General features: G+C 51.4%; 3 protein-coding genes and 1 long non-coding RNA gene across 19 annotated transcripts; 2 read left to right on the top strand and 2 right to left on the bottom strand.

Annotated features, from left to right (window-relative positions):
- The first annotated feature begins 48,287 nt into the window (after positions 1-48,287).
- On the top strand, positions 48,288-49,038 carry LOC117093935 (E3 ubiquitin-protein ligase PPP1R11-like). The gene has a single exon (XM_033229347.1). It carries the CDS (start codon positions 48,717-48,719, stop codon positions 48,960-48,962), a length of 246 nt encoding a protein of 81 aa, XP_033085238.1. The 5' UTR covers positions 48,288-48,716; the 3' UTR covers positions 48,963-49,038.
- A 42,041-nt stretch (positions 49,039-91,079) lies between these two features.
- ALPL (alkaline phosphatase, biomineralization associated) lies at positions 91,080-161,735 on the top strand. Of its 4 annotated transcripts, none has more exons than XM_033227948.1 (12): positions 91,080-91,234; positions 136,036-136,200; positions 142,612-142,731; positions 143,093-143,208; positions 145,133-145,307; positions 146,060-146,235; positions 151,065-151,208; positions 153,224-153,293; positions 156,627-156,761; positions 158,675-158,866; positions 159,904-160,023; positions 160,724-161,735. In XM_033227948.1, exons 2-12 carry the CDS (start codon positions 136,140-136,142, stop codon positions 160,987-160,989), a joined length of 1,575 nt encoding a protein of 524 aa, XP_033083839.1. In that variant the 5' UTR covers positions 91,080-91,234; positions 136,036-136,139; the 3' UTR covers positions 160,990-161,735. The 4 variants fall into 4 exon arrangements, with proteins under 4 accessions (XP_033083839.1, XP_033083837.1, XP_033083838.1 ...); XM_033227946.1 differs by lacking the exon at positions 91,080-91,234 and adding an exon at positions 133,590-133,770; XM_033227947.1 differs by lacking the exon at positions 91,080-91,234 and adding an exon at positions 135,514-135,538.
- LOC117093170 lies at positions 104,729-107,575 on the bottom strand. The gene is made up of 3 exons (XR_004441051.1): positions 107,493-107,575; positions 105,784-105,839; positions 104,729-104,821 (listed from the first exon to the last, which is right to left on the bottom strand). It is a non-coding gene; the product is annotated as an uncharacterized LOC117093170 (long non-coding RNA).
- Positions 161,736-179,422: 17,687 nt separating the features above from the next.
- Positions 179,423-253,117, bottom strand: RAP1GAP (RAP1 GTPase activating protein). 13 transcript variants are annotated; one of them, XR_004441047.1, is made up of 26 exons: positions 252,996-253,117; positions 233,251-233,286; positions 209,837-209,930; positions 203,584-203,619; positions 202,614-202,661; positions 201,518-201,556; positions 200,890-201,075; positions 197,883-197,986; positions 197,533-197,611; positions 197,080-197,133; positions 195,915-195,998; positions 195,601-195,701; positions 195,337-195,466; positions 193,997-194,152; positions 193,449-193,520; positions 192,724-192,810; positions 192,097-192,234; positions 189,964-190,095; positions 187,690-187,767; positions 186,660-186,769; positions 185,532-185,645; positions 183,000-183,123; positions 181,595-181,697; positions 181,153-181,287; positions 180,888-180,930; positions 179,423-180,465 (listed from the first exon to the last, which is right to left on the bottom strand). XR_004441047.1 is itself a non-coding variant. In XM_033227944.1 (26 exons), exons 4-25 carry the CDS (start codon positions 203,599-203,601, stop codon positions 180,922-180,924), a joined length of 2,070 nt encoding a protein of 689 aa, XP_033083835.1. In that variant the 5' UTR covers positions 203,602-203,619; positions 209,837-209,930; positions 233,251-233,286; positions 252,996-253,117; the 3' UTR covers positions 179,423-180,465; positions 180,888-180,921. The 13 variants fall into 13 exon arrangements, 7 of the variants coding, with proteins under 7 accessions (XP_033083835.1, XP_033083836.1, XP_033083829.1 ...); XM_033227944.1 differs by having other exon boundaries at positions 181,153-181,256; XR_004441049.1 differs by lacking the exon at positions 187,690-187,767.
- Positions 253,118-262,318: the final 9,201 nt, after the last annotated feature.

Here is a 262,318-nt window from a genome sequence, read left to right as displayed (position 1 = left end):
GGGGCTGAGACTGGCCTTGGGTGGATTAGCTTTACCCAGATTACTTTTTTGTAAACAGAAAGCTCAATTACCTTATCATCATAAAAATAAAAACTGCTAAAATATCTTGTCTAGGTAATGTATGCCAGTCAGTGTGCTAAGTACTCCTCTGTATTCATTTATTTAATTCTACAATAGCCCAATGGGGGTGGGCACTACTATTATCCCATTTGTTACAGACAAGGAAACTGAGGCTTAGAGAGATGAAGCAACTTGCCCAAGATCACACAGCCTCCAAGTGGGAGAGCTGGGATGAGACAATTTGTCTATTTTCTTAACTTTCTGGTAAACGCAGTTGTTTTGTTTAAATTGATTAACTCATTAATTTTGCTGTAAGAACCTTAAGGAAGATTCTTATTGATTGAGACAGAGTCTCACTCCATCACCCAGGCTGGAGTGCAGTGATGTGATCTTGGCTCACTGCAACCTCTACCTCCCAGGTTCAAGCAATTCTCCTGCCTCAGCCTCTCAAGTAGCTGTGATTATAGGTGTGTGCCACCACGCCTGGCTAATTTTTTTGTACTTTTAGTAGAGACAGGGTTTCATGATGTTGGCCAGGCTGGTCTCGAACTCCAGACCTCAAGTGATCTGCCCGGCTCAGCCTCCCGAAGTGATGGGATTACAGGTGTGAGCCACCACACCCAGCCAGAAGATTTTTTTTTTTTTTAGTAATGGGGTTCTCACTATGTTGCCCAGGCTGATCTTAAACTCTGGGGCTCAAGGGATCCTCCTGCCTCAGCCTCCTGGGTAGCTGGGGCTCCAGGCATGCACCACCACTGCGTCTGGCTCTGTTTTATTTGTTTTTTTGTGAGTTGCTGCAAATGCCTTTCTATTCATGATAGAGTAAGGATATATACATAAATAATAGTTAGGTGTGTACCGTCACGAAGCCATCCCACAACTCCTTGCCGTTATCTGTGTTAAGAAGCTGAAGCCAGCCAGGCACAGTGGCTCACACCTGTAATCCCAGCACTTTGGGAGGCTGAGGCGGGCGGATCACAACATCAGGAGATCGAAACCATCCTGGCTAACACAGTGAAACCCTGTGTGTACTAAAAATACAAAAAATTAGCCGGGCGTGGTGGCAGGCACCTGTAGTCCCAGCTACTTGGGAAGCTGAGGCAGGAGAATGGCGTGAACCCAGGAGGCAGAGCTTGCAGTGAGCCAAGATCGCACCACTGCACTCCAGCCTGGGTGACAGAGTAGACTCCGTCTCAAAAAAAAAAAAAAGAAGCTGAAGCCAAGTGGGACATGGACACTAATCTAGAGAAGGCAGCTTTTAAGTTGTGGGATTTTAACTCAGCTGTTTTTTTGTTTTTGTTTTTGTTTTTCTGAAGAATCATACAGAAGTTGGAATTACTACGGTGAGGAGTAGGGTTGCATTTCAGTTACCCTGGTACAGATTCACAGACCCTGAAGGCTGGACCTGGACGAGATGTCCAAAGTTATCTGTTCCAGTCCCTGCTTTAGTTTATGACGCTCTACTGCAGTTTCTTCCACAGGTGTCACCTGGCCCGAGTGTGAACACCTCCGCTGATGGGAGACTTGGCTTTGCAGAGAGCACAGAGGCAGGGGAACGTAGCTGAGAAAGCAGACCAGGGTGGAGCAGTGAAGGGAAGGAATTCCTGAGACTTCGCTGGGATGAGCACAGGGGGACTGCCAGAGGGGACAGGAATGCAGGCAGAGTGGAAAAACATTTCCTCAAATGCCTTCACTACAATATCAGTTCTTTTTTTTTTTTTTTTTTTTTTGAGACGGAGTCTCGCTCTGTCGCCCAGGCTGTAGTACAGTGGCCGGATCTCAGCTCACTGCAAGCTCCGTCTCCCGGGTTTACGCCATTCTCCTGCCTCAGCCTCCCGAGTAGCTGGGACTACAGGCGCCCGCCACCTCGGCCGGCTAGTTTTTGTATTTTTTTTTTAGTAGAGACGGGGTTTCACCGTGTTAGCCAGGATGGTCTCGATCTCCTGACCTCGTGATCCGCCCGTCTCGGCCTCCCAAAGTGCTGGGATTACAGGCTTGAGCCACCGTGCCCGGCCAATATCAGTTCTTTTATGTACAGCCCTTCCAAGTTGAGGGAGTAAAAGTATGTTATTTCAAAGAAACAAGTTCCCCCGGAGCCAAACTACTATAACAAAGTATATTTCCCTTTTTGCCTTGGCTGCTAGGAAGCCCTTAGATAGGTTATATATTCAACCTCGGTAAAAAACTCAGTCCAGGCACCTGATAGATTTATCTCTATGTTTTTCTAATGGCTTTCCATCTCTTTTTATTTGTTTATGTATTTGAGATGGACTCACACTCTGTGGCTCAGGACAGAGTGCAGTAGTGTGATCTCAGCCCACTGTAACCTCTGCCTCCTGGGTTCAAGCAATTCTCCTGCCTCAGCCTCCTCAGTAACTAGGATTACAGTCATAATTAGCTAAGCACCATCATGCTAATTTTTGTATTTTTAGTAGAGATGGGGTTTCGCCATGTTGGCCAGGCTGGTCTTGAACTCCTGACCTCAGGTTATCCACCCACCTCAGCCTCCCTAAGTGCTAGAATTACAGGTGTAAACCACCACCCCCGGCCTCAATCTGTCTTTTTAGATTAATGTTTTATAATGTTTGCTTTAACACTAAACAACTATCTGAATGTAAGACCATCACCTCCTCTAAGAAGCCTTCCCTGTCTGTGCCCCTACAGCCCCCTGCATTACTGCTAATGTAGCATCTCCCACTGTCTTGTTCAGTCTGTTTACTCTCTTTGTTTCCCCTACCTAGGCCCAATTCTGCAACTCCAGCTACAGAAACAGGGACCAGCACATAGCTGATGCTCCATAAATTATCAAACCCTACAGAAAGGCTCTTGTAGGAAATGAGGCCTGATTAATAAGCACCTCTTCTCTGCATACACTATCTCATGTGGCACTCACATGACCAGTATTTTAACAGATGAAGATCCTGAGGGTCAGAGGGGTGAAGTGATTTGCTCCTGGTCACACAGCCTGTAAGTGTCAATGAAGGATGTGAACCCAACTCTGTCTGATTTTAAAGTTCCTGCTCTCCACCGTGGCTTTGTATGTCATCACTGTGGTTCTTTCATGTGGAGGGGAGAACCTGAGGACTCCAGCTGCAGCTGCCTATGGAGGGGGGTGGGGCCTGGGAAAAGTCACTCAGGGTCCCTGGGCCTCAGACTTCTCCTTTTTTTTTTTTTTTTTAAGACAGAGTCTCACTGTGTCGCCCAGGCTGGAGTATGAGATTATGGCTCACTGCAGCCTCAACCTCTTGAGCTCAAGTGATCCTTCCACCTCAGCCTCCCAAGTAGCTAGGACTACAGGTGCACACCACCACACCTGGCTAATTTTTTTGTATTTTGTTGTTGTTGTTGTTGTTGAGATGGGTTTTTGCCACGTTGCCCAGGCTGGTATCCAACTCCTAGGCTTAAACTGTCCAGCCACCTTGGCCTCCCAAAGTGCTGGGATTACAGGTGTGAGCCACCACACCTCAGCAGTCTCCTCCTTTGTAAAATGAAGGGGTTGGATCAGCAATTGTCAGCCCTAGGGGTCCATTTGCATCACCTGGGGAGCTCTTAAAAGAGACTGATTCCTAATCCCAGCACTTTGGGAGGCCGAGACGGGCGGATCACGAGGTCAGGAGATCGAGACCATCCTGGCTAATACGGTGAAACCCTGTCTCTACTTAAAAATACAAAAAACTAGCCGGGCGACGAGGCGGGCGCCTGTAGTCCCAGCTACTCGGGAGGCTGAGGCAGGAGAATGGCGTAAACCCGGGAGGCGGAGCTTGCAGTGAGCTGAGATCTGGCCACTGCACTCCAGCCTGGGTGGCAGAGCAAGACTCCGTCTCAAAAAAAAAAAAAAAAAAAAAAGAGACTGATTCCTGGATCCCACCTCAGGTCAATTAAGCCAAAATAGCTGAAGGCAGGTCCCAAAGTTCATGAAACTCTCATGTGATCTGGATGCTGGAGAGAGCTGAGGACATTAAACTCGCCCCTCAGTGAGGCCCATTGCAGGAAGCCCCTCGACCTGGCATGATGGAAAGACCAGGGCTGTGGAGCCAAGTGGGCATGGGTTCTGATCCCATATCTGTTCTTTCGTAGACATCAACATCCTCATTCTGCACAGGAGAGCAAGGCTGGTGAAGTCTGAGGTCTTGTAGCGAAGAAGTGACATTGTGGAGGTTTCAATCCTGGTCTGCACTCTGGAACTGCAGGATATTGAGAAGGGTCTTAGACAAGGAAAGGAGGTGTGGGTGGGCAGGTTCACTTGGAGCCTGTGCCTGTACTGGCAGACCTGAGGCCTGGGTGGGGCCCGTCTCGGGGATCCCAAAGCCATCCCTGCCCGTGACTCACACTGTTTTCGTAGCAGGTATTGGGGCAGCATGAAGTCACCCACACTTCCCACACCTCTCACACCTCTGTTGCCTCCTAGCCTAGCACGTGCCCAGACACCTCCATCACCCATGCTGCCCCAAGCCCTGGGCAGTGACAGGCCAGTGTGGACAAGCCAGCCAGCCTGTGTGTGATTGGGGTGTTGGCATTGGCTGCAAGAACACACTGACAGGAAGGCTGATGCCAACTCAAGGCACAAGCAGAACTTTTTCCAAACACCCACCCCATTGCTCCTGTGCCCGGTGGTCTCGGGCAAGCCCCTACACCACTTTGACAGTCTACAACATGTGTGTAAAAGCATGGCTTATGGGGTTCCCATGAGCTCCAGAACACCGAGCTCTTAACCCCCACAGAGTCAGACCAGGCTGCCCCTCACCGGCACTGATTCCCCCATCTTTCTTCCTTTTAGGTCTCAGTCCAAATGTCACTCTCCACTTTTCTGGAGAGAGACCCCCTCTTTCTTGTCGACCGTCTCTAAGGGAACTCTCCTTTTCTTGTCCCTCACTGCACCCACCTCATTTCCTTCATTGTACTTATCAGAATTTCTTTTTCTTTCTTTCTTTTTCTTTTTTTTTTTTTTTTTTGAGACAGAGTCTTGCTCTTGTCACCCAGGCTGGAGTGCAATGGTACGATCTCAGCTCACTGCAACCTCCACCTCCTGGGTTCAAGTGATTCTCCTGCCTCAGCCTCCCAAGTAGCTGGGATTATAGGCACGTGCCAACACACCCGGCTCATTTTTTATTTTTTATTTTTAGTAGAGACGGGGTTTCACCATGTTGGCCAGGCTGCTCTCGAACACCTGACTTCAGGTGATTCACCCACCTTGGCCTCCCAAAGTGCTAGGATTACAGGCGTGAGCCACTACACCCAGCCACTTACCAGAATTTCTAATTCTAAACATGGTTCTTGGTGACTTATCTATTGTCTAGCTCTCCAATCAGATTACAAATCAAATGTAGGTACTGTCCTTTTATCGTGTTGTCATGTCTCTCTCTCTGAGAGACAAGGTCTCGCTCTGTCACCTAGGCTAGAGTGCAGTGGCGCAATCACAGCTCACCGCAGCCTCAAACTTCTGGGCTCAAGCGATCCTCCTACCTCAGCCTCCTGAGTAACTGGCATCGCCATGCCTGGCTATTTTTTTCCTTTTCTTTTCTTTTTTTTTTAGACAAGGTCTTGCTCTGTCATCTAGGATGGAATGCAGTGGCATAATTATAACTCAGCCTCGAGCTCCCAGGTCGACCTCACTGCAACCTCAACCTCCCGGGCTCAAGTGATCCTCCCACTTTAGCCTTTCACACAGTTGGGACTACAGGCACGTGCCACCATGCCCAGCTAATTTTTTTTTTTTCCTATTTTTTGTAGAGATGGAGTCTCATTATATTGCCTAATCTGGTCTCGAACTCCTAGGCTCAAGTGATCCACCTGCCTTGGCCTCCAAAAGTGCTGGGATTACAGGCATGAGCCACTGAACGCAGACCTGGCTAATTTTTAAATTTTTTGTAGAGATGAGGGCTCACTGTGCCGTTCAGACTTGTCTCTGTCTCCCAGCCTCAAGTGATCCTCCCTCCTTGGCCTCCCAAAGTGCTGGGATTATAGGCATGAGCCACTGCACCCGACTCATTGTGTCTCTTTATTGAGGTATAACCTACATGCCATACCATTCATTCATTTTAAGTGTATAGTTCAATGATTTTTAGTAAATTCAGAGTTGTGCCACCATCACCACAAGCCAGTTTTAGAACACTTGCATCACCCCCTAAAGATCCCACCCTAGCCACTTGCAGTTAATCCCTGCTTTTGTGTTCATCCCCAGGCAAACGCTGATCTGCTTTCTGTCTCTCTAGCTTTTTCCTTTTCTAGAAATTTCACATAAATGGAGCCAGGCGCGGTGGCTCATTCCTGTAATCCCAGGACTTTGGGAGGCCAAGGCAGACGGAGCACCCAAGGTCAGGAGTCTGAGACCAGCCCGGCAACATAGTGGGATCCTGTCTCTATAAAAAATTAGCCGGGGCAGTGGTGCACGCCTGCAGTTCCAGCTACCTAGGAGGCTGAGGTGAGAGGATTGCTTGAGCCCAGGAGGCTGAGGCTGCAGTGAGCCATGTTTGTACCACTGCACTCCAGCATGGGCAACAGAGTAAGACTCTGTTTCAAAAAATAAAATAAAATAAAATGAAGAGTTAGTAAAGGCTGCAGGAGTCCACAGCTCAGAATCTGCTGAGAACAGGAGAAGGCACAGGAGAGGGGAGAGTGTAAGGACAGGCAAGATTTCCAAAGGCAAATGCTTGTCAGGAGGTAAGTGGGCCACATTTGGGGGAAACAGGCCGTCCTACCCTACAGGTGGAAGGAAGAGTTGGTTCAAGAATTCTCAGGACAGTTGGTCTTAAAAACATATCTCTTTTCACCCAGAAGTTCTACTTACAAATTCCTTTAATTATGGAAATAATTAAAAGTATGCATAAAAGTGTAACTACAAAAATTTTCCCTCGCAGAGTAGATTATGGTAGAAAAAAATAGAAACTCATTATGTCTATCATAACGTTGAGGAGATTTTGGCAATCTCTACAAGCCATTAAAATATATTGATGTCGATAGCCGGGCGAGGTGGCGGGCGCCTGTAGTCCCAGCTACTCGGGAGGCTGAGGCAGGAGAATGGCGTAAACCCGGGAGGCGGAGCTTGTAGTGAGCTGAGATCTGGCCACTGCACTCCAGCCTGGGTGACAGAGCCAGACTCCGTCTCAAAAAAAAAAAATATATATATATATATATATATATTGATGTCGGATATTTATTTAAGTGGAAAAATGTGCTGGGCTAGGTGGCACACACCTGTAATCCTAGCACTTTGGGAGGCCAAGGTGGGTGAATCACCAGAGGTCAGGAGTTCGAGACCAGCCTGGCCAACATGGGGAAACCCCGGCTCTACTAAAAATAGAAAAAAAAAAAATAGCTGAGCATTGCAGTGGGTGCCCGTAATCCCAGCTACTTGGGAGGCCGAGGCAGGAGAATCGCTTGAGTCCGAGAGGTGGAGGTTGCAGTGAGCCAAGATCGCACCACTGCACTCCAGCCCAGAAACAGAGTGGGACTCAGTCTCAAAACAAAAGAAAAGAAATGGAAAAATGCTCATGATTTGTGGTTGAATTAAACAAAAGGATAATTTTTATATTGCATGTGCCCTACAACTTAGCAATTCTATCTTAGGTCTTTATCTCAGAAAAATTTGTATTCTTGTGTTTAATACATATGAAGACTTGTAATCAGGTGCAGTGGCTGAGTTTGAGAGCAGCCTGGGCAACACAGTGAGACCCCCATCTCTACCAAAAGTAAATTAGTCAGATGTGATGGTGTGCACTTATAGTCCCAGCTACTCAGCAGGCTGAGACAGGAGGACCAGAGGTTGAAGCTGCAGTGGAGCCATATTCATACCACTGCACTCCAGCCTGGGTGACAGAGGAAGACCCTGTCTCACACACACAAATAAAGACTTCTACCAGAATGTTGTGTAGCACAGTTTGCAAAAGCAAAAGGAACGAACTAGGATGAATGAATGAACACAGATCAATGTGAACACACCTCTACAACATAATGTCAAACCCAAACACCAACTAGCAAGAGGATATGTGCGGAATAATGCCATGTATTTGAAGCGTAACCATATCAAGTGCATGAATAAGAATGATAAACCCCAAATTTTTGAGAGATTTACTCTGGGGAGGAGTACAGCAGAAGGATTGCAAAGGGGCACCCAGGGGCTTCAACTGTATCTGATAGTTTTTATTTAAAAAAAAAAAAAAGAGCCAAAGCAAATATGCTAAAAATGTTAGGACTTGTCAAAACTTGGTTATGAGTATCAGTATATGTTATAGAAGTCTCTGGATTTTTGTTTGCTTACAATACTTCACCTGAAAAACAGCTTTCATTATATCTTGTTAATATAAATGAATGTATGGAAAAACTGTAATTTAAAGAGTATATAGCAAGGCCAGGTGCGGTGGCTCACACCTGTAATCCCAGCACTTTGGGAGGGCGAGGCGAGCAGATCACCTCAAGTCAGGAGTTCGAGATCAGCCTGGCCAACATGGTGAAACCCCATCTCTAGTAAAAATACAAAAATTAGCTGGGCATGGTGGTGTGCACCTGTAATCCCAGGTACTCAAGAGGCTGAGACAGGAGAATCGATTGAACCCGGGAGGCAGAGATTGCAGTGAGCTGAGATTATACTGCTGCACTCCAGCTTGGGTGACAAGAGCAAAATTCTGTCTCAAAAAATAAATAAATAAATAAAAATAAAGAATATGTAGCAAATAATCATGATCATTCCATGTGATGAGATGACTGATTTTTTTTTCTATTTACTTTTGCATATCTATATTTTCTGATTTTCCTATAATGAACATGTATTACCTGTGCAATTTAAAACCTAAAACAAAAAGGCATATAGAAAAGCTGTAGAGGGGGTATTGCAGGCAAAGATGGCAGCAGAGGTCAAGGCCTGGCTGTGGAGTAGCTGCCAGAACATTGGATATCAGACAGGGGAAGGATGGGAAGAAAAACTGCTGGGAAGGGGAACTGGTGGCACAATGGCAGGCCTTGAGTGCCAGGCCAAGGAGCTGCAACTTGACCTTGAAGGCCATGGGGCCTCAAACTGGAGTCCATGGCCACTGGGGAGCCTCAAGCATACTCCCGGTACTCTGGCTCCCCCAAGATTTTCATAATTTGAGGCCTTCGTTTTAGTGATCATCTCTAAACAGTGAGTACAGGCCTATCCTGACTTGTCTGAATGATCCAGCCATAATCCGGAGCCACCAATGTAATTTCAGGGTCCGGATTGGTTTGTGGCTGGGGTCAGGCTGGTGGTGCCAGCTGCCCCACTTTGATTGTCTTGGGCAGATGAGGAAAGAAAGGAGCAGGTCTCAGCTTGGCTGGTTTATTCTCCAGCCCCATGAGCTCAGCGCTTGGGCCTGGGAGAATTCCAAGGGCCTGAAAGATGTTCCAATCTTGAAAAAAGAATTGTAATGACTCTAAAGCAACAAAAGCAACCACCAAAATAACACATGGATGCACACACACACACGCACACCCTGCATGTGAAATCATTTCGACTGTGAAAGTATAAAATTGAATGAAATCATTTCAATTGCGAAAGCATAAAAATGAATATTTTCATGGCAAAAAATATTAGATGTGGAATGTGGGTGTGTTTTAATATGTTTGGTAAGGGGAGAAGTGGAGTCTCCAAAAGTAGGGATGCTGGAGGACTATGAAGTTCCTTAAAGCATAGAGGGATGGATAGGATCCCGGCAAAGAATGCCAAATGGAGAACTGCTGTGCTCACCCCCTTAATGGTTCCCCTTCACCCAAACTGGAAAAGAACTGGGTAAATGGAATCAGCATACACAGCAGTGCAGGAGTGCCAAGGGAAAAACAAAGGCCAGGCAGCAAACAGCACGCTGGCACAGCCTGCAAACCACTCATCATTCAAAGGGTGTGATTTCGATTCTGCAAAATGATGTCATCTAGCACATTCAATGGAAGTTGTTTATCTAAATTTGTGGTCGTATTTGTATTTAATCTGGTTTTATGGCAGTATACGGTCCTGAAGAGTTTGCACCTAGTTTTATGTTTTAAGGAACGGTATAATCAAAATAATTAGAATCAGCACTGTCTGGCCAGAAGAACAGAAGAACCTTCTTCCTTTTGGAGAGCCTGTTTGTAAATCATTCATTTGGGAAACACTGCTAGGGACTCAGGTACTGCTGAGGGGCTGTGGGTGGGGTTGCGGGGATGGGACATGAACTTAACAGCATGTTCTGGATGACCAGTAGCCAAAGCAAGACTGGTGTGAGGCTTGAACTCCTGATGACAGGGATGGGCATCTTATTTGGGCCCCATAGTGCCAAGGGTAAGGCCTCAGATGCCCTAAGAACTTAACAAAGACTGGCCACCACAGTGGAATTTCCCATCAGAGTGTCCTGCTTCTCCAGGCTGCAGGCAGAGATGTATCTGTCCTGGTCCTGGTGAATCCAGTGGGTTGACTTGGCACATGGAGGCCTCCATGCATTTTTTTTTTTTTTTTTTGGAGATGGAGTCTCACTCTGTCACCCAGGGTGGAGCGCAGTGGTGCTGTCTCGGCTCACTGCAACCTCCACCTCCCGGGTTCAGGTGATTCTTGTGCCTCCGCCTCCTGAGTGGCTGGGACTAAAAGTGTGCACCACCATGACTGGCTAACTTTTTTATTTTTTATTTTAGTAGAGATGGGGTTTTACCATGTTGTCCAGGCTGGTCTCCAACTGCAGAGCTCAGGCAATCCACCCAACTCAGCCTCCCAAAATGTTGGGATTACAGGCGTGAGCCACTGCACCCAGCCCTTCAATGTATATTTGCAAATAAGAGAGGCCAGGAGGAGGAAGATGCCTCTCTTTCCTTCATTTCTCTCATCCAATCTACCAGCATGTCTTTTTGCTCGATCTCCAAAGTGCACCCAGCCCCAACCCCTCTACCATGGCCTCCAGCATTCTCTCCTGGACCGTGTGGATGGCCTTACCAGTCTCCTGGCTCTGCCTCCTCCACACACAGCAAGAAGGAGATGTTTTCTTTTTCTTTTTCTTTTTTTTTTTTTGAGACGGAGTCTCTCTCTGTCGCCCAGGCTGGAGTGCAGTGGCACGATCTCCACTCACTGCAAGCTCCGCCTCCTGGGTTCACGCCATTCTCCTGCCTCAGCCTCCCGAGTAGCTGGGACTACAGGCACCCGCCACCTCGCCCGGCTAGTTTTTTGTATTTTTTTAGTAGAGACGGGGTTTCACCGTGTTAGGATGGTCTCGATCTCCTGACCTCGTGATCCGCCCATCTCGGCCTCCCAAAGTGCTGGGATTACAGGCTTGAGCCACCGCGCCCGGCCTTAAGGCATAATTTTTTTAGAGCAGTTTTAGGTTCACAGAAAAACAGAGGAAGATGCAGGGATCTCCCCTATACCTCCAGGTTCCACACATGCACAGCCTCCCCTATTATCAACACCCTCCAACAAAGTGGTGCGTTTATTAGAATTGATGAACCTGACACATCATTGTCACCCAGAGCCCATTGTTTAACTTAGGGTTCACTCTTGGTATTGTACATTCTGCATTCTATGGGGTTGGACAAACGTCTAATGCCATGTATCCATCATTAAACCATCAAATATTTTCACTGTCCCTCACATCTGCTGTGCTCTGCCTATTCATCTGTCCCACTCCCCAAACCCCTAGAAGCCATTGGTCTCTTTATTATCTCCATAGTTTTGCCTTTTCCAGAATGTCATATAGTCAGAATCATACAGCCTTTTCAGATTCTTTCTCCTTCTTACATTTAGTAATATATAGTTAAATTTCCTCCATGTCTTTTTTTTTTTTTTTTTTTTGAGACTGAGTCTGGCTCTGTCGCCCAGGCTGGAGTGCAGTGGCCGGATCTCAGCTCACTGCAAACTCTGCCTCCCAGGTTCACGCCATTCTCCTGCCTCAGCCTCCTGAGTAGCTGGGATTACAGGCGCCCACCAGCTCGCCCGGCTAGTTTTTTGTATTTTTTAGTAGAGACGGGGTTTCACCGTGTTAGCCAGCATGGTCTCGATCTCCTGACCTCGTGATCCACCCGTCTCGGCCTCCCAAAGTGCTGGAATTACAGGCTTGAGCCACCGCGCCCGGCCTTTTTTTTTTTTTTTAATAGAGATGGGATCTCACCATGTTTCCTAGGCTGGTCTTGAACTCCTGGGTTCAAGCAGTCCTCCCACCTTGACCTCCCAAAGTACTGGGATTCAAGGCGTGAGCCACTGCGCCTGGCCTCCATGTCTTTTCATAGTTTGATAGCTTTTTTTTTTTTTTTTTTCAGCACTAGAAAACATTTCCTTGTCATTGTCTGGATGTACCACAGTTTCTTTACCCATTTATCTGCTGAAGGACATCTTGGTTGCTTCCAGCTTTTGGCAATTGTGAACAAAGCTGCTAGAAACACCTATGTGCAGGTTTTTGTGTAGACATAAGTTTTCAGCTCTTTTAGGTAAATACCAGGTACTGCGATTGTTGGATCGTATGTTAAGAGTATGTTTCGTTTTGTAAGAAACTGTCATACTGTATTCCAATGGGGCCGTACCGTTTTGCATTCCCGTTAGCAACGAATGAGCGTTCCTGTTGCTCTACATCCTCCCCAGTGTTTGGTGCTGTCAGTGTTCTCGATTTTGGCCTTTCTAATAGGTATATCAGGAGGGAGATTTTTAAAGGGTGAATATCCTGCCCTCATAATTTTGGTGGCTACCTGCCAAGCTTAAAATTAAATTCAAATTCTTTTTTTTGTTTGTTTGTTTTGCGGCAGAGCCTTGCTCTGTTGCCCAGGCTGGAGTGCAGTGGCACCATCTCGGCTTACTGCAACTTCCGCCTCCCACGTTCGAATGATTCTCTTGCCTCAGCCTCCTGAGTAGCTGGGATTAAAGGCACTCACCACCACACCTGGCTAATGTTTTTTGTTGTTTTTTTTTTTCCTGAGGTGGAGTCTTGCTCAGTTGCCCAGGCTGGAGTGCAGTGGTGCAATCTCAGCTCACTGCAAGCTCCGCCTCCTGGGTTCACGCCATTCTCCTGCCTCAGCCTCCCGAGTAGCTGGGACTACAGGCGCCCGCCACCACGCCCAGCTAATTTTTTTTCGTATTTTTAGTAGAGATGGGGTTTCACCATGTTAGCCAGGATGGTCTCCATCTCCTAACCTTGTGATCCACCCTCCTCGGCCTCCCAAAGTGCTGGGATTACAGGCGTGAGCCACCGCGCCCGGCCTAATGTTTGTAATTTTAGTAGAGACGGGGTTTCATCATGTTGGACAGCCTGGTCTCAAACTGCTGACCTCAAGTGATCCACCCGCCTCGGCCTCCCAGAGTGCTGGCATTACAGGCATGAGCCACCATGCCTGGCCTAAATTCAAATTATTTATGGTAGCTTTCAAAGGCCCATGAGATCTACCTCTACCCGCCTCTGCCACTTCCTCTCCCCACCTCTGCTCTGTGTTCACTAAGCTCTAGCTACCTGGATGTTCCTGGAACACACAAGTCATCGGGTTTCAGGGCCTTTGCCCTTGCCGCTCCTCCTGCCTGGGATGCTCTTCCTCCATGGCTCAGCAGGTGGCTCTTCCTGACCTGTGAGGTTTCATCGCAGATGTCACCTCCCCAAAGGGACCCTTTTGCCTGACCCCCTGCATGATAGTCACCCCCACCCCCAATGCATTACACTGTTTCAAGTCTTCCTAGCTCTTACCACTTCCTGAACTTGTCATTCTATTTGTTACTCCTTTAATGTTTCAATCCATAGTAGATCTTGAGTCCCCATGAAGGGATAGGTCATCTCTGTCCTGGTCACAGCTAAATCTCCAGCACTAGAATGGAGCCTGGCACATAGTAGGTGCTCAGTAAAAGCTTGCTGAGTCAACAGCGGTCTACCACTTCACACCACTAGAATGGCTATAATCAAAAAGGTAAAGAGATGGAGCAATTAAAATGCTGGTGGTGATGGAAAATGAGGCAGACACTTTGAGTTTGTCAATTTCTCAAAAAGTTAAACAGAGTTACCATGTGACCTAGCAATTCCACTCCTAGGTATACAGCCAAGAGAAATGAAACTATGTCCACACAAAACATGTTCATGAATGATCAAGCAGCACTATTCATAATAGCCAAAAAATAGAAATAACTCAAATATCTATCAGCTGACAAATATATAAATGAAATGTTGTATATGGCATGCACAGTGGCTCATGCCTGTAATCCCAGCCACTTTGGGAGGCAGAAGCATGAAGATTGCTTGAACTCAGGATTTCAAGATCAACCTGGGTAACACGATGAAATCCTGTCTGTACAAAATATACAAAAATTAGCTGGGCATGCCTGTAGTCCCAACTACTCGGGAGGCTGAGAATTGCTTGAACCTGGGAGATGGAGGTTGCAATAAGCTTTGTTTGTGCCATTGCACTCTAGCCTGGGCAACAGAGAAAGACCCTGTCTCTAAATAAATAAATAAATATTGACTTGGGATGGTGGCTTACAGCTGTAATCCCAGCACTTTAGGAGGTCTGAGGTGGGAGGATCACTTGCGTTCGGGAGTTTGAGACCAGCCTGAGCAACATAGAGAGACCCCGTCTCTACTTTTTTGTTTGTTTGTTTTGTTTTTGAGATGGAGTCTTGCTCTGTCGCCCAGGCTGGAGTGCAGTGGTGTGATCTCAGCTCACTGCAAGCTCCGCCTCCCGGGTTCATGCCATTCTCCTGCCTCAGCCTCCAGAGTAGCTGGGACTACAGGCGCCTGCCACAACACCCAGCTAATTTTTTGTATTTTTAGTAGAGATTGAGATGGTCTTGATCTCCTGACTTCGTGATCCACCCGCCTCGGCCTCCCAAAGTGCTGGGATTACAGGTGTGAGCCACTGCACCCAGCCCCCCTTCTCTACTTTTAAAGAATTAGCTGGGCACATGGTGGATGCCTGTGGTCCCAGTTACTTGGGAAGCTGAGATGGGAGGACTGCTTGAGCCCAGGAATTAGAGGCTGCAGTGAGCCATGATGACTCCACTGCATGCCAGCCTGATTAATAAAGTGAGTCTCAAATTATAAAAAATAAGAAAGTTGTACATCATTATAATGCAATATTATTCAGCAACAAAAAGGAATGAGGCACTGACATGCTATGACGTACAAGCTTAAAAATCATTATACCAAATAAAAGAAGCCAGACACAAAGGTCACGTATTGTATGATTTCATGTGTGTGAAATGTCACAATCACAATAGGCAAAAACATAGAGACAGAAAGTACATTCGTGGTTGCCAGGTGCTGGAGGGAGGGCGGATGGGGAATGACTGCTAATGAGCATACGTTTCAGGGAGATGATGAAATGTTCTGGAATTAGATAGTAGTGATGGCTGCACAACTTTGTGAATACACTAAGAACGACTAACTCAGTTCACTAAGTTTTATTGTATGTGAATTGTATCTGTATTTTTTATTTTTTTTTTGAGATGGAATTTTGCTCTTGTCACCCAGGCTGGAGTGCAGTGGCGCAATCTCAGCTCACTGCAACCTCCGCCTCCCAGGTTCAAGCGATTCTCCTTCCTCAGCCTCCCAAGTAGCTGGGATTATAGGCGCCTGCCACCACACCCAGCTGATTTTTATATTTTTAGTAGAGATGGGGTTTCTGCATGTTGGCCAGGCTGGTCTCGAACTCCTGGTCTCAGGTGATCCACCCGCCTTGGCCTCCCAAAGTGCTGGGATGACAGGTGTGAGCCACCGTGCCCAGCCTATATCTGTATTTTTTAAAAACCTTTTTATGTCTCTAATCTCAGCACTTTGGGGGACCGAAGTGGGAGGATCACTTGATCTTAGGAGTTTGAGACCATCCTGGGCAACACAGCAAGACCCCATCTCTACAAAAACAAAGTTAGCTGGGTATCATGGTGAATGCCTGTCATCCTAGCTACACGGGAGGCTGAGGTGGGAGCATAGCTTGAGCCCAGGAGGTCGAGGCTGCAGTGAGCTATGATTGTGTCACTGTAATCTAGCCTGGGTGACAGACTGAGACCCTATTTCAAAAAAAAAAAAAACCCAAAACAAAACATCTTGTACACAAATGTTTACAGCAGCATTATTCATAGTAGCCTAATGTGGAAGGAACCCAAAGGTCCATCCACTGATTAATGGAGAAACAAGGTGTGGTCTATCCATACATTAGAATATTATTCAACCATAAAAAGGAGTGAAACACGTGTACATGCTACAACATGGATGAACCTGGAAAACATACTAAGTCAAAGAAATCAGTCACAAAAGTTTACATTTTGCATTGTCCTATTTATACAAAATGTCCAGAATAGGCAAATCTATAGAGACAGAAAGTAGAGGAGTACCTGCCTAGGCCTGGGAGTGACTGCCAATGGGTATGAGGTTTCTTTTGGGGGTAAAAATGTCCTGAAATTGGGTTACAGTAATGGTTGTATAAATCTCTCTATATACTAGAAATCATTGTATTGTACATTCTAAATGAGTGAACTTTTATGACATATAAATTATATCTCAACAAAGCCTTTTAAAAGTTTATTGAATGGGCTGGGCGCAGTGGCTCACACCTGTGATCCTAGCACTTTGGGAGGCCAAGAGCTGGGCAGATCACCTGAGGTCAGTAATTCGAAACCAGCCTGGCCAATATGGCAAAACCCCAGCTCTACTAATAATACAAAACTTAGCCAGGTGTGGTGGTGCACACCTGTAATCCTAGCTACTTGGGAGGCCGAAGCAAGAGAATTGCATAACCCCTGGAGATGGAGATGGCAGTAAGCTGAGGTCACATCACTGCACTCCAGCCAGGGCAACAGAGCAAGACTCCGTCTCAAAAAAAAAAAAAAAAAAAAAAAAAAAGGTGTATTAAATGAAGGAGGAGAAGATAAAGTGGAAGGAAGGGAAAACAGTTGAGAAACTGCCCTAGGTCTGGACAGAGCTGATTCCCTAAGACACCCCCACTGGGGAGCCTGGGTCACCCTTTAGTTCCCTCCCTTCCTTCCTTTCTTCCTCTCTCCTCCCCTCTCCCTTCCCAGGGTCTGTGATTCTGGTGGAAAGTCTGGTCCAAGCTGGGCTGGCAGGAGGAGCCACCTGCCATGGTGCATGGCTGTCCCCTGGTGGCGATCTAAAGTGAAGACTTGGGAACGTGGTCGAGGCCAGAGGCCTAGGAATGGTGATTATTAGAGAGCTAGGCAAATCCTGGTGAATGGAGGCTGAGGGGGCAGAAGAAAGTTCCAGAAGCCAGGAGACAGGGGAATGCCAGGGATGGAGCCCTGCAACACTTTGCTAAGCTTCTGAGGTTGATACTGGGATTCTGATTATTACTGTGCTGGTCTCTGTGTCTGTTTCCTGTTTCCTCCTGCAGTGCTGTGGGCACTAGGGGGAAGGGGTGTGTCTGCTGATGCACGCCGCCCCCCCAGCACCCAGCACAGTGCTTGGCACTTAGTAGGTGCTCACTAAAAATGTGTGGACTGGCCGGGCGCGGTGGCTCAAGCCTGTAATCCCAGCACTTTGGGAGGCCGAGACGGGCGGATCACGAGGTCAGGAGATCGAGACCATCCTGGCTAACAAGGTGAAACCCCGTCTCTACTAAAAAATACAAAAAACTAGCCAGGCGAGGTGGCGGGCACCTGTAGTCCCAGCTACTCGGGAGGCTGAGGCAGGAGAATGGCGTAAACCTGGGAGGCGGAGCTTACAGTGAGCTGAGATCTGGCCACTGCACTCCAGCCCGGGAGACAGAGCGAGACTCCGTCTCAAAAAAAAAAAAAATGTGTGGACTGCAGTTGGTTATAGTAGGAAGAACGAAGAGACGCCTGGGCTTGAATCCAGTGTTCGTCCTGTCAATCTAGTGACTTAGGTAAGTTCTGTGACCTCGGTGAGCCTGAATTGGCTCACTTACCTGTGTTGTGGGGGACAATATCCCTTCCCTCTCAGAGTCATGTACATTTAAATGATCACATTTGCATATAGCTTCAGGCTTATCCTAGGAGCTCCTGGCAGCCAGGAATGGTGAAGAGGTACCACATCCTACATCTGGATCTGCAGGCCCACAGGGGGCACCCAGCAGCTTCACTGACTTGCTGGGGGATGTCAGCCAAGTCCCTTTCCATTCTAGGACTCCGTTATCTCCCTTTTAAAACAAGGAGAATAAGGCCAGGCATGGTGGCTCATGCCTGTAATCCCAGTACTTTGGGAGGCTGAGGCAGGCGGATCACCTGAGGTCAGGAGTTAGAGTCCAGTCTGGCCCACATGGTGAAACTGTGCCTCTACTAAAAATCCAAAAATTAGCCGGGTATGGTGGTGTGTGCGCCTGTAGTCCCAGCTACTTGGGAGCCTGAGGCAGGAGAATCACTTGAACCTCGGAGGTAGAGGTTACAGTGAGAAGAGATCACACCACTGCACTCCAGCCTGGGTGACAGAGCAAGACTCATCTCCAAAAAAATACAAAACAAAAAAGAAATATGCATAAGAGTTTTGCATACTTTGCTGGCACTGTGAGGTCTCCTCTGAGAGTGGGGGAGGCCATACAGGCTGTATTTGCGGGAGGAGTGTTGAGGGTGTGGAGTGAATGGCAAATGTTTCATCCCAGGTTGTAGAAAGTGGGAGAGAAGGTTTAAGGAGGTGATGCATTTAAAGAGCCCAGTGCAGCTCTGACTCCTGAGGGAGAGCTGGGTTAATGTTGGCTGTTCTCATTCTTGTTACTAATTATATTGGGGCACTTTCGAAGGCCAAGGCGGGAGGATTGCTTGAACCCAGGAGCTCAAGACCAGCCTGGGCAACATAGTGAGACCCCCATCTCTACAGAAAATAAAAACAATTAGCCAGGCATGGTAGTAGTGCATTCCTGAGGCTGAGGCAGGAGGGTCATTTGAGCCCAGGAGATCAAGGCTGCAGTGAGCTATGATTGCACCACTGTACTCCAGCCTGGGAGAGACAGCAAGACCCTGTCCCTAAGGGGGGTTTAAAAAAAATATTGGGTTCAAACCCAGCTCTATCCCTTAAATGACTTATCTCAGGGTCTTAGTTTCCAATCTGTAAAATAGGGACAATAACAGAACCTACCTCAGAAGGTTGCTGTGAAGATTCCCTTAGAAAAAGCATGTTATGGCTGGGCAAGGTGGCTCACGCCTGTAATCCCAGCACTTTAGGAGTCCGAGGCGGGCAGATCACTTGAGGTCAGGAGTTCGAGACCAGCCTGGCGAACATGGTGAAACCCCCTGTCTCTACCAAAAATACAAAAATTAGCTGGTCATCGTGGTGGGCGCCTGTAGTCCCAGCTACTTGGGAGGCTGAGGCAGGAGAATTGCTTGAACCCGGGGGGTGGAGGTTGCAGTCAGTCGAGACTGCCACTGCACTCCAGCTTGGGTGACAAGAGTGACAGCATGTGATAAAAAGGGTAGCTCAGGCTCCATCCCTGCGCCTGGACAACTGTTGAGGTCGTCTAAGAAACTGACCAGCAGGGGACAGCAGGTGTCCATCCAGGGAAAGACTCGATGCAAGCCTTCAGGCTGTGATACCCAAGGAGTAGTGATGGGGGCTGGAGGAGAGCCCAGAGCACCATGGAAGCCCTGTGGGGTGGGGAATGGGGCTAGGAGTGGGGCGGAGTGCCCCAAGCTCAAGTGGGTGAGGAGCAACCAGGTCAAGCTCAGGGGGCCTCTGGGAATAGCTGGGAACAGCTTTAGGGAGAGAGAGTAGCAGCAGCCTCAGATGAACCAAGAAGGAAATAAACAGACAGAAGCATGCAGGATATTTCCGCATGCTCAGAGCAGACCCACCTAGGGTGAACAGGGACATTCTGGGTAGAAGAGGATGAGGGACCAGGTCCAGGACAAGTGGGATGGCTCACACCTATAATCCCAGCACCTTGGGGGTTGGGGGTAGGAGGATTGCTGGAGCCCAGGAGGTCTAGGCTATAGTGAGCTATGATTGCACCACTGCACTCCAGCCTGAGTGATAGTGAGACCCTGTCTCTTAAAAAAAAAAAAAAAAGTCTAATGTAAGAATGAGCCTTGCTTGGGTAAGCAGATCTGGGGAGGAGAGGGACTTTGTGCTGGGATGGAAAGGGCAGAGTTCAGGCTGGGATTTGGGATTGGGAGTTGGGGAGTGAGGGAGTGAAAGAGTTGGGCATGGCTTTGTGGGCTGGGATTTGGAAAGCAGGCTTGGCAGCAGGGAGCTGGGGCAGAGAACTGGGTTGGGGGCCTGGGGGAGGAGGGGAGGGGAGGACCAATCAGGCCTTTAGGAGAGGCAGCTCCCCAGAAGCAATCCTGGAGCCAGGCTTAGCCTCACCAGGCCTCACCAGGCCTTGACCTTCCAGTGTCCAGTATCAGGCCTCTGAAGGACCAGGGAGGACGTGGGGAGAGCCCGTGACACACCAGGCTTGACTCCCCTGCCAGTGGGGAGTAAGGAAGCCTCTTCTTCCTCCTTCTCCCAGGCCCCTGCCTGAAGCTCATAGTGGGCTCAGAGAGCTCAAAACCCAGAGCCCATTCTTAGACATGGAGATCCACACAAGGTTATAAGCACAGAAGGGTCTGGGGCTGCAGACTCGTGGCTCTGGCTGCCTGAGTAGATGGCGCTCACACCAAGCAGTGTTTCCCTTCTTCACCAGCTTTTTTTTTTGAGACAGGGTCTTACTGTGTCGCTCAAGCTAGAGTGCAGTGATCACAGCTTACTACAGCCTCGACCTCCCAGGCTTGAGCAATCCTCCTGCCTCAGCCTCCCCAGTAGCTGGGACTACAGACACACGCCACCATGCCCGACTAATTTTTCAACTTTTTGTAGAGATGGGGTCTCGCCATGTCACCCAGGCTGATCCAGCTTCTGTCTGTGTCTCTGAAACTTGCCCTGAACCCCCTGGAGAGTGTCTGGGAATCACAAGGGCCTCTACTGTCGGGGCTAGAACAGAGTTCCAGCTCAGGGTTGCCTGACCCCATGCCCCCATTTTATGGAAGAGGAAATCAAGGCACAAGGCCATAGAGGCCGAGTTGTATGGAAAAACAGGACTGGAGCTCCCGACCCAGGGTTCTTCCTTCTGATCTGCAGCGTTAAGCAGATAACCACGCAGTGGCTGCGCCAATCCTGCCTGACAAAGGCCCAGGGGAGTGAGGTCCCCAAGAGGGGTCTAAAATGTCACTGACTCTGTGATCTTTGTCAAGCCCATCCGTCTCTCTGGGTATAAATGTATTTAAACTCTAAGACAAGAGGATCAGAAAAAAATGGGGAATCATTTAACTCATTTTATGAGGCGATATTGAGAGGTGACAACATGCTAGCAGCCCTCGCTCTCGGCGCCTCCTCAGCCTCGACGTCCACTCTGGCAGCGCTTGAGGAGCCCTTCAGCCCACCATGGCACTGTAGGAGCCCCTCTCTGGGCTGGCCGAGGCCGAAGCCCGCTCTCTCTGCTTGCAGGGAGGTGTGGAGGGAGAGGTGCAGGCGGGAACCGGGGCTGCTCGAGGCGAATTCCGAGTGGGCATGGGCTTGGCGGGCCCTGCACTCGGAGTGGTCTGCTGGTGCCCCCAGCCCTGGGCAGTGAGGGGCTTAGCACCCAGGCCAGCGGCTGCAGAGGGTGAGCCAGGTCCCCCAGTGGTGGCGCTGCACTCAAATTCTCGCAGGGCCTCAGCTGCGAGAGGTCTGCACCGCAGGGCAGGGCTGGGGACCTGTAGTCCTCCATGCCCGAACCCCTCCCCCCTGCCCCTTCCCCCCTCCGCCCCTCCCCCCGCGGTGGGCTCCCGCGCGGCCCAAGCCTCCCAGACCAGCCGCTCTGCTGCTCTGCCGCACGCAGTCCCATCAACCACCCAGGGGCTGAGGAGTATGGGCGCATGGCACGGAACTGGCAGGCAGCTCTGCCCATGGCCCCGTGCGGGATCCACTAGGTGAAGCCAGCTGAGCTCCTGAGTCTAGTGGGGACTTGGAGAACTTTTTTTTTTTTTTTTTGAGGCGGAGTCTCGCTCTGTCGCCCGGACTGGAGTGCAGTGGCCGGATCTCAGCTCACTGAAAGCTCCGCCTCCCGGGTTTACGCCATTCTCCTGCCTCAGCCTCCCGAGTAGCTGGGACTACAGGCGCCCGCCACCTCGCCCGGCTAGTTTTTGTATTTTTAGTAGAGAGGGGGTTTCACCGTGTTAGCCAGGATGGTCTTGATCTCCTGACCTCATGATCCGCCCGTCTCGGCCTCCCAAAGTGCTGGGATTACAGGCTTGAGCCACCGCACCCGGCCTGGAGAACTTTTATGTCTAGCTAAGGGATTGTAAATACACCAATCAGCACTCTGTGTCTAGCTCAAGGTTTGTAAATACACCAATCAGTATATCTAGCTAACCTAGTGTCCACTTGGAGAACTTTTATGTCTAGCTAGAGGATTGTAAATGCAACAATCAGCACTCTGTGTCTAGCTCAGGGATTGTAAATGCACCAATCAGCACTCTGTCAAAAATGGACCAATCAGCTCTCTGTAAAATGGACCAATCAGCAGGATGTGAGAGAGGTCAGATAAGGGAATAAAAGCAGGCTGCCTGAGCCAGCACTGGGAACCCGCTGGGGTCCTCTTCCAAACCATGGAAGCTTTGTTCTTTCGCTCTTTACAATAAGTCTTCCTGCTGCTCACTCTTTGGGTCTACCCTGCCTTTATGAGCTGTAACACTCACGGCAAAGGTCTGCAGCTTCATTCCTGAAGCCAGCGAGACCACGAACCCACCGAGAAAAACAAACAACTCCAGACGTGCTCCCTTTTAAGAGCTGTAACACTCACCGGGAGGGTCTGCAGCTTCACTCCTGAAGTCAGGGAGACCACAAACCCACCAGAAGGAAGAAACTGTGGACACATCTGAACATCTGAAGGAACAAACTCCGGACTACCATCTTTAAGAACTGTAACACTCACCGCAAGCGTCCGCGGCTTCATTCTTGAAGTCAGCGAGACCAAGAACGCACCAATTCTGGACACAATATCATCTTTCAAAACTGGAAAAACAAAACATGAGAAGAAAATTAGGCTGGGGCGAGGTGCCTCATGCCTGTGATCCTAGGACTTTGGGAGGCCTAGGTGGGTTGCTGGAGCCAAGGAGTTCGAGACCAGCCTGAGCAACATGAAGAAACCCCTTCTCTACAAAAAATACAAAAATTAGCAGGGCATGGTGACGGGTGCCTGTAGTCCTAGCTACTCAGGATGCTGAGGTGGGAGAATCACCTGAGCCCGGGAGGTCAAGGCTGCAGTGAGCTGTGATTGTGCCACTGCACTCCGGTCTGGGTGACTGAGTGAGAACCCTGTCTCAATTGAAAAGCAAAGAAAAGAAAATTGCAGGTTTTTTCACCTATAAATACAAAAAGAAAATAAAATTACAGGTTTTTTCACCTATAAACACAAGATGAAAATCTTTAAAAACTGGCTAACTGAATTCTGTGTTTATTTCTTTATGTATTTTTTATTTTATTTTTTGAGACAGGGTCTCACTCTGTCACCCAGGCTGAAGTGCAGTGGTACGATTGCAACTCACTGCAGCCTCAACCTCCCTGGGCTCCGGTGATCCTCCTACCTCAGCCTCCCAAGCAGCTGGGACTACAGGGGTGTGCCATCACACTCAGTTAATTTTTGTAATTTTTGTAGAGCTGGGGCTTTGCTATGTTCCCCAGGCTGGTCTCAAACTCCTGGACTCAAGCAATCTGTCCCCCATTTAGGCCTTGAAAGTTCTGGGTGGCATGAGCCACCTTGCCCTGTCTTATGTTTATTTTTTTCGGAATCACAACCAAAATAGGGTTTATTCCACATAAGAAAGGAGAATTAACCATCACAAAATGTATACATTGTATACATTAAGTTTTCCTTGTTAATTAATAGACTAGAGAAGAAAAACCATGTGATTATTTCATTGGAGGCACACAGGTACATAAAAGACTTTTGATAAATTCAGCAATAATTTTGATTTTTAAAAATTATTAGCAAACAAGGAATATAAAAGAACTTATAAAAGTGTATAAAAATTACATGCCAAAATTTAGCAAATATATCTTTTTTTTTTTGAAACAGGATCTTACTCTGTCACCCAGGTTGGAGCGCAGTGGCATGAACACAGCTCACTGCAGCCTCCAACTCCTGAGCTCAAGCTGTCTTCCCACCTCAGCCTCCTAAGTAGCTGGGACTACAGGTGTGCACCACCACACCCAGCTGTTTTTAAAATTATTTTATGTAGAAAAGGGGTCTCACTGTGTTGCCCAGGCTGGTCTCAAACTCCTGGCCTCAAGCAATCCTCCCCACCTGGCCTTCTGAAGTATTGAGATTATAGGCATGAGCCACCACACCCAGCCCAAATACATACATACATATATATATATATATACACATATATATATTTTTTTTGAGATGAAGTCTCATTCTGTCGCTTAGGCTAGAGTACAGTGATGTGATCTTGGCTCACTGCAACCTCCACCTCCCGCCTCCCAGGTTCAAGTAATTCTCCTGTCTCAGCCTCCCAAGTAGCTGGGACTACAGGCACCCGCCACCACTCTTGGCTAATTTTTGTATTTTTTTTTAGTAGAGATGGGATTTTACCATATTGGTCAGGCTGGTCTCGAACTTCTGACCTCAGGTGATCTGCCTGCCTCAGCCTCCCAAATATATTCTTATAGGAGAAGCTTTAGGTACCTCCAGTATCAGAAACAACTCAAGGATGCCTTAAATCATGGATACTGTGTGAAGCCAGGAGGTGGAGTTTGCAGTGAGCCGAGATCATGCCACTGCACTCCAGTCTGGGAGACACAGCGAGACTCCATCTCAAAAAAAAAAAAAAAAATCACGGATACTACCTAAGGTAGCCCTAGAGTTCTTCTTCTTCTTCTTTTTTTTTTTTTCTTTTTTGAGACAGTCTCCCTCTGTCGCCCAGGCTGGAGTGCAGTGGCTAGATCTCAGCTCACTGCAAGCTCCGCCTCCCGGGTTCACGCCATTCTCCTGCCTCAGCCTCCCAAGTAGCTGGGACTACAGGCGCCCGCCACCTCGCCCGGCTAGATTTTGTATTTTTTTAGTAGAGATGGGGTTTCACTGTGTTAGCCATGATAGTCTCGATCTTCTTTTTTTTTTTTTTTTTTTTTTTTTTTTTTTGAGACGGAGTCTCGCTCTGTCGCCCAGGCTGGAGTGCAGTGGCTGATCTCAGTTCACTGCAAGCTCCGTCTCCCGGGTTTACGCCATTCTCCTGCCTCAGCCTCCGAGTAGCTGGGACTACAGGCACCCGCCACGTCGCCCGGCTAGTTTTTTGTATTTTTTAGTAGAGACGGGGTTTCACCGTGTTAGCCAGGATGGTCTCGATCTCCTGACCTCGTGATCCGCCCGTCTCGGCCTCCCAAAGTGCTGGGACTACAGGCTTGAGCCACCGCGCCGGCCAGTCTCGATCTTCTGACCTCGTGATCCGCCCGTCTCGGCCTCCCAAAGTGCTGGGATTACAGGCTTGCACCCGCTTTTTTTTTTTTTTTTTTTTTTTTTGTTGAGATAGGGTAGTGCTCTGTCTCCCAGTTTAGAGTGCAGTGGCATGATCTTGGCTTACTGCGACCTCCTCCTCCCAGCTTCAAGTGATTCTCCTGCCTCAGCCTCCTGAGTAGCTAGGATTACAGGTATCTGCCACTGCATCCAGCTAATTTTTGTATTTTTAGTAGAGATGGGGTTTCATCTTGTTGGCCAGGCTGGTCTTGAACTCCTGACCTCAAGTGATCCATCCATCTCGGCTTCCCAAGTGCTGGGACTACAGGCTTGAGCCACCGCGCCGGCCAGTCTCGATCTTCTGACCTCGTGATCCGCCCGTCTCGGCCTCCCAAAGTGCTGGGATTACAGGCTTGCACCCGCTTTTTTTTTTTTTTTTTTTTTTTTTTTGTTGAGATAGGGTAGTGCTCTGTCTCCCAGTTTAGAGTGCAGTGGCATGATCTTGGCTTACTGCGACCTCCTCCTCCCAGCTTCAAGTGATTCTCCTGCCTCAGCCTCCTGAGTAGCTAGGATTACAGGTATCTGCCACTGCATCCAGCTAATTTTTGTATTTTTAGTAGAGATGGGGTTTCATCTTGTTGGCCAGGCTGGTCTTGAACTCCTGACCTCAAGTGATCCATCCATCTCGGCTTCCCAAGTGCTGGGACTACAGGCTTGAGCCACCGCGCCGGCCAGTCTCGATCTTCTGACCTCGTGATCCGCCCGTCTCGGCCTCCCAAAGTGCTGGGATTACAGGCTTGCACCCGCTTTTTTTTTTTTTTTTTTTTTTTTTTTGTTGAGATAGGGTAGTGCTCTGTCTCCCAGTTTAGAGTGCAGTGGCATGATCTTGGCTTACTGCGACCTCCTCCTCCCAGCTTCAAGTGATTCTCCTGCCTCAGCCTCCTGAGTAGCTAGGATTACAGGTATCTGCCACTGCATCCAGCTAATTTTTGTATTTTTAGTAGAGATGGGGTTTCATCTTGTTGGCCAGGCTGGTCTTGAACTCCTGACCTCAAGTGATCCATCCATCTCGGCTTCCCAAAGTGCTGGGATTACAGATGTGAGCCACAGCTCCCAGCAGCCCTAGAGTTCTTGCTGACATTTCAGAGAAAAGGTAAAGTGTGAGGATTGAAAGATAAGAGGGAAAACTGTGATTACTTGCAGATCACCTACAAAGAAAAACCAGGCCGGGCGCGGTGGCTCAAGCCTGTAATTCCAGCACTTTGGGAGGCCAAGACGGGCAGATCACAAGGTCAGGAGATCGAGACCACCCTGGCTAACACTGTGAAACCCCGTCTCTACTAAAAAATACAAAAAACTAGCCGGGCGATGTGGCGGGCACCTGTAGTCCCAGCTACTCGGGAGGCTGAGGCAGGAGAATGGCGTAAACCCGGGAGGCGGAGCTTGCAGTGAGCTGAGATCCGGCCACTGCACTCCAGCCCAGGCGACAGAGAGAGACTCTGTCTCAAAAAAAAAAAAAAAAAAAAACCAATAGAATAATTACCAGATAAAAGGCCAACCTATTAATATAAAAATTAGGCCAGGCACAGTGGCTTACGCCTGCAATCCTGGCACTTTGGGAGGCCGAGGTGGGCGGATCACCTGAGGTCAGGAGTTCAAGACCAGCCTGGCCAACATGGTGAAACCCTGTCTCTACTAAAAATACAAAAATTAGCTGGGCGTGGTGGCGTGCACCTGTAATTCCAGCCAGTCAGGAGGCTGAGGCAGGAGAATCACTTGAACCCAGGAGGCAGAGGTTGCAGTGAGCTGAGATTACGCCGCTATACTCCAGCCTGGGCAACAGAGCCAGACCCATATCAAAAAAAAAAAAAAAAAAGAGCATTATTGGGACAATTATTGATGAAATTTGAATGAAGTCTGAGGATGACATGGTAGTTGTATATCAGCATCAATGTCCCAACTTTGATGGTTATATTGTGACTATGTAGGAGTCTGTCCTTGTTTTTGTTGTTGTTTGAGACAGGGTTTTAGAGGGCACAGTGGCACAATCACAGCTCACTGCAGCCTCAACTTCCCAGTTTCAAGCAATCCTCCTACCTCCACATTCCAAGCAGCTGGGACCATAGGCATACCACCATACCCAGCTAATTTTTGTATTTTTTTGTAGGGATGGTGATACGGTTTGGCTCTGTGTCCCCACCCAAATCTCATCTTGAATTGTACTCCCATAATTCCCATGTGTTGTGGGAGGGACCCAGTGGGAGATACTTTGAATCATGGGGGTGGTTTCCCCCATACTGTTTTCATGACAGTGAATAAGTCTTGTGAGATCTGATGGTTTTATCAAGGGTTTCCGCTTTTGCATCCGTCTCATTTTCTCTTGCCACCGCCATGTCGGAAGTGCCTTTTGCCTCCTGCCATGATTCTGAGGCCTCCCCAGCCATATGAACAATATGCCCAATTAAACCTCTTTTTCTTCCCAGTCTCGGATATGTCTTTATCAGCAGCATAAAAATGGACAAATACAGTAAACTGGTAATAGTATAGTGGGTCGTTGCTGAAAGATACCCAAAAATGTGGAAGTGACTTTGGAACTGGGTAACAGGCATAGGCTGGAACAATTTGGAGGGCTCAGAAGAAGACAGGAAAATGTAGAAAAGTTTAGAACCTCCTAGAGACTTGTTGAATGGCTTTAACAAAAATGCTGATGGAAATATGAACAATAAGGTTCAGGATGAGGTGGTCTCAGATGGAGATGAAGAACTTGTTGGGAACTGGAGCAAAGGTGACTCTTGCTGTGTTTTAGCAAAGAGACTGGTGGCATTTTGTCCCTGCCCCAGAGATTTGTAAAACTTTGAACTTGAGAAAGATGATTTAGGGTATCTGGTGGAAGAAATTTCTAAACAGCAAAGCATTCAAATGGTGACTTGGGTGCTGTTAAAAGCATTCCATTTTAAAAGAGAAACCATAAAAGTTTGGAACACTTGCAGCCTGACAATGTGGTAGAAAAGAAAAATCAATTTTTTGAGGAGAAATTCAAGCTGGCTGCAGAAATTTGCATAAGTAACAAGGAGACGAATGTTAATCACCAAGACAATGGGGAAAATGTCTCCAGGGTATGTCATAGGTCTTCATGGCAGTCCCTCCCGTCACAGACCTGAAAGCATAGGAGGAAAAATGGTTTCATAGGCTGGGCCCAGGGTCCCCATGCTGTGTGCAGCCTAGGGACGTGGTGCCTTGTGACCCAGCCACTCCAGTTGTTGCTGAAGGGCTTGGCCTATGGTTTCTGAGGGTGCGAGACCCAAACTTTGGTAGCTTCCATGTGATGTTGAGCCTGAGGATCCACAGAAGTCAAGAATTGGGGTTTAGGAATCTCTGCCTATGTTTCAGAAAGTGTATGGAAACACCTGGATGTCCAGGCAAAAGTTTGCTGCAGGCATGGGGCCCTCATGGAAAACCCTTTGCTAGGGCAGTGCAGAAGGGAAATGTGGGGTCATAACTCCCATACAGAGTCCCTACTGGGGCACCACCTAATGGAGCTGTGAGAAGAGGACCATTGTCCTTCAGATCCCAGAATGGTAAATCCACCAACAGCTTGCACCGTTTGCCTGGAAAAGCCACAGACACTCAATGTCAGCCCATGAAAGCAGCCAGCAGGGGGACTATACCCTGCAAAGCTGCAGGGGCAGAGCTGCCGCTCCCCAAGACTATGGGAACCTACCTCTTGCATCACTGTGAACTGGATGTGAGACATACAGTCAAAGGAGATCATTTTGGATCTTTAAAATTTGACTGCCCTGCTGGATTTTAGACTTGCATGGGCCCTGTAACCCCTTTGTTTTGGCCAATTTCTCCCCTTTGGAACAGCTGTATTTACCCAATACCTGTACCCCCATTGTATCTTAGGAAGTAACTAGCTTGCTTTTGATTTTTCAGGCTCATAGACAGACAGGATCTGCCTTGTCTCAGATGAGACTTTGGACTGTGGACTTTTGGGTTAATGCTGAAATTAGTTAAGACTTTGGGGGACTGTTGGGAGGGGATGATTGGTTTTGAAATGTGAAGACATGAGATTTAGAAGGGCCAGGGGCAGAATGATATTGTTTGGCTCTGTGTCCCCACCCAAATCTCATCTTGAATTATACTCCCATAATCCATAATACTCCCCATGTTGTGGGACTCAGTGGGAGATCATTTGAATCATGGGGGCGGTTTTCCCCATACTGTTCCTGTGGTAGTGAATAAGTCTCACGAGATCTGATGGGTTTATCAGGGGTTTCTGCTTTTGCATCCTTCTCATTTTCTCTTGCTACCACCATTTAAGAAGTGCCTTTAACCTCCCGCCATGATTCTTAGGCCTCCCTAGCCACGTGGAACTGTAAGTCCAGTTAAACCTCTTTTTCTTCCCAGTCTCGGGTATGTCTTTATCAGCAGTGTGAAAAGGGACTAATAAAGATGGAGTTTCATCATGTTGCCCAGGTTGGTCTCGAGCTCCTGGGCTCAAATGATCCTCCCACCTCTGCTTCCCAAAGTGCTAAAATTATAGGAGTAAGCCACCTTGCCCAGCTCTTGGGTTTTTTTTTTTTTTAATATTGTACAAAGTATCTAGAGGTGATGGGGCATCAGGTTGGCAAATAGTTCAGTGAATAATTCAGGGAAAAATCTCAAACAGTTCAGGGAAAAAAAAAATTCTTTGTACTATTATTACAACTCTGTGTGTTAAGATTGTTTCAAAATTGAAAGAAAAGAAACCTCTAAGCTTTATATTGAAAGTATGTGGAGTTTAAGAAATGCCAAACATCCCTAAGGTGAAAGTTTAAAATTTTTATTAAAGACATAAAAGAAGACATAAGTACATATCAATTCCATACTCATGGTTATGGCAATTTAATGACATAAAGTTGCTGGTTCTCCTTAATTTAATTTACAAACTCACTGCAATCTCAAGCAAAAATTTAGATGGATTTTGTTTTGGAGAAACTCAACAAGCTTGTTCTAAATTAGAATAAATGTCCACAAAGGGCAGAGTCTACCAGGTGCAGTGGCTCACACCTGTAATCCCAGCACTTTGGGAGGCCAAGGCTGGAGGATCGTTTGAGACCAGCCTGCACAGTGTAATGAGACACTGTCTCTTGCAGGAAAAAAAAAAAAAAAAAGAGTAGAGTCAAGAGGGAGAGAGAGCCTTTTTTTGTTTCCTTTTTTTTTCTTTTTCCATGACACAGCCTCAGGAGGTCCTGATGACATGTGCCCCATGGAAGAGATTATCTTGTCAAATATACAAATATATAGAAATAGAAAAATAGATATAAATATAGGTAGGTAGATTTGATATATAACAAAGGTGGCACCATAAATCAAGGAAGGAAGGAGCAAACTTTTTAGTAGATGGCGTTGGGAAAACTGGCTTTGCACTGTATACGATAACAAACAAACAAACTGGCTCCCTACTCTTGACCATTACAAAGGTGGATTCCAGAGGAGGATTTAGTTATGAAAGAACTAAATCTGAAAGGTGAAAGCGTATCATAGCCTTGTGATCTAGAGATGGAGAAAATGCCTCTTAAACTAGACCCAAAAAGCACAAACTGTGAGGCAAGAAATGCTGGATTCAATTATATCACATTTTTCTGTTCAGTGAAATGCCCTGTAGACAAAATTAACTGATGGAAAACTGATTTGTAAAAGATGTTTGCAGTATCTAAAGCTGGCAAGGGGATCAATATCCAGAATATACACGGACCTCCGGCAAATCAATGAGAAAAGGAACAAAAAAAAAAAGGGAGAAATGAGCTGAGAATATGAACAGGCGATTCACAGACAGGAAATTCAAATGATCAACAAGATGAGAAGAGGCTCAGTTGCCTGTGCAATCAGAGACACGCAAAGTAGTACAATGGCTGACATTATCCTATGCTCAGTGTTTTTCCATCTCTCACATTTTTGACAGCCATTTCACATCCATCAGTCTGGCAAAAATGAGAGAGACGGATAATGCTGAGCATTGGTGAGGATTTAGGGAAGCACCCACCATTGTGAATTGCTCTTGGGAAATGTAGACAGTGCAGCCATTCTGGAGAACAATCTGGCTGTATTTAAGTGAACTTAAGCATGCATGTACCCTATGACTCAGAAAGCCCAACATTTAGTTAATGTCTGTATATTAAACAATGGTCTCAAATTTTCACTCTATTGCCTTGTCACAGCCTCATGATAGAATTTTCCCACCCCTAGACTTTCAGCTTAATCACGTGACTTGCTTTGGCCAGTAATATGTTAGCAAGTGAGACATACAGAAGTCTGAAATGTGCTTAGGCAGTTGGGCTTCCCCCAACGCCATGACAACACACCCGGAGTAGCCCACAGCCTCTCCAGCCTAGGCAGGAGGGCCCGCCTGAGAAGTGAGTAAAGACAGAAAGAAGAGGAGAAAAACCATGAAGAGTCATTCCTGTAGCACCATTTGAATGCCTAGGACCAACAGAATAATGCCAGAATTCCTCCAGGACTTTTCATCCATGTGAACAAATACAGTCCTTTATATGCTTAAGCCAGTTTGAGTTGGGCTTCTGTCACTTACAACAGAGTCTTACTAATTTATCCTCCTTACAGTAACTTTCAACTTCAACCTAATGGAATTATCCATCAATCCTTAAACATTTGGTGTCTCTGTGTCCTTGATCAAATCCAGTTTAACTAGTACTTGCATGAGTACATACCATATAAAAGATGAAGTGTTCCAATTATAGGGACTATGTGGCACATGTGGTATTCTTTTCCACCTACCTTGCTGGTACCGACATGGCTTACTCAGTTTGATTAGTCCTTTCAAAGAACAAACTTTAAAAACATGGTTGATTTTCATATCTGTTCTTATTTTTGTTATTTTCTACTTTCTTTTTTCCCCTTTGGGTTTGATTTCCTATTCTTTTTCAGCTACTTGAGATAGAAGCTTTAATTATTCATTTTCAAATCTTTCTCCTTTTGCATTTTAAGGCCATGAATTTTCCTCTCTGCACTGCTTTAGCTGCACCCTACAAGTTCGTTTGTTTTAGAGATGGGGTCTCACTCTCTTGCCCACAGTGGAGTGCAGTTGCTATTCACAGGCAAAATCATAGCTCACAACAGCCTTGAACTCCTGGCCTCAAGTGATATTCCTACCTCAGCCTCCCAAACAGCTGGGACTACAGGTGTGTGCCACCATAATTTAGCTCAGAATGTTTTCTGATTTCCACTTCAATTTCTTATTTGAATAGTATAGTGTTTAATTTTCAGGCAGTTGGGGATTTTCTTCTTATCTTTTGGTTATTGATTTCTAGTTTAGTTCCTTTGTGGTCAAATAACATAATCTGAATAATTTCAATCTTTTGAAATGTCTTGGGTCTTTTAAAATGACCCAAAATATAATTGGTTTTGATAAGTGTTGCATGTTCGCTTGACAAGATGTGAATTTTGAGTTCTCAGGTCAAATTTATTAAGCGGATGTCTCTAACTGATCACAGACCTTCTAACATTATATCCCAGAAACAACCTTAGAAACCTTCTCAACACAGGGCTCCAGGAAGCCACCATCAATTGATAGAAGTAGGCACTCAATATAGAACCTATTTTCTGTCTAGTGTAGAGGTTACGGGCCAGATATCAGAATGCCCAGTGTCAGATATCCAGCTCTGCCACCTTCTAGCAATATGTCCATGGACAAATTTATCTAACCTCTTTTATCCTCAAGTTCCTTGTCTGAAAAATGCTGCTAATCATAGCTCCTCTGCTGCCTACAGGAATGAGGACTAAATGAGAATAAAGTGCTTAATTCAGGGACTGTCCTTTTGTAAGCAAGCTCTAGCCAGAATCCTAGGTCCTTGCACTCCTCCACCCTCTATTCCCCCTTCTACCTAAGTCTGGTCATCCTTCAAGGCCTGAGTAGAATCAATCCCTCCTCTGAGAAGCTGTGGCTACTAAACTTTTTGCCTGTTCTTGTTCAGTTTCATTGCCTGGCATCTGCGTCCTTTTTTCTAATGTAGAGGAATCCATTTCTCAGAAGTCATTTGGCAGGAGGCAGAAGTGCCTCCCATTGTGGAAGCAAAAATCTCCAGATGTTTGTTTTCCCAGCTTCCCTTGCAGCCTGAGTGTAGTCAGGTGACCTTGGTTCTGCCCATCAGACATTCCCACTGCAGATTTTGCAGGGGCTGAGAGACAGTGTCTAGAGGCAACAGCAGCTAGGCTGGAAGTGGTTCGCACGTCTGCTGCTAGATGTGGATCAGGATTGGCAGTACAAGCTGTAGCTTTCGGGCTCTGCTGTTTCTCACTTGACCAGTTCTGTGGGTGATTTTGACAGTTCCTTGGCCCCGAGGGCACTGAGCTTGATTCTCCCGCTTGCCAGTGCCCTGGTACCAACTCAATACCCTTCCAATAAGTTCCCTTGCTACTTAATCAGTCAGTTTCTGTTGTAAGCAAGACCCCTGCAGTAAGTCCTTTGTCCCCTTCGCTCTCACCTCTGAGGTTCCTGCAGCACCAAGGATCTCCCCACTCCTTGAACCCAGCAAGCCCTGGCTCTGACCATGGTCGTGTCATTTTATGGCTCTGTCACATCTCCACTACTACAGGCTCATAGCCCCCTACCCAAAACTCTAGGGGCCAGAAATGATTCAGGATTCAGAAATTTTCAGATTTTAGAAAGGTCATTTGGTACATATTCTGGGGCTACACCCAGTAATCAACTATATCAATATGTTCACAAACAGTGGGTTTTCTTAAGGCTATACATGGGATTGGTTCAGGGAAGGTTTTGCATCAAATGAGTTTTGGTGGCAAATTTATGGAAATACCTTCAGTTTTCAGAGAGTTACGAATTTCATGATGGCATCTAGTGAAATGATGAAAAAATTTCATGATGGCATCTAGTGAAATGATGAAAAAATTTCATGATGGCATCTGCGACTTTCAGATCACAGATAAGGAATTACAGCCCCATAATAAAGATTAATGGCTGGTCGGGTGTCATGGCTCATGCTTATAATCCCAGCACTTTGGGAGGTCAAGATGGGCAGATCACTTGAGGTCAGGAGTTCGAGAACAGCCTGGCCAATACAGTGAAACCCCAGCTCCATTAAAAATACAAAAATTAGCCAGGCATGGTGGCAGGCACCTTTAGTCCCAGCTACTCAGGAGGCTGAGGTGGGAGAATTGCTTGAACCCGGGAGGCGGAGGTTGCGGTGAGCCGAGATTGTGCCAGCCTGGGTGACAGAGGGAGGCTCTGTCTCCAAAAAGAAAAAAAAAAAAAAAAGACTAACGGCCAATACTAGCTAGCATTTACTGAGTACTTACTGTATGCTAGGAACTGTGCCAAGTGTTAATCCTCACCTCCATGCTAAGGTAGATATGATTTTTTAAATTTATTTATTTTCAGACAGAGTCCTGCTCTGTTGCCCAGGCTGGAGGGCAGTGGCATTATCTCGGCTCACAGCAATCTCCGCTTCCTGGGTTCAAGCAATTCTCCTGCCTCAGCCTCCTGAGTAACTGGGATTACAGGCACCTGCCACCATGCCTGGCTAATTTTTGTATTTTTCAAAGAGACGGGGTTTCACCATGTTGGCCAGGCTGGTCTCGAATTCCTGACCTCGTGATCTGCCTGCCTCAGCCTCCCAAAGTGCTGGGATTACAGGCGTGAGCCACCGTGCCCGGCTGGTAAATATGACTTTTATGCCCATTTTATAATTGAGGAAGTTGAGCATAGGGCAGAAACTTGAACTAAACTTTAAACTTGAACATATGGCAGAAACTATCCGACACTGGGAAGAGTTTATTATTTTAACAGATGGGCAAATGGAGGCTCAGAGAGGTGAAGTGACTTTCCCTCTTCACGAAACAAGAAAGCAGGTTACGATTCCGAGCCATCACGCGATCTCCCTTTGAAGGAGGGCAACAAGGGGCCCCTGGGCGTCCAGCCCAGCCCACTCCTCCCTACCCCCACTCTGCCTCGCTCTTGCTATCTAGAGCTTCACCTCACCACCCGACCCTTGTCTGTCACAAGTCTAGGCTGCAATGAGCAGGCAAGCAAGGAAGAAAATGCTAGCCCAGAGAAACATTTGCTCCAGCAAGTGAGCAAAGGAGAATGCAAATTCCTTTTCAGGAACTTGCTCCCACAGGCAAATGTCTACGCCTGCACTGACTGGTTATAAACACGCTAAACCCCCAGGTGATTTCAATTCATTGAATTCTGGGCTTGGCTCTCTCTGCCTACTTAGTCCTCAAGTGTCTCTAGAGTCGGTGGTTCCCCCAAACTTGGAGTTTCACAAATCTGCAGTTTTAAAAAGAAAAGACACAGCAAGTGATATAGAAATGCCACATAAGGGCATTAAGTAACCACAACTCCCAGAGACCTATCTCCATCCTTTCTAGATATTAAGGGCATTTTAACGCCAGCATAGGAGTACACTTAGCTGTATTAAAATCATCATGACACTTGTTCTTTTTTTGTGGCTGACAAATTAAGCCCTCAATTAGCAGCATAGCTATCCTGGTACCCAGCAGATGGCTGACCTCCATTTAAAAGGGAAATTCCTCAGGGTAAGAAGCAGTCTCACCCAGTCCATCTCTCCTACCCTAGAACAATTTTAGCTGCCTGTCATAAACACTTTCCAGAGCTAAGTGCCTTCCATAACCTAAGAGGCAATCACCTATTTTCAGCCTCATTTTACAAGTGAGAAATCTGTGGCTCAGAGAGGTTAAGTAACATGACCAAGGGCACACAGTTAATGAAGTGATAGAGCAAAAATTTAAGCTTGAGTCTGTTTAGCTGCAAAATCACCATTCTGTAATACCTTTCCAAGAAACAGAGATGCAAAGAATATAATCTGATAAGCACATACCTTGCTTTAGTGAGAGGACCCTAGGAACAATAGTTGAACAAGCAGAACAAACTGTCAGAACCAGCATCTTGAAGTTTCCAAAGAACTCGGATTCACATGGTGCTTGGGCCCTTGAAACACACATTAGGAATTCTGTTCCATGCTCTTACCATCCCTCCATTGAAAGAAAAGTGCAATGCCTCACCAAGATCTACTGTTTCTGGCTGCGAATTAATATGGATCTGCAGCAACTTCAATTCTTGCCTTCTCAGAAGAAAAAATTGAGGGGCATAAGCCAGAAGGAAAGACTGAGGCAAGTTTCAGAGCAGAAGTGAAAACTTTTTTTTTTTTTTTTTTTTTGAGACGGAGTCTCGCTCTGTTGCCCAGGCTGGAGTGCAGTGGCCTGATCTCAGCTCACTGCAAGCTCCACCTCCTGGGTTTACGCCATTCTCCTGCCTCAGCCTCCCGAGTAGCTGGGACTACAGGCGCCCGCCACCTCGCCCAGCTAGTTTTTTGTATTTTTTAGTAGAGACGGGGTTTCACCGTGTTAGCCAAGATGGTCTCGATCTCCTGACCTCGTGATCCGCCCGTCTCGGCCTCCCAAAGTGCTGCGAATACAGGCTTGAGCCACCGCGCCCGGCCGTGAAAACTTATTAAAAAGCTTCAGAGTAGGATGGAAAGGAAGTAAAGCACACTTGGAAGAGGGCCAAGCAGGCAACTTGAGACAGTCAAGTGCGCTGATTCTTCCCTTGGGGTGGGCTGTCCGCATGCTCAGTGACCTGCCAGCACTTGGGAGGGAGCATGCGCAGTGTGTTTACTGGCGTTGTACGCATGCTCCTTTGAGGCGTTCTTCCCTTACCAGGTGACTGTGCCTAGCAGGTCATATAGCAGTTAAACTCCGCCATTTTGCCTCTTAGTAGGCATGTGTGAGCCCACCTGTCCAATTCCTGAGCTCTTATCCGGGAGCTGCTGATCACCAGCTTCAGCTGTTCCTGTTTATTGGAAGAATGCCTTTCCCTGGTGCTGGCTGCAGCCAATTATTATTTTAGAGAGATGGTTAAGGACTGCCTGCCCATCACCTGGTGGTCACCTGACATTCCTGGTGTGTGGGGGGTGGGGGTGAGGGGAGCCCTCCCCTGCTCTGTTCATGTCTGACTATACCTACTACTACCTACCATAACACTACATTTGCTGTCTGACTATACCTACTGTCTACCATAACACTACCATTTGCTAACATTTCACAACATTTGCTTTCTCTGTATGTATATACATATATATATATCAGCACTGGCCAATGTAAATTTCTGTGATGATGAAAATGTTTTGTACCTTCACGGTCCAATACTGTAGCCACTGGCCACATGTAGCTGTTGTACACTTAAAATGTGGCCACTGTTAGGCCAGGCGTAGTGGCTCAAGCCTGTAATCCCAGCACTTTGGGAGGCCGAGACGGGCGGATCACGAGGTCAGGGGATCAAGACCATCCTGGCTAACATGGTGAAACCCCGTCTCTACTAAAAAATACAAAAAACTAGCCGGGCGAGGTGGCGGGCGCCTGTAGTCCCAGCTACTCGGGAGGCTGAGGCAGGAGAATGGTGTGAACCCAGGAAGCAGAGCTTGCAGTGAGCTAAGATCCGGCCGCTGCACTCCAGCCTGGGCGACAGAGCGAGACTCCGTCTCAAAAAAAAAAAAAAAAAGAAAAATGTGGCCACTGTAACTGAGGAAGAGGATTTTTTTTTTCTTTTTTGAGACGGAGTCTTGCTCTGTCGCCCAGGCTGGAGTGCAGTGGCACAATCTCGGCTCACTACAAGCTCTACCTCCCAGGTTCACGCCATTCTCCTGCCTCAGCCTCCCAAGTACCTGGAACTACAGGTGCCTGCCACCACGCCCAGCTAATTTTATATATATATATATATTTTTAGTATAGACAGGGTTTCACCATGTTAGCCAGGATGGTCTCGATCTCCTGACCTCATGATCCGCCCACCTCGGCCTCTCAAAGTGCTGGGATTACAGGCACGAGACACCACGCCCGGCCAGGAACAGAATTTTCAATTGTATTTATTTTTAATTAATTTAAAATTAAGCATAAAAAACATGTGGCTAGTGGTGCTGTATTGGACAACACAGCCCATGGAAATATATTCTTGCATTTTGCTGAACTACTTGAAAATAAGTTTCAGACATCATGACACTTCATCCTTAAATTTTTATTTCTTCAGAATAAGGACATTTTTCCTACGTAACCCGGGTACGCTTGTGAGAGGCGTTTGAACCAGAGCAACTCTGTCTTAAATAGGGGCTAGGGAAAAGAAGGCTGAGACTGACTGGGCTGCATTCCCAGGAGGTTAGGCATTCTTAGTCACAGGATGAGATTGGAAGTCAGCACAAGATACAGATCATAAAGACCTTGCTGATAAAACAGGATGCAGTAGGCTGGGCGCGGTGGCTCACGCTGTAATCCCAGCACTTTGGGAGGCTGAGGTGGACGGATCACTTGCGGTCAGGAGTTCTAGACCATCCTGGCCAACATGGTGAAGCCCCATCTCTACTAAAAATACAAAAATTAGCCGGGTGTGGTGGTGAACAGCTGTAATCCCAGCTACTCAGGTGGCTGAGGCAGGAGAATCACCTGAATTCGGGAGGCGGAGGGTGCAGTGAACTGAGATTACCCCACTACACACCAGCCTGGGTGACAGGTGAGAGTCTGTCTCAAAAAAAAACAAACAAAAAAAACAAAAAACGGCTGGGTGTGGTGGCTCACGCCTGTAATCCCAGCACTTTGGGAGGCTAAGGTGGGTGGATCACCTGAGGTCAGGAGTTCGAGAGCAGCCTGGGCAACATGGTGAAACCCTGTCTCTACTAAAAATACAAAAATTAGCTGGGCATGATGACAGGCGCCTGTAATCCCAGCTACTTGGGAGGCTGAGGTGGGAAAATCACTTGAACCTGGGAGGCGGAGGTTGCAGTGAGCTGAAATCGTGCCACTGCACTCCAGCCTGGGCGAAAGACGGAGACTTTGTCTCAAAAACAAAACACGATGCAGTAAAGAAGCTGACCAAAACCAAGATGGCCACGAAAGTGACCTCTGGTCATCCTCACTGTTCATTACAAGCTAATTATAATGCATTAGCTTGCTGAAAGACACTCCCACAAGTGTCATGACAGTTTATAAATGCCATGGCAATGTCTGGAAATTACTCTATATGGTCTAAAAAGGGGAGGAAACCCTCAGTTCCCGGAATTGCCCACCCTTTCGTGAGAAACTCATGAATCATCCACCCCTCATTTAGCATATAATCAAGAAATTACTATAAGTATGATCAGTTGACTAGCCCATGCCACTGCTCTGGCTATGGAGTAGCCATTCTTTATTCCTTTACTTTCTTAATAAACTTGCTTTCTCTTTACTCTAGTGATTTGTTTTTCTAAGACCACCAGAGCGAGCACAAAAGAACCAGCGAGTAGGCAAGGCTAAAAGCAAAACTGCAAATTTATTCTTTGGTCATCTAGCTCCAGAGAAAAAGGTATGGGGGTGAAGTCTGTTGGCCTCCGGCAAAGGAGGCCGAGAGAGTCACCCAGTAGAGCTCTCGGGCAGAGTTCCTAATGCAGTCCCGACAAAGGTAGGGGCTGAGGAAGCCCGCCCCACGCGTCTGCCAGGAGTTGCTTTTCTAGGAGTGGAAGGGCAATAGGCGGGGCACGGGCGTGTCGGGGGAGGTGGGGGGGGGGCGCTCCGCAGGTGCCACCAGGTAAATCTTGGTCTCTTTGGATTGGTATCACCTGGCGCATGCCTGATTAATCTGCACCTTCCCGGGCGTCAGCTGCATTTTCACCCGCGCGAGAAAAGCCGGTGATGAAGAACCCGGAAATGCGCCATCTTGCTTCCGTTCGTCCAAACAGTCCAACCTTTTATTGGTAATAGTGATAAGGGGCGCCGTGGTCTGTCTGGCTACTTCCTGCTATTAAGGGGCGTCGTTAAGGTCGGGGCCTATGGTTGGTATTTGGACGTACGGATGAAGCATTTGGTTGAAGGTGATGCGAGTGATTTCTTGAATCAGAAGACTGAGGCCTATAAGGGATGTGGAATTTCCAGGTGATGTGTAGGAGGGCTGCCACCTATTGAACTACCTTGGAGATGAATGCTAGACCGTTGTCGGATTGAAGAGTGACCGAGAGGCCAAACCTGCTATCAGGAGAGTTACCCGCGGCTCGGCGAGGGTGATGGGGGTCCCTGAGTCTCGGCACCTTCAGTTGTCATCGTCCAGATGTAGGAGCTGGAAGGAGCTCCCAGGATCCTGGGAAAGGGAGTCACGTTGAGACACGGCACCTGTTCCCAGGGTGGGGCAATCAAACTTCCAGTGTCCTTCCCCAGAGAGGCCGTGAGAGTGAGGGAAGCGGGTCTCAGGTCCTGGTCCGTCTGCGGCGTGGGAGCAGGAGGAGGTTCCTCAACCCTTAGAGGCCTGAGGAGGGGTCTCCTCCCAGGTCTTCGGCACCAACTGGTTTGTTTTTCTGGTAGAGCTCTCAGGCAGAGTTCCTAATGCAGTCCCGACAAAGGTGGGGGCTGAGGAAGCCCACCCCACGCGTCTGCCAGGAGTTGCTTTTCTAGGAGTGGAAGGGCAATAGGCGGGGCACGGGCGTGTCGGGGGAGGTGGGGGGGGGGCGCTCCGCAGGTGCCACCAGGTAAATCTTGGTCTCTTTGGATTGGTATCACCTGGCGCATGCCTGATTAATCTGCACCTTCCCGGGCGTCAGCTGCATTTTCACCCGCGCGAGAAAAGCCGGTGATGAAGAACCCGGAAATGCGCCATCTTGCTTCCGTTCGTCCAAACATCTAGGAACTTGTCCCAAATTATTATTTATTTATTTATTTATTTTTTGAGAGACAGAGTCTCACTCTGTCACCCAGGCTGGAGTGCAGTGGCGTGATCTCGGCTCACTGCAACCTCCGCCTCCCAGGTTCAAGTGATTCTCCTGCCTCAGCTTCCCAAGTAGCTGGGACTACAGGTGCGTGCCACCATGTCTAGCTAATTTTTGTATGTTTTAGTAGAGACGGGGTCTCACTATATGTTGGCCAGGTTGGTCTCAAACTCCTGACCTCAAGTGATCTGCCTGCCTCAGCCTCCCAAAGTGCTGGGATTACAGGTGTGAGCCACCGCGCCTGGCCCTCAATTCTTTAATGGGTGAGGTCCAAGAATCCTCTTTTGGGTTCTGGATCCGGACGCCTTTCTGGTAACATCTTCTTGGCTACCACAAAGGTAGTATACCGAGGAGACCCCCAACTCGAAGGAAAGAGACTGAAGCACCAATTTTCCGACTTTGGGTAAGTGGCAGGGTACATTTTACCTGGGTAAAAGATGGAATTGAATTAAAGGCCCAACTTAGGACAGTTAGTTTCTCCTGAGACAGACACAGTTAAAGGCCCTCTTAATAAAAGGCAAGGATGCTTGACCGAACTTGGGTTCAAGGCCCAACTTAGGAGGGTAAGAGTCCTTCCTAATATTTAGAGGGTTAGAATCTTTCCTCAGTAAAGTCCCTCTTGGTTAAAAAATGGGTTTGGGCTGGGAGCGGTGGCTCATGCCTGTAATCCTAGCTCTTAGGGAGGGACAGGCAGGGAGACAGCTTGAGCCCAGGAGTTCAAGACCTGCCTGGACAATATATTGAGACCCCATTCTCCACCAAAAGGAAAAAAAAGGATTTGGCATTATGGGATGTTTACCTATCTTTGAATTAATCTGCCTTGCGCTGCTTGCTGATGGCTATGGGTGACAGGATTAGACATGTACAGGACCATGGGACATAGGAGCTTTTTCCTCCCCCAAAAGAGGGCAACTTGAGAGCTGATGGGTCTGCTGCATAAGATCCCTTCGTGACTGACAAGCAGCTGCCTGAACTTTTGAGTCAGTGTCGCTGCAACGGGGGGGTCTTTCTCCCACCCGCCTGAGCTCCTTGCCTTCCCCACCTCATCGCAGGCAATGCTTTTCTCTCTCTCGTTCTCTCCTTTCCCTTTCCTATCTTTTCTGTTATTCATCGCGACCATCTTGCCCAGAGACCAAATGTTGAAACTGCTGGTCAGAGGTCACTCCACCCCACTTTGAATAAAGATGATAGGGCCCAAACAGGGGCAAGTTTGAGCCTTACCAGTTTAATATTGGGTGCTAAGCAGAGTGGTTAATATGTATGTTTTGTCTCACGTATTTTGTTCTGGCCGGATGGAAAACTTGGTTATCCCATGCAATCCCTTGAATGGCATCTTACAAAATTGAGAGGCTTTTTCCTGTGGTTCCATGGAAAGGAAAAAGATGATTTCCTTGGTGTTGCAGCTTGGCCCCCAGGGCTATGGTGCAGCAAGCAGGGTCACTAAGGTCACTCAGGGAAAGGGAACCCAGAAACCTGGCATGCAGGCAAAAGGGTAAGAATTTCTCACTGGTCAGGCTTGTGTGCTCTCTCTGTGCAAACTGGTTGTAGGAATCGTAAAAGATCACTGTCTCTGCAGAGTTTTGATTAATGAGAAAAAGGATTTGTGAGGCTAGTCTTAAACCATAGTGAATCTGGTGTACTTTGTGCTATGAATTTGTCTTTCTATATCGTTCTGTCATAAAGAGGGGTACCTTATGATGGAACATGGGCTTAGAACCCCATAAGCCTGCTGTTCAAACCAGCCCGGCAAACTGGTCAGTTACAAACTTTGCTGCAGGTCCCTGAAGCAAACAAAAAAAAAAAACTGGGTGAGGTTTGTATTAGTCCGTTTTCACACTGCCATAAAGAAATACCTGAGACCGGATAAATTATAAAGGAAAGAGGTTTAATTGACATAGTTCCACATAGCTGGGAAGGCCTCAGGAAACTTACAATCAGGGTGGAAGGCAAAGGAAAAGCAAGGCACCTTCTTCACAAGGCAGCAGGAGAGAGAGAAGAGCGAAGGAGAAACTTCCAAATACTAATAAAACCATCAGATCTCATGAGAACTCACTCACTCTCATGAGAAAAGCATGGGGGAAACAGCCCCCATGATCCAATCACCTCCCTCCCTCAACACATGAGGATTACAGGTCCCTCCCTTGACATGTGGGGATTACAATTTGAGATGAGATTTTGGTAGGGACATGGAGTCAAATCATATTAAGGTTTCCCTCTGGTCTTGTTTGATGTCTTTGGGAGCTTGACCTTATACCACATGGCGGTACTTTCTCTTGGTTTCCACCATCCAGGGAACAGGAGTTTTGGGATTCATGTCATAGTTAGCCTTAAAAATTATCTTGAGGCTGGGTGCGGTGGCTCACGCCTGTAATCCCAGCACTTTGGGAGCCCGAGGTGGGCTTATCACCTGAGGTCAGGAGTTCACAACTAGCCTGGCCAACATGATGAAACCCCATCTCTACTAAAAATACAAAAATTAGCTGGGCATGGTGGCACGTGCTTGTAATCTCAGCTATTTGGGAGGCTGAGGCAGAAGAATCTCTTGAACTCTGGAGGCAGAGGTTGCAGTGAGCCAAGATTGAGCCACTGCACTCCAGCCTGGGCGACAGAGTGAGACTTCATCTCAAAAAAAAAAAATTACCTTGAGCAGTTAAAAGCCATTGCAAGCTAAAAATTGACTGCTCTAGGCTCCTTCTGGGAACAGCAATGGAGACTGCCCAGTGGTGTAGCTCAGTAGCTAAGGCTTTGTCTTTTTCACAATGGTGGCCCAGGTTCCATTTTTGGCCTAGGAAATGAGTTATTTCTGTCATGTGGCTTTTACCATTCATTGAGTCTCCCTCCCTCCATGAACAACTTCTGACTTCCCTTCTTGAATCTTCCTTTCTCTGAGCACCTGAGGTGCTATGAGGTTACCTTTGGTAAAGTTCAAAAGCCAGAAATATTGGCCATTTGGCCAGGCTACTGTTGGGTAATAAGAGATTTAAAAAGATTTCTTTTTTAAAGAGTGCTATGGTTAAAATCAGCTTAGTTAAAAGCAGATATTCAAGTTATAAGTATATTTAAAAGGCCTTTATATTTTTTTCTCTTTTGGATCTTATTTTTCTAAAGAAAAAAAATTGTTTTCTCCTTAGTTGACTGAATTGTTTTTCTCCAGTTTGTCTTCTTGTCCCTGTCCACATCAGAGGACCTAAGATAATTTCTTTTTTTTTTTTAAGACAGAGTCTTGCTCTGTCGCCCAGGCTGGAGTGCAATGGTGCAATCTTGGCTCACTGCAACCTCTGCCTCCTGGGGTTCAAGAGATTCTCCCACCTCAGCCTCCCGAGTAGCTGGGATTACAGGCATCTGCCACCACGCCCAGCTAATTTTTGTATTTTTTTAGTAGAGATGGAGTTTCACTATGTTGGCCAGGCTGGTCTCAAATTCCTGACCCTGTGATCCGCCCGCCTCAGCTTCCCAAAGTGCTGGGATTACAGGCATGAGCCTCCGCAACCGGCCAAGAGGACCTAAGGTAGTTTCTAACAGCCTGTGACTCCTTGGGAAGAACAGAGGAGATGCCACAGATACTGTTTTGGGAAAAACCTCTATTTTCCTCCTGAAACTCCAGGAATTAGAACTGAATAGATTGATCCCTCTTGAAATCTAATACTCTGTTCTGTTTTGCATTGCATTATCTGACGTTTTTTACTTTGGGTGGGGGGGTATCAGAAATTACTTCACATTATGAGAGAGCTTTGGTGTGTAATAACTAGGCAGAGGGTATACTTTTGGGCATCGCTAATGGCAATTAAGGGAGGATTCTCAGCTCTTTACATGTTTGGATCAGAGAAGCATGCTCTTGGCTGCCTAGAAGGTATGGATATGTCCCCACCGCCACTGAGAGATAAGACTCCATTGGGAGATGGGCTGATTCCCTCCTTTTTGGGGATCCAGGATCTGGTATAAAAATGAGACCCTTAATTTGGGGGGATCTGTTTTGCCTTCCAGCTGTATGGGCTTATTAGGTCCTAGAAATTAGCTAGGCGTGGTGGCTCACGCCTGTAATCCTAGCACTTTAGGAGGCCGAGGTGGGTTGATCACATGAGACCAGGAGTTCAAGACCAGCCTAGCCAATATGACGAAACCCCATCTCTACTAAAAATACAAAAATTAGCTAGGTGTGGTGGTGCATGCCTGTAATCCCAACTACTCGGGAAGCTGAGACATGACAATCACTTGAACCTGGGAGGCAGAGATTGCAGTGAACTGATATTGCACCACTGCACTCTAGCCTGAGTGACAGTGAGACCCTGTCTCAAAAATATGTAATAATTTTTTTTTTTTTTTTTTGAGACGGAGTCTCGCTCTGTCGCCCAGGCTGGAGTGCAGTGGCCGGATCTCAGCTCACTGCAAGCTCCGCCTGCCAGGTTTACGCCATTCTCCTGCCTCAGCCTCCCAAGTAGCTGGGACTACAGGCGCCCGCCACCTCGCCCGGCTAGTTTTTTGTATTTTTTAGTAGAGACGGGGTTTCACCGTGTTAGCCAGGATGGTCTCGATCTCCTGACCTCGTGATCCGCCCGTCTCGGCCTCCCAAAGTGCTGGGATTACAAGCTTGAGCCACCGCACCCGGCCGTAAATAATTTTTTTAAAAGAAACTACATGCTCTAAAAAGAAAATTAAAAACTGGCAAATGAAAAATCTTACAACTACTGGATCTTCTGTGTATCTTTATGTGTTGTATGTGTGATGTTTGTATAAGAAAGAGCTCTGATTAATTGGTTTAAAAATAATAAGCACTTAAATATTTTGTCAGAAAAATAAAAACCACAATGCTTTTTAGTTCATGTGACTTTAGTAAGCTTTGGGAAATAAAGACAGTTTTAAAGATTATTGGTAAAATAAAAATGTCTTCGAAATTTAGATATTTGGTCTAAATTAGGCAGGCCAGCTATTAGGTTTGCTAAATGCTTTAATGTCCTAAACTGCTTCTTTGACTTTTGAAAATCTTTCCACTGACCTGCTTTTAAGTCATTAAAGTCTGGGGACAGGTGGAGTTAGTCATGACCCGCAGCTGGAAAGAGTTAAACCTCATCTGCATTTCTGTCTGGTGTCTTAGGTTCTACTCCTGGTACATAATTAGAATCACTTACCAGATTTTTCAGCAAAAATAAAAGTTGCTAAGAGTTAACATTGTAACATGTAATTGAGACTATTGAAGAAGCACTTCTACTTGCAAGGTGTGTAAGAAAAGTGAAATGTGAGGCCAGGCCTGGTGCCTCACACCTGTCATCCCAGCACTTTGGGAGACCGAGGCGAGTGGATCACCTGAGGTCAGGAGTTTGAGACCAGCCTGGCTAACATGGCAAAACCACGTCTCCACTAAAAATACAAAAATTAGTCGGGTGTGGTGGTGAGCTACTTAGTCCCAGCTACTGGGGAGGCTGAGGCAGGAGAATCGCTTGAACCTGGGAGGCAGAAGTTGCAGTGAGCTGAGATCGCGCCATTACACTCCAGCCTTGGCAACAGAGTGAGACTCCGTCTCAAAAAAAAAAAAAGAAAAGTGAAATATGTGTTTGGTAAAAGATTATAAGAAGGCATGGGAATGTGTGTGCTTTCTTTTTGGCCTAGTTTATAGGGTTAAAGGATTGTTTTAAGTTAGATAGGATAAAGCTGAAGGTTTGAGCAAGTTGCATACGATTTGTGAAAAATTAATCTTGTAAAAGAAATTCCGCTTAGAAAGTAAAAAGTTTCCTCTTCAAAGTTTCTCTTCTTGTTAAAAAATAAATCATAAGTGTTAGAAAGAATATTTATTTTAAAAACTAACTTCTTTCAAGCCTCCTTGCTTTGTGCTAATAACTCTTTGTTAAGCCCTATTCTATGTAGCTGTTAAATATTTTTAAAAAGTACATTCGATGTACTTGTACTTTAATCAAACTATTTATGCTAAACGTGCTCACAGGCATGTTCCAACTTGCAGCTTATGCCTCTTCCTTATTTAAAAATATTATTACTTTTCTAAGTCCTTTCGCAAGCAACTTCCTCTTTTCCTTTGTTCTCTATTGCCTTTATCTATTTTAAAAAGTTTTAAAATATTAGCCAGTCAGGTTTTAGTTTAAATTGTAAGGTCTAGCTCCAGCCAGTGAAGACAAAACACAGTAGCAAAAACAAGCTGCTTAAAAAATAAACAGTGCTGGCCGGGCTCGGTGGCTCATGCCTGTAATCCCAGCACCATGGGAGGCCGCGGTGGGCAGATCACCTGAGGTCGGGAGTTCGAGACCAGCCTGACCAATATGGAGAAACTCCGTCTCTACTAAAAAAATTAGCCGGGCGTGGTGGCACATGCCTGTAATCCCAGCTACTAGGGAGGCTGAGGCAGGAGAATCGCTTGAACCCGGGAGGCGGAGGTTGCGGTGAGCCGAGAATGGCGCCATTGCACTCCAGCCTGGGCAAGAAGAGCAAAACTCCGTCTCAGAAAAATAAAAGATAAAAAAAAATAAACATTGCTTCCCTCAGTTCAGGTGTGCTCTCGTCATTGTTCCATCTGCAAAAAGCACCCTTTCTGCAAAAAGTAAAATTACCTTGCTAAAAAAACTTTTTGTCTAAATGCTAATTTTTCCTTACAGTACCAAAAAACAAGCATTTTACATATAACATTCTGTGTGTAAACATATTGGCTGAAATTAAAGTTTTTCCATAAATTGAACATTGGAATAAAAGCACAAGAGGGTTTTCTATTTTTTTCTTTTTTTTCTTTTGAGCCAGAGTCTCTGTCGCCCAGGCTGGAGTGCAGTGGTGTGATCTCAACTCACTGCAACCTCCACCTCCTGGTTCAAGCGATTCTCTTGCCTCTGCCTCCCGAGTAGTTGGGACTATAGGTGCACACCACTCCGCCCAGCTATTTTTTTTTTTTTTTTTTTGTATTTTTAGTAGAGATGGGGTTTCACCATGTTGGTCAGGCTGGTCTCAAACTCCTGACCTCTAAAAATCCACCCACCTTGGCCTCCCAAAGTGCTGGGATTACAGGTATGAGCCACCAGGCTTGGCCATGAACAAGATTTGATGTAATATTAAAGGATAATGAAGATTTTTGTTTGCCTTTTGAATAAACCACAGGAAAAAGAAAGGAAAGACAAGAGATAGATTGTTTGGAAAGCTAAGTCTTCCCTCTATCAATAAGTAAAGTTTTATGCCTTTAAAATTTTTTGAGTTATTTTTGGCTAAATGAATAACTTAGGGTGACCTAGAATTCTATTTTATAATAGCAAGTATTTTAAACCTTTGATATTTGACAAACTTTCCAAAATCAAATTATAAATTATATCTTTTTCTGACTTAATTAATGTTTTAGATATTAGATCCCCTAAAGTCCAAAAATGACATATTTGACTTATTTGTATAAAAAAATCACCCAGAAGCAGAGCTGGAAGTGGAGTTGGTCAGGTTATCCCCATGGGTGGAGAAGAGGAGGCCCAGGAGGAGGGGGTAAAAAGAAGGTGGAGGATCCTGGCTACCACTGAATCCAATACTGCTTAGCCTAGACCTCAGAGGCATAAAAAGAGAAGGGTGTCTCATCCCCCTTCCTCCTCTCCTCCCTCTCCTGAGCCTTAAGCCATGGCCGAGGCAGGGGCTGGGCTGAGCGAGACCGGCACTGAGACAACGGTTACCGTGACAACCGAGCCCGAGAACCACAGCTTTCCCATCAAACTTTGGAAACGGAAGCCAGAGAAAAAGGTGGAATGGACAAGTGACACGGTGGACAATGAGTGCATACGCCGCCGCTCATCAAAATGCTGCTGTATTTATGAAAAACCCCGGGCTTTTGGCGACAGCTCCACGGAAAGTGATGAGGAGGAATAAGAGGGCTGTGGTCATACACACTGTGTACGTGGCCACCTCAAAGGATGGCGTCGTGCAACCCTGGGACCGACCCCCACCACGCCTTCCCGGCCTCCTGACCCTTCCCAGCCCCCAGCAGGGCCAATGCAGCGCTAAATTCCTCTTTCCCCCACCCTTCCTGAATGTATCCACGTGGCTTCTTCTCCAGTACCCTCCTTCTCTTTCTTCTGCCTCATAGAGGGAAGAGGAAGAGGAGGATAGACAGATCCTGGAATTCTGACTTGCTGCTATTTCAGAACTCAGACTCCTGAGTTCCCCGAGTTCTCATTTTTCCTCCCAATACCCACCCTTCTCTCTCGAGGGATCTAGGCACCTTGGTCCCAGCCTCTTCCTTTTGTTCTCGCTGTCAAACTGCCTGTCCTGGGATCTGGTTATCTTGGCGGTGCACTCTCAACTTGAGTAGCAAACACCGAAATTGGGTTTTCAACAGTCCCAGCTTTCACTGCCAGGGTCCCAGTTAGATTCCAAAAACTCTCACCCTGACTGTGCTTGCTAATACTGGTTTAGAGCTATCCCACTAAAATATTTAATCCTCATTCTTAGTCCTTGCCTGTGGGATATGAGGTCCTACAGGAGACCTCAGGGCTCCCAGCCCTTCTGCTAACTCTCCTCATGCCCTCAAGAGGAGTTAGTCAAGAGAGTTCCTTGTCATTCTTACCTCTAATGGAAGATGGAACAGAAATAATCACATCCTTTCTTCCCACCCTTCTCCTGTGATCTAGGATTTCTGACAAAGCTGGCTTGAAACTGGTCATTTAGAGCCAACTATCTTCTCAGCCTTTTGTTTTTCAGCTTCAGAGACAGATTCAGTAGAGTCCCAAGGACCTGGGTCCCTGGGAGAGGAAGGAAAAGGGAAGGAGCAAAGAGATGGGGGTATATCCCCTACACTACACTCTTACCTCTTAATTCCTAGGCTTTGATTTCTCTGCCAGCCCAGATGTTCAGTTCTCTTGGCCCTCCCTACCCCTTTGCTGGGATCTGGTTGTCATTTTCTTTTGCCAGTTCTTTTGCCATACACAGTTGTAGAGACCAGTCAAATCCACACCACCACTGAGATCTCATTCATTGCCACAGATGCACAAAATAAATAACCCAAAATCACATGCACAAAAAGTCATACAGGAAGCATTGTCAAATATGAAACGGTGTTTGGCTTTCTTTGGGTTTAGTTGTATAAATATGTTATTGGTATGTGTTCCAAAATTATGGGAAATGCCTATGTTATTAATAGTTATCATTGTTATGTAAAATCATTGAAAGCCATAGAAGTAACCACAATTCCTAGTCAAGTGTGACTTTAACAATGGCTGTCCTAAGACTTTTTGTCATCCACAGACAATTGTTGTCTTGTTTTAATCTTCTTTGAAAGGTGGTTTATAATTAGCTATAGGTCTTTGACAGGTGCTCTTTTTTTTTTTTTTTTTTGAGACGGAGTCTCACTCTGTCGCCCAGACTGGAGTGTGGTGGCGAGATCTCCACTCACTGCAAGCTCCGCCTCCCGGGTTCACACCATTCTCCTGCCTCAGCCTCCTGAGTAGCTGGGACTACAGGCACCCGCCACTGTGCCCAGCTAATTTTTGTATTTTTAGAGTAGAGACAGGGTTTCACTGTGTTAGCCAAGATGGTCTCGATCTCCTGACCTTGTGATCCGCCCATCTCGGCCTCCCAAAGTGCTGGGATTACAGGCGTGAGCCACTGCGCCCAGCCTTGACGGGTGCTCTTAAAGGCAGGTTTCTGATAACTTTGGAGACTGTGACATTAGAATAGAGGAAAAACTTTCAGGACTGTCATAGAGAGCTAAAATGTTTATGAATATCAAGCAGAACAGGTGTTAATTGCATGGACTGAACTAATAACAGAAGACTGAAATAATCCTTTTATGACTTTTTGCTTAAAATGTTGCTGATCCTTTGTTTTGTTTTTCAGAGGCAAGATAACTTTTAAGTTATTTACTTTTTTTTTTTTTTTTTTGAGACAGAGTCTCGCTCTGCTGCCCAGGCTGGAGTGCAGTGGCGCAATTTCAGCTCACCACGACCTGCACTTCCTAGGTTCAAGCAATTCTTGTGCATCAGACTCCTGAGTAGCTGGGACTACAGGTGCGCACCACCACACCCAGCTAATTTTTTATATTGTTAGTAGAGACAGGGTTTTGCCATGTTGACCAGGCTGATCTCAAACTCCTGACCTCACGTGATCTGTCCACCTCAGCTTCCCAAAGTGTTGGGATTACAGGCATGAGCCACCGTGCCCAGCCTAAGCCTATTTGCAGTCTTTGATAATTGAGTGAAGTATACTCCTATAAACAAAAGTTGGGGCATATTCGTTTCTCTCTACCTTATTTATCCAGAATTTGGAAACCACTTGTGAGTATTTTTAACTTATGGCAATATAGTTATTTGCATAAGTGCAGTAAGAATCTGTTTTCATTTGTAACAGGACACAATTGGAGAAACTGGTAATTTTACCAAGGCTTTGACTGGAATGGCATGCTTTTCTTTAAGGAATCAAAATTGACATGTAGAGCCAATAAAAGCCCCTTGGGAAAACTGGCTTTATACCTTGTCTACACAGTCCCTGTACAGGGTTCCTGACCTGTGATAAGTAAAGAATGTCACTTTCTGACAGGCCCAGGAGCCCCAAGTTATATTGGGACCTCAAGAGGAAAGAAATTTACCCAACTCATACAGGTATTTGACAGTAATAACTCATGGCTTGGCTTGACTTTAAAAAAAAAGTCTTATCCAAGATTCCTTATGGAGCAAAGTTCCATCAAAGTCAATTTAAAAAAGGAGCCTACATGGCAAATAATTATTCTTGTTGCACTTTATACAAATAATCAGGCCAAGTATAATAAGACTAGTGCTTATTTTGCAAACAAATCAGTCTTACAATGATTTGTCTTTAGTAAAAATGAGGGCTGGAGAGAAAAATTGTTTCAAGAACTATGGTACACTTGTTATTAAGTTCTAGTCCTGTCAGTTGTTTTTGAGTTTTTTTCTACCATTTAGACTGACCCTGCTTATTCCTGTGAACCAACCAATGATCTCTGGCTACAGCTAAGAAGAAACAAGAGGGATGGCTAATGTAAAAATCTAGACCAATATTCCATTTCTGGGCACGTATTGGAATCAGCTAGCAACCTTATGTCAGCTTGGTTCCAACAGTTGCCTGGTTCATGGGAAACCTTCTTAATTTACTTTACCTGGGATAATTTAACTTATTTTGCTTTACTGTTGTGGAATATATTGCCATTGTACTCTTTGTGTAGGAATGCAGGATAAGCTTACTCAATGGTTTCTTAAATTGAACACTTATTAATCTTCCAGATACCACCTTTTGTCAGAACTCAGAGTTATGAGTAGCCCTCACCATACAGATGATTTCTGACTGAACTCCTCTCTACCCTAAATACAAGAGACCCTAATAGTTAGGCAGGAATATCATCTCCCCTATCCAGCCTGAAGAAGTCACAGAAGATTGATCTTTGTCCCTCTATAACCCTTAGGATTAAGGGGACCCTTGTAAAAGGGAGGGGGAAAATATGTCAGAGGCATTTGAACCAGAGCAATTCCATCTTGAACAGGGAGTGGGTAAAATAAGGCTGAGACCAGGCTGGGCACAGTGGCTCACGCCGGTAATCCCAACACTTTGGGAGGCCGAGGCAGGTGGATCATGAGGTCAGGAGTTCGAGACTAGCCTGACTAACATGGTGAAACCCTGTCTCTACTAAAAATACAAAAATTAGCCAGGCATGGTGGTACACACCTGTAATCCCAGCTACTCAGGAGGCTGAGGCAGGAGAATTGCTTGAACCCGGGAGGTGGAGGTTGCAGTGAGATGAGATTGTGCCATTGCACTCCAGCCTGTCCTGGGATCAAACTGCCTGGGTGACAGAGCAAGACTCTGTCTCTAAATAAATAAATAAATAAATAAAGCTGAGATCTACTGGGCTGCATTCCAAGGAGATTAGGCATTCTTAGTCACAGAATGACATAGCAGGTCAGTACAAGATACAAGTCACAAAGACCCTGTTGATAAAACAGGATGCAGTAAAGAAGCCAGCCAAAACACACCAAAACCAAGATGGCGATGAAAGCGACCTCTGGTCATCCTCGCTGCTCATTATACGTGAATATAATACATTAGCATGCTAAAACACATGGCAACAGTGCCATGACAGTTTACAAATGCCATGGCAACACCTGGAAGTTACCCTATATGGTCCTAAAAGGGGAGGAATCCTCATTTCTGGGAATCACCTGCCTCTTTCGTGGAAAACTCATGAATAATTTATCCCTCGTTTAGCGTATACTCAAGAAATAACGGTAAGTATAATCAGTTGAGCAGCCCATTCCGCTGCTCTGCCTATGGAATAGACATTCTTTTATTCCTTTACTTTCTTAATAAACTTGCTTTCACTTTATAAATTCACCCTGAATTCTTTCTTGTGTGAGGTCCAAGAACCCTCTCTTGGGGTTTAGATTGGGACCTCTTTCTGGTAACATTGTTATCACACTCAAGAATTTTTTATAGCAAATATATTTAAATAGAATTCACATCTCATACAATTCACCCATTTAAAGAATATAATTCTATGCTTTTAGCATACCCAGCGTTATGAAATGATCAGCACAATCAATTTCAGAATATTTTTATCACCCTAAAAAGAAGCCTGTACCCGTTAACAGTCACTCCCCATTTTTCCTTCAAACCTCTTCTCCTGCTCCTTACCCCCAACCCCAGCACTAGGCAGCTACCAATCGACGTTCTGTCTCTGTGGATTTGCCTATTCTGGATATTTCAAAAAAAATGGAATTATACAATATGTGGTCCTTTGTAGCTGGCTTCTTTCAGTTTGCATAATGTTTTCAAGATCTATCCCTTTTGTAGCACATATCAGTACTTCTTTTCTTTTTTGAATTGAGGTAAAAGTCACATAACGTTCACCATTTCAATAATTTTAAAGCGTACAATTCAGTGGCTTCCAGTACATTCACAATGTTGGGCAACTGTCTTATCCTGTTCCTGCTGTTACAACAAAATATCCTAGACCAGGTAATTTATAAACAACAGAAATTTATTTCTCACAGTTCTGGAGGCGTCAGAAGATTTGGTGTCTGATGAGGGCCTACTAATCGTAGATGGTGCCTTCTCTGTGCCTTCACATGGCAGAAGGGTGATAACCAGCTCCTTCTGACCTCTTTTATTTTTTAATTAATTAATTATTATTATTTTTTTGAGTCAGGGTCTCATTCTGTCACCCAGACTGAAGTGCAGTGGCAAGATCAAGGCTCACTACAGCCTCAACATCCCGGGGCTCAGGTGATCCTCCCATCTCAGCCTCCCGAGTAGCTGGGACTACAGGCACGCACAACCATGCCTGGGTAGTTTTTGTATTCTTCATAGAGACAGGTTTTCACCATGTTGCCCAGCCTAGTTTTGAACTTCTAGGCTCAAGTAACCTACCTGCCTTGGTCTTCCAAAATGCTAGGATTATAGGCATGAGCTACCGCACCCAGCCTTCTGACCTCTTTTATAATGGCACTAACCCCGTCTTATGACCTTGTCACCTGCTAACGGCCCCACCTCTTAATACTATCCCATTGGGTATTAGGTTCCAACATACACATTTGGGGGGCACACCAACATTCAGACCACAGGATTTTCCCATGGCTCCCCAAATTCATGGTCTTCTCCATGCAAAATTCCATCTCAATAGCTCCCAAGATCTTGTTCTAGCAACGACTCGAAAGTCTTCAGTCCAGAATCTCATCTAAATCAGATATAAGTGACTCAAAAGTGTGATTAAGGCCAGTTGCAGTGGCTTACGCCTATAATCCCAGAACTTTGGAAGGCTGAGGTGGGGGGATCAATTGAGGCCAGGCATTTGAGACCAGCCTGGCCAACATGACAAAACCCCATCTCTACTAAAAATACAAAAGTTAGCCAGGCATGGTGGTGCATGCCTGTAGTCCCAGCTACTCTGAGGCAAAAGAATCGCTTGAACCCAGAAGACGGAAGTTGCAGTGAGCTGAGATCACGCCACTGCACTCCAGCCTGAGCAACAGAGCAAGACTCTGTCTCAAAAAAAAAAAAAAAAAAAAAAGGCCAGGCACGGTGGCTAACGCCTCTAACCCCAGCACTTTGAGAGCCTGAGACGGGTGGATCACAAGGTCAGGAGTTCAAGATCAGCCTGGCCAAGATGGTGAAACTCTGTCTACTAAAAATACAAAAATTAGCCCAGCGTGGTGGCGGGTGCCTGTAATCTCAGCTATTTGGGAGGATGAGGCAGAAAATTGCTTGAACCTGGGAGGTGGAGGTTGCAGTGAGCCGAGATTGCACTACTGCACTCCAGCCTGGGAGACAGAACGAGACTCCGTCTCAAAAAAAAAAAAAAGTGTGATCTATCCTGAGACAAATGGCAAATTCTTCTTCAGCAGTGAGCCTGTGAAATCAAACAAGGTATGTGCTTTCTAAATACAATGGTGGGACAGGCAAGGACAGACATTTTTATTCCAAACAGGAGTAGGAAAGAAGAAAGAAGTAAGAGATCTCAACCAAATAAAAAACCCAACAAGGCAAACATTAAATCTTTTTTTTTTTTTTGAGATGGAGTCTTGCTCTGTCGCCCAGGCTGGAGTGCAGTGGCCGGATCTCAGCTCACTGCAACCTCTGCCTCCTGGGTTCTCGCCATTCTCCCGCCTCAGCCTCCTGAATAGCTGGGACCACAGGCGCGCACCACCTCGCCCGGCTAATTTTTTGCATTTTTAGTAGAGACGGGGTTTCACCATGTTAGCCAGGATGGTCTCGATCTCCTGACCTCATGATCCGTCCGTCTCGGCCTCCCAAAGTACTGGGATTACAGGCTTGAGCCACCACGCCCAGCCTACATTAAATCTTAAGGCTCCAGAATATTCTTCCTTGACTCGATATTCTGCAATCTGGACACACCAGGTTAGGGACTGGACTCCCAAGCCTCCAGACAACCTTGTTCCCATGGCTTTGCTAGGCCCAGCCCATACCACACCTGTCATAGGTTAGAGTCCAGTGCCTACAGCTGTCCCAAGCTGGAATTGCATGCCCATGGCTCTACCTTTCTAGGGTCTTGGGAACAGCCCCACTCCCACATCTCTGCTAAGGATTTCCCTGTTGGAGGCTCTCTGAGGTGGTCTCACCCTTGTGATAGCTTCTGCCTGGGTCATGATGCCAAGGTTCCGGGTGGCTCCATCCTTTAAAATGTAGGTGGAGACAGGCATGTCCCACATCTCATGCACTCTTTGGACCAGTGGAGATGGCACCATGCAGACTTTGCAAAGGTCTACTGTCTGTGCCTTCTGGAGGAGCAGCCTGAGCTACGCAGCTGGGGTGGCCAAGGAGCACTGAAATCATTTTGTTCCCAAGGCCTTAGCATTCTGGGCCTGTGCTGGGATAAGCAGCCCCAACAGTCTCCAAAATGCCTTTGGGGTCATCCTTCCATTCCAGATGAACAGCGTCTGGCTCTCTTCTATTTGCATGAATCTCCTTACCAAATGGTTGCTTGGCCACACCCTTGGTGTTCCCTCCCAACCATGATTTTTCTTTTCCTTTTTTTTGAGACAGGGTCTTTCTCTGTCACTCAGGCTAGAGCGCAGTGGTGCAATCTCAGCTCACTGCAGCTGCAACCTCCCAGGCACAAGCAATCCTCCCAGCTCAGCCTCCGGAGTAGCTGGGACTACAGGTGCTTGCCACCGTGCCCTGCTGCTTTTTTTTTTTTGAGACAGAGTCTCGCTCTGTCGCCCAGGCTGGAGTGCAGTGGCATGATCTCAGCTCACTGCAAGCTCCGCCTCCCGGGCTCACGCCATCACGCCATTCTCCTGCCTCAGCCTCCCAAGTAGCTGGGACTACAGGCAGCTGCCACTACGCCCGGCTAATTTTTTGTATTTTTAGTAGAGATGGGGTTTCACCTTGTTAGCCAGGATGGTCTTGATCCCCTCACCTTGTGATCTGCCAGCCTCGCCTCCCAAAGTGCTGGGAATACAGGCGTGAGCCACCACGCCTGGCCCCAGCTGCTTTTTTATAACATGGCCAGGCTGAGAATTTCCTAAATTTTTAACTTCTGCATCCCTTTTGATTAAACGTTGTCTTCTCATGTTTTACTATAAGCATCAAGAGAAGCTATGCTGCACTCTCACACTTTGCATAGAGATTTCTTCTGTCAATTATCCTATTTCATTGCTTGTAAATTCCTGCTTCTACAAAAAACTGAGACATGAACACAATTCAGCCATGCTCTTTAAAGATCACTTTATAACAAGGATGGCCTTTCTCTCAGTTTCCAACAACATGTTTGTCATTTCCGTCTGTGACCTTTATCGTCCATATTTCTACCAACATTTTAATCACAAGCACTTAGGAAACCTCCAAGAAGATGGAGGCTTTCTCCACAGCTGTCCTCTTCTGAGTCCTCACCAGAATCACTCTTAATGTTCTGTTCACAGCAATAAAGGTTTTTTCTAGTATTCATTTCCAAACTCTTCCAAGTCCCTGCCTATTGCCTAGTTCCAAAGCTACTTACACATTTTTAGGTAATTGTTACAGGAGCACCTCACTTCTTTTTAAAATAAAAAAAATTTTTTGAGACAAGATCTTGCTGTGTCACCCATGCTGGAGTACAATAGTGCCCTTATGGCTCACTGCAGCCTCTGCCTCCCTGGTGTCAGGCATCTGAGCCCAAGCCAAGCCATCATATCCCCTGTGACCTGCACATATACATCCAGATGGCCTGAAGCAAGTGAAGAATAATAAAAGAAGTGAAAATGGCCAGTTCCTGCCTTAACTGATGACATTCCACCGTTGTGATTTGTTCCTGTCCCACCTTAACTGAGCGATTAACCTTGTGAAATTCCTTCTCCTGGCTCAGAAGCTCCTCACTGAGCATCTTATGACCCCTGCCCCTGCCCGCCAGAGAACAACCCCCTTTGACTGAAATTTTCCATTACCTTCGCAAATCCTATGAAACGGCCCCACCCCTATCTCCCTTCACTGACTCTTTTCGGACCCAGCCTGCCTGCACCCAGGTGAAATAAACAGCTTTGTTGCTCACACAAAGCCTGTTTGGTGGTCTCTTCACACGGACATGCATGACACCTGGCTCAAGCAATCCTCTGGCCTCAGCCTCCCAAGTAGGTGGGATCACAGGTGCATTGCACCACACCTGGCTAATTAAAAAAATTTTTTTTTGGTACAGATGAGTTCTCATTATGCTGCCCAGGCTGTTCTTGAACTCCTGGGCTCAATAAATCCTCCTGCCTTGGCCTCCCAAAGTGCTGGGATTACAGGCATGAGCCATCGCACCCAGCTGTCAGCACCTCACTTCTTGGTACCAATTTTTGTCTTAGTTCATTTCTGCTGCTATAACAAAATAACTTAGACTGGGTAATTTATTAACAACGCAGATTTATTACTTACAATTCTGGAGGCTGGGAAGTCCGAGATCAAGGCACCAGCAAATTTGGTGTCTATTGAGGTTCCCTCTCTGCTTGCAAGATGGCACCTTCTTGCTGCATCCTCACATGGTGGAAGGGGTGAACACTGTCCTCACATGGCAGAAGGGAACTCACTAACTCCTTCAGGCCCCCTTTTTTTTTTTTTTTTGAAACAGAGTCTCACTCTGTTGTAGCAGGATGAGCTGAAGACAAAACTCCTCAGACACTGAGTTAAAGAAGGAAGGGGTTTATTCAGCCGGGGGCGTCGGCAAGACTCCTGTCTCAAGAGCCGAGCCCCTCCCCCAAGCGAGCAATTCCTGTCCCTTTTAAGGGCTCACAACTCTAAGGGGGTGTGTGTGAGGGTCGTGATTGATTGAGCAAGCAGGGGGTACGTGACTGTGGGCTGCATGCACCGATAAATAGATTGGAACAAAACAAGATAGGGATTTTCACAGTGCATTTTCTTTTTCTTTTTTTTTTTTGAGACGGAGTCTTGCTCTGTCGCCCAGGCTGGAGTGCAGTGGCTGGATCTCAGCTCACTGCAAGTTCCGCCTCCCGGGTTTACGCCATTCTCCTGCCTCAGCCTCCCGAGTAGCTGGGACTACAGGCGCCCGCCACCTCGCCCAGCTAGTTTTTTGTATTTTTTAGTAGAGACAGGGTTTCACAGTGTTAGCTAGGATGGTCTCGATCTCCTGACCTCGTGATCCGCCCATCTCAGCCTCCCAAAGTGCTGGGATTACAGGCTTGAGCCACCGCACCCGGCCTTCACAGTGCATTTCTATACAATAACTGTAATCTATAGATAACATAACCGATTAGGTCAGGGATTGATCTTTAACTACCAGGCCCAATGTGTGGCGCCAGCCTGTCTGCTTGTGGATTTCATTTCTGCCTTTTAGTTCTTACTTTTTTTTTCTTTGGAGGCAGAAATTGGGCATAAGACAATATGAGGGGTGGTCTCCTCCCTTACTGTCACCCAGGCTGGAGTGCAGTGGCATGATCTCGGCTCACTGCAACCTCTGCCTCCCAGGTTCAAGCAATTCTCCTGCCTCAACCTCCCAAGTGGCTGGAATCACAGGCGCCCGCCACCATGCCCGGCTGTTTTTTATATTTTTAGTAGAGACAGGCTTTCACCATGTTGGCCAGGCTGGTCTCGAATTCTTGACCTCAAGTGATCCACCCGACTTGGCCTCCCAAAGTGCAGGAATTACGGGCATGAGCCACCACGCCCAGCCCCAGGCCTTTTTCATAAGGGAACTAATTACCTCCTGAAGTCCTCACCTCTTAATAGTATTACATTGGGTATTAGGTTCTAACATATGAATTTTGGGGAGAAATGAACATTCAGACCATAGCAGCAACCATCATCACAAGAACATTTTCATCACCCTAAAAAGACTCCTTGTAGCTCTTAAACAGTCACTCCCCATTCCCCACCCCCTCAGCCCTAGGCAACCGCTAATCTGCTTTCCGTCTCTATAGATTTGCCTATTCTAGACATTTCATACAAATGGAATCGTACAATATGTGGCTTTTTATATTTGGCTTATTTCATTTGGTATAATGTTTTCAATATTTTTTCCAGGTTGTACTGCATATTAGTACATCATTCTGAATAGCATTCCATTTTATGGATATACTACATTTTGTTTATCCATTTATGAGTTGATGGACATTTGGCTTGTGTCTACCTTTTGACTATTATAAATAATGCTGCTCTGAACATTGGTGTGCAAGTTTTTGCTTGAACACTTGTGTTCAATTCTCTTGGATATATATCTAGGAGTGGAAGTGCTGGGTCATATGGTAATTCCATGTTTAACTTTTTGAAGAATTGCTAAAACTGTTTTTCACAGAGACGACACCATTTTACATGTCCAGAAGCAATGTATGAGGGTTCCAATTTCTACATATTTTTACACTTCTTTGAGTCTGTCTTTTTTTATTACAGTGAGTGTGAAGTGGTTTTGTTGGCATTGACTAATTTGGTTAACTTGAATCTTAAACTCAGCTGATAAAAAAATGAATAGATAATTTCCGTTGACCCTACTGACTAATGATGTTGGGCATCATTTCTTGGCTTATTGGTCATTGTATATCTTCTTTGGAGAAATGTCTATTCAAGTCCTTTGCCCGTTTTTTTTTTTTTTTTTTTTGAGAGAGAGAGAGTCTGGAGTGCAGTGGTGCAATCATGGCTCACTGCAGCCTCAACCTCCCAGGTTCAAGCAGTCCTCCCACCTCAGCCTCCTGAGTAGCTAGGACTACAGGTGTATGCCATCATGACCAGCTAATTTTTGTATTTTTTTGTAGACAGGGTTTCATCATGTTGCCCAGGCTGATCTCAAACTCCTGGGTTCAAGTAGTCCTCCCACCTTGGCCTCCCAAAGTGTTGGAATTACAGGTGTGAGCCACTGCACCCAGCCTTTTGTCCATTTTTAAAATCAGACTGTCTTTTTGTTGTTGTGTTGTGGAAGTTCTTTTTTTTTTTTTTTTTTTTTTGAGACGGAGTCTCGCTCTGCCACCCAGGCTGGGGTGCAGTGGCCGGATCTCAGCTCACTGTAAGCTCCGCCTCCTGGGTTTACGCCATTCTCCTGCCTCAGCCTCCCGAGTAGCTGGGACTACAGGCGCCTGCCACCTCGCCCGGCTAGTTTTTTTTTTGTATTTTTTAGTAGAGACGGGGTTTCACCGTGTTAGCCAGGATGGTCTCGATCTCCTGACCTCGTGATCCGCCCGTCTCGGCCTCCCAAAGTGCTGGGATTACAGGCTTGAGCCACCGCGCCCGGCCGAAAGTTCTTTACATATTCTGGATACTAGATCCTTATCAGATATATGATTTGCAAATATTTTCTCTATCTCTGTAGGATGTCTTTTTACTTTCTTTATTGTGTCCTTTGATGCACAAATATTTTTAATGTTGATGAAGTTCAATTCATTTTTTTCTCTTGTAGTTTGGGCTTTTGGTGTCATACATAAGAACTCATTGCCAAATCCAAGGTTATGAAGATTTACCCCTATGTTTTCTTCTAGGAATTTTTTAGTTTTAACTCTTACATTTAGCCATTTAATCCATTTTCAGTTAATTTTTCTTTGAGAGAGAGGGTTTCGTTCTGTCACTCAGGCTGGAGTGCAATGGTACCACCATGGCTCACTGCAGCCTCAACCTCCTGGGCTCAAGTGATCTTCCCGCCTCAGCTTCCTAAAGTGCTGGGTTTACAGGCATGAGCCACTGTGCCTGGCTCAGTTAATTTTTGTATATGGCATGAGGTAAGGGTGTCCAAACTCAGTCTTGCATGTGAATATCCAGTTGTCCCAGCACTATTTGTTGAAAAGACTATTCTTTCCCCCATTGAATGCTTTTGGCACTCTTGTAGAAAATTATTTTATCATACATTTATGGGTTGATTTCTGGACTTTCATTTGTATTCCATTGATTTCTATGTCTGTCCTCCTGCCCAGCACTACACTGCCTTGAATAATGTAGCTTTCTAGTATGCTGTGAAAACAAGAATTGTAAGCCCTCGGCTGGGCGCGGTGGCCCACGCCTGTAATCCCAGCACTCTGGGAGGCTGAGGTGGGCGGATCACGAGGTCAGGAGATCAAGACCATCCTGGCCAACATGGTGAAACCCTGTCTCTACTCAAAATACAAAAATTAGCTGAGCATGGTGGCAGGAGCCTGTAGTCCCAGCTACTTGGGAGGCTGAGGCAGGAGAATCGCATGAACAAGGGAGGTGGAGGTTGCAGTGAGCGGAGATGGTGCCACTGCATTCCAGCCTGGACAACACAACGAGACTCTGTCTCAAAAAAAAAAGAATTGTGAGTCCTCCAATTTTGTTCTTTTTCAAGATTATTTTGGCTATTATAAGTCTCTTGGGTTTCCATATGCTTGTTCATTTCTGAGAAAAATTTTGATAGGCAGTGAATGGAATCTATAATTTGGGGAATAATACCATCTTATAAAATAATGCCATCTTATAAACATTAAGTTTTCCAATCTACGAACATGGGTTATATTTCTGTTTTTTTAGGTCTTCTTTAAGAAGATTTGGGCAGGGCACAGTGGCTCACACCTATAATCCCAACACTTTGGGAGGCCGAGGCAGGTGGGTCACTTGAGCCTAGGAGTTTAAGACCAGTTTGGATGACATAGTGAGACCTCCGTTTCTACAAAAAATAAACAAAATTAGCCGAGTGTGGTGGCACACGCACCTGTAGTCCCAGTACTGGGGAGGCTGAGGTGGGAGGATCACTTGAGCCTGGGAGGCCAAGGTTGCCTGGGAGCCACTGCACCTGCACTCCAGCCTGGGCAACAGAGTGAGGGTCTGTCTGTCTCCCTCTCTCTCTCACATGCACACATAAAGATTTGCAATGGTATGCAGTTTCAGTGTATAAGATTGCATTTCTTTGGTAGAAATTATTTTATTCTTTTTAATCCTAATGTAAATAAAATTGTTTAATCAATTTTACTTCAAGATTGTCTACTGCTAGTGTATAAAAATACCATTTATTGGCCAGGCGCTGTGGCTCATGCCTGTAATCCCAGCATGTTGGGAGGCCAGGGCGGGCGGATCACCTGAGGTCGGGAGTTGGAGACCAACCTGACCAACATGGAGAAACCCCATCTCTACTAAAAATACAGAATTAGCCAGGCATGGTGGTGCATGCCTGTAATCCCAGCTACTCGGGAGGCTGAGGTAGGAGAATCACTTTAACCCAGGAGGCAGAGGTTGTGGTGAACCAAGATCATGCCATTGTACTCCAGCCTGGGCAATGAGAGCAAATCTCTGTCTCAAAACAAAAAGGAAACAAACAAACAAACAAAATTTCTTTTTATATATTAATTTTGTATCCTGCAGCCTCAGTGAGTTTATTTATTAGTTCTAATAGTTTTTAAAGTGGATTCCTTAGGATTTTCTATATACAAAATGATGTCACCTGAGAATTGATATTGTTTAATTATTCCTTTCCAATCTGTATGTCTTTTATTATTATTTTTCTTGCCTGATTGCTTTGGCTAGCCTCTCCAGTGCAATGTTCAATAGAAGTGGTGAGAGCAAATATTCCTGTGTTCTTGATCTTAGGGGAAACACCAGTAAGTATGATATTAGCTGTGGGTTTTTTATAAACATACATGGTATGGTTTGGCTGTGTCCCCACCCAAATCTCATCTTGAACTCCCATGTGTTATGGCAGGGACCCAGTGGGAGGTAATTAAATTATGGGGGCATGTCTTGCCCATGCTGTTCTTGTGATAGTGAATAAGTCTCACAAGATCTGATGGTTTCAAAAAATGGGAGTTTCCAATTGCACAAGCTCTTCTCTTGTCTGCCATCATGTGAGATGTGCCTTTCACCTTCCATCATGATTGTGAAGCCTCCCCAGCCACGTGGAACTGTAAGTTCATTAATCCTCTTTCTTTTGTAAATTGCCCAGTCTTTATGTCTTTATCAGCAGCATGGACTAATATCATCCATTATCAGGTTGAAGAAAGTTCCCTTCTTTTTCTCATTTGTCAAGTCTTTTTAACACAAGATGTTAGATCTTTCCAAATATTTTTTTCTGCATCAACTGAAATGATCATATAGTTTTATTTCTTTATTGTGTATTAATATGGTGTATTATATTGATTGATTTTTGTATGGTGAACCAATCTTGTATTCCTGGGATAAATCCCAGTTGGCCATGGCATATAATCCTTTTAAGATGCTGCTGGATTCTGTTTGCTGATATTTGCTTGAGAATTTTTGCATGTTTATTCACAAGAGATATTGGTCTATAGCTTTCTTTTCTTGTGATGTTTCTGTCTGGCATTGGTATCAGGGTAATACAAGTGTCATAAAATGAGCTGGGAAGTGTTCCCTCCTTTATTTTTGGGGAAGGGTTTTAGAAGGACTGGTGCTAATTCTTCCGTAAATGGTTGATATAATTCACCAGTAACACCATGTAGTCCTGGGGCTTTTCTTTGTTGGAAGTTTTTCGACTACTGATTGAATCTCTTTACGTGTCATAGGTCTATTTAGATTTTTTTTTCTCTTTTTGATTCACTTTTGGCAGTTTGTCTTTTGAGAAATGTATCCATTTCATCTATGTTATCTAATTTGTTAGTATACAATTGTTCATAGTATTCTCTTATATCCTTTTTATTTCTGTAAGGTTGGCGGTAATGTTCCCATTTTCATTTCTGATTTTTATAACTTGAGTTTTCTCCCTTTTTTGATTGGCCAGTCTAGCTAAAATTTGTCAATTTTGTCAATCTCTTCAAAGAAACAACTTTGGTTTCGTTGATTTTATCTATTGTTCCTCGTTTTCTACTTAGTTTATCTCCCTCTAATCTTTATTATTTTCTTCCTTATGCTCGCTTGGCTTCCGTTTGCTCTTCTTTTTTCTAGTTAAAGTGGAAGGTTAGGCTATTCACTTGAGATTGTGGGACATGCTCAGACTCTAGAGTTGACATACAGATTTTTTTTCTTTTTTGAGATAGAGTCTCACTCTGTCGTCTAGGTTGGAGTGCAGTGGCACGATCTGGGATAACTGCAACCTCCGCCTCCCAGGCTCAAGTGATTCTCATGCCTCAGCCTCCCAAGTAGCTGAGATTACAGGCATGCACCACTACACCTGGCTAATGTTTATATTTTTGGTAGAGATGGAGTTTTGTCATGTTGCCCAGGCTGGTCTTGAACTCCTGAGCTCAAGTGATCCGCCCGCCTCGGCCTCCCAAAGTGTTGGGATTACAGACATGAGCCACTGCGCCTGGCAGCACGATTGTTTTTAAATGAAAACATTTAAGCCAAAGAAGATGCAGAAATAAATCATATCTGAAATTCCCTTATTTGGCTAGAACAGAACATTATGAAAGTCAGTTGCCAGAAATCCTCCTCTGGGAAGGTCTCCAGTCAGGGAGGTACTAATCTAAACAAATTTCATCAGAACCTTCCATCTATGGAAACTTGAAAACTCCCTGCTTTGTTAAGTTTGATATGTAAATCCTTTATCTCTGAATATTCCATGAGTTCCTTGTCACTGAGTTGATCCTGTGCACACATAAATAAGACTCGTCTCTTGTTCATCTGCCTATTGTTACCTAATTTGCAGGCCCCCAACCATCAGATCTAAGTTGGAAGAGTAAAAGTTTTTCTCCTAACAAGATTCTTCTCCTTCTTCTACTCCTCCTTCTTCTACAGGAGGCTACAGGAGTGTACTTGGCTAATTTTAAAACTTTTTTTATCGATACGGGATCTCACTGTTTTGCCCAGGCTGGTCTCGAACGCCTAGCCTCCTTTTTTTTTTTTTTTTTGAGACAGAGTTTTGCTCTTGTTGCCCAGGCTGGAGTGCAGGAGCAGCTCGGCTCACTGCAACCTCCACCTCCCAGGTTCAAGCGATTCTCCTGCCTTAGCCTCCTGAGTAGCTGAGATTACAGGTGCCTGCCACCATGCCTGGCTAATTGTTTTGTATTTTTAGTAGAGACAGGGTTTCACCATGTTGGCCAGACTGGTCTCCATCTCCCAGCCTCAGGTGATCCACCCGCCTCAGCCTCCCAAAGTGCTAGGATTATAGGCATTGGCCACCGCGCCAGGCCCTTTTATTTTTTTTAAGATAGGGCCTTGCTCTGTCACCCAGGCTGGAGTACAGTAGTGTAATCATAGTTCACCGCAGCCCCAAACTCCCAGGCTCAAGAGGTCCTCCCACCTCAGCCTCCCAAGTAGCTGGTACCATAGGCATGTGCCACCTCACCCAGCTAATTTTATTTTTTGTGGAGATGAGGCCTCACTATGCTGCCCAGTCTGGCTCTTTTTTTTTTTTCAATGTAGAGGTTTACAGCTATAAATTTCCATCTGAGCAACGCTTTTCACTGCATCTCTTTGTTTATTTTTTATTGCCAAATAATATTCTCTTGTATGGCCATACCACATTTTATTTTCAGATGGAGATTTTCTTTTTATTTGTCTTTGAAGATAATTTATTCACCTTCTTTCTATTTGTTTTATTTTTAGAGCAGTTTTAGTCTCATAGCAAAAGTGAGCAGAAGGTACACAGCTATCCCAGATACCCTCTACCCCCTCAGATATAATACAAAGCCTCCACCATTATCAACATTCCTCACCAAAGTATTAATACCTTGGTTATAATTAATGAATCTGCATTGACATATCATCACCCCAAGTCCACAGTTCACATTAGGGTTTACTGTTGGTGTTGTACACCCTGTGGGTTTGGACAAATATATACCGACGGGTATCCACCATTGTGGTATCACATAGAGTAGTTTCACTGCCCTGAAGAGCCTCCGCCCATCCCTCCTTCCCTCCAAACCCTGGCAGACCTGATCTTTTTACTGTCTCCATAGTTTTGCTTTTTTCAAAATGCTGTGTAGTTGGAGTCATAGTCTTTTCATATTGTTTTCTTTCACTAATATACATTTAAGTTTCCACTGTGTCTTTTTTTTTTTTTTTTTTGAGGCGGAGTCTCGCTCTGTCGCCCGGACTGGAGTGCAGTGGCCGGATCTCAGCTCACTGCAAGCTCCGCCTCCCGGGTTTACGCCGTTCTCCTGCCTCAGCCTCCCAAGTAGCTGGGACTACAGGCGCCCGCCACCTCGCCCTGCTAGTTTTTGTATTTTTAGTAGAGACGGGGTTTCACCGTGTTAGCCAGGATGGTCTCGATCTCCTGACCTCGTGATCCACCCGTCTCGGCCTCCCAAAGTGCTGGGATTACAGGCTTGAGCCACCGCGCCCGGCCTCCATTGTGTCTTTTCATGGTTTTATAGCTCATTTCTTTTCTTCTTCTTCTTCTTTTTTTTTTTTTTTTGGAGACAGGGTCTCTGTAGCCTCAACCTCCTGGGCTGAAGCAATCCTCGCACCTGTGCCTCCTGAGCAGCTGGGACCACAGGCACAAGCCATCACGCCCAACTAATTTTTGTATTTTGTAGAGATGGAGTCCTAGTTTGTCGCCCCAGTCCCACTATGTTGCCTCAGCCTCCCAAAGTCCTGGGATTATGGGTGTGAACCGCCGGTGCCTGGCTGCTCATGACTTTTTAGCACTGGATAATATTCTGCTCTCTGGATATGCCACAGTTTATTTATCCATTTACCTGCTCATGGACATCTTGTTTGCTTCTAAGTTTTGACAATTATGCATAAAACTTCTGCAAACATCTGCGTGTAGTTTTTGTATGGACACACATTTTCAACTCATTTGGTAAATACCAAGGAATTAGATTGCTGGATTATATGGTATAACAGTATGTTTAATTTTTTTTTTTTTTTTTTGAGGCAGAGTCTCGCTCTGTCGCCCGGACTGGAGTGCAGTGGCCAGATCTCAGCTCACTGCAAGCTCTGCCTCCCGGGTTTACGCCATTCTCCTGCCTCAGCCTCCCGAGTAGCTGGGACTACAGGTGCCCGCCACCTCGCCCGGCTAGTTTTTGTATTTTTAGTAGAGACGGGGTTTCACCGTGTTAGCAAGGATGGTCTCGATCTCCTGACCTCGTGATCCGCCCGTCTCGGCCTCCCAAAGTGCCAGGATTACAGGCTTGAGCCACCGCGCCCCGCCAACAGTATGTTTAATTTTGTAAGAAACTGCCACTATCTTCCAAAGACATTTTGCATTCCCATCAGCAAAGAAAGAGAATTCCTGTTGCTCCACATCCTCGCCAGCATTTGGTGGTGTCAGGGTTTTGGATTTTGGCCATTGTAATAGGTGAGTAGTGGTATCTTATTGTTGTTTTAATTTGTGTTGCCCTCATGACATATGATATGGAGCATCTTTTCATATGCTTATTTGCCATCTGTATATCTTCTTTTTCTTTTTTTTTTTTTTTTTTTTTGAGACGGAGTTTCGCTCTGTGGCCCAGGCTGGAGTGCAGTGGCCAGATCTCAGCTCACTGCAAGCTCCGCCTCCCAGGTTTACGCCATTCTCCTGCCTCAGCCTCCCGAGTAGCTGGGACTACAGGCGCCCGCCACCTCGCCCGGCTAGTTTTTGTATTTTTAGTAGAGACGGGGTTTCACCGTGTTAGCCAGGATGGTCTCGATCTCCTGACCTCGTGATCCACCCATCTCGGCCTCCCAAAGTGCTGGGATTACAGGCTTGAGCCACCGCGCCCGGCCTATATCTTCTTTTTTATTTTTTTTTTGGAGACAGAGTCTCACTCTCTTGCCCAGGCTGGAGTGCAGTGACATAATCATGGCTCACTGTAGCCTCAACTTCCTGGGCTCAAGTGATCCTCCCACCTCAACCTCCTGAGTAGCTGGGACTACAGGTACAAACCACCATGCCCGGCTATTCTTTTGATTTTTTGTAGAGGTGAGGTCTTGCTATGCTGCCCAGACTGGTCTTGAACTCCTGGGCTCAGGCATTTCTCCCACCTTGGCCTCCCAAAGTGCAAGGATAGGTCAGGTGTGGTGGCTCATGCCTGTAATCCCAGCACTTTGGGAGAGCAAGCTGGGCAGATTACTTGAGGTTAAGAGTTCCAGACCAGCCTGGCCAACATGGGGGAAGTACAACTCTACTAAAAAATACAAAAAGTAGCCGGGTGTGGTGGCATGTGCCTGTAATCCCAGCTACTTGAGTGGAAGCTGAAGCAGGAGAATCACTTGAATCTGGGAGGCGGAGGTTGCAGTGAGCCAAGATGGTGCCACTGGACTTCAGCCTGGGAGACAGAGCAAGACTGCATCTCAAAAAAAACAAAAAACAAAAAACAAAAAACCCAGATGCTAGGATTACAGGCGCAAGCCACCATGCCCAGCTGCCATCTGTATATCTTCTCTGGTGAGGTGTCTGTTAAGGTTTGGCCCCTTTTTAATCTTTGTTGTTGTTTGTTTTGTTTTCTTATTGTAGAGTTTTCAGAAGTCTTTGTAGATTTTGGATGGCAGTCTTTTCTCAGATATGTCTTCTGCAAACCTTTCCTCCCGGTCTGTGGCTTGTCTTTTCATTCTCTCGGCACTGGTTTTTGCAGAGCAAACATGTTACATTTTTCTGAAGGCCAGCTTATCTTTTTTTTGCTTTCATGGATCATAGCTTTGGAGTTGTATCTAAAAGTCATCACCAAACCCACTATCACCTAGATTTTCTTCTATTTATTTTCTATGGTATCTTCCAGGGGCTTTATCGCTTTGCATGTTACATTCAGGTCTGTAACCCATGTAAGTTAAGTTTTGTGAAGGGTGTAAGGTCTGTGTCTAGATTCATTTCTCTTCATGAATGTCCAGTTGTTCCAGCACCATTTGTTAAAAGCCTATTCTTTAAAACATTGTTGGCTGGGCACGGTGGCTCAAGCCTGTAATCCCAGCACTTTGGGAGGCTAAGGCGGGTGGATCACGGGGTCAGGAGATCAAGACCATCTTGGCTAACACAGTGAAACCCTGTCTCTACTAAAAATACGATAAACTAACTGGGCGCGGTGGCGGGCGCCTATAGTCCCGGCTACTCCGGAGGTTGAGGCAGGAGAATGGCGTGAACCCGGGAGGCGGAGCTTGCAGTGAGCTGAGATCCGGCCACTGCACTCCAACCTGGGTGACAGAGCGAGACTCCACCTCAAAAAAAAAAAAAAAAAAAAACATTGTTAGCATATTTTATTCATTCATTCATCAGCTCATGGACATTTGTGTTGTTTCTACTCTCTGGCTATTCTGAATAATGCTGCTATGATATGAACATTCACGTACAAGTTTTTGTGTGGCTGTGTTTTGAATTATCTTGGGTATACCTAGGAGTGAATTGCTGGATCACACAGAAACATTTGACATCCAAGAATTTAGCATTAATACAATAATATTATCCAATGTAGATATATTCAAATTTCCCCAGTTGTGCCAATAATGCCTTGTATAGCTGTTTTCAAAAGGGAACATTATCAAAGGAGAAACTTTGCATACAGTGAAATTCACAGATCTTAGGTGTACATTTCAATGACTTGCACTAAATATATACTCTTCTACCATCATCCCTATATGTTGATATAGGACATTTCCACTGCCCAAAACTTTCTCCTTCCAGTCCCTCCCCTTTCCCCTCAACATCTTTTAATTGTGATAAGTAGTTCTGAGGATGATCAATTCATCTACAGCTTTAGAATTTGCAAAACATATCCTCTTCACCTTTTTAAATGGAGGTAGACTAGAGAAAGGGTGAGATGGTGAGTGCTGGAGCTAAACAGACCCTGCCTTTTTTCTCCCCCGCCGAGACGGAGTCTCGCTCTGTCGCCAGGCCGGAGTGCAATGGCGTGATCTCAGTTCACTGCAACCTCCGCCTCCCAGGTCCAAGCGATTCTCCAGCCTCAGCCTTCCCAGTAACTGGGATTACAGGCATGCGCTACCATGTCGGGGTACTGTTTTTTGTATTTTTAGTAGAGATGGGGTTTCACCATGTTGGCCAGGCTGGTCTCAAACTCCTGACCTCAGGTGATCCGCCCACCTCGGCCTCCCAAAATGTTGGGATTATAGGTGTGAGCCACCGGGCCCAGCCCAGACTCTGCTCTTATCCTAATTTTACCTTATTAGCTATGTACTATGGACAGGTTACCTAACATCTCTGAATTTCAGGTTTTTTCCACATGTAAAATGGGTCATCTGTAAAAATTAGGACAACATATCTCAAGCACCTGGTACTATGGTGAGAACTCACCAAACATTGATTCCCTCCCCATTTCCCTCTTTCTCTTTACGTGATACTGAAAATAATCTTCATTCAATCTTTATTCAACAAATTCTTTTTTTTTTTTTTTTTTTTTTGAGGTAAAGTCTCACTCTGTCGCTCAGGCTGGAGTGCAGTGGTATGATCATGGCTCACTGCAGCCTTGACCTCCCAGGCTCAAGTGATCTTCCCTCAGCCTTCTGAGTTGCTGGGACCACAGGCACGTGCCACCATGCCCAACAAATTTTTTTTTTTTCGTAGAGACAGGGTCTCCCTATGTTGCCCAGGCTGGTCTCAAACTCCTGGGTTCAAGTGATCCTCCCACCTGAGCCTCCCAAAGTGCTGGGATTATAGGCATGAGCCACCCACACCTGGCCTGTGGCTATTTTTACTCATATTGTTTCCCGTGAGCTCAGCATCTGACATACAGTAGATATTCAATAAGAATTTGTTGGGCAGGCCCTGTGGCTCATGCCTGTAATCCCAGTACTTTGGGAGGCCGAGGTGGGAGGACCACTTAAACCCAGGGGTTTGAGATCAGCCTGGGCAACATAGGGAGACCCTGTCTCTACAAAAATTAAAAAATTATCCAGGCATAGTGGCACGTGCCTGTGGTCCCAGCTACTCAGGAAGCTGAGGTGGGAGGATTTCTTGAGCCCAAGAGGTTGAAGCTGCTGTGAGCACACCACTACACTCCAGCCTGGGCAACAGAGCAAGACCCTGTCTCAAAAAAATAATAAAATATAAAAAATGAAAAAAAAACAAAAATCCAGAAGTACACCCCAGTGTGCAAGAGGGTATAATGGGGGCTCTAACTCTCTCAGGGCTGCTGATCAGGAAGGGTATGGCATCCAGGAGGAGGTGAACCTTTATCGGAGAACAAAGGAAACAGGACAGAATGAGGCAAGGCTTTTAGAGAGCAGAGCAGGGCTCTCCAGGAAGAAGAGACAGGGTGTGCAGATGTCCTGTGGCAGGAGACAGTATGGTGCATTCAAAGAACTAAAAGGCTCAGGTAGCTATAGCAAGGAGCAAGATGTGGCTGAAGCTGGTAAGGGCCAAGCTTTGCAGGGCCCAGCCAACCCTAGTTGGAAATCAGGTCGTACAACAGCAAGCAGGCGCTGTGGGTGGCTTTTCAGCAGGGCTGTGGTTAGGGGTATGACATGATCAGACCTGCCCTGGGAAGAGAGAGCAGTGTCACTTCCTGAGACCACAGGGACACCTTGCAGCCATCCTGGGGAGGAACTAGTTGACTGGACCAGGATGGTGGTGATGGAGATGAGGAGATGGTCAGATTTTGGAAATATTTAGGGATTATTGGTAAAACTCATAGGAGTTGGAGATGGTCTGGACACAGGGAGGAAGGGACAGGGAGGAGGACCAAGTCTCAGGTGTGAGGAGTTACAGTCAGACAAAGACTGAAGGCTGGAGAGGAGTTGGGTACCATTATCCTACTTTTGAGTTGAAAAAGCCAAGGTTCTATGAGGTAAAAAGACTGAACATGGCCAGAGAGTTCGAGGGGGCCGGGGGTGGTGGCAATGATGCTGTTCTGAACACCTGCTGCTCCGGGACTTCCAGCCGGGAAACGGGGGTGGTGGTAAGAAATGCTCTGTTGCTGAAGGTCTGGGATCATCCACGTCTGGGCAATCTGGAAAAAAACTTCACACCTCATATGGAAGACAGAGCTAGCAAGAATGGAGCCAAGAAACCGTTTCCTGGGAGCACAAAAATATCCTGGGCAGCAGCTGCCCCACTAACGGCACATGGTATGTGGCACACAGTAGGCACTCAATGGCCCATGACACTCTGCTGGGGCTGGCCCAGCACCTGAAGCCTGGGGGTCATCGGGGCGACTGCTCTGCCCACTCCCGCTCACCCACCTCTTGGCTACCTCAGATTTTGGGGTCAATGAAGAATAGTAACCTCTTCCCCTACCTGGAAAGCCCAGGTGCTAGGACAAAAAAAGAGAGGGTGAATGCTTTTGAAAACCTATGGCTGGGCACAGTGGCTCATGCCTGTAATCCCAACACTTTGGGAGGCTGAGGTGGACAGATCACTTGAGTTCAGGAACTTGAGACCAGCCTGGTCAAAATGATGAAACCCTGTCTCTACTAAAAATACAAAAAAATTAGCTGGGCATGGTGACACATGCCTGTAATCCCAGCTACTTGGGAGGCTGAGGCACAAGAATCACTTGACTCTCAGAGGTAGAGGTTTCACTGAGCCAAGATCAGGACACTGCACTCTAGCCTGGGTGACAGAGTGAGACTCTATCTCAAAAAAAGAAGAAGAAGAAGAAGAAAAAGAAAACTTACTACGTGACAGGGACAATGTTAGGTCTTTACAACTATTCTGAGGATTTAATTACTAGATTGATTTAAGAGTAAATGAATTCCCATTTACTTTTTATTTTTATTTTTTTAGAGACAGGGTCTTGTTCTGTCACCCAGGCTGGAGTGCAGTGGTGCGATCATAGTGATAACAGCAGGAGGCAGACAAATGCTTAGGTAGATAGGGGTGGGTCTCTGGTAAAACCCCAGCTTCAAGCCAAAAACAGCCTGGACTGCTGGTTCCAGATGAGTGAGAACTTCTGTTCCTGTTTGCCTACCCTTTACTGACTGATTATTTCTGAATAATGCTCTTTAAACAATCAAATGCTGCCTTTTTCAATACTACTTACAGCCTGCCCCTCCCCCATTCCATGCCTGTAAAAATCCCAGACTCAGCCACTCTGAGGCAGATGACCTGACTTTGGGTGAGGGACCACCTATCCATCCCCTTTCCTCCGAGAGCTGTTTTGTAGCTCAATAAAATTCTCAGCCCTCATCACCCTTCAGTTGTCAGCATGACTTCATTTTTCTTGGATGAGGGACAAGAGCTAGGGACTTACTGAATGTGGGTACTCAGAAGGCTGTGGCACTGTGGCCCTCTGCCCTCTGCTGGTGGAGGGCAGCCACTCCATCTGACAGAAGCAGTGGTGAGGCTGAGCCAGTTCTGGAGCCCTGGGCCAGAGCAGGGCAAGGAGCTGACTGAGCTGCTAACACACTGCTGTCCATCAGGCTGCAGATGGTGGAACCGAGAGCTAATTAGCACACTGTAACACCCCCTCTGGGGCTTTGGAGTTGAAAACACCCCTGCCTGGGCATCACTGTGTTCCCTTCTGGGCAATATGTCTGGTCCAGCCACCAGCCTTGCACGGAGCCTGCTCCTGTATTGGTGCTTAGTGCTCAGAACAGCCAACCAGATCCCACAATCACTTACTCACACACCCCCTCCCTCCTGGGACTGAGTGTACAGTCGCAGGGGCCACAGGATCCACGCTGGAAGCTTGCCTTCAGACACAGCCCAGCGGGCCAAGTTGACAGGGCATCTCCTGCTATGAGCCTGACAAAGGGATCAAGAAAAATCCTGTGTCAATAGCTCACTGCAGCCTTGACCTCCAGGGCTCCAGCAATCCTCCTCCCACATGAGCCTCCTGAGTAACTGGGACTACAAGTGCGCACCACCATGCCCAGCTAAGTTTTGTGACTTTTTGTAGAGATGGGAGTCTCACAATGTTGCCTCAACTCCTGACCTCAAGCAATCCTCCTGTCTTGGCCTCCCAGCATGCTGGGATTACAGGCGTGAGTCACGTTCCCATTTTTATAGATAAGGAAACTGAGGTTCACAGGGGAACACTTTTGGTTGAGTGGACACAGGCAGCAAGTGACAGGGGTGAGGTTCCAACTCCTGTCTGTCCAACTCCTCAGCTCGAGCCCTTTTTGCTGCAGGCAGGACAAGAACTAAGTATTGGGTTAAAGAGGTCAAGATTGGTTCTGAAGCTCCCCAGGGTTCAGAAATTTGGAAAAGTAAAATTGATGCTGATGTAATCGGCAGAGTTCAATTTCAATTTCCTTAGCACCTCCCTGCTGCACTCCTTGAGAGTGGGGAGGAGACAAAATTCCCAAGCAGGGGGAAGTGATTACATTTCACTCAAATACTTGGCAACCTGCCCCAAATGGTAATTAGCATTGAGTGCTGAAAATAGGGAGAGAGCAAAGGCTGGGTGGGGCCCCTGGGAGAAGTGGCAACAGATTATTGTTTAGAACTGGGAGTTTCAACAGCAGTGGTTTTCTTCCAGAGAAGAGGTCTGCCTTGCCTTCCTCTCCAGAGCCCTCTAGGTTAGATAAGAGTGGCTCCCATCCCTGCCATTAGGACCCTAGGACCCAGTAGCTGTTCACATCAGTGAGGCTCTGCCTGCGACACTTTTATCCACAGGCTCCCTAAGCCGCACTGGTTAGTGCCCAAGAGAGCCTGTTGGTCCCTGGGTTGCTGTGTCCCATAGCAGGCTGCTGTTGTGTGTAGGACACCCGACTGCAGGAAAGGTTTACTGGGCACTTAATATGTGAAAGACCTTGTGCTATTGCTTTGCGGGGAACAGAGGTTAGATCCATCTCTCATCCCCACGGAGCTCACAGCCTCACAGAAGCTCTACTCCTTGCCCAGAGTAGAAAACTCTCCGGGGTGGTATTCCAATGTGGTCTTAAATAACCCCAACCACAGATTAGGAAGGCTTTCCTTTTTCAGTTTTATTTCCATCTATCAGAGCCATTACATCTTCAACACTTCCCTACCACTGGCTAAAAGTCTGTGGCAGACAAATGAGATTGGTTTTCTGTTTATAATGGCGATTTAATTAAAAAATAAATCTATTGCAGTTAAAAAAAGAAAAGGTGACTGGATGCTGCAGCTCACTTCTGTAATCCCAGCCCTTTGGGAGGCTGAGGCAGGAGGAGTACTTGAGTCCAGGAGTTCGAGACTAGCCTGGGCAATATAGTGACACCCTATCTCTACAAGAAAAAAAAAAAATTATCTGGATGTGGTGGTGCACGCCTGTAGTCTGAGCTACTTAGGAGGCTGAGGCAGGAGATTGGCTTGAACCTGGGAGGTCAAGGCTGCAGTGAGCTGTGATTGTGCCACTGCACTCCAGCCTGGGCCACAGAACAAGACTCTGTCTCATAAAGAGAAGAGAAGGGAACAGAAGGGGAAGGGAAAGGGAAGGGAAGGGAAAGGGAAGGGGAGAAAAGGTGCACCCAATTGAAGAAGTATATCCACTAAGTAATAGTACAAGTGGTGACCTTTGGATGTGCCAACAACTAAGAAAGAGGTAAGCAGCTATCTAGAATTTGAGAGAACTCTCTAGAAGGGAAATACACTGCCCACCCAGCACCACCAACTCACAAGTATCCTGTGGAATCCCTGTCCCACGTATTTCCAAAATATGCTAAAGATTCGAGGACTTTCCTTTTGGCCCAGGATCAACTGGTAAAGGACCTACTTGGGATAGGAGAGCCATGAACAAGTTTGGTATTGTTTTCTGTGAGGATGCTTCCCTCCCTCCACCCGCTCCACTCCCTGGGAAAAAAAAATAACATAAACAAAAGCACTTGGACTCAATTAACACTGGGTGAGCAGAAGATTGTTTCGAAACTAAAGGTTTTTTTTGTTTGGTTTTGTTTTTTTGAGACAGAGTCTCGCTCTGTCGCCCAGGCTGGAGTGCAATGGTTCGATCTTGACTCGCTGCAACGTCCAGCTCCCAGGTTCAAGTGATTCTCCTGCCTCAGCCTCTCGAATTTCTGACCTCGTGATCCACCTGCCTCGGTCTCCCAAAGTGCTGGGATTACAAGTGTGAGCCACTGTGCCCGGCCGAAACTGAAGTTTTAAGTTAATTCAAGGGGCAGTGGTAAAACAGAAAAGGTCTTCTACCCAGAGAGAAAGAGAGAGAGCGAGAGAGAGAGGTGAGGACTTGGGGCCACCAGTTCCATTGTTGAAGACTCAACTCCCAGCACTAAGGTCCACTTTAGACCTTAGACTCCCAGAGCGTGGTGAGACCCCCTCACCCACCTCTTCTATGTAATTAGAAATGTCAGCGACAATCACCCACAAACACCTAACATGAATGCCAACATTGAAAGTAGTTTATACTTTGGGATTGCTAACTTGTTGAATGGACTTTTGTTCTTGGGTTTTGTATAGATTTGGGGGGGTTCTCCCAGTTTCCTAACCTCACTTTTTATAGTAAACACTGGTTCCTAAGGGAGGATGGGGCTGTGACCTGGCCCAGCTCAGGGGCTGCCGCTGTGCCCAGGTTCAGAGTGTGAACATGTCAACTGCAGAGTCACTCTGCTGTCAGTTCCCTGCTGGTCTGCTAGCCAGTCAGTCAGGAGCCTGTCCCCTCTCCTCAGCACCAGCTGGATTCCCAGGCAGGCAATAATCATCAGAGTTTTCTCCACACAAACCCCCTGCACTGGGGATACTGGGAGATCAGGAAACAGTGTCTGCCTTCACAGGTGCAGACAATGGCCCAATAATAGGGAACAAAGTAGTCTCTCGTTGGCTGGGCGTGCTGGCTCACATCTGTAATCCCAGCACTTTGGGAGGCCAAGATGGACGGATCACCTGAGGTCAGGGGTTCGAGACTGGCCTGGCCAATATGGTGAAACCCTGTCTCTACTAAAAATACAAAAATTAGACTGGCGTGGTGGCGTGTGCCTGTAGTCCCAGCTACTCAGGAGGCTGAGGCAGGAGAATTGCTTGAACACAGGAGGTGGAGGTTGCAGTGAGCCAAGATTGCGCCACTGCACCCAGCCTGGGCAACAGAGCAAGACTCCATCTCAAAAAAAAAAAAAAAATATCTCTCATCCATTGTCATGACACACAGTAGCAATGAAAGACACATTCCTAGGCCGGCAGAGCAGGGCTGGGCCCCAGACCATGCCTCGTCCAACCTTGTCATTTTACAAATAAGGAAGTAAGAGTTCAGTGTTACTAGCAGCTCACATAAAGGAGGGCCAGAGCGTGTGTGCATGTGTCATTTAATTACTGAGGAAAAAATCTTCATTGAATCGGAATAGAACTGTGTTTTAAGTTTGCTAGAGGATAGAAGAGGTTGGAACCAGGTCTAGTCAAGCTACTTAGGCATGGTGGGGAGACCGTGGGGTGGAAGGAGCTGGGGAGGGTGTACCTGTGGTGGATTCTGACCCACCTCTGTCCATGCGAATGGCTGCTTGGTCTATGAGCAGCCTCTGTAGCTAAGCAAGTACAGAAGCACTAAGATTGATACTCCTTTGGTGGAAATATTTTGACGTGCCATAACCAGCCCAGCCCTGAGGCCTGGAGAGAGCTCCCTTCTGCCTGCCCAGTTCTGGGGAATGTCCCGTTCTGCCCTTAGGGATGCAGTGCCCACACTCTGGAGCTGGTGGCCATAATGATTGTCTCTACAGACCATTTTGGGCAAGTTGCTTTCTGTCCCCTCTCTCCTGGGGGGAGGTCAGGTGATACTGGGACACGGAGAATCTTCGAGTGTGAACCATCCTTAAATGGAGATGATTCTGTACACGCTCCAGGCACACACATGGGCACATGCCCGCCCACATGCCCACAGGGCTTGAAGCAGGAGAGGTACAGGGGTGGGTGGGTCGTGTCTTCTCTCCTTGGAGAAATAAAAAAGTTGGATGATTTGTGGCTCATTTTAGAGAGAAATAAGGAAGTGAATTTTTTGAGTAGAACATTTTTTAGTAACACGAAACTAACATTGGGGTGGGGGAAATTGTGAGACTATGACTGGAAATTCCGGGGATCTCCATTGGCTTAGGAAAGCTCCATTTGGTCAGGCTTCTCCCGTACTGGAAGTGGGAACTGGAAAGTCAGAGACTGAAGCTATTTGCCCGGTGTCTTGGGCTCTAGGTGTCTCTTACCTCAGTCTCTCTCCCGGTAACTGCTCTCTTCTCCTCTCTCAGCTCCTCAGATTCCATCAGCTAACCTTGACCCTCAAGACCCAGGAGATGGCCGGGCGCGGTGGCTCACACCTGTAATCCCAGTACTTTGGGAGGCTGAGGTGGGTGGGTCACAAGGTCAGGAGATCAAGACCATCCTGGCTAACACGGTGAAACCCTGTCTCTACTAAAAAATACAAAACATTAGCCAGGTGTGGTGGTGGGCGCCTGTAGTCCCAGCTACCAGGAGGCTGAGGCAGGAGAATGGCCTGAACCCGGGAGGCGGAACTTGCAGCGAGCTGAGATCGCGCCACTGCACTCCAGCCTGGGTGACACAGCGAGACTCTGTCTCAAAAAAAAAAAAAAGACCCAGGAGAATCTGATCTTTCATCCTTCACGGCCAATTTCCCTTCCCTGAGTTTCTTAGTTCAGATTCTGATTGTGAATCTGATTGGCTCAGCTCCTCCTTTTGAGTCAGTAGACAAGACCAGGGATTGTCTGAACCCCATCTAGTCAGCTATGGCTAGAGGAGTGTGTGTGTGTGTGTGTGTGTGTGTGTGTGTGTGTGTGTGTGGTGTCCTGGGATGGCTGCTTAGTGCAACAGGTACTGTGGTAGCTTCCCCAGCATCAGGGAAGCTGCAAGCAGGCCCTCTAGATGTGTCTTAGTTTGTTTTTTGTTGCTTATAATAGAATACCTGAAGCTGAGTAATTTATAAGGAAAAATAATTTGTACCTTACAGTTATGGAGGCTGAGAAGTGCAAGGTCAAGGGGTTGCGTCTGGTAAGGGCCTTCTTGCTGGTGGAGTCCTGAGGCAGTTCATGGTATCACGTGGTGAGGGGCTGAGCATGCTAGTTCAGGTCTATCTTTCCTCTTCTTTTCTTTAAGAGACAGAGTCTCACTCTGTCACCCAAGCTGTAGTGCAGGGGTGTGATCATAGATCAGTGTAGCCTCAAACTCCTGGGCTCTAGAGATCCTTCTGCCTTAGCCTCCCAAGTAGCTGAGACTACAGGAGCTCACAACCACACCTGAATTCTTCTTCTTCTTCTTATAAAGTCATCAGTCCCACTCCTATGATGACTCATTAATCCATAAATGGATTATCTATTCAGGAGAGCAGATCCCCTTATGAGCACTTCTTAAAGGTTCCACCCCTCAATACTGCCACATGCAGGATTGTCAACCTTACTCTTGGAGGGGACATTCAAACTGGAGCAGTGTGTGTCCTCTTAGTTGTAGAACCAAGGGGCAAAAGTAGTTTGTGGCAGAGGCAAGTAGGATAACTGAATTTCATCATCTGGGGGCGGGGGTTTGAGGGTGTCTCATCCCATTCACAGGCCAGTCCCCTCTTCTTTGGGAGCTGCCGTGTTGGCATGATCCTGCCCCTATCCATGGTTGGTTGAACCAGGAGTGGACCCAGCTGGGCCAATCCAATTGTCTCTCCTGGGCACTGGGATTGCAAGGCACTTGCTTGGGGAGCCCTGGGGAAGCAAGATCCTGCTGCAACAACCAGGAGGAGGAGAAAATGGGTCTACAAGTAGAGAAGAACAAGGCAGGCACAGAGAGAAGAAACTCAGATACAGGAAATTGGTTGGACTGGTAACTGATCAAATCTCTACTTCCCGTCTCTTCTGGAGTACTGACGGCCTTCCTGCCCTTGGCTGTCATGGACGAACCCCCCTTTTAATAAAGTGTTCTCTTTGGTTATGCCAGTGGAGAGGTTTTCCATTACCTGCAACTAAATTTTCACTAATATAGATATGCAATCAAATAATGCTTGTAATAGCAGGTATATCTCTTCCAAGGGACTTACAGGTATTATTTTATATAAACTTCTCAACAACCCTATGTGGAGGTTGTTATCATTCCCATTTCACAGATGAAGAACTGAGGCACGGAGAGGCTCACTTGCTCAATGCCACGCAGCTAGTGGAGCCAGATTTGAGCCTAGGTAGTCTGACTTCAGAGCCTGGGCCACAGTCCATCACTATAGACTTTTTCATTTGCAACTGCTAGGGGATGAGGGCTCAGGCCTTCTGAGCCCAACCCATCACGCGCTCACTCTAGCCCTGCACACACACAGAAAACTGGAGGAGTTGACATGTGAGGAGGGATGTTTGCCCTCTGTCCCCCGCTGCCCTAACCACTCCCGCCCCCTGGAGGTAGGTGAAGAGTCCAGAGTCCCTGGGATTCCTGACACTGCACTTTGAGGTGACAAACATTAAACCCACTGATCTTCCTTTCTCTGAGTGCCCAGAGACATCTGGGACCACGTAGAAGGAGGCTGGCAAGGAGACGGGACTGTCCTCGAGGTGCGCCACACAGTCACTCTCACCTTCCTTTTTTTTTTTTTCCTCTTTTTATTTCTTCGGATTCTCACTCTCACCTTCTAAAAGGGCTTGTGGGCACACGCTCTCTCTCCCCTGACGGAAACTATGAGGCCCCATGGTTAGGGGCCTAGGCTGGGAGCCACGTGCTAGGTGCCTGATCTTGATTTAGCCTCCAAGCCTCTGTTTTCATTGTCTGTTGAATGGGGATCATGATAAGCCCTAGCCAGAGGAGTAAATGAGATAATGCATCCAAAGGACTTAAAAACCTGGACAGGATTAGGAAAATGTTGGCGTATGATGGGAGAAAAGCAGGGACTCTCAATATGTATCATCCTACGCACCTATCCTTTTAAGGTTTTTTAAAAAATTGATTTGGAAAGATAAAAACCAAGGTGTTAAATGAGATATCTCTGTGTGATAAGATTACCAGGTTTTTTAGTTTACTTGACTTTTTGCATTTACACTTCTAGCATGAACCTAGATGATTAATATATTTTAAAATATATTGGACTTTATATATATACAATATTTTTATTATTATTTACTTCAAGGTGCTTTGGCAAAGTGATTGCCTAAATCCTAAAGCACTGTGTGTGGGACATTTGTGAGCTGCCTCTCCAGCACCCACTCCCCTCTTCTCTTTTCAGGGCAGATTGGGTGGGTTACACTCCACTCCATCTCCAAGGGTGGGCCTGGATTGGCTTAAATCAATCACTGTGGTGATAAGCTTAGGGAGTTCATCATGGAGACTGGGTCCAGGAGATGCAATTCCAAGACTTGTGTTTGTTTGGGGAAATAGGTTTTCTTTCTTTCTTTTCTTCTTCTTCTTCTTCTTTTTTTTTTTTTTTTGATATATTAACAGTGACTTCCATATATCACCTGGGAACCTCTGCTTGGGTAAGAATGGGGCCAAGAGGGAGGAAGAAGAGCTGAGAATGGAAAGACAGAAAAGCAAGGTCCTGATTGTATCACTGAACCACTGGGAAGATGCTCTGGATGTAGACTTTTTTTTTTTTTTTTTTTTGAGACAGGGTCTCACTCTGTCACCTAGGCTGGAACGCAGTGGCGTGATCACTACCCACTGCAGCCTTGACCACTCCATACACCCCCCTCCACCAGCTCAAGTCATCCTCCCACCTCAGCCTCCAAAGTAGCTGGGATTACAGGCATGTGCTGCAATAATCAACTACTTTTTGTGTTTTTGTTGTTGTTGTTGTTGTTGTTGTTGTTGCTGTTTTTGAAGAGATGGGATTTTGTCACATTTCCCAGGCTGGTCTCCAAGTCCTAGGCTCAAGCCATCCTCCTGCCTGGCCTCCCAAAGTGCTAGGATTACAGGCAGGAGCCATCGTGCCCTGCCTCTGGTTATAGACTTTTCAGTTTAGTGAGCCAATACATTCCATTATTTTCAAAACCAGTTTGAGAAGTTGGATTTTCTGTTACTTGGAACTTTCTAACTGGTGATGAAACTGGTACCAGAAGCAGGATGTTGCAAGCAACAGGCCCTGCACTGTGGGACTTGTAGAGCTGACCAGGTAGGTGCAGGAGACCTGGATCCGAGGCTCTTGGCTGGGAAGGTGGCAATTCTCAAATAGTTGGTAGTTAAAGAATTGGTTACTCCACAACCTGCTGAATCTTGGAAGTTAAACCATGTGCCTACATAAGGCTACTTCTTTAGGAGACTTGTGGGAAAATTTTAGCATTTTGAAATGTTTGGCCACTTCTTATGGTCATTAGTAAATTCCTACAAGAAAGAAACATTCTTCTTTTGAAACAAGCCTGCTTGAAAGGAGAGAGGGAAGAACTACAGTTTTGCTAAGAGAGGCCCTTTGGACTTGAGTCCTGCAATCCAAGCTGATGGAGAGTCTAGGAGTCCAGCCAAACAGCTGAATTCTCTACTCCAAGCCATATTTAGTGTAAGGGGAGGCCAGGAGGTAGGAGAGAGCAGAAGATAAAACTGAAGAATCTTCAAGCCCCTCCTAAACACATCCTGTTAAGTATTCTTTGTTTGATAAGCAGACCCAGCTCCTCTTCTCATGTCCTTGCTGGGATGTAGACGGTAGATAAGAGGCCAATTACTGGTACCTCTCTGCTCCTATCCATGGCTTTAACCTGCCAAGATAGAAGCCATCCATTAAAACAAGGCCTGGAGGAACTCATAGAGCTCAAGGTCAGTTGTCAGGAGATACATACTCCCAGGTTGTGTTCTGGACACACAGATGTCGAAGGTCGCTGGGTTGGGCTACTGGTCCATGCATTTCAGTGGAAGCAAATAGGCAGGACACCTATTAAGGTGTAAGTCTTTAAAAATAAGCCTTTAAAAATATTGCTGGTTGGCCAGGCACGGTGGCTCAAGCCTGTAATCCCAGCACTTTGGGAGGCCGAGACAGGTGGATCACGAGATCAGGAGATCGAGACCATCCTGGCTAACACGGTGAAACCCTGTCTCTACTAAAAAATACAAAAAACTAGCTGGGTAAGGTGGTGGGCGCCTGTAGTCCCAGCTACTTGGAAGGCTGAGCCAGGAGAATGGTGTAAACCCGGGAGGCGGAGCTTGCAGTGAGCTGAGATCCGGCCACTGCACTCCAGCCTGGGCGACAGAGCGAGACTCCGTCTCAAGAAAAAAAAAAATTGCTGGCTTGGGGTGGTGGGTCACACCTGCAATCCCAGCACTTTGGGAGGCCGAGGCGGGCAGATCACTTGAGGTCACGAGTTTGAGACCAGCCTGGCCAATATGGTGAAACATCATCCCTACTAAAAATACAAAAAAAAAAAAAAAAAGAAAACAAAAGTTACCTGGACGTGTGGCAAGTGCCTGTAATCCCAGTTACCTGGGAGACTGAGGCAGGAGAACTGCTTGAACACAGAGGCAGAGGTTGCAGTGAGCTGGGATCATGCCACTGCACTCCAGCCTGGGCTACAGAGCGAGACTCCGCCTCAAAAAGAAGAAAGAAAGGAGGAGAGGAGAGGAGAGGGGAGGAGAGGGGAGGGGAGGGGAGGAGAGGAGAGGAGAATTGCTAAAAGAATCCCCAAGGTGGCCAATACCAGCCTGCCATCGTGCAGGCCCTAAAGCCTCCTTAGGTCCCTGAATTTGCATCTAACAGGAAGCAGGATGCTAAAGTGGTACAGCATCCCAGGGGAAGCACCTCCAAGGTTTATATCAGTTGTATCCATGGAAGACAGGGAGATGATGGCCGGGCGCAGTGGCTCATGCCTGTAATCCCAGCACTTTGGGAGGCCAACGTGGGTGGATCTCTTGAAGTCAGGAGTTCAAGACCAGCCTGGTCGACATGGTGAAACCCCATCTCTACTAAAAATACTAAAAGTAGCTGGGCATGGTGGTGCACACCTGTAATTCCAGCTACTCTGGAGGCTGAGGCGGGAGAATCGCCAGGAGGCAGAGGTTGCAGTGAGCTGAGATCGCACCACTGCACTCCAGCCTGGGAGACAGAGTCTTAAAAAAATAAAAAATAAAAAGAAGAAGAAGACAGGGAAATGGACAGGCAGGCTGAGGTACAGGCAGGAAGATGGATGGATCTTAAAGAAGATTTTATCAGAGTTGATGAAAGCCCTGTGTCAGAGGTGAAGGAGGTCTTCTCTCTGCCATCCTGGGGATAGTCAAGCATTTGTCCTACTTATTAGGGATGGCTTCTTCTTCTTTTTTTTTTTTTATTTATTTATTTATTTTTTGAGGCAGAGTCTTGCTCTGTCGCCAGGCTGGAGTGCAGTGGCGTGATCTTGGCTCACTGCAAGCTCTGCCTCCTGGGTTCATGCTATTCTGCCTCAGCCTCCTAGTAGCTGGGACTACAGGCACCCATCACTATGCCCAGCTAATTTTTTGTATTTTTTTAGTAGAGACGGGGTTTCACCATGTTAGCCAGGATGGTCTCCATCTCCTGACCTCGTGATCCGCCTGCCTCAGCCTCCCAAAGTGCTGGGATTACAGGCATGAGCTACCGCACCCGGCTTTTTTTTTTTTTTTTTAAATGGGGTCTCACTATGTTGCCCAGGGTAGTCTCAAACTCCTGGGCTCAAAAGCAATACTCTAACATCATCAGCCTCCTGAGTAGCTGGGATTACATGCATGTGTCACTGCACCTGGCAGCGATAGCTTCTTTCCTGCCTCCGTTCTGGAAAATACCACGGACTGCTGAGGCTGGGCCTGCCTGAATCTGTTTTGGCCTCTGGAATCCAGCCCCCAGCACACTCCTTGACCCTTCCTCTTGGCTTGCCGCCTTCTCCAAGGCCAAGAATAGGAAGCAACATGCTCTTTCTGAGCTTGGCACTTCTTCACAAGTCCCTTTAGAAATAAAAGACAAAATGAGGACACTGTTTGCCAGACAATGGGGTTTTCTCACAGGGCAGCCTCCACAGGCCTTTGTTAGGAGGACTTCCTTTAAGGGCAGCTGGAGCTGGAAGACAACCCGGGCCAGGGGCTGGCCAGCTCTTAGGGTACTGAGCTCAGAGCTGACTGCTAGGAGGGACCTGGGGCCTGGGGATGGAGCTGTGGGTGTGAAGGGATATGGTGGATTGGAACCGGAGACTGACTGAGATAGAGAAGATGAGGCTGGAGCAAAGGCTGGAGTCAAGATAGGATGAGGTCAGAAGCTGGGGCAGGATTAGAGGAACAAGCCTGGGACTGGGGGAAGGCTTGAGGGTCAGAACTGGTCCTGGGAGGGCATGTCACACACTGCTCAGGAGCCCAGGCATCAGACACAGGCAGCCTGGGTTCCAACTCTCCTTCTTCCCTGGTTATCTGGGTGGCCTTCATCTCAGCCCCCACTTCCCTCATCTTCACTCCCCTCACCTTCCCTCCAAATCTGCCCCACTTTGGCGCTCCTGTCCCCCTTATCTGCTCCAACTCCTTGTCCATAATCTTATGGTCTTTTAAAATTTATTTATTTATTTATGAGATAGAGTCTCACTCTGTTGCCCAGGCTGGAGTGCAGTGGCACAATCTCAGCTCACTGTAACCTCCACCTCCCAGGTTCAAGCAATTCTCCTGCCTCAGCCTCCTGAGTAGCTGGAACTACAGGGGCGCGCCATCACACCCAGCTAATTTTTGTATTTTTAGTAGAGACGGGGTTTCACCATGTTGGCCAGGATGGTCTCGATCTCTTGACCTCGCAATCTGCCCACCTCAGCCTCCAAAAGTGCTGGGATTACATCGTAACCCACCATGCCTGGCCTATTTATTTATTTATTTATTTAGAGACAGAATCTCCCTCTGTTGCCCAGGCTGGAGTGTAGTGGCACAATCTCGGCTCACTGCAACCTCCGCCTCCCAGGTTCAAGTGATTCTCCTGCCTCAGCCTCCTGAGTAGCTGGGATTACAGGTGTGCACCACCAACCCCAGCTAATTTTTTTTTTTTTTTAAAGTAGAGACAGGGTTTCTCTATGTTGGCCAGACTGGTCTCGAACTCCTGACCTCAAGTGATCTGCCCACCTCGGCCTCCCAAAGTGCTGGGATTACAGGCATGCACCACTGTGCCTGGCCCCCTGTTATCTTACTAACTTACTTATTAATGTTTGTTGTTTATTATCTACCTTCCCAACTAGAGTGTCAGTTCCATGAGGATAAACATTCTGTTTTGTTCACTGGTATGTCCAGTTCCTAGAAGGGTGCCTGGTGCAGAGCAGGCATCCAATAAACATTTGTTGAATGAATAAGGTTGCCAAGCCTGCCTGGGATAACAGCCTGCTCACTGGAAAGGTGACGATAACAACAGTGACGGTGCTTTGGTGTTGCAGAGAGGAGCAAGTTAAATCTCATATATAAAAATCTTTCCATCAGGCTGCAGACACAGAGGAAGTCCCCAGCAACAATAGCTCATATATGCCTCAGTTTCCTCATCTGTAAAGAGAGAATACTTTTATTAGCATTCAATTGCCCTGGCCACAGCAGCATTGTTGGTTTCATGATGCTGCTTCAACTGTCGTAGTCTCTTCCACCTGATGCCTTTTGGTTCATTTTTTAACTGAGTTAAAGGTAGGGCTGGACGTGGCACTTGGAATCAAATGGCTGAACCTGTGCTCAGGCCTGGGCTTGAGATAAAATGACCCCTCAAGTCCAAGCATCAAAACAGACCAAGGTTTCCAGGCCCCCTTGCCTTTAAATCGATTTCAGGCATTCTTTTCTCCAGCCCTAGGCAGAGATCCTCACTGCCTCTCCATGAACAGACCTCAGCGTTTTGTTTTTCTGTCTCTCTCCGTTCTTTCTCCTCTATCCCTGTCCACTGAGGTCCTGGCTGCCCCCTCTTCCCCACCCTACCCTATGCTTATGGGCTTCTGGCCTCATCTCTAACTTAGCTTCTAGTGTTTCCTTTCTTTTTTTCTTTTTTGAGACAGTCTTACTCTGTCACCCAGGCTGGAGTGCAGTGGTGTGATCTCAGCTCACTGCAATCTCTGCTCCCAGGGTTCATGATTGTCATGCCTCAGCCTCCTGAGTAGCTGGGACTACAGGTGTGCACCACCTTGCTGGGCTAAATTTTGTATTTTCAGTAGAGACGGGGTTTCACCATGTTGGGCAGGCTGGTCTTGAACTCCTGTCCTCAGGTGATCTACCTGTCTCAGTCTCCCAAAGTGCTGGGATTACAGGCATGAGCAACCATGCCCGGCCGAACTTAGCTTCTAATTCTAATGCCTGGTGAAATTCTTAAAAAAAATTTTTTTTTTTCCTAAGATAAAGTCTCACTCTGTCGGCCAGGCTGGAATGCAGTGGTGTGATCGTAGCTCACTGCAGCCTCTAACTCCTAGACACAAGAGACTCTCCCACCTCGGCCTCCCAAAGTGTTGGGATTACAGGCGTGAGCCACCATGCCCGGCCTGCCTAGGTGAACTTGAAAGTCTAGTTTGTGGCATAGGCTAATGGCATGCACTTAACAGATACGGAATAAATGAATGAGTGGGAAAAACCCTGGACTGGGAATAGTAAACCTGGCAACCAAACCCAGTTCTGACGCTGACCTGTAAGTAACTACTGTCTCTGGTCTTGGCATACTCCATCGGTAGTGGGGATTATAAACACCCTCCCTGCCCACCTATGATACTGCTGTGAGACTCAGAACACATCATTAGCTCTTAGGCACAGGGAGCTTGGAGGTTAAATCCAATTTGCTTAGTTTTCAACAAGGAAGTGGTGCCCCAGGCACAATGGTGGAGAGAAATCGAATGTAATGAGCTATTGCCACCAGCTGAGTGGTCCTGAAATAGTGGCATCTGGGTTATACTTAGAGATTGTCCAGTTCAAAAGGCCAGAGGGAATCTGAACCTCGATGGGAAGAGTGACTTGCTCAGCTCCCCAGCAAGCCAGGGCAGAGCTGGAGGGTGAACTGGAATCTCCTGGTTCGAGGTCCAGGACTCCTTTCCTCTGTGTTGACAGAGCCAGGAGGAGGGGCACCCGGGGAGCAGGGGAGGCAAGGGCTGCTGGGTGCCCCATCTCACTTGAATTCTCCTTGAGGGACCCAGCCTAGGAGCAGAGTAAGAGGGTGTGAGGGCAGAAGGTGGCAGGGCTGGCCAAGCAGTATAGTCCCTGCTGCTGATAACCAATCCCTGAACTCCCAAGGTGGAGGGACTTGAGGGCAGATCACAGACACGGGGGGCTAATGCTGGCCATGTGGCTCAACCCGAAGTGCCCATCCCTCATAGCTTTGGGGAGATCAGAAGTCAGGGGTAGGGTTGGGTGTGGTGGCTCATGCCTGTAATCCCATCGCTTTGGGAGAACAAGGCAGGGGGATTGCTTGAGCCCAGGAGTTCGAGACCAGCCTAAGCAACAGAGCAAAACCCTGTTCTCTACAAAAAATACAAAAATTAGCCAGGCATGGTGGTGCATACCTGTAGTCCTGGCTGCTGCGGAGGCTGAGGTGGGAAGATTGCTTGAGCCCAGGAGGTTGAGGCTGCAGTGAGCTGACATGCCACTGCATTCCAGCCTGGGCAATAGAGTGGGACCCTGTCAAAAAAAAAAAAAAAAAAAAACCGTCAGGGGTGCTGGCACCACGATAGGTGCAAGGGTTGCCTCCAATTCCCTCTGGCTCTGTTTCCCAGCCTCTGTCCAAGCAACACGCAGATTTTCCAGGCCTGGGGACTTGTCCCTGGCTCACTAATGATTATACCATCTTAAGTCTCCTGGAATCCTTAAACCCTTTTGCATTTGTAAGCAAGTATTGAGCCCCTCCCATGTTTTAGGCCCAGTGCTGGGTGCTTTCACCTGCAATTTCTTACAGAGTACAGCATTTCCTAAACTTAATTTGCTACCTCCATGATTTTTGCCATCATCACCCAACCCATGAAATACATAAACAGTATTTACTCAGTATTTTGACTCACTTTTAAAAAAGATAAACCTATCTGAAAAGGGAAACTATGTCACTCCTGTAAATAAGCAGTATCAACCAAAAATACAAAAAGAAACAAAAATAAATACAAAGACATTCTTGGTTTCTGGCACCAGAGCCCAGTTCTGGCTCCTGCTTTACAGAGAAGTCACGTGATCTCTCTGGGCCTCAGTTTTCTCCTCTGGTGAATGGAGCTGTTGGAAGTTAATGCATGCACAATGCCTGGCCCTGAGCCTGGCATGGAGTAGGTGGAAGAGAGGTTGCCCAACCTGGCTAAAATTGATCTCTGGGCACTGACACTTTCTCTCTGCTCCAGCCTCAGTTTTCTCCTTACGATCTTCAGGGGAAAGGTGGCTTCAGGAAGACTGGGACTTGGATGCCCAGGAAGGCAGGGCTCCTGGGGAATCACAGTCTGCGCCTTCAAATGTCTGACTGGCTTCAAATTTCTGACTGGCACAGATTGTTTCAGACAGTCCCAAGGGCCACTGAGAAGACCCTCCTGTTAGGAGTCAGTGAGCTCTCTGTCACTGGAAGCATTCAAACTGAGCCTGCCCACTTCTCACTACGAAGCTGTCCAAAGAATTCAGTGCTCAGAGGAAAGGGAGTGGTTATTCCATCAGAGGTGGAGGTGGTTCCCCAGGAGCGGGAGTAGGGCCTGTAGCACCCAGCATCTGCCCCTGGCTCCCATCTATCCGGGATTTTAGCGTTTCCTCTGTAGTTTTCAAGCACTGTCTCATATGACTCTTGCACCAGCGAGAAGCCAGGGGAGATGGTGCCTGCCTCTTAAAGAGGGGCAGGCTGGTCCACATAGGTCAGGTGACTTGACCAAGGTCACCAGAGCAGAGTTTTGAACTTGAGCTGTCTGACTCCACTGCCTGGGAAGTGCCTATCCCTCCTCTGGCATCCAGGGAGCATGTCCTGGGGCTCTGGCTGGGACATAGCCGTATACCTGCCCGGGCCCTTTACGTCTCTAAAGAGAGAAAGAGGGAAGGCCTCCTGTCTAGGGGGTGGTTTCCCTCCAGATGCCACCCCTCCGAGGTCCCCTTCTGCTGCTTCTTGCGGTAGCCAGGGAGGCAGCCCACGGGCAGGGAAGCGCGGGTGGGGGTGGAGAGTCAGAGGTGCACGTGGACAGAGACAGAGAGACAGGGACACGTGGGTAGAGACGGATAAAGACAGAGACCCAGAGAAAGCCAGATATGTTGACAGACAGAGACAGACGCCAGAGAGGAAGGCAGACAAAGACAGACGGGTAGAGACAAAGACTCCCACCAAGAGACGCAGAAGGAAGATGCCGACGGTAAAGACAAAACAGGAGTCGCGCGCAGGGAGCGGGTCAGAGCCCAGGCTCGCTGAGAGGAAGGGCTGCGTTGGGGCAGCCCGGGGGCAGAGAGCCCGAGAGCGCGGGGCGAGCGAGGGACGCCAGGGCCGCGCCACCCCAGCCAGTTCCTAGCTCCGCTCCCGGCAGGGGGCGCCCTGGCCTCGTGGTACGACCCACCAGCCGGGCGCGGGGCTCGGGCCGGGGGCGGGGCCGGGCTGGGGAGGGGTTGGGGCCGGGCTGGGGAGGGGTTGGGGGAGGGGGCGGGCTGCCCGGGCCTCGCTCGGGCCCCGCGGCCGCCTTTATAAGGCGGCGGGGGAGGTGGCCCGGGCCGCGTTGCGCTCCCGCCACTCCGCGCCCGCGATCCCGGCTCCGCGCTCCCACGCGCTTGTGCCTGGACGGACCCTCGTCAGTGTTCTGCGCAGGTAAGGACTCGATGCTGCCCCGCGCCCCGGCTCCCCAGGGCTCCCCCGGATGTGGTGGATGCTCGGCCCCTTCTGCATCCTCAGCTGGCCTCGTGTTGAACTTTAATGGGAGGGCCGGGGTCTCCAGCGCCACACCGCCCACAGCAGCCCATTCGGGATGCCCCGCAATTGGTCCTGCCTCTGTCCTCCCGCGCATCCCAAGCTCCCGGCGCGCGCTCTGGGCGGGACAGGAGGTTGGACGTGGCGCCCGCGGAGCCGGCGATATCAGAGGACCGCGCTTGGGACCGCCCTGCAGTCCCAGGGTCTGCTACTTCCCGAGCCGCTGCCTGGGACCCTGCCCTCTGTCTGGGCACCTGCCCTTGGTGCCCTGTGACTGAGCCCCTCCTGGTGCCTCCCTAGCTGTAGCTCTAGAGACTTGGACTGCCAACCCCCATGCCTCGTGCCTGGCAGCCCTCCCAGGCGTCCCACCTGACCCGGTGGGGTCTAAAGCAGTTTGGTTTGGCAGTAGGAGAGGGAGGGAGGCGCTTGGAATGGGGGGCATGGCGGGAGGAGACAGAGGACACCCGCGTGGGCGTCTGTTTGAGAGTGGGCACCCACTGTGGGCACCGCAGCTGTGGGGCAAAGCTCTGGAGCCCGCGAAACCGAAGGAGCCTGCCGCCCTCTTCGGGCTGTGCGAGGTGGGCCGCCCAGGGCTGTTTCCCTGCCCAGTCTTGGTAAGAAAGGGTTAAACGCAGGTCACAGCAGAAAGGCAGGAGGCCGAGGTAAGCCTCCCCCACTCCCCATTGTGCCTTATGACTCTTCTTCGACACACAATGGGGTTGAAGGCGGGGCCTTTATAAAGGCCTCTGGGTGGAGGGTGAAAATCATTGGGATCAAAAGAGGGGGCGATTCTCAGGCCAGGAAGGGCTTTGGGCCCTGGGAAACCATCAGAGACGGCTCAGGTGGGCCCGGCTGCCCAGGGAGGCAGGGGTTGGGTTCCAGTCTCAGTGTAGATAACTGCAACTATTTTTTGAAGGCCTACCGTGCGTAGAGGGACCTGCTCTGACATCTCATGTACATAATTTCATTTTACAAATGGGGAAACTGAGGCTTAGACAATTTAGGTAAGTGGTGGAACCATTGTTTGAATCCAGACTCCAAACTCTGCAACCCTAGCCTCCTACTCCCACTGTGCTGCCTAAGAGATATGGGGCTGAGCCTTGGTTTTGTCTTCGGGCTCCTCCTGGGCTTAGCCCGCTCTTCCTCCACTCTCCAGTCTTTCCCTTTCCAACTCTTTAGTCCTCCCCACCTGTGGGTGTCTCCACCCTGTCCTGCCCCAGCCATCCCACTGCCTGGCCCCATGCATCTTGTTCCTCGGTCACCTTTTTCTTTCTTGAACTGAACGCCTGTGAATTCCCTCAGAAGAGGCCCCTGGACACAGCTTCTCACCATCCCAACTGGTGAAGACTAGGCTGATGATCCGGGTCTGTGTCCGTGAGCCCATTTGTAAAAAGGGGTGTATTCCTCTCTGGGGACTATTGTGAGGAATAAAACTGAACTGAGACCAGAACAAGATGCTGTCTTCATTCAGCAAATACTTAAGCAGCTGCCATGTGCTAAGCTCTGTTCTAGGTGCTGGGAATGCTGCAGTAAATCAGACAAAAGCCCTCTTCTGGATTGGATGTTTGCATAACAAAATTCTTTCAGGTTTTGAGACTATCAAAATTCATGGTGTAGACTTGAAATCAAGCTATTCGCAAGGAAGGAGATTAAGATGCAATCACCTGTTAAATGGATCGACCAACCTTTGGCCCTCATTTTAGCAAAGGCAACCTCACTGTGGGACCTGGGTTCAGTTCTGTTTCCTCTCTGTGCCTCGGCCTCCTCCCATAAACTATGGAGATCAATAATGCCTACCAGCGGTGAGGTCTAGATATGGTAAATGCTTGCGAAGGGTTTAAGCTGGTACCTGTGCTTAAGAAAATCCTGGCTATCCCCAGCTCTATTCTCAGCAGAAAATGCAATGCGGAGACCGGATGTTGGGTTATGTCCCTGCCTCTGAACCTGTCACACACTTCTGCTCAGGCTCTTCCCATCCTGTCAGGCTGCACGTATGGGGTGGCATGGTGCCCTCCTTGCTCACACTCAGATGCCACCTTCTGTCGCCATCCTAAACACAGCCTGGGCTGGGAGCGCAGAGCTCCATGACGAGATCAGCCCTGGAGCCATCATCTCCACAGTGCTTCCTGCCCTCTGCCTGTTCTTGTGCCTCACCATGTCCCAGCTCAGGACCAAACTTAGCCCTGTTCTGTCCCATGACTTACATACCCAACATTCCCTGCAAGCTGGATATGATCTTGGAAAGGGGAAGTGAGTTGCCCAGAGGCACACAGATGCTACCTGGGGAGCTGGGGCTGGATCATGTGTATCTAGAATTCCAAATCTAGCGATCTCCATGCTGTACCCATCTCTGGGAATCAGGCCTTTTAATCCAGGGAGTAGGATCCGGTAGCAGAGCCCAAGTTCTCACCTTGAAATCAGTCTGACTTGGCCTTTTAATACAAAACCCAGAGCTCCGAGAGAACATTGCTGGGAGAATGAGCAAGCTGGGCTGAGAACCAGCACTCAGAAATCTCCATGTGGCCACAGGAATGCTGACTTGGCTTCCCAGCACCATGTCGTCGTCATTGGCAGGCTGGAGCTGGGCTTTGTGGTATGTTAGATTTGTTTTTTTTTCTTCTGGAGATGTCCTCACTTTCAGAGGGCAGTTAGGGGCAGTAGACTCATTCCCAGCACTGCCATGCGACCCTGGACAAGTCACCTTCCCTTTCAGAGCCTCAGTTTTCTCATCTGCAGTATGGGTTAACATTATAATATACTTTGCAGGGTTGCAAGATCATAAATGGTTTTCCAACTTTGGGCTGAACCAGCATTGATGTTATTAAGACATTCATATTTCCTGTGGAGCAATTTCAAAAGCAGTTACCTTTATCCCTACCAGGTGATCCTGAGGGCCTGAGGGAAGTCCACGTTTAGGTTACAAAAGCCTATACAGCAGGGAAAACACTGGTTTGGGGGCTGGCGTCTTGGATTCCAATCGCCAGCTGTGTGACCTGAGGCAAATCACTTTACCTCTCTGAGCTCGTAGGAGGTCCCCAACATCAAGATAGGATGCTCAGTGTCTGAAGAACATAGTCTCCATATTTTTCTGCCTCATTGTACCAGCCCCCAATCCCCTGCCAACACTTTGTTAATTGCTCCCAGAAAAACTCTATGCTTAAAGTTTTCCATGCTTAAATTCTCAGTCTCACTGTGGCATGAAATCAATTGTTTGCATTGAATTTGACTTCTCAAATTTAGGGGTAAAATTTGAGATGAGAGTAGGGGGTTAGGGAGGAGATGAGGACGAAGTTAAACCAGATGTGCTTTTGTTTAATTGTAGGATGGTGGTTAAGCTGCTCAAGTATTACCATCGTTCTTTCTGAATTCCAGTAACCAGGAGTCAGGTTTCACAAAAAATTGTAGTGTTCTTTCCTGGCTGGTGTGGACTCGCCCTCTCTATTATTATTATTATTACTATTTTATATTCATCCGAGGCCACAGAGTACTGGCCAGAGAAGAGACCTCATAGATGCCCAGAATTTCAGTTGGAAGGCCTTTAGAAGCTGGCTCGGTCAACTGGGCTCTTTGCACACCAGGGACACTGAGGCCCAGAGAGGAGAAGAGGCTTGCCCAGGGTCACACAGTTGCTTAGGGCAGAGTGGAGCAGGAGTTCAGTCTCCTGACTCTAAACTACATGATCTTTCCAAAGGCAACCACTTCTCCTGAATTTGGTGTGTTTCATGTCTACAGTATATTCTTAGCATAGTATGCTTTTTGAAAAACATTGTTTTTTTTTTTTTTTTTGAGACGGAGTCTTGCTCTGTCACCCAGGCTGGAGTGCAGTGGCCGGATCTCAGCTCACTGCAAACTCCGCCTCCTGGGTTCACGCCATTCTCCTGCCTCAGCCTCCCGAGTAGCTGGGACTACAGGCTCCCGCCACCTCGCCCGGCTAGTTTTTTGTATTTTTTTTTTTTTAGTAGAGACGGGGGGGGGGTTTCACCGTGTTCACCAGGATGGTCTCGATCTCCTGACCTCGTGATCCGCCCGTCTCGGCCTCCCAAAGTGCTGGGATTACAGGCTTGAGCCACCGCGCCCGGCCTTTGAAAAAGCATTGTTTAAGGGAGGATGCAGATCATGTGGGTTGGTGGGAAAAGATATTAAGCTCAGGAGAGCTGAGTTGAAGTCCTTGAACTACCTCTGTGATCTTGGGCAAGTCACTTCACCTGTCTGAGTCTCAGATTCTTCATCTGTAAACCAAGATATCTGAGGAGTAGGAGTGGAGAGATGAGACTTCCCTAAGACTTGGAATGGGTCTAATGTATTCAACTGGTCCTCAAATATTTATAGTCTACTGTGTGCTGGGTTATGGGAGGTCCGTCACAAACTGCCTTCCTAAGGCTGCAGGGGGTGGGGGATTGTTGACTTCTGCAGTGATTAAACAACTTTAATTTAGTTGCTGGTGTTGTTAAACCAGGCAATTTCTTTTTATATAAAAATAAGGGTTTCTGGCTTCTCTTGAAAGATCAGAAGATGTGGCCATATGGGGCTTTGTCCCTGCCTGGCCACAGTGGCTGGAACTGATTAGCCAGCTGCTCCATCCACTTTACCACAGTCTCCACCATGCCCCACTGCCTCACACCAGCCCACCTGCCTCCCTGACATTACCTGTCTACCTTCTGAGCTTGTGGTTTCTGGGCTAGAGGCGGTGAGGCCATGTAAGAGGGGCTCAAATTCCACTTGAATGATTGGGTGGGGCTTGGGCCAGCCCTCAGGGGGCTCAGGGTGAGACTATGGGACACATGAACAGCAGGACACCAGCCCCTCTTCCGTAGCCTGGCAACATCTACAAAACATGTCAGCTAGGTGAAGGAGCTTTCTTCCTGCTTCGGTGGTCCTCAGGAAGAGTCTGAGGGCTCTGGAAGTTTCGGAGCGATAGAGCATCTGCCTGTCAGGGCTCAATGAGCTGAGCCTAGGGTCTAGCTGGGGACAGGCATCCCTGGGTACTTCCTTCTAAAGATTGCATAGCCCCTGCAGGGAAGAGACTCCCTTGACATCTTCCACCTTACCCCTTGCTCCCCAAGAGCCCTGTGCATTGGTGTGTCACCTCACCCTATGCTCCCTGGTAGCCCTGTGCATCGGTGCATACCCACTTCTCAGACAGGAAACACGATCTTGCACTCTGAACCCACAGCTCTCTGTTCTACCCACTTTGCTGGGAGCCAGGGCCTGGTGATGACAGGCAGGTACCATGGTGGCTGCAGCAAGCATCTCAGAATCGCCATATCTAAACCAGAGGGTAGCACAGGAGGCTGTGAAGCCTGATGGTTACATGTGGGGGCTCTGGAGGCAGCTGCTATATGTGAGATTCTAGGTCTCCATGAATCAGCTGCTCCAGGGGTTATGAGTTGGACAAAGGGAGCCTGACTGATTGTTGATTGCTGATAGTAACCTCACGTCCTCTGGTCCTTACACCTGCAGACGAGTTCAGAAACGTGCCCTGTGTGGGAAGTGGCATTTTGTGAGCACCGTTGGGTACCAGGCACTTTCACACATTACCTTTGATGCTCATCTACCCCCTACCCTCCGGCATTTTGCGGTTAAGGAGACTGAGGCTCAGAAGGCAGACATCTTACGATTACTCCTCCCCCATGTCTCTATGCCTCTCTGCTGTGACCCAGGGAAGGGAGGAGAGGACAGGCCGGAAGGTCATCTCTGGGAATAAGGCCTTGGAGACCCTGTAGTGAGGCCCTGACCCTCCAGACTTTCTGGGCCACCCCCTCCTCCGCTCCAGCTTGTTTCAGAGAAGCTTCTTCATCCTTCCAGAGCTCAGTTTGTCATTCAGGTGCATGAACTTTACCTGGCCAGGTCTGCAAGCTGCTGGGTGGAACTCAGCAAATATTTTATGTTCTTTTTTTTTTTTTTTTTTTTTGAGACGGAGTCTTGCTCTGTCGCCCAGGCTGGAGTGCAGTGGCCGGATCTCAGCTCACTGCAAGCTCCGCCTCCCGGGTTCACGCCATTCTCCTGCCTCAGCCTCCCGAGTAGCTGGGACTACAGGCGCCCGCCACCTCGCCCGGCTAGTTTTTTTGTATTTTTTAGTAGAGACGGGGTTTCACCGTGTTAGTCAGGATGGTCTCGATCTCCTGACCTCGTGATCCGCCCGTCTCGGCCTCCCAAAGTGCTGGGATTACAGGCTTGAGCCACCGCGCCCGGCCTATTTTATGTTCTTTAAAAAAATTTTTAGGTGGCCAAAGCAAATTGCTTTTACTGGAAAAGCCAGAAGTGCAAACTTTATTTTATTTTTGCAGAGATGGGGCCCTGCTATGTTGTTCAACCTGGGTTCAAGAAGTCTACCCACCTTGGCCTCCCAAAGTGCTGAGATTATAGGCAGGAGCCATTGTGCCTGGCCCATAAGTGCACCCTTTACAAAGACCTACCAGGTGACTCTTTTTTTAGACTGAGTCTCGCTCTATTCCCCAGGCTGGAGTGTAGTGGCGCGATCTCGGCTCACTACAACCTCTGCCTCCTGGGTTCCAGAGATTCTCCTGCCTCAGCCTCCTATGTAGCTGGGATTACAGGCATATGCAGCCACACCCAGCTAATTTTTGTATTTTTAGTAGAGACGTGGTTTCACCATGTTGGCCAGGCTGGTCTCGAACTCCTGACCTCAGGTGATCCACCCACCTTGGCCTCCCAAAGTGCTGGGATTACAAGCATGGGCCACCACACCCGACCCCAGTGACCTTTTGTTGGGTCAACCTCGTCTTCTCTAGTGCACCTTTACTAGGTCAGTAAAGCCACAGGGTGAGAACCCACTTAGCTCTCAGGCTGAGGTTCTCAGGCCTCTTGTTGGCTGCCACTGAGTGTCTCGGGCTTGTATTTATTTATTTTATTTTGTTGTTGTTGTTTGAGACAGGGTCTAGTGGCTCTGTCGTCCAGGCTGGAATGCAGTGGCACGATCACAGATCACTTACAGTGCAGCCTTTACTGCCTGGACTCAAGTGATCCTCCCACCCCAACCTCCCAAGTAGCTGGGACCACAGGCATTCGCCACCACACCCGGCTAATTTTTTTTATCACTTGTAGAGACGAGGTCTTGCAATGTTGTCCAGAGCTGGTTTCGAACTCCTGGGCTCAAGTGATCCTCCTGCCTCATCCTTCCAAAGTGCTGGGATTTCAGGTGTGAGCCACTGCTTCCGGCCAGCCTGGCTTTTCGGAGGATCTCTTCCCCCTCCACCTGTCTCCACCTTTACTTACCTCTCTCTCAGCATACAGGAGTTACTAACTGACCTGTCTGCCACGATTCTGGTTAGAAAGTGTCTCATCTGAGGCCCATTTCCCCTCCTCCACTCCTTCTGAGCCCTTCTATAGCTGCGCTTTCTCTGCCTCATTCCGCTGGTCCCTGCTATGCCACTGCTAACTAAAAGTCCATAGTCTATAAGCCTGACATGTACGTATTAGGCATGGTGCTCAGTGCCTTGCCTGTAATTACTCATTTGGTCCTACAGCAGCGCTGAGTGGCAGGTGCTATTATCCCCACATTACAGACGAGGAAACTGAAACACAAACTCCCCCAGCGGTGAAGTGAGAAATAGACGTGTTTGTTCCCTACCATTACCCATCCAGCCAGCCAGGGCTACTGCTTTCTCCACGATGTGAATGACATAACCCATCATCCTAGAAGAGTCAGTTCTGTATTTATCTTAAAACCATCCAATATGGAATTCATATTCTAGGTCCGTTAGCCTATCAAGATATTGGAGATAAACAGGGTTCCTCTCAACAGCTTGTCCAAGCCCTCAATCACCTACGTGATTTTTGTGTGTGTGAAAATGCTATTTTTTGTTTTTCCCCTTGACCTAATCCTTATTCAGATGCTCCTTGATTTACCAAAGGTTTTTGTCCTGGAATTGTAAGTTGAAAAATATCGTAAGTGGAAAATGGATATAACACCTAACCCGTCAAACATGGTAGCTTAGCCTAGCTTACCCTAGATGTGCTCAGAACAGTTACATTAGCCTGTAGTTAGGCAAATCATCTTACATGAGGCCTATTTCATAATAAAGTGTTGACTATCTCATGTCAATTTCTTGGTTGTACTGTATTGAATGTGAAAAACAGAATGGCTGGCGGGTACTTGAGGTGTGGTTTCCACTGAACACTATAGCTTTTGCATCATCGTAAAGCAAAAAAATCTTAAGTGTAAGTTGGGGACAGTCTGTAATGAACATTTAAGGGCTTACGCTGTGTCAGAAACTGAGCTAATCACTTTGAATGACCTTATTGTATTGAGCTCGTAATTCTGCAAACAAGGAAACAGAAGCTCAGAGAAGTTGAGTAACGTTCTCAAAGTTTGGAAAGTGCAGGTGAGACTCAAATCCAGGGTTGCCCAATCAGATTGGCATCTGGATTCAAATTTGCATGTTTGGAGACAGCTCTCAGGGCACCTTGTGGTACACATTTGTTTTTCAGTGAGTGTTTGCAAATGACATGGGGGTAGGAGGTCCCGGGGGAGGAGACAGAACATAGACACACCTGGTAGGGCAGCAGCGTTTGTTCTCCCAGACAGTGGATCTTAACCTCTTCACCCCCTCGTAGGAGATGACAAGCCTACAAGGAAGCATCTTGAGAAACCCAGAGGGTACTGGGTTTGAATCCCAGCCCTGCCATTTCAATGGCCTTAAGTCCCTTTCCCTCTCTTAGCTTCTGGCTACCCTGCCCACCACGCATGATTTATTTGAATGAGGCAAAGCCTTAAGATTTTACGGTTTGTGGATGGCAAATAGCCAGCATGTCTCCTGCCTCTCTCCTGCCCTGCACCCACATCAGACATCACTAGTCAACCACTGCTCGCTTTCCTTCCCAGGTTCCTTCTAGGTACAGTGTTCCAGGCAGCCATTAGCAACTAATATAGAGTTGGCACAAAAGATAAAAGGACATCCCAGAAACATATTATATTTGGTCATGGTGTGGGTGGGCGTAAGGAAGGGATAGGTCCAGGTGGCACCCAGTTCAGTGTCACGGTGCTCCTTGGTCTTCTTTTCCTTGTCTTTGGAGGAACTAAGCTAGACTCTACCAGGGCCTGCCCCAGGTCTGGGGTAGGAACCTTTTATGAGGCACACAGCTGTGTGCATGTTCAGTCCCAAGGGATGGGCAGGTTTCTGGGCCTGATCACTGCCTAGGCTTAAAGTAAGAGTGATAAGAAAGAGGCCGGTTTCAGGTCCTCCTGGAAGGAGTTAGGCCTGCCCCGCTCCACCCTTTGTAATAATATCCATAGTAGTAATATGAGTTCTTGACACTGACAGACCACTTGTTATGCACCAAGCCACTCTGCGAAATGCTTTGTTTACATTTACACATTTAATCCTTGTACCAGCCCATTTTTCAGGTGAGGAAAATGACTCAGTAATTTGCTTGGGTTTGCCCAGCTGATAAGTGTCGGAGCTACGATTTGAATTCACATCTATCGAACCCTGAATAAATAATTCTTACTGCTACTATGGATATTATGACAAAGGATGGGGAGGGGCAAGCCTAACTCTTTCCAGGAGGACCTGAAACTGAGCTCTTTTTTTTTTTTTATGGTATCCAGAATATCACTTTATAAACTGTTGTCAGCTTACCATTTAAACATTAATACCCAAATACAGAATTTAGACAATTATTTAAAATTTTAACTGTACCATCCCCAAACTCAGCTATGAATTTGGTCTGGGGAGAGGGCTCCATAATAGGCCACTGAAGTCCCCCATCCACCCCATTATTCTCCCCCAAAAACTGCTGCCCGACTGCTCTGCCAGACTTGGGCTAGAACCTGGCTTCACTGTACAGTGTGGCAAAACCGACCCACCCACAAACTCCATCCCAGTTGTTGGGATGCTAACACACTGAAGCTGAAAGACCCGACTTGGTTTTGCCACAGATCAAGGTGCATCTGACTAGAAAGCCTGTCCTCTACCTTATTTCCTGCACAGGTCTTTTTCTTTGTAATGCAGCAAATGCTACACAGCTCAGATCCAATGGGACACAGGGAAAGGGGCTGTAGTGCAGCCCAGCTTTGCTGAGGGAGACCCCTGCCTCACCAAAGCTCTTTGCTCACAAAGGCTGAAACTGGCCTCTTTCTTGTCACTCTTACTTTAAGCCTAGACAGTGATGAGGCCCAGAAACCTGCCTCTCCCTTGGGACTGAACATGGGCACAGCTGTGTGCCTCATACAACGTTCTTACCCCACACCTGGGGCTGGCCCTGGTACAGTCTAGCTTAGTTCCTCCTGCTTTCCTTCACCGCAGGCTCAGTGTAGGGCCTGCAGGCTCAGTGTGGGGCCTGCGGGCTCTGCCTCTTTCTCTCGGCTTACCATGATCATTTCTCATTCATGAGTACCATACATGCCTTTGCCTGTGGAAAGCGCTTTGCCATTGGCAGAGCCTTCCACGTTTACACATGGGCAGCATAGCAAAGGGCATCTCTATTTTTGCAAGATAGAAAATTGAGGCTCACAGTCCGGGCGCAAGGGCTCACACCTATAATTCCAGCACTTTGGGAGGCCAAGGCAGGCAGATCACTTAAGGTCAGGAGATCAAGAACAGCCTGGCCAACATGTTGAAACCCTGTCTCTACTAAGAATACAAAAACTAGCTGGGCATGGTGGCGCATGCCTGTAATTCCAAATACTTGGGAGGCTGGGGCATGAGAATCACTTGAATCCAGGAGGCGGAGGTTGCAGTGAGCAGAGATCCCGCCACTGCACTCCAACCTGGGTGACAGAGCAAGACTGCATTTCAAGAAAACAAAAGGAAGATTGAAGCTCAGGGAGGGAGGGTGGTGGGCCTAGGATCACACAGCGAATAAATGGTAAACCCTGCACCAAGGAATTAGGTATCCCACCTGTTCCCTAGGCCTTCCTGAACAAATTGCCTAGGGAAACATGAGGTCAGTGCTGGGAACGCAGGAGTGTTGGCTCAGCAGAGGCAGGGGTTGTTCCTGTCCCCCGCATCCCACCCAGATACACCCTATCCTGTTTTAATCAGCCATTGACCTTGGACAAGTCACTTTAACACTCCCAACCTCAGTTTCCAGGCACTTACTCTATTTTTCAGGGTTTTGTTTGTTTGTTTTTTGAGACAAGGTCTTGCTCTGTCACCCAGGCTGGAGTTCAGGCACGATCACAGTTCACTGCAACCTTGACTTCCTGGGCTCAAGTGATCCTCCTGCCTCAGCCTCCCAAGTAGCTGGAACTGCAGTCTTGTGCCACTGGGCCCAGCTAATTTTTTTTATTTTTTATTTTGTGAGATGAGGTCTTGCTTATGTTGATGAGGCTGGTCTTGAACCCCTGGGCTCAGGCAATCCTCCCTCAGCTTCCCAAAACACTGGGATTAACAGGCGGTGAGCCACTGGGCCTGGCATGTTTTTCAGTTTTTAAAGCCATTTCTTTTTTTTCTTTTTTTCTTTTTTTTTTTTGAGACAGAGTCTCGTTCTGTCGCCCAGGATGGAGTGCAGTGGCGTGATCTCAGCTCACTGCAACCTCCGCCTCCTGGGTTCAAGTGATTCTCCTGCCTTAGCCTCCGGAGTAGCTGGGACTACAGGCGTGTGCCACCATGCCCGGCTAATTTTTTGTACTTCTAGTAGACACGGGGTTTCACCATGTTAGCCAGGATGTTCTTGATCTCCTGACCTTGTGATCCGCCCACCTCGGCCTTCGGAAGTGCTGGGATGACAGGCGTGAGCTATGGCGCCTGGCCTAAAGCCATTTTTTATTAATGAACTCACCGAGCCATCAAAGCAACCCAATAAAGTATTACCATCATTTTGCAAAGTGGGAGACTGAGGCTCGGGGAGGCAAGCAACTTGCCTGAGGTCAAATTGATGGTAAAACCAGGCCTCAAACTCAGGTCAGGATCCCAGGCTGAAGGTCTTTCCCCAGCTGTGTCCCCAGCCTCTCTCATCTTTGCCTTTGTACCTGCCATCCCCTCCCCTGCAGCGACCTCTGCCTGCTTGTGTTGCCAGTTGGCATCACGGCTGTTTTTCTAGAGTTTGGTTGAATATCTTGAACCCTTTGTAATCTGATCATCCGCATTGCGTCTGGCTCAGAGTCTCAGTTCCTGGAGGGCAGGATCCCCCAACTGAGTCACTCGTGAATTCCCCATGCCTAATAAGATGCCTGCTTTCAGCAAGCATTTAATGACTTTTAAGACGGAATCTGCTCTGTCACTCAGGCTGTAGTACAACGGTGTGATCTCGGCTTACTGCAACCTGTGCCTCCCGGGTTCAAACGATTCTCCTGCCTCGGCCTCCTGAGCAGCTGGGATTACAGGCATGCGCCACCATGCCTGTCTAATTTTTGTATTTTTAGGAGAGTCGGGATTTCATCATGTTGGCCAGGCTGGTCTCAAACTCCTGACCTCAGGTGATCCACCCGCCTCGACCTCCCAAAGTGTTGGGATTACAGGTGTGAGCCACCACGCCCGGCCCATTTAATGACTTTTGAGTTCATGAAAGGCTGCCCCACCTGGCAAGGGTTTCCACAGCTGGCCTGGCTTGGTTACCATGGGGAAGCCTGGGAGGGATCCCCCACTGGGTGTGACCCCTGAGGCACTCCAGGCAAAGCCTGGCCACCCTCCCCAGACCTTCACTGGTGTCCTTTCACCGATGACTCCAGCTCATAAATGGTTAGTGATTGGCAGCAGGACAAGCCAGTGTCTCTGGGTCCAGTTTTCCTGTTGGCAGTTCAGGCCTTTAGTCATACTCAAGTAAGAGGTGCCCAGTGTCATACCTCTGGCCAATGTCTTTGTCCGTTTTGTTCACAGATGTACCCCCAATCCCAAACAGCCTTAATGTCTTTAATAATCATCATCATCATCGCTGTAAATTTGCTGAATCTGCATGTACCATGCTTCCTGGTGCATGATAGGCACTTACTACATATTTGTTGAATGAATGAATACTCGCAGCGAGTAACATTTTATAGGGACTAAGAGTTGTATGACCTTGCGTGACCTCTGTACCTCGGTTTCCTCATGTGTCGACTCCGTGAGAGGTGCTCAGAGGAGTAACCAATACATATGTCGATATATGTTTATTTTAACTATACCATGAACCAGGCTGTGTTCTAAGCGGCTCACACGTATTTATCCATTTATCCTTGCACCTGAGGCTCAGAGAGATTAAGTTCATGTCTCCTAGGTCACCTAGTTGGTGTCATGTGCAAATATTTTAATATCTCCCAGGACATGTGTGTTCCAAACAACATAATATGGGAACCACCTCCCCTACCAGCCTCCTCCCATAACACAGACCTCACGCCCCAGATCCTAGGGTCAGAACAAATTGTAACAGTAGTAGGTGAGTCTAGCAGTCATGTTGTCCCTGACTATAAAATGCCTCATCCAGTGTTGGGCACACAGTAGGTCTTATGATCAGCATCTGTGGGACAGGCACCAATCATGGTCTGTGCAGAAGCTGGCAGGAGGGAGCCCCGAGTCTGCTGGAGGAAACCGGTGGGCGGGGAGGTGCCTTTGGAGAAGAAATGACAACGGTCATAAATCATTGTAACAGTAACAGCTCATATTAACTGAGTGGCAGATACTGTTCAAGCATGTCAGATGCATTAATCATTTAATCCTCATGTCAGCCCTAGGAGGTAGATACTATTGTCATTGTCCCCACTCACAGATGGGGAGCCAGGCTCAGAAATAAGCTCACTTGGGCCGGGCGCAGTGGCTCTTGCCTGTAATCCCAGCACTTTGGGAGGCCAAGGTGGGTGGATCACCTGAGGTCAGGAGTTCGAGACCGGCATGGCCAACATGATGAAACCCCGTCTTTGCTAAAAATACAAAAAATTAGCCAGGTGTGTTGGCAGGGGCCTGTAATCCAAGGTACTCGGGAGGCTGAGGCAGGAGAATCGCCTGAACCCGGGAGGCACAGATTGCAGTGAGCCGAGATCACGGCATTGCACTCCAGCCTGGGTGACGAGCAAAATTTCATCTCAAAAAAAAAAAAACAGGGAATAAGCTCATTTGTCCAGTGAATGGCTAGTAAATGATAGATCCGGGGTGTGAATGCCTGCACTCAAGCTGTGGCCTTTTGCTGTCCTGCCTCCTTCTGTAAAGACTCGTGAAACTTCCTGCTGGGTAGTTCCTGGTACCTCTGCCAGGCTGGCCACTGGCAGCAGGCCCATGCCAGGGTGCATGCTGGTGCTGGATGATCCGTGGGGCGGAGAGGAGTCTCCTCATCTCCTCAGAGGTCTCCCCTATGTCACACCCTGAGGCTGGGCCCAGACAGGTATTCAGGAAAGGAAACTGATATGTTACCTCACCCCTGCCTGGGACAGCCCAGCATGTGTCAGCCCCCTGATCCCCAGGTACTGCCCAGGACCAGCAGCAACAGGGATGACCACCCTCCAGACCACCCTCCAATGTGGGGAGACCTGCAACAGCTCTGGGGCAGAAAGAGGCTCAGGGAGGTTAGCAACTTACCCAGGCTCATGGAGCTGGTGGATTGTTGAGCTGGAATTTGAACCCAGGGCTTGGCTCTGGTGAGAGAGGATATGTCTGCCTTGGGGTTGTCTGGTCCAGAGATCCAGGCCTGGCTCCTTATGAAACCTTAATTTGTTCACTAGTAATAGCAAGAGTTATCATTTCCTGAATCTAACCTGCCCAAAGGGTAGATACTCAAATCTCTGCTTTTTTTATTTTTTATTTATTTATTTATTTTGAGACGAAGTTGTGCTCTGTCGCCCAGGCTTGAGTGCAGTGGCGTGATCTCAGCTTACTGCAACCTCCACCTCCTGGGTTCAAGCTATTCTCCTGCCTCAGCCTCCTGAGTAGCTGGGATTACAGGTGCACACCACCATGCCCAGCTAATTTTTGTATTTTTAGTAAAGATGGGGTTTTACCATGTTGCTCAGGCTGGTCTCGAACTCCTGACCTTGTGATCCGCCTGCCTCAACCTTCCAAAGTTCTGGGATTATAGGCGTGAGCCACCGCGCCCGGCCAAGATCTCTGGTTTTACAGGTGAAGAAGGGAAGCACAGGCTGGGAGTGGTGGTACATGCCTGTATCCTAGCTACTTGGGAGACTGAGGCAGGAGGATTGCTTAAGCCAAGGAGTTCAAAGCTGCAGTGAGATATGATTGTACCTGTGAACAGTCACCACACTCCAGCCTGGGCAACACAGCAAGATCCCATCTCTAAAAATAAAATAAGAAGAAAAATGACTAGAAGCACAAAGGAAGGGAAGGAATCACCCAATGTCCTATAGCTCATACATGGGTTAATCTAGAATTGGAACCCGGGCAGCCTGGCTCCAGAGTCCGGGGTCACTTAATGAGGACTAGATAATTCTCTGCATGTTAGATGGGTACACTCTTCTTGAACCTGCTGGTTCTTTTGGAGCCAGATCTAGGGAGGGGGAGCAAGGCAGGAGTTGAGAAAATAGCAGGAACAGACTGCGTGACACTCGCTGGGAGGCACTGAGGCTCCAGCTCCCTGAGCTTAGGAGTGTGGAGTTTATCTATCCCCTGTGCGATTCCTGGGGGAAGGGAAGGACGGGCGAAGGGGCACGGCAGGGCAGTCCTGGTGTCTCCAGGACCAGGGTCAGGGGGAGGCCAGAGCAATTAGCCTGGTTGAGGCCTCTGCTAACTCAGAAACCTCAGTGGGGGATTGGCCCAGGGCTCTGGCCTGGAGCCTGACCCTCCTGAGTTTCTATCTGAGGCTTCCAGAGTCTTCCTGGGGCAGTGAATCTCAGAGTGTTGGTTTGTGTGAGAACTTTGTTCTGAAATTTCCTCCTTCAACACCCAAATCCCTGGGCTGGCCTGCCTGCCCCACTTCCCCCTCTTAGAGGAAACGGACGCTTTCCTCTTGGGTAGCCACATGATTTGAATAATCAAGTATTCCCCAGCTGGCCTCTGGCCAAGCACAGCTGAGCTGGGCAAGGCCCCCAGTTGGGGCACTGAGGCAAGCCTGCCAACCTCCTCATCCTGCCACACACTCCAGCCACCCAGGGTAAAATACAGGAAAACGCATGGCCCATAGACTTGGCTGGGCCAGGCCCCAGACTATTCCTGTAACGGAGGCAGTGCTTGTCTTGGGCTTTGTCCCGTCTACCTGGAGAAAGCTGAGTAGGGGAAGAAAAAGGCTGCCCCTGCTCAGGAAATTCCTGATGGAGTGGCCTCTCTTGTCGGCTCACCTGGGTGCTGCTTTCTTGGCACCTGTCAGGGTGGAGAGAGGAGGAAGCCAGTCAGGAAGGGGAAAGATGGGTGCAGGAGGCTGAGGCAGGAGACTAGCTTGAACCCAGGAGGTGGAGGTTGCAGTGAGCTGTGATGGCGCCATTGCACTCTAGCCTGGGCAACAAGAGCAAAACTCCGTCTCAAACAAACAAACAAAAAGAATGTGTGCAGAAATGGTCTTGTAAGGAGACCCCCACAGAGCCCCAGGTAGTAGATGGAGGATGAGGGAAAGCATCAGAGGCCACCTAGCTAAGTCTTGGGCAGAATGGCCACAAAGGATTTCTGGAGACAGCGGGATTCATTTATTTTTTTGAGATGAAGTCTCTGTCGCCCAGGCTGGAATGCTACAGCTCCATTCGGCTCGCTGCAACCTCCGCCTCCTGGATTCAAGCTATTCTTCTGCCGCAGCCTCCCCAGTAGCTGGGTTTACAAGCGTGAGCCACCACACCTGGCGAATTTTTGAATTTTTAGTAGAGATGGGGTTTCACCGTGTTGGCCATGCTGGTCTCGAACTCCTGACCTCAGGTGATCCGCCTGCCTTGGCCTCCCAAAGTGCTGGGATTACAGGTGTGAGCTACCGCGCCTGGCCTAGTTTATTAATTTTTAACCTTTTTTGCTGCATTATGTGATTTTTGATATGTGGTGTTTTTAATCATTCAGTTCTAAGTAATTTTAAATTTCTACTATGACTTTTCTTTGATCCTTGACATTTTTAGGGATTTTTTTTCATTTCTAAGTGTATGGGTAATGATTTATACTTTGAAACACTTAGCTTCTCACTGAATTGATGGTCACAGGATGTGGTCTATGTGAAAACTTATTATTTGAACTGTGAGACTTACTTTTTGGCCTGGTAGGTGATACATTTTTTAAATGTTTGCATGGTCCTGAAAAGAAAGTGTGTTTATGTATTTCGTTTCTACCATCCTACATTTCTATTTCAATTTGTTTTGCTTTTTCTGTTGTATCACTTTAAAAAATTATCTGTGGGTTTTCCCTACAAAGACAAGATTAGCATTTTCTTACGTGCCTTGCTCCCCTGCCTCTCTTAAGTTTCCATACCCTTCACTGACACGCTCCCCTCAGCTCCCATGATGTCATATGAAAATTGTCTGGATTTTTTAAAAATTGTCTAATTCTGAGTTATAGATCTATGTTCTTTTTGTTCTTTTCCCTCCCCTCCCCTCCCCTCCCCTCCCCTCTCCTCTCCTCTCCTCTCCTTTTTTGAGATGGAGTTTCACTCTTTTTGCCCAGGCTGGAGTGCAATGGTGTGATCTCAACTCACCACAACTTCCGCCTCCCGGGTTCAAGCGATTCTCCTGCCTCAGCCTCCCAAGTAGCTGGGACTACAGGTGTGTGCCACCACGCCCAGCTAATTTTGTATTTTTGGTAGAGATGGGGTTTCTCCATGTGGGTCAGGCTGGTCTTGAACTCCCGACCTCAGGTGATCTGCCCTCCTCAGCCACCCAAAGTGCTGGGATTACAGGTGCGAGCCACTGCACCCGGCCCTTCTTGTTCTTTTCTTTGAACTTGAATTTGTTTTGAAAAACTAAACTTTACTAAATTATTTGCTCAGTCTTCAGATATCTTGAATACAATCTGTGGAATCTGCTTATACTAATTAAATCATCCCTTTAAACTTATTTAATTCTTTTTTTGGAAGGGACAAGGGGCTGTCTTTTTGTACAAACCTGAGACCTTGATGTTGTAACTTTTAGTAGCCTTGAATTTTATTATTATTATTTTTTTTTGAGATTGAATCTTGGCTCTGTTGCTCAGGCCAAAGTGTGGTGGTGTGATCCTGGCTACCACAGCCTCTGCCTCCTGCGTTTAGGCAATTCTCCTGCCTCAGCTTCCTCAATAGCTGGGATTACAGGTGCCTGCCACTGCACCTGGCTAATTTTTGTATTTTTAGTAGGGACAAGGTTTTATCTTGTTGGCTAGGCTGGTCTCAAACTCCTGACCTGAAGTCATCTGCCCACCTGAGCCTCCCAAAGTGCTAGGATTATAGGCATGAGCCACCACGCCCGGCCAGCCTTTAACATTTGAATGGGCTGTTTAGCTGGATAGAAAATTCCCAGCTCAATCTTTTTTTCATTCTGTACTTTGGTCAATTCAACATTTATTCCATTTGTAAGTGTTCTGTTTTTCTCCAAACCTTTAGTATGTTTTCATTGTCTTTTTTTTTTTTTTTTTTTCTGAGACAGTCTCGCTGTGTCGCCCAGGCGCCCAGGCTGGAGTGCAGCGGCGCTCACTGCTCAATGCAACCTCAACCTCACCAAATAAAGTGATCCTCCCGCCTCAGCCCGCTAAGTAGCTGGGACTGTGGATGCACGCCACCACATCCAAGTAATTTTTGTATTTTTTGTGGAGACGGGGTTTCCTTATGTTGCCCAGGCTGGTCTCGCGCTCCTAGGCTTAAGCTATCCTCCTGCCATGGCCTCCCAAGGTGCTGAGATTACAGGAGTGACCTATTCGGGCATGAGACTACATACCTGACCTACGCAGTTTCTTTTTTTTTTTTTTGAGACGGAGTCTCGCTCTGTCGCCTAGGCTGGAGTGCAGTGGCACAATCTCGGCTCACTGCAAGCTCCACCTCCCAGGTTCACGCCATTCTCCTGCCTCAGCCTCCTGAGTAGCTGGGACTACAGGCGCCTGCCACAACACCCAGCTAGTTTTTTGTATTTTTAGTAGAGACGGGGTTTCACCATGTTAGCCAGGATGGTCTCGATCTCCTGACCTCGTGATCCAACTGCCTTGGCCTCCCAAAGTGCTGGGATTACAGGCGTGAGCCACCGTGCCCAGCCTATTCAGTTTCTTAATGGTATCTTTTGATAACAAGAAGTTTTCAATTTTGATGAAGTCCAATTTACCTTTTTTTTTTTTTAATGGAGTTAGTATTCTTTGCCTACCCCAAAGTCATGAAAATATTATGGGGTCAGGGCCGTGCGCAGTGGCTCATGCCTGTCATCCCAGCACTTTGGGAGGCCGAGGTGGGTGGATCACCTGAGGTCAGGAGTTTTGAGACTAACCTGGCCAACATGGCGAAACCCTATCTATATCTAAAAGTACAAAAATTAGCTGAGTGTGGTGGCGGGCACCTGTAATCCCAGCTACTCAGGAGGCTGAGGCAGAGAATTGCTTGAACCCAGGAGGTGGAGGTTGCGGTGAGCTGAGATCACGCCACTGCACTCCAGCCTAGGCGACAAGAGTAAGACTCTATCGTAAAAAAAAAAAAAAAAAAAAAAAAGAAAATATTATGGATTCAGTATTCTTTGCCTACCCCAAAGTCATGAAGATATCCTTTTATATTTTCTTTTTTTTTTTTGAGACGGAGTCTCGCTCTGTCGCCCAGGCTGGAGTACAGTGGCGCAATCTCGGCTCACTGCAAGCTCTGCCTCCCAGGTTCACGCCATTCTCCTGCCTCAGCCTCCCGAGTAGCTGGGACTACAGGTGCCCGCCACCTCGCCCAGCTAGTTTTTTGTATTTTTTTACTAGAGACGGGGTTTCACCGTGTTCGCCAGGATGGTCTCGATCTCCTGACCTCGTGATCCGCCCGTCTCGGCCTCCCAAAGTGCTGGGATTACAGGCTTGAGCCACCGCGCCCGGCCTCCTTTTATATTTTCTTCTAGAAGCTTTGTGATTCTGACTTACAATTAGGTTTATGGTTAATCTCAAATTAATGCAGTAAGATTGAGGTTAATGTTCTTTTAACTTTTCTTTCAATGTTCTGTTTCTTTTCTTTGTTTTTCTGAGACAGGGTCTTTCTTTGTCACCCAGGCTGGAGTGCAGTGGCACGAAAATGGTTCACTTCAGTCTCAAATCTCTGGCCTTAAGCAGTCCTCCCACCCCAGCCTCCCAAATAGCAGGGATCACAGGTGCACACCACACTTGGCTAATTAAAAAAGAATTTTTTTTTGTAGAGATGAGGTCTTGCCATGTTGGCTGGGTCTTCCAAAGTGTTGGAATTCCAGTCATGAGCCATCAAGCCTGGCCAATTTTCTGTTTCTTAATCCTTCCCTGCTTCCTCCTGGAAGCGTCCTCAAGCTAATAACTTAGCTCTCTCCTCCATCGTTCGGCAGCTAGATCTACTTTGTAGTTTGTTCCACTTACGTGTTTGTTATTTCAACTGTTTTTTCACATGGAGTGTTTCCACTGGGATCTTTTAACAGCTCCTCTTTCTGTTTTGCTAATATCTTTGTTCATTTCTTTCGCATGTTTCTCACAGTTTATGGAGATTTTTTTGTTTTGTTTTGTTTCTTTTTTTTTGAGACAAGGTCTCCTCTCTTGTCCGGGCTGGAGTGCAGTGGCGTGATCTCTGTTCACTGCAGCCTTGACCTCCTGAGCTCAAGTGGTCCTCCCACTTCAGCCTCCTGAGTAGCTGGGACTATAGGTGTGCACCACCACGGCCAACTTTTTTTTTTTTTTTTTTTTGTATTTTTTGTAAGGAGTTTCATTGTATTGCCCAGACTGGTCTCAAACGCTTGAGCTCAAGTAATTCACCCACCTTGTCCTCCCAGAGTGCTGGGATTACAGGTGTGAGCCACCGCACCTGATCCTGTTAGTGGTTTTTCTTTAGAATTCATTGTGCTGTGGCTGGTGGTGGGTTGGGGTGGCATTCGGGGGGCATGCACTTCTTGCCCTTAAAACTAGCAGTGAGGGAAGATGTATGGCTCCTGAATCCTTCCTCTCAAATCAGTCCCGAATACTGAAAAGCAAAACATCACTAAACCTAGGCAATTACCATTGTTGCTTATTGTAAAGTCTCAGTCAATCTTATCTAATATGACTGATTCCAGCGGTATCTCTAAGCAGTTTGGGTTTCTTTTGAAGTCATTGTGCTCCTTGCCAGGGCGGGAAGCCCTGGACATCAGAAGCGCTTGGTTTCTCACTAGGTTTGACATCACCGTTCTCCCTCCCCAGTGACTCACTCTACAGGATTGGGCCTCTCTTTCAGACCCCAGGGAGAAACAGTGAGGGGAAGGGGCTGCATGCCTAGGTCAGAATTCTTCAGACTCGGAGTCTGGAAAGGAAGGGGTAGTGGAGTGACTGTAGAGTCCCCCTGTAGTGACTGTCGGTCCCCTCCCAATTCCTGCAGTTCCACATTGTTTGCTGGCATGCTTTGAATTTTTTTTTTTTTTTGAGACACGGTCTCACTCTGTCACCCAGGCTGGAGAGCAGTGGCACGAACATGGCTCACTGGAGCCTCGACATCCTGGGTTCAAACCTCTGGCCTTAAGCAATCCTCCCACCCCAGCCTCCCAAAAAGCAGGGATCACAGGTGCACACCACACTTGGCTAATTAAAAAAGAATTTTTTTTGTAGAGATGAGGTCTTGCCATGTTGGCTGCGTCTTCCAAAGTGTTGGAAGACCGCCTCAGTCTCCTAAGTAGCTAGGACCACAGGCCTGCACCACCACATCCAGATAATTTTTTGATTTTTTTTTTTTTTTTTTTTGAGACAGAGTCTTGCTCTATCACCTAGGCTGGAGTACAGTGGTGCAATCTTGGCTCACTGGGCTCACTGCAACCTCTGTCTCTCAGGTTCAAGCGATTCTCGTGCCTCAGCCTCCCAAGTAGCTGGGATTACAGGCACCCGCCACCACACCTGGCTAATTTTTGTATTTTTAGTAGAGATGGGGTTTTACCATGTTGGCCAGGTTGGTCTCGAATTCCTGGCCTTAAGTGATCCACCCGCCTTGGTCTCCCAAAGTGCTGGGATTACAGGTGTGAGCCACAGCACCCGGCCAATTTTTTGATTTTTTTTGTAAGAGACAGGGTCTCGCTTTGTTGCCCAGGCTGTCTCAAGGTCCTGGGCTCAAGCGATTCTCCTGCCTTGGGCTCCCAAAGTGCTGGGATTATGGCCCAGCCCATGCTTTGACTTTATCTCAGCAGACACTTGTGCCATCCGCCTGGGCTGCTTTATTCAAGATACTTTTTGTGGGTTTCATGCAAATGTGGGCTTAGTGATAAGCCAGAAGTTAATTGAGGAGGCAGAACAAAGGTGGGTTGCACAATCTGGGGCTCATGTGACCTGGGATGGAGAGCCAAAGGGGCTCTGGGAAAGGGAGGAGGATTCTGGGAGCACATGGAGTCAGCAGAGAGGAGGACTGAGTTTCAACAAGCCCGGAGCTGAAGCAGGAGACTGAAGCCAAAGGTAGCAGATGTGGGCTTTGCCAAGAGGCAGGTCCATAGCGTGGCTGCGGGGCTGAACTCCAACCCCGCACCCAGCTCTGACCTTAGTTGTTCCAGGACAGTGGGTGTGTGTATGGGGGCCTGGGCTTGGAACAAAGAGGCAAGAGGAGAACTCAAACCCTGTTTTCTTTTCCGTAATATTCTCTCCACCCTAAAGACCATGCCCTGCCTTTTCTCCTGGCTGCAGCAACCCCTCCCCACCACCCTACACACACCAGTTTAAACTCTCTTCCATCTCCCCAGAAGACTTTTTCCCTGTTGCTGCCTAGGTTTAGTGGTGTTTTGCTCTGTCGTTACTTGGGATTGATGTTGAGAAGGAGGATCCGGGAGCCATATGTCTTCTCTCTCTGTTGGGGCAAGAAGCATGTGGATTCCCTAATCCCCTGTCCCGCCACCAGCCAGAGCACAGTGAATTCAAAAGTAAAACCATAAACTGATTAGAGATACCCTGGAGTCAGTGGTAGTAGAATAAAAAGACCAAGATTTTTTTTAAATTTTTTATTTTTTGAAACGGAGTCTTGCTTTGTCACCCAGGCTAGAGTGCAGTGGTGTGATCTCAGCTCACTGCAACCTCCGCCTCCCAGGTTCAAGTGATTCTCCCACCTGAGCCTCCCGAGTAGCTGAGATTACAGGCACCTGCCATCATGCCCGGCTAATTTTTGTATTTTTGTACAGATGAGATTTCACCATGTTGGCCAGACTGATCTCAAACTCCTGACCTCAAGTGATGCGCCCGCCTCAGCCTCCTAAAGTGCTGGGATTACAGGCGTGAGCCACTGCGCCCAGCCCAAGACCAAGATTTTTAAATAAACATTAGAAACATACAAGAGAAATAAGGAAAAACATTAGCAACATAAAGTAGAATGAGAGAGTGTTAAAAATAAAAGAACTGAAAGCAAATATTCAATATGAGAAACCAGCCTCATTCTCAGCCCCAAACCTCTGTGTGCACCTTACAGCTCCCTGTTCTCCAGGAAAGACGTTCATGGCCTCTGGACCTCAGCATGGGCTGTTCCAGCAGCTTAGACTTCCTTCCCTCCACTTCTCCTGACACACTTACAGCATATCCTCAAGACTCCTTCCCTGACCATGCCTCATCATCAAGGTGACACTCAGTGATGGCATGGGGTTCTGGACTCAGGACACCAGGGTACCTGCCCTGATTCTTCAACTAATTGGCTGTGTGACTTTGGGCAGGTCATGCTACCTCTATGGACCTCAGGCTTCTCTTGGGGAAAAAGATGAAGGTGTTGGGTTAGAGTATTCCTAAGTCCCTTTCAGCTATGTTGTGATACCGTGGTGGGGAGCACAGACTTTGGTGTGAGGCTGCCCACCAGCCCCTCCTGGGTCAGCACTTAATGCTGTGTGTCACGGAGCAGTTCTTTCAACATGGAAAGCCACCGTTTACTTACCCTTACATAAGGGTTAAGAGCTTGTAGTTTGGAGTTGGATAATTTGGGCTCAGAATCCCAGCTCTGCTGCTGGTCTGCTGTGTGACCTCAGGCAAGTTACTTAACTCTCTGTGCCTTTTTCCTCTTCATAAAATGTGAATGATACTAAGAGTACCTACCTCAAAGTATAGGAGCACAGTGAATGCAGCTGTCATGCTGCTAGTGACAGTTGTTTCACCACTATAGAGACATCTCCTTTCAATTTGGTAGATTCTTGATGATTATCTGCCGGGCTTTGCTTTCCAAATACACTCTGTTGAATTTTAACTTTTAACAGATGCTCTCCACTGTATTTTATCTGTAAAACAACCCTGCAAGGTGAGGATGACTAACCCTTGTTTTATGGACAATGAATCTGAAGCTTCAAAGTTGCTTTCAAAGCTACACAGCCAGGACTTAACCCCAGGTCCACCTCCCACAGGACTAAGGTCTTTCCACCATGCCACACTATTCAGAAGATTAGACTGGGCCTGGACGTGGTGGCTCATGCCTGTAATCCCAGCACTTTGGGAGGCTGAGGTGGGTGGATCACCTGAGGTCAGGAGTTCGAGATCAGCCTGGTCAACATGGTGAAACCCCCATCTCTACTAATAATAAAAAATTATGGGCCGGGTGTGGCTCAAGCCTGTAATCCCAGCACTTTGGGAGGCCGAGACAGGCGAATCACAAGGTCAGGAGATTGAGACCATCCTGGCGAACACGGTGAAACCCCGTCTCTACTAAAATACAAAAAACTAGCCGGGCGAGATGGCGGGCGCCTGTAGTCCCAGCTACTCGGGAGGCTGAGGCAGGAGAATGGCGTGAACCTGGGAGGCGGAGCTTGCAGTGACCTGAGGTCCCGCCACTGCACTCCAGCCTGGGCGACAGAGTGAGACTCCGTCTCAAAAAAAAAAAAAAAATTAGCCAGGCATGGTGGTGGGCGCCTGTAATCCCAGCTACTCAGGAGGCTGAGGCAGGAGAATCACTTGAACCTTAGAGGCGGAGTTTGCAGTAAGCCAAGATTGCTCCATTTCACTCCAGCCTGGGTGACAAGAGTGAAACTCTTGTCTCAAAAAAAAAAGATTAGACTGGGACTTGGGAGATTACCAAATGCAGGCACATGGGAAAGCACAGTGAGAAGTCTCGCAGGCTGGAGTTCAGTGGCGCAATCTCGGATTACTGCAGCCTGGACCTCCTGGGCTCAAGCAATCCTCCAGTCTCAGCCTCCTGAGTGGCTGGGCCTACAGGTGCGTGCCACCAAGCCTGGCTAATTTTTGTAGAGACAGGATTTCGCCATGTTCGCCAGACTGGTATTGAAATCCTGGGCTGAAGCAGTTCTCCTGCCTTGGCCTCCCAAAGTGCTGGGATTACGCGTGTCAGCCACCACACCTGGACCTTACATGTATATTCTGACTGTCTACCCTTGGCCATTTGTAGTGTCATGCAAATGTGGGCTTAGTGATAAGCCAGAAGTTAATTGAGGAGGCAGAACAAAGGTGGGTTGGACAATCTGGGGCTCTTATGACCTGGGATAGAGAGCCAAAGGGACTCTGGGAAAGGGAGGATGATTCTGGGAGCACACGGAGTCAGCAGAGAGGAGGACTGAGTTTCAACAAGCCCGGAGCTGAAGCTGGAGACTGAAGCCGAGGATAGCAGATGTGGGCTTTGCCAAGAGGCAGGTCCAGAGGGCAGCTCTGGGGCTGAACTCCAGCCCTGCACCGCTGCCCCTCACCGTGGTGTACTCTTGAGGGTCTGGGTTTGTGGTTTCAGTTTCTTCATCTGCAAAAGGGCTGCTAGTACCACTTAGTAGAGTTAGGGGAGAGGGCACGAGGGAGACAGGAGGTCCTGGGCACGAATCCAGTTGCGCTGGTTGTATTGACATGCATGGACTCGAGAGTTAATCCTGAAACCCTATCCTTCCTTATCTGTGATTTCAGAATCACGTTCTGGCCTGCGTGGGATCGTTGCAAGGCCACAGTGAGATAATTTCCTGGTGAGACCTTCTCTGACCTCTAAACCTCCCTGTCCTCCCTGCCTTATTTTTCCCCACTGCACTTACCGCTACCTGACGTTCTATTGCTTTTACTTACTTCCTTGTTGTCTGCCTGCCACACTGACAGGGATTTGGGCTGTTACGTTCAGCACCTAGAACAGCCCTTGGCGTATAGTGGTTGCTCAGTAAACAGTGATCCATGTTGATTGAATAACATGTTGGTTGAATAACATATAGGGAGAGCCCTAGGGCATAGAGGGTGTTTAGTCAAAGTCAGCTGGATCTTAGAGACATAGGGCAGAGACCTGAGAGAGTCTGGGACAGCTCACTTGGTGTGATGAGGTCTCCCATGAAAGCATTTGGGGTCTGGATTTCAGGGTGGTGCTGGTTTCCTCTCTGGCTACAACCTGCAAGCAGCGAGCCCTACAGGAGAGGAAAGTTTGGCTGGGTGTGGGGCCTCACCCCAGGAGTCCCAGCACTTTGGGAGGCTGAGGCAGGAGGATTGCTGGAGCTTAGGAGTTTGAGACAGTCTGGACAACATAGCGAGACCTTGTCTCTACTAAAAATAAAATAACCAGCCAAACGTGATGCTGCGCGCCTGTAGTCCCAGCCACTTGGTCTCTTGCTGAGGCAAGAGGATCATTTGAGCTCAGGAGGTTGAGGCTGCAGTGAGCTATGATCGTGTCACTGCACTTCAGCCTGAGTGACAGACCAAGACCCTGTCTCAAAAAAAAGAAAGAGTGAAGCTGGATGGGTCAAATACTGGGGCTTCTGAAGAAGTCAAGACCTTCAGGCAGACAGGAAGCTCATGACACTTAGCGTTTTCTTTAGCTTTTTAAATCACTCTGACTGCTCCTGAGTGGAACAAACTATCTCAAAGAAATGATAGGCCCAGTCCACTCCACTCCAATGACTAGGAGAAAAAGCAGTAGCATGGGGCCCAGGCAGATCGGGGACATGGCCTGGCCCTGCCCCCGTTTAGCAGAGGGACCCAGGGCAAGTTACTTCACCTTGCTGAGTCTCTCCTTTCTCCTCTGAAATGGGTGTAGTGGTATTCCCCCTCCGGGGCCTTTTGTGTAAAACCTACTAGAAAGGTGAATTATAACCGGTCATTACCAGACTGAAGGGCATGGAAGGCAGAGCTTGTACCTGCAGGTCCTGTCACAGGGCTGGCACACAATAGACACATGGAACCTGGTGGTCAAAGGGTTGTTCAACTCAATGGACAACAACCTGTGTAAAGTGAGGATCCGAGTCCTGCAGGGCTGTTAGGCAAGTCCAGCCCCAAAACTTTCTGTAATTCTACAAGTTTATAGATTCCAAGTAGAAAGTGACTTGTAGGAAGTTGGACTCTTACATTACCACATACTTGAAAGTTGTCAGCTTTAGCTTGTTTGCAAGATTTTTCCTCTGGCAGAAACAGTTGGCAGAATATGAATGACCTGATTTGGTTGTTCACCATCTAAGGGGCTGAGAAAAACTGGCTGAGCTGTAGTTCTGAGGTCAGACTCTGTGTTCCAAGTAACACAAAAGCCAAGACACACAATGGGGAAATTAATTGGCTCATGTAGCCAGGATGTTCAGAGGAAGGCTTCAGGCATGGCTGCATCTAGGAGCCCAAGTGATGCTATCAAAGACTCAAGGTCTCTACCTTTCTCTAGTCCATCTCTGAGAGGTTGCTTCCTCCTCAGGCTACACAAAGCACCCCTCCCCACCACTTCACACCCTCATGACCCAGTAGGCAGACAGAGTCTTCCAGCTGGAGCCAGTCAGGGTCCACCTGGAGCTGGAGGTGGGACCAGTCCCACCCAAACCAGGCTGAAAGGGGGAGGGTCATTTCCCAAGGAAACTTGGTGGTATTGTTAGGAAGGGGAAACAGACCCTGGGTGGCCAAAAATGACAGTAGATGTCCACTCCACTCACCAGAGGGAGCGCAGTGGAGAGCCGTAGAAACTTCTGCATTGTACCTTTTGATTTGCAAGGTTCCTTCCCTTCTAAGACGCCGATACGGGAGGCAGAATGGAGTTTATTATCCCTGCTCTATGGCCAAGGAAACAGCCCTTGAATATTCAGCGAGGACTCTGACTTGTAACCCTGGACTGCCACCACTGATCTCAGCCTCTCTGTGCAGAATTATAAACCCAGAGGAGCTGACCTGGGAGGCAGAGGCCAACGTGACTGAAGCCCCTCCCTTTGTGGAACGGGCACTCTGTCTAGATATAAGAGGCCCCCAGGAAGCTGCGATCACGGGAAAGTCCACGGGGAGCTGAGACAGGAGCATGACATGAGGACCAGTAACAGGGCAGCAGCCAGGCATGGCTTCCTGCAGCTCTCATTGCTAGGACCTCCCCCCTCCCTCCGCCTACACCCCGGCAGAGTGAGCTCATGCAACCCCACTGAGGCAGGGCTCCCTGTGCCTGGGATGGGTGAGGCATGAGCTCTGCCATTGGTGACTGAGGTTGTCATGGCATGTGACTGAGATGGGGGTGGCACGTACACTGGACGTGGAGCTGGACAGGCCTGGCCTGAATCCCAGCCCTCCCACGCGGTTGCTTTGTGACCCTGAACCTCCCTCCTTTTTCTGAGCCTTGGTTTTTCCTCCTGAGCCCGAGCTGATCATTTGCACTTCACTGGAATTGGAAGACTGGGTGAAAAGCCCTCAGTGTGTAGTAGGTGCTGCATAGAGTTTCTCCCTCTTCCTCTTTGGGTCCTGTTGATAGCTATGTGACCTTGGCCAAATTCCTTGACTTTTCTGTACACTGGGACCAATGAAGCTGTTGGTGTGAGGACCAGATGGATTTTCGTGTAAAGTGCTTAGAGCAATGCCCAGCACACTCGTGATCACTGTTACTTCTGGCTAACTAACACCTATTGTTTAATGCGTACCAGGCCCCAGGGTCTTTCCCTCCTTGTTTATTGTCTCACTGAATTCTTGTTCCTCCAATGACGTAGGCTCTCACCAGGATGGTCCCCATTTGATGGGTGAGGTGATGTGCCCAAGGTCAACGGGGGCCTGCTGAGCTGCGTGCCCTTGGGTGGGACCTCACCTCCATAGGCCCCAGTTTCCTGTCTGGGGCTCTCGGCGTCAGCCCTGCCCTGCTGTGTCCCAAGGTCGCCGCGGGATCAAACGCAAAAGCCACCGGGAGCCTTCTGCCGCCGGCTGGAGCGTCCTCTGGGAATGCAAGGAACGCTGTTATCTGGAGCCCAGCTGCCCTGAGCACTGTCTCTGGGAACACCCGCGTCCTTCCTCCTCTGACCTGAGCCCTCTGCGCCCGCCACCCAGGGATTCGGCTTGTGCTGGCCGCTGCCCAGCAAGCTACAAGTTCATTGTCCCTTTTCCCACAGCCTGGCGCCTCCTCAGCCTCCTCTCATAGGGCCTGTGCAGGGCCATCTGCACAACGGACACATCCTCTGCTACCAGGAGGGGAGTGGGAAGAGCTGGGATTGGCCAGTACCCTGTCTTGAGGATGAGCTGAAGGAGTGGATTATGGGTGGGGGTGTCCGGGGGGCGCCCACCTGGCCAGGGGCAGAGCCAGGTCTTGAATCTGGGATCCTCCCCTCCCTGCCACTGCAAGCCCTAAGTGATTTCCACTGCAGGGCTGGCTACAAGATACTGTGCAAAGATCAGAAGAGGGCCGGGCGCGGTGGCTCAAGCCTGTAATCCCAGCACTTTGGGAGGCCGAGATGGGCGGATCACGAGGTCAGGAGATCAAGACCATCCTGGCTAACACGGTGAAACCCCCTCTCTACTAAAAAATACAAAAATCTAGCCAGGCGAGGTGGCGGGCGCCTGTAGTCCCAGCTACTCGGGAGACTGAGGCAGGAAAATGGCGTAAACCCGGGAGGCGGAGCTTGCAGTGAGCTGAGATCCGGCCACTGCACTCCAGCCTGGGCGACAGAGCGAGACTCCGTCTCAAAAAAAAAAAAAAAAGATCAGAAGAGACTTGGACCCTAGATGTGACTCTCTCTTGCTGTGTGACCTCCAGCAAGTCACCTCACCTCTCCTGTAAAGTTAGGATTGTAGGAAGCCCACCCACTGGGAACCCTGGTGCAGATACAATGAAATAACATTTGGGAACAGAGTGTAGTGAGTATGAATCAAATAGCAGCTGCATGTAATTCCTTCATCTGCAAAAGTATAATGTGTACGTGTAATGTACATATTGCAGAGAGGGCAAATGGTGGTTTGTTTCCAGTCTTGCCTCCTGTTTCAGGAGTTTATGCTTAGTCCTGGGAGACAGAAACATCCCCAAGTAAGGCTGAATTCTGGCTCGCTCACTTATTGGCTGTGTGACCTTGGGCATGCTCCTTAACCTCTCTGTGCTTCTGTTCTGTCATCTGTAAAATGGGAATAATAATAGTGCTTACCTTGAAGGTTGTTGTGAGTTAATATGGGTTCTAAACAATGCCTGGCACATAGTAAGGTCTATGAAAAGTTTTGTTATTATTACTCTTATGAATACAATGACAAAATATGTAAAATAGGATTTTTCTAAAATAGTCTCAGTTTGAAATATTTTCATCAGTGGCCACAAATCACTACATATGGAAGTCCAAGACATTGGCATCCACGCTGCGCCTTGAACACTGCCTTGCCTTTCTAGTAATTGGCCCCCCAAATCCTCAGCTAGTAAGTGGGTGAGGAGACTTATCCCTGCCCCTGATGTGCTGTGTGACACTGGGGAGGTTGTGTACCCTCTCTGTGCCTTCCTTTTCTTTTCTTTGAGATGGAGTCTCACTGTGTTGCCCAGGCTGGAGCGCAGTGGCGCCATCTCAGCTCACTGTAAGCTCCGCCTCCTGGGTTCACGCCATTCTCTTGCCTCAGCCTCCCGAGTGGCTGGGACTACAGGTGCCTGCCACCACACCTGGCTAATTTTTTGTATATTTTTAGTAGAGACGGGTTTCACCGTGTTAGTCAAGATGGTCTCAATCTCCTGACCTTGTGATCCACCCACCTCCGCCTTCCAAAGTGCTGGGATTACAGGTGTGAGCCACCGCGCCCGGCCTGTGCCTTCCTTTTCTTGTTGTTTGTGAGAGCAAGGATGGGACGGCTATGTCTCCTAGTACCAGGCAGGCTCCCCCTGCAGAGTGCTGAGGGAAGTGCTGGAGGAGGTGGTTGACGAACACCTCAGATGCACAGAGCATGCGCCACCCTCCCCCACCGCTTTCTGTACTTGGCATCTAGGCTTGGCGCAGAGCGAGGTGGCCTAGGGCAGAATATGTCCTTTCCGTAGCATGGCAGAAGGCTGTGTACCTGCAAAGCAGCCATGCCCCACCCCCCACCCCTGCCTGGGCACTGCAGGCCCCAGGCATGGTGTCTGTGGGCCCCGCTGTCCCCTACCCTGTGATCTCCCTCGCGTGCCTGCCTGCTGCTGTCTCTCCTGCCACCAGTCCTCTGGCTTCAGTCCTTTGCCCACAGAGTTGGTTTGGGGCATCATGACTGTCCTGGAGCCTCAGGGACCCCCAGGGAAGCTTTGGCTCCAGAACCCAGACCCTTGGGGTTTCTGATTCCAGCTCTGCTCTGTGGCCTTGAGTAAGTGACAGAAGGTCAGAGCCTCACCCTCCTCGCCTGTAAAATGGGGCTGGCGATGGGGCATGTAGTGAGATGAGGCAGGCAGAGGGCCTGCTCTCGACCAGGCTGTGCTTGGGGAGCAGAGCCCTTTGTGGTGGCAGCCATCCAGGTGAACAGGTCTCTGGGAAATCCCAGAGCACATGGCGGCTTGACCGAGTGCGCAGGGAAGGGTCCATCCCTTCTCAGTTCCAGCCCCTCATCTGCCCCACTTGCCTATCTCTGCCCCGCAGTCCATCCACCCCATTTGCTCCCCCTCCCCGTAACCATAGCTCCTGACTGACATTCACTCAGCACCTACCACATCCCAGCCTCCATTTTACGCCCTTGTGTGTGTGAAGGCATCCTTACAACAATGCAGTGGCTTCTATTAGATGTGGAGGGGTGAGGTCACCTGCCCTGAGCTGCCCAGCTGGTGAGGGGCAGAGGCAGGATCGGAACCCAGGCAACCTGGCTCCAGCATCCATCTTCACTCTGCTGAGCTGTCTCTTCAGCCACCCACCCTCTGACCCCGTCATCCTTCCACCTAGTGACGTTCCCTGGCCACCCGTGCTGGCCTCTGCCAGCCACGGGGCTGCTGCCATCAGCAGAGCAGGATTCCAGCTCCCTAGGAGCTCATGGCAAGAGGGTAACAACCGGCGATTCTCTAAGGCTCTGATCAATGCCACCAGGGGCTTCACGGCACTGGGCTCTGGGAGCTTGGGGAGGAGCCGAAACTGCTGTCTGGGCTGGAGTGGGGTAGGGAGAGGGCAGGGGGAGGGATTCATTGGTTGGACAGCATGGAACATTCTAGGCTGGGAAACACGGTGTGCAGAGGTGTTGAGGCTGGGAGAGCTCAGCGGACAGCTGGCTTCTCATCAGAGCCGTAAAGATGCAGTGGCTTGGCACCAGGCCTCCGGGGCGCTTCCGCATTTGTTTCCTGCCAGGATGGGGTGCTGTCAGCGGCTAGAAGTCTGAGCCTTGCTATATCCCCAGCACTGGCCCACGGCCCTCTAGGGAAGTCCTTCCTTGGATCTGACCTGCAGCCCACTCTGAAACCACCACACACTCCTGCCCAAGCACTTCATCCAGCTCTTCATGACAGCCATAAATAACTTCCTTCAGTAATGAATACAGTCCTAGCCAGCAAGGCTTGCCAGAGATGCTGGGCTTGGTGGAGAGAGGAATTCCATGTCCCGTCCCTATGACTCTGCAGCTGAAATGTCACTGGGTCGGTCTTCAGCAGGGCTCCCTCCCTAGGCAGCTACGCAGGTGCCCCTCAGCCCCTGCCTCATTCCCCATGCCCATCAGGGACACAAGGGCGACTCAGCACTCCTCTCCAGCCACAGCTCCTTGGAAGAGCCCAGAAGGCCCAGCTGACAGGCTAGGGGATGCTGGCTCCAGGCTGACTCAGTTCCCTGTGAGTGTCTCTGGTGGGGAGCAGCTGGGAGATGCAGGGTCTGCTTGTAGTGGTTCCTCTCACCGGGCAAGGCTTTCCTCCTCTTTAGGCCTCAGTCTTCCCATTTGGACAATGGGATGATCTCTAAGACAAAGTTTCCCAAATGAATCTGCTCAGAAAATGACTTGTTAAAAATATAGCTTCCAGCCAGGCACAGTGGCTCACGCCTGTAATCCCAGCACTTTGGGAGGCCAAGACGGGCAGATCACGTGAGGCCAGGAGTTCAAGATCAGCTTGGCCAACATGGTGAAACCCTGTCTCTACTAAAAACAAAAATTAGCCAGGGATGGTGGTGGGCGCCTGCAATCCCAGCTACTAGGGAGGCTAAGGCATGAGAATCACTTGAACTCAGGAGGTGGAGGTTGCAGTGAGCTGAGATCGCGCCACTGCACTCCAGCTTGGGCGACAGAGCAAGATTCCATCCTCCCCACCACCCCCCCGCAAAAAAAAATACAGCTTCCAGCTGGGCACAGTGGCTTATGCCTGTAATCCAAGCATTTTGGGAGGTTGAGGCAGGAAGATCACTTGAACCCAGGAGTTAAAGACTAGCCTGGGCAACATAGTGAGACCCCACCTCTATTTTAAAAATGTAAATATTAACCAAATGTGGTAATGTATGCCCGTAGTCCCAGCTACTTGGGAGGCTGAGGCGGGAGGATCGCTTGAGGCGTAGTGAACTATGATTGTGCTACTGCACTCCAACCTGGGCAACAGAGTAAGACCCTGTCTCAAAACAAAAAATAAAAAACAGCTTCCCAGGCCTTGACCTGGGAGATTCTGACTTAGTAGGTCTGGGGTAGGAGAAGTAGGAATTTATTTAGGGGGTTGTTGTCTCTCTAATCTCTCTTTTTAAACTTGAATATAGTCACATCCCTCCACTAAGCCCTTTTTTCCCCAACACTCCCTTTATTGAAATCTCATCAGCTCCTCCCCAGAAACCTCGTGATATAGACAGAGTAGGGACAATTAGCCTCTCGATAACTTTTCACAAAAGTACAGACGTTTAACTACCTCTCAGGTCATGATAAAAAGCATTTCCGGCCGGGCAGAAATACTGTAGTCCTAGCTACTCGGGAGCCTGAGGCATGAGAAGCGCTTGAACCTGGGAGGTGGAGGTTGTGGTGAGCCCAGATCGCGCCATTGCACTACAGCCTTGGCGACAAGAGCGAAACTCCATCTGAAAAAAAAGAAAAAGGACATTTCCATTGCCCCAGGAAGTTCCTTCATGCACTGCCTAGTCAATCCTCCTCCCAAGATAACCACTTGGGAATAAGACTTTTTCCATAAGCACCTCAAGTGATTTTTGTTGGTCCGGGGCATTTGGGAAATTACAAAAGACCTTCCCAGCCCAGACAGTCTGGGACAGTCTGGGGCTGTGTGCTCTAGACCGGGGGCTCCCTAAGGGCAAATACCTGACCCTGTGAGTCCTGCCAGGTACAAGCTGGGGCATACCAGGTGATGCTCCCTGGGGGCACATCAGTTTATTAGGCTGCATGGTGGAGCCTTGGAGGGTGTCCTTGGAGCAGGCCTGGGGGCTGGGTGGGGAAGGCCCCCGGCTGAGCTGATGTGGAGAGAGCTTGGCAGAGGGATGTCCCTGGGTAGGTCCCATATGGAGGCCTGTGTAGAGCCTGGCCCAGTGCGTGCCGATGATGTGACCCTGGCCCATCTTCACCACGGTCAACTGGTCCGTAGAGGGGGACCTGTAGAGGGGGACAGCTCCGTCTCACTCTCAGGGTTGTTAATGAGGACACAGCAGGTCAGGTGTGCCACAGTCAGCACCTGGTGCACCGTAGTTCTTGAATGGGAAACCAATGTTAGACGCCGAAGGAAACAGTTTTGGAGGCACAGGGACTGACCCAGCCTCCCACACCTGGGAAGGGTGGAGCCTGGGCTTGGATCAGATTTGCTGGCTGTGTGACGGTTGACCCAGTGACTTCACTGCTAGGCCTTGGTTTCAAAATGTGGTGACTGAGAGTGGTGCTAAGGCCCTAAGTTTGGGTCACGCTCTCACTGAAGTGAGAACCTGACCAAAAAGGGGGAATTTTAAAACAAAATTATGAGCTGGGTGTGGTGGCTCACACCCAAAGTAATCCTAGCACTTTGGGAGGCCGAGGCAGGTGGATTGCCTGAGCTCAGGAGTTCAAGAACAGCCTGGGCAACATGGTGAAACCCCATTTCTGCTAAAAAGTACAGAAAATCAGCTGGGCATGATGGCATGCGCCTGTAGTCCCAGCTACTCAGGAGGCTGAGGCACGAGAATTGCTTGAACCTGGAAGGCGGAGGTTGCAGTGAGCCAAGATCATACCACTGCATGCCAGCCCGAGCAACAAAGCGAAACTGTCTCAAAACAAAAACAAAATTATGAGAGGCTATTGTTTGGACTAAACGCATACTCTAGGCCCCAACAGACCAGATGAAACCTAAATAGAGTCACTTGTGCTAAATGTGATATCATCAAACTAAAACTTTAAAAAGAACACGTAAATGCTAAAACCAGGTTTTGTTTTGTTTTATCTTGTAAACAGGACATTCCAACATTAAAAAAAAATACCTTCTAACCCTTAAGAAAAAAACCTAAAGTCTTTATTCCCACCTTACAAAACCCACTGCCCTGCTGTTTCCCAGTGGGTTTCAAGACCAAATTAGTACATTTACAATGGTGATAGTGACATCAGTGACTCAAGTTTTGGTCAATGTCTCAAAATTTAAAAAATAACTAAAAGAAGGGAATTGTTAAATCAAGTCTAGCCTAATGCTGCTTTCTTACATATTTTAAGTTCAGCCTAACGGTTTCTCTGTACATTGTAAACTATAAGTAATAGAGGTATAAGCAGACTATAGCCTACACTTGTGCCAATCACCACTTTTTTTTTTTTTTTTTTTTGACAGAGTCTTGCTCTGTCACCCAGACTGGAGTGCAGTGTTGTGATCTCAGCTCACTGCAACCTCCACCACCCGGGTTCAAGCGATTCTCCTGCCTCTGCCACCCAGGTAGCTAGGATTACAGGTGCCTGCCACCACGCCCGGCTAATTTTTGTATTTTTAGTAGAGACAGGGTTTCCCCATATTGGCCAGGCTGGTCTCCATCTCCCAACCTCAGGTGATCCACCCTCCTCAGCCTCCCAAAGTGCTGGGATTACAGGAGTGAGCCACTGTGCCCAGCCACCAATTACCAAGTTTTAGTCAATCAAATGTAGCCATCTGTTCAAACCGTGTTCAAATAAGACAAGTGCTAAGCTGTAACCAATCTGACTGCACCTCACTTCTGTCTTCTGTACTTCACTTTACTTTTCTGTCCATAAATCTTCTACCAAGTGGCTGCGCTGGTGCCTACTCTGGCTCAGGAGGCTGCCTGATTTGCAGATTGTTCATTGCTCAATTAAACTCTTCTAAATTTATTTTGTTTTGTTTTATTTTATTTATATATTTTGAGACAGAGTCTCGCTCTGTTGCCAGACTGGAGTGCAGTGGCACGATCTCAGCTCACTGCAACCTCCGACTCTCTAGTTCAAGCGATTCTCCTGCCTCAGCCTCCCGAGTAGCTGGGATTATAAGCACACATCACCATGCCCAGCTAATTTTTGTATTTTCAGTAGACACGGGGTTTCACCATGTTGGCCAGGATGGTCTCAATCTCCTGATCTCATGATCCACACACCTCGGCCTCCCAAAGTGCTGGGATTGCAGGCAACTCTGTTAAATGTAATTCAGCTGAAGTTTTTCTTTCATCAATAGGGCTAATAATCCCCACCCTGCCAGTATCACTAGGATGTTGTGAGGATCTGATGCAATTTGAGTTACGGGAATGTTGAGAAAGAAAAGGGCGTAATGGAGTAACGAAATTCGTTTTCCTGTTACGGTGAGGTCAGTGGCCTTTCTGGGGTCAAGAAGAGGGGACTTTCCTTGGCACCAAGAGGGTAAAAGTGTCTCCCCTGACCTTGGGTATTTTGTGCCATGGGATCTGAGGTGTACCAGGAGGCAGGAAGCATGATTGGAAAAGGCCTGGTCTAATGGTGCACAGCTGTGCCTGTGTCACGTGGCTTGACCTCTCTGGGCCATTTCTGAATCTGTGAGGTGGGAATCATAACCACTCTCCTGACTTCATGGGATGTTTTGGGAGAGACTGGATCTGGGTTAGGGGGACAATTTTGGAAGCAGAAAAGACCCCTCCGTGCTGGCAACAGCTCGTCCACCTCCGGCCTGTGTGTGCTGCCTCCTGGGTGACCGCTGGCTTTAGGCCAGGGCCTGGCAGGGCTTGACTAAAGCCTCCCTAGGCTGCTGCTATCTCAGTTCTGAGGTACAGGCCGTGGAGACCAGCAGATTTGGGCTTAAATCCCAGCTCCACCATTGCACCTCTGAGCCTCTGTTTCTCTGCAAATGGGGATACTAGTCTCTAGCCCAGATGGGGCCTGGTACACAGTAGGTGCTCAATAAGAGCAGTTTGTCTTCTTCCGAACGTGGGTGCATCCCTCTGGCTGGGGTAAGCACCAACTCAGATTTCTGGGCTCATAGATGGGCTGGAGCAGCTGCTGCTGTTAAGGCCACTTCTGCTACTAGCCAAGGGGTTCCCTTCTTTCTGTGTTTTTACCCCACAGGGCACCTGGCACAATGTCTAGCACATAGTAGGTGCTTTGTCTACACTGGCTGATCAGTTACCTCCAAGCTGTCAGAAACTATGTCTGTCCTGTTCCCGACTGTTTCCCTAGAACCTAGCACAGAGATACCCAGCAGGAGCTCCGTAGGTATTTGCGAGTGAGGAATGAATGAACACAGTTGAGTGAACAAGCATTGGGTCCTCCCCTGGGGCTCAAATGGGAGAGGGGAGCTTCGTAGCCTGCTCCCCCTTCCAGCACCCCATTTCATCCCGCCTGACTAATCCACAAAGATTAACTTAGGGATAAAGCAGGTCACGGCCACTGACCCAGGGCTTTGGAGCTAGTGTGACTGTGCGGGCCGTGGTGGCCGCTCCCAGGGGCCCTCTTTGCCTCAAGATGGCCCTCCTGTCCCCTATCCTGGATGTGGTCCTCACGGTGGCCCTCAGCCTCCTCCTTCTAGGGCTGGTCCTGGGCCTCCTTTGTTTCTTCACTTGCCGCCTGGCCAGGCCGCTCAGGTAGGGGAACTCACCTGGCCTGACTCCCCCCGCTGCCAAATACCCCGCCCTAAGCTCGTTTGGCTTCCCTTATTCTTGTGGGATGGAGCCAGCGGGGCACTCGTCTCTCTTACTCTTCATGAGGGGGACACTGAGGCCTGGAGAGGTTGAGCCCTGGAGTCAGCCTGGGCTTGAATGGAGTGTGGCTGAAGACTAGCCAGACCCTCTGCTCGGTTTCCTAAACTACAAAACGGGAGCTGTTCATCCTTATTGTGAGATCAGGGATGTAAACAGCATGGGGCTGAGTGCGACATGAGGGCCGAAGAAACGGTAGTGACACGTTTGTCCCGTTCTTCTATCATTTGCCCCAGATCTTCTGAGATGCAGCCCAGGGCTGGCTTTGTGCCCCACTCCAGGATGCCCCTGGGCCCCCTGCCCAGATTGCTGAATCAGTCCTCAGAGCCAAGGCCTGCCTGGCCCCTCAGCCTCCTCCACTGCACTGCCAAGTAGCTGCTCTTCTGGAGCCACAGCCTAGCCAGGGCTTCTATAATCAGGCTACAGAGGAGCCGGGAGCCTGGCAGAGAAGGGAGGGAGGGGGTGGCGATGGGGCTGACACACACCCGAAGGCCCTATTTTAAGCTGGCAGGACATTGGCAGAGGGTGGTGGGCAGCCAGGGCCCCCGCAGCCCCGAACTGGGCCCCTCCACTTCCAGGGCTGCCAGAGAGCAGCCAGGAGCCTCTGCGAGGGGGAGGGGTCTGAGGGGTGGGGCCAGCAGGGAGGCTCTGGGTTCTGAAGGCTTTCCCAGGTCCCCACCCGCTCCTTGTCCTGAGCAGAGGCTATGGGAGAAGGCACCTGCCTCCAGGCCAAGCCTATCTCAATGTATCCCTGGGGCCAAAATTCAGAGCATCCCAGCGTGAACTGGTGGCACTTACGAAATTGCTGCCATGTGCAAGCACTCGGGATGCAGAGATGGGTAAGATGATGGTCTTAACGCTTATAGAGCTTCAGGCTAGCAGGGAGGAGAGACAAACCAATAACCAAAAGAATAATCACGTGGGGCTGGATGAGCCTTTCAGAGTTCCCGGGTCACTCTACACATTTATTTTTCTTTATTCACTCACCTGTTTTGGACCCTAGGTGCAGAGAGAGTGGGAATGCGTTATCTCTCTTAGCATATGACATACCCAAATGAGCTCTCAGTTCTTGTTTTATTTATTCATTTTTTCCTTTGTCCCCGCTCCCTGCCTCCCCACTGCCATTCCCACAGCTCCCCGAAGTCCCAATGCTAATGTACGTAATACGGCTTTGGATTTGTAAGTGTCCTTGTACGTTACACAGTGTTCTGTCCGTGGGAGTGGTTTGTACTTACATATACTGCGTTTGATTCTTTACATTCATCACTCGGTCCTCTGCCTTTAGACTCCACCATGCTGCTGTTTTGACGTCTAGTTTTAATACCACTGCCACACAGACATGGCCTCCACCACTCCTTACTAATTTGTTTCGCTAGTTATGGACAACGAGGCTGCCCCAGCTCCTCACCATCATAAGCCAGCGTTAAAAGGAGTTTGCCAAAGCTTTCTCCAGTGAGTATGATGGTTTCTGCAGGTTTTTGGCATAAAGCCTTTATCAGATTAAAGAAATTCTTTTCGGCCGGGCACGGTGGCTCAAACCTGTAATCCCAGCACTTTGGGAGGCCGAGACGGGTGGATCACAAGGTCAGGAGATCGAGACCATCCTGGCTAACACGGTGAAACCCCGTCTCTACTAAAGAATACAAAAAACTAGCCGGGCGACGAGGCGGGCGCCTGTAGTCCCAGCTACTTCGGAGGCGGAGGCAGGAGAATGGCGTGAACCTGGGAGGCGGAGCTTGCAGTGAGCTGAGATCCGGCTACTGCACTCCAGCCTGGGCGACAGAGCCAGACTCCGTCTCAAAAAAAAAAAAAAAGAAAAAAGAAATTCTTTTCAATACCCCTCTCCCTTGATGAGTGCGTCAAGTTTCATCAGGGTGTTAACCACCACCTCTGTGCCTGTGATTCCCAGATTTTTACCTCTAACCCAGACTTCTTTCTCAAATGCCAGACTCAAATATTCAGCTGCCTCTTTAGTGTCTCCACTTCCAAAAGACATCTCCAGCTCAACATTTCCAAAAAGAAGTTCCTGATTGTCGCCACAAAATCTACTCCACCTCATGCCTCAGAAGACCACCCCAAATGCTGAAAGGCTGAATGCTTTTTTCTTTTTCTTTTTCTTTTTCTTTTTTTTTTTGAGATGGAGTCTTGCTCTGTCGCCCAGGCTGGATTGCAGTGGTGCGATCTCGATCTCAGCTCACTGCAAACTCCACCTCCTGGGTTCAAGCGATTCTCCTGTCTCAGCCTCTCAAGTAACTGGGATAACAGGTGCACACCACCATGCCCAACTAATTTTTGTATTTTTAGTAGAGAGAGTTTCACCATGTTGGCCAGACTGGTCTCAAACGCCTGACCTTAAGTGATCCACCCGCTTCAGCCTCTCAAAGTGCTGGGAGTACAGGTGTGCTTGACTCAGTAGTATTTTTATGTACTAGTAATGAACAATTTCAGAAACATTGCCATTTACAATAGTTCCCCAGAAAGCGAAATTCATAGGTATAAATCTGGATTCAGAGTCCAGAGTGCTAACCATTACACGATGGAACCTATAGGTATAAACCTAACACAACATATCCAAGATCTACAGGCCGAAGACTACAGAGTGCTGATAGACCTGAAGAACTCTGACTGAATGAGTGGGCGACTCCACATGCTAGAGACATAAACCCTCCCACATTGGTCTGTGGATTTAATACCATACCTATCAAAAACACAGTGGTGGAGGACAGATCAGGGATCGCCAGGTTTAGGGATGGGCGGATTGTGTAACTATAAAGAACGTAAGGGAGATTTTTGGGGTGGCAGAGCTGTTCTGGGTCCTGATGGTGATGGTGGTGGTTACATGAATCTATCCATGTGTCAAACGTCAGAACCCTCATTTTACACTTGGGAGCAACAGAAATCCCTTCCTCTGGAGGGGGTGACTGATGGTAACCTGATTGCTAATTCCAGAATCAGGAACCCTGTGGTCAGGTTTCTGCTGTGCAGCTTCCTGTCGGTAACCTTGGGCAAGTCACTTGTCCTTCCAGAGCCTTGGTTTTCTCATCTGTAAAAGGAGATGATAGGTCCTTTTCTGTCCACTGCGTAGTTTATTAGTGAAACATCATGGTGAAATTCTTCATAAACTGTGGAGTGCAGTACATAGGCTTGCTTTCATTTTGTCAGTGTCCTTTATAGATTGTTCATATAAGCTCCCAAAGAGTAGTATTTATTTATTTATTTATTATTTATTTATTTTTTTGAGACGGAGTCTCGCTCTGTTGCCCGGGCTGGAGTGCAGTGGCCGGATCTCAGCTCACTGCAAGCTCCGCCTCCCGGGTTTACGCCATTCTCCTGCCTCAGCCTCCCAAGTAGCTGGGACTACAGGCGCCCGCCACCTCGCCCGGCTAGTTCTTTGTATTTTTTAGTAGAGACGGGGTTTCACCGTGTTAGCCAGGATGGTCTCGAACTCCTGACCTCATGGATCCGCCCATCTCGGCCTCCCAAAGTGCTGGGATTACAGGCTTGAGCCACCGCGCCCGGCCTATTTTATTGAAATAAAACGCACATAGAGAAAAATGTGTGCATTATACATTGACAGCTGAACCCACCGTGTAACCAGCACCCACCCACCCAGATCAATCATAAACAGAACCGCACCAGCACCCCAGCAGCACTTTCCCGTTTCCATATCCTCCATGTGGAGCCTCCATTCTGTTTCCCAACACCCTGGGTTAGTTTTTATACTTTCTGTCATCGGAATCACACTGTAAGTGCTCTTGGTTTTAGTTTCCTTTGCTCAAACTTACCTTGTGGGATTCATTCATGTTGTGAAGAGCTGGGGATCATCCATTCTTCTTGCTGTCTGTAGTGGTCTCTGTGTTGTGAACACACACAGTGTATTATCCAGCCTGCCATAGATGGAGGCAGTTTTGAAGCCATTATGAACAGGGCTGATGTGCACATTCTGCTGGAGAGAAACGGGTCCCAGGGTGCAGGTCGGATGATCAGCTTTGGTAGTCCTGCCGGTTTTCCCATGCACTGTGCCGGTCTACACTCCAACGGTGAGCAGACCTTCCGGTAGTTACAGACCTTCACGAACTCTTGGACTTTCCTGCACACACACAGGAGAGAATTTTGGATGGCTCTGCCCTTCCCCCCACCTCCTTCCTTAGGGCATTGGCATTCAACTGATGTAAATATTTACTGTGCCAAGCACTAGGAGTGCAGAGACAAACAAGACAAAGTCCTCACTCTTAGAAGCTCCCGGTGTGGCAGCTGAGATGGCCCAGGAAAGAATTATATTACCTTCAAAAAGGGAGGTATTACCTTCAAAACGCGGTGTTTGAGGTGGCATGAAGCTGAGTGGTGTTATATTGGAATGAGTGACCATCCTGGAGGCTTCCTGAAAGAGGTGACTTCGTTTTTAAGTGATTTTAAATAATAGTTTAATGTATTAGTATTTTGCATTCAGTTAATAACATTTTTCTGATTTTAGGATTTGCTATAGAAATGTTGGGAAACCATAAAGTAGAACAAAAAAAATGTAGGAATCATCTGAAATTCCAAATTCTACCACTCCCTCACAGTTAAGTGCTGTTAGATGTTAGGTGTGGGGTATTTCCTTTTAATTTCCACTCTGCACTGCCACCCCCAGCCCCTACCCCAGAGCCCTCACTTCTGGCACTGGAGCGCAGCTTGCATGTTTTTAAGGCTGAATCAAGATCCCTTCTTCTGGTGGTAGTGGTTTCTTTTTCTCTCTTTCTCTCTCCTCCTCTCCTCCTCCCCTTCCTTCCTTCCCTCCTTCCTTCCTTCCTTTTCTCTCTCTCTCTTTTCTTTTCTTTTTCTATATTTTTAAATTTAAAAAAAAATCTTGAATGGGCATGGCATCTCACACCTGTAATCCCAGCACTTTGGGAGGCTGAGGCAGACAGATCACCTGAGGTTGGGAGTTCGAGACCAGCCTGACCAACATGGAGACATGGAGAAAACCCCATCTCTACTAAAAATACAAAATTGGCCAGGCATGGTGGCGCAAGCCCGTAGTCCCAGCTACTCAGGAGGCTGAGGCAGGAGAATTGCTTGAACCCCGGAGGTGGAGGTTGCGGTGAGCTGAGGTTGCGCTGTTGCACTCCAGCCTGGGCAGCAAGAGCAAAACTCCGTCTCAAAAAAAAAAAAAAAAAAAAGAAAAGAAAAAATCTTTTTCCTTTGAGCTGGAGCTGCAAAGAGAAGAATTTTTAAAAAGAAAAGAAAATCTATAAAAATTAAAATACAAAAATTTTTCTTAGACACAGGGTCTCGCCGTGTTGCCCAGGCTGGTCTCCAACTCCTGGCCTCAAGCGAACTTCCTCCAACCTCAGCTTCCCAAGTAGCTGGGATTATAGGCATGTACCACCATGCCTGGCTTTTTTTCTTTAAACAACTTTTAAAAAATGTTTTATTTTGTTTTTACTTAACATATAATTGTACTAGAGTAGTGTCTTATCTGTCACAATACTTTTCTAACGGTAGAGTGTGTGTTACTGCCGTTTCCCACAACAAATGGTGTCATATCTTGGTCTTGGTTGAAGCAATAACATTTCTCAGTAAAACTCTTGCCGTTTAAAATTCTTCGTCTCGTAACTCATGCGCAACAGGGTTAGTACATTTCTCAGCTGCCAATGAGGTTGTTCCTTGTGATTTAACAGGATGACCACAGTGTAAAAACATTCTTACGCCATTAATACACGCTTGTTTTAGGCTACTTGGAAAATTCAAAAACATTTAAAAAAAAAAGAGGAAATAATCATTTATAGTCCTACCACCCAGAGAAAACCACAGTTAATGTTTTGGTGTATTTCCTTCCGGTTTTTTATTTTCCACCTAAACTCTTCAATTACATCCAACTTTTTTTTTAAAAAAAAAACAATGTTTTTAAAAAAGTATAAAGATAATACTGTATCTTAGCACAAAAGAAAATTTTGGAAATGCAGAAAAGACAATGGAAAAGAAAAATCAGTTGTCTGTGATGTCACCACCCAGAAATAGCCACGCTTCCAGCCAGTCTTTTCACATATGTGACTCCTACCGTTTTTGTATCTCTTACCATAAACGACAAGCTCTAGAAGAGCATGTAGCAAATGCAGGGATCCTGAAAGAAGGGGTGCACGCTTTGTTTTGTCCCTGATGTTCCTGGGACACAGGTAATTAAAAGGCTGAAGACCGAGTGCTCTGGAACAGGGCTTCTCAAGGTGTGGTTCGCAAAGCAGCAGCCTCTCCTGGGAGCTTATTGGAAATACAATCGGAGCCTCGCGGGTGGGCCGGGAATCTGTTGTGACAAGCCCTTGGGAGAATTCAGATGCTTGCTCTCATTACAGTTTGAGAAACACTGCACCAAAAGACTGGACTCTGGGAGGTTGGGGGCTTCAGATGAATTGAAAGTGGAAATTCATTTAGGAAATGGGACGGAACCGCTTTGCAGCATGGAACTCATTGATACTGACACAACTGTTTGCGTGGTTCAGCTTCCTGAGACAGGAACCACCTGGGTTTGGCATCCCAATGTCAAACCCCATGCCTGGTCTGTAATAGGTGCTCACCGAATACTTGATGAATGAATCAAGGAATGACTAAGTGAGTGAAAAAGGGATCTCTAGAGCCGTGCCCCACATGCCTCTTTTTCTCTTTTTTTAATTTCTAGGATTGGAACATCAGTTAACATCTGACCACTGCCAGCCCACCCCCTCCCACCTGCATCGATTCCATCTCTGGGCTCCAGGGATAAAGCAGGTCTTGGGGTGCACCATGATTTCACCATTCTTAGTACTGGCCATTGGCACCTGCCTTACCAACTCCTTAGTGCCAGGTATGCTTGGGGACACAGGTGGAGGGATGGGGTAGGGTGAGGGCAGTGTCTATGTTCAAGGTCCCAGAACCATGCAAAGTATTTTAAGAGCTGAAAACAGTGTTCAGAGCAGGAAACCTCAACCCTGCTACTTGCGTGTGTTAGTCGGACAGGTCACTCTTTTCCTATATATATATATATTTTTTATTCTTCCTTCCCTTCCTTCCTTCCTTCCGCCCTTCCTCCCTCCCTCCCTTCCTCCCTTCCTCCCTTCCTCCCTCCCTCCCTCCCTCTCTCTCTTTCTCTCTCTTGTGTCCCTGTGAAGAGACCACCAAACAGGCTTTGTATGAGCAACAAGGCTGTTTATTTCACCTGGGTGCAGGCAGGCTGAGTCCGAAAAGAGAGTCAGCGAAGGAAGATAGGGGTGGGGCCGTTTTATAGAATTTGGGTAGGTAAAGGAAAATTACAGTCATGGAGGTTGTTCTCTGGCGGGCAGGAGTGGGGGGTCACAAGGTGCTCAGTGGGGGAGCCTTTTGAGCCAGGATGAGCCAGGAGAAGGAATTTCACAAGGTAATGTCATCAGTTAAGGTGAAGACCAGCCATTTTCACTTCTTTTGTGGTGGAATGTCATCAGTTAAGGCAGGAACAGGCCATTTAAATTTCACTTCTTTTGTGATTCTTCAGTTACTTCAGGCCATCTGGATGTATACGTGCAGGTCACAGGGGATATGATGGCTTAGCTTGGGCTCAGAGGCCTGATACTTTCTTTCTGAGGCAGAGACAGAGTCTCACACTCTGTCACCCAGGACGGAGTGCAGTGACGTGATCTCGGCTCACTGCAGCCTTCGCCCCCCAGGTTCAAGTGATCCTCCTGCCTCAGCCTCCCGAGTAGCTGGGATTACAGACGTGCGCCACAACACCTGGATAATTTTTGTATTTTTATTAGAGATGGGGTTTCATCGTGTTGGCCAGGCTGATCTTGAACTCCTGACCTCAAGTGATCTGCCCACCTTGGCCTCCCAAAGTGCTGGGATTACAGGTGTGAGCCACTGTGCCCAGCCTTTTCCCTTTTATATTATACTATTCTTTGATTGGGGTTTCTATTCTCTCTTTTATCTTTGATAATTTGAAATATAATGAATCCTATGGACTCTTCCGAGTCTTGGTCCACTGTGTCTCCTGTCGCTTTTGTCTGCTCATTCTCCCTCATGGGATCGCACATTTTCTTGTCATTTGTAGTTCTCACTAGTGAACTCATCTTCAACAGGAGTTGTTTGTTTTTCTATTGGAGACTCACGCGGAAGTGTTTCCACAGCGTGGCATGGTGTTTTCAGGACACGAGGGGTTCAACTAATTCTAGGCCAGTTTTTATGTTAATTTCTTTCTTTCTTTTTTTTTTGAGACGGAGTCTTGCTTTGTCGCCCAGGCTGGAGTGCAGTGGCGCGATCTTGGCTCACTGCCAGCTCCGCCTCCCAGGTTCACGCCATTCTCCTGCCTCAGCCTCTGAGTAGCTGGGACTACAGGCGCGCACCCCCATGCCCGGCTAATTTTTTGTATTTTTAGTAGAGACGGGGTTTCACCGTGTTAGCCAGGATGGTCTCGATCTCCTGACCTCGTGATCCGCCCGCCTCGGCCTCCCAAAATGCTGGGATTACAGGCGTGAGCCACCGCGCCCGGCTATGTTAATTTCTTGGTTTGCAATTCTTACACTATAAATTCAGATCCCCACTTAGACCTGGCTCAGATTTGGACTTGAATTCACATTTCTTACGAATGACTGTCTTTCTCTGTCCCTTCCATAGCTCCAAGGCAAAATGTGTACCTTAAAACAGCTTCGGCAGGCCTCGTGTGATGGCTCACGCCTGTAATCCCAGGGCTTTGGGAAGCGGAGGTGGGAGGATCGCTTGAGTCCGGGAGTTTGAGGACAGCCTGGGCAACATAGTGAGACCTCCATCTCTAAAAACAAACAAACAAACAAACAAATAGCCGGGCACAGTGCTGCATGCTTGTAGTCCTAGCTACTTGGGAGGCTGAGGTGGGAGGATCACTTGAGCCCAGGATTTCAAGATTACGGTGAGCTATAATCAAATTACTCCAGCCTGGGTCACAGAGTGAGACTCTGTCTCTTAAAAAGAAACCAGCTTCTGCCCAGGTGGCTCATGCCTGTAATCCCAGCACTTTGGGAGGCTGAGGTAAGTGGATCACTTGAAGTCAGGAGTTTGAGACCAGCCTATCCAACATGGCAAAAACCCCTCTCTACTAAAAATACAAAAATTAGCCGGGCGTGGTGGCACACTCCTGTAATCCCAGCTACTTGGGAGGCTGAGGCAGGAGAATCACTTGAACCCAGGAGGCAGAGGTTGCAGAGAGCCGAGATTGCACCACTGCATTTCAGCCTGGGCAACAGAGCAAGACTCCGTCTCAAAAAAGAAAAGAAACCAGCTTCAGCCTGAACCTGTACCTGGCCTGCCGTCCCAGGCGTTCCTCTCTGCATCAGCTCCTGTGGGCCCCTCTGGTTTTAGATTCCTTCATCAATGCTGCTTCCTGAGGATTTTCCTCCCCGCTTTTCTTCCTTTTTCAAGCTGTGTGCTATTTTTTTTCCCCCAGCATTTCTGTATCTGGAGCTGCAGGAGAGCCTTCCTCGGCTCAGTCCATTATGTGGCTAGAAGTCCCCACTTTGCCTTCCCTGCACCCCAGTGTTTCCATCTCTCCAGTGGGGATAAGAGTTCCTCCCGCTTAGGGCCATCATGGGAATCACATGGGATAGTCACAGTGTCTGGCAAGGAGTGGATGCTCAGTGAGTGTTGGTCTCTTCTCTTAGGACGACTATATTTCAGCAGATGAGGAGACGGGGTGCAGTGGGGCACCGAGCCTGAGCCGATGGGCTCTCAGGCCATTGCTGCCTCTGAGACCCCGTGGTGCCAGTTGCATCCCTGGGGGACCAAGGTCACTCTGGCACAGGGTCCCTGCCTTCTCAGCACTTACAGTCCACCTGGGTGAAAGATGAACTAATGGATGAAAAGGGAAAAGGTGAAAAAGTGACAACATGAAAACTCTTCACCGCTGGGCGCGGTGGCTCACGCCTGTAATCCCAGCACTTTGGGAGGCCAAGATGGGCAGATCACGAGGTCAGGAGATCGAGACCATCCTGGCTAACACTGTGAAACCCTGTCTCTATTTAAAAAAAAAAAAAATACAAAAAATTAGTGGGGCATGGTGGTGGGCGCCTGTAGTCCCAGCTACTTGGGAGGCTGAGGCAGGAGAATGGCGTGAACCTGGGAGGCGGAGCTTGCAGTGAGCCGAGATTGCGCCACTGCACTCCAGACTGGCCAACAGAGCGAGACTCTGTCTCAAAAAAAAAAGAAAGAAAGAAAGAAAAATCTTTAAACGTTCAGCAAGTCAACTTTTTGTATCTGCTGTCGCCAGGCTGGAATGCAGTGGCACAATCATGCCTTACTGTATCCTCAAACTCCTGGCCTCAAACAATCCTCCCACCATGGCCTCCAAAAGTGCTGGGATTACAGGCATAAGCCACTACCCCAGCCTTCTTTTTTTTCCTTCAGTTAGGTATAACTTACAGAAAAAGGCACTGATCTTAAATACATAGCATGAAAAATTTCTGAAATATATTTTTACCCATGTCACCACCACCTAGATCAAGACAGAACATTTCTGGTCATGGGGCATCTGTGGACTTCCCTGTGCCAACCCTCTCCCAAAACCAGAGGAGATGCCCAGGCTTTCACTGGCCACCAGAGACTCGCTTTGCCTGTTTTGAGCTTCATAGAAATGGAATCATACAGTATGTACCGATCAGTGCCCTTTCCCCAGCATTCTATCGTGAGCATTTGCACATATCATTTAGTAGTCTCCAGAAACAATGGCCTCTTGGAATCCAGTTGTCCAGAGCCATCGTTGCTTAAACCAGACTCCAAACCCTTCTCAGGGACAGGCCCTGGGTGGCTCTGGTGAAAAAGACAAGGACTCTGCCCACATGGGACTCCAGTCTAGAGAAAACAAGCCCTCGACTGAGCAGGGGACCTGGTGGCAGAGCCTGGGCTGAACAAGAGCAACAGGTGCAGGGCAGGCTGATGTCAGCCCAGCCCCGGGACTCCAAACTGTTAAGGCAGGGACAGGTTGTCGGCAGTCAGGGCGGGTGAAAGGTCTTCACCACCCAATGGCAGCCAGCTGGCCAAAGAGGCTTCATGACCAGCAGCACCATGGTGTATTTTGAGGAAGGCAGGAGGGAGGTTGGAACCAGCCTGGGCCTGGGGGACCTCCGAGCAAAACTCTTGGCCCCAGCCTTGCCCAGACTTTATCTCATGTCATCCTACTCATGGATAGCTAAGGGTCTCCCATTTCCTGGGGCGGAAACTCTTGTCCAAAGGCACCCTGTCGGGCAGAGGGCCAAGGTGCTCCCGATTCCCAGTGGGGACTGCTTGGGGATGTCTGAAATTGATGTCCTCAGCAGACACTTCCAGAAGAGAGAGGGTGGACCTGGGGCTGTCAGGGTAAGGGCAGTGGGCTGAGGGATTGGGGTGGTGGCGACGTAAGGAGAGGCCTCTTGGGGAGGGGTGTGGGGTGTGCTTGGGTCCAACGCTAGAGGTGCATTGCAACCTCCTGCCCTCTTCTCACCTGTGCTGTCCATAGGCTGGGGCAGAGCCATGGCCACGTGTGAGTTTCCAGTTCTCCCACTGGGGCCCTCATCTCAGGCTTTCCATTTCCTAATGTGGAGGAGACACTGGTGCCCACCCACCAAGGCAGCTGGGAGGAATAAGAGAAGCTGTGTGTGGGGCCCCTGGCATCTCGCCCAGAGCCGGTGCGTGTGTGAGGAAGGAGGGCTGTTCTTCACCCACCCCACCCCAAGAGCCAGGCACATGTCGGAGCTGGGCCAAAAGATGAGAATTGTGTCCCCAGCCCACAAACATGCTACACGGTCTTGGACAAGACCCTCCCACTCCTCCTGATCTCGCCTCCCGTTCTGTGCAGTGGGAGGCCTCAAAAGAGGAAGCCGCTAGGGAGCCTCCTCTCTAGGCTTCCGAGTAGATCTGATAGGGCCCCGGGACAGAGAGGGGCCCCGCAGACTCTGGGAAGGACTCCAGCTCTTATAGCCAGGATCCTGGTCCAGCCCTGGAGACGGGATAATGGGGGTGGGAGGCAATTTTTGAGCCTCTCCTGTGGGTCAGGTGTGTCACTTGCCTTATCCAGCCCAGTCCTTAGAGTGACACTGAGGGGATGGTGCCAGCAATGTCATTTGACAGGGGAAGAGACTGAGGCTCAGGGAGGTGACACAGCTAGTACTTGGAGCAGCTGGGGTTTTTTTTGTTTGTTTTTGAGACGAAGTCTCTCTCTCTCGCCCAGGCCGGAGCGCAGTGGTGTGATCTCGGCTCACTGCAACCTCCGCCTCCCGGGTTCAAGCAATTCTCCTGCCTCAGCCTCCTGTGTAGCTGGGACTACAGGTGCACACCGCCACATCTGGCTAATTTTTCGTATTTCAGTAGAGATGGGGTTTCACCATGTTGCCCAAGCTGGTCTTGAACTCCTGAGCTCAGGCGATCCGCCTGCCTTGGCCTTCCAAAGTGCTGGGATTACAGGAGTGAGTCACCACGCCCGGCAGCTGGGGTTTTAGTTGAGGTCTGTCTGGCACTAAAGCTGTGGATTCGTTGCTGGACACACACACGTGAGAAAGAGGGAGGGAGAAAAAAGTGTTCTTAGTTCTCATTGTATCTCAAAACCATAAAGCCCCATCCAGAAGTCATTATCAGCCAAGAGGGATGGAGGCGGGTGATGAGAAATGCAGAATGTCATCCTTGATAACTAATCTAGAACTAACAAGAGTGAGATCACCTGGCTCCTTTGAATTTGACACATTAAGCAAAAGGCAAGCTTTGCTTTCCAGCACTGCTATTAACTCTGCCACCAAGTCAGGTTCCTGCTGAGCCTACTTTAATGAATAAGCTAAGCAGAGTTTATAATTGATGGCTGGCTACATCAGGGGACCCCTGCTGCTGGGAGGAGTTTATTGAATAGGTTAAATATTACTCTTTTAATTGTGCTAGCACAATTCATTTGCTGCCTTAGCAGCTCATCTCCCTACTGGGTAGAAGAAATGAGCATGGGCTTTGGAGCCAAGCCCAGCCCTGCCAGTGTCTGTCTGTGCTGTGTGGCCTTGGGCAAGTCGCTCGTTGTCTCTGAGCCTTGGTTTCTTCATTCTGAGATGTGAGCAGAAGACCCCAGAGTCCACGGGCTTTTCTGGAGGATCTGGATGGCACATATTTATAAACCACAGGTGTGTTGTCTGGGTGGACAGCTATTGCACCCTCCTCCAAGTTCAGGCATTCCAGCCTGAGCAATCAGAAGTAGGGGATCTGTATGTCTGGAGATGGGAGGCTGTCCTCACCCTGCCAAGTAACTCTCTCTCTCTCTGTTTAGAGAAAGAGAAAGACCCCAAGTACTGGCGAGACCAAGCGCAAGAGACACTGAAATATGCCCTGGAGCTTCAGAAGCTCAACACCAACGTGGCTAAGAATGTCATCATGTTCCTGGGAGATGGTGAGGCGCGGGGGCCTGTGGGGGCCAGGTAGGGTGGGGAGACAGGACACCTAGCTAGGAGCCCAGGGAGCCAGGCTGAGTTGAAGGGGGCTGTGCTGAAGGGGCCAGGGCTCTGGAGGAAGGGTGTTTAAAAGGATGAGGAGCCAGGCTGTGGATTCAAGAGGCCTGCTCTGCCAGCTAGCCCCCTGAGGATCTGGGAGGTAAGGGAGAGGGGGGCTACTCCCTGACATTGACAGAGCCATGCCCGGTGCCAACTGCCCGAGCCTGCCTTGGTACCAAACTGGAGAACTTCTGGGTACCCAAGTAGGCTGACTGGAGAGGCAGGAGCACGAGAGACTGAGGCCCCCACTCCCCACCGCAGGGATGGGCGTCTCCACAGTGACAGCCACCCGCATCCTCAAGGGTCAGCTCCACCACAACCCTGGGGAGGAGACCAGGCTGGAGATGGACAAGTTCCCCTTCGTGGCCCTCTCCAAGGTGAGCCCCATCCCCAAGCCCAGTTCAGGTCTGTATAACCAGTATCCAGGTCGAGCATCCGAACATGACAGCAGCCAGAGGTCCCCTGACCTCCCTCCATGCCCAAGCTCACTCCCCACCTGCAGCAGCCACCCTCCTGACTTCTGACACCATAGCATCACTGTGCCTGCGTGTGTGTGTGTGTGTTTAGAGAGAGGGTCTTGCTCTGTTGCCCAGGCTGCAGCACAGTGGTGCAGTCATAGTTCACTGCAGTCTTCAACTCCTGGGCTCAAGCCATCCTCCCACGTCAACCTCCTGAGTAGCTGGGACTACAGGTGTGCACCACCACACCTGGATAATGTTTTAATTTTTTTGTAGAGATAGGGATCTCTAATTCTTGGGCTCAAGCGATCCTCCAGCCTTGGCCTCCCAGTCTTGGGATTACAGGCGTGAGCCACCATACCTGGCCTGTATATGCTTTTTTCTTTTTTCTTTTTTTTTTTTTTTTTGAGACAGAGTCTTACTCTGTCTTCCAGGCTGGAGTACAGTAGCATGACCTCAGCTCACTGCAACCTCCGCCTCCTGAGTTCAAGTGATTCTTCTGCCTCAGCCTCCCGAGTAGCTGGGATTACAGGCACTCACCACCACGCCCAGCTAATTTTTGTATTTTTAGTCGAGACGGGGTTTCAACCTGTTGGCAAGGCTGGTCTCGAACTCCTGACCCCAGGTGATCCGCTCACCTGGGCCTCCCAAAGTACTAGGATTACAGGCATGAGCCACCATGCCTGGCCTGTATATGCTTTTGCATGAAGTTCTAGGTCATTCATTCTTTTCTGAGGTGGTTCGTGAAGTTGATTAAGCTATAGGCATACCTCAGCTATACTTTGGGTTTGATTCCAGACCACTGTAATAAAGCAAATATTGTAATGAAGCAAGTCACACATTTTCTGGTTTCCCAGTGCATATAAAAGTTATGTTTGCACCCTACAGTAATCTTTAAGTGTAGGACAGCATTATGTCTAAAAAAAAATATACCTTAATTTAAAAATATGCTATTGCTAAATAAAAAACACTAATGAAGTGAGCCCTGTTGTTGGAAAAAATAATGTTGATGGACTTGCTTGACACAGGGTTGCCACAGATCTTCAATTTGTAGCAAACACAGTGTCTGTGGAGTACACTAAAATGAGGTATGCCTGTACTGACCTAGGTTGTTCAAGGCAGTATGCACTGCCGGGTAGCTATTGTTATTGGTGGTGGTGATAGTGGCATTATGTAATAACCTCCAGACCCTGGGTCAGGCCCCAGGCTCACTTCTGGGGGAGTAGCGGGGACTGTGGTGCCTTCTGTGCCTTCATGGCGCTCTCAGGCTGGTGGGGAAGGGAGACAGGCAAATAGTTTCGGGGTCTCTGCTAAACATCTGGATGTAGGGCAACCCTGTGATGGTGGCCACAGGGCAGGTGGCAGAGAAATCAGAGCTGATCTTGGCCCCACCCTTCCCTTCCCCAGTCCCCCTCCCCAGTCCCCCTCCCCCTCACTTTCGCTACCCTATCCCTAGGACCCCCACTCCTTCAAGAAGGTCCCTCCCTCTCCCTTCTCCAGGACTCCCCTGCTCCCCAACCCCTCGCTGGCTTCTGCAGCCCCAGGCCCAGAGAGAGGCCTCTGTGGACCCCACCTGAGCCCCACTCCTCTGGACACTTCTCTGTACTTTGGAGAGCTGGGGTCTTGCCCCAGTGCTGCCAGGGTGCAGGGAATGACGGCAGGAAGCAGACAGATAGGTAGTCCTGTGGCTCTTGGGGGCTTCAGTGGGCAGTGGGCCTGGTCAAGGCTATGGGGTCCTCTCTGGTTCCTCACGCCCCAGACCCCATGGTGTGAGTGGAGGAGGGGTGGGTGGCTGTAGGGGCGAAGTCCTGGCCATCTCCTGACCCTCCTCTCCCACCTACAGACGTACAACACCAATGCCCAGGTCCCTGACAGCGCTGGCACCGCCACCGCCTACCTGTGTGGGGTGAAGGCCAACGAGGGCACCGTGGGGGTAAGCGCAGCTACCGAGCGTTCCCGGTGCAACACCACCCAGGGGAACGAGGTCACCTCCATCCTGCGCTGGGCCAAGGACGCTGGTGAGTGCGGGGAGCAGCAGGGAGCAGGGTCAGCTCCATGGCCTGTCCCGGCCTCAGTCTTTCCGACTCTGTCATGGGAAGGGGCTAGCGAAGGCTTCTCTGCAGGGCTCCCAGCTATGAGGTCTGGGAGTCTGTAATATCCATGAGATTCCTTCCATGACAGGGGAGGCTGGGGGTTCAGGCTTCACTCAGTGGTGGGTTCTGCTCCCAGTTCATTTCCCTGAGTTGATTCTTCATTTGACTATAAAATGGGTGGGAACATAAAACCCTCATAGGTTTGGTGTGAGGAGGGAGAAGTCAGCCCAGGGCTAGCCTGTGGGGTGCAGTCCATGGCCACGCCCCTTCCCTCCTCAGAATTGGGAGGCCCAGCCCGTGCCCCCAGGAGCTTTAGTCAGGGGCCAAGGCCAAAACACAGGTGACAAGGCCAACACGCAGGTGACAGAGCCACAGTCCACTTGAGATCCCTCAGGGGTCCTGTGGGCACCTTGATGAAGGGGAGGACTCCAGCCCAGGTGCTCACATCTCGAGGGCCTTCGGGGTGAGGGGAGAGGGTCCCAGAGGCAGTGTTCCAGCCGCTCAGCTACTTAGAAGCCACTGCCAGACACCTACTGCTGTGGATGGGGAGACTGAGACCAGGCAATCCTCGGAACTGAACGGGGGCCTGTCTTTAGCGGGGAGTGGGGGGGAGGGAGGAGGCAGCTGGGACACCCCGCTCTGTGGATAAAGCCAAACCTGCCCCTTCTGCACCCCAGGGAAATCTGTGGGCATCGTGACCACCACGAGAGTGAACCACGCCACCCCCAGCGCTGCCTATGCCCACTCAGCTGACCGGGACTGGTACTCAGACAACGAGATGCCCCCTGAGGCCTTGAGCCAGGGCTGCAAGGACATCGCCTACCAGCTCGTGCATAACATCAGGGACATTGACGTGAGTGCTTGGGGGCAGCCAGGCAAGGACGGGGCAAGGCGGGGCCTCTGGTGGGCAGGAGGCCTCAGGCCCAGGCTGGCCCGGAAAAAGCAGCCTGGCCTGGCTCCCCACACACCTGGGAGGCTCCCAGCCCATTAGGGGATTTGCGGTTGGGCAGGCAGGCACTGTGGGATTTCTCTGTGGTGGGGCTGCGGGATGAACCCTCATGTGACCGCCACCACACCCCAAGAACCAGGCACTCAGGGATGATTCCATAAATTGGAACCTGGTGCTGTGCCCACCTCTGCCCCCCACTACACAGGGAGGTGGTGGTGGCCAAGTGGCGACTGCCTGCCCTGCGCATTCACATGGGCACAGATGGGCACATATCTGTACACTCAACCACCAGCATGCCCGGCGAAGAGCTGGTGTGTACAGTGGTTGGTTAGTGCCAGCTCTCGTGTTTAAAATTCGAGTTCCAGGCCGGGCGCGGTGGCTCAAGCCTGTAATCCCAGCACTTTGGGAGGCCGAGACGGGCAGATCACGAGGTCAGGAGATCGAGACCATCCTGGCTAACATGATGAAACCCCGTCTCTACTAAAAAACACAAAAAATTAGCCGGGCAAGGTGGCGGGCGCCTGTAGTCCCAGCTACTCAGGAGGCTGAGGCAGGAGAATGGCGTGAACCCGGGAGGCGGAGCTTGCAGTGAGCTGAGATCCGGCCACTGCACTCCAGCCTGGGCGACAGAGCGAGACTCCGTCTCAAAAAAAAAAAAAAAAAAAAAAAAAAAAATTCGAGTTCCAGACCTCGCCCTGCGTTTTGCTAGCTGTGTGACCTTGGGTCAGTTACTTAACCTCTCTGAGGCTTCCCTTTCACAACTCCTTTGTGAACTGTGCCTGCCTCATAAGCTTATGCCAAGAACTGATTAAGATAATCCCTGTGGAGCTCAGCACAAGACCTGAGGCCTAGCGAGTGCCCAGAAGGTGGTGGCACTTACGCAGGAGCCACATGTCCTTGCCCTGAAACACACTTCAGCAAACTGAGCTGACTCATGAGACAGAAGTCATCCATGTGGCGCTTACTCTCTGTTCTTTTCCTTTTTTTTTTGAGACAGAGTCTCCCTCTGTTGCCCAGGCTGGAGTGCAGTGGCGCGATCTCGGCTTACTGCAAGCTCCGCCTCCCGGGTTCACGCCATTCTCCTGCCTCAGCCTCCCGAGTAGCTGGGACTACAGGCACCCGCCACCACGCCCAGCTAATTTTTTGTATTTTTAGTAGAGATGGGGTTTCACCGTGTTAGCTAGGATGGTCTCGATCTCCTGACCTCGTGATCTGCCTGCCTCAGCCTCCCGAAGTGCTGGGATTACAGGCATGAGCCACCGTGCCTGGCCTACTCTCTGTTCTTTTTTTTTTTTTTTTTTGAGACGGAGTCTTGCTCTGCCACCCAGGCTGGAGTGCAGTGGCCGGATCTCAGCTCACTGCAAGCTCCGCCTCCCGGGTTTACGCCATTCTCCTGCCTCAGCCTCCCGAGTAGCTGGGACTACAGGCGCCCGCCTCGTCGCCCGGCTAGTTTTTTGTATTTTTTAAGTAGAGACAGGGTTTCACCGTATTAGCCAGGATGGTCTCGATCTCCTGACCTCGTGATCCGCCCGTCTCGGCCTCCCAAAGTGCTGGGATTACAGGCTTGAGCCACTGTGCCCGGCCTACTCTCTGTTCTTAAGTGAGAACGCCCGGCTCGTTCCTTTTCAGGCTTTTATTGCCTACTGTGGGGGACTGCTGAGGCGATCTGGGGACTTCCGCCCCTTGAGCCTGGAATGGGGATTCGGTGAGGGGCAGAGAAAGCCCCCCCACCCAGCTATGCCTCACCTCTTTCTCCACCACCAGACAAACTCACCTGCCTTCAGCCCTCCATACACTGCCCCCACAAATTTCTGGGGGCCACTTGGCCCCTCTACAGTAGAGACCCATGTCTGCCCTTTTCCCAGCATGGTGGATTAAGTACCCCCTTTCAGGACACACAGTGCTGTTGGCCCCTTTCAGTGAGCAGACATCTGAGGCCAAGCCACCCATCCTGGCTTGCCTTCACCCGACACATGGCCTGGGGTGAGTCCCTTCCCCTCCCTGTGCCTCGGTTTCCCCACCTGTGCAGCAGGAACAGAGAGCCACACTTGCCTGCTCCCAGGGCCGTGGGAGGCCGTAATGAGGTCATGGATGTGAGAACATTTGTTGTACAGGCACAGGGTATAATTACATGGGGACTGCTCCTCAGAGGGGTTTGTCAGGCACAGCCTGAGCAGGGGGCAGAAACTTGAAGGAAATTGGAGGGGAGGGAAGATATTTCAGGTGAGGGGGTGGGAGATGAGGAGGGGGGCCACAGGGGCCACGTCAGGGGCACAAGCCAGGGAGTGAATGAGGAGGGAGGACCTGTGTGAGGACCCCTTGCTTTCCTCCTCTTCCTTTCTCTCCCAGCCCCACCTGCGTCTCCATCATCAACACCCCCCCAAAAGCCTCCCAGTCCCCAGACTGTACATGAAACAAAAATCCTGGTGTCCACCCTGAAAATAAATACTGTTGCTTAAAAAGAAAGAAAGAAAGAAAAAGACACAAACCCAAACCCCAAAGCCAAACAGCAAGTCTGTTATTTGGAAGTTTAATGAGCCCGTGTGAAGTCGCTGCTGGGCTGGAAACGATGAGGCTCCCTGCAGGAAGACTGGGGGCTTCGTTTTCCACTCTGAAGATGCCAAGAGGTCAGGTTCTGTGGGAACAGTTGGGGGGGTGGGGCAAGGGACCCGTGACCTGGGGTCCCCTTCTCCTTCCCCTCCCAGCCCGCCCTGCTCCCTGAGCTCCTGGCTACAGTGGGGAGCAAGGACTCTGCCTCTCTGAACCACTTGTCTCCCCACTGGCAGTAGAAATGCCTTCCAGTGGCAGCCACCCGCTGGGTGCTGGGGACCTCCCTGGGTGACTGCCTTTCTTCCTATGATGGTTCTGTGGATAGATGTTAGTTGTATTTTATTTATCATTATTTTTCTTTTGAGATGGAGTCTCACTCTGTTTCTAAGGCTGGAGTGCAGTGGTGCGATCTTGGCTCACTGCAGCCTCCACCTGCTGGGTTCAAGCGATTCTCCTGCCTCAGCCTCCTGAGTAGCTGGGATTATAGGCGCACATCACCACGCCCGGCCAGTGTTTTTTGTATTTTTAGTAGAGATGGGGTTTCGCCATGTTGGCCAGGCTGGTCTCAAACTCTGGACCTCAGGTGATCCACCCGTTTTGGCCTGCCAAAGTGCTGGGATTACAGGCGTGAGCCATCACGCCCGGCCTATTTTATTTTATTTTTGAGATAGGGTCTCGCTCTGTTGCCCAGACTGGAGTGCAGTGGCGTGATCGTGGCTCACTTCAGTCTCAGCCTCCTGGGCTCAAGTGCTCCTCCTGGCTCAGTCCCTTGAATAGCTGGGAGCACAAGTCTGTACCACCATGCCCGGCTAATTTTTGAAACAAATTTTATTTGTATAGATAGGGTCTTGCCATGTTGTCCAGGCTGGTCTCAAACTCCTGCCTTCAAGTGATCCTCCCGCCTCAGCCTCCCAAAGTGCTGGGATTACAGGCATGAGCCACCACGCCCAGCCAGTCGCATTTTATGGATAGGAAAACTGGGCTCAGAGAGTTTAGGTGGCAGGCCCTTGGTCAGTAGGTGATAGAGTCAGGGTTCAAACCTGTCTGACTTCAAAGCTCATGGCCATGACCATGGCCTGGATCCAGGCTGGTCCTGGGGCACCTTTCCCACCTCTCCTGCCATTCTGTGCTCCTGGCCCTCTATGCATTCTGCAAAACCTAGGTTCTAAGGTGGGAGACAGAGTGGAGGATAGAGCAGGGGACCTATGAGATGCAGGCCTGGAATGGTGGATCTGGGCCCGGTGTCAGCCAGGCTCTGCACTCCCAAGGTGTCAGCCAGGGGCAGTGGCCCGGGCTGGCGCCCGCGGTGACAAGAGAACACTAGTGTGGTGGTCACCGCAGGCGGCTGCTGTTATGCCCTTGGCCCTATTTTAAAAATAGTCAAGACTTCAAACATGGACTCCCAAGGAAAACAAACAGTCCCGCGTTCGTCTGCCCGCACACACCAGCCAGTGGGTAAAATTAGCCTGGTGGTGACTACACAGCCATGAGGCTCGGCCCCGCTGTTTGCCCAGGCTGCGGTGGGCTGGCTCCCAGCTGTGGGCTGCCCCAGAGACCTCCCTGGCTGGAGCCTCTCCCTGCACGCATTCAGCCTGTCACCGTGGGAGAGTAGGCTCCGGGAGTCCCTGCCCTCTGCCACATGAATACAGCAGGGCCCTAGTGCCATAGCTGGAAAAGCCCTGGGTTTGAATCCTGAATCTGCCACTTCCTGGCAGTGTGGCCTTCAGGGGGAAAAAACCCATTTCTGTGCCCATTTTTTTTAGTTGGAAAACAGGTGACCAGGGTTTGTTGCAGCCTCGGGATGAAGTTGAGTCAGAATGTATCTTAAGTGTTTAGTGCCTGACACACAGTTAAGATTCATTCTGACTCAACTTCATACCAAGTCTGATGGTCTGATTCTTATTCAAGTGGGAGTTATGTGGATTGCAGGAAGCCAAGTAAGGTAAGTTATCAGCTCCTCTAATATCCCTAGAAACGCCAAACCACAGTCCCGATAGACTCATGGTTTCATCTCCCCACAGTGGACAAGTAAGGCCCAGAGAGGACTGAGGCCTGGCTCACCAGGCTGGGAAAGTGTCCACACTGTCCCCAGGGACTCCAGGAGTCCAGGTTCCAAGCCGAGGTCACTGGAGCTTCTGAGCATCTTGGAACCCTGCAGAAGTGATGGCTCCTGTCTCTTTTAGGTGATCATGGGGGGTGGCCGGAAATACATGTACCCCAAGAATAAAACTGATGTGGAGTATGAGATTGACGAGAAAGCCAGGGGCACAAGGCTGGACGGCCTGGACCTCGTTAACATCTGGAAGAGCTTCAAACCGAGACACAAGGTAGCCTGTGTTGGGGCCATGTGGCTGCCGAGGTGGCCTGTGATGGTGAGAGGCTGCGTGACCCCCACTCTGAAGCTCTGTTGTCCTCTATAGAAAGGGCATCAGAATTCTTCCCTCCAGGGGCTCACATGGACTAAGAGATATCCAAGTGGTAGATAGTCGGTGACTGATCATTTCCTTCCCTTGGAGGGGACACGAGAGAGAGGTGGACGGTGAGGAGGAGGCTGGGCCAGGGAATAACCTGCGTGGAGATTCAGTCACCCTGAGCACCTATTGTATGTAGGTCCCTGGTGGGGCAGGCCTGAGACACAGAGGCTGAGCCAGATGGCCAAGGAAACGTGGAACGCTGTGTGCCTGCATGGGGGATGCCTGGCTCTGTAGGCACCCTGGGGGGACAGACCACAAGGAGGGGCCAAGAAGCCCTAGGCAAGTAGGAGGGCGGAGGGAAGAGGGAGCACTGTATGCATCAGGGGAGGACATGGTTGGCCCCAGTGTGCAAGCCACAGAGGTAGCAGGGAAGCCCTCCACAGTGAGTCCCCCTTGGCTGGGGGACGGAATGGATTGGGGAAGGGAGGCTGGAGGCACCTCCAGAAGGACCCCAAGCTCCGGCTCCTTGGAGCAGCCTCTGGCCCTTTAAATCTGAGCTGCTGGCCTGCGGGCCTGGGGCAGCTGGGGTCTGGAAATGACTGTGGTCAGGGCTGAAGACAGTGGGGAGTAGCCTGGCAGCCACTTTGATGTCACTCTGGGGTTGGGTTTCTGCGAGTTCCAGGACTGGCCCCTGGGGAGGCTTCGTGGAATGAGGCTGAGCCAAGAACGAGGTGGGGGTAGGGACTAGGGAAGGGCCCCGTGGGGTCAGTGGGGGTGTGGGACTGAGCGGCTTTGAACCCTTTCCATCCCTTCTGAGTCAGCTCAGGCTGGGCCAGAGCCCCCTCCCAGCTCAAGCCAGAGAGACACCAGCCTCAGTTTCTCTACATGGCACATGGGGCCAGAGTTTCAACCTCCTTCCCCAGCTTACCCTGGAGCTCGGTCTAAGCCTCTTAAGATGGGGAGAGAGCATCTACACCATGGCCCCAAGCCTGGCTACATTGGGTATCAGTCAGGTCCCATTTAGGCCCCACGTCCCTAGAAAATCATGCCTTAAGAGTAGGTTCCAGAGTCAGTTTCACCTTTACCATTCAGTGGCTACATGGTCTGTGTGCCCCATTGCCCTTATCTGTAAAGAGAGAGTAACAGGGACAACCTTGGAGGGAGAGGGCACAGGAGAGTCACCTCCAGGAAGCAGGGGCTGGGGGTGGCAAAGCCCCACTTTCTGAGCCTCTCTGCCCTCCTCCCCACAACAGCCCCTGAGGCTTGAAAAGCCACTGATCCCACTGTCATTGCCAAGAGAAGGCAGGGGGTCTTCTAAGGGCACACAGCAGATCCTTGGCAGTGCTGGGACCCTTGGTCCAGGCCAACGTGGTGCCCTCTCCAGGCCTGGCCTGGCTTCTTTCCATGGACTTTATTCCCTGGGGAAACAGCCCCACCTTTATCTCCCGTCCTAGATGGGGCCCCCAAAGCAGAACTAGGGCTTTGCTTCCTCCCTGGCACTCCACGGCCTCCAGAAAACACAGCCCAGGCCTGTCAGCCCTCAAGGCCTCTAGAGACCTGTGCCTGGCTCTTCTTTGCCCTGTGATCCCTCCCTCCTGGGATAGCCTTCCTGACCCCAGGCTGTTAAATTCCCACTTGTCCTCGAGGGCCCCATTAGAACATCACCTCCACCAGGAAGCCCTCCCTGGTCCTGTGTCTGGGCTCACGGCCTCCCTGGGCTCTATCAGAATTCTCATCCCCTTGCATTATACATTATAATGTGCTATTGATTCATCATTTCTTGAGGTTAGGGATGGTGGGTCCTCAGGGAGGGATTTTTAAGTGAAGGAAGGAAATAAGTAAAGGCCTCAGACTCCAATAGCTGCTGGGGTCAGTCCTTCCGACTCTCCCTAGCTCCCGGCATGTGCTGACACAGCCCTTCCTCCTAGCACTCCCACTTCATCTGGAACCGCACGGAACTCCTGACCCTTGACCCCCACAATGTGGACTACCTATTGGGTAAGTGGAGGGAGTGGAGTGGAGAATGCATGGCTTGGAGCCTGGTGGCCGGGGCTATGTGTGGCCAGCTCCTGGGGACAAGGCCCCAGCCTGGCACTCACTTAGGGGCCTCTACTCTTGGGCTCCAGGACCTGGGAGAAGGAAGGAAGGGGGTTCTGATTCCTGGAATTAGGCCTGAAATCTGCTGGCTGTGCAGGGGGATTAGCCCCATTGGGCACAAGAAGAAACTGGAGCTCAGAGAGGGGAGTGGCACACGGCATGTGGCACAGCCGACAGGGGTACAGCCCAGGCAAATTTGAGCCCTGGCTGGGAACTGGGACTTAACGGCTCCTGGGCTATGGAGCCTGGGACCTGGAGTCATCTCTACTGTGTGCATGGACAGGGCAGAAGCCAGCCAAGTTATCTCTGCCCATCCTGATGACTGCCCTCCTCCCCAGGCAGTGGGGAGCAGGTGGTGAGGGCACAGGGGCAGCTTCAGGTCTGGTGGGATGAGGCCCTGAGCACCACCACGCAGCTATCTGGGTCTTCTTTTCCAGCTGCCTGTAGTGCCAAGCAAGTGGTTGCAAAATCTCCTGCAGACATTTCCCAAGGAACACAGCTCCACGTCCTGGGTGTCATTAGAGGTTATGGGCTCAGAGCTGTGCGCCTGGTGGGTCCTCCAGACACATACACACAGCCTCTTGCTTGCCTGGTTCACACGGCACACGCCCAGTACCACACGGGCTGTGCATGCACCCGTGTATCATGCTGGTTTTGCTCATGGATCTTAGAGCCAGAGTGCTGGGTTCAAATCCAGCTTTACCACCTCTAAGCTGTGTGACCTTGGGCAAGTGATTTCTCCTCTCTCTGCCTCAGTTTCCTCTTCTATAAAGTAGGGATAATGACTCTCCCATAAAATGAAGATAGGGACGGGGCTGGAGACAACCCCCGGGTTGTCAAGAGCATGACATGAACTTGTGTTGTATAAGTTATCTGTTGCTGTGTAACAAATTATCTCAAAACTTAGGCCAGATGCAGGCCGAGGTGGGCAGATCACGAGATCAGGAGATTGAGATCATCCTAGCTAACACGGTGAAACCCCGTCTCTCCTAAAAATACAAAAAATTAGCCTGGCGTGGTGGCAGGTGCCTGTAGTCCCAGCTACTCAGGAGGCTGAGGCAAGAGAATGGTGTGAACCTGGGACGTGGAGCTTGCAGTGAGCCGAGATCGCACCACTGCGCTCCAGCCTGGGTGACAGAGCGAGACTCCATCTCAAAACAAAAAACAAACAAAAACTTAGGCCAGGTGCAATGGCTCACACCTATAATCCTAGCACTTTGGGAGGCCAAGGCAGGTTGATCACTTGAGCCCAGGAGTTTGAGAGCAGCCTGGGCAACATAGCAAGACCTCAACTCTACAAAAAAATTTTTTAAAACTGGCCAGATGTAGTGGCGCACACTTTTAGTCTCAGCTACTCAGGAGGCTGAGGTAGGAGGATCCACCTGAGCCCAGGAGGTTGAGGCTGCAGTGAGTTGTGATTATGCCACTGCACTACTGCACCCCAGCCTGGGTGACAGAGCAAGACCCTATCTAAAAGAAAGAAAGAGAGAGAGAGAAAGAGAGGAAAGAAGGAAGGAAGGAAGGAAAGAAAGAAAAAGAGAGAGAGAGAAAGAAAGGAAAGAAAAAAAGAAAGAGAGAAAAGAAGAAACCAGGTGTGGTGGTTCAGGAAGCTGAGGTGGGAGGCTTGCTTGAGCCCAAGAGTTCGAGCCTGCAGTGAGCTATGATCATGCTACTGCACTCCAGTTTGGGCAACAGAGTGAGATCCTGTCACAAAACAAAACTTAACAGTTTAAAACAAGAGTAGACATTTATTGCCTCACTCAATTTCTTTGGGTCAGGAATCTGGGGATAGCTTAGCTGGGTCTCCCATGAGGTTGCAGTCATCTGAAGGCTTGACTGGGGCTGGCCTTTCCCGGATGGTTCACTCCCATGGCTGGTGAGTTGGTCTTGGCTGTTAGCAGGAGGCCTCAGTTCCTTGGCACATTGCTCGCTATAGAGCAGCTTGAGTGTCCTCATCACATGGTGGCTGGCTTCCCACAGAGATCCAAGAGTATAGAAACAGAAGCTACAACATTTTATGCCCCAACCTTGGAGATCACACAAATGTCATTTCATTTCACTGAAATGTCGTTTCAGTGGTATTCTATTGCATACAAAGGCTAGTGTGGGAGGAGACCACACAAGCGTGTGAATTCCAGGGGGCAGGGATTATTTGGCACCATCTTGGAGGCTAGCTTTTGCCTGCTCCAAAGCGCTAACAGCATGTGGCACAAAGTAAACACTGTATGCATTGGAGCTATTGTTTGGCTGTGTACCCGTTCACAGAGGACAGGATGTTCTGGAAGGACACCAGAATCAGAAGCACCAGCATAGGACACATGGAATTTTGTGCCATGGGCAAGGAACGGATCATTCTCCTTATGTCACAAGTGAGAAAACGGAGCCCAGTGAGCAGGGGGGACAATGATTCCAAACCTTCTGCTGTTTTGCTGCACAGGCCACCATGCCCTTCAAACCCAACATGTAAATGCACACGCACCCTAGCAGCCCCATCGAGTCCAGGCTGTGGCCCACTGCCTTGGGGCCACAGTCCTGTGTGCTGAGCCCTGCAGGCTGGAGACAGACTGACTGATGGATTTTAACCCCAGATTTGCAACTTCTCAGCTGACAATAGCAAGTTATGGAACACCTATGGGCCTCAGTGCTCCTCCTCTGTAAAATGTGCATGGCGATCCCGCCACGCCATAGTGGTGGGAGTGAAGATGAAAGGAATTGGGGCTGGGCACGGAGGCTCACTCCTGTAATCCCAACACTTTGGGAGGCCGAGGAGGGTGGATGACCTGAGGTCAGGTTTGAGACCAGCCTGGCCAACATGGTAAAACCCTGTCTCTACTTAAAATACAAAACAAAATTAGCCGGTGTGGTGATGCATTCTGTAATCCCAGCTACTCGGGAGGCTAAGGCAGGGGAATCACTTGAACCTGGGAGGTGGAGGTTGCAGTGAGCCTGAGCCGAGATCGTACCACTGTACTCAAGCCTGGACAACAGAGTGAGACTCTGTCTCCAAAAAAAAAAAAGAAAAAGAAAAAGAAAAAAGAAAAAAAAAAAAGGAATTGGGGGGCCTAATTCTGGGCCCACAAAAATCACCCAGATAAGGATCCTCCCAGCCACCATACTCTACCCCCAAGTTGGCTATGGGGAGCCTGTGTCCCCTGAGACGCCCCAAGTTCCTTGGGGTCCTCCTAGCAGGGTCACAGCCTCTCAGCATCCGCATCCTCCTGGTGTCCTCCTCAGGTCTCTTCGAGCCGGGGGACATGCAGTACGAGCTGAACAGGAACAACGTGACAGACCCGTCACTCTCCGAGATGGTGGTGGTGGCCATCCAGATCCTGCGGAAAAACCCCAAAGGCTTCTTCTTGCTGGTGGAAGGTAGGAGCCCCAGGTCTGCTGAGAGGGGGCTGCTGGAAACACGGCCCTGGTGTCAGGGGATGGAGAAGTCCAGCCCTTAAAGGGAACTGACTGGGTTTGGGGGTGAAGGGAGAGGTCCCTTTAGGAAAATGGGTTGTGGAAGGAGACGGGTGGCTCTGTGGACGCTCCCAGCCCAGCAAGCTGCTCTCTTTTGGGCATAGAGATGCAAGTCAGGTTCACCAGTCCAGGAAGGCTTCCTGGGAGAGAAGGCAGATTTCTCCCCTTTGGTAGTCTTTCTTGGAGACCTGGCCCTGGAGGGGCAAGCAGCCCCTCAACTTCACTGCCCCGAAAGGCAAATCCGTAGGCTCCGGCTTTCCCACGCTGTGCACTGACATTCCCAGGCTCCTCGAGCGCTGTCCAGGGGCCTTATGGACAGACCTGAATTCTTGGCCTGGCGCTGCCATCTGCTGGCGGTGTGACTTCTACCTGTGTGCTTCTGTTAAGTGAAGCCAAAAATAGCATCTGTCTCCTGGAAAGTGATTCACCTCCATTGTGTTCAGAGACATAAAGTACTTGGAACAGGACCCAGTAAAGAATAAACCATGTGTTTCTATTATTAGCCTTATGGCTACACAATAGTTAAGGCAGGAACAATAGGAAGTGTGAGGAAGTGATAAAGATTCCAGAAACCTTCCAGTGCTAACAGCCCTTGTCCACCGCGGTTCCACATGTTACCCTGCTGACATTGGTATGTATACACACACGCACATGCACACACGAATATGTTTGCACATATGCTCCCCACGCATACACACACGCTCAGCCCCTCCGCCTTCCAGAGGCGAGTGTCTGCCAGCCCAGCTTGGCTGCTTTCTTGCCAAACCCCGGGGTTCCCACTCAAGCACAGCGGTCTCGGCCTGGCCCCGAACAGGCCTCTGACGCCGAGGAGCCAGCCAGAAACCAGCGGTGGCGAGCACGGGCTCCCCCGGGAGCGGTTCCCTTTGTGAGCAAGGCCAGAATGGGCTGGCCAGGCCAGCTGCTCCCAGAGCCACAACAAAGGGAGGACCCGCCCTGCCAGCCGGCCGGCCCACCATGAGGCTCAGGCTGGTGGGATCAGAGGGCTGCCTGGCGCCCAGGACCCTCCAAGCTGGGAGCATCCACCAGGCAGCGCCCTCCTGTTAGGGAGGGAGGTGTTCCTTTAAGGTCACAGAGCCCTCGGCTGCTGGGCCAAGCCTCCAGCCAGGCCCCTGCACTCACCCCAGGATGGGAGGCAGTGGGGACAGAGCTTTGTGGAACCTGCCACAGGCACTGCCCAGGCACTGGGGACTTTCGCCACCTCTGGGAGCTCCGTGCTTTCTTTTTAGAGGGGATGATTTGAGGTAGAGATGAAAAACGGGATTAGGACGAGTCACGCCTGAATTCACATTGCAGCAAATCCCACTGTGGGCCTCCCCACGCTAGGCCTCAGTTGCTCCATCTGTAAACAGGACTGATCATATTCCTCTCTCCCAGCACTGCTGTCCAGGGGAAAAGAGACATGGGTGTGTTATGCCTGGCATGTTGTAGGGATTCCAGCATGCCCCCTTCACTACCTCCCAAAGGCTTCAGTGCCTCCTTCAAGCAGCTAGAGACAGTGCTGGGAGGGGCGGTGGGAGGAGCATAGCTTCCCGGCCTGGTGGATCTGATTACACCTCTGGGCTTTGCAGCCCCCATGCGTGTGCCTTTGACCCCGGGGCTGTCCCTCTCTGGGCTCCATCAGGTTGAATGACTGCTTGAAATGCCTAGGCGGTGGTGCTAGCACAGAGTGGTGTCCAGCGAAGGTTCCTGTCCTTCCCTAGCTAACAAAGGTTAATCCAGCAGCAGTGTCGTGGGGCCAGGGAGCAGATCTTCCTCCCCTCCTCTCTTACCCGAGGCCTTTGCCTTGGTGTCCCAAGGAGGCAGGATCGACCACGGGCACCATGAAGGCAAAGCCAAGCAGGCCCTGCACGAGGCGGTAGAGATGGACCGGGCAATCGGGCAGGCAGGCAGCATGACCTCTTTGGAAGACACTCTGACCGTGGTCACCGCGGACCATTCCCACGTCTTCACCTTTGGTGGATACACCCCCCGTGGCAACTCTATCTTTGGTAGGTGGGCCTTCTTTGGGGTGGACACTCCTGGGGTCTCTTGTCTACCCACTTGGGAGCAGGAGTGGGTGGGAGAGCCAGCAAGCCCAGAGCATGGTAGAGACTCGATGACAACTGGGTGGGGAGGGAGAGTGACTGGGATGGTGAGAAAATACAGGGTGAGGTGGGGGAGTGAGTTGAGTGGCGGTCGGGTGGACAGGCAAGTGGGTGGATGGATGGCCACATTGAACATGGCTGGGCGAGAACGTGGATAGATGAATGGGAGAGAGGATGGCTGGCTGACTGGAGGATGGATGGATGGATGGAAGGATGGGTTGATGGATGGATGGATGGATGGATGATGGATGAATGGCTGGATGATGGGTGGATGGGATGATGGATGGATGGATGGATGGGTGATGGATGATGGATGGATGATTGATGGATGGATGGATGGAAGGATGGGTTGATGGATGGGTTGATGGATGGATGATGGATGATGGATGGATGGATGGATGGATGATGGATGGATGGATGGATGATGATGAATGGCTGGATGATGGATGGATGGATGGATGATGGATGGATGATGGATGGATGATGGATGAATGGCTGGATGATGGGTGGATGGGATGATGGATGGATGGATGGATGGGTTGATGGATGATGGATGGATGGATGGATGGATGGAAGGATGGGTTGATGGATGGGTTGATGGATGGATGATTGATGGATGGATGGATGGATGGATGGATGATGGATGGATGGATGGATGATGGATGAATGGCTGGATGATGGATGGATGGATGGGATGATGGATGGATGGATGGATGGATGATGGATGGATGATAGATGGACAGATGAATGGGAGGGACATGAGTACAATGGGAACTGGGGAATGGTTAGTTGGAAGTAATAAGGTAGCTTCATGGAGGCATTGTGGGGCCCTTCAGAGAAGATCCCAGGGGTTACCAAGCCACCAAGGAGGCCAATCTGAGGGCTGGAGACTGTACTCCTGGTACCCCAACATGACCCCTGAACACCCCCTCCCTGTGCAGGTCTGGCCCCCATGCTGAGTGACACAGACAAGAAGCCCTTCACTGCCATCCTGTATGGCAATGGGCCTGGCTACAAGGTGGTGGGCGGTGAACGAGAGAATGTCTCCATGGTGGACTATGGTGAGACCCTCCAGGACCCAGGGCTGGGAGGGGACAGGGCACCCCTCGGAGAGGGGCTTGGGAATTGGGTGTCAGCTTGTGGTCAAGATCAGGGGTCTCAGAATGACTGGGACTTGAGTCAGAACAACCTCAGTTTGAATTGCCTTCTACAATCTAGCAGCTCTGAGACTTTGGGCATGTGACTTCACCTTTCTCTGCTTCCGTTTCCTCTCTAAAAGAATTCTTCTACCTTCGAAGGTTGTCTGAAGGACCAAATGGGTCTGATGAGCTTAGCATAGTGCCTGGCGGAAGTAGGTGCTCAATATTTTATACTCATTTTTCTTGGCTCTTTAATATTCCAGTATACAAGACTTTGCAGTTAGTTCATCCCATCCCATATCCTTCATTAGTTCTTGACACTCCCAGTGGTTCCAGGGGGTCTAAAGATGCAGCAATGGTAAGAGTCTCCCTCTCAACTCTCCCTGCTAATCCAAGCAGCCCAAATGAGGTTAACTTTCTCTGTTGGGGGTTGAGAATGCAGACTCCTATGTCAGAACAGGCTCAGATTCAAATCCTGTGGCCTTAGGCAAAATGACTTTCCCACATTGAGCCTCCTTTTCCTCTTCTATGAAATGGGAGCATTCAAGCCAGCCTGGAAAAGCTGCGTGCGCAGCGCCAGGCCCCTGGCAGGCTCTCAGCAGGCGTTTCTCCTGGCCCACAGCTCACAACAACTACCAGGCGCAGTCTGCTGTGCCCCTGCGCCACGAGACCCACGGCGGGGAGGATGTGGCCGTCTTCTCCAAGGGCCCCATGGCACACCTGCTGCACGGCGTCCATGAGCAGAACTACATCCCCCACGTGATGGCGTACGCAGCCTGCATCGGAGCCAACCTCGACCACTGTGCCCATGCCAGCTCGGCAGGCAGCCTTGCTGCAGGCCCCCTGCTGCTCCCATTGGCCCTCTTTCCCCTGAGCATCCTGTTCTGAGGGCCCAGGGCCCGGGCACCCACAAGCCCGTGACATGCCAACTTCCCACTCCCCGGTGCTGCCCGGCAGCCCACCCCTCAAGGGGCAGGGAGGTGGGGGCCTCCTCAGCCTCTGCAACTGCGAGAAAGGGGACCCAGGAAACCAAAGTCTGCCGCCCATCTCGCTCCCCTCTGGAATCTTCCCCAAGGGCCAAACCCACTTCTGGCCTCCAGCCTTGCTCCCTCCCCGCTGCCCTTTGGCCAACAGGGTAGATTTCTCTTGGGCAAGCAGAGAGCACAGACTGCAGAAATTCTCAAAGCCTCTTATTTTTCTAGCAAACATATTTCTCCAGACCCAGAGGCCCTGAAGCCTCCATGGAACATTCCGGATCTGACCCTCCCACTCTCATCTCCTTCCCTCTAGAACCCCCCAGGCCCTACCATGCTCATGTCCCTGTCCTCAGGCCCAGCCCTCCTTCAGGGGAGATGAGGTCTTTCTCCTCAGGACAAGGCCCCGCTCACTCACTCCAAGGCCACTGGGGTCCCAGGAAGCCGGTGCCTGGGTGGCCATCCTACCCAGCGTGGCCCAGGCCAGGAAGAGCCACCTGGCAGGGCTCACACTCCTGGGCTCTGAACACGCATGCCAGCTCCTCTCTGAAGCGATTCTCCTGTTTGGAACGGCAAAAAAAATTTTTTTTCTCTTTTTGGTGGTGGTTAAAAGGGAACACAAAACATTTAAATAAAACTTTCCAAATATTTCTGAGGACAGAGCTGAGTCTTTGTGGTCGGTGAGAAAAAGACTGAAAGAAGCTTATTTCTCTGGGAAGAAATGGCCTCAGGGCCCAGGGTACAGGTGGGTTGGACAGGGTGGAAAGGCCTTCTGCTGTCCTGGGGCTTTCACACTCCCTACCTATGCCACTTTGGACACATTGCTTTGTGTCTCAGTTTTCTTGTCTGTGAAATGGGAGACAATCCACTTCTGGGTTGCTGTGAGGATTAAAGAGGAGGCCGGCCGGGCGCGGTGGCTCACACCTGTAATCCCAGCACTTTGGGAGGCAGAGGCAGGCGGATCATTTGAGGTCAGCAGTTCAAGACCATCCTGGCCAACATGGTGAAACCCTGTCTCTACAAAAAAATACAGAAATTAGCTGGGCATGGTGGCGTGTGCGCCTGTAGTCCCAGCTACTCCAGAGGCTGAGGCAGGAGAATCGCTTGAACCCGAGAGGCAGAGGTTATAGTGAGCCGAGACAGCACCACTGCACTCCAGCCTGGGTGATGGAGTGAGACTCTGTCTCAAAAAAAAAAGATTAAAGAGGAGTGTCTGTGTGCCCAGAAACCCACAGCAAGGAGGACTTCAGGGGCCCAGTGGCAGCCCGGCTGCATGACACCCACAAACAGCACTACATACCTTGGCCCATTTCATTCATTCATCAGTACTGACTACATGCTAGGCATGGTATTATGTCTTAAGAATTGTTGGTCGGGCACGGTGGCTCACACCTGTAATCCCAGCACTTTGGGAGGCTGAGGCAGGTGAATCATCTGAGGTCGGGAGTTCAAGACCAGCCTGGGCAACATGGAGAAACCCCATCTCTACTAAAAATACAAAATTAGGAGGGCGCGGTGGCACACGACTATAATCCCAGCTACTTGGGAGGCTGAGGCGGGAGAATCACTTGAACCCAGGAGGCGGAGGTTGTGTGAGCCGAGATCCCACCATTGTACTCCAGCCTGGGCAACAAGAGTGAAACTCGGTCTCAGGAAAAAAAATAATAATAATTTAGTGGTGAACATGACAGAAGGCTGAACAGACAGAGGGCTCCTTGCCCTCACAGAGCGTCAGCCTGGCTTAGCAACTGTGATCTTTCCATTTCTGATATTCACACACCTCGGTACTAGACTCAGGACTGCAGCCAACCTTGTGGGGATACAGACTTGTCCAAGTTTGCTCCTCTTGCTTCATTGAAATGAAAATTCCTTTAATAACGATGACAATCATGACGATTAACACTGATCATTTACAACATGCCGGGTCTGTGCTTGACGCTCTATGTGGATTCATTGCATTTAATCCTCATTAGGAAATAGGCCCCCATCATCCACATGTATAGGTGAGGACCCTGAGGGTTCAGAAAGTGAGGTGATTGCCCATACACCAGTTAAATATAAACTCATGACATACACCAGTTAAATATAAACTCAGGAAGATGAGAAACCATATGTCAGAAGTGGACTTTTTCAGGATTGAAAATGCAAACTAAGCAGATTTGTCTTTGAGCTTCCTAGTAGTCCTGACAAAAAGGGAAGCACAGCCAAGCTGATGTTGGGATAAAAGATGAAACTATAGGCCAGGCACAATGGTGCATACCTGTAATCCCAGCACTGCTGAGGTTAGAGGATTGCTTGAGGGCAGAAGTTCAAGACCAACTTGAGCAACATCGCAAGACCCTGTCTCTACAAAAAAATTAAAAAATTAGCCAGGTGACACATGCCTGTAGTCTAGCTACTTGGGAGGCTGAGGCAGGAGGATCACTAGAGCCCAGGAGTTAGAGGTTGCAGTGAGCTATGATCATGCCACTGCACTCCAGGCTGGGTGAAAGAGCAAGACCTTATCTCTAGTTAAAAAGAAAATAGGCCAGGCACGGTGGCTCAAGCCTGTAATCCCAGCACTTTGGGAGGCCAAGGCGGGCGGATCACGAGGTCAAAAGATTGAGACCATCCTGGCTAACACGGTGAAACCCCGTCTCTACTAAAAATACAAAAAGCTAGCCGGGCAAGGTGGCCGGCGCCTGTAGTCCCAGCTACTCGGGAGGCTGAGGCAGAAGAATGGCGTAAACCCGGGAGGCAGAGCTTGCAGTGAGCTGAGATCCGGCCACTGTATGGCACAGCGAGACTCCGTCTCAAAAAAAAAAAAAAAGAAAAGAAACTGCCAGGAGTGGTGGCTCACACCTGTAATCAAAATACTTTGGGAGGCTGAGGCCGGAGGATCCCTTGAGCCCAAGAGTTTGAGACCAGCCTGAGCAACAAGGCAAAACCCATCTTCATAAAAAATACAATAATTATGGGGGCATGGTGGCAGGCACCTGTATTCCCAGCTACTTAGGGGCTGAGGGGGAGGATCACTTGAGCCTGGGAAGCAGGGGTCTCAATGAGTTGAGATCGTGCCACCCTGGGGAACAGAATGAGACCCTGTCTCAAAAAATAATACATAGAAAAAGAAAATAACGGCTGGGCGCGGTGGCTCAAGCCTGTAATCCCAGCACTTTGGGAGGCCGAGGCGGGCGGATCACAAGGTCAGGAGATCGAGACCATCCTGGCTAACACGGTGAAACCCCGTCTCTACTAAAAGTACAAAAAACTAGCCGGGCGAGGTGGCGGGCGCCTGTAGTCCCAGCTACTCAGGAGGCTGAGGCAGGAGAATGGCTTGAACCCGGGAGGCGGAGCTTGCAGTGAGCTGAGATCCAGCCACTGCACTCCAGCTTGGGCAACAGAGCGAGACTCCGTCTCAAAAAAAAAAAAAAAAGAAAAAGAAAATGAAAATAAACTATATGCATACATTCTGGCCAGGACCAAGGGGAGATGCCTCATCTTGAATTGTAAGATGCAGCATTTTCCAGGTGTTATTTTCACACCACCTTCACAATTGTTGCCATGTCCATACTATTATTTCCCAAACACTCCTTTGAAAGAATTCACATTTAAGCAGTCAATTTTTAAGTGTTCCCAGTACCACCTGAAGTCAATTTGCATGTCTCAGGGGTGTGCAAACCATACTTTGTTTTGTTTTGTTTTTATTTCCATAGGTTTTTGGGGAACAGGTGGTGTTTGGTTACATTAGTAAGTTCTTTAGTGGTGAGTTGTGAGATTTTGGTGTATCCATCACGTGAGCAGTATACACTGAATCCAATTTGTAACCTTTTATCCCTCACCCCCTTTCCCACCCTTTCCCCTGGAGTCCCCAAAGTCCATCCTATCATTCCTATGCCTTTGCATCCTCACAGCTTAGCTCCCACTTATAAGTGAAAACGTATGATGTTTGGTTTTCCATTCCTGAGTTACTTCACTCACAAGAGTAGTCTCCAATCCCATTGCTGCAAATGCTATTAATTCATTCGTTCTGAATGAGTAGTATTCCATCATATTCATATATATATACACACATACACATATACATATACATATATACACATATACACATACACCACAGTTTCTTTATCCACTTGTTGATTGATGGAGATTTGGACTGGTTCCATATTTTTGTAATTGCGAATTGTGCCGCCATAAACATGCATGTGCAAGAATCTTTTCTGTTGAAGGACTTCTTTTCCTCTGGGTAGATACCCAGTAGCAGGATTGCTGGATCAAATGGTAGTTCTACTTTTAGTTCTTTAAGGAATCTCCACACTGTTTTCCATAGTGGTTGTACTAGTTTACATTCCCAACAGCAGTGTAGAAGTGTTCCCTTTTCACTGCATCCGTGACAACATCTATTATTTTTTGATTTTTTGATTATGATCATTCTTGCAGGAGTAAGGTGGTATTGCATTGTGATACCACCTTAATTTGCATTTCGCTGATCATTAGTGATGTTGAGCATTTTTTCATATGTCTGTTAGCCATTTGTATATCTTCTTTTAAGAATTGTCTATTCATGTTCTTAGGCCACTTTTTGACAGGAATTTGTTTTTTTGAGACGGAGTCTTGCTCTGTCGCCCAGGCTGGAGTGCAGTGACATGATCTTGGCTCACCGCAAGCTCTGCCTCACGGGTTCACGCCATTCTCTTGCCTCAGCCTCCTGAGTAGCTGAGACTATAGGCGCCCGCCACCACGCCCGGCTAATTTTTTTTTTTTTTTTTTGAGACAGAGTATCGCTCTGTTGTCCAGGCTGGAGTGCAGTGGCCGGATCTCAGCTCACTGCAAGCTCCGCCTCCCGGGCTCATGCCATTCTCCTGCCTCAGCCTCCCAAGTAGCTGGGACTACAGGTGCCCGCCACCTTGCCCGGCTGGTTTTTTGTATTTTTTTAGTAGAGACGGGGTTTCACCGTGTTAGCCAGGATGGTCTCGATCTCCTGACCTCGTGATCTGCCCATCTCGGCCTCCCAAAGTGCTGGGATTACAGGCTTGAGCCACCGCGCCCGGCCTAATTTTTTGTATTTTTAGTAGAGACGGGGTTTCACCGTATTAGCCAGGATGGTCTTGATCTCCTGACCTGATCTGCCCACCGGCCTCCCAAAGTGCTGGGTTTACAGGCATAAGCCACCGTGCCTGGCCTTTTTGTTGTTGTTCCTAATTTGTTTGAGTTCCTTGTAGATTCTGTATACTTGTCCTTTATTGGATGTATAGATTGTGAAGACTTTCTCCCTGTGGGTTGTCTGACAAACCATACTTTGTTATCTTGCGTTGGGTTTCCACGGAGACAGAACCTGCGACAGGAATCAGCACAAGTAGTTTGTTTATAAGAAGAACCCAGAGGCCGGGCGCGGTGGCTCAAGCCTGTAATCCCAGCACTTTGGGAGGCCGAGACGGGCAGATCACGAGGTCAGGAGATCGAGACTATCCTGGCTAACACGGTGAAACCCCGTCTCTACTAAAAAAATACAAAAAACTAGCCGGGCGAGGTGGCGGGCGCCTGTAGTCCCAGCTACTCCGGAGGCTGAGGCAAGAGAATGGCGGGAACCCAGGAGGCGGAGCTTACAGTGAGCTGAGATCCGGCCACTGCACTCCAGCCCGGGTAACAGAGCCAGACTCCATCTCAAAAAAAAAAAAAAGAAGAACCCAGAAAGCAGCACCAATCGGGGAATGAGGAAGCAAGACAGGAAAGGGAAGGATGTTGAGAAAGATGTGTTTTTAAACAGGTTGCCACTGAGGCTGGCCAGGTCTCAATCCAATGAAGGACCTCTGGGAGACAGTGTAGGAGCGACACTTCAGAGATATCTCACCCAAGGGGCGAGGGAGCAGGGGTATTTATTCCCCAACTCTCACCTCTCATTGGCCGAGGGCTGCTCCTGAGGAAATTAACACTGGCACTTCTGACCTTCCCCATGAAGGGCTGACAGAAAGCCCCCAGGCCTGGTACTGGAACATCAACTGCTCAAAGGACACAAACCAACAGCTTCTGTTGAACTTTGGGATACACTGCTGGGGTAGAAAGCACGGACTGTGAGTCAGAGAGATGAGGGTCCACATCTCTGCTCCATCACTTTCTCAGTTCTATGAACTTGGGCAAGGGATTCAGCTTCTCTGACACCCTGTGTCTAGTGATGCCTCGCACATAGTGAGGACTTAGGACCCCATTAGGAGCCAGGAGCTCTTCCTGCCCACACTCCCGGCTGTGGGATGATGTGTCCTTCAAGAAGCAGTCACTGAGGTGCTCAGGCACCCATGGCTTCAGCGTCTCCCCACGCTCAGGCTGGGCCCTGGGTCACTCATCACCTTATATTTTAACTATTATGGGCCCTGCGTTCTAACTGGAGCCGGGGTTCAGGCATAGGTCCCAGCTCCATTCACAACTAGGGCCTGTGGCCATGGACCTAGACCCTAAGGCCCACAGCACGGGCTTTCTGCTGCCCTCAGATGCCTTCTCCCAAGGGAAGAACAAAGATGAGCCGACATGCCCTCTTGTGTTCACTGAGATAACCCTGCCTTCTGTTAAAGGTAAATTCAGAAAACTCAGTTACTTGACACCTGAGGATGTATTCTTACCTCCAATATCAGCGTCCCTGCTCAGGTGGCTGGGACTCAGGATCTTTCCAGGGGTGGCTCTGCCACCCCCTGTAAGTTCTGGATGTCCTTCCTATCTGGCCAGCACCTTGATGGTGGGAACCACACCTGCTTTTTAACCACTTCATCCTGGAAGTGACACACATCACTTCTACCCTTAGTGCATTGGCAAGAACCGGTCCTGTGATCCTTCCCGGATGCGAGGAAGGCTAGGAAATGCCGACTTCACTTGGGCAACCGCTGCCACCAACACCAACACAGCAGGTTCTCCTCCTGGGGGCAGAATCACCCGCACATCAGTTGAAAACCTCTGCTCTGTAGGAAGGAAGAGGCGTGGGACGCTGGGATGGTCAACTTGGCTCAGGCTGGAGACATCTTCCGACTCACACACTCCCCAGCCACTGCTGAGCACGGGTGCCATGTTTTAAAACACTGGGGGCCAGGCACGGTGGCTCACACCTATAATCCCAGCACTATGGGAGGCCCAGGCAGGTGGATTGCTTGAGCCTAGGAGTTGGAGACCAGCCTGGTAACATAGTGAGACCCTGTCTCTACCCAAAAATAAACAATTAGCTGGGCATGGTGGCACAAGCCTGTGGTTCCTGTACTCAGGAGACTGAGGTGGGAGGAAAGCTTGAGCCCAGGAGGAGAAGGTTGCAGTGAGCCAAGATCACGCCACTGTACGCCAGGCTGGGTGACAGAGTGTAACCCTGTCTCAAAAAAATAAAATAAAATTGGGAAATTCTCTGTAAGATTTGGGATTCTGGCTTTAAAAAAAGGGTGATCCAGCTAGCAGCGGACCCCACATTTCTGCAGGGCAACGGTCAGTTGGAGCTGAGCGACAAGCCTGTCAGGGAACTGTGCTCTTCTGGATGCTACAGCCCCCAGTGTGTCCTGTATTCTGACACTGGGCCTTCAGATGTAAGTCACCTGTCTGGTCATGGTAGAGACCAGGCTGTGGCCCCTGCCTTACTGAGTACCATGCCCCGTGCCACAGTCTTGTCCAGGGAATAGACAGTGGACAAGTCCAAGGCTGTCCTCGAGTTCATACCTCATGACAGAGACTTACAGAGACCACCCCAGTGTGTGGCGAAGCCAGGAGCTGTGGGGACAGGAAGGGAACACAGTGGGGGCAGGTGCACAGGGCACAGAGGGCAGTGAGTAAGCTGAGGCTTAACAAAGGGAGGAGGACCCAGGGAGTGAGGATACTGAGGGTAATTCAGAGGGAAACGCTGTGGGGAGAGGTGGGCAGAAGGGCCTCAAATGCCATTTGGAGAAGCTAGGGTTGACCGTGAAGACCCTGGGGACGCATGGAAGGCTCTGGAGCTAGGGAGTCAGCATTGTTTTTGAAAGATCATCCTGGTTGGGCTCATGCCTGTAATCCCAGCACTTTGGGAGGCTGAGGCGGGTGGATCACCTGAGGTCAGGAGTTCAAGACCAGCCTGGCCACCATGGTGAAACACCGTCTCTATTAAAAATACAAAAATTAGCCAGGTGTGGGAGGCTGAGGCAGGAGAATTGCTTGAATTCGGGAGGCGGAGCTAGCAGTGAGCCATGATCACACCACTGCACTCCAGCCTGGGTGACAGAGAGAGAGACTCTGTCTCAAATAAATAAATATCATCCTGGCCATCAGTTTCAAGGGCGCTTCAAGCAGAGAAACTGGAGGCCAGGAGACCCATCCAGAGACTGCTATAATAGGCCAGGCAGCAGAAACTGGAGCTGTGGAAATGGAGAGGGGAGGGACAAGCCCCAAATTTGGCCCTGTGAATCCCAGCTCCTGTTTATCAAGAAGGAAGCCGGCCCAGCAGGTGAATAGAAGGATTATGAGCAAATCAAACTCTCTGGGATGGAGGGCGGGAGGCAGTAAGGTGCCTACTGTGTGCCACATACCCTACTGAGTGCTGAGACCTGGCAGTGAAGTGGTCGCCTTGGGGTTACATGTTCCATATCTGCCCATCCTCTGAAGTGGGCACCCTCCATTTCACAGATGGGAAAATCAAAGTTCGGCAGGATATAGTGACCTGCTCCTGGGCCTGTGACTTGTAGGTGACAGCTGCAAGTTGAACCCAGGACTCCTTGGCTCCCAGCCCATGTCCTTCTCCTTGTCTCTGGGGCTCTAATCTCTCCAAGGAAAACAACCCCAGCCCCACAAGCCACAGAACCGTGGGCTCCCTGGGCCCCCCAGAAGCCCAGAAGCGACCATGGGGGGTGATGAGACAGCAGCGTTTGTAATTAACCCCGTGGCTGAACCGAAGACCTCCCACCAGGATCCAGCCAGAGCCCATCTCGGGGGAAGGCAGGTGGGGATTAAGTTCTCAGAGGAGGATTTGGGCTCCCGAGTGCCTGTGTGGCTTCCTCTGAGCCTTGTGGGGACTCTGCCTTGATCACAGCGCCAGGCCCTTTTCTGGCTTCTCAGCAGTCTGTGAACCTTGAGATGGGGCGGGCACATGTGGCCTCCCCAGCCAAGCAGGGGATGGGCCAGACCCGGTCCTCCAGTGTCACCTCTCCCTCCTGCCACTGGAACCGAGGCTTAGAATGACTGAGGTGGTGGGAACAAAGCCGTGGGCACAAGAGTGGACGTTTCTACGGCGTTCCCTGCTGACCAGGCGCTGTTCTTATGTTCTTCACAGCACACATTAGCTCATCTTCCCCGCAACCACCCCTGGAGGGCAGGACTGTGATTATCCCCATTTTACAGATGAAGAAACAGAAGCAGAAATGATTAAACGTATCGGAAGTCACAGCACTAACAAGGGCCGGAGCCAGGACTCTAGCCACGCAGTGTGGCTCCAGAGGACAGGATTTTAATCACCCCGTTGCATCCCCTGGCGTTGGGCAGGGCTGTACTTCAGGACGGGTTTTCCCCGTTCCCAGCTGCGCCCACGTCGCGTCTTCTCCTGGAGTCTAAGTTTCCTGTGCTGTGACTGCAGGCGGAGAGGAGGGCCCAGCGTCTAGGGGTGAGTCACCACGTGCCCATTCTCTGCTCCTAGAGCCGGGGCCTAGCTAGTCACTGCTACCCACTGGCTGGAGTCCAGTGCCCTCATCTGTGGACTCCTTGATCTTGAAGCCACAGCCGCCCATATGCTGTGGTATGGGCAGGCAGGGTGCGGGGAAGGCTCGGAGGCCATGGTGGGGAGTAATGAGGAGGTCTCAGGAATCTCACTGCAAGGTTTGAAGTGGTGGGGGTGGCGGTGGAGGTGGGGGTTCAGTGGCTGGGAATTCTGTCCTCCTGGCCTGTACACAGGGCACCCATGGCTGTGCCCTTGACCTGTGGGGAGTGCCCAGCAGCCTCCACCCACCCATGCTAGGGGCAGCTCCAGGGTTTCTGGATCCCCAAGTCAGCCCAGGCATGAGCATGCTGCCTGCAGGACTGTCATCGGCCTCCAGCCCACACAGGTCACCTGGTTGGGGAAAAATGGCAGTGAAGGGGCAGAGTGCTGGGTCAGGGTGAGAGGAAGGGCCTGGGGCAGGGTCTGGAGGCTTTGAGATGTGATCATTGCCCCCTTTGCCTCCCAGTGCCCTGGGCCAAGGCCTGCATAGCTGCTGCCTCCTCTCAGGTTGTGACAGGTGCTAGATGGGCCCTTTGTGCTCTAAGCCCACCACTGTCGAAGAGTCTCCTGGGGCAAAGGCCTCTTTCCACAGGTTCCCAGACAAAACTCAGCCTGGAATGGGTTTCTACGACCAGGGAGGAAGACGGTCCAGGAAGGGTCAGACACCAAGTTGCAGCCGCACAGCTAAATGGGCAGAGGAGCCCAGCTTCCATCTCCAGCAAGGGGTTTTCACAGCCTTCTGACCCTGGGTCCGGCCAGTGAGAAGGAGGGACTCACAGGTACCCAGTGCGTGTCTGATTCTGGCACTTCAGCCCCCAATCCCAACAGTCTCTTCCCACCCTCTTAACAACGCCGGTGCTGGCCCCATTTTACAGATAGGAAAACCAAGACCAGAGAGTGACTGGGGCACTGCTCTAGCTGGTGGTGAGGGAAGGCCTGTCTGAGGGGGTGACATTTGCACGGACAATGCCTTGCAAAGACCTGGAGGAACAACTGCTCCAGGCAGGCAACAGATCAAGTGCAAACAACTGGGGCAGAAATAAGGAACAGAAATAAGGTGATGTGGCTGGAACCCAGAGAAACGGGGATCCGTGAGTGGGACAGATGCTGCATGAAGGGGTATGGCAAGAAAGGAGCTGGCATTTTCTTCTGGTCGCAGCGGGGAAGTCACTGCAGGGTTAGAAGCAGGGGAAACAAGTGACTGGCTTGTGCTTTGATCACTTGAGTGGCTGCGGAGCAGAGGAGGCCAGGGAGCTCCAGGAGCTGAGGCCAGAGCACAGTCTGGAGCTTTCGCTGTCTGGGTTGGAGGTGGTGGTGGCTTGGACCAGGCTAAGTGTGGTGGTGGCGGGAAGGAGCTGGTTCCAGGCAAGCTGGGAGGGAGGGCCAGCAGAGCTCCCTGGTGGACTGCACGTCAGGAGGGGAGGGAACAGGGGAATCGGGGCTGGGCACCTGGGTTGATGGAGGTGCTGTTTACGGATATGGGGAACTAGGTATAAGGAGAAAATAGACAGTTAGGTTTGGATCACATTGGGCTGGAGGTGCCCACTGGACCTTGGAGTGGAGACGCTGGGTAGGTAGGAGGAAAAGAGTATGGAGTTCGAGGGAGGAAATAGAAAGGTGAGGGTCAGGATGGTATTTATAGTTATGGGCTGGACAGAGCAAGTGACTTGCCCAAGGTCACAGAAAGCCAGTGGTCAGGATTTGAACTGGGCTCTGCCAGGCTCTGAAACCCACAGGGGCTCTTTCCACTGCAGGAGGCGTTCACCCCAGACAGCTGGGAATAGAGAGGGCTTTGCCCAAGGTACAGGGGGTGCTGCAGGACCCAGGGGTGGGGCAAGGAGAAGCCCCTCAGGAAAACACAAAACCAAAATAAAGAAGTAAAGTGAATGTAATCCTAATCAAAATCCTGTTGGTCAGGCCAGATGCGGTGGTTCATGCCTGTAATCCCAGCACCTTGGGAGGCTGAAGCAGGAGGATCACTTGAGCCCAGGAGTTCGAGACCAGCCTCAGCAACAAAATGAAGCCCCATTTCTACAAGAAGTTACACATGAAAAATGAGCTGGGTGTGGTGTTGCATGCCTGCAGTCCAGGGTGTCGAGATGAGATGGGAAGAGCTCTTGAGCCCAAGAGTTGAAGGCTGCCGTGGGCTATGATCACGCCACTGTGCACTGGTCTTGGAGACAGAGCAGGACAGTGTCTCAAAAACAAATAATAAATAAAAAGACAAGTCCCTGAGAATGAATTTGGGAATGACTGAGATCCTTCCAGCCTGGGCTGCCCACCTCCCATCCACAGCCTGGTCAGCTGGAAGAGTTCATGTCAAGCACGAGGTCCTGTCCCCTGCCCATTGTACAGATGGGGAAACTGAGGCCTGAAGGAAGGCAGGGCTGGGGTCTAGGTCTTCTGTCTGCCAACCCTGACTCTTCTGCCAGCCCCTAAGGTGGACTCCTGTCTGAGCCAACTCAATGGCTGGGTTGAAACCTTCCAACTGGGGCATTCCTGAAGGGGGTGAGTGTCTCTCTTGAGGTCCTCCCGTAGATGGGACTGGGGCCTGGAGTCTTCCCCTCCTGGGTCTCCCCCAAGGCAGTGTTTGCCCATGCCAGCCTCTGCCCCTGGTCCAGCCCCACCCTGGCCTTCAAGACCCCTCTAGGTCCCTGGCAGGACAACCCCATGCCTGGCTCTGGTCATGGTTCCTGCCCTGTGGCCAGGACCAAGGCCCCCCCGGCCCCTGCCCAGACCACCCAGCGCCAAGGCCTGGCGGAGCCCGGGTGGCTGGCGGGCAGTACTCCCAGGCTGGCCAGCCGTGGTCTGGCCCCGCCTGAGGGGCTGTGGCCTGGGAACCGCCAGCTGTCTCCTTGGGGAAGCGGCTGGGATCTCCAGAACAAACAGGGAAACCGCAGGCTCCCCCACCACGCCCCCAAGGAGGGGCACTGCCTCTGGCCTTGCCCGCCAACACCCCACTCTCCAGGCCTGGCTCCCCACTTCTGGGTGAATAGAATGGAGGCCTGGCAGTGAGCAGGTCCCAGAAGTGCCTGATCCCCAGGAGGTGAAATGACACGGAGTTCCCTGGACGGAAGCGCACAGCACAGGGCACCGCACCTGGGAGGCTCCTGAGAAACAGCAGCCCTGGATTCATCCACCGCTAGCTCAGTGGGAGCCACAGCAATCCTGGGGGATTCCTGGACCTGGCAGGGCAGGCTGGGACAGCCGCCCTAATTCAGACCGGCTGGGGGATGGGGTGCATGTGACTCCACGAAAAGCCGCAATTAGAGCCCAATTGAAAGAAACGCTGTGTTAGTTCCTCCCCGGGTAGATGTGATTACAGGCTCGAAGCTAAACCATTTCTAACAGGATGACACATGGAGGAGGCCCCTTCTGGGGTCTGGCAGGATGCCCAGCCCAGCCCCCGGCTGCGTGACTGGGGAAACCAAGGCCCGGAATTCGCACTGCAGGTGAAGAGGGGGCGAGGCTTGAGGCTCCATCCCCGACTCTCACTTTTCTCTAAAGGATTTCGTGCCGCATCCAGAAGCCAAGACGTTGACACCCCTTGAAAAGGAGAGCTGGGGACTGAGATGATTGACTCCCCAAGAGGAAGGAAGCAGGCGCTTCCCAGAACGACCTCGGCGTGACCTGGACATGGAGCCAGGCGGCTGCTCCCTGCCCAACCCATGGGGGCCTTGAAATGATTAATAATAATAAAGATAATGGTGCCAGCAGCAGCCGTGGCTCCCTTTGGAAGTGCTCCCCGGGGGCAGGCATCATCTTGCGCGTTCTTGCAATCCTGCCAGGGAGCTGCTAGTGTAGCCACATTGCAGGGCTTGGGAAACCAAGGCTCCAAAGGGCCAACGACTTGCCCAGCATCACGCCAGGAGCCAGTGGTGTGTTCCTGCTGGAATTGGACAAGCTGCTGAGATCCTGAGCAGGGGGTGCAGTTCGGGGGGCGGTTAGGGGGTCATCTCAGTGAATGGCAACGAGTGAGTAAGCGAGCCTGTTAGCAAGTGAATGAATGAATGAACGAATAAAAAGGCTGTTTAGGTAATTCTGCCCCTGGGGAGGCACGAAAGGGCCACAGGTCTCTCCCTAGTTGCCCCCCGCCTTCAGGGAGACCCCTGAGATTAATGGGCCACAGATAAAGGCCCAAGTCTCGCCTGCCCAGAAACAAGGACCCCTCGCTTCCCGGGTTCCAGGGAACCCCTGGCTCGTCCAATGCCCCGCTAGGACACAGGGCACTGCACACAGGGACCGCTGAGAAACAGCAGTGCCACTGAGCAGTGCCTCTCTGGCCTGTCCCCTGCCACCTTCGTCCCAGCCATCCCCCAAATGCCACAAGGGTAGATCACCTGCCCTAGTCCCCACCGCCACCTGCACCCTTGCCCAGGGCGGAATTCCCACATAGAATTGGGGTCTGGGGAGGGACCAAAATAGGGGAAAAGCTGACCTCCTCTCTTCACCCACTCTGCCCCCTCCTGTCCCCTTTGCAGCTCATACTAGGGAGTCCCCAGGTTGGGGGTGGTGCACACTTGGTTCCTAAGAGCTTGGGCAGTAGGGTGCTAGAGCCCCCTGCTGGCCACACATCCCCCTCCATTCCCCAGATTCTTCATTCATTCAGCAAATATTTATGGCGCCCCTACTGTGTGCAAGGTGCTGGGCTCAGCCATTAGTGCACACACAGACCTTCCTTCTGATGTCTCTGGTTCCACTAAGAAGACTGTGTGTGTCACGTGCCTCCCCACCACGTTCCCGAGGACTGTCCCCACACCAACTCCTTGTGGTCTGAAGCTGTGCCTCCCTCATTAGACTGGGATTTCTCCAGAGCATGGTTGTGACACTGCCATCAGACTGGCCTATGCAACCTGCCTTTCCTGAGAAACCTCTCCCTTCACTCCAAGAGCCTCCCTGGAGAGGGTTGCCAGATAAAACACAGGACGTTCAGTTAAATTTGAATCTCAGACAAACAAATAATAATTTTTTTAGTATAAGTATGTCCCAAATATCACACAAGGTATACTTAAACTAAAAATTCTTCCTTGTTTATCTGAAATTCAAATTTAACTGGGCACCGTGGGTTTCTATTTGCTAAATCTGGCAACCCTAGACCTGGAGCTCTTTCCTCCTGCTGGAAGTGGGCCTGGCCAGATGGCCCAGGTCGTGTCTGGACTTGGCTCCTGCCTGCCCAGTTATAGCTCCTGTTGGTCCCCAGGACTGGTTCCCTCCCTCACTGGGCCGCACCTGAAACCCCAGCTCCTAGGTGGACACAGCCGCCCACCACCCGGTGCACAGAGCCCAGCGCATGGACCCTTAGGAGCACTGCGTCCCACCTCCTGCGTGATGGGTCCAGGGAGAGAGGGGGAGAGAACCACAGCTGCAGAGAGAGACCACGAGTGTCAGAGACAGACAGAGGCAGAGACACAGAGATAAAGGGACACAGAGACTGAGCACTGGAGACAGAGGGGGAGACAGCCCAGAGACAGACAGACAGAGACCTTCAGGGCCCCTGCCCAGAGCTGCTTTGGGAGACCAGTGAAGGGGGTGGAGGGTCCTGAAAGCCCACTGGGATTTGCCTGAGTGGATTGGGCAGGAGGAGAGGTGGGGCCCCTGAGCCCCAACATTGGGCCCCAGACTGGCCAGCCCTGGGAGGCAGGGGTGGGAGTCCATTCGGAGGCCGGCCTCAGCCCTGGGGCTCTCCCCTTGTCCTGCCTCCTAGGGGCAAACACAGGGACATTCATGGCTTCCCAGAAGGGCCTATGGGGCAGCCAGAGTGGCTTTTAAAATTAGCCTCACTAACCAGATCTGGTTATTTCAGGAGGCAGGGCGGGAGCAGGGAAGAAGGGAGGAACCTCCACATTCCAGGGTCCCTGGCTGAGTACCCCCTGTGGCCTGGGCAGCAGAGAACGTCCAGCTCCCAGTCCCCTGGCATGGCCAGCCCGGGTCTGTGGTCATCTCCTTGGCAGAGTTGCCCCAGGGTTGGCCATGGATGTCCAGGGACACCCCAGCTGGGGGCGGGCAGGGGAGGACCCCTTCGTACTGGGCATGGGTTCTGTGCCAGCAGCCATCCCGGTACCTTAGAGGCCAAGACAGCCTCTTCAGAGCAATAGGTAAGGGCCCTGTCTTCATTCTCCAAGTAAGGAAACTGAGTTGCTGTGAGGCAGGGGAGATGGGGGAGGTCAAGTCTTCCAGACACCCAAGTCCGTCCATGGGAGGCCTCTTCCCTCCTGTGTCGGGAGGAACCCCCCGGCTGCTGTTTCCACTACGAGAGTAATTTCTAAGCAGAGTCCAGTGATTCCCGGAGCCTGGTACCCCCCGCCCAAGTCCTAATTCCAGCCTCCAGTCAGAGTGTCCCGGCTCGCCCTCCCACCTCAGAGCCCAGGGCGAGCACAGAGCTGGCGCGGGCACAAGAGAAACAGCACTGGACACTTTGATCCCAGAGGCCCGCTCCGTCGCCAGCCTCCCCTGACCCCACCTCAGAGCTTGGAGGGGTGCGGTGGGGTGAAACTCAGCCCAGAGGCCTTCCTTCCCGCAGACGGCCTGGCACCAGCTGGACAAGGATGGGGCAAAGGCAGGTTCTGCCCACCAAGCGGCCCATCTGCTCTGCCACGGCAGCCCCTGCTGCTCCGTCTCAGCTGCGGGATAGAGTGGAGTGGGGGTGCATTGCTAAGTACAGGGAGACAAGCTGGGGACCTCCGCTGCCAGCTCTGTTATGGGAGCATCATGACCCCAGGCAAACCTGGCAAGCTGAGGCCCAGGGAAGCATCTGACACCTTCCATTCCCAAAGCCTCATATCCAGGCACCTGTGCTGGGCCCAGCAGGTGGGCGTCCTCCACACACCGAGCGGACCCCACGTGTTCTGAATTACGGACGTCATTGATCCCCTCCCCTGGTATGCACACTCTCTTTGAGCCCACCATGTGCTGGGGCTGCACCGAGAATGTTATGAGATGTCACCTCATTTAATCCTCATGCCAGGGTGCCAGTGAGGGCAGGGCTGTCAGCACCCCCACTGCACAGATGAGGAAACAGGCCCAGGGAGCCAAAATCATGTCTCCATGGTCATAGAGCGAGGAGGCGAAGCAGCTCAGAGCTGACTCTGAAGAAGCTCTTAACCGTGGTGCTGAACTGTGGCGGCCGGCCCTGCAGAGGTGGGGTGGGAGGAGAGAGGGCAGAGGACTGCCACGGAGGGGTAACTGAGGGATAGGGAGCAGGGGTGAGGCTGGTGGGTGGGCAATTCACAGGGGACTCACTGGGTCCAGAGTAGCCTAGAGCCAAACCGAGTTAGGTGGGGCTGGGGTTTGGGTGTGAGTCACCACCCATGGGTGGCCTGAGGCATCAAAGGGTCACAGAAGCGCCCTGTCAGGAAAAGTGTGGCACTCCCTGAACAACCCCCCGGGGTGCCTGGGAAGGGGGCAGGGCCAGCAGGGGCTGGGGGGCACTGCCAAGCTGTCAGGGAGGCCAAGGCACGACTGATCCCTTTGGAGCCTAATTTGGTGCCTGCTCCCAAATGTCCCCAAACCCACCCCGCAGACCTGCTCTCCTCTGTGGTCTTCCCCTGGGGGAGGAGTCCTCTTATTCACCCAACTCCCAGTCTGTACCCCCGGGAGTCTCCTGATTCCTCTCTTAGCCCCACAGCCCATCAGGCGCTTGGTCCCCCTGCTCAGGCCTGCCTGCTGTCCTTCTCAGCGTCCTCCTGGCCACCCTCTTACCCCATCAACAGCCTCGTTGGTCCCCTCCTGCCTCCGCTGGTGCAGCCTCCACCAGCAACTACCGGTCCTGCCCGGGGCTCCCCCTACCCTTGTCGCAGAGCCCTGGCCCCTCTGTCTGGAGTTCAAGGCCACATTGCCTCTGGCCTCATCCCTGCCTATCTCCCTGTCCCCTCCATTGTCACCTTCCCACCATTTGGAACTGGTTGCCACCTTCCCGGTTCCAGGGGTGCTCTGCCTCCCCACCTTTTACTCGAGGCCCCCTCCTGCAGGGTCCCTCCTCCCTAGGCCTTCTCAGGAACAGGGAGCAACTCCAGGGACTTTCCCTGACGCCTCTCCCCCCAGGCCCTGCTGGTACACACCGCTCCTGTCCCCAGCTGCCCCTCATCACCCATCATCCTACTGTCCCAGCTGTGAGTTCCTGGTAGAGGGATCTTGGACTCATCCCCATCTCCTGGGCCCCTATCGGGTCCCGTAAGTGATCCCTTGGCGCCCCCTTGTGGCCATATAAGGGGATTCACTGAATATGAGAATAGGAGCAGGAAGTAATTAATTGAGCACCTAATGTGTGCCAGACACTGCGTGCTATATGTTTGATACCCACCAGCTCATTGAATCCTCACAACAAACCCTTGGGAGAAACACTACCTCTCCTGTTTTACAAAAGGAAACACTGAGGCTCACGGAAGCTAGTAAGTTTTTCAATGCCACCCACCCATATGGTGCCAGGACTCAAACCTAGGTCTGCCTGACAGCACAGCCATGTTCTTCCTGCAGTGGGGAAGGGGCCCAGGGTGCAGGGAGGGACAGTACCCCGGGGAGGAAACCATGGGCTGTGCTCACAGAGCTGGTGGCTTGGCATTGGAGGTGTCCCCAGGCCCAGCAACTCTGATGGGGACAGGCTTGCTCCTTGCCACCTTGGCATCCCTGGACGTCTGTCTGGGGTCAATCTGGCCACGGTTCACACAAAGCCAGGCCCAACTCTGGGTACAATAGCGATAAATAGAATTTATTTTATACAACTGTTACCGACATCCACACGGCCACAGGGGCTTCCAAAATGGGTGTTGGGGCTGGGAGGCTGGCCTTTGGCTTGGCGCCTAAAAGTGTGACCAGACACACAAGGGCTCCCAGCAACTGTGCCTGTCTGCCTCCTCCATGGTGGTCGGGGGAGGCAAGGCCTGGACTCTAGGCCAGCTGAGACTCTTGGCCTGCAGGGCCCAGCATGGGATGGCAGGGGTTAAGCTGGGTGCTGGCTGAGGAGCCAGGTAGGTCCCCATCCCCCATGAGGGGGTCACTTGTCTGTCATGTGTAGGCAGTGGACAGGGCATTGGCAGACCTGTGGCAGAACTGGAGGGTCCAGGAGGCACACTGAGCACAGCCAGCTCCCTGCCCCTCAGCCCACCTGGGGCTCCAGGGACCTCAAGAAGCAGGGTAGGGTGACGGGAGGTCCCTGGGAAGAAAATCCCACCTTCTAGGGCAGGTGCATGTAATCACAGTCTTCAGTGACCTCTGAAATAATTTTGTCCATTTGTAGCAGAAGCGCCCAGAGAGGGAGAGTGACTTGCCCAGAGTCACACAGCAGAACCCAAATCAGAAACCAGGATCCAGCTCCCATCCCAGTGTTCACTCCCCGACACATCACATCCACCTCGTGCTGCCTCCAGGTGGTAAGCTCTCCGCACGGAACTGTCTCAATCCCTCTCTCCCACCTTGTTCCCTCTGAGTCCAGAGGGATGCTCAGGGATGATAGAGGCCCTGGGTGGGCGCAAGCTAGGCCCCTGGTCCTGCTTCCACTTAGCAATCCCTGCCCCAGCCGGGACCCCCAGGCTGGGGGTGGGGACGACGCCAGCAGCTTCCCCGATCCCAGGTCTGGACGGCTCTGCCCTGCAGAGATAGCCCAGATGGGTGGACCACGGGGAGGGTGGGGAGGCAGGGGGCAGCCCACAGGCTGGTGTTGGTCTTCAGGGCAGAGGTCCCGTCTGCCTGGGCTTGACACGGCACCTTCCCCTTGTGCTTCTGTGGCCTCATCTGCAGGGCAATGGGGGATGGAGACACCATGAAACATAGCATGGTGGGTGGCTGGCACCAGTGTGCCCTAACTCTGCCAAGTCCCTGCCTCAGGGAACCCCACCCTGGGAGAGGGGCCCACCCTTGGAATTCCAGGCTCTGGGTCTTTCTATCCCATTGGGAACCCCTGAAACTTCTCGCCACCCGGCCACTGCCAAGTCCCTTTCACACTCCCATCAAATCCTCCAACAACGCAAGGGCAGAGGTCACAGGCAGGGGCCGTGGCCTGCCCAAGTCACCCAGCAACTTAGTGCCAGGGGCTCAAACCCAGACACATAGCTCCCACCCCAGAGAGGTGACAGAGCAACAGGGAGGAATCAGCTCAGCCCCCTACACACCCCCACCCTCTCCCACCAAACACAAGCTGAAGGGCTAGGTCTAACCTGCTCAGTTTCACCTTCAGAGGGGGTGGCCCGGCTAACAGCCCTGGAGTCAGACAGTGGTGGTGAGGCAGGTAGCAAGACGGGAGAGGCAACGGGGCGGGAGACACAGGTGTGCAAAGTCACTGGCTGTGTCCAGGCCAGGCGAGCCCCACCCCTCCTGGCCTGGGGGTACCTCTTGGTCCAGCCTCAGCTCCCAGCCTCCCCGCCAGCTCATCCCCTCCCAGGTACGGCTCCCTCAGCACCAGCCCCAGGAGGTTGCACCTACCAGCTGGGGCATGTGCTGCTCAGATGCTTCCAGCTGGATCTTGATCTCGGGACATGCAGGGTCCCCCAACTTGCCGGCGTCTGGGTGGGGTGATCGAGAGGGGCCTGGGGAGGGGGGCAGGAGGGAGCCACCTCACTGGCCGCGGGGAGGCACCAGGGAGACGGGGGCACAGGTGGGCGGTCGGCACCAGTGCACTCCAACTCCACCCTTAACTTTCATCCTTGCCATCCCCCATTATCCTCCAAGACCCTTCCAGAAGAAACCAGCCCTCCAATCCACGCAGCCACCCTAAGCTGGACAATGACCTGCCCGCTGTCCTCCAAGGCAGGGGCAGTCACATCACACACCGACTGTGTGGGGCATGGGAACTGGTGCCCAGCCCTGTCCCCCACCTACCCCAAGGGTAGCCCTGCTTCGTGGGGAAGCTGCCCTGTCCTGGTACCTGGGGAGCTGCCCCCACTAGTGTTGCTGACACTGTCCTCCAGCCACGTGCTATAGATGAAGGAGTCCCGCTTGTGAGGTGTTCCTGAGGATGACACACTCTCCTGGTGAGGGGGTGGAGAGAGGGAGGGAGGTTAGCCCATGCCCTTGGCACTGGCTAGGGCTCCCTCCCAGCCCCTCTCCCTCACTGCACTCTACAATCCCCCACCCATACTCCCTGCAAGGAGGACGGGCCTAGCCATGTCTGCCCCAGGGAGATCACGGGAGGGCAGAGTCAGGGCAGGCAAAGACCCAGGCACACACCACCCCCTGCCACTCATTCACTCAACAAACATTCACGGATGTTCTCCAGGGCTTGCCACTGACATAAATCAGGCATGGGCCCCGCCCTCAGGAGCCAGATATCTGGGAGGCAAGGCAGGCTATGAAGAGACCATTGTAATTCTAGACTCTGCCCCAGCGGGCAGGGCCTGGGTCTGCACTGTTTCCAGCTGCACCTGTTGTATCTGGGGCAGTGCCTGGCAAGCAACAGGGGCCCACTGATGGTTTGCAGAATGAAGAATGACAAAGGGTGTTCCGGGCAAAGCCCAGGGACTGTGAGAACGCAAAGGGGGTTCCTAACCTACCCTGAGACTAGGAAATCAGGGAAGGCTTTCAAAAGGAGGTGTGTGAGACTCAGTTAAGAAGGATGAGCCGGGCGTGGTGGCTCAAGCCTGTAATCCCAGCACTTTGGGAGGCCGAGACGGGCGGATCACGAGGTCAGGAGATCGAGACCATCCTGGCTAATACGGTGAAACCCTGTCTCTACTACAAAATACAAAAAACTAGCCGGGCGACGAGGCGGGCGCCTGTAGTCCCAGCGACTCGGGAGGCTGAGGCAGGAGAATGGCGTGAACCCGGGAGGCGGAGCTTGCAGTGAGCTGAGAGCCGGCCACTGCACTCCAGCCCGGGCGGCAGAGCAAGACTCCGTCTCAAAAAAAAAAAAAAAAAAAAAAAAAAGAAGGATGAGTCAGAGCCAGCCTGGCAAAGAAAGGAGGAGGCGGCAGAAGAGTGTTCCAGACAGAAGAGATGGTACACGTGCAAAGGGCCAAGGGTGCAGTAAGCCTGGGAAGCTTGGGGGACACAAGGGAGTCCAGAATGTCTGAAGTGGTAAGAGAGAAGACTAGAGAGGAAGGGAGTGACCAGATCTCCAAGAGCTCCAGAAACTGAGCTTCCTGTGGACAGTGCTGGGGAGCCATGGAAGGCTTCTGAGCAGGGTAGGGTTCGTCTGCACTGCTCCTTTGGGCCGGGTCCCCTGATCACATCTCAGCCACGCCCAGGCTCGTGGTTCTACTCAGGGCATCTCCAGGGAGCAAAGAGCCCCCTTCCAAGATCCTGTGGAGCCCCCGACCCCCTGAGCCTCTCACCAGGCCTGTGTCCTCTCCATCCACGCCCTCTGTCTCCTCCACCACGCTGGCGAAGCTGCTGGCACTGGATGAGGAGCGGGAGAAGTCCTTGAGCGCCTCTGCTCTCTGCGCGGCGGTCTCCGCTCTGCCACAGACAGCGCCCCATTACCCGGTGTCCACCCCGAGCCCCACCTGAGCCAGGCCCTCACTCCCTTGCCCTCCTCAACCCGGGAGGCCCAGCCTGTAGCAGCCAAGCACCCTTGGGGACCCCTTACGGATCCTTGGGCCTCTGAGCTCCCCCAGACTCCCCCTGCAGCCTCCTCCTACCCCCACTGGTCCTTCCTAATCCATAAATCTGACCATGTCCCTCCCCTGCTCAAAACCCCCTCCTGGTTCCCCATTTCCCCAGGTAAAGCACAATGTCCTTGGCCTAATGTTCAAAAACAGCAGCAATTAGTGACACTAATGTCATCGACTGCACGTCCACTCTGCGCTGGGCACTGCTCTACGTGCCTTTACCTGAATGATCTTATCACTATGATTATTATACCCATCTTCCAGATGAGGAGACGCCAGGCATAGAGGGGGCAGGCACACAGCCCAGGGTCACTCAGCACAGGTGGGAGGGCAGTGGATGAGGTCCAGGCAACTCCACAGTCGACTCTCTTAACCCCACAAGGTTTTCATGCTCAGGGCCTCCACACCTCCTGCCTGGAGTCTCAGTCCTCTCAAATCCCAAAAAGCAAATGTGTCTTTCAAAAATCAGCCCTAGGGCTCCCACTCCAGGAGTCCTTCCCGATTCCTCCTCCCAAGGTGAGAATGACCCTCCCCACGCTGGCTCCTGCATACCGCGTCTCCCCTGTCCCTGCCATCCTTTCCTGCCTCTCTGTTCGCCTACCCGGCTCTTTAGCCTGGGCTGAGTCCTCTTGATTCCCACAGAACCCAACACAGAGGCAGCTCAGCCAATGGACACCAAATGCAGGCACAGCTTCCTCACTGGCCTCTCTGCTTCCATCCCACCCCACTCCAGCCTCTTCTCCATAGAGCAACCGTGGTCAGCTTCTTAAAGCATCACCCTCATGATTAAAATCCTCCCAAGGCTCCCTGTCACACTTAGGATAAAAGTCAAAGTTCTTAGGCCAGGCACGGTGGCTCATGCCTGTAATCCCAGCACTTTGGGAGGCCGAGGCAGGCGGATCACAAGGTCAGGAGATCGAGACCATCCTGGCTAACACGGTGAAACCCCGTCTCTACTAAAAATACAAAAATTAGCTGGGCGTGGTGGTGGGTGCCCGTAGTCCCAGCTACTCGGGAGGCTGAGGCAGGAGAATGGCGTGAACCCGGGAGGTGGAGCTTGCAGTGAGCTGAGATTGTGTCACTGCACTCCAGCCTGGCGACAGAGCGAGACTCTGTTTCAAAAAAAAAAAAAGAAGCCGGGCGCGGTGGCTCAAGCCTGTAATCCCAGCACTTTGGGAGGCTGAGACGGGCGGATCACGAGGTCAGGAGATCGAGACCATCCTGGCGAACATGGTGAAACCCCGTCTCTACTAAAAAAATACAAAAAACTAGCCGGGCGAGGTGGCGGGCGCCTGTAGTCCCAGCTACTCGGGAGGCTGAGGCAGGAGAATGGCGTAAACCCGGGAGGCGGAGCTTGCAGTGAGCTGAGATCCGGCCACTGCACTCCAGCCCAGGCGACAGAGCAAGACTCCGTCTCAAAAAAAAAAAAAAGAAAAGGAAAAAAAAGTCAAAGCTCTTGTACAGCCTGCTAAGCTATAAGCCAGTGTCTGCCCACCTCTCCAACCTCCTCCCTGCCACCATCCAGCACAATGTCACAATGTCTGTCTGGGCCCAGCCCCTCGGGTACTCTTTTTTTTTTTTTTTTTTTAAAGTGATGGAGTCTTGCTATGATGTCCAGGCTGGAGTACAGTGGTTATTCACAAGCATGATCATAGCTCACTGCAGCCTCAAACTCCTGGGCTAAAACCATCCTCCTGCTTCAGCCTCCCAGGTAGGTGGACTCCAGGCATACGTCACCACTCCCGGCCACCTTTCTTTCTGTCCCTGGAGTGTGTCCCAGGCCTCTGCACTGGCCGAGCTCCTTACCTGAATGCTCTTCTCTCTGCCATGCCAGTCCTAGCAGGGCTGGCTCAGTTCCCAATTCAAATGTCACCCCATGGAGGTGTCTCCCCTGAGGACCCATCTAAAGCACCCCTGCCCCCAGTCCTCCTTCATCCCCCCAACCCTGCTTCGGGTTCCTCCTATCACCATGATCCGGAAACAGCTGATGAGGCCATGTTCTGGTGGACCTGCGGCCGTGAGGCGGGGACCTATGTGCAGGGCACCTCTGTGCCCCAGAGCCGGGCGTGGGGCTGGGCATGCACAAAGTATTCGCTGGGTATATGTCAAAGGAGGGCCCCAGAGAATGCCCAGGCCCCCCTGACACCCTGCTGTGGCAGAGTCAAGGCTCCTGGGCTGTCCCGGGCCCAGGCAGGGGAGGGGAAGGACGGTTCACCACTCCCAAGCCCCCAAGCCCCACGTGCCCTGAGCCCCAACCTGTTCTTGGTCGTGGGCATCTCTGGGGAGCTCTGAGTGGATGAGTTCTCCGACTTGGGCTCCTGTGAGACGTGCCCGCTGTCTGGGGTCTTCTGACCAGCCGGAGGGCTCTCCCTGCGGGGCACACGGGGGCAGCGGGGGGATTCAGCTCCGGGCCTGGCATCAGGGGTAGCATGAGGCCCAGGCGGTGAGGGGGATCACGGTGCCTCCTGCCTCATACCCACACCCCTATCCTCAGGGCCAGCCCTGGAGCAGTCTTGTGGGCTCCCTGGCGAGCCTGGCCAGTGATGGGGTTGGCACTGATGGGGCTTTATGGGACAGGGATGGGACTCCTCCCAGGTCCTCTCCACAGGAGCAGGTACAGCTGTCCCATTAGGGATAAGGAACCTGCCCAGGGATGCAAAGGTAGGACGTGGCAGTGCCAAGACCTGAACCCAGGACTCACAGCACGTGGAGCTCTGGCAGCAGCAAGGACAATGACCGCTCCCCTCCTGGAGCTCTCAGGGGGCCTGGCCCTGGCCTCACAGGCAGCGCCCCAGGTCCCCACAGCAGGCCCACACCATGGGTTGTGTTCTTGTCCCTTTTCCAGGTTGGGACAGTAAGGCTCAGAGGAGCTCAGTGACTCACCCAAGGTCACACATGGTTAGTACCAGGGAGGCAGTACTCACACCCAGGAGCTAGTCTCAGATGTCCGGGGGCAGCCCTGCTGCTGGCCTGGGCTCACTGCCCTCATGCTGCCCACACTCGTTCACCCCCCAGGCCCATCTGTGGCCACCCCAAACATCAGCACTAGGCCCTCCCACATGCGCTGGGGCCGTGGGAAGAGCATGGGTGCTGGCCCTAGACAGATCAGGGCTCAGATCCCAGCTCTGCCCATCACTGGCTGTGTGACCTGGGCAAGCTCCTTGACCCCTCTGACCTACGGCTTCTTGATCTGCATGTGGCACGTTAGGTGACGTGCTGGCCCTGGTGCCCGACACGCAGCAGAGACTTGACCATACAGCTGTCACTGGTGGGGACAGAGAGGCAGAGGGGCGGCACTCCCTTCTGCCTGCTCTGCTTTGCCACCAAACAGGGATCAGGGATGGGAGTGCAGGGGAACAGGGCACTGTCCCCCCCCTCACCCACCTCTTCTCCTGCACCTCTTGTATGTTCTCGATGCCAATGGCGCTGCTGCGGCGGGAGCCGAACGGGCCCGACTTCTTCCTCGTGGGGCTCTTCCCAGGGACAATCAGTGACTGTGGGGAGAGGCCCCAACTCAGTGCCACCTTCCCTGGGAGCCCCAGTGCCCCCCAACATCCCCCCTGGGGACCTTGCTGCCCCAGGCCCTGAAGCAGAGTTGGTGAGCAAGAAAGAACGAGAGAAGATATCCATCCCCAGAGATAGCCCTCCCAGTTTACAGAAAGCGAAACAGTCCCCAGGAGGGCAAGGGGCTCTCCCAAGCTCACACGGCAGGACCGCCAATACAGGCCCAGGATTAGGGCAGGGTCCTGAGGGGGCTGGGGTGGAAGGAGGCCGAGTCCTCAGAATAGCTACCGCTCCCGGCCCCGCAGGGCTCTGTGGGATCTGCAGCCTAAGGGCGGTGGTCAGAGCGTGGTGTAGCAACCCAAGCCCCACCCCGTACCAGCTGGGGCCCCTTCCCGGAACTCCAAATTGGGTGGGGGAGGTTCTGGCCCAATAGCTGGAAGACCCCCACCCCAGCTTCCCACACACTGTGCTGGGATGCCCCAGGCCCCAAAAGCCTGCCCCCAGCTTCTCTGGAGGCAGGAAGGGGTAGGACCCCAGGCCAGTTTGTGGCGGGGAGGAGGAGTCAGGGCAGAGGAGAGGGATGGCGCTCCATGCAGACCGGCGATATTGGGGGACGTGCGGCTGGGTGTAGGGCCTTTGGGTACCGGATCCTGGCAGGGACTGGGCCAGGGTCCCAGGGGCCAAGGCAGGGCCAGAAGCCCCTGGTGAGGGGCACTGGCTCTGGCACAGGTACCAGGCCCCAAAGCAGGTGCTGAGTGCCATCGGAGCTGCCGCCACTCCATCCCGCACGCCCTGGGGCCTGTCCCGGGGGCAGAGGGGCAACGTCCCCAATATGGCCTCCGTCCTGAGAGCGAGCAGAGAACAGCGCGTGCAGGCAGCCTCCAGAGCCGGCGGCCCCGCGGACGACAACCTCTTCCACGGTTCCTATGCCTATGGCACTGCCCCGGCGTCCGAATCTACTCGCACTTTTCCCAGGAATAAGCAATGACTGGCAAGCAGCAGAGGGCGAGGGCAGAGAGAGAGAGACAGAGAAAGAGTCAGAGAGCGAGAGAGATGGTGGGAGGGAGACAAAGAGAGGAGGAGAGGCAGGGAAAGGAGGAAGACAGAAAAAGGAAGAGAATGGCACAGGAGGCAATGGGAGAGATAGGGCCAGGGGAAGGGAAGGGGAGAAGCACAAGGAGAGACAGATGACAGGGGAGACAGGGAGAGAGATAGACAGATAGACAGTTACCCGGAGACAGGGACACCCGTGAGCCAGCGAGGGCACACCAGATGGGCACAGAAGGAAATCCAGAGAGACAGGGACACAAGGACACAGAGACAGGCCCAGGGAGGGTCAGAGACGGAGAAGGAAGACAGGGGAAGGCCGAAAGGAAAAAGCGAGGGTGAGAAGAGCGGAAAAGGGAAGGAGGAGAGGAAAGCGAGGGTGAGAAGAGCGGAAAAGGGAAGGAGGAGAGGGAGCAAAAAGACAAGTGCGAGAAGGAAGGAGAAACAGAGAGCCAAAGGGCAGAGAGGCCACAGCAGGGGAGAGGGAAGGGAGGAGGGAACAAAAAAACAAGGAGAGAGAGTGGAATGAAAGGAGGAAACACAGAGAGAGGGAGAGTTGTGCAAAAACAAAACAGAAATGGGTCCAATTACTGCCATGGTGGGTGCTGCTGGCCTGGTCCTGTCCCTGGGGCCCCTCTCGGCCACCCATAGGAGGCTGGGTCACTCTGGTGAAGAGGAAGGGAGGGGTTGATAAAACTGGGTTGTGGGGGAGGTTGGGCCTGCTTCTCACATGACAGTGTGCTTGGTGACTGCTGGACAGCAGAGGTTGGGAGAATTCCCTCCTGCCACGTGACATAGCCTCACAGCACTGAGCGCAGGGCTTGGCATGCAGTAGACAGTCAATAAAGGATGGATGGATGGATGGATGGATGGATGGATGGATGGATGGATCAGTGGGTGGTTGGGTGGATGGATGGATGGATGGATGGGTGAATGAATGGAGTGGATGGATGGATGGATGGATGGATGGATGGATGGATGAATGGATGGATGGATGGATGGAGATGGATGGATGGATGGGTGGATGGGTGAGTGGATGGATTGATGGATGGATGGATGGATGGATGGATGGATGGATGGGTGGATGGGTGGGTGGGTGGGTGGGTGAGTGGATGGATGGATGGATGGATGGGTGGATGGATGGATGGATGGGTGAGGAGCACAGCAGTGGGTGCAGTGTCCTGGGGTGGCCACTAGGCAGTGGACAGCAGTGAGGCCCACAGCCATAGGCCGTATTCATCCATGTGCCCAGCACTCCTGAGTGTGAGCAGCAGAATCCCAGAACCTGGACAACAGTCAGTGATCACACAGGAGGTGCTCCCTCTGGAGATGCTCACACAGAAGCCAGATTCCCGACACACAATAGGCAGCCACACCACAGAGGCCCTGGCTGCTGCAGACACACAGTAGGAGGTGCTCACAGAAAAAGTACCCACACAACAGCTCACTTCCTGACACACAGTAGGTGTTCACTGACACCTAGGGCTTAGCACACACGATGTGCTCATACAGCAGTCCATTTTCTGACACAGAGTAGGTTCTCACACAGCAGCCCAGGGCTGTGCACACAGTAGGCGCTCACAGAGTCGATGCCCACACAGCAGCCCAGGACCTGACACACAGTGGGTGCTCACAGGTACTCAGGGCCAGGCCCACAGTAGATGCTCACAGAGTGCACGTCCACATAGCAGCCCAGGGCTTGACACACAGTGGGTGCCCACAGCCTGACACACAGTAGGTGCCCACAGACACCCAAGGCTTGACAATAGGTGCCCACACAGCAGCCCAGTCCCCAGCAAACAGATAGTAGATACTCAATAAGGAATGAGACACAGAGGCTGCCCCAGGGCTGACCTGCGGAAAGTCACACCTCAATGTATAAGGGGCCAGGAGGAGGGGAGGGCCAAGGAGCTTGGGAAGGGGCCGCAGGCTGCAAGCTGTCAGCACCGCAGTGTCCTGGCCTGGGCACTTCACCCCTCTCCCAAGGAAAGCAGTGGCTAGACCAAATCCAGAGCCTAGGATGGGCACATGGGCAGCAGGGCAACAGAGAGAGGGGGGCCGGGCCTCAAGAGACAGAGGAAAGCTGAGGGCCCCCCCCAGGGAGGGACAGGGGCCTGGGCACGGGGAGGGCACTCACTATTCCAGCTGCCTTGGCCAGGTCGGGGTTGTTGGGCGCGAAGCTCCCGCTGTGGCTGGTGGACACAGTGTTGGGCTTCTTGTTGCTCAGCCCCATGGCATCCATGGACTGGCTGCGGCTCCGGATGACCCTCTGTGAAGGGGGTGGCGGTGGAGGAGGCACAGGATTCCTAAGGGCCGTCCCCTTGGGAAAACCCAGGAGCCCAGGCATCTGGTCCCTCCCCGGCAATGCCACTCTGGGTGAGCCCTGGAAATCCCTTCCCCTGGGCACATGGACAGCAGGGCAACAGAGGGAGGTGGGGCCAGGCCTCAATTTCCCTGTGCGTCACATGAGAAGCAGGTACATATAGGGCCTGCCTAAGGGTAGCTCAGGTCTTAGCTCTGCCACCAACTTGCCGGGTGGCCTGGGGGACACGACTTCACTTCTCTCAGTCTCTGGGACACACAGGCTGCTCTGTGCTGGTGTCCTCATGTGGCTGTGTAAGGACTGCAGAAGATACTGAGTGTACAGAGAGCCCTCTTGACACCTGAGTTTCACTCCTGTTAAGGCCTCTTAGAGCTCTCCTGTCTTCTTTCTTTACTTCCCTCACACCCTTCTTCCTTGTTTTTTTCAGACCAATCTATACCAAATGTTTGCTGTGGGACCAGTGCTTTACAATCACTCTGTCACTGGATACCCCTGCAAGAAGGGGACTAGCAATCATGCCCATTTCACACATGATGGAACTGAGGCAGGGGCAAGCCCAGCATGCCAGGACCCACGCCCTCAACTCTGGACTCTGCTGCTTCTGAGAAATTATTTGACCTAATCTAGGTCCACCATCCAGCACCTACCAGATGTGGGACCATCGGAGCCCTCCTTAAAGGAGACACCCCAGATCCATACTGACCCCACCTGTCCTGTCTCCAGTCTCCAAGCCTCTTTCTCAAAGATGATCTATTCCCCTCAGTTCCTGGGCAGGCCTGGGCAGCTGGACTAATTCCCTTATTCCAACCCATATCTCCAGCTGTGTGACCTGCCCTGGGTTGAGGGTGAGGTGTGACCAGCTGGCTGGGCACCTGGAAGATGGGCAGGTGGGTGGAGACGGTGGCAAAAAGGCTACCACCTGGGGCCCTGTAGCCTGGGTGAGTCCAGACCCTGTCCAGGAACTACTCCACTCCCCACACTTCTCATTTCAAACAATAGTTGCTGAGGCAGACAGGCAAGGTTTTGCATTTTGCTTTTAAACTTATATTGCACTAACCTAACTCTTTTAAAGATAACAATAACTGTATGAGGTAAGTTGCCATTACCCTACTCAACAGATAAAGAAACTGACGCTCACGGAACACCCAAGCTGGTAAGCAGCAGAGTTGAGATTTGAAGTGTCCGTGCTCTTAATGCTAAGCTAAACCAGGGACAGGCAGGGTGGGTCACACAGGCCAGTTCCCTCTCCAATGATCATGGTTCACACACCCCTTCTGAGAACTCTATTTCTTTCTCTCAGTCAAGACAGAGCCTCTTCCTCTTTTCTCTGCCTGCTGACCTGACAGCCTTTGTGCCAGCAGCCCTTGCTGTCTCCCAGAATCCTCCAACCTTCAGCAGAATTCCCAGGTGAATTCTCCATCTAGGCCCCACCTCCAACAGTTACTCCTCCTCAAACCAGGGCCCCACCTTACCCGCTGCTCCCTCAAACTCTACTCAAGGCAGACTATGTCCGCCAAGTGTAAGCCCATTGTAAAGCCCAAATCCACCTCAAGCCCGGCCCTCCTCCCAGACTAGGGCTTCCTCTAGCCACACCCCCACGTCATGTCCATTAGCCCCGGCCCCTGACTCCACCCCCAGCCACGTCCCCTCCCAGACTCTACCCCCATGCGAGCGGCCTCTAGCCATACCTCCACACCATGTCAATCAGCCCCAGTCTGGGACTTCGTTCTAGCCACACCCCCTCTCAGATTCCACCTCCAATGCCAACCGCCTCTAGCCACTCCCCATGCTGTGTAAACCTCCCAGTCCGGGACTCCACCCCCTAAGCCACGCCCCTTCTGCCAGACTCCACCCCCACGCCGTGTCCATCGGTCTACCAGCCTCAGCCTGGGATTCCGCCCTAGCCGCATCCCTGCTACCCGGCCAGTTAGATCTGGGGCCCTTCACCTTGAAAGACTCAAAGAAGCCGCCGCCCCCACTGCCATTCTCCATCTTGTCCTCGTCGCCGCCCAAGCCCATCATGGACTGGCTGTGGATGTGCAGTTCCTCATAGAGTGTCTCCAGGAGGGCGGCGCGCGTCCGCTCCTGTGGGCCAGGCCCGGGCCGTCAGGAAGGACCCCAGGGATCAGCCCTTCGGCCCACAGTTCAAATCCCAGACACCTTCTGAGGCACGGGACACCTTCTCTGAATGAGTGGGGAGTGGGGAGGGCCCCTGCACCGCCTTCCCCCAGGCCACTCCACAGCTCAAGCAGCCCCCAGGGACCCTCATATGAAGGGCCCCTCATAGCCTCTTCAAGGTCTGGCTTCATGTCCCCACCCCCCCAGGTTCGCCCCCTACCCAGACCCAAGGTGTCCCCCATCAGCCTGCCCGCATCCCAGCATCTCCTGGGCACTCCTCACTATCCCTCCGGCTTCCTCTCCCCAACCTCCTACTCATCCATCAATCCATCCAGCCCCAGGTGTCCCCGCTAAGGCCAGGGTCTGAACATGGCTTTTCCCTTCCCAGGGACAGGACTGAAGTTCTAGGTTGGAAGGTGAGAAGAGGGTGACCCAGCTCTTACAGCCCATCCTCACCTCCAGTTTGGCAAACTTCTCTGCCTTGTAGCAGGCATATTCAGCATTGATCAGCTTTGTCAGCAAAAATTCCTGGAACTCAGGCCCCTGGAAACCCCCAGTGTGGAGGAGATGAGAAAGAGAGGTTCCGATGAACACATAAACAAGAGTCTGAACCCCAGTGAGGCAGGGGCTGCAGCTCCTGAACCATGCTCTGCTGGGGCCTGGGGTCACCCTCTTCACTCCCAAAAGGGCATCTCCCTGGGTTCAGCTCCCCAGGTACCTTCAAGGGGCCCCAGTGCCCTTCATGGCTGCCCATGCCCTCAGGAGAGCAAACCCCACAGATGTTAGGGTCTGAGTTGGGGTCTCGACCTACTGCTTCAGTCTAAGGTAGCTGAGTTGTGTACAGAGCTGAAGCCCAAGCTTGAAGTGTGCCCCTCCCCAAACATTTTAGAAGAAAGAAGAGACTGGAACTGTCAGAAAGAGAACAGAAATGAGGAAAGGCCAGTCTACTACATGGAAAGTATAAAACAATTGTGTAGTTTATTCTGTGACCTTGTGAAAAAAAAAAAAAAAATGTGTTTTCAAGATGAACGGAAAAGCCAGTCCCCAGTTGCAGTTAGGGGAGCCCAGCTGTCCTGGCACACAATGCAGCTTTGGGACCCCATAAGGCAGAATGTATGTGCACCCCCCAGGCCCCCACCCATTTTGTCCTGCTTTGCCCATGACTAGGGGCTGCCCCTCACCTTCCTGAACACGGCGGGGTCCGGGAGGGGGGGTCCGAAGAAGGGCACATCATCTCTTGCAGTGACAGAGACCTGGAAGGGGGGGCAGCTGTCCGTTCCTGTGGAGTCTGGGGTCTGCTCTGCCCCACCCTAGCCAGAAACCTCTACTTTGCCTCCCTGGCCTGCCCCTTGGTCGGGGAGGCTCAGTGATTGTGGGCTGGATGAATCTTTCTTCCAGGAATTTCTGCCCTCTATCTTTTGCCCTGCATTTTAGTGGTGGAGAGGGGTGAGGGCTACAGGAATCATCGGGATGGTGAAGGCAGAGGAGGCTATGGGAGGTGGAGGACGGTGATACCAGGCCAGGAGGCAGAGGAGGGAAACCGTCCTCTCTGAGGGGGTGAGCTTTGGGGAAGACAGAGGCCATGGTGTTGTGAACAGTGCACCACTGAAGCCTTCCATGGTCCCCTGTTACAGCTGGAAAAAGTGAGGCTCAGAGGGGCATCCCAGGGAGGGCAGAGCTGCAGCCAGGGTCCTTGCTGACGCCCCTGGGAGGCTCCAAGAGCACCCACCTTGTAAAGGGGGCCATCAGGGCCCCCGCCCTCAGCCTGCACCACTACGTAGGCATGCAGGAAGTTGGACGCGATCATGTCAGGCACAAAAGGAGTGTTCTCATCCTGGAAGACCACAGCCACGATGTCGTTCCCGATGTGCCGCTTCCGCTGCAACTGAGCACAAGGCCACGGGCCTTCACGGTCTCGCCACAAGGGGCCCACCGGGGAGAGGGGTGCCCGCAGGGGTTTAGGAGGGTTTGGGGTAGTCAGAGTGCACATCTAAGGATTTGCTTTCCCCAAAATAATGTAGCAAAATAAACTTGTCTTAAAACGATTTTAGTTGAAAAATGGCCTGTTTGGAACAACGTACACTCTTGAGGTGACGAGGGTACACTAATGTCCCAGACCTCACCGCTATTCAATTCATCCACGTAATCAAAACCCACTTGTGCCTGGACATCTATTGAAATTACAAGAACAATTCCTTTAGGTTTTTTGGAGTGCTGTGACAGATGATGAAACCAAGGCCGAGAGCAGTGACTTGGAAGGTGCTATAATGAGCTATAATGAGCTTGGGGACTCGAGCCCAGGTCTCTCGGTCCCTAGACCCTACCTCTCAGCCCTTCTCCTGTATCAATGCCCCAAACATGGCCCCCGATTGAATAAACAAGCTCTACTTGGTATACATTCATGTTGCTAAACTGAACACAGACCCTCAGTAAAAGAAAGTTAAAAGACACTAAAAATAAGGAATAACTATTTCCATTTTTCTCACATTTCCCTTTTATTCCCTTGGGCTGGGGAGCTGATTGGGAAGGCAGATAGCCCTGTAGGAGGCTCAGGACAAGGGGACACACTTCTGAATTCAGTTCCTGGAACATGCCTTGCATGTCCTCGAGCCCAGGCCTTTGCAGAAGCTGTTCTCGCCACCTAGAACATTTCCCTGCCTTCTCCCAGCTCCTTCACAGTCTAAAAGTCACTTTCTCTTGAAAGCTCTCACCTCTGCCAAGACTACATGTCCCCACATGACCCCATGATGCTCTCCACTCCCCATAAAGCACCAGCTCAGATCTGCTAAACTCTTGCAACGTACTATGAACTGTTCTAGTCCCTCTACGCACTCACGCATTTATGCTCACCTAGGAGGTGGGTGCCATTCTGACCGTAGAAACCAAGGCTTTTCCAGCACTGAAGCAGCCTATCTCCCCGACCCAATGAGAGCCTACAAGTGGGGGCGCTGATCATTTCCATCTCTGTCCCAGGGCCCGGCGCTGAGCCTGGTGTGATGCAGGCTGAACGGACAGGTGGAGGGGGAGGACAGGTGGAAGGTGGGAGGCAGGTGGGGGTGCCCAGGCTACCTGCTGGGTGTCCCCTTCTGTGTAGGGCAGCTTGGTGGACACGTGAAACATGATCTCCTTGTTGCGGAAGTTGCAGTACACAGATTCGGTCCCCGTCTGCCCGTGGGTCACGTCCAGGCCTCCTCGGAACCTGCCCCCGGGCCCCCCAGGCCACGGCTCAGTCTCCAGCCCCGGCCAGGCCTCCACGGGGCCAGGACAGGGGCTCCCTCCCTGCCCAGGAGCACAGGTCAGATTACACTCTGCTCAGCCCACCCTAATACTCACCCCTTAAAGTCCTGCAGTTTGACCTTCTGGCCAAGAAATTCAAGGAACTCCACGAAGGCAGGACTTTCCTCGTTGGTGCTGAAGAGTTCTTCCTCGGAGGTCTGGGAATGAGGGGCCAAGGTCATTGAGCTGGAGTTCCTGAGAAGCCCCTGCCCTCTGTCCCTACTAGGACCCAGAGAGGGCTGGAGGGAGGACCTCTGGCAGCCTCCTGGGCTCCCGAGTCCCTTGGCCGGTGTGCTGCCCTGGAAAAGGTGTCAGGCTCCAGATACCGGGCCGGGTGGGGAGGGGCAGCAGGGAGGAGGAGGTGAGCACACCTGCCCGAGCTTCTGATAAATGACGCCAAACTTGAAGTTATTGCTGATGACATGCTCGTCAAAGGTGACGATGAGCCGGGAAGCCTGCAGGAGAGGACGCCGGGTGAAGAGGCTGCATGTGCAAGCTGCCATTCGACGTGCTCTTCCCCTGTACCAAGCACTGAGCCAGGCGCTCTACACGCATCACGTCATGTAATTCTCAGAACAAGCCTGGGAGGGAGACAGTCCAGCTGTCCCCTCTGAATCTCAGGTTCAGAGACCTTAAGTGACTCACCTAGGGTCAATGGCTTGCAAGCACGTACAGGCTTGGGATTTGACCCCAGGTCTGTTGGATCCCAAAGTTTAAGCTCATCACTCCTGAATTTGCCGTGAGTCCCAGTCCTGCCATGCCAAGCCCGCCCCTACTCCAGTCTAACTCCCAACGCACTCCTCGGGTTCTCTGTAAACCCACATCATTCTTCCAGAACAGGCCACATCTCACCAATCTGCTGTGGGCATTGAGCAAGTTCTCCTCCTCACCTTAGGCCTCAGTTTCCTCTCCCATAAGCAGGAGGTGGGCCCTGATTTCTGAAGCCGCTTCAGGATACCTGTCCTGGACCACACCACCTCTAGAGACCTCACACTGCTCCAGAATTCAGTCAGGGACACAAGGGTTTACCTGTCTGTCCTCTTCCAGGAGGTGCCCCTGGCTCATCCAAGGCAGAAGTCCCTGCCCCTATCCCCACACTGTCACCGTGTCTAGAGCCCAGCTCCCAGCACCCGGGCAGGAAGTGCCGGGGCTCTTCTTTCTCTACAGGTCTCCTCTGGGATAAAAAGGCAAGGCCAGTAGAAAAGACACCCGTTCCAGGGGAGGACTGCGGCACAGACTGCTCTCAGGAGGGTCTCCAAACATCACAGAGGTTCCAGATGTTAGCGAGGCCAGCCTCGAAGGCAGACAAACCTAGGCTTAAATGCAGGCCCTCCTTATCTGCTGTGCACCCTGGGGTAAGGCACAGGCCCTTTCGGTGGCTCCTCTTCTGCAAATTGTGGACTTCACAGGGTTATTGTGAGGATTAAATGAGAGAACCTGGGGAAAAGTACCTGGCCCACAGAAGGTGCTTAATAAATGCTCAGTCTTCCAGTTACTCACCCACCCTCAGTGAGCTGTGCCCAGATCCAGTCATACCTTGGGGTAGAGCACAGGATAGAACCGATCCACGTTGACGTCTTCACACACCAGCTGCAGGAGGAGATAAGGGAGGGGTGTGAGGCATGGGGCCAGGGAGGAGAGGATGGGGCTGCCTGGGCCTCCCTGGTCAAGGTCTGGGGAGGAGCCATGCTGGGAACGGCCAAAGCTAAAGCAGGACTCAGGGTTCACTGTTGCTTAGGGAATGGAGGTCCCCTGAGATCTGAGGGTGCTATAGAGAAAACCGAAAGCACGCAGGCAGGGGACGGGGGCCCGGGAGAACACATGGCAGCCCAAGACACGGTGGGAACACGTGAGAGACGGCCTCAGGATAGGGCAGCAGCCCAGGGCAAGGGCCTACGGCTGAAGGGGGCACACCGAGGCAGAGCTGAAGCCCCACAGGTGCCCATCTGCGAGGCCAACCAGGGAAGCTCAGGGGAGCGGAGGCCTCACCTTTGCCATCTGGACGACATTAGGGAACTCGGTGAGGCAGGAGATGGGGATGACATCATGGTATGTCCGGCACTTGGTCCTGGGAAGAGAAAGTCACATGGTGAAGGCCTGGGAAAGGAAAACGGGAACCCTACCCCCACAAAGTAAGGCCAGAAAGGGGTGGATCACAGCGAGGACCAGAGGTGATGATGGGTGTCAGGCTGACTCGGGTACTAACTTGCTGTGCAATCTTAGGCAAATCCCTGCCCCTCTCTGGGCCTTGATGAAGAGAGTGGGTCAAATGAGATGGGTTCTGAGATTCTAAGGCCTCAGCCCTTCCTGCCATCTCGGGACTCCCCCAACACCCTCACCTGAGCAGCAGCCGCAGGTGCTCTTGGTCCCCGATGACATCGTACTTGAGTGAGAAGACAAGGTGGCCAAGGGCAGTGTCCAGTGAGTAGTAATTGAAATGCTCCTGCAGTGGGAGGTGGGGTCCAGGGGAGTGGGTGAGGCTGAGCATGGGGCTTCCTGAAACCAGGCCAGAAAGCCAACCCACTCCCAGATGGGGGGTCCTTCGCCCATAGCAGGTGTTATGGCTGATAGCAGATCCCACGTCAGACAGACCGGCACTCAAAGCCCCACTCTGCCACTGACCAGCTGGGCAGCCTGAGGAGGTCACTTGGCCTCTCTGTGCCTTGCTTTCCTAGTCTGCCAAATAGGAGGGAACCCTGTACTTTGGTGGTGGCCAGGACTGAAAGGGATGAAGTGCCTGGCTCAGTTCAGTGAGGGTGGGTAGTAACACCGGATCTCTGGGTGCTCATCGAGTCGGGACCATATTCGGACCTCCATGCCTGTCTTCAGCCTTGGCCCTTTTCAGGGCTGGGCCCCCAGCAGGTGTTCAATGAGCAAAAGCTGATTGCCCAACCTGTGACTCTGTGGCCCCTGAAGCCAGGGCCCGTGAGAAACAGGAAGCAAAACATCTCACAACACACAGGGCGGCTGGCCAGGCAGGTTTCCACCCTCCTGTCTCACCTGGAGGAGAGGGCACAGGGTTGGGAAGACACCCCGAGGAGTATCAGGGGTGGCTGCTGCAGGGATGGCACCCCTAGAGAGGAGCCCAGGGCTGGCACCTCCAGGTGGGGAAGTCCCAAAGCCAAGGGCTGGAAGTTCAGGGAGACACCACCCAGCCCGGGCCCGGGCTCCCCCTGCTAACCCCAGCCCCAGCCCTAGCCCAAGCTCTGGGAGTGGAGCTGGCTGCCCGGCCACACCCGCCCCAGGAATCATCCTAGAAGTAAATCCTGTTCAAACATGAACACCTGTGCTCAGAGGCCAGGCGCAGACAGAGGCAGGGGCCAGTGGACGTGCCCCGTGAATCCGTAGCTCAGGGGCATTCTCAATGGACCCGGGGAAGAGTCCCCCAGCCCTGCCTGGGCACAGAGTGGCAGAAACCCCCAAATGCTTGACACCGTCCAGCAGAGAGGGAGTGGCAGGCACTTGATAAGGAGGCACTCGGCAGGGAAGTCCAGGGAGCGGGGAGTTTCCCTGGACACCCCCAAGCCCAGAGGAGCCCCTGGGACGCAGTGGGAGAGCGGGCTCAGGGTCCCAGAAAGTCAACGCCCAAAGTCATCCTAACCTCCCTCCTCTGCCAGGATAGGGTCCAGTGCCTGAGCACCTGGCTGCTTCCCCCGTTACCCTACCCAGAGTCAGAAAGGGGCCCTGCCGTTCTGCCAGCCCTGGGGCTTCTCCCCTCAGTACTGCTAATCTGATCCTGGACATGAGACCTCTTCCTTTTTTTTGAGATAGAGTTTTGCTCTGTCGCCCAGGCTGGAGTGCAGTGGCACCATCTCAGCTCACTGCAATCTCCACCTCCTTGATTCAAGCGATTCTCCTGCCTCAGCCTCCTGAGTAACTGGGATTACAGGTGCCCAGCAATATACCTGGCTAATTTTTGTATTTTTAGTAGAGATGCGGTTTTGCCATGTTGCCCAGGCTGGTCTTGAACTCCTGACCTCAAGTGCTCTGCCCAGCTCGGCCTCCCAAAGTGCTGTGATTACAGGTATAAGCCACGGCGCCCAGCCACCTCTTCTGACCCTCCAGCCTGCACTTCTTCAGATCCTATTGCATTCAAGGTCCACTACCTTCATCTGTTCCTACCTTCATCTGTCACTTGTCACTCTTTCAACCTCCCAAGTAGTCACCCCCTCTTCCCAACACACACACACATACAAACACACACACACACACACACACACACACACACACACACACAATGGCTAAGAGCATGATCTCTCCCATGCATCTTAATGGAAGGTCAGCCAAAGCTGGTTCAATTCCCAGGCTTAGTCATTGTGTGACCTTGACTAAATCATTTACCTATCTGAGCTTCGGTTTCCTCTCCTGAAAAAACAGAATAATCCTGATATCACCAAGTAATTATGAAGACGTGACAACAGCTAACATTCACTGAGTATTTACCATGTGCCAGGCATGGTTCTAGAAGCTTTGCCTGTACTTTTATTATCCCCATTTTCACAGATGAGGAAAGTTAAATAGCTTACCCAGGGTCACACTATCAGTTAAGAGCCAAGATTCCCACACATGCCATGAGGCTCCAGAGTCCACGACACACTTCCCCATTTTGGCTCTACGCTGACAAAGAGACCGCACCCGGCCTGCAACCTGACACACACGTTCCCGGCATGGGACCTCCCCTTGGCTCCCTCAGTACTCTGACAAGTGGTTGCTGGACAGGGTCCCTGCTCTGTGCTGGTGGCAGGGCAGGGGCTGCATCAATCCATGACGTTACTGTTCCCCTAACTCCAAGTCGCCCGAAGGGAGGGGCTGGGTCTATTGTGTTGGCTGCTGTATACCCTGTGCCTAGAACAGGGCCAGGCACACGGCCTGTCCTCATTATTTGCCACCCCTGACTGAGCACTTCCTCTGTCCCAGACGCCACTGTAAAGACCTGACAGATAACAGCTCACTGAAGCCTCATAGCAACCTCATGAGGTGGGTATCATTATCACCAACCACCATTTTCACAGATTAGCAAATGAGGCACAGAGAAGTTAAGCGATTTCCCGATGTCCTGTGTAGTGGCTGGCAGAGCCAGGATTCAAGCCCTGGCAGAGTCTCTGCCGTGAACCACTATGCAATAATACTGCCTTTGCAATCAATGTTTGTTGAATGAACAAGAGATTCCGCCATGCGGGTTCCCTGGGGACTGGGAGTGTGTGTGGTGGGAGCACGTTTACTCAGGGCTCTAGGACTGTCCCCCAGCCCTGGCCCGTGAGTTCTGCTCCCTCCCAGGCCCAGCCTCGAGTGGAGCTGAACTGTGACCCACCCCAGCCAGCCCCGCTACACCAGCCGGCCACCCACCTTGCCGAGAAAGTGCTTCCGGTAGATGCGGGCCGTGGGGTTGCACTCGAGCTTCACCTTGGTCGTGGGCGACTGCAGCGGCTCTGTCTCGGGGATGCTGGTGATTTCGTGGTTGGTGCCCTCAATCCAGTAGCCCCCAAACTGGGGCAGCAGGATAAGAGGGAAGGGTCCTTCTCGCCCCAAGACCTGAAGAGGGACTCGGCTGAGAGCCACCCCACACTGTACCCCACCAGGGACCCCAGGACACCCTCCCAACTTAGACCTGGAGCCACTTCTGTCATGGCTAAGGGGTATGAGGGGACAGGCCAGAGCCTGTGTGGGCCCCAGAGTTCTGCTCCAGCCCTTTCCCTCAGCCAGAACCAGACAGTGCCGAGACCCAAGTCTCCAAGAAGGGGTGTGGGGGCAGATAGAGCTGGAGCATGACCTTGGCCCAGGAAGCTGGAACATTTGGCTCCGAAGGCCTAAGGTTTCAAATGGGCTCTGAGGTCTTGGGCCTGGAAATTAAGTCTCCAGTCTGTAGCAAGGCCTGCGGGTCAGGCTCCTAAGGAGGAGGACCTGGTATCCAGAAGCCCTGCGTAAGTGCCTCCCGGGCTTGGGTAAGGGTGGACATGGGGGTCTAGCCGAGTACCTCGTGCACGCTCGGGTAGGGAATGTAGTCCTCCTCTGTCTGCAAAACACAAACAGGACAAGGGTCTCTCCATCTTTCCGTCCTCCAGGCCCCCCAGCCCTCGCCTCTGCTTGGCCAGCCTCAAGGCTCAGGGTGTGGATGGGGCCCTGGCCTCATTGCCTCTTACAGATGGGCACCGGCTGAGGCAGGCTTAGCGTGCTGAGTGCTGGCATCTTCTGGGGTTCTCTCTGCCTGGGGAAAGGAGGGCTCACTGCCCCCCCAGAAGAAACCGCTGGACTGCCTGGGGGGGTTGTTAACATGGGTTGCTGCACCCCACCCTAGAGCTTTGGATGCAGCGGTCTGGGCGGGGTCTGAGAATGCACATTTCTCACAGGCTCCCAGGTGGCACTGACTGCTGGTGTGAGGACCTCTGCCCTGAAGAGAGCATCAGGCTTACTGCCCATGCACCCTCCTCTAACCCTCACCCTGCAGCCCTGGGCCCACTCTACCAGGCCTGGTCTTCTAGGGTCGCTGGGGTCCCAAGTCACCAAGAACCATATGCTAAGAAAAGTGAGTCAAAAATAAGAGCCTCCCCTTCATCTCCCTGGGTGCCCCGCCTCCAGTCAGTCTCCTCACCAGTGGCTGGGGGGCACCCAGGCCTGCCTCCCTATCACTCCCTCCCCATCCAGACAGCAGCTTCATGGAGCAGGAGCTCATAAGTCTCCTAGGGCCTGGGTTGCAGTCTTCCTGCAACTGCTGGTCATCACTGGTTTCAGGGAAAACATTTGGCAGCAGCTGTCTTTGAGAGATGAGGGCTTCGAGTTTGGGGCGGGGACGCCTGGAGAAGCAGGGGGAGTCTGCAGCGGTGAAGACAGAGAGGAGGAGCTAGAATAGAGGCCCCAGCCCTCTAGCAAGAGAGGGGTTCTCCTCATCACAGAACTCCTAGAGGGCAGGGGCTGGGTCTACCCTGCTCGCGGCTATGGCCCCCCGCACTTGGCACACTATAAGACTACTTCCTGAAAGGGGATGGATTTCCTGCTTGATGGGCAGTGGTGGCAGCACTTCCCAGATCCCCTCCACCCCCTAGAGAGGGAGGCAGACTGCCAGGCCCACCTACTTTGAGGGGCGGCGGGAAGGAGCAGCGTTGTTCATCCATCCTGCTTCCCTGTAAGAGAAGGCAGCACTGTTACACTCTCCCAGGCCCGCCGCCAGGTGCTGCCTCCCCTCCCCAAGGCGTGCAAGGGGAAAGCCCTAGGAGGTGGGCCACGAAGATTGGGGTACTCCCAGGGCAGGGTGCTAGCTGGTTGGGGGCCCTGGGCCTCTCTGAAGGGCTGGCTGTCCTGGTAGTGACTGGGGCTGGAGGCTGGCAGCCTCAGGGAAGGCTGAGGGCTCTGCGGGAATGCACGTGCCACTGGGAGTGGGGGCAGGGGAGGTGCACATGACACTGTGTGAGCTGGGGGGGAGCTGTTATCTACACAGATATGTGTTGAGGGAGAGAGGGGGAGGGAGAGGTAGAGATGAGACAGAAAGACAGAGAAATAGGAGGCACTGGAGAGAGAGAGACAGAAAGAGAAACAGGAGGCATCGAAGTTGAGAGGGTATTCAAGGCACTCCCACCCCAGCACCCCCTGCCCACCTCCCAGGGCATACCTATGTGAAAAGCATACAGGGTGGGGGGTGGAGGGTGGAGGGGTAATACCTCCCACTCCTGCAGCACAGTCACTGGCTGACAGGCCCCCAGCATCTGTCCCCTCCTCCAGCTCCATTCCACCTGGGCCCCCTACCGCAAAGCCTGTGGTGTCTCTCACTGGGTGAGGGGCAGTGTGTGTCTGTGGGGTGGGTTGATGATCGGACCCCAGCCCTGTTGCAGTTCCACACAAGGATGGGAGCTGGGAGCCTAGATGGAGAGGGTTGGGCATCCTGTACCCTGACCTCCAGACAGGATCCTGGACAACCAGTAGCCACCATCTTCTACTGGCGTGGCCTGTCCTCAGAGAGGTGAAGGGCTGGAGATGCAGCAAGGGCCCCCCAGCCCCAGCCCAGCCAGCTCTGTGGCTCCCCAGAACAGGCCACAGAGCCATCCTCACCTGCATCTTTTCAATCATCTCAAATAGATCTGTGTTCTGCAATAGAGACAGAGGAGAGCAAGGTCAGCTGATCCTGCCAAGCCTCAGAGGAGCCTCCACCCGCCCCGGCCCTCCGGGTCCCACCAGCTCTGATCAGTGATCAAGGCACCTGTCTGAGCAGCAAGTGGGAGTGGCGGGAGCACTGTGGGAGGGGGCTCTGTGTGGGAGACCCGCGTAGTCTGGCCAACTGCCAAGTGAGGTGAGCCCAGGGCCCAGGGCCCAGGGCCCAGGGCCAGGGCCACCCACCCACTCAGTCCTGCTCCCTGACAGGCTGCTACCCTTGGGGAGGGACAGGTAGCCCCAAGTCCCAGCCACAGAGATGAGCCCATCCTGGATCCCCAGGAGGGGTCTGTGCTTCTCTCTATCTCTCCTGGAAGGGGGCAAGGCTCAGTCAACCAGGCCACAGCCCACTGCTCAGACAGCCCACCCCTCTCCAAGCAGAGTGAGCTGGGGGCGCTTCAGGGGAGAGGACACTAGGATGCCCACAGGCCCAGCACCTGTGCATGAACCAGCTGAACCCTCGCACACTCGAGCTAGCCTCTCCTGAGGTGGGCCAGGGCACACGCAGAGTTAATCCGGTGTCTGCCAGCTGTGCTTGGCAGCCCTGGCCTCTCCAGCGCCAACTCCCTGTGAGCCTTCCTGGAAGGCGGCATCCCTGCCGGCTGGCCCGGCTCAGGATGGTGAGCCTCCAGGATGGTGACCCTCCCCCTGCCCCTCCAAGGCTCAGCTCAGGCGGCTCCTGCTGACACATGTGCTACGGAGTTGTACACCAGGAAGCACGCACACTCTCTCTCTCTCTCCATCTCTCTCCCTCCCCTCCTGCTCACACACACAGAAGCCTGCACAGCAATATTTAAAGTCCCACTGCACCCTATACCTGTTTCATGTACCAAGAAAACAACACACACAAACACATATGATGGGGACTGTGCATAGTGATTCTTAGAGCTATATACTAACACACAAATATACATGTTGGGTCTGAGTTACACAGGAGCACACCCACTCACACACATGCAGGTCCAAGTACCAGGAGAGATACACACACAAATGCAAACCCACACCTGCGCAGGTCTGCACACCAGTAACTGCACACAAAGCTACAGTAACACCACAAACCACTCTCATGTGTGAGAACAAGAGGCATGACAACACACAGCCACAGAGGCAGGCGGGTGTGTCCAGGCAGACCCAGATGCAGCCCCACTCACGGCTACAAGCCGTGCCTGCCTCGTCAGGGTCACATAACAACAGTGAATGAGACTCAAAAGGTATCCAGCAACTGCTGGGGTAGATAATCCTCAAGGATGAGGGACACGGTCTGAACCTCACACAGCCCTCACCTGCACACACACAGAGCCCTGGGAAAGGTCACAAGATACAAGCCCGTGTAAATGTGCACGCTGTGAGGCCTGTCCATAGAGGCAAGACCCACCTTGTAAAACCCACCACAGGAGTCCATGGGACACCCTGACCCATGGTCCCCTATAGTCACACCCAACACCTCTGCATTTGAAAGCGACAATTCCGCAGGCAGTTACAGCAGAAACCACAGACACACACCTGAAGTCCAGGCAGACAAACATGCCCGTCAACACAACACACTGTATGACAGCAACTTTGGCTTCTGTGACCAGGTCAGCCACACAATCTCAGCTGGGCACGGCCCTAAAGAGTCACAGTGATGATGGGTGCATTAATGTCCCCCATTAAGACACCCCTCTCAGGGTGACCAAATGTAGCCAGGAACACTCTAATACGCCTTGTTGCACTGGGAGTCAGTCACATAAACACTGACACATGGTCCTGTCACCCAGAGTGTACACACAGCAACAAACAACACCCACAGCTACAGCCTCACAGGGAGCAGCAGACGCCCTGACACATGCGAGGGCTCTGAGAGATGGGGCCCAGATGGGGGGTGCCCCACATGCCAGCACCACCACAAAGTGGCCCTGGAGCATTCGGAGCCCCCCAAACGTAGCAGGGGCAGGGTAAAGTGGTCTCGACGGTAGCACGCGCCCACACACATCCTGCGGCTGCAGCCCAGAGCTACAGTGCCACTCGGGAGGCCACTGCAAGAGCCCCAGGCTCCGGGACCCCAGGTTAGGGGTGTGCCCCGCGGCCGTTGTCAGCCCAGAAGCTCACACGCCCACCATGACGGAGCCTTGCGCGCCCTCCGTGGCTGGGGCAGAGCCGGCCCGGCTCCTCAGCAGTTGGGGTGACCCAGCCCCGAGGTCCCTCCGCCACGCCGCCCCGCCCGGGTCCTCACCTGCCAGCCGGCCCCCGCGGGCAGCGAGCCCCTCCGCGGACGGCCGGGGGGCGCCGGGGGCCGCGGCTGTGCCATCCTGAGCCCGGCCCGGCCCGGCCCCCGCCCAGGCGGCACTTCAGCTGGCCCGGCCGGCTCCCGGCCCGCGCGCGCCCGGGTCCGTGCCCCACAGCGCCGAACTCCGCGCTCCCGGCTCCCGGCAACAGCGCTGCCTGAGATGGGCTAGCCCCGAGGACGGGCCCGGAGGGGGCGGGGCGCCAGGTACGGGCGGCACGGCGCGGGGCGGGGCAGGGGCGCTGACGCCACGCCCCCTGGGGGGCGGCCCGGCCCGCGGCCCCGGGACACTGCGCCTGCGCGCTCCGGCTGGAGCGCTAGATGCTTTAGGTGCCTCGGACTCCCCGCTTGGCTCTCCCCAGCGCGCCCCCACCCCACCTCCTCCATCTTCCCAGGCTCGGGATACCCCGCCTGAGGGCATCAAGGACGGGGTTGGGTTACCTTGCAGACAGAGGGCTTTTCCTGAGCACCTACTTAAAGCTGGGTCCTTCGCATGTGTCGTAATCTCGTCACAGCCCAAGAGGTACAAATGTCATCTCCATTATACAGATGAGAAACTGGTTCCAAGAGGTGAAATAGTTTGCCCGAGACCACACAGTCAGGAAGAAGTCAAAGTGGAATCCAGAGAAAGGCCTGGTGCTACTCTTTGGGGTCTCTCCCTTTTCCTCCTCCTCTCCTCCACCCTGCTTTCCATGCCTGACAGTGGCTGGCCTGCCCCGTCCCTTCCCCTGCCCTAGCTGCTCCAGATCCTGGGGTAGATGGCCACAGCACCTAGGGAGGGGCTGCCAGGCCCGTGGTATGGAGGAAAGGGCCCAGGTAGATTTTGGGACATGTGGATACTAGCTACAATTTGCTGAGTGGCCTTGAGTGAGTCCCTGCCTCCTCTCTGGACCTCAGTTTCCCCATCTGTAAAATATAAGGCCTCTGTAGGCCCTTCCAGCTGACTCTGCCCTGTGTCCCTGGCCTGGTATAGCCGTATAGGAGGGACAGGGACAGGGCCTTGCTTCTGCTTCCTCCAGACAGATGTTGGGAATACAGCAAATGCTTCCTGAACTGTGGCCAAGGAGACACAGCTGCTTTGGATGTTGCGGAGGCAGGGCTGCCCACCAGCTCAGAGCCATACCTCTGTTCAGCTTCCTGAAAGAGCTGCCAGCAGCTGCCTACCACCCTCCAGCCCCAGAGCCAAGGGCTCCTGGAAGGAAAGCACTGTGCCCTCCCTTTCCCCCTAGACCTGGCCTCGAATCAGGCTTGGGCCTGGAGAGCCAGCAGGAACTCTGGAGATGTGTGTTCCAGATACGGTGTAGCTTTGGTTTTAATAATTAACAACAGCAAATATTGATTTATGCAGCCACTTCCAGGCCTGAACACTTCCGGGCACCCATTGAAATCCAGCCAGAGAAGCATCCATTCCCACACTGCCTCTGGGGGAGGTGAGACCGGCCACAGCACCAGAGATGGCTGTGTGCCAGGTGGTGTGGAAGGTGCGTGCACATATGCATGCGGCCATGTGTGCATGCATGTGAGACTCCACAACCGGATGTGGCTGTATATACGTGGGCATACTGTCTTTCTGTGTGTGTATGGGAATGCCTGGGTATGGGAATTTGTGTGTGTACATGTGTATCTCATGCATCTATACATGTGCAAGTCTCTGAATATATTCACAGAGCCCTGGCTGTGGCTGTGCGTTTTGTGTCTGTAACTATGTCCCCGTAGGTAGGTGTGGGTAGGCTGCGTATGTATGTGTGTGCAGGTTTCTGAATCCCCGAGTGGAGAAACCCCTGTAGTGGGGAGGGAAGGAGGGTCCTGGGCAGCTCAATGGCTGTACAAATGTGGGGCCTGAAGGGAGGAGAATGTCCCTTCTGGGTGCCCTGTCCAGCCCTGGGAATGTAATGATGCTGATAAGAGCGCAACTTCCTAATTTCTACTTTCCAAAGTACTTTCACCCAATTGCAAGCTGGCAAGGTGGGTAGAGAAGAAACTGTCACCTGTTTTACAGATGAGGAAACTGAGGCCCAGAGAGGGGTAGGGAATTGCCCACTGGCAGAGGAAGGCCACCTGCCCTTCAGACAGATGCCATCAATGTTATAAATGTGCACAGAGCTGGGGCACTGGGCGGGGGAGGATGGAGAAGATGTCACAGGCCTGGGTTCCCTCAGCCCAGCACTGGCTTGCTGGAGACCCCGGATGAATCCTTCAGTCTCTCTAGTCCCTGGCTTCCTCTCCCGTCAAAGAAGGATGATCCACAGACTCTCTTGATTCTGAGGTGGGGGTGGGCTGTCGGGAAGGGGAGGTTCGGAGCCCACTCTCTGAGCTGTGTTGGCACAAACGGAGGCTTCTAGCCAGACTGGGTGGAAGCCAGGAAGCCCGAGGACAGGCAGCTTTTCAATAATCCGAGAAGGCCAACCCCAGGTTGTCTAGCAGGCAGGGCCCACGGCGATGGCCTGCTCTCTCTCTCTCGTCTCCTGATGGGAAGACTGAGGCCCAGGGAGGGGAAGCTGTGGCCCAAGGGCACACAGCCGTTGGTGAGAACCCAGGGCTCCTCCTGAGATACTCGGGGAGAGGGACTGGGAGCTTCATTCATGAACCCAGCTGTCAAGTGAGGGCTGCCATTGAGTCTCTCCCTTCCTGCCAAGCCCCGGATCCACATGCCCCAGTCTTGGGCTGTTGCCCAGACAGAGAAAACAGGAGTCGGTCTCAGGAACCTCCTTCTGCTGCTCCCAGCAGCCCTACGTGGGACCCCCATGGAGGTGGTGGTCCCACACATGGACACCATTCCTTGGCCATCTGCCCTCCCAGCCTCGGCAAGGTGCCTGGCCTTTATTCCAGGCCAGAGCTCTCGGGAAGGAGCCTGGTGGATCTGCCTCTGCTATTTTCTGGCTGTGTGACCTTGGGAAGACCACTTTACTTCTCTGAGCTCCTGCATCCTCAACTAGAGAATGCCTACTACCCAAGGTTTACTAAAAGGACCAGGTGGCATGAAGTCTGTGCTTTAGAAACTGCAAAAAGTACTGCAAAAGCGAGAACTTATCACCCCTGCATCAGAGAGGCCCTAACACCAGGCCCTCTGGTCAGACAGCTTGCATCCGGTTGTGGCCCCACCACATCCAACCTGAGTGACTTTGGGCAAGTGACTGAACCTCTCTGAGCCTCAATTTTCTCATCTGCAAAATGGGACTGATTATAGTAGCTATCACATAGTTCAAGGATGAGATGAAATACTGCAAATAAAGCATTAAGTACTCATTTGGCACACAGTAAGTCTCAATAAATATTAGCAGTTATTTCTGCTATTTGATGTTCTGCATACGTTGTTCAGTTATCTGTTGCTTTACTGGACTGTGGCTCCTTGAGAGCAGGATCTGTATCAGATTGGTTTCTGGTCCTTTGGCACCCAGCACATGGCTTGGCATGAAGCAGGCACTGGTCAAACGTTGGATTTTAATGATAATGATAGGGGCTTGTTGACAGAGCTCTCACTCTGAGTCGGATGCTGTGCCCGGGCCACCATGTCTGTACTTTGCAGTAATCTTCACAATGACCCTGTGAAGTGGGTCCTCTCATTGCGCCTGGTTACAGATGAGGAGACTGATGGTGACGTTGATTGTGGAGATGATAAAGATAGCTGGGGGGCTGGTTTATTCCCAGCTGTTTTGCTTAGATTCGCCCTAAGCCCTTCCCCACAACAGTCTACAGACCCAGGTTAAACCTTTGCAACTGCACCAGACTCACCCAGGGCTCAGGAGTGGCAACCCCTTAGGAGCTAAACCCCATCAGCATTTGCCCATTTTACCTTTGCCCAAAAGTCATTCGTGGGCCCTTCCCAGCCCTGGACATGTGTCAGGGGTAGGAGGCAGACCAGGGGCCATAGATATGGAGGGGGACACTTACCTTAGGGTAGAGTGAAGGAGTATAGGAGGGAACTAAGTTCACTCGTGACAGGTCTAGTGCCTGAGGGAAGCGCTGGTTCTGCCCATCACTCCTCCTGGAAGAGAAAGAGTCTGAGGTCAGGGAGAGCCCCAAGCCAGGAAATTTGGGAACTCTGGGAGAGTCACTCTCAGAGCTGGGGGATGTGAGGGGGTTAGATTTCATGGAAGAGAGGGTCATGGGTTCCCCAAGAGGAGGGAGAGGAGGGGCTTCGTGAGCAGGGCTGCCACACAGGCTCTCCTTCCCTGGAGATCAGAGACGTGGACAGGGTCTCTCCCCAAGCTCTCCATTAGCTCTCCAGCCAAGCAGTGACCTACTCTGAAGATGAGTAGACTGAGGCAGGTGTACTGAGGGTTGCTGTGGAGGGTGAGCTTTCTGGACTAAGCAGGGTGCCCCCACCTCTACAATGGACTCCTTCCTGAGCCTCTGGGAGTAGCCACCTTGGCACTGAGAGGCTACTGGGGCTACCACTATTATGAATGACAGTGACCATAACTGACACTCATTGGGCCTACTATATGCCAGGCCCTGTGCCGAGCCCTCGTTCCAGGCTTGAGGGCATGGCCTCCTCACCACACTGGTATTCCCACTTTAAGGACAGGACCCAGCTGTGCACAGAGGTCACATGGCTGGCCGGCAGCAAAGCTAGCATCTGCGTGAGACCTGCCTGACTCGAAGCCCGGACTCTCTGCCCAAACCACACCCTTCCCTGAGGACAGAAAGCAGGTCTGGCGAGGGTGAAGTCAGCTCCTGTCACCCTAAAAAGCCTGCTGAGGCCACCTCTGGGGCAGGGAGAGGAAATGCCCAGTGGTTCCCGGGATCCAGGGGACCTGGGGCTGGGCAAGTAGGCCTGGCTTCTGCTGCTGCCTCGGGCCACCCTGACGTGGCTGCACCTCCGCTCAGGTCCCATCAAGAGAGGCTGGTCCCTCCAGGGTGACTCAGATGATCACTGGTGGCCTACAGCAGGCTTGAGTCAGGCAGAGCTGGGCTGCCACACCCCAAGAGGGGAAGGACCCGAAAAAGTCTGGCCCAGGAAGAAGACTGAGAAAGCTCTGAGCCTCCATTCTTCTTCTTTGTTTTGTGACGGAGTTTTGCTCTTGTTCCCCAGGCTGGTATGCAAATGGCTTGTCTCAGCTCACCACAACGTCTGCCTCCTGAGTTCGAGCGATTCTCCTGCCTCAGCCTCCTAAGTAGCTGGGATAACAGGCATGCGCCACCATGCCCAGCTAATTTTGTATTTTTAGTAGAGACGAGGTTTATCCATGTTGGTCAGGCTGGTCTTGAACTCCCGACCTCAGGTGATCCGCCCGCCTCAGCCTCCCAAAGTGTTGAGATTACAGGCGTGAGCCACTGTGCCCGGTCTGAGCCTCCCTTCTAATTCCACTCAGCCCAGCTACTCCAGCAGGAGAAATGGTCCAGAGGAACCATCCACAGCCCCACTTATGCACTAGATGCCTCTCCACCTCCCAGGAGTGATGGCATCTTACAAGAGGGGTCTGCACTGGCCAGTGCTTGACCCAAAAGGAAAGATATGGTGGCAGTGGCATTTCAAGCCTGTGGCATCAGTGTGGGGGAAAGTCTCAGGCACTGACTGGCTAGGTGAGCTTGAGTTAGTGACACAGCCTCTCTCAGCCTCAGTTTCCAAAAACATTCATCGCAGAGCCTGGGCAGCTCATGGGAATTCACTCAATGAGTACTTTCACATCATTTGTTCATGGTAAACTCTGGCTCCCCAAGTTTCACTACTTGTTGAATGACCGAATGAATGAATGAAGGTTGGGGGGGGTCACTGAATGATTGTGAGCAAAGGAATGTCCCTACGTGCAGGTTCCTGCATATTGCAGGGTACACTGACATGGGGAGAGTCTGGAGTGGGAGAGTGGGGACTAAAGAGAGGTCCATAGAAATGGTTACAGGCGGGCCGGGTGTGATGGCTCAAGCCTGTAATCCCAGCACTTTGGGAGGCCAAGGCAAGCGGATCACCTGGTCAGGAGTTCGAGACCAGCCTGGCCAACCATGGCCAATATGGTGAAACCCCATCTCTACTGAAAAAAAAAAAAGAAAAATACAGGCCGGGCGTGGTGGCTCACGCCTGTAATCCCAGCACTTTGGGAGGCCGATATGGGCAGATCATGAGGTCGAGAGATCGAGACCATCCTGGCCAACATGGTGAAACCCCGCCTCTACTAAAAATACAAACATTATCTGGGTGTGGTGGCATGCACCTGTAGTCCCAGTTACTCAGGAGGCAAGGCAGGAGAATCTCTTGAACCCGGGAGGTGGAGGTTGCAGTGAGCCAAGATTGCGCCACTGCACTCCAGCCTGGTGACAGAGTGAGACTCCATCTCAAAAAAAACAAAACAAAACAAAACAAAAATTAGCTGGGTGCAGTGGTGGGCACCTATAACCCTAGCTACTTGGGAGGTTAAGGCAGAATTGCTTGAACCCAGGAGGCAGAGGTTGCAGTGAGCTGAGATCACACCACTGCACTCCAGCCTGGGCTCCAGAGGGAGACTCCACCTCAGAAAAAAAAAAAAAAAAAAAAAAGGAAGGAAGAAAGGAAGGGAGGGAGGGTAGGTTCCAGGCAATTCCACTGAGGCTCCCATGGGGTCTCTTTGGTGGAACCTACTACGTGACTGGGACTGGGTCAAGCATCCTCTCCCCCAACTACTGTGCTAGAAGGTGGCTATTATTTCTCTCCATTTTCACAGATAGAGAAGCTGAAGCTCAGAGAGGCGAAGCCACTTCCTCTAGCGAATGGGGGATACAGCTGGAATTTAAAGTACATGCCCTTGAGGAACTAGGGATCCTGCAGTGGGATGGAGGGCAGAGGCTGCCTGGGGGTCAGGAAGTCCTGGGGTAGAAGCAGGTAAAGCTGGCCGCCCCTGCTAGTGCTGGAGTGCTGGGTGTGGCTGTGGCTGTCCAGTGGTGGCTGTTGCTTGTGATCAGGCTAGTCCCGGTGCCCTTCTGTCTTCCCCTAGGCTCATATGATAGCCATGCAGTAGTCCCTGACAAACCCCCTTCCAGAACCCTCTCTGCCTCAGTCTCCCCAGGTGTAGGTGTCCATTTCACTCAGGATTGCTCATGTGGGTGCGGAACCAGAGTGGCCTCTGAAGGCCAGGGTGCTCTGGCTTCCACCTGGGACCCCCATCCCAGGGTCCTTGGCTCTCCAGTTCCTGGTTGGCCAGAGTCCTGCTCCCCGAAGGCAACTCCACCTAAAAAGCCACTGCTGAGGTCGTAAGGGGCAGGGGAAGGGAGGGGCTCCAGGATGGGGACAGAGAAGGAAACTGGAGGCTCTGGGCACTGCCTATTCATCCATCCCCAGACCTGAAGGGGTAGAAGAGGGACAGGAATGACAAAGCCACGACCTACCGGGCATCTTGCATAATCTAATTTAATCCTCACAGCTCCCCAATGAGGCAGATGTTCAGAAACTGCCTGCTTTCCACACGAGGCTCAGAAACTTGCCCAAGGCCACACAGGCAATGAGGCAGGGCAGGCATTTGGACACAGGTTTGTTGACTTCAGAGCCCAAGATCTGAACTTTATAACACGTGTGGCCAATCCTGTGGACCTCCCCACAGAACCTTACAACTTCCAGCTCAGGAACTCGACCCAGCACCTCAAGTCAAGTTGGAAAGGTAATAGTAACAACAGCAATGGCAGACACAGCTGATACAGAACTTACTATGTGCGGGCTCTGCTCTGCTTTATTGTATTAACTCATTTAATTTGCATTTTTCAAAGGAGGGAACTAAGACACAGAGAGGTTAGGTAACTTGTCCAAGGTCACACACAGTAAATGAAGGTCTGAAGATTTGACCTCCCCCAACATCTCGTTGTGGTACTCTTAACACTACACTATACTGACACTTATTAAATAGCAGTTGCTCAATAAATACTTTTTTCTTTTTCTTTTTCTTTTTTTTTTTTTTGAGACAGGGTCTTGCTATTGCTGCCCAGGCTGGTGTGCAGTGGCGTGATCAAAGCTCACTGCAGCCTTAAACTCCTAGGCTCAAGCCATCCTCCCTCCTCAGCCCCCCAAGTTGCTGGGACTACAGGCACCACCATGCCCAGCTAATTTTAGTAGAGATGAGGTCTCCCTGTGTTACCCAGGCTGGTCTGGAACTCGTGGGCTCAAGCGATCCTCCCACCTCAGCCTCCCAAAGTGCTGCAATCGCAGGCATGAGCCACTGCGACTGGCCTTTTGTCGTTGTTAAGAAATGGGGTCTTGCTCTGTCACCCAAGCTGGAGTACAGTGGCATGATCATGGCTCACTGCAGCCTTGAACTGCTGAGATCAAGTGATCCTTCCCCCTCAGCCTCCTAGTAGCTGGGACAACAGGTGTGTGCTCGGCTAATTAATTTTTTTTTTTTTTTGAGACGGGTGTCTTGCTGTGTTGCTCAGGCTGGTCTGGAACTCCTGGTCTCAAGTGATCCTCCCACCTTGGCCTCCCAAAACACTAGGATTACAGGAGTAAGCCACTGTACCTGGCCCCAATAAATACTTCTGAAGCAATGAATGAAAGCCTCTCCCCTCCTCACCAGCCCTCTGCCCTTCTCTGCTTCACATCCTTTCCTGCTCAGCCTTCCTTGCCAGCTCGCCCGTCTCTGCCCCACCTTTCCCAGCACCCCTCCAATACCCTTCTTCCTCTGGCCTCGGCAGACCACCCACAATGTGGTCATTTCCTCCCACTTCATGAACCCGAACCTCTCTGTCACTCCCCTTCTCTCTCCTATCCCACCCTGGTCTCCTCCTGGTCTTCTCCATTCAGTTCACATCATGGAGGTCCCCCTGGTCTCCATCCCTTCCTTATGTCTCCAAAACCCTCTCTGGCCTGGCTCAGCTTAAAATGCTTTGCATTCCTCCTGGGCGGCAGCAGCTGGGAGGAGCCCAGAGCATGCCGGGACATGGGGAGCTCTCCCCTCTCCTCCTTCCCCCTGCCATGACCGTGGTCACATCTGCGCAGCACCCTGGAGCTTACAGTGGCATTGTTTCATTCGAGCGCCACAGCAACTTATTAAAAATCCAGATGAGGCCGTGCACAGTGGTTCACACCTGTAATCCCAGCACTTTGGGAGGATGACGCAGGTGGATCACCTGAGGTCAGGAGGTCGAGACCAGCCTGGCCTACATGGTGAAACCCTGTCTCTACTGGAAATACAAAAATTAGCTGAGAATAGTGCCACATGCCTGTAATCCTAGCTACTTGGGAGGTTGAGGCAGGAGAATCGCTTGAACCCAGGAGGCGGAAGTTGCAGTGAGCCGAGATCGCACCACTGCACTCCAGCCTGGGCAACAAGAGCAAAACTCTGTCTCAAAAAAAAAAAAAAAAAAATCCAGATGAGATATAAACCTTTTTTCCAGATGAGAAAACTGAGGCTCAGAGAGGTTCAGTGACAAGCCCCAGGTCGCACACCGGGAAAGGGCAGGGCTGAGGTGTGACTCCAGTCCAGTGTCCCTTCCACAGCGTGCATCCCACTGCCCTCAGCCCAGGCCCTCAGTCCCATCACCTGGCCTCCTGCCCCAGTGACCTCCCATCACGGCCCTGGCTCCTGCAGCCACTGCCGAGCGCCTTCCCTAGGCCCAGCTCCAGCTCTGCCCTGTCTGGCCTGGACACCTGCCCGCTGCTTCCTCTGACACATGAAATGGGAGCAGCCAGAGAGGAGGTGACTCGCCCAAGGTCACATGGAAAGCTGCAGCCAACCTAGAGTCTGGGCCGGGCACATTCCGGGGTCACCTTCAGCCCCTGTGTCTGTGTGGTGGCCGTCTCTCCCTCTCGGGGAGAACACGCACCTTTTCCAGGGAAAGGGCGAAGCAGGGGTGTGGGGGAAGGGCCCAGCTCCTGAGTGGGATGGGCCCGACCGGAAGCCGCTGCTGACAGCTCCCAGGTTTCTTGGCAACTGTCACTGCACCTCCTCCCCCTCCCTTATCTCTGCATCGAGGTAACAATAATAATCGCACCATCATGAGTGCAGCTCTTTGTACTTTTCAAAAGCCTTCTTTATCTGCTCACTCCTGGGACTCTCACCGGAACTGGAGTGGAGATAAGGCAGTCACTAGGATCCCCAATTCCCAGAAGGGCAAACTGAGGCTTAGAGAGGTGAAAACACGACCTCAAAGTCAGCCAGTAAGGCCTTGGGCAGCAGATCAGGGATAAGATCACAGGCCTTCCTCTAGTCCAGGGCGGGCAGATCTCAAGGGAGTTCCACACTGCAAAACAGCAGGGCCAGCCCAGGCTCCGTGGTTCATGCCTGCAATCCCAGCACTTTGGTAGGCTGAGGTAGGCCATCTTTACAAACAAATTAAAAAACCAGCCCACTGCAGTGGCTCACACCTATAGTCCCAGGCACTCAGGAGGCTGAGGTGGGAGGATCACTTGAGCCAGAAGTTCCAGGCTACAGTGAGCCATGATGGTGCCACTGCATTCCAGCCCAGGTGACACAGCAAGACCCTGTCTCTACAATGGAAACAAACCAACAAAACATCAGGATCAGACCCAGAAATGGTGGGGGAAGAGGGGAATGCCAAGCACGAGTGGCCAGATGCCTCTCTGGGGTGCTTCTCACATGTTAACCAGCTGGAGGGGTGGGGAGAGGATCCTTTTTCTCTCATCGGCAAAATGAGAGATAATGTACCCACTTCACAGAGTGGCTGTAAAGTGCTTCTAACTATTATTATTGGCCAGTCTTCTGGAGAGCCCAACCCTTTCAGGGCACCAGAAGTGTGGTGGGGCTATCCTGGGTGGTGGGCTTGGCCCTTTGGCCCCTCAGAGATAGCTGCCCTGGATGGTGGTCTCCCAGTGGGTCCAGCCCCTGCCGACTCCCTCCAGCCTCAACCTCATACCTCCCCTTTCCTGTCCTGCCCCAGCCGCCTGTCCTGGCTCTGTCCTAACCTCCCCAGGCTGCAGGCAGTTTTCCTAAGCAGCCACACTGTTCACAGGCACTCCCCTCTGCTGATGGTGCCTTCTCCTGCTTTTCTGCCTAGTGAACCACTGATGGTTTGAAATTCAACTTAACCAGGTGAAACTCTGGTGGCCAGGGCAGGTGGAACAGGACCATCAAGGCAAGAAGGCTAGGACCGGGAGCAGGGGAATGGGGATCTGGACAGGCGACAGTGCCTGGAGCAAGAGCAGGAGGAGCCCACCCTGAGGACAGCCACCCACTGCACGCAGGCTGGGAGACCGGACATGGAAAGAGGGGGTGGTCTGGGAGGGCGGGGGAGGGGTTCAGGGAGCCAATGAACACAGGGCAGAGAAGAATTCGGTAGGGGGCAGCAGCCAGGAACAGGGGCCTGAGGGGTTCCGGCCAGTCCAGCACTGGTCATCAGAAGTCAGGAGGGGGAGGCCTGGGTCCAGTTCCCTGGGGTCTTCCTGGTTTCTAGATCAACCTAGTTCTACCAAGTTCTACCACCCAGGTAGGGTAGAGGATGAGGACAAAGGCACAGACCTCCCAGTGACAAGGGGGTTGTGGAGGGCAACCCTGAGAGAGGCTCCTCTGGATGGGGGTTGGGGGGCTGCCAGAGCCGGGTCTCCTAGCCATGGGCATCAGGTCTGAGGGGACTCGAATCTCCTGAAACCAGAACCAAGTGGCTGCCCCGGAACTGCCCCCTCCCAGGGGTGCACAGAGACCCATTGTTTTCTGAGCTCAACCAGCCGGCACTGCCCTCCCCTTGGCTTGCCCCTGTCCCTGCCAAGGTGCCAGGGAAGGTGGCGGGGCAGCCAGTTGAGCAGGTTTCCAAAGCTAGGTCCAGGGAACCTGGCCCCTTCCTCCCCAGCCCACCAGGAGCCTAAGCAGCCAGGCATAGACACGGGAGGCTCCTGTGTCCCCTTTCCCTGGGCACCTTCCACCTCTCCCAGGACTCTAGAGGGAGTGTGGGGATGGAGTAGGGGAGGGGCGGGGGACTGCTTGCCATGTGGGCACTGCGATGTCATTTAATCCTTATGACAACAACCCTGACCTCAGGCTGCTATCTTCACCCATTTCAGAGATACAGAGACAGAGGGTGCCCCTGGGGGTGTGGGTGGGGGACTCAGGCTCCAATCTGGGCAGAGGGGTAGGCAGGAAGGTGGCACATGGGGCCTCCACCCTCGCCCCATGCTGGCTGTGTGCCGAGACACCCGGATCCCGGAGCTGGGCCAGGCAGAGGCCTCCTGAACAAATAACAGGTTGGCAGCCCAGAGAGGTGGTCACGGGATCAGTCCCTGCCCAGAGTACAGCACCTGGGAACCGGGCCACCCATTTACCTGCTGTCTGTCCAGCGTCTGTCTCCCTTGCCCAGGTGGCCTGAGCCCCACTGTGGCCAAAACCCGACCCTTCCCACCTCCCTGTGGACTTCAGTGAGGACTGACTCCTCCCCTGCACTGGGGTAAGGAGGAGGAGTGACTCTGAGATGACCTGGCCACAGGGCCTCTTCCTGCTGGACAACAACATCTGCTTCCCTAGCCTGGCGCTTTACAGTTTACAAACTGCCTTCGCCATCAACCCTCTCAACAGCCTCCTGAGGAACGCAGAGCAGTAACGCTATCTCCATTCTGCCCGGAAGAAAACTGGAGCCTGGACGGAGATCATGACTTCCAAGCTTCCAGCCCGAAGCTCGGCCCCAGCTGCTCTGCCCCTTGCCCACGTCCACGCAGGACAGAGCTCCCACTGATGGGCAAGGCTGGGCCAGGGCGAACTTCTTAGCACCCGTCAGCCCATACGCTGTATTACAGCCGCCTGCGCTTTCTGTCTCTCCTCACTCCCTGCATTGTCCCCTGCAGCCTCCGCAGCCCGGGGGGTCTCCCTTCGCTGAGCTCCAGGCATTCCTTCGCTCGCTCACCCACTCGGTCATCCACCCACTCCCCCATCTGCCCTTCGTTCCTCTGCTCAGTCATTCATTCAGAACACATGTCCTGAGGTCTGCTCTGGACAGAACAATGGTGCTGGGTGTTGGGATCAGAGGTGGGGTGAACCAGGCCTCCCCCATCTCAAAGCAGAGCCTCAGAGATACCTGCCTGGACTGTTCCTGAGGCGCCTCTGGTCTCACTGCCTAGACAGTGAGTCCCCCATCGCTGAGGCCTTGCTTAATCCTTCCCTCCTGCTCTGCACCAGCCCTAGCTGGAGTTGGGGTTGCTGTCTCATAGGCTCCAGGCCAGGCTGGTGAGCAGAAGTCCCTGCCTCTCACAGCTCCCCAGGCGGGGTGACCGCCCAGGCCAAGGTGAAACCCCCATGGGGATAGACAAGGTCACCATCTCCTAACCAAAGGTGCCATGGAGAAGCCCTCCCTCTGCCCCTAGATCACAGTGTGTGCAGGATTAAGTCACCATAACCTCTCCAAGCTTCAGTTTCTCTACCGAAAATTGGGTCTCAGGCCGGCTCTCCCATCCTACAGAGGGCGAATGGGAGGAAGAGAAACTGGAAACTGAGTCCACCAAGGATTGGTTGGAAGCAGAACCCTGGAGGAGGGCTTTCCCAGTGGAGAGGACTCTTCTAAGTCACTTCTCTTCTCTGAGCCTCAGTTTCCTCAGCAACAAAATGGAAGAGTAATACCAACTTTGCAGGATTGTTGTGTGGAATAAATTAGGTATTATATGGACAACCTGACTAGCCTAGAGCTGAGGACACAGTAGGTGCTCAATAAATTGCAGGCTCCTGCCTGGAGAGGCAGTGTAGCGTCAGTGTGGGCTCTGGAGCCAGATCCTTCAGAGCGAATCCTAACTCTGCCACATAACAGCTGTGTGACCTTGGACACGTTACTTAACCACTATGAACCTCAGTTTCCTCATCTATAAAATGGGGACAGCAGTGCTGACCTCTGAGGGTTAAATGAGTGCATGGGTGTAAAGTGCTTAACATTCACCATGAGCATTTCCTGGCCTTCCCTTCTCTTCCTCCCTTTCTTCCTTCCTCTGTAGGCGCCTGAGGACTGAGACAAGACTCCGAGGTGTAAGTTGTGAGAAGGTAGAAAGACAGGACAAACACAGCTGCCCAAGAGTAAAGCAACCTAGACTGGGCACGGTGGCTCACGCCTGTAATCCCAGCACTCTGGGAGGTCAAGGCAGGCGGATCACCTGAGGTCGGGAGTTTGAGACTAGCCTGACCAACATGGAGAAACCCCGTCTCTACTAAAAATAAAAAAGTTAGCTGGGCGTGGTGGCGCATGCCTGTAATCCCAGCTACTTGGGAGGCTGAGGCAGGAGAATGGCTTGAACCCAGGAGGCAGAAGTTGCAGTGAGCCGAGATCATGCCATTATACTCTAGCCTGGGCAACAAGAGCAAAATTCCATCAGAAAGGGGAAAGGGGAAGGGGAAAGGGGAAAGGAAAGGAAAGGAAAGGAAAGGAAGAAGGGAGGAAAGGAAGGAAGGAAGGAAGAAGAAAGGAAGAGAGGAAGAAAGGAAGAAAAGGGAAGGAAGAAGGAAAGAAGGAAAGAGAGGAAGAGAGAAAGAAAGAGAGAGAGAGAGAGGGAGGGAGGGAGGGAGGGAGGGAAAGCAACTGGAGCAACCTGCCATGTAAGGTGCTGAGCTCCCCATCAAGCAAAGGCAGAGTGAGCTTCTCAGAGGTGCAGCCAGGGAGATCTCAAGGTGTGGGAACGGGAGGAGTGGTGGGGGGTTTGACTAGAGGACCTCAAGTGCCTCCCACATTTGAAATTATTATTATTATTATTATTATTATTTGGTGGTGGGGGGACAGGGTCTCACTTTGTCACCTAGGGTGGAGTGCAGTGGTGAGATCTCAGCTCATTCCAACTTCTGCCTCCTAGGCTCCAGCGATCTTCCCACCTCAGCCTCCCAAGTAGCTGAGACCACAGATGCATGCCACCACATCCGGCTAATTTTTTATTTTATTTTATTTTTTGTAGAGACAGGGTTTCACCATGTTGCCCAGGCTGGTCTGAACTCCTGGACCCAAGTGATCCACCCGGCTCAGTCTCCCAAAGTGCTGGAATTACAGGAGTGAGCCACTGCACCCAGCCCCACATCTGGAATTCTATGCCTCTTGATGACTCCAGGATCCCTGTGCTGAGGGCAGAGGCATTGGATGAATTCCCAAAAGGGAACAGACTTTTCCAGATCTGCTGGGGGCACAGAGATTGCCGCTACTTCTTAGGAGGCCTGTTTCGCCTCCTATTAAAGATTAAAATGTGCCGGGCGCGGTGGCTCAAGCCTGTAATCCCAGCACTTTGGGAGGCCGAGACGGGCGGATCAGGAGGTCAGGAGATTGAGACCATCCTGGCTAACACGGTGAAACCCCGTCTCTACCAAAATACAAAAAGCTAGCCGGGCGAGGTGGCGGACGCCTATAGTCCCAGCTACTCAGGAGGCTGAGGCAGGAGAATAGCGTGAACCCGGGAGGCGGAGCTTGCAGTGAGCTGAGATCCAGCCACTGCACTCCAGCCTGGGCGACAGAGCGAGACTCCGTCTCAAAAAAAAAAAAAAAAAAAAAAAAAAAAAGATTAAAATGTGCATACTCTTTGGCCCAGCAACCCCATTTCTAGGCATTTATTCTCCAGAAATAGTACACAAATGCATAAAGATATATGAACAAAAAATAGTCATGAAGCAGAGTTTGTAACCGCAAACATCTGGACACCACTTCAATGTCCATTATAAGGAGATTAGTTAAATATATCAGACTATGAAATACTATACAGCAATGACAAAGAAGGTCTTCAGTCTTGATGGAAAAGGGTGTTTGAGGCATATTATTAAGTGAATAAAGTGGGTTACACACAACAAAAATCTCATTTGTAAAAATTTAAAATTACATGTCAAAGTTTACATGGCTGGCTGGTAGTGGTGGTTCATGCCTATAATCCTAGCACTTTGGGAGGTCAAGGCAGGCGGATCTCTTGAAGCCAGAAGTTCAAGATTCAAGACCATCCTGGGCAATGTAGCAAAACCCCACCTCTACCAAAAAAAAAAACCCACAAAAATTAGCTGGGCATGGTGGTGCATGCCTGTAGTCCCAGCTACTCAGGAGGCTGAGGTGGAAAGACCGATTGAGCCTGAGAGGTTGAGGCTGCAGTGAGCCAAGATCACACCACTGTACTTCAGCCTGAGTAACAGAGCAAGATCCTGTTAAAAAAAAAAAAAAAAAAAGGCCAGGCGCGGTGGCTCACACCTATAATCCCAGCACTTTAGCACTTTTGCCAAGGCGGGTGGATCACCTGAGGTCGGGAGTTTGAGACCAGCCTGACCAACATGGTGAAACCCCATCTCTATTAAAAATACAAAATTAGCTGGACGTGGTAGTGCATGCCTGTAATCCCAGCTACTCAAGAGGCTGAAGCAGGAGAATCGCTTGAACCCAGGAGGCAGAGTTGCAGTGAACCAAGATTGCACCACTGCACTCCAGCCTGGGCGACAGAGCAAGACTCTGTCTCAAAAAAAAAAAAAAAAAAAAAAAAAAACAGAGAGAGAGAGAAAAGGGGTTTACTGCGTATGGGACCCTAAGGCCCAAGAGCTCTCAGAATTTTGAGTGGGATGAAGCCCAGTTGGGCCATGTCTGTCTGTCCGTCCTCTCGCTCTTTAAACAAAAACAAAAACAAAAAGCAAGTTTACATGGCTTATCTCTGAGAAGCAGGACCACTAGGAACTTCTGCCTTCTGTGGCAAATACTTTTCTGCACAGTTTGGATGTTTATAATGAACACTTAGTATTTGTGTAATCAGAAAAAAAATTAAAGATTTTAGAGAGCTGAGCACTCACTCTGGCTCAGCTCTCTGAGCACCTGACTGCTTTACCCTTTTCCATCACCTTGAGAGGGAGGTATGACTCACCCCTTATTCCGAGGGGGAGAAGCTGACACGAAAAGAGACTAAACACCATGACCAATGTCCCTGAGCCAGGCATGACAGAGCTGGGTCCATTCTGGCTGGCTCCCAAGCCCACACTGTTTCCCCTACGTTAGGCATTAGGCAACCTGCTCCAAGGGTCAGGGAAGAACAGAGGCAGCACAGAAGCGGCCCAGGCAGCTGGACCCAGGGATGTGCCCTGAGACTCCAGCTGGCACGTCCTGCAAGCCAGGCCAGCCGGGTTAGCATGTGTGGGCACAGAGCTGTCTACCTCATTTGTAAATGTAAATGTAGGCTCTGCTCCTAGCGCAGGCTTCACGCCCTGAGCTGCCCCAGGCTGGCAGGTGCCCAGCCCCACCCCTGGCACTACCCCCAGAAGCCTCAGGGTCACCAGGCAGGTGGGCACGTGCTGGCCCAGGCCCTTCCCTGGAGCTCTAAATAACTTTCTGTGTTGATCAACCTGTTTGTGGATGGATTTGCCATTGAAGGTCACTTGCCACCTTCTCACTGAGAGCCTGGGAAGGTGACAAGCACACCTGAGTGCCTGAGTCTGGATGGGCCACAGAACAAGACCTGGAAGTCAGATGGACATGAGTTCAAATCCTGCCTGTGCCAAGCTCTAGCTGTGTGGCCTAGGGAGAGTCCCTTCACCTCTCTGAGCCTCTGTTTCCTCGGCTATAAAATGGTATTGAGAGAATTTCTCCCTGCAGGGCTGCTGAGAGCATTCAATGAGAGAACGAGTGAGAAAGTGCCCCCTAAGCTAGAAGCCACCTTGCACGTGTAGAAGAGAGTTATGACCTCACCCGTGTGAGGGCGGGCGGGGGTCAAGCGCACATCTGCGCCTATGTAGAGTGAGCAAGGATCCACCCTGGCTGGACCAGAGGGCCCTGCTGCACAGACTCAGCCGGTGGGCGGGGCGGCGTCTGACACTTTTCCTGGGAGTCGGCACCGGGTGTTCTGAAGCTCTGCCTGGTGCTGCGAGAGGGTGTGTGTGACTCTGTGGGTGAGAATGGAGATGGGAGGCCCCGGCAGGAGCGTGAATGGGTGTGGGAGGGAAAGCGCTTGTGTCGCATGTTTTGGATCTGATCACGCCACCCACCTGCCTAGAAGGCCCCAATGGCTTCCCACTGTGAGCAGGATCCAGACGCAACCGCCTCACGTGGCCCACGAGGCCCTGCGTGTCTGCTCCCCATCCCCAGACCCCCTCCCGCCCGCTCACTGTCTGGCTTCATCCAGGGCCTCTTTCCTCCTTCCCCAGACTCCTTTCCGCTCCTCAAACCCAAGGTGCTCCTTCCCACCTGCAGGCCTCTGCACAAGCTGTGCCCCCTGCCTGTGACCCACTTCCTGTCCGCCTGGATCACATTTCAGGTGCTATGTCCGTATTCAGTCTTCCAGAGCTCCCTACCTAGACCAGGAGAAGCTGCTCCCAACCTGACCAGCTTTCCCAGAAGCCCATCCTGGGCCTTCATGGATTTACCTGTTGCGTTTGCACATTTCATGGTGTGACCATTAGGCTACTGTCAGTCTCTCCCGCTAGAAATGGAGTTTCCTCAGGTCATGCCTGGGTCTGTTTGGGTCTGATGTGCTGCATGAATGAATGTGTATGTCTGTGCCTCTATGGTTCATGATGAAGCTGTCTCCACGAGGGTCAAGTCTATGGGTGTGAGTAGGGAAATATGTGTGTGTGTACACGTAACAGGTCATCTCAAAGAACCTTTCCTCGGCCTGCAGGCAGGTGGGCTGGGAAAGGCCAAGGCAACCTGCGGCCAGTGCCCAGGCTGGCTGGGGTGAGGGAGAACAAGCACAAGTTCCCTTGCCCCCCGCTACGCCCCTCCTAAAATAGGTCCAGGGTCTTTGTGCAGGTAGGTCCAGTCAGGTGGGCTCCAGGTTGGCAGCCTGGCTCTGCCCTGCAGCGAGCTCTACCCCTGCCTGCTCCTACAGGTTGGAGCCCAGCCTCCTGCCTGCACAGCCCAGCTCACTTGAGGCTCAAGCCAAATCTGGTCTTCCATGGCTGCCCACGCTCCCCACCACCCCACAGGGCCTGCCCAGTGGGCAGCAGTTCTGGGTTTTTTTGTTTTGTTTTTTTTGAAACGGAATTTTGCTCTGTCGGCCAGGCTGGAGTGCAGTGGCGTGATCTCGGCTCATGGCAATCTCCACCTCCTGGGTTCAAGTGATTCTCCTGCCTCAGTCTCCCGAGTAGCTGGGATCACAAGTGTGCACCACCATGCCCAGCTATTTTTTTTTTTTTTTTTTGTATTTTTAGTAGAGATAGGGTTTCACCATGTTGGCCAGGCCGGTCTTGAACTCCTGACCTCAGGTGATCTACCCGCCTCGGCCTCCCCAGAGTGCTAGGATTACAGGTATGAATGAGCCACCACACCTGACTAGGCAGCAGTTCCTGATCTGAAAGAAGTGGGCTTCCAGCCTCTCTACCTTCTCAGCCACTTCCACCTGCTGCCAGGAGATGATCTGGAATGTTTCAGCTGTAGGGCAGGGGAAGGAGTCCTATTCCTGCCCCCAATCCTTTACACTTTCTCTGCCCTCTGCCTGGACTACCCTTTCCACAGCCAGCTCCTTCCCATTCAGGCCTCAGAGAGGCCCCTCCCTGATACCCTTGGCAAAGCCAGCTCTTACACCCACCCCATCCGTACTGCACATTGCCCATCTGAAACTTTCTTAGCTCTCTGTCTCCTGCACTGGAGGATAATGGGCGTGAAGCAGGGACCATGTCTGTCAGGCTCACTGCTGCATCCTCAATTCTTAGACTAGTACCTGGCATGTGGTAGGAACTCTGTAAGTATTTGTTAAGTTAACAAATGGCTAATGGAAGCCTTGAAAGACCCCATGAGGTGAACATTACCCGTTTGCAGGCACGGAAACTGAGGTTCCGAGAGGTTAAGTCTCTAGCCCAATGTCACAAAGCAAAGAGCTGGACCAGGTCAAACTTCTGACAAGCTAACTCCACTAGAACCCCAGCACATCAGAGTGCATCACAGCTGATCTTCCCATTTCATAGGTATGAAAATGAGCCTCCAAGAGGGAGGGTGATGTTTCTCTAGGTCATGTGGGTCCGAGGCACGTGTTTCTTCCCTCCTGCAGCATGGGGTCAGAAACAGCTGCATTGTTACACCCGCCAGCCCTTTAAAAGCACCTCCTCACTGCCTGTCGCTCACCGTGAGGCCAGAGCCATGAACACCCCCACTGCACAAAGGAACGAGCCAAGGCTCAGCAAGGTGAGAGACTCCTCAAGGTCACTGGCCAGGACCTGGCACCAGGCCTGTCAGACTCCAAAGCCAGTGTTCTCAGGGTCAGTGCCTAGGGCCAGTGCCTAAGGCCAGTGCCCACGGCTGGGGCGTACAGTCACGTGTAGGCAGGCAGGTCACCCCCTGGCAGGCAGCAAGCTTCCAGAGGACACAGTCTACACACCGAGTGAGATTCCGCACCCACTGCGGGCACAGCAGGTAACCATGACCACGATGATGGCAGTAACCGCAATAGCTGGCATCGATGGAGGACGTGCTCCGTGCCAGGCCCTGGTTTCAGGCCTTGGCACCCATTATCTCATTTAATCCCCACACCAATCTTCCAGGTAGTACTTTCATTGCCCTCATTTTACAGGTGAGGAAACTGAGATCCAGAGAAATCACCCAGCCAGCTGGTGGCTGAGACGCATCTGCAGTCCCAGCCCACACTGGCTCCAGGGCTTCCACAGCTCTGCACTAAGGGCACAGCCAGGGCCTCCCTGAGCTGGGGACTGACTCAGTATCACACAGCAGTTCCTTGGAGCAGGGAGGAGGGTGGGCGACTGGCACCCTAGCAGGCCTCTTCCCATGGTGGCTTGGGGGTTCAGAGCCTTCCAGTGTAGCCCACAGAAGTCCCAGCGGGACCTGCAGGGACATGACCTGGTAACTATCTCTCTTCCCTTCACCTGTCAGGCCCAACTCAGTCCAGCACATGCCACCACACGCTTTTCTCCTCCACAATGATGACCTGCCACCTCCTATCCCTGGAACATTCTCATACAGTGCACCTCCCTTCCCCACTACACACACACACACACACACACACACACACACACACACGCTGCCACTTGGCCCACTTTGACTTTTGAGTCACCTCCTCCAGGAAGTCTTCCTTGATTCCCAGATGTGGGCAGGAGTCCCTTCTCTGAGCTCTCAGCAACACTCACATCTCCCTAGTCAGCACATGTCATTCCCATCAAACCACCTCTTTCCTTATGACCCTCTCTAGACTCTGAACCCCAGAAGTGGCCTCATCTACTATCTCCACCATCATGTCCCCAGCACCCAGCACAGGGTTTGGCCCTAGGAGGGTGTCCCCACACTAAATGCTTGTTGAATTAGTTTGCTGAATGAATGAATTTTGGGGAAGATCCTGAACTCAGAAGGCCTTTCCAGGATCTGGGCTACTAGAAAATCCCCTCCTTAATCATCTACTCAGCCTGTGGCCACCACAGTGCCTAAAATTCTATCACTAGAGAATCCCTCTTTGGATGAATGAGTCTTTCCTCCCAAAATGCAAATGCTTAGTTACAAGGGAGAACATCCCCCTGAGCATACACTCTGCACTAATTTCATTCGAAGCAATACTGTTTCCATTGTTATGGACAAGCTGAGGTTCAGAGAGGCAGAGTAGATGGGGTAAGGCCACGCAGCAAGTAAGTGGAAGTTGAGCTGGGTATTTGAACTCAGGTCTACCTATCAGAACTCAAATATTCCCATGCATCCCAGACAAATAGACCAGAGTTTGAGCATCCCCAGGAGGTAGGGGCACACAGGGCCAACCAGACCAGGGACCTCAGGGCTGCAAGAGCCCCCTCTTCATGATGCGGAGGATAGACGTGGGAGAGCAGGGTTGCACACAAGTGAGATGGGGACCCACTTCTCAAGATCACACAGCCAAACAGTGGCAGTCCCAGAGCCACAACACATGTGGAGGGGATTTTCTCTTGTCTCCTGAAGCTATAGGGGATCCTTCCTGGAAGGGGAGGGGGTCTCTCTGTCACTAGGTTCATCCCTGCCTCAGAGTCTTTGCACCTGCTGCTCCCTCTGTCTGGACATCTGCCAGCTCCCCCATGGCCAGCTCCTCTCATCCTTCAGGTTTTGGTTCAAACACCCCCTCTTCAGAAAGGCTTTCCAGGACTCCTTCATTTTCCAGCCATACAGCACGGGATGACAGGCAAACTGGAGCCTGGCTACTTAGGCTCTAATCTCAGCTTTACCAAGGGATCTTGAACAGGTTACTTAACCTCTCTTTGCCTCAGTTTCCCCAGCCCTAAACCAGGGTTCCTAACAGTCTTGCCTCGCAGTGCTGTTGTGAGGATCAAACCCATGAACGTGTGCAAAGTGCTCTGAAACACAGCCCAGTGCACGCTCAGCTCTCGGCGAGGACCAGCTCTTTTTAGTATGTAGCCTTGCTTTGAAATTCAGTGGACCTGGCCAGGCGCGGTGGCTCACGCCTGTAATCCCAGCACTTTGGGAGGCCAAGGCAGGCGAATCACAAGGTCAGGAGCTCAAGACCAGCCTGGCTAAGATGGTGAAACTCCGTCTCTACTAAAAATACAAGAAAAAAAATTTAGCTGGGTGTGGTGGCGGGTGCCTGTAATCCCAGCTACTCAGGAGGCTGAAGCAGAGAATTGCTTGAACCCGGGAGGTGGAGGTTGCAGTGAGCCAAGATGGCGCCACTGCACCCCAGCCTGGGTGACAGAGCGAGACTGTGTCTCAAAAAAGAAAAAAAAAGAAAAAGAAATTCAGTGTACCCATCAGAGGTTATTTCCTTGTCTATTTACTTATAGTCTGCCTCCCCCATTCCCGATTTTACAGATGAGGAAATCCAGGTTCAGAGAGGTGAAGTACTGCCCAAACCAAGCTCTCTGAGGATAGGGGCTAGGCCTGTCTCGTTTTCTGCTGAATCTGCAGTAACTAAAACCATGCCTGGCCTATAGCAGGTGTTCAGTGGTTACTGTGGCTGGATGAATAAATGATGAACAAATGACCACAGCTCTATCGCTCTGATGCTCTGTGCAGCCAGGAGCTTGGGCATCGAAGATTCTATTTCAGCCCACCTCTGCCCACTCTGGTCCCAAATGACCCTTAGCTCAACTGAAGTCTCAGCCTGTCTTAGAAGTGGCTGTTAGGGGCTGGGCACAGTGGCTCATGCCTGTAATCCTAGCACTTTGAGGGGCTGAGGGAGGAGGATTGCTTGAGCCCAGGAGGTCGAGGCTGCAGTGAGCTGAGATTGCCCCACTGCACTCCAGACTGGGTGACAGTGTGAGACCCTGTCTCAAAAAATAAAAATAAAAATAAAATAAAGAGAAGTGGCTGCTAGGATAGATAGACAGGCTAATGAGCTGGGGACCAGCATCCATATCCCTGACCCCAGTAGAACCCCCTTACCCTGGCTGGGCCAAGGGGATGAGGCAGGAGGCCTTGGCATTTGCCTTGGGAGATCCCTGCCCAGAGGTATAGTGGCAGCCATGGGCTCAGGAAGCAGCTGCTAGCTCTCCCATCCCATGCACTGCCAGCTGCCCGCCGGGGGCCTACCCACCAGATGCATAATAGATGAGGAGGCCCAGCGGGACGTGCCTGCTTGGCATTTCAGAGCCACTAATGAGGCCAGCCTCGTGCTTCCTGCAGCAGCACACAGGCCCCAGGGCCTCTGGCTCAGTAATCGCCACAAGGAGCCACCTGAGGACAGGGCCACCCACCCCAGCCTACCATTTAGCACAAGCAGCATCCAGGAGATCAAGGGCTAAAGGCATGGCCTCAGAGTGGCACCACTGTCAGTCTTGGTTTGCCCCTCACTGACTGCATGTCCCTGGGCCACCGCTTCCTCTCGCTGAGCCTCAGTTTCCTCATCTGTAAAATGGGGATGGACAGTAGTAAGGGACGGATAGTATTCTGTAAGGCTGGTGTCAGGATGGAATGAAATGATTCAGGGAAGTGCTGGGCCCAGGGCCTGGGATACAGGAAGTGTTCCATATATGGGAGCAACTGGTACCAGTTCTGTTAAGAGGAAACATCTCACCAACCAGAAGGGCCTTCCCAGTAGGACACATGGACTGAGCAGTGACTCCCGCCTGGGTGGCATTCAGGGCTACACCACTCCTCGCCCCTCCCTTGCCTCATAACCAAGACCTTCCCCATTTCTGCAGCTTCACTGTCTCTGACCAAGGTCCCTTCCTCAGCAGAAGAAAGAGCTGGATTCAAATCCAGCCCTCACCAGCTGTGACTTTGAGCCAAAGCCTCCACCACTCTCAGCCCTGGTTTTGGCCTCTAAACTGGGAACAACAGGCCAAATTGCAGGAACGATGCCATGATTTAATGAGACCTCCAGGGTAAAATGCCTGGCACACTGTCAGCTCTTAATCCTTGCTGGGTTCTGCCTCCACCTCCCAGGCTCCTAGTTTTAAGGCCAAAGTTATTTCCCGAAGGTATTTTCAGAACCCTCCTGCCTTGCGCTAGTCCACTTGGCCATTCCTCTACCCTGCCACCGCTCCACCTCCCACCATCCATCTGAATACACTTTAAATGTCCAGTCCCCCTTCTAGGACATCTGGGTCCCTTAGGGCTGCAGAATCAGAGTCACTCACTGTCCCACTGGCTCCCAACCCTCACACTGGGCCTCCTTCCTCTTGCATCTGCACATGTACTCTGAGGTCCCCCACTGCAAACAACCTGCTGAGAGGGGTTGGCGGTGCATAGGGGAACTTAGCCATGATAACATCTGGCCTCTACCAAGATTCACTGCTCCCTTAATCCAAGCTCTAACCTCTTAATCCTGTTTTGTAAAGGGGTGGGGGGAAATCACCTCCTCCAGGAAGCCTTCCCAGACTACTGACAAGGTTTTCCTCATTCCCTTCCCTGAACACATTCAATTCAATTCCACAAGCATTAAGCATTTACGGGCATGGTAGTTGTACAAGACCATGTGGAGGACAGAGACATGAGAAAAGTACAGCCTGGCCTTTATGGGAGAAAGTGGGGCTAAGTTGAGTTCAAATGTAACTTAGTGGGAGGCCGAGGTGGGAGGATCACTTGAGCTCAGGAGTTCAAGACTAGACTGGCCAACATGGTGAGACCTTGTCTAAAAATACAAAAATAATTACCCAGGAGTGATGGCACACACCTGTGGTCCCAGCTACTCAGGAGGCTGAGGCAAGAGATTCACCTGAACCCAGGAGGTGGAGGTTGCAGTGAGCCGAGATTGCACCACTACACTCCAGCCTGGACGACAGAATGAGACCCTGTCTCCAAAAAAACAAAAAGTGACTGAAGCACCTCTGCTTTCAAGGAGTTCAGAGCCTGCTCTGCACTGCAAGGTTATGTGAACACATGCAGCTCACCCGAAGTCAACTTCCGGAAATGCCCTATTCAACGAGCACATGTTGAGTAGCAAGTGCCGCCCAGAGAGGGAAAATGACTTGCCAAAGTCACACAACTAGAATGTGGCAGAGGCAGATTCCAGTCCACACCTGTCAGACTCTGAAGTCCATGCTCTTTCCCTTACCCCAGGAAGATTCACGAGTGCATGCTCTATAGCAGCAGAGGAGGCATTCTGAAGAGGGAATGGGGGTGTGGGGATCAAGAAAGAAAACACTCAACAAATGGTGACAAAGGTGGGCTGGAGGTGTGGCGAAGGCCTGTGGAAATGGAAGTGGAGGGACATCAAGGGGAGGTGACGCTGACTGGGGCCATGTTCCCATTGATCAGAAATACAGGGCATGGGAGAAGCAAGCCCCAAACTAGAAAAGGAGGTGGAGACAGGCTTTGAGTGCCGGAAGATCATGATTAATGGTCAAAATGACCACCACTGACTGAGCACTAACCATATGCCAAGCATGGACTGGAGTTAAGCAATGGCCTTTGGCAGCTAGAAAGGGAGGGCCTACGGTTAGCACCTTGGACAGCGGCTCCAGCTAGGCGGGCACAGGCAAGGCATTTTGGGTAATGGGGCGTGTCCTGGGGGAATGGCCAATCTTTACTTGATAGATGGGTCAACTGGGAAGCCTAGAGAGGGGATGGGACTCGCCCAAAGTCACACAGCTGGCCAGTTACAATCAGTCCTGGGCTGTCAACTCTAACTCTTGGCTTAGGGCTCCCTAGAGTGGGCCTTCTGGGTGGCCCCTGTCTCTGAGTCTTCCCTCAAGCACATCCTTTGTTCAGACCATCCCTGTGGCCTGGTGGCCCTGGGACAGAGTAGGTGAGGCTCTGGGTTCTGCACAGGGTCTGGAAGATCAAGGTTCAAATCCCAACTGCTTATGTGACCTTGGGCAACTCATTTCCCCACTCTGGGCTTCATTGTTCTTATCTGTAATTAGAGATAATAGTCCCTAACTCTGAGGTATGGTCTAAGTTACATGAGATAACACATGTCAGGCACCTAGTGCAGTAACCAGTAGATAGCACGTGCCTAAGAAGTGGCAGTTGTCAGTGGTGTTATTACTGAACTCCCTGAAGGAAAGGATGGCACCTTCCTCACCTCTGCCTGTATCCCCCACCCAGTCTGCCCCTGCTCTGAGCATAGGACACCATCTTGCAGGAGGAGGGGTTCAAATGGACTAGGCACAGCAGCAGGAGACGATGCCCAGAAAGGGAGAGGAAGCAGCCCGAGGTTGCATGGAGAGCATCAAAGGGAAATAGAAAGGCAGGCTGGGAGCTTAGCCGAGGCACCCTGTGTGCCTCCCACCCCAGGCCTGGCTTCCCAGGAGGGCTCTGTGGGGACCATGGTGCCAGATGGGAGTCGCCCAGTAGCTGGGGGGTACTGCAGGACCTACGGACCCCAGGAAGCCCTGAGCAGGGGCAGGAAGCAGCAGCCAGAGCAGTTGGGGGGCTCTCCTGCTGGAAGTGAAGCAGCAGGAGGAGCAGCCAGCCAGGCCCACATGATGCTGATGCCAGGGAAGACAGGAGGCACCCGCCTGCTGGGGCATCAGGGTGCTACAGTGTATCCCGAGGTGAGGCTGCACCTCCACCCATTGCCTCTTGGTGTTGGGAAGCTCCAGACATGGTTGCCTCGTTCCCTCCTCCTCCAGAGGGCAGCCCCAGACACAGGAAATATGGGAGGGGGGGCGGTTCTGAGGGCTGTCACGGGAAGTAACTAGAGGATTCAGGGTCAGTAAAGGCTAAAGGGAACCCTGGCCCAGCAAGGAGCCACCTGAGGTGGGAAGAAATAGAGAAGAAAAAAAGGAAGGAAGCATTTAAGCAAAAGGGCCAGGGTTTTTTGTCCATATGTCAGGTCCAGTTTTTGTTTTTGTTCTTTTTACTTTACATCCTATTAACGGGCATTTTAATCCCCATTTCACAGATGAGAAAACTGAGGTTCAGAGAGGTTAAGGAACTGCTGAAAGTCACACAGGCAGTGGCAGAGTGAAGATGTGAACCTGCTTTGCCTGCCTCCAAGGCTCTCTAAAAAAGTACTCTGGGGACAGACCTGGTAAGACGGTCTGCCCACCCCCTTGCCCTGAGAGGACGCTTGGAGGCTTGGTGATGTCTGGCCCGGCATCGCAGGGGTAGGAATGGATTGGGGGTATCTGCAGGGACCAGCCAAGGCAACCCAGGCCCTCCTGAGAGTCCCCAGTACTCACCATACACTCCGGCGAGGGGTGAAGGACTTGTCCACCCTGAAACACAATAAGAGGAGCCACAGGTGAGGGGACATCCCTTCTCACTAGCTTGGTCCAGCAAATCAGACCCACCTGCACTGCGCCACCCTCCCAGCGGGGCTGGAGAAGGTCCTGTTTCTAAGGATACCTGATGCAGTCACTATCACCCTTAGGCTTGCAGGGGTTCAACTGTCAGATTAGGGACATGGGAAGGCAGGGGGGTTGAAGAGCCAGGAAAAGAGGCAAGACTGGGGGCAGTGGGGCAGGGGGCAGGGCTGTGGGGTGTTAGCAGGGGTAGGGGGACAGGTGGAGTAGGACAGTGACTACAGCAGTTTGGATCATGGCAAGGATGTAGGTGTGCAGCTGGGGCTAGCTTAGAGCTTTTCCAGGCAGGATGGAGCAGTTTGCTGGATGTCTATGGTTTATGGTGGGCAGAAAGAACATCAGCCTCAAGGCCCGCAGCCTGCCTCAATCCTGAAGCTGTTCACTCATGTCCACCCAGGAAGCAAATGTCTGCGAATCTGGGAGGAGATCTAGGAGGAGCTTCCCCCCACCCTCATCCCAACACACATACCCTGCTCCCCAAGACTTCAGGGGCACCTCAGACTTTGTCTCCCCCAAATCCTCCCAGATCCAGCCCCAGAACATATGTTTGGGTAGCACTCCCTCCCCGCCCTGATTCTCCTACTGCACTCTGAGGGCACCCTGGTGCCGCTGGGGGAAGGGGCTGAGCAGCTGTTGGGACAACAAGCAACTCGCCTCCTGCCCAGAGCTAAGAAGGGGATGAGGAGGGAGCCCAGTCCACTCTGCCAGTGAAGGGGCGTCCTCCGAAGGGCAGGGCTGGGGGCTCCCAGGGACAGCTGATGGGGAAGGCCGACTCTGCAGACAGGGAGGTCAGAGAAGCCAGGACTTGTCCAAGGTCATAGAACAGGACCCAGCCTGCAAGCTGCTCCTCGGTGTCGGCTGGCCAGGAAACTCAGGGCCTAGCCCAGCTGTCACCTGACAGCAAGCAAGACCCCAGATGGAAGGGCAGCCTCTGGCCTCCCACCCCACCCCGCCCCTCTGCTGGGGTCACCTCAAAAGTTGAGCGTCCACAAGGGGAAGGCAGTTTGGACAAAATCCCCATAGCTCAGCGAGCACTGACCATGTCCACACACAAGCCCCAGCACTCCACTCCCCAAGGTGAGTCCCAGGGTCCCTCTGACCACTGAGAGGCAGGGCTGGTGAAAGTCATGGAGCTGCTTGTCTGGCTGGGCAGGGGCTCTGAGAACACTCTGTCTAATCCATCTTCCCTCCAGTTTGCCAAATCTCTGCAACAGGCATAAATCCCCATCCCACCTCTGCATCCCTTGACCCCAAGATGAACCTGCTGCCACTCTGATCTCCTCCAGGCCTCCAAGCCCAGGCAGCCAGTGGCACAGGGAGGAGGGGGTTCCCGAGAGCCAGGATGCAGGAAGGAGGGCAGCCTGGTGCCCAGAGTGGGCAGGGCCTACTAAGGGCTTCTAGAGTCCCTTTATCCAGAGCCTGAGAGGCCCAGCAGCTGCAGAGGCAAAGTGGGAGGTCCAGCAGAGCCTACCCCTGACCTGCCTGCCCCCACTCCCACATACCTATACATGTGAGCAGGCGTGCACACATGCATGCACACACACAGGCCCAGAAGCCCCCCAGCCCCAGTCACATACATAAGCGCCACTATCATGTGCTTAGACACAAACACGGCAATGTCCACCCTGCACTCACCTCCCCCCACAGGCACATGCACACGCAATGGGAACACACAGACACAGAAACACACACGCACGCGCACACACACACACACACACCACACACACACACACACACACACAGGCGCCGCAACATGACAGCCATGCGCGCACTGAGGTCAAACGCTCAGCCCCCATAGCAGTCACAGCTCAGGCCCATCCGCCCGAGCGCGCGCACACCCCGCACGGGGCTCCCCCCACGCGTGCACACGCGCGCACGCGCCCTGCCCCGCCCCGCGCCCTACCCGCCGTAGGCCCCGAAGGTGAAGCTGCGCTTCCGGCCGCTCATGGTGGTGCCGCCGCCGCCGCCCGGCCCGGCCCTGGCAAGCTGGAGCCGCCTTCCCGCGCCCGGGTCACCTTGGCAACGCGGCCGCCCCGCCCCCGCCCCCGCCCCAGATGGGGTCTGTCATCGCCCGAGCGGGCCGCGGTCCAGCTGCCGGGGGCCGCCGGCGCAGAAAGGGCCGCTTGTTCGCGCCGCCCTGGGCCGGCCGGGCGGGGTTTCGCGGGACTTTCCGAGCCGGGCCCGGCCGGGCGGGGATTGAGGGGCCTGGGGCAGCCCCTCCCCAACCCCCTTCCCCGCCACCGCCCCCCGTCCAGGCCGCAGACCCTCTGCTGGGGGGACGCCCTCCTCCCGGCCCCTCGAGCCGCCGCGCTCCTCGGCGGATCCGTCCCCATCATCACGAGCTGGGAGCTCCCTCCCAGATGCCTGGGTCTGCATGGCAGGCATGTCCCGCTCCTTCCTGTCCCTCGAATTTCTCATCTGTAAAGTGGGATTCCTGCCGCCGGCCTCCTAGGACCTGGGGATGACGAAATGAGTTCACGCACGTAAAGCGCTCGGCCCAGGTCCTGGCGTACAGTAGATGCTTAATAAATGCCGGGTACAAGAGTTCCGCAGCGGGGTCAGGCGTTCTGCCCTTCCCGCGAACAAATGAGTGAATGAAGAACAGTCTCCAATAACCCCTCCTTGCCCACCTGTCTCCCCTTCCCCCAGGAGCCCCCTTCCCCTTTGCCCTGGTGAGGAGGAGGAGCAAAGGGGAGGAGTGGAGACACCTCCTCCATTCCCCTCTTGAAAAGTCATGCAGCCCAGGTCCCAACCTTGAGGGGAAACTGGGCTCTGAGTTCTGCAGCAGGTACTTATTCACTCAACAAACACTCCAAGTCCCTCTTCTGCACCCAGCTCGCCCAGAACTCAGTCCAGTGCTCTTCCTCAGAGTAAGCTGTTTCCCCCACCCAACTGGAGCTGTGTCAGCAGACACCGGGTCACTAGCCCCGACCCCTGAGCACACTGCCCTCCACCCCAACACCCACTCTTCCCCCCATAGAGGGAGAGATCCTTCCCCCAGGCCCTGCACCCGAGGAGGCAGGCTCCCACAGTCTCCAGGTTTTCTACGGGATTTTCTGTTTAAACAAACTGCAGGGCGCAGATGCAGCCGGGGATAAGGGAGGAAGGATGACCAAGGGCACAAGGACAGTGCAGCAGGGATTCTGCAGAAGCCTTTCAGGAGCTGTTCCACCTGGGACCGGGCCTGGGCTTGGTGAGCTGCAGCTCACCTAGGAAATGACGTCTCCACAGTTTGTCTCACCTAGGCAGGGTAGGTGGCGCTGCGGTTTCCCCATTTTAGACACAAAGAAATTGAGATCCTCGCTCACACCAATTACTTCTCTCTTGGGGATCTGCCCTCAGCCCCTCTCAGCTCCCACCTGCGACCTCTTCTCTGCACATTCTGGTGGGTACAGGGGCCCTCAAGAGCCACTTGCAGGGTTCAGAGCCTGGGCAGAACAAACAATATTTCCTCATTCCTAGAACTATGTCCCTTGGTTTGCAGTCCTCAGAGAAGGGTCTGGCTCCCCCTTGCAAGGTGCTCTGGAGCCTGGAATGGGCCCCTTCTGCTCTGGGCAGCGCTGCAGATTCCTGCGGGGAGGAAGCACTCCAGGGCAGGCTCCTGAGGAATGGGTCCTGGGAGCACTGAGGTCTGCCTGAAAAGGGAGGAACTTCCTTCCTTCCTTCCTTCCTTCCTTCCTTCCTTCCTTCCTTCCCTCCTTCCTTCCCTCCCTCCTTCCTTCCTTCACTCCTTCCTTCCTTCACTTCCTGCCTTCCTTCCTTCCTTCCTTCCCTCCCTCCCTCCTTCCTTCCTTCTTCCTTCCCTCCCTCCCTCCTTCCTTCCTTCCTTCCTTCCTTCCCTCCCTCCTTCCTTCCTTCCCTCCCTCCTTCCTTCCTTCGCTCCTTCCTTCCCTCCTTCCTTCCTTCCCTCCTTCCTTCCTTCCTTCCCTCCTTCCTTCCCTCCTTCCTTCCTTCCTCCCTGCCTCCCTCCCTCCCTCCTTCCTTCCCTCCTTTCTAAGTAGTAGTAGCAACAGCCTCCCTCCCTCCCTTCCTCCCTCCTTCCTAAGTAGTAACAGCAATAGCCTCCGTCCCTCCCTCCCTCCTCCTTCCCTCCTTTTTTCTAAGTAGTAGCAGCAACAGCCTCCCTCCCTCCCTCCTTCCTAAGTAGTAGCAGCAGCAGCAGGGGCTCTCAGAGAGGTGGGAGGCGGTTGGGGTAGAGGACTGAAAAGCTAGGCCTGGGCTATGGGGATGTGCACAGTGCTTGGGCTGGGGCCTGGACTCCAGCCACATCTGGGCTGCTGCATCCCCTTAGACATGGACCTATGCCTCACCAGTCTTTTCAGTGGGAACGATCCCTGAGTGGGTTCTGCATGCCCAGTTGGCAGAGTGGCCAAGGGGCCGCCAATGTGCCAAGTTTCCCAGCCAGGCCTGGCCCCTGGGAGGCCCTGCTAGTACTGGGACAGTGGGCCCTTGAGAGGAGCCATGGGGGCCGCAGGGTTCCCACCGAAGACAAAGAGCCCAGTGTGGGCTCCAGCCTCTCTGCTCTGACCAGCTGCAGCTGCCTCATTGGCAAGGGATGGGGGTGGGGGTGGGAGTGGGGGTGGTTAGTAGGGGTCACGTTCCCTTGGCCAGGGTTGCAGCAGGACAGTCCCTGACCAGCTTCTGGTCCCTTAGTGACAGCTGAATTTAAATGCATCCTGTTAACCTACAAGACCACTTCCAAGAATTTACCGTCTGCATCATAGCACGTGAGCCTGTAGATGAATGGCAAGGACAAGGGACACTGAGGCATGTGCTTATATCTTCACCCTTGAAGGCTACAATCTCAGCTCTCCCACTTGTCACCTGTGTGACCTTGGGCAAGTTACTTAAGCTTTCTGTGCCTCAGTTTCTTCATCAGCAAGATGGAGTTGATAATGAAAATAACAGTACCTACATCAAAGGGTTTTGCCAAGGATTAAATAAGTTACCAATGATAAAGCATCCAGAAGAGTAGAGTATTTGTCACTTAACATGTGTTTGTTAAATAAAACACTTGCTGGCTGAGCTCAGTAGCTCACATCTGTAATCCCAGCACTTTAGGAGGCTGAATAGGGAGGATCACTTGAGACCAGGAGTTGGAGACCAGCCTAGGCAACACAGTGAGACCTCGTCTCTATAAAAACTCAAAAAATTAGCCAGGTGTGACAGTGTACATATGTAGTCCTAGTGACTTGAGAGGCTGAGGTGGGAGGATTGCTCAAGCCTGGGAGGTTGAGGCTGCAGTGAGCCCTGACTGCACCACTGCACTCCAGCCTGGGTGACAGAACAAGACCCTGTCTCAAAAAGCAAAGAAAAAAGAAAAAGAAAGACCAGGCACGGTGGCTCACATCTGTAATCTCAGCACTCTGGGAGGCCGAGTCGGGTGGATCACTTGAAGTCAGGAGTTCAAGACCAGCCTGGCCAACATGGTGAAGCCTCATCTCTACTAAAATACAAAAATCAGCCGGGCATGGTGGTGGGTACCTGTAGTCCCAGCTACTAGGGAGGCTGAGGCAGGAGAATCGCTTGAACCCAGAAGGTGGAGGTTGCAGTGAGCCAAGATCACACCACTGCATTCTACCCTGGGTGACAGAGCAAGACTCTGTCTCAAAGAAAAAAAAAAAAAAGAAAAAAAATTGTTGTAGCAACATCCTTTTTATTAGGCTAAACTATATGAAGTTGCCATTTTTGTAGGGCTAGCAAAGATTTATTCGTAAGAATTCTAAAACTAAATGGCCACCCAGAGGAAATGTGATAAATTATGGTCTACGTATGCCATGCAGTGCCATGCAGCTATGGGACAGACTGGGAGAGATCTGTGTGTGGGCATGTGGGACAGCCTCCAGGACTGACACACCCACACAGAGGCAGTGTGACAGGGACCAGGTTTGGACTAGGCTCTGATGCTTCCTAGCTGTGTGACGTCAAACACATTAGTAACATCCTATGACATTGGTCTCACTGGCCCACTGTGACGGGGACATCACTGCTCCACAGTCAGCACAGACAGGGTGCCTGCTGACTGGCACTGGGAAGTCACTGACATCTTTGAAGGAGGTTTAGCCCTCTTCCTCCTTGGCCTCCAGCCTCATACCTAGAAAACTGTGCCAGGCTGCTTTCCAGGGTCGGGGCCCTCCTTCTGAGAGGAAGCCTCCCCGTGGGCCTCCTAGGTTTGTACCCAAGTTATTCAAACAGCTGCCAGACTGTAGAGGAAGAGAGAAGAGCACAAGGTGGAGGGTTGCAGAGCTGCCTTTCCAAGTTCACCTCTCACTGAACTCTGGGTATTCCACTCACCTACCTCCAGCTCCCCCTTTCCAGGGAAATGCAAGGGGAGAGGGAGGAGCAAACCCCGGGAAGATCTCAGGTCTGGGCTCTAGGTGGGGCTGGTGGAGCCAGTGCTTGCCAGGACCCCCAATAGCCTCCTCCCCTCCCCCAATCATACTCATTCAGGATATCTGCCCCAGGCCTTTTGGGCAGGAGAGGAGGCAGTCCTGGGCTTCCTGCCCTGGCCCAGGCAGCCTCCTGTGTGGCTTTGCATTAATCAGTTTTCCTCTCTGGCCTCAGTTTGCTCATCTGTTAAAGCCCTACTCTCACTTTGCTGGGTTAAAGACCTAATAATGGGCTGGGTGCAGTGGCTCACACCTTTAATCCCAGCATTTTGGGAGGCTGAGGAGGGCGGGTCACAAGGTCAGGAGTTTGAGACCAGCCTAACCAACATGGTGAAACCCCGTCTCTACTAAAAATACAAAAATCAACTGGGCGTGGTGGCACCCAGCTACTCAGGAGGCTGAGGCAGGAGAATCGCTTGAACCTGGGAGGCAGAGGTTGCAGTGAGCCAAGATCACACCACTGCACTCCAGCCTGGGTGACAGAGCAAGACTCCATCTTAAAAAAAAAAAAAAGAAAAAGAAAAAAAAAAAGGAAAGATGCATTTGCCTTGACAGAATTCTGCTAGCTCTGGAAGTATGATTATGCTTACTTTGCCCATGGCCTTTCTAGCCAAGCCACACCCACCCAATCCCAGGAAGCTTCTGGAAAGAGTCTCCTTGAGGTTCCCCAGCCCCTGGGAAGGGAGGGAAAGTGGGTGTGACTTGGCTCACAGCCCTTCCCTAGGCAGCTGGCCAGTGAGGTTATTGAGCCAGCCTCTGCCCTGGCTCTGAGACTCCTGCTCTATTCAATGGGTTTCTGAGACCCCTGCCTACTTAAAGGGACCCCGTCACGGACCAGGAAAATCTGGCCTGACCAGAATACCTAACCCCACTCAGGCCCTACCCCTGAGGATGTGTTTCTCATCTCCATGCAGATCATGTGCCTTGAAAGGCCCTGGGAAGCAAAGCCCTTCTGGAGACAGCACCCAGGTGTATATTCTTTCATTCCTTCCCCCAATCATTCAGCAGGTGTGTATCAAGCACCCACCATGTGGCTGACACTGTATTGAGCACCCACTGTGTGGCTGACACTGTTCAGACACTGGTGATAGAGTCTGAACAAGACAGACAAGGTCTCTGGTAGACCTGTGTGCACACTTGCACACAAACTTTCCCAAGTCACACATGCGATTGGCCTAGTACTGTGCCATGCACATGCAAAGAGACATCTAACTCATGCCCATAGAGATCACGTCAAGATCAAATGCTTGTGGACAGGCTCACATGAACCTATGCTGCAAACCCACAAGCACATGCACATGCAAAGGTCAACTCCAGCTCCCACCCTCAGGTCCCCAATCAGTGCACACGCACCTACTGACTCCAGCTGGGTTTGTACATGCATGTAAACACACACCAACGACAGCAGATACAGGCACAGGAATCTCAGGCCCACACACCCTTACTCAAATCACATTCTGTTCATACGACATACACAGACAGATGTGTACACACCTCACATACACGCATGGAGCATCCAGCTAACTACTGGGAAGAAATAAAGGTAGGAGACAGAATGGCTCTTTGGGGGTCAGAGAAGGGTGCAACTGCTGCATCTCCAAGGATTATAGAGTGGAGGCCAAGACTCCTCTCATGTATTACAGGCTGGTGTCTAGCCAGCCAGCCCTCCTCTCCTACCTCCACTGCTAAGGGGGTGGCCCTCCCAGCCCATTTTCAGGGGCAGTTGGACAAAGCTGGGAGACTGCTTGAGGCCCAGAGCTGCCCTCAGGAAGCTGGGCTGGCAGAGCCCTGACGTGGGGAGACCTGCCTGTGGCCGCAGCTCTGCTGGCAACCCATCGTTTCTCATCACAAGTGCCTTCCCACTTCTGGCCTTTGCTGGTTCATCTATAATGTGGGGAGAGGGTTTCCCAACAGTTCCTTATGATGCCACACTCCCAGGAGGCCAACCAGTCTGGGACTCTGAGAACCCCTCTCCACCCGAACAAGTCCCTCACTGAGGCAGTGGCTCTCAACAAGGGTGGCTCTGCCCCTCAGAGGGCACCAGGGTGGTTTCAGTCCTCAGAAATGATGGAGTCACCACTGTCATTCAGTGGGTGGGGGACAGGAAAGCTACGCTGGCCAGAGTTCCACTTCAGATTTGTTGTTCATCAGCTATTCTCCTAGATATTCAGGTGGGTAACAAGCCCGGGTAACCCATCCTAGAACCTAACTCTGGTTTACAAATGAGTATTTTTTGGTGTGGCTTTAATCCATAAAACATTTTTCAAAGGTGCAACTACTGAAGTCATTCTGAACTAGAGGTCAGGTACAGCAACATGACTTTCTGCTCTTAAATCTAAGGGTAGGCCAAGCTCAGTGGCTCACATCTGTAATCCCAGCACTTTGGGAGGCTGAGGCGGGTGGATCACCTGAGGCCAGGAGTTTGAGACCAGCCTGACCAATATGGTGAAACCCTGTCTCTACTAAAAATACAAAAATTAGCCAGGTGTGGTGGCATGCGCATGTAGTCCCAGCTACTGAGGAGGCTGAGATAGAATTGCATGAACCCGGGGGGCGGAGATTGCAGTGAGCTGAGATCACACCACTACACTCCAGCCTGGGCAACAGAGTGAGACTCTGTATCAAAAACAAACAAACAAACAAACAAACAAAAAACCTAAGGGTAGGCTGGGCGAGGTGGCTCACACCTGTAATCCCAGCACCTTGGGAGGCTGAGGTGAGAGTACTGCTTGAGCCCAGGAGTTCGAGACCAGCCTGGGTAACAAAGCAAGACTCCATCTCTATTAAAATAATTTTATTTTTTTAAAAATCTAAGGGTATATTTTTAATAAATAGGTACCCAAGGCTGGTTACTTCATTAGCTCTTGTGGTGTGGTCATGCCACAGCATTCACGTAGGGAGGTGGAGGGCCTTTTTCATCTCTTATGCCAGTATATAGTTGGTTTTTGAAGTCAGGTGTCTAGGCAGGCTTATTACCTAGGAATATCATGACAGGAAAATGAAGAAGGCCTTTTTTTTTTTTCTTTTGAAACGGAGTTTCACTCTTGTCGCCCAGGTTGGAGTGCAATGGCGCGATCTCGGCTTACCGGAACCTCTGCCTCCTGGGTTCAAATGATTCTCCTGCCTCAGTCTCCCGAGTAGCTGGGATTACAGGCATGCACCATCAGGCCCAGCTAATTTTTGTATTTTCAGTAGAATCGGGATTTCTCCATGTTGGTCAGGCTGGTCTCGAATTCCCGACCTAAGGTGATGCGCCCGCCTCTGCTTCCCAAAGTGTTGGGATTACAGGCGTGAGCCACCTCGCCCGGCCGAAAAACGCTTTTTAAAACGTGTTCTCTAATGGGTCCGGGAGTCCGCCGCGGTCTCGGGCGCCACCAACTGGCCTTCACGAGAACTGCAGGCGAGGGCCTGCCGGGCTCCAGGACCAGGGACAGCGCCCCGGGTGCCTTTCCCAGAAGGGTGGGGACCCGGAGCCGCCCGGACAGAGACCAGAGTAGCCGACCGCGCGCTTGCCGCCCCTCACACTTCCTCACCCCTCCCTTACACGGAGGCGTCTCCAGCGCCCGTCCTCGCCCTCTCCCGGCGCCAGGCGCCGCACGTCTCCCAGCTCACAAGGGCGCACCTGCTCCCGCACACCGCCCCCTCCCGCGGGACCCGTTCTCTCAGTGCGCAGATCACGGGGCCGCACCTACGCGTTCCGGGATCTCTGTGATCCTGACAACAGCCCCGTGAGGCCGATCATGCAAGAGTTACATGTCTGCTATGGCTGACGGGGGAAATTGAGGTGTGCAAACAGAGCAGATCCAGCTCTTCCGAGCTCCTCGGGACCTAGGTCCCTATCACCCGTGCACTGCGGCTCAATGGCACAGCCCCTTTTAGTTCCCGAGGCCCTGTGCCAAGCGCTTTCATCCAGTCCTTAAATCCACCCTGTAAATTAGGTACAATCATCTTCCCCATTTCACAGATCAGAAAGCCGAGGTCCCAGAGACCTAATGACTTGCCTAAGGATCAGTGGATGCAGATATGGCTACAAAACCTCTCTGAGGTCTTCACACTGCTCTGAGTCACTGTGAGGGATGCTCCTGCCAGGAAGAAAGTCCTCCCCACAGTACTCGCTGCCCTGCCCTGGCTGCTCTGTCCTGGCATCCTCAGGGGCTTGAATGCCTTCTGCGGTAGGACGGGGGCATGCAGCCTCGAGATCTCTCACAGAGGAACCCAATCTCCCCCATCCTCACAAGCTTTAGCCTCACAAAGCACCTCCCCAAGACACACAGTAGGTGCTTAATAAACCTGTTGCTTGGCTGAAGCTCTTCCTTCCAGAAACCAGGGCTCTAAATGCATAACTACACAGCCTGGATACCAAGCAGGGCAGAGTGAGCCAGTGAGGAAGGGCATAGGCTTGAGAGAGCTCGACAAAGTGGGTTCCAACTCAGCCTTTTTTTTTTTGTTTTTTTCTGAGACAGAGTCTCGCTCTGTCGCCCAGGCTGGAGTGCAATGGTACAATCTTAGCTCACTGCAAGCCTCCAGGGTTCAAGTGATACTCTTGACTCAGCCTCCTGTGTAGCCTGGGCTGCAGGCACCCACCACCATGCCCGGTTGATTTTTGTATTTTTAGTAGAGATGGGGTTTCTCCATGCTGGCCAGGCTGGTCTCGAGCTCCCAACTTCAAGTGATCCTCCTGCCTCAGCCTCCCAAAGTGCCGGGATTACAGGCAAGAGCCACTGCACCCAGCCCCAACTCAGTCTTGAGCTGTGACTGTCAGCCTTAGTTTCCAATCTGAAAAATGGAGATGATACTAGCTCTTAGCTCACAGGGTGATGGTGTGTTAAACAAGGTGATGTACACAGACACCTTCGCATGGTGCCTTGTGCTCACAAACGGCTTGCACGGTGGTGGCTGTTAACACCATTGCCACTAGGGCCTTCTTTGGGATATACAAAGCCCAGGAGCCCTAGCTGAGTCATGCCCTCATTTACCTCAAGGGTAAAACAGGTGGGCAGGAGGAGCAGAGGAAGAGGCTGCAAATGTAGTCAGGCTGGGTTGGGGACAGAAGGAGGAGGGAGATGGCTGGGGCACGGTGCCTCATGTTTGTAATAATCCCAGCATTTTGAGAGACCGAGGCAGGTGGATCGCCTGAGGTCAGGAGTTCGAGAATAGCCTGGCCAATATGGCGAAACCCCATCTCTACTAAAAATACAAAAATTACCTGGGCATGGTTGTGCATGCCTGTAGTCCTGGCTACTCAGGAGTCTGAGGCATGAGAATCACTTGAACCCAAGAGGCCAAGGTTGCAGTGAGCTGAGATTGCACCACTGCGCTCCAGTCTGGGCAACAAAGCAAGACTCTCCAAAAAAAAAAGGAGGGAGAGGCAGCCATCCTTGGTGGAGGCAGAGAGCCTAGCAGTGTCTGAGACCCCCTCCCCTGCCTCATGACCTAATCTCTGAGCCTCAACCCTGATCAGCCCTATAGTCTTCTTGTTTTAGTGAGGACTCCATAAATGTTCAATGAACGAATGATATCCTACGTTGACTACGAACAAAAAGAAACAAAGTTAACTTTAGTCCTATTGTAATATATACAAGACCTGGCATCAGTATGGGTTTGGAATCACATGGACCTGTGCTTAAATTCCTGCTCTGCCACTTCCTGGCTTGTGACTTTGGGCCATTTTCATAACCTCTGAAAGCCTCAGTTTCTTCATCTGTAAAAGGGGATGGTAATGATAATAAAAGTACTTACCACATAGGATTGTTCTTAGGATTCAGCATAAAGAGCTCACCCCTGGCACATAGTAGGCACACAATAAACGGGGACTGTCTTTAGTACTGCTACTGGACACATGCAAGGACAGTTATGAGCTGAGCCAGGAAAGCTGAGTTCTAAGCCCAGTGCCACCACTGGCTCACAGCGTGACTGTGGGCAGCTGCCCAGTTTCCTTCTCTAAATAATGAGGCCCCTCCAAGGGCCCTTCTCAATCTGATTTTCTGGGGCAGCATAGCCCCCATTTGCATGGTGGGCAGAGAAGTCTCTTGGAAACAGCTGTGCCCACCAGTCTGTCTCTTTCAGACCACGCCACTGAAGGGGGTGGTGTTCCCATGACAGGGAGGTAGGCAGCCATCACTGGGAGTCTCAGAGCCTCATCTGATAACTGCCGTGGCCCCATACAGACCTCTTAGGACCAGCCCCACTCCAATGCAGGGTGCAGCCCCAGAGCCACATCACATAGGCACTGGGTTTCAGAAGGGAGAGACCTGTGCCAAGGTCAACTGTGTGCCCCTAGGTCCATCTCCCTGCTTCTATGAACCTCAGTTTCCTCACCCACAAAATGTGGATGAGTCTTGCTGGCCCCAAGGACTCCGGCACACCCAGCAGCAACCCAGATGTGAAAGTCCTTTGTGAATTGCTCCCATCAGGCATAATCATGATAATTACCGTCTGTCAAACGAGTGGGTTGGACCAGCTGATCTCTGTGGGCTTCTTCCCAGCTCTGAAGCTGGGGATTTCTTGGGGTTCTGAGCTGGGAATTCACACAGACATAGGGGGCCAGGAGAAGTCAGGGTCTACAGGATTGTGTGTCCAAGGGAACCCCTGAAAAGTCATCCTCATTCATCCTTTTCCCCCAAGCCAGCTTGGGGCATTGGGCCCCAGGGATAGGTCATGGGGAAGGGGAGCTGGAAGCTTCAGGGCCAAGTCCTGCAGGTGTGAGCCTCCGAGTCTGAGTCTCACCCCTGCCCCTGCCCAGAACTGCTCCCATTACCCAGGGGACAGACTCTGTGTGGTGCCCTCCCCAACCCCTTCTCATTCTGCATGCAGTACACAGAAATGGCTAAAAGTACAGTCACACAACCCTCAATTCAAATCTCAGGCCCAGCCACTCACAAGCTGGGTGACCTGGGGCAGGCTATTTAACCTCTCTGAGCCTTTGAGGGTTGCTCTGAGGATTAAATGAAATAGATCCATGAAAAGTGCTTACATAGGGCCCAGCAAGTGCTCAATGAATGCCCCCATCTGCATCCGATTGCTCAGGCCCCATCCTGCCTCCCCGCAACCAGCATCTTCCTAGAATTCCTGAGCTACCTGCCCAGTTCCCACCCTGACTGCCATGGGTGGGCCCAGCGTTGTAGAGTTTGGGCAGGTCCCAGCCTTCTCCGCCCTTCGGAGGACTACAGAGCCCACACCTCTGCAGCCAGGGAGGGCTGTGGGCTTTGGGGACTGGGACAGGTGAGGTCTTTGTCCCAGCGGCTCTGCCCAGTCCTGTTTCTAGAGGCAGGGAGCCCTGGGAGAGGGGCTGTAAGGGCAACCGTCTATCCCTGGCAGAGCTCCCACACCTCAAGTGAAAGGCAAGTGGTGAATGAGGCAAGGCTAGAGCCTTCAGCCCCATGGTGTCCTGAGCCTGCTGCCTGGGTGGGCACAGTGCCTATAGCAGTCTGCCAGGGGGTGGATGACCTCTCTCTGGACCTCCAAGATAGGGTAAGACGCAAGAGGCTGGTGACGGTGACATCAGCTCAGGCCTTGTCCTGGCAGCCTCTCGAGGGTCCCTGACACTGCCAACTTTTGAGCAAGAAGAATCAGGGCTGCCCTGGAAATTCTGGCACCGAGCCTGCAGGCAGGAAGAAGTTCCCAAGGTCACCCTCCATCAGCCGCCTCCACCCTACCCCTCGAGCCCTAAATCAAGGAGTGGGGCCTTGGAGAGGGCTGTCCTCTGAGCGGGGTACTGAGATGGCTTTCCCTCGCAGAACTGGGGCCCGGAGTTCAGGAGCCAAGCAGAGGGTTGGACCCATCTGCCCCACCTCCACCTTCCCTCTGCTGCCCCCACAGCCTGGCTGCGGCAGACACATGGCTCCTGTGGCCTTGAAAAGGTCACAGCCTCTGAGATGCTCAGGCGTCTGATCCTCACCCACTGCCCCCCAACCCCAGGCTTGCCAGCAGATCCACATTCTCAGGGGAGCCTGAGGAACAGGTACTGTAGTTTCAAGAAATATTGCAAGTCCCCCAGAAACACACACTAGAGGCTCACACAACACAGTCAGCCGGCTTCAACTCATGGGAGTTGTATTGCAAAGAGAGAAACCACATCCTCCCATTCCACAGATGGAAAGGGAGGCTCAAAGAGGCTCGGCGGCTTGCCTGAGCTCACCCAGCTAGTGGGGTGGGGCCAGCAGGGGAACACAGGGTTCCTGACTTCCTGAACCAATGACAGCCCCCGGCTCCCGGCTATCATAGCAACCTAGCTCCTGGGTGGCTTGGTGCCTTGATCCTCTTGCCTGCCCCTGGGATGGAAGAGGCTGGAATCCTCTCCTTCGCACACTGGGAGAAAAGGAGGTCCAGGGAAACAGGCGAGGGGGCCATCCTTACACAGCAGTGGCAGGGCAGAGAACTGTGCCAGGTGGTTCCTCATTCCAGGCTAGTGGGCTCAGCCCTCCCCTCCCGTGTATCCCGCATTGATTTTGGGGAAATCTAAACTCCTCAGCCTGCCATTCGAGGCCCTTAATAGACTGACCCTGATTTGTCCCTACACATGCCTTCCATGAATCCAACCCAGTGTCCACATTGCCACCTCCCCGCCCTTGCCCACGCTGTAGCTGGTCTCGCCTCCAGGAGCGCCTCCACTCCTCCTCTTGCTGTGCAACTCGTAATTCTACCACTAACATTATCATTTACTGAACAGCTAATATGTGCCAGGCAAGGACTCCTCAAGGAGGAAACTTACCCAGTTCACCTGGTGATCGCCATACCAGCTACCTTGGAAATGTGAACACTGAAGAAAAGCCTTATTTTTTTTCTGGCTGTAGAGAAATATTTGATGTTTTTAGAAAAGATTTTTCTCCAGATTGTCTGGTGTTTGCTTTTCCTTCAGTGTGTCTCTGTGTGTTTTTCTGAGTGCAGCTTTATATTTTTCAAAGCAGCTCCCAGCCAGTATGTCTGGCCCCACAAACAGCATCCCCAGGGAGGCAGGCAAATAAAAGCTCGTCATCCCTGTTCTAGGGAGAAAGAAATGAGGCACAGAGAAGGCAGGTGACTTGTCCAAAGTCACACAGCAGAGAGTGGACTTGGCATCCTGAGGACTCCCAATCTATGTCCTTTTTAGACCCAGCAGAATGCCTAGGGTAAGCTTGGCACTGCCCTCAGTGTTTGCTCGCATTCGCCTTCGTATCCCTTGAAACATACCCATCAGGCAGGCGCTATGATTCCCACTTCCTAGATCAAGAAACAGACTCAGAGGGAGAGAGGAATTCACCAAAAGTTGTATGGCTGCTCAGTGGCAATGTCAGAATTCGAACTTGGGTCTGCTTCCTCCACATGGGGGCCCGAGGGAGGGTGGCCTCGGTTGGCAGAGGTATTAACCAGTAGAGTGGGCAAGTCACTTTCTGTCTTTGAGTCTTACCTCCTCATCTGAGACAAGGCACCTGGCTGTGGCAGAGACCGCAGGACCCAGCTCATCTCTGTGTCCCAGTGCCTGTCATGGTTCCCGAAATCTACTACATGCCCATTAAATGCTTAGTGGGTAGGCACACGAGGCAGCTCTCATTGTGCTGGTGCAAAGCAGGAGTGTCATGTTTCCTTTCTTCCAGTAGGAAAGGCTGGAATCCCTGGGACCTTTCTGTTTTGGGGTGTCTCCCCACCAGCACCCCTCTGCCTCTTTTTCCTTCTTCCTCTCTGAGTCACCACCTGCCTGCCAGTGCCGGTCTTTAGCCCTAAATATAGAGCACATTTTGAGGCATAAAATGTCCACAAAGGTGAGCGACAGCTGCAGCCCCCTACCCCTGTGTCCCCTCCTCCTAGGCTGACCCCAGGGTGGCCGCCCCAGGAAGCCCCAAGACTGGCGACCCCTGCTTGGCCCTAGTGTGGATCCAGAGGCTGCACTCTGCAGAAAGTCCTCAGCCTGGGGCCTCATGTGCCCACACTGCCACCAGAGCTAAACTTCCTTTCCTTATTGGCACAGGGCTGCCACCTCACACCTCTGACTTTCCTCATCCCCTAGCCAGGCTGAGTTGCCTCCCAGAGCTGGAGCTGGGCCCAGAGAGCGAAAATGACTTGTCCAGGCCACACAGCCAGCAAGAGGCAGGGCCAGGATTGGACAGGGAATCAGCACTCTGGCAGGCTTGGCGTGAGTGCTGAGGGAGCATGCTGGAGCTGGGAGCCACTCACTGCTCCCCATCTAGCATGCCTGCCCTGGAGGCCTCACCTAAGCCCACAGAAGCACCTCTCCACAGCGCCAGTCTCTCAGAGGCACAGGGTGCCAGGGCCAGCCTGGCAGAGGTCCTGCCATGCAAGGAGGTGAGCAGAGAGTGCTGAGGACTCCCCCTCACACCAGCTGGCCCCTAGCCTTGCTGGGAGGACAAAGCAGAAACTGGGGCCTGGTAATGCCTCTAGCAAAAGTGGAAAGGAAAGGGAACCCCAGAGCCACTTGGAACCTGCGCTGGGGCCTGTCCTGTCTTGGGAAGCACCTGCAGAACAACATCTTCAGGGGCAGCAAAAGAGCAGCCTGGGGAGAGGCTCCCCTGGCAACCCGGTGGGTGTGTGCACAGAGAGGCGGCAGGAGAGGAGGTGCTTCCCACTGAGCGGGAAGCACCAGGCAGTTTCCCAGGATTCTTAGGGTCAGCCAAGATGGGTCCACATGAATCAGAAAAGAGGGAGGAAGGGGAGGCTTTGCTGGGGATGGTTGGGGGCCTCCACTCCCCTCCCCGGGTGATGAAGCGTTCACATCCCACACGCAGGAAGCTGATGTAATGCATGCGTGTGTGCACCCATGATGGCCTGGGTGTGGGTGGGTGCGTGTGCATGTCTGCCAGGTTCATTTTTAAGGGCGTAGGGCGTCCTCGTGTTCTTCCTGCGTGCGCGTGTACCATGTGTGCACCCTGGAGGAGATGATGGAGGCAGACAACAGCAGACGAGGGCTTCCGAAGAGGCTCTTCTTGCTGACAACCTCCATCTCTCTGTGTGTACACACATGCCAGCATCTGGATGGTGTGTCTCTCAGTGTTTGTGTGTCAGGCAGAGCCTGGGTGTGCCCGTGTGTTCCTGTGTCTAGGTCTCAGGGTATCTGTCAGTCAAACTGTATTTGCGTTTGTGTCTGGCCGTGCTCAGGTCTGGGTTGTTTGCACAGCACGTGTGGCTGCTCAGCAGCCTCTGACAACCAGGACAAAGGGCTCCGCAGACAGACGGCAGCATGGAGGACAGATCTGCCCGAGGAGTCCTCAAAGGGCCTCTTGGCCCCAGAACTTGACAGCAGGGCAGGGGCAGGGCCAGGTGAGAGAGGTAGAGGCCCTGCTGTGGGAGCCTGTGGCCTGAGCAGCAGAGACCTCTCTCCCTGCTGCCCTCCAAGAGGCCAAAGGAAGAATCCTTTTGTCTCCTAAGGGTGGAGGGTAGTCAGAGCCAGGAGAGGGGTCTCCTGAGACCCCTGCCAGGCAGGCACCTTGGGAAGAAGAGAAGGTTTTGCCCAAGGAAGCTGGGAAGGTGCCAGGGTGAAAGCACCATTATGGTGCTCCATGGGACAGCCCTCCCTCCATGGGAAGGGGTGGCAAGGTGAGCCTAGGACTCTGGACCCTCTCCTCAACCTGACCCAGCTTCTGGCCACAGGCACCTTCCCCTCCTGGCAGCAAAGGGGAACAGGTCCACATGGAGCACTCTACCACAGCATTCCCCTTTCCCCCACCCCAACGCTGTGGAGATCTGCTCCCATCAAGAGTCAGAGAACCACGATTCTAGACCTTGCAGAAGGTGACTAGGTGACCTCAGGCAGTTCATTTAGCCTCTCTGAGCCTCAGTTTCCTCATCTGTGCAATGGAGGCTTCAGCCCCTGCCTTGAAATATTGCTGTGAAGGGGGAAATTGCTCGCGCCACCTGAGGATTAATCATTACCCTGGAATCCTTCCCAAGGCCATCAAGGAACACTCACCCCTTGCCAGACCCTCCAGCTGCTGGGGGCTCTCAGAGTGAGGCTGAGGTCCTGGAGGGGGCCCCCATGGCCAGCTGGACCTGACCACTGCCTCCCCACTCCGCCACAGCCCTCAGGGCCCTGTGCCAGTCCAGAAGCCCATTCAGGGAAACCTTTGGCCAATGTTCTGTTTCATCTGCGAGGCAACCTTCCCCAGTGCCCCCACCGTAGCGTTTTTCCCCAAACACCCTCAGGAAGGAGGGACCACTACCTGTGCAAAGGGCCAGGAGCCTCCTGGGAGCCTCCTATGGAGAGGAAGTGATACCATCTCACCCCCATTGCCTTTCTCTCCTACTTCCACCTGGCCAGCTTCCCTCAGTGCCCCTCCTGCCTCAGTGCCCCTTCCCTCAGTGTCCCTCCTGCCTGCTGCCCCAGGGGCCTGACCTCTGGCTTGGCAGGGAGGGGAATGGAGTCCAGGGACAGAGGCCAATGCGCCCTGTGAGCGGTGGATGTTCTTCCCGACCCCACCACCAGGCCTGTGCTATGACCCTAACAAGGACTCCGAGGGCACGCACAGGCTGGGGTCTAACTGTTAGGGTAGGGAGGGGGCCGCTCACCTCCGGAGACCGTGTGCGCGCCGGTGTGTGTACACAGGGTTTCTTCCCCAAGCCCAGGCGCCCCGCAGCTGGCACCAAACCCTGCAGGGCACGGAAACCGCCCGTGAATTCCCACCGAGTCCTCAGATCCTGCCGAAGCAGGGGAGGCGACGACGGGGCGCCCAACTGCGTGACGCGTGTGCCCCGCTCTGCCGCGGGTCAGGGACAGGGGAATTCGCCCTGTCTCTGGGGATGCAAGGACATCACCGCCCTCCCCGCTCAGGGTCGTTGATCTGAGGCCCCCGCTTCCCTTCTTTGAGAACAGGAGCGCCTCCTCTTGGGGCGCGCTAGGGCTTGGGCCCCTCCCCAGGGATGGAGGAAACGCGCCCACTTTCCACAGTCCCTCCTCTAAACCCCAGGCGCTCCCACCTCGGGGTGGGCGGAAAACCGGACTCCCCACCCACCCAGGGGGGTGGGACCAAAGCCCCCTGGCCGCGGCCTGGACCAAGTCCCACAGGCTGGGGGTTCAGCCGGCTCAGCCCAGGCCTCCCCCGACTTCTCCAGTCGCCGTCAAGCCCGGGCTGCGCGACCCCAGCTGCGCCCACCCCTCGCCCCTTAAGACCCGGGTCCTCCGCGCGTTCGCCCCCACTCTCCCTCCCCGCCCGCCTGCGCGGGGTCTTGGCTGCGGGCCGACGGGAGCCCGGACATCTCCGTCCCCTTCCCCTTTCCAGGGCCGCAGCCCCGGCGGGGCGCACTCACCCGCGGGCCTGGGCCGGGGGCGTCCTGGGCTCGGCACTCCAGTGCCCGCGGCCGCCGCTGCAGCTCTGCTCAGACGCGGCCGGCGCTCGCCGCCGCCGCAGTTCGGGGAGGGGGACGTCACATGACCGCGGAGCGCTCCTTCCCCGGCGCCGCTCCCCGCTCACTGCGGAGCCCGAACCACGGGAGCGGGAGCGACGGGGAGGCCCCCGCCCTGCCGCCCCGCCCCGCCGCAGGTCCCGGAGGAGGGCTCTGGGTGCCCCCATTTTACAGGTGGGGAAACTGAGGACCAAAGAGGGGCAGGAACTGGCTTAGGGTTACAAAGCTAGACAGTGTGGTAGGACCTGGGCGAGAGCCCAGCGGTCCAGGCAACAGCTCATGCTCCAAGGGGACTGGGACAACTTCTGGAACAAGTGGAGACGTCGGGATAGGTGGGGGCCACGGCCCCCATGGGCTCCGCTTGTCTGCAGGGGCGGGAGGAAGGCGCACAGACTTCGCTGGGCGAGGAAGCTGCTGCGCCCTGGCTGACGCCCTCCTCGCCCGGGCACTTGGTGCGCTTCCTGGCAGAGGCCACGCGGTTGACCCTCGCCATCCCATTCGCGGTTCTTGGACTTTCTGGACTGGGCAGCTCGACCCCCCCGCCAACCTAACCCGGGCCCAGGGCGGGTATGGGGAGGGGAGATGCAGGCCACGGAGAAGTGGAAGGGAGGCACCAGGAGGAGAGTGGGATCAGGATAAGAGCGAAAACCCAGGCAGGGAGGGGGCGCAGAGATCACCTCAGCCTGAATTCCAAGGCCCAGGGAGAGTTAGAGACTTGCCCAACGTCCACAGCAAGTGAGCGGTCTGCCCACTCGAGTCCCTTCTTTGATGGTCAACAGAGCCCGAAGCTCCTGTGCCCCACTCCCCACCAAGGGGGAGCCCACACCCACACCTCTTTCTGTTCTCCACGGAGCTCCCTCCCCAGGGGACAGCCCACACGAAGCAAAGAAACTCACAGTCGGTCTGGAAGGCCAGAACTGCGGGAGATAAGGGGTGAGGGTATGGTTGGTGGCTCCAAGGTCATGAACTCGTCAGGATCTCTGAGATCTCTGGATCTCACCCCAATGTTCTAAGAACTGGGAAAACAGGCTGCAAAAGGCGTAAAGACAAACCTCTGTCTCAACCACTTGGAATTGGTGGCTCAAGCCACCTCCAAGGTCAGCAAGTCCAATAGGCCCGCTTGACAGATAATATTTAGGGAGGGGAAAGTCCAAGTCATGTACTCAATATATTTCTTGAGCATCTACTGTGTGCTTAAAACCACAACTGTCACTTCCAGCTCCCACTATTTTCCTGGCCACATGGGCTCCTTTTCACAAAAGAAAAGATCCGAGGTCTTCAGCAACCCTTACATCAGCCTCTGGAGGATCTGAGACACGCAAGCCTCTGGGTTTTCAGTCCCACAGGGGCTGGGGACCAGAGCCATGTTTCCCGGTCAAGACTCTCACCCCCGTGGATAAGTGGTGAGTAAGGGGGGAACAGCAGGAAATGCCCCACCATCATCCCACCCATCTACCTACCAGTGAAAGAGCAGAGGGGAAGGTAGATCAGGCACTTGTTCTTTTCAGTCCCCTGTCGATTTCTCCCTCCAGCAAGCTTCCCCAGCTGCATATGGGAAAGAGACCCCAGCCCAGAGGGTTTCTCAAACTTCTAAGAGCACTGGAGCGGTCTGTAGACGCAGATTGAGATTCAGTGGACCTGGAACCTGAGCTCCTGCATTTATAATGAAGCTTTGTGACACTGCTGGCGCTGCCAGGCCGCAGACATCCTGAGCAGCACTGGTAGAACAAGGCAAGTTGTCAGGGCAGGAGGAAGACTCCTGCAGTATCACATGCTCACTCACAGCCCACCTGACTCCGGGGACCCTTTGATCTCCTGCCTAGGAATACACTAGGACTATGTAGTTGGCTCAAACACTGTAATAAAATGGCAAGAAGTTGAATGAGGCTGGCCAAGGCGCTTCTGGGGATGGTGCGGAAGGGGCTATGGGGGGTAGCAACTGCCCTAGACAGGTATGTCCTGAGGGCTCTGGTCCTGGGAGATGCTTGGTGAAATACATCCTATTTAGGAAATGCCAACGGAATGCCTATAGACCTTCAAGGGCAGCATGTACTGGGGCTAGCTACTCTTCAGCAGGGGCGGGGCTCACAGATCTCAGAATTACATGAATTCCACAATCCTTTTAAGCACCATGTCTCTGCCCATCCTTTGGCTTTTTTATGCATTGCTCCTTGAATTCAATTCTGAGCACAATCTCCATGCTTCTTGCTTCCCTAACTCCTGTTCCAAAAGGGCCCCTTTTTCCACGATGCTGTAAGACAGACCCTCAATTCTGGCCAGGTATTGTTGATGGTACCTCCCAGAGTGCTGAGTGGAGACAAAGGTGTGCCACCTGAGCTGGAGGGAGGGGGCAGATGGAGGCACTGGAGATGCAGAAATGCAGCAAGTCAAGGAGTACAGCTCTGTGACCTCCTTCATGGTCCCATAACCTTCTGGAGTCTGGACCTGCAGACTCCAAGGTCCCTAAGAGTCCAAGAGCCTATTAGCATGGGGGTACTGAATGTCCCCAACCCTGGCTGAGTATACCAAAGAACGAAGGCTCTCCTGTGCCAGGCGTCTCTATTTCTTTATCATCAAGGAGCTTTTCAATTACAGCATTTTCCTCTTTACAGAAAACCTCACTCAATGTAAGAGGCTTATAATCTCCCTTGTGTCCTAGGGGGCACCATTCTGAGACTATCAGGGCCCCTGGTGAGGAGGCAGCACGTGCCGTAGGGGGCTGGGCACAGAGCTTGGCATGGAGCCTAGCTACTGAGGGGAAAGATTGGACAAAGGCCCCGGAGCTTTGCTTTCCCTGTCCTATTTCAATCCAAACCACTCAGGACTGACCACTCACGCATGGCTGCCTCGGGGCACAAGCCTTGTCTCAGACACTTAATATGTTGCGACTCAGCCACCATCTCTGTGCTCCCGATCACTGAGGAATGAAAGCTGGCTTTAAAAATCTGGCATCCAAGAAGGCCAGTGAACGAAAACATGGGTGGCACCACAGTAAACTCCAAATGATGCACGAGACTGCGGGTGGGGGACGGGGGAAGAGTCCTAAAATGGGAACGATGCCTCTTGGAAAGAACTCCCCATCTCTGCCCACCCACTCTTTCCCAGTCAGATCAAATGGGAGAAACACTGAGATAGGGCCTGCCCACCAGAGCAAGTAGAAGAAAACCCAAAGCAGCAAGTCCTCAAGGTGTGCTGTCCACACAGCAGCAGGTAAGGTCTAGGAAAGGCCGGCAAGGAGGGTGGGTTTCAGGGGTGGCTTGGAGCACAGGACAGTTCCACTGTAAGCAGAGCAAGGCAGGATGAAGAGTGGCAGTTGGCGCCAGGGCACATGCATCAGGGAAGGGCCAGAGGCCCCCATCTGGGCAGGAGGCTGCCAAGCTGGTGCAGCAGACATGGCAGAAACTACTGGGGGACCCACCCTGGGGTTAGAGGTCTTTGGATCATGAATGTGAATAGTTAAGAAGTCCCTGTTTTGAGGACAAAGAAGCCTGAAGGTGGGGACAGTACTGGTCAAACCAAAGTAATAAAAAGAGCTCTCCCCCAAGGGGCCACGGGAAAACTTCTAACAGATTCTGAAGTAGCCGTTCATTTTTCCTTACTGAGGACATATCATGTGGGCCACTGTGGGAACACAGTGGTAAGATGGCCAGAGCCCTGCTCTCAGGGAGCTACAACAGTCTAGCACTAATTAGGTTGATTCATTTCTGGGGGATGGAGTGGTTTTAGGTGCAGACATAAAATCCTGTCTGGCCCTAACTCTGGCTTCCAGTACAGGAAATAAACAGTACACTCTAGTTCCAGTACTCAGTCTAGTACGACTTGGAGCCTCCTTCATCCAGAGAACCAGAGACATGCTGTGGATGAGTGACAAGATGCTACAAAAACTCCAGACAAACCAACCAAAGAGGCAGCTCAGAGACTAATAAAACAAGAGAAGTCCTGAGAGGTAGTCCTGTTTGGTGGCTTTCCATATGTACTGCCTGGAGCTTCCTCAAGGGAGTAGGTGGGTGTGGGAGGAGGCCCCACTATCTCCTTCCACGGAGTTCATGTTTGACAACTTCTACACATCCCACTTCCTTTCAGAGAGAACGCTGAGGCTCAAAGGGGAACAGACTTGTCCAGGATCATAAAAGGAACTGGTTGCAGTTTAGCATTCCCTTGGTTACAAAACACCAGAGCACCAGAGAAAGGAAAACCCAGATAGAACTGTGCAGAGGCCAGTGTGCCAGCAGGCAACAATCCAACCCAGGCAGTGGCTGCGCCGGCCTCCTGGCCTCCCTGGAGTGCATGCCCCACTTCCTGTGGCTGAGGGCCTGCCTTGCCTGGCAGCACTAATGCAGATTTGGAATTCAAGCAGCCATTCCAGCTGCTGTTATAAGGCTGGCTCCCTCCCTGTCCGAGAGCAATTTCACTTCAAAGGCCCTCCAAGTCCTTGAAAGCAGGGTGTTTTTTTTTTCAGCATGTTGGGGAGAAACAGATGATGCCCTCTATTTGAGATCAATACAGTAATTATGTTGGACAAGCTCTTAGGGCTAACTTGAGGGGGAATTCACAGCCTCATGAATGAGGAGTATGAAAGCACACGGAATGAGAAGGGCCAGCCTGCCACCCGCACTTCGCTTGTGGGATGCAGCCCATTACACAGTAGGATCCCCTTCTGCAGCAACCTTGGTCTGGCCTCTGCTGGGTGAGACACTACAAGCTGGTGCAGGTCTCAATTATAAAGTCAAACCAGGCCAGGCACAGTGGCTCACTCCTGTAATCCCAGTACTTTGGGAGGCCAAGGCGGGCAGATCACTTGAGGTCAGGAGTTTGAGACCAGCCTGACCAACATGGTGAAACCCCATCTCTATTAAAAATACAAAAATGCTGGGTGCAGTGGCTCATGCCTGCAATCCCAGCACTTTGGGAGGCTGAGGAGGGTGGATCACAAGGTCAAGAGATCGACACCATCCTGGCCAACATGGTGAAACCCTGTCTCTACTAAAAATACAAAAATGAGCTGGGCATGGTGGCACGTGCCTATAGTCCCAGCTACTGGGGAGGCTGAGGCAGGAGAATCACTTCAACCCTGGAGGCAGAGGTTGCAGCACTGCACTCCAGCCTGGTGACAGAGCAAGACTTCACCTCAAAAAAAAAGAAAAAAAAAAAAAAATTAGCCAGGCATGGTGGCAGACATCTGTAATCCCAGCTACTCGGGAGGCTGAGGCACAAGAATCACTTGGACCCAGGAGGCAGAGGTTGCAGTGAGCCAAGACCGTGCCACTGTACTCCAGCCTGGGCAAGAGAACAAGACTCCGTCTCAAAAAATAAAATAAAATAAAGTTAAACCAATGTCACTTTGAAGAGGTCATGTAACTCCTGGCAAGCCACAATTCTGCAACCTTCTCCTTCCTAATATCTAGTGAGGCTCAAGAGATACTTAAACCTTACCATATGCAGATATCTCACATGGTTAGTATCATGTATTTATTTGGTAACTGGTTCTATCATTTGTTGGGGGAGGGGAGACTTAAGAAATACCTGTTTCGGGTACTCTACCCTTAAATGATATTATTCACTAAGTGTCACCAGGTAAATAAATAATGAAAAACACAATTCTCAGACCAGGAAGTGACCTCTGAGCACCAGCCACAGGCCTCCACATGGCTTTGCTTCCCGGTGCCCGTAGAGCCCTGCCTCAGCAGCTCGAGACATCTGTTCCTGATATTCTTGGCAATGACGATCAAAACAACTGAAGCTGCCCCTTTGGGGCAGAAACTGCCCATCACTGAGACATAAATCTTCAACATGCATTCTAAGCATGTTTCAAATACCTTTCAACATGACCCTGCAAAATAAACACCGAAGCGAGAAGCCTTGCAGTTTGGCCATTGGCTTCATTATCCTTATGGGACAGAAGGAAAGATTATGTAGCAGGATGGTGGAACACCTGTCTAGCTATCATTTTAGCTGGAAGGGCTTGAAGTAAAACGTAGTTTCTAAAGTTCTCAGGGAAGATGCTCCAGGTAGCTTGGCTAGGTGGTTACAAGACCTCCTTTTGAAGACTTGCAGAAGAGATTCCAATAGCATTTCCTCAGAAAGGCAACAGTTTTTCTAAATACAAAGAAAAATACAAAGCCTTTTGCCTCAACAATATTATTGCTTAATCCTCTGAGCGTAGTAAACAAAAATGGCAAATACTGTTACTTTTAGAGATGAAGAAATTAAGGTAAAGCAAGATTAAGTCACTTTTCTTAGTTACAAGGTAAATGGTGACATTATCTGTAACACAGGTGGTCCAACTTCTACAACTCCACACTTTCAATACCTGCCTGTATGTTTATGTGCTATCTGGATAGCTAGCAGACTCCATAGCCCAATTAATAGTCAGAAGGGGGAAAAAAAATCCAAAGTTTGGGATATATGGGATGGAGAAGTGGTTTTGTCTTCCAATGAGACTGTCTACCTGGCACACAGGACCTGACACAGAAATGTTGCTCAGGGAAATCAACAAAGTGCTACCCACCATTTTACAAATGTTTATAATTTGTACTTTAATGAAAAATAGAGGGTTCCAATAATGTTGATAATCAAATCCCCAGCCAGTATTTCTGCCCATAGAATGTCTAGGAGATGGGTGTGTGTGTCGGGGGGTGGGGGGAGGGGGAGAGTGATGCCAGCTTTCAGAATTAGAAATGTTGTTGACAAAACCCTGTACTCTGGGGTGGGGTGGGAGTATGGGACGTTATCGTAGATGTGCACTTTTTTTTTTTTTTGGTGACAGGGTCTCACTCTGTCGCCCAAGCTGAGTGCAGTGGTGTGATCACAGCTTACTGCAGCCTTGACCTCCTGGGGTCAAGCAATTATCTTGCCTCAGTCTCCTGAGTAGCTGGGGCCACTGGCATAGCTGGGGCCACTGGCATACCTGGCTAATTTTGGTTTTTTTATAGAGATGAAGTCTCACTATGTTGCTCAGGCTGGGAAAATCTTCGTAAAATGCAAACGCTGGCTTTTCATCTGTGTGCCCTGTGTTCGCAGTCCCCTGCAACACTGAACAAGCTGAGGACCAAAGTGCCCGAGAGAAAGGATATGATTCTGCCCCACGATTCTGTAACAGGAAAGACAGGCTTTCCTGCTCATTTCGCTTCAGCAGTTTGTTTAGACAGAGATAAATCATCCCCTGGGTTTTTAAAACAGGTTATTCAACCTGAGCATTAGATTCCAATATTAACCAGAGTCTGATGAGCAGATCTATGACCACACGGACCAACCAAAAGGACATTTAAAATAACTGAAAAATTCACTCTGGATTATGATTCCACAGAAATAAAAGGACACTCATATCTTTTTAATTTGGTCGGAAGGTTAACAGTAATTCTAAACAATAGAGTTCATAAATACACAGAAATATACTTACTCCCCAGGAAATGAAGACACCCAAATGCAGCCTATTTCAGTTCGTGGTGACAATCTGTACCAGTGTAGTATGTTGTACACATCCATTTGAGATTAAAGAATGGTCAGAAATATAAAAGGGAAAAGACCCAAGCTTCATTACACCTTGTACAGGAGAGTAATCTAATATCAAAAAGTACACACGCACAGCATTAGAACCCCAACACAAAGAGGCTCTGAACATTTCACAGTCCAGAAGGCAAACGGACTCCATCTAGTCGTAATTACAGAAACGAGAATCGGGCTTCAGATGATACCCTTTACCTGTCTTCCCTGTACAAAGTGAGAAGGGTGGCAATGCAAAGCCATTCAATACAAGCATACGTTTCTTTGCAACTCTGCCTACTATGGGTGGGAGAGGCCCCAGTCCACGGTTTCTAAGAGCACAGGAGTGGCCTATGGATGCAGATTCCAATTCAGTGGGTCTAGGGCCTGAGCTCCTGCCTTTGTAATAAAGCTTCATAGTGTCACTGGAGCCGCTGGGCTGCAGTTACTTTGAGCAGTGCTGGCAGAACAAGGCAAGTTGGCAGAGCAGGAGGACGACGACCCTGAGCTGAGGGCAGAGACTCCTGCACCATCAACTGCTCGCTTGGTGTCCACCCCACCACTGGGCAGAGGTAATAAAGAAGCCAGTACTCAGAGCAGGTACCAGCCTGAAAGATTTACAAAAGGCTGTTATTTTGTAGCACTGCAGGAGGAAAAAATACCCAAATTTCAAAACTGTTATCAACAGTAAATTGGGGAAAATGTATCAGATTTCTGGGGGCTACTAACATGTTTATGTCAATCCCCAAAAAGAACCTTCTCTGGCCAACGAGCTTCTTTGTAAAGAAAAGGAAGCGGCTTCATCAAGCATTATGCGAACTTGTATAAAAGTCTTTACCTTGAGAAAGAAGAAGTTTGTGTTACTACTTTTAGGCTCCTGCATTCATTTCTTTGGAGCTAATAAAACAATGAGATCTAAAAATCAGGATCCATCAGCTCAACTTCAAGTCCTTCACCTGTGCCAACCTCAAGGCCAGAACAGCTGGTCTCTTGGTTCCGCTCCTAGGATGGCTTCTGAGGGGGGGCTATGTGCAGCTCTCACCTTCTCCCACAGGCTCATTAGAGACCCCTGCCTCCGCAGAGGGCACGGACTGAATACATTAGAAACACAGAGGGGAAACACAAACACGAACTTAGAATTTTACTAAACAGCCATAATGACTCTGACAAAAGGAGCTATTCAAAAGGGATGCTGCCAAGGTTATTGGGTCTCAAATCACAATCTGCCTTCCTCATCCATTATCTGAGTTCAAATTTTCATGAAAGGAGGAAAAAGCCTTGCACAAACCCAAGGCCAAGAAAAGTGTTAACAAGAGACATGCCTAAGCTAGCATCGCAGCCACCAACTTATACATACGCACTCAGCAAAGAAAACTTTTTTTTTTAAAAGGAAAAACTCCAGTCTTAAGTTCAATTAAAAAAACCCTTCAATACTCTTAAGAATATTGCTTCGGTTACGTGTTGCTAAGAATGACAATCCTGAGTTGGATGGACAGCACATCCCCATCCATATACTCTTTTCCTTTTTTAAACAATGATCTAAGATATCCTCTCAGGGCGTTTTGGAAGAATGCTTTCAAAAAGGGAACTGAGGTCCAAGAAACAGTGACATGGAGGACAGGAAGAACAAATTTTATAGAAACCTTGTGTTATCCAAATGTACTTCAGTCTGATTTACTCTTCTGATAGGTAGGCAGATTTTTTATTTTCAAACGTGCCAGGTAAAATTCCCACTTTTGAATAAC

Source organism: Trachypithecus francoisi, unplaced genomic scaffold (genome assembly GCF_009764315.1).
Source record: "Trachypithecus francoisi isolate TF-2019V2 unplaced genomic scaffold, Tfra_2.0 Lachesis_group12, whole genome shotgun sequence".
Taxonomy (NCBI): domain Eukaryota; kingdom Metazoa; phylum Chordata; class Mammalia; order Primates; family Cercopithecidae; genus Trachypithecus; species Trachypithecus francoisi.
Note: the sequence above shows the minus strand (reverse complement) of the source record. Positions and strands in the feature narration are given on the sequence as shown.

Excerpts from the sequence above, each read along its gene's own strand:
- ALPL (XM_033227948.1), top strand. The coding sequence starts at position 136,140 with ATGATTTCACCATTCTTAGTACTGGCCATTGGCACCTGCCTTACCAAC. Across the intron at positions 136,201-142,611 it reads TACCAACTCCTTAGTGCCAG|AGAAAGAGAAAGACCCCAAG; the intron begins GTATGCTTGGGG and ends CTCTCTGTTTAG. Across the intron at positions 145,308-146,059 it reads GCGCTGGGCCAAGGACGCTG|GGAAATCTGTGGGCATCGTG; the intron begins GTGAGTGCGGGG and ends TCTGCACCCCAG.
- LOC117093935 (XM_033229347.1), top strand. The coding sequence starts at position 48,717 with ATGGCCGAGGCAGGGGCTGGGCTGAGCGAGACCGGCACTGAGACAACG.
- RAP1GAP (XM_033227938.1), bottom strand. The coding sequence starts at position 205,969 with ATGGCACAGCCGCGGCCCCCGGCGCCCCCCGGCCGTCCGCGGAGGGGC. Across the intron at positions 201,557-202,613 it reads CCTTCCCGCCGCCCCTCAAA|ACAGAGGAGGACTACATTCC; the intron begins GTAGGTGGGCCT and ends TGTGTTTTGCAG. Across the intron at positions 201,076-201,517 it reads CCTACCCGAGCGTGCACGAG|GTCTTGGGGCGAGAAGGACC; the intron begins GTACTCGGCTAG and ends GTCCCTCTTCAG.